The 288,358-nt window shown below is 39.6% G+C and overlaps 2 protein-coding genes across 2 annotated transcripts; one reads left to right on the top strand and one right to left on the bottom strand.

Annotated features, from left to right (window-relative positions):
• The first annotated feature begins 29,402 nt into the window (after positions 1-29,402).
• npffr2a (neuropeptide FF receptor 2a) lies at positions 29,403-54,003 on the top strand. The gene is made up of 4 exons (XM_078249814.1): positions 29,403-29,636; positions 36,156-36,490; positions 44,198-44,297; positions 53,058-54,003. The coding sequence occupies exons 2-4, from the start codon at positions 36,163-36,165 to the stop codon at positions 53,908-53,910; spliced, it is 1,281 nt and encodes a 426-aa protein (XP_078105940.1). The 5' UTR covers positions 29,403-29,636; positions 36,156-36,162; the 3' UTR covers positions 53,911-54,003.
• A 42,813-nt stretch (positions 54,004-96,816) lies between these two features.
• On the bottom strand, positions 96,817-255,481 carry adamts3 (ADAM metallopeptidase with thrombospondin type 1 motif, 3). The gene is made up of 22 exons (XM_078251404.1): positions 255,108-255,481; positions 254,721-254,742; positions 249,154-249,587; positions 225,169-225,325; positions 195,397-195,590; positions 185,178-185,261; positions 180,775-180,931; positions 172,633-172,738; positions 156,282-156,425; positions 153,947-154,079; positions 143,768-143,881; positions 142,899-143,044; positions 141,350-141,525; positions 139,591-139,724; positions 139,040-139,163; positions 131,871-131,951; positions 123,621-123,784; positions 117,147-117,303; positions 114,855-114,987; positions 105,304-105,511; positions 101,180-101,297; positions 96,817-100,180 (listed from the first exon to the last, which is right to left on the bottom strand). The coding sequence occupies exons 1-22, from the start codon at positions 255,165-255,167 to the stop codon at positions 99,696-99,698; spliced, it is 3,531 nt and encodes a 1,176-aa protein (XP_078107530.1). The 5' UTR covers positions 255,168-255,481; the 3' UTR covers positions 96,817-99,695.
• Between the last annotated feature and the right edge of the window lie 32,877 nt (positions 255,482-288,358).

Below are 288,358 nucleotides of genomic sequence, written 5' to 3'. Positions count from 1 at the left end.
ATCCCAAAAGGAGCCCCAACGTACTAGGACAAAGTAGTCAGACTTATAATTCTGATTTTAAAGGATAATGTTGGCAACATTCTATTCACGAATACGTCACATTACAGAAGAAATAAACACTCTAAATCAGAGGTCAGCAACCTTAGACACCGCCAATAGTGATACGCGGTAGCTCAACCAATGGCGCACTAGAGTTTAGATTCTCTGACCGAGCCCGACCCGAGCCCGGCCCGACTTTCGGGCTGAACCGTTATTTTCCGCCACTATCCTCAGGCCGGGCTGGGCCCTTGATCAAGCATTTTTTTTAATCATTACTTTATTAGCCTAATTGGGTGGGGAGAAAGCTATGCCAAAATCAGAAATATTATCTTTATAGGCTATATTTAGGCCAAAGTAACAAATGTGTCCAAAAAGTTACACAAGTTGGACTACAGTTACAAAATGCAACACTTGCGGACTCTCCGCCTCTCACACGCATCACACCGGGGTCTGCTGGGCTGTATGGTGTAGCTTAAGTGCAACATGGAGCTTGAGGATGTAAAGAAAAAAAGAAAAACAGGAGAATTACTTTTGAGCAATTTGAGGAATTCGGAGGTATGGAACCATTTTATACAAGTCGTGGGCAGTGACAACATTGTCGGCTTTGTCGAGTGCATTAAGTGCAGCACGCTGCTCGCCTATGACAGCAAATAAAACGGGGACTTGGACGATGAACAGACACATGCCGTGGCAGAAAAGATGATAGTCAGCCTTCAATGTCCTCTTTTGTTACTTCTCCAAGCATGAGGGCGAGGCAAGCCCTCACAGAGAAATGCATTGAGTTTCGTTTTACGTTTCTTCATTCGGATCCATTTGCGATCCATTCCATTCTGAATAAACAAACAGCGCAGTTTACATGCTTCATCCTTGTTGCATTAATCATTAAGATCATTTTAAACAGATTTCTGCATTTCAAACAACTCTGAATTGTAGTTCAGAACGTCAGTTATAAACGGCCCACGTATTCAAAAAGTGTCGGGTTGAAATCGGGCTCGGGCTCATAATTCCAGTTAATGTGTCGGGCCGGGCTCGGACACAACGTGCACAGGCTTAGGTAGGGTCGGGCTTGATTTTTTGGGCCCGATCTAAGCTCTATGGCGCACTAGCAATAAGTGTACAAGACAGTCTTTTGGAACTGTTCTAATTTGCATGCCAAATGACCTATTTCACAGACATTGGCAGGAGTACAGCCTGTTATTAACTGTAGTTTGACTTTTTCCCCCCATTCGCTCTCTGCGAACACCAGCCCTACTTTGCCTCTGATTGGCTAGTAGTTCACAGAATGGGGCGTAAAAGAAATGCATGTTATGGCACAATGATTAACAGGAACATTTTTAAAGTGGCACTTCATATCAAAAAGGTTGCTGACCACTGCTCTAAATAGTAGCTACTATTATGTGTTCTGCTATACACTATATGGTTTCAATGATGGGATTTCATAATGTTTTACAATAATATATAAGACAACAGTCTTCTTCCAACATTGTCCCAATGAGCAAAAAGTCGTCTAGAACGCGTATAATAGACGTAATTGTTAGACATCTAGAAGACGTCCTCACAGGAGCCAGAATGAAAGTTTTTTTATACGCCTTTTCTGGACAGTGTATAGACGTCAATTAAAAATGTTTTAAAAACGTAATTGTTGGATCAGTGTGCATTTTTTTTCTGGATGTTGTATAGACGTCCCAAAGGCAGCCAGAATGAAAGTTGTTTTGAATGGCTTTTTTGGACGTAATATAAATGTCAATTAAATACGTGTTAAAGACGCACAGACATTAAAATCCCAACTGTCCACATTTGCAAGGATTCATCTTTTAAAAAACAGTGAGTTAAAAACAAGATAAGAGCATTGAGAAAAAGCCAGTAATTGTAAATGATGCCAGAGTCCCATGTCTTCACTTACTATTAGCTTTGTTGAATACCATGTTTTGGTCATCAAACCTGCATGTAGGTTATTGTTCCAATGTTGGAACACCACATGGTATTTAATAAAACTGATTTTAGTAGGCAGTGTGCAGAAATACTTCTTTAAAACTGTACATAGAAAATGATATCCCTCAGATGCACCTGTCCAAGACATTTTAGTAGCCGTATTTACAATTGGAAATACCTGAAATCTTATCTATTAAAAATGACAGTGTTTGAAATTAAGAGATAACTTTAACCTTTAATAAATTAAACACTCAATTATTCTAACATTCTTATAGTCAAGGTTGAAGGGACAGTTTACCCCAAAATCAAAGTAAATATTTTTCCTGTAGTGCTATTTATCATAGATTGTTTTGGTGTGAGTAGCCGAGTTTTGGAGATATCGGCCATAGAGATGCCTTTTTTGATTAATTACAGATTTGTTGTGAGCAGTTTCATGTACAGCATACTCATTTTTGTAGTTCCAACATGAAACTGCTTGCAAAGAGGTCTGCATGTAATCCTGAGTAATTGAGTCATGATTTCTGGAAAAAACATGAAAATAAAAATATTGCTGTTTTGTTGAAAAATAAGTTTTTTTTGTGCTTTAAACACCGCAAGCCGAGTGCCATATAGTAGCATTATATAAAAAAAAAAAGTCAGGCAACTCTATTGCCGATATCTCTGACGCTGGGCAACCCACACCAAAACAATGGATACTTAAAGTAAGAGACAGAAAACATTTGTATTTTTGATTTGGGGGTGAAATATAAAGTAGAGTTATAAATTTGAAGCTTTGTAAAAAGTATAATTAATGGCAGAGCTGTTGTATTTGATTGCATTACATTATCCATGTGTACCTAATGAAGTGGGTGGTTAGAGAGAGGTGTAAACAGTTTGTAAAACAGTAAGTAAAAAGTAATTAAAATGTAAAGTGACATCATTATGGTAAAGTGTCCTGTGATGAGCTCAAGAGTTCAACATTCTTGCTTTGTCTTGGTCTGTGGGATGAAACAAGCTGAGACTGGCAGTGCAGGTCCAGATTCTGCGGTAGGCTACTGTCCCCCCCCCCGGACGGGTCTACATCGCGATGTGTGCATGCGCGATACTCACATCGCAGGATGTTGCGATGTTGACGCTAAAACATTTTTGCTGCTTGATAGAAAAGTAAACTTTCACTGTTCTCACCGGAAACCCTTCCCCTTTAAAACAGGTAGCCATGTGTGTATGTAACGTATGAGCCTAAAGAAACAAGGCGTCTATCCCAACTAACGTTACAGTTCGGAGCGGCGACGCTGGAAATGTAACACTTAACTACAATAGCAGTCTGTGGCTGATATAACGTAATTTACACTGATTTAAGTGCTCTTGGATACACAGTTTGTTGCTAGTGTGTGACATGCAGGCTCTGCATGCACAGCAAACCACCAATCACAATCAATGTTGAACAATTTATCAAACAACCAAAGCAGGCCCCGCTAGTCAACCATAACCTGAAATTTAGAGGACGCAACATGCATGCATTATTATTAATATCATTGACTTTAGCCTGTATTGATAGTATTTTATGAATACAATGGTGTCACATCAGTCAACTAGTGTATTTCTACCTAATTTCTCTCTCCAAAATCTCTTCAAAAGAGTAGTCACAGCATGTACTTGCTTTGGTTGTTTGTAAAGCATTAACGTTCAACAAAGAATGGTTCACATTAGAAACTTTCCTTTGTTATTTTTATTTTCTATGTAGATGCACTCCCCTACGAAATCAGTAGAAGAGAATTATTATTTCCAAAGAGCTTTTTACTGCATGTTATCTTGTAAAAATGTCTCTTGTCACAGAAAATCTGTCAGTTTTTTTCCAATATCGTGCAGGCCTACTGTGGAGAGGCAGTACAGGGGCATGTAAAGTGGTCTGCCTTGGCACGGGAAATATGCTCTGGGCCCTTGCTTTCCCAGTTTAAGACAGCAGTTGCAATAACAAAAAAAAATAAAATAAAATGTTTTAATCAGCATTTGTTTAATCCTGATTATTATTACATGCACACATCACTGATGGAAACACATGGTGTAAAAAAGTTATATACATTTATTATTAGTAAATGTACATTTATATTATACAGTTATATACATTTTTTCAGTTTCTCAACAGTAATAAGTATCAAGGTCTGATTTAACCCAACTACTGTCTATTCTTAATGGTTTGTTAAAGCGCCCATATTATGCTCATTTTCAGGTTCATAATTGTATTTTAAGGTTGTACCAGAATAGGTTTACATGGTTTAATTTTCAAAAAACATATTTTTGTTGTACTGCACTGCTCGCTCTCACTGCTGCAGATCCTCTTTTCACCTGGTCTCTGTTTTAGCTACAGAGTGAGACCTCTTTTCTTCTTCTTCTGTACTATCTTTGATTGCACTTGCACATGTGCAGCAGCTCAGATGTAGATCATGTCAGCTAGCTAGCTCCGTAGACAGTAAAAGAAAGGCTGTTTCTCCAACTTCAGTCAGTTACAATGCAGGATTAGCTGGGAGACTTCTAAATGAGGGCGCACATGGAAGTAGTTCTTTTGGAGATTATGGTGAACTTGTGTGTGTTGTAGCAGTGCTTTGCTATTGAGAACGAGGTAGCATGCTAGCGCTAACGCTACAAGCTAACGGTTGCGGTTAACCAGCTCGTTTCGGCTTGTGATGTCACAAGCCGTGCTGATTTTGAACAGCTCACCCAGAGACTGAAGGCAGGACACATTCAGAAACCATATCTCACTCAGAACAGCATGGATGGATTTTTTTCAAAGTTTGTATGCGTATGGAAGCACCAGAGACACAAAAGAACACCCCAAATCCCAGAAAAAGTGTTTTTTTCATAATATGGGCACTTTAAATCCCTTTGACATATAAAAACACATTAAGTTATATCAGTAATATTATGGTGTAACATTTCAGTGCCTGAGCACACCCTGGTACTGATGGTAACGTTAGCTACAATTAACCACACCAGAGACATTTTACAACTAATTTTACTGTTGGATACAAATCTTTGCTCACAGTAAGTGTGACAACTTACGTCATGGTTATAGGCCTGTTGGTACACAGTAGGACACTATTGACGACTTTTTAAGTTAATGACTGCACAATTCTAAACATTTGGTAAAATATATTAACAAACTCCTTTAAAAGTCCTTTTAAAAACGAAGCCACAAACACACCACCTGCCAGGCAGTCTGTCTGTGCTTCATTCAAATGGACTAACTTCAAACTACAAACCCAGCTGAAGATTCCAGTTTAACTAGCTATAACAATAACGTTTAACTCAATGCTAACGTTACTTAGCTAAGCTAACACTGACAAGCTAATGTTGGCTCTAGCATGAGCCGGTAACGAAGTCCAACTAAAGTAAACGTACTTCAGCTTACCTAGCACATACAATGGTTAGCTACTGATTAGCTCGACTAAACTTCAAACCAGTACCCAGCCAGTACCCAACATTAACCACAGCTTGTTTATTGCTAAGGCCATATGGTCAAAATTAAATTTAATAATAATGTATAACAATAACTTATTTCACTAGTAAATTGCCGTTGAACGACAAAAACAACAACCAGATTGGAAAAGGACATTTACAATAACTTCAAATGCACCACGAGGCTGTAGTTTACCAGTTTCATTAAACGCACCGGCTGAGTTGTTTCTCCGATGGCAGCTGCAGATTGTTACATACCGGTGTTGAATCCTCTACAGTAAAACACAGTCAAACTTTACACCGTTTAGCGTTAGCTGTCAGCATTGTAACCGTGTTTAATCCAGCTACTAGCTAGCGGTAGGCTAACGTCAGCTGCTGTTGAGTATTGTTAACTAGCGTCACATGCAGCAGTGTTTGTTTCCTGTAACGTCTGTTTCAGAGCATCAGAGAGAAGCGCAGACATATCAGTGGCACCAGATTTTCGTCTGTATGCAAACGTCAATATGGAATGGATTAATCTGCGTTAATTGTTTTTAACGCGTTATTTTTTTCTCAGATTAATTAATCGAAATTAACGCGTTATTTTGACAGCCCTAGTTTAAACATGTTAAGAAAGACTAGATATATAGAAATGTCTGTGCTACAGCAGCAAGTACACAACACCCATACAGATATACAATAAATAATAAATAAAATACACTCTACATTTGGGGTCTTCAAGATTTTTTAAGCCAAGGACCCCTTAAGTAAAAGAGACAGATCAGGGACCCAGTACTACTTATATTCTATAAAATTAAGTTGAATATTAAACTGGGTCTATAACGTGTAGGTCAGCCTAAAGCCTTTTTTCATACCCATTTAGTGCATAGAATACTAAGCTATTAAAATAATTTTGGCATGATTTTATAATTCATGTTTTAATGTAAAACACATGTGGCACAGTGAATCTTTAGGATTAACTGTATCTGTGAATCTTAGTGACTACCTAGCCAGTTAGCCTGTCTACAGAGGAGTTGATTCACAAATTGTGAAGTGGATTTATATTTGCTAATAATATTGCAAATTATATGTGGGATTCATATTAAGGTATTTTAAATTTTCTTGGGAACTTTAAAAAAAAAAAAAATAAAATAAAAAAACAACACAATTTGGTGGCCCCCCTGCAGTAATTCTGAGGACCCCTGTTGAAGATCTCTGCTCTACATAAAAGAAATATACGCAGGAAATTATGTACAACGTATATACAAATAAAAATGTAACCTACTTAAATAGTGTAATATAAACATGTTTGTGCAAGTTGCGCTATAGTGCAGTATGATGTGTGAGGTATTGAGAGTATTCTCAGCGGTTGAACAGTTTTGTGTTTTTTAACCCTAACCCTAGTAATAACACTTTTCAGATTCCCGTTACATTTATATAGCCATGGAAAGATGCGTACACAGACACGCCGTCTCTTAGCCGTGCTGTCTCTTAGCCGTGCTGTCTCTCCACCACAACTGGGATCTTTTTTCTTTGCCATTTTTTCTCAGAGTTATTTATCAACAAATTCTGGTTACCAATGGACATCCAGATTATAGCCAGAGTCAACGTCTATTCTCAACTAGTTCTGTCTGTTAGTGGACGTCTAGATTATGGCCTGAGAGGACATAATTTCTCAGTGTCAAGGGCCATTCACATTGTACGCGCAAACGACAGCGCTGCGCTATGAAACCCATTATTGTCAATGGCTTGCGCGCGCAAGAACTGGGGCCTGTTGCACAAAATTGGGGTAAGGGATTAAGCCGGGATATTCAAGTTGTCCTGGATGAATTTAGCTTTTGATTTGGTTGCACAAAAGCAGGTTGAATTAAACCCAGCCAAGTAACCATGGAGATTTATTCTTTGCAGCTAGCCTGCTCCAGAGCAGGCTAACAGCCAGGCTAAGATTAATCCTGGAGTCTGAGGTGTTAAATCAGCTGCTGCTCTGATCCGAAATAAACGTGTTTAACAGTTATTCCGTTGTCTTCTGAATGTGTTCTGCTTTATTTTTATTAACATGCATTACTTGTCACTATTGCGGTCACAAGTTTGATTTAAATCCTACTATTGCAGTTGTTTGGATGGTAAGAAATTGTTGCACATGCACCGGAGATAAAGTGGGACAATGCGGAGGAAATGGGCTTTTCCTCCGCTGCTCTCCCCGTGAATATGCCCCGTGCAACATGGAGAGGCGGGGGGAGGCAGGGGGATCCTCCCACACCGTGCAGCGGACTCTAAAGGAGACTTTTAGCGTCAATAACGACGACAATGGCACCTGACCAAACGTCCGTATTTTACGAGATGGGAGTGAGAATGTGTTGGAATGCCACAAAGCTTCTTAATCTTTTTATTTTGGTGCCGTCACGCATCTTGGAGCTTGGGAGTGAGAAAAAACCCTGAATAATAGGGTATATTGTTTTACAGATATGCTTACAGTGTGTACTGAAGTCACTTACTTCTTTTTCTAGTTTGTCCAGTCATGTTTGTTCTGTATGAACATTAATTGTAGAAAGATATTTAGAATTATAGCTTACAGATTTGTGGATATGGTTGTAAAACATATTCTCTCATTATGAATAAGGGTTTGAAATTAAGCCTTAGGGTAAATTGCCTGAGGAACATGAATTCCCTCTGCTCACTTTTAAGGCAAAGTAGGCTAAATAAAACATTTTATTTATATAGTGCTTTACAGGCTACTCAAAGACACTTTACAGTAAAACAAGCACATTTAGCACATAAAAACAGATACAGCAATACAACCAACACAAAACAAGCATATTGTTGTGCACTTGTAGTTGTAGCAATTGTAGTGCGCTGTGACGTGCATTCAAGTGTCTGAAAAAAAAAAACAACAACACAGAATACACGTGGATCCACAAACGGAACATGGACGAGAGGTTGATTTTGGCCGTCAGCGATCTCCCAGAGCTGTATAGGCGACGACACAAGTTCGAGGTCGTACAGAGACCTCGGACGCAAAACTATGCTGTGGAAGCATATTTCACCATAATAGGCATGCCAGCTGTGTAGATTGTAGCCTCTTAATTTAAATCATTCAGGTTTGTTTTAGCTATGTGAAAACATATGTCTCCACTGAAATACAATCCTATGTTACATTTTTTCTCAGTTACTTTGGTGCATTTGTCAGATCATAATTGCATTTGCACAACAGTGAGTGCATTTCATAACAATTGGTGTAAACTGCACCACATAGTGACTGACCTGAAAAATCATGCATCTTGCTGGAAATCTTTTGTTTGTGTTCAAAGCAAGTACCAATGAATGTGTCCAAAGCAAGTACTTATGAATCAAACTGACAAGTCCTTACGCCATTGTTTATACCAAGATAGTGAAACTGCTTTGTGTTGTCCATATTTAACAGTTCACTCTGTAAGTATAGAGTAATGAACAATGCACATGAAAGGGAGCACTATTCCCTATGTGACAAAGATACACATTGTCATCTCTGATCTGAGAAATGCACCAAAGCAACTGAGAAGAACTGTAGCCTACTGTTGTGAGCTGCGAAAACCAAATACCAAGTTGATTATATAGCTCCATACAGGTATTTGTAGGATATATATTTGTATTTTTTATAAAAATGAATTATACTTTATTGATCCCCAATGGGGAAATTACAATTTACACTCTGTTATTACACAATAATATTGTATTTGCATGTTTATATGATGTAAAATATGTTTGGACTGATTGCCACAAGTCATGTTCATTTTCATTGAAGTTCACAGAGGTATATGGCCTTTACACAGAATAACTACCCATTTCCAAATGTGTAAGCTCCAGTTTGAGGAAATAATTGCACATATGCATTAAACCGTGTTTTCCAGAGAATGAATGATGCATATATGAATGTAGGCTCATATATTAGCTTTATTATACCCAACTGCAATGACTGCAGACCTCTTACTTAAGTATATAAACATGCAATGACACTGTTGAAATGCAACATTTTATTTAGAAATGAAAATAATCCACACATCATCTATTTAGAGGAGGAGTGTAAGAAAAGGTGGAAGAACCTAAGGGACAGGTACATAAAAGAGAGGAGACAAAAAGTGGTGGAGGGGAAGACTCGGAAGTACTTTTCCATACTGTCTTGTCTGGAGCCACACGTCAGGGAGAGACAAATAGCCAGACGCTCCGTTGTAGAAGTGGGCTTTCGGAATGTTGTTCGCATCCGGGAAATCGTAGGCCCGACTCGTCAGCAGACTGTCAAATTGCTCCCTGTTGAGCCGAAAGTACCCCTGGAACCGGTCACAGTGAATGCGGAGCTCCTTTACCAGCTGGAATTCCCCCAACTGCTCCCTGTACCTGAGGGCACCCACACCCTTCTTCCTGCTGCCTTCCTCCGTCTTCTCCTCACAACCAGGGCAAGTGCCAAGGCTCTCTTTTGTTTCAAAGACAGAAACATCATCTCCACCAAATTACTACTGTGTATCCACAATGTCGCATGTACTGCACGTCTGATGTAAACACCGGACGCAGACGTGATGTGCATTCAAATATTGGCGCATGTATGATGTAAATTTGTGCTGAGCCCGGCGGAAAGCACAACAAATAGTTGGGAATAGGACAACCTAGCGGTGAGCTCAGCGCATGCCGCGTACAATGTGAATGGCCCTTTCTTCAACTAATTCTGGTTGTCAATGGACATCCACATTATAGCCAGCGTCAACGTCTAATCTCAACTAGTTCTGGCTGTTAGTGGACGTCTAGATTATGGCCTGACTGGACATCATTTCTCAGTGTCATTTATCAACCGTTTCTGGCTGTCAATGAACGTTCAGATCATGGCCTGGATGGATGGACGGACGTGATATCAACCTGTTTTGTATGTCCACAGACGTCGCTTGCTCAGTGGGGTGGCAACTCTTCGGCTCATTTCTACTTTAACTTGACAATGCCGCATAGCACAAAGCAAGGTCCCATAAAGAAATCGTTCATCCCAGTTTTTTTGTAAAGGAATTTGACTGGGCTGATGTTATGACCCTGGGGTCATATTTTGTAATTTGTTTCACCCTGCACTATCAATTGATCTCCTCTGAGTGTACACAGGTAATGGAGAACAGGTGCGCACGCCGGATTGGTAGCCATTTTTAAGCCTCATCAGGCAGGAACTCAGTCTCTCTCTTCACTCTGCCATTCCCAACATGTGCCTGTGTAAACCTGTGTCTTGTGTTTGAAGTTGTTGTGAGTAGTGTAAACAGCCTTCAGTGAAAATGGTTGTTTTGAGCTCTTGGATGTGTTAGCCTTCAGCCATTTTGTTTTAGTTGTGAATACATTTTTCTTTGTCTTATATTGCTAGTAGCAGTTTGGTAGGAGTGAGAAGTCCTTTTTGTTTGTTCCCTTTTTCTCCTGTTTTGATATCAGAAGCCTAGGTTAGAACTTTGTCTTTTCTTTACATTTTGTTTTGGATTAGGAAAGTTTTAGGTTGTCTCTAGAGTTGTTTTGTTTGTTGTGTTGGGACCTCATCTCCGAATAAAATAGACACTGCTACTTTGCAATTCTTTGTCCTGGCCATGTTTGGGAGTGGGAAGGGGGGGCGCACACACACACACGTTATGTTGCGTCCGATTTACCCCTAGACATCAGGTTGTAACACTGAACAAAGCCATGAATTAAACCCCAACACCTTTGGGATGAACTGGAATGCTGACTCCGAGCCAGACCTTATCACCGAACATCAGTGTTGGGCTAGTTTCATATTGCCAGACCTATCTCCACATCACAGTGTCAGCGCTGGAGTATGTCCTGGCTGAACTGTTTACTTATTCTGGGAATGATAAGGGGGGAAACAAACAAAAAAAAACACCACTCTGGCTTGTTTGTGTTTCTTTAAACCAATACACAACCATCAGCACTAAGCCCCAGATTCAGCAACGCTGCCCTTGCAAAATGGATAGGGGCTATAGCAATATAACAGGGGAGATAGCAAAAGAAAAATATGCAGATCCCAGCAATGTAGATCTGGTAAGCCAGACTAGTGTTGGACTAATGCTCTTGTGGCTAAAGGGGAGAAAATCCATGCAGCCAGGTTCCAACATCTGGTGCAAAGCCTAGCTGCAGAGGAATGACCATGTGAGGTGTTCAATAATCACATGTGGGTGTAATGTTCGAATGTCCATGGAAATTGGATTATTTAGCATGTTTTCTTTTGTATATGCATTTTAGGCCTTGGTTACTGAAGACAATTTCCCATGGAAAATAATGTATTTTTAATCTATTCTATCCATGTCTCACACAAGCAATTTGTGTTCTCTGATTGCAGATGGTGGGGTCATATTTCACTGCCATAGTGCGCTCAAATGATAGTTGTACACAAATTGTCCTTCAAGATTCTTGTATGCTAAAGCATCAGTCTCAAATATGGCATTTGTTTTGATTAATGAAACTTGTCAAAAGGAGCGAGTGTAATTATTTTTCATGCTGCAAATGTTGCAAGCTTTTGTAGAATACTGTTCTTACTATTTGCAGATACATATAAGAATGTAAAATGTTTCCATAAGAGACCAAGTGTGTTTTGGTGTATGCTTATTGCACAGAGTTCTGTGCTGTCTTAGAGACGGTGGTTCCCCGAACAAAGGAAACTCTGATGCACAGAAGGTTTACCTTAACCCATAACTATAGAGTAGTTAAAGGTAATGAGTCTCGAGCAAAGTACATTGAGTAATAACAAATGAAACAGGAACAGACTGTACCTGTTATGTTCCGGGAAGTTGAGGACCCAAAGGCAGAGAGCAAGCAGGCAGGTAGGAGAAAGTTGAAGTTAAGTCAAGACAAAACATCAAAACCATAACAGGACCGCTTCGATGTGATGAGGATGAGTAATACATACAATACATACAGTGGTCCCCACCCTGGCATGTGTTATGAGAAGATAACCAAGAAAGAAAGTATAAGAGATGAGGGGAAGAATAGATTGGGGCTCACAAGGTCTGACAGTCTAGAGATACATGGAACGACTCTGGCTTTTTGTCTGTTGCTAGGGAAACGTAAGGCCTCTTTACAGTCACCGTTCCCAACCTGTCGAGTGACAATGTGACGTCAAAATGACGTAGAGCTCACTGGCGCGCCACTCTATTTTTTTAGGAAGCACGGACGAGTTTGAAGGCAACCGGATGCCAGGACTCTCAGAGTGACTGCAGGTCTCTCTTGTAAACTTAGGCTGCGTCTCATTTCTCTGTCTTAACCCTTCCCCTTACCCCTACCCCTTGGATTTGCACGCTCCCGTGAGAGTAAGTGATGTCCCAATACTCATTTTGGTCGAGGGGTAGGGCTAAAGGGTAGGGCTATATACCCCTTCACGCCAACTAAGCACGCGAGCTTACTTGAACAGCAAGGAGTATCCAGATTCATTGCGCAACAAGGAACATGGCTGCCCGGTCGACCAGAGAGACCCATAAATCTAAGTATTTTCGGCTTAAAGAATTGATTTAAAAATTACGACGGTCTTGTTTTGTGCTCTACACAGTCCTGTACATATATATTTGCAACCATATTTGTAATTGAAACGTTTTTAAAAATCGCTAGCTTGCTATGCCAATGCTAACGCTAAAGTTAACGTTAGCTACATTGCTTATTTGCACAACAGTCCCAATAACAATAGTTTCTGGATGGTTATTATACATGCTTTACATATACCGTCCTGTATCACACAGGGACGCCGGAGGAAACCCAGCAGCTGAACCACTTTCTGGGCTGAAAACGAGCAGAAGTTTCTACGTTCATGTTGTAGCCATTCAGTATTGGTACTGTATTATTGTAAACATGTGTAATTCATTCCTGTTCATGCACCTGTACTTTGTTGTTGGTTATGATACAGGCGACTAATGAAAGAAATGGGGTATGGAGGGAAAGGTTACTGGCCAACAGGCATCAGACTGGGGTCTGGAATTTCAGAATAGCTGTAGTTTTTTGTTTGTTTGTGGTCTTGTGTGTCTTTTTTTAGTTGTATACATTTGAGTGCCTTTTTTATTTTATGTGTGTGACATGTAAGTTATGGTTCTAATAGTTGTAATAGTTGTAATAATGTTTACTTTATTGGGCAATAAAGACAGCTTTTTGTTAACAAAGAAAGTGTTTCTGAACATCAATGACATTCAAAACAGTGATAACTGAAACAGATATACAACACACCATGCAGTGTGTATACAAATATTTATTGCAAACAGACCTAAGTATGTATGATGATGTCACCAAGTGGTGTCCCATTTCATAGGGGTATGTTTTCACCCCTACCCCTTACCCCTTGTTTTTCGAGGGCCAAGGGCTAAGGGGTAGGGGTAAGGGGTAGGGGTAAGATGAGAAATGGGATTCAGCCTTACTGGGTTAAGATGAGTTATTTTATGGTGAATGAAAGGCTTGATCCGACGAAGTAGGGATTCAAATCTTTGTGCAGACATTCTGAAGTATTCAAAGTGCTTATCTTCTTTTCCTCGCCATTGTTTACCTTTTTCTTCTTCTTCTAGTCTGTAGAAATAGCAAAGTCGGTAGCCTTTCCTCAGTTGCGACACCTCCGTTCAGGAGAAGAGTGCAGCTAATGTCGCGACCACCACGTGAAAGTATAAATAGTTACGGCGCTCCCATGCTGTCACATTGTCGCGCGACAGTTCGGGAACGGCGAGTATACTGAACGTTTTAGTCTCTGCAAGCTTTGTGATCCCACAGATCTGTGTATTGAAACTCCGATGCTTGACTGATTAAACAAATGTATTTTTTTTAATTTATCTTATCCCCCTATTTGGCTCTTGCTTAGGATCAATGTAATATATAGGTCTTTTATTGGAGTCAGACACATTTTCCCAAAAGGGGGGACACTGTCATGACCTGGCTCAAAGGTATGACAAAATTAAAGGTGGAGAACACACATTTGCTCAATTAAATAAAATGTATTGAAATAAACAAAGGTAAACGTGCAATCAATTCATCAGTAATGTGTGTAGTGTATGGATGTGTGTAGGTGTATCAATGTTAGAACGCAAATAAATAGTGCTCAAATTAATATAATTAATTAAAGTCTATAATTATAGTGGTAACACTTTATAATAACCATCATTAATAGATGGTAAATTGATAGTGTTGTGATACTGTTAGCAAACAGTAATTTTACTGTTAACAAACAATTCAATTATACTTAATAATGTTTACTAATTATTAGTAGTGCTGTTGTAAATTAACAGTTTATTGTAACACACATTATATCCCTCATTTACTATATTAGGTATCGGTTAATGATTAAAAAATGTTTGTAAACCTTTAAGAAACCATTTTTAAATCATCTATAAACATTACATCGATAGATGGACCAGATATTTCTAACACTTTGTTGAGGGTTACTAGTTGGTTTGTAAACTGTCTATAAATAGTTTCTGGATGGTTATTATAAAGTTGCAACAGATGACTATAATACTTTGTTAAATAGTTGATAAATACTTTGTAAACCATCTATAAACATTATTTAGATAGATAGTTAATACTTTGTCAGTGGTTACTAGTTGGTTTGTAAACAGTCTGTAAACAGTGGCTGGATGGTTATTATAAAGTTGCAACATATAAAATAAGTATATAGTATATATATATATACTTAGCAGAAAAAGTTTGGAAATTTGTGTTTGGTAGATTATTTCTCTGGGGTAACAATGCTTTTTGGCAATGAATCTTATACCATTGGAAAGCCTGTTTAGTTCCCTTTCAAATGGTGCCCCAATTGTAAGGAACATGCATTTGTGGGATGAGCAGCAGTGCTGAGTATGTGGGTTGCCCCCATGAACAATTTGCCAAATCTTCTCTGCCAATGCCAAACACCTTATTCTGCTATTGACTCGTTTGGTGTTTGGTGGATTGGATGATTGAAGTTTGAAGAAACAAGGCATATTGGCAATTGATTCATTTCACAAACTGGAGCCTCAGTAGCGTGTGGAAGAACCATACACAGCCACAACAGCCTGGCACCTCCTCCTCATGCTGGTCACCAGCCTGGTCACACACTGCTGTGAGATGGCATCCCATTCTTTAACCAGCATTTGTCGCAAGTCAGCCAACGTGGTTGTGTTGGTCACTCTGGCACGAACAGCACGCCCAAGCTGATCCCACAAGTGTTGAATGGGGTTGAGATCAGGACTGCTGGCAGTCCATTCCATCCTCTCCACTCCCACATTCTGGAGGTAGTCTCTGATAAACCTCGCTCTGTGGGGGCGAGTGTTGTCATCTTGGAGGATAGAGTTCGGTCCCAGACTGTGGAGATATGGTATAGCCACTGGTTGCAGAATCAGGCACTTGATTGTCAGCCCCTGGGGGTACCAGAAGCTCAAAACAAGAGTCAATAGCAACAGCAAAGAAAAGCTGTTTGGCATTGACAGAGACGATTTGACAAATTTTTCATGGGCACAACCCACATACTCAGCTCTGCTGCTCATCCCACAAATGCATGTTCCTTACAAATGGGGCACCATTTCAAAGGGAACTAAACAGGCTTTCCAACGGTATAAGATTTATTGCCAAAAAGCATTGTTCAAATAATCTACCAAACACAAATCTCCTTACTTTTGTGCTAAGTTTATATATATATATATATATATATAATTATTTTATATGTTGCAACTTTATAATAACCATCCAGACACTGTTTATAGACGGTTTACAAAACAACTAGTAACCCTCAACAAAGTGTTAGAAATATCTGGTCCATCTATCGATGTAATGTTTATAGATGTTTTAAAAATGGTTTCTTAAAGGTTTACAAACATTTTTTAATCATTACCCGATACCTAATATAGTATATGAGGGATATAATGTGTGTAACAATAAACTGTTAATTTACAGCACTACTAATAATCAGTAAACATTATTAATTATAATGTAATTGTTTGTTAACAGTAAAATGACAATTAACTAAAGATTAATTAACTGTCAATTTACCATCTATTAATGATGGTTATTATAAAGTGTTACCATTATAGTAATACTGAATAATTTCATAGTTTTGGACGCAAATATCGTCATGTCATGCAACTCAATAACAAAACTTGATCCCCCATCAAAGTTTCGTCTTTCCTATGTGTGCATTATTGCTGCCTGACAATTAAAACGTCTGACAATCTATCTGCTCAGAAGACTTTTGTGGACATTAATCTCTAGCCAGAGTAAGAGGGATTTTTGAGTCAATCCCCAGCCAGTTTGAAAAACTCACAACTCCTGAAGTGCCCTCGGGGGTAAAGCAGTCACTGTGATTAGCATCCTGGTTGCACTGTCACCAGAGACAAACACCCTGCTGTGTGTACAATACTTCAAAGTGAAACGTGTCTTACAAATGCTTCAACTCTTCTACCACCGCTGAAGAAAAAAAACTTGCTCTCAGACTTCCTTATAGTGCCTGTAGGATAGGACTCAATGTCTTTTAGCAAATAACAAATGACTGTGGTTGTCAAATTACATTTCTAAACCACTAATCAACAACATGCTCTGCTTAGTCAATGGCAAAACCATAATCCCAGAGGACCAAACATGCAGCAACAGGGTGATGAAAAGAACTAAATTGAGACTTCTAATCCTATTCAATTTTATTGAAATAGAAGCCCAAATTGCACCATAGGCAGACAGTTTGTTTTGTACTTGGCGGGCAAGGTTAAAAGTAACACTATTTCATAACAGATCATAGGTGTTAACACATCTTTGTGGAGACGGCAAAGATGTTGATTCTTATGTTTGTCATGGTTGCAATTTTCTGTTATAGTTTTTCCTGTTTTATTGTGTTAATTTATTCCCTGTGTCCTTGTTGTTTATTGTCTCTTGTGTTCTCTGTTGCGTTTTACCCAGTTTTCATCCTTTTGTATGTTTTATGCTTCAGTTTTATTTTGTAGTCTGTTTTCTCCAATGTCATGTCTTGTTTTACTTCCTGCCCTGTATTTTCCTGCCTTTGTGATTGGATGCCCCACTGATGTGTTTCACCTGTTCCTGAGCCCTCGTGTCACCTGTTCCTTGTTTCACCCTTATTACCTTGTGTATTTAGTCTCTCTGTTGTCTTTGTCCGTTGTCCGATCATTGTGTGTGTGTATGTCTACCCCCTTTGTCTCGGGGTGCCATTGGATGCCTTATCTTTTGGTTCCACAACGGTGTTTGGTACCATTTTTGCCTGCTTTCTTCAGGACTTTTTGTTGTAGCCCTTTTTATTTTATTAAATCCTCAAGCTCACCACTGCCCTGTTGTCTCTGTATTTTTGGGTCAGCTATTTCCCTAATTGTAACAATTTTTTTCCTAGATTGAGAAGTCATGCAATAAACTTCATTCCATATTGATTAATCGCTCGGAGAAGAAATACAAATTATGATGATACTATATACTATACGATGATAGTCTTGATTATAGGCCCTGCTTTTTGAACCATTACCTGAACAGTCAGAAACTGCTGTAGGTTAAACTGGGCTTCGTAAACACTTTTAGGGCCAACTACCTCTCTCTTTAAAGACAAACTCTGAATTGACTTAAAGACACTCACTAGCCAAGCAACAATGAGCCTTATTTTGTATAGTTTAGATTCAAGACCCTTTAAAGTGGTTCTCTTGAACGAGTCAGCTGGAGACGCTGTTTCAACCAACCCATCGAGTTAACGTGAGCTTAACTTGCTAGCTACAGCTGATAAAATCTGCTAGAAATTTCAGTTTTGTTATATTCCTGGTCGCAATCATATACAATAGGTTGTGCAGTTTACAATAGTATTTCAAACCAGACACCAAATGAGATTGATTAGATTTGGCACAAATTATGGTGAAGACACATCTGCACCAATTCAAAATATGTAACTACCACCAAACACCACTGACTAATTTAAAAACACATAGATCCAGATTTGTACCTTCTTTTTCCCTCTTATCTTAGTAAGTTCAAAAATTGCAGTCTTTTATCTTTATAATTACGATGAGGTAGATCTTGTTATAGTCCAGCATACTGGATTTGAACTGAAACAATGAACTATGAAGTTCTGACTCACTGCTTTAATAATGACGATTATAATAACAATTGTATCAGCATGTGACTCTGTGGCTGCAAAGCGAGTGCTGCTCAGACCATCATGAGTTGGATGAAATCTGTAACTATACACAGGACGAAAATACGACTATGAAAATTCTCCAATAGTGGCTGAGGACACGGTGTGGTGTACCTCAAGGTTATCATGAGAGAAACACTTTTGTTTTTATTTCTCCTATTTTACAAGCATATTTATAGTTTTGTTTTTTCACCCACCAGTTATTGAAATTAGCATTTTATTTGTTCCAAAACAACATGACCATGGCTATTATTACATATGTGGACTGAGAATTTACAGAGCAGGTAAAATAATCAGTGAACTAAACTCATCATGTCCTACTCATGCTTGTTACACTTTGGGTTTATGAAACCCTTTCAAATCCCAGTCGGGAAAAAATACAAAACATGAAGATGGCCAAACTTAGAACAGGTTCCTTACATTTTCAATATACAATGATTATGCTGGAAAGTGACAAAATTAAGGATTGTTGAATTTTGAACTTGTGTTTAAAACAGAAAAAAAGTGAAACACACACACACACACACGCACACACACACACACACACACACACACACACACACACACACACACACACTTTTCAAACAGGTCTGAGCTGTACTGACGACCCCCACTCTCTGCAGGTTCTGTGCATATAAAACTGCTATTCTCATTCTGAAGGACTGCCTTCTTGTTACCATGGTGACATTCATAAGAACTAGAATAAAAAAAAATATCTAAACCAGGAGTTTGCACAGGTTTACGATGGGAGGAGGTTTTTGAAAAGGCAAGGAGAAGTTTAATAATTTCCAGACACTACTTCAAACAGTTTGAAGTGTTTGAACTAAAGACAAACACCGTTGTTTTTCTGCCGAGGACAGTCTCGGTACGCAAATAAGTATTTTTTTTATATCTTATCTTATATTTATATATCAAGTTCAACTATTGCATGCATACAAATACAATAAAAAGGGTTTAAAAAAAGCTTTGCTTGATTGTTATTTCTCCAACATGTCATTTTTATTTTAAATGGTTAAAAAATTGTGTATTGCCTATAAGAGTAGTCTAGCTGGTGGCACAGTGTCTAATTAGCACCGGTTCTTAGAACTACAAAAACTAGCAGCAAGTAACAACATTCTGCTCTGGATCAGTCAGTGTGGAGGTTTATTGTGCATAAGTGGGTTTCAATCAAACAACATGAAACTCAGGTGCAGTGGCGACTCAAAAATGTTGAGTGTTTGTCTGTGTTTTAGTCCCTTCAGCCTGATTGGCTCCAGCACCCCGTGACCTTTGAATGAATTCAAGTCAACTTTATCTCCTCGTTGCAAAGAAAACAAAACCTTAGTCAACATTAGTCACTTGGTAGGACACTGAGTATCAACACTCAACCATCACGGCAAAGTTCGAACAGACTCTGTTCTAAAATCTTTTAGGAAAGAAAGAAGTTTTAAAAAGAAGTATAGATGTAGAAAATAGGAAAAGAAGAGTGCACATATGTAATAAATGCAATAGAGCATAAAGGAACGCAGGGAAAGGACAATGAAAACATATGCAGGTCAAAAGATGACATTAAGGAGGTAGGAAAATGAAGCAAATTATGTAGATGAAGAAGCCAAGCGTGAGGTCGGAGCTCAGCCAAACCTAAATCTGGCTTTTTTTCTCTTGCACACTGAAGAGCTGATTTATGCCCCATTATTCACCCAATCTTCATTACACAAGTCAAAAGGAGCAGGGAAACAAATATACGTACGGTCGGATCACCGGTTGTCGTCGCGGGAAGGGGCTGCTGCCACGCACCGGGAGCTTCTACAGGATGCGGGTGAGGTAGGCCTACTATTTCCTACTTGTCAATGTCTGCTGTTGCGAACTGTTGTCCTTCGTACGCTGGCCGTTCACGCTCCCCCGTTCCGCGCCCACTCTTCCCCCCAACCACAATAATCATTGGTGACTCCACCACCAGAGGTATGCGTTTTTTTAATGCCGTAACACATTGCTTCCCAGGAGCCAAAGTTGTAGACATCCTCGCCAAAGTTAAGGCCCTGATACCATCCCTCCCGATTTCCATAAAACGCATCGTGGTTCATTGTGGACACAATGACATGTCCTGTGAGGAAAGTGAACGCACCAAGCGAAGCTTCAAATCTCTCATTGACACTTTAAAAAGCACTGGGAAAAAGGTTTTATTTCGGGCCAATGCCATCTCTAGGTCGTGGATCATGCCTTTTTAGCAGACTACTCCAACTTAACACCTGGCTCCAGTCTACATGCATTTACAATGTAGGTTTTATTGACAATTTTAATCTGTTTTGGGAACGTGGCGTGCTGTTTGGCAGGGATGGTATTCATCCAAACACACGAGGCAACCAAATGCTCTGTGGGAACTTGCGCCATGCCCTGCAAACACCGACTTTTAAATGACTGTTTACATACTGTGGACATGTGCACATGCACGCTTCCACAGACTAGCTCCATCCACAGACCAGCTCCACCATCCCAGTCAGAATCAGTAACAGACAAGACGGATCGGTGAAGTCACTATATAACAACTACTTAACTGCAAAGACAGTGAATTTAGTATCTATTTCTTGTCAGCCACAGTCTGTCACAAAAAATGAGACAGCTAATAACTTTAACACACTGACATTTGCACTACTAAACACTAGGTCCCTGGCAGGCAAATCATTCTTAATCAATGATCTTATTATTAAGCACAACCTTGATTTTATGTTTTTAACTGAAACCTGGTTGGACAATAATAACAGCGCTGCTGTCCTTATCGAGTCAGCCCCCCCTGGCTTCAGTTTTATGAATGAGAATAGAGTTAATAAGAGAGGAGGTGGGGTCGCTATTTTGTTTAAAAACGTATTCCTATGTACGCAAATATCCGTTGGAAATTTCGCTTCCTTTGAGTATGTGGCTCTTCAGCTAATGTCCACTAATAGAGCTATATTCCTAAATATCTACAGACCACCTAAGTACTGTGCAGCCTTTTTTGATGATTTTGCTGAACTACTGTCGATGATCTGTGTTGACTTTGACTGTATAATTATTACGGGTGATTTCAACATTCATGTCGACAACCCTGAGGATAGAGGTACAAAGGAACTGTATTGTATCTTTGATAATTATGGACTGACTCATGTGACTACAGCCACACACAACAAAGGTCACATCTTAAGACTTTAATTATCTCTAAAGGTTTGAACATTTCCAAAGTTGTGGTGAATGATATTACTCTCTCTGATCATTCCTGTGTGTTTTTTAACAGCTCTATAACTGCGAAAAAAATTGTTCAAACTAAGGTAATCAGAAAACGATACATAACTGAAAGCACCAGTGATGAATTCATTCAGCTTTTCTCGTCCACAACAGCCCCCTCTGGAGCCTCAGTAACTGAGCTTGTAGATAATTTTAATTGTAGAATGTCAACTATTATTGACACCATTGCTCCCGTTAAGGTCAAAACTATCTCTAGTGAGAAAAAATCTCCATGGAGAAATGTTGCACCTGTAAGATTCGAAAAAAGTGTGTCGAAAAGCTGAATGTAGGTGGCGAAAAACTAACCTCCATGGCCATTATGAAATCTATCAAGAGAGACTTTGTATATATAATGTGTTACTGAGGAGTGCAAGGCGGTCGTTCTCCGAAATTATTGCTAAAAACTTGACTAATTCACGTGCTCTATTTGCTACTGTCGATAGGTTATCAAACCCTCCAGTACCAGTAGCAGCTGAATTTTTGTCCACCGAAGCCTGCAATAACTTCGCCATCTTCTTTAGTGAAAAAATTCAGAAAATTAGACTAACAGTCAGTGCATCCATATCAGGTAGAGGATATGTGCTGTCTCAGTTTTTAAGCTAAACAAGACCCCATATGACACAATTTCAAACGATTCACCAAGGTAATCTGGCAGATATCATACAAAATCTGAAAACCTCTTCCTGTTGCCTTGATGTTTTACCAACTGGCTTTTTCAAAAATGTTTCAAATAGTTTGTCTTCAGATCTTTTACAGATTGTAAACATGTCTCTTCAAGCAGATATCTTCCCACAGGCATTAAAAACTGCAGTAATCAAGCCACTCTTAAAAAAGAATAACCTAGATACGTCACTAATGGACAACTACAGACCTATATCAAACCTCCCATTTTTAAGTAAAGTTATTGAAAAAGCGGTTTTTCAACAAATAAACCTTTTATTGTCCCAAAACAATATTTTGGATCCCTTACAGTCAGGTTTCTGACCACATCACAGCACAGAGACAGCTCTTCTGAAAATCTTTAATGACATCCACTTAAGCACAGATAGTGGCAGAACTACAGTCTTAGTATTACTAGATCTCAGCGCTGCTTTCGACACGGTTGACCACGACATATTATTAAACAGACTGAAAAACTGGGTAGGCCTTTCTGGAACAGTACTAAAGTGGTTTGAATCCTATTTAAATAATAGAAATTATGTGTCAATAGGTAACTATGCATCTGAGCGTACAAGTTTGACATGTGGAGTTCCCCAAGGCTCCATCCTGGGGCCTCTACTGTTTAATATCTACATGCTGCCCCTAGCTAAAATCATGGAAAACAACAACATAAGCTATCACAGTTATGCGGACGACACACAGATTTATATAACCTTGTCACCCGGAGACTATAGTCCAATACAACACCTGGCCAGGTGCATTGAACAAATCAACGATTGGATGTGCCAGAATTTCTTGAAATTAAACGAAGATAAAACGGAGGTGATCATTTTTGGACCAAAAAATGAACGATTAAAAGTCAACGCCCATCTTCAATCAACAACGTTAAAAACAACAGACAAAACAAGAAATCTTGGCATAATTATGGACTCTGACCTGAATTTTAACAGCCACATTAGGTCAGTAACTAAATCTACCTACTATCATCTCAAAAATATAGCAAGGGTAAAAGGACTTATGTGCCAACAGGATTTGGAAAAACTTATCCATGCTTTCATCTTCAGTAGACTTGACTACTGCAACGGTGTCTTTACAGGTATTCCTAAAAAGTCTATTAGACAGCTGCAGCTGATACAGAACGCTGCTGCACGAGTCCTTACCAACACCAAGAAAATAGAACACATCACTCCAGTTCTGAAGTCCTTACATTGGCTTCCTGTGCACCAAAGAATAGATTTCAAAATACTCGTTAGTTTCTAAGTCACTAAACGGTTTAGGACCAATTTACCTTTCAAATCTGCTACTACACTACGAGCCGCAGAGATCTTTGAGATCATCAGGGACAGGTCTGCTTGCCATCCCCAGAGTCGGAACAAAAAAGGGGGAAGCTGTGTTCAGCTTCTATGGTATAAACTCGTACATCTGGAATAAACTACCGCTAAACTGTAGATCGGCACCTACGCTCAACTCTTTTAAATCAAGGCTGAAGACCTTTCTTTTCGATACTGCTTTTGTTTAATTTTACTATTTCACAATTTTATTATTTTATTCCTGTATTTAATCTTTTCTTGACTGTTTTAATTTTGTATTAAATGCTTTTAATTTTGTATTAACTATTTTTAATTTTTTATTCATTTGTATTGATTTTTAACTGTGTTTACTGTTTTATTGTTTTATGTAAAGCACATTGAATTGCTATATAAATAAATTTGCCTTGCCTTGCCTACATGTATCCACTTTGCTGCACTCACATTTATATTCAAATCCATTTAAGAAGTTTGAAAACTCAGACTTTGCCTAACCTACAGGCACAGCTTCACTTCAAACAACATAAGACAGCAGATTGTGAACACATCATGTTTTTAACAAACGCTGATAATCAAATACCAGAGCTGTATATTGACTGAGCTTAAGAAGAGCAATCAGTTTTGATGTTTTATTTTATTCTGAAACAAAAACTGGAGTTCTTGCATAACAGTTTCATTCCTAATACTCAACTACATACCTAACTTGCCTCCTTCAGGTAAGGGTTCCATTTCAGAGAACACGTCTTATAAGTTGTTTTGTCCTGCTCCCTGTGGATCCCTGTGACACCGGAATTAGTTATCAGACTCTTTTCAGATGTGAGATAACACAATTCTACTGTTTATTAGATGGACCTACAAATGTACATCTACACTTGAGCCTCAGGAATCCACTACAGTTTTCAAGCACGTTAGCATCAGCAAAGTAATTGAGCGGAGGACTGAGTCGACTAAAAGCCTGTTGCATCATTTCTGGGTGATGATGTATTTCATCACCCACCCATGTTTTTCAAAAGTTTATATGGTTATAACACTGTGGCAAACAGAAATGTTTGTTTGTTTATTTGGTTTTAGAAACTCACACTTTTAGTTAGTTGCATCATATTTCAGACTCAGTTCTCATTCGTGTAAAATGCTGTTCCCTCAGGTTTTGTCTCACTTTTGAAAAGTTATAAAGTAAATTATCCTGAACATCTATTCTCAAAAACAGCTGTTCTCCTAAATACAACAATAGGACAATTAAAAAAAAAACATTTTCAACTATCCCTATGTTCTTTATTTTGTTTAGTGATTTAATTATCCCAAATGTTTCAAACAATGTTCAAACCTAGACAAATCTGTAATTTTAATCACTGACAAAGTGTGTCATTTGGTCGCCTGTCAAACACGGGAAATGCCCGAAAACAGCATGATACCTTGGAGAGTAATTGTACATTATATGTCAGTACGTTATATAACAGTAACACATCATTTATTCTGCCAAACGCATCATTTTCTTTAGTAATTGCATGCCACTTTGCAACACAGTAATACAGTAAAGACCTAATTTATTGATTTGATATTTCAATATTGATTACTTAGCTTACTACGATGTGCTAAGTTGACAAGTGGCTCATGCTAATGCTTGGTGGCTAAAACGTAAAATTATAATGGTTAAAACAACGTTCAACACACTCATAGTTATATTTAGTATGATTGTTTTAGACATGGTTAACAGCGCTGATCTACAGTAGAAGCAGAAGATGACAAAGCTGAGAGACGGCAGACAAAAAAAAAAGTAAATATACTGTAGAATGCATTTAGATAATGACCATTGGACAGAATTTACCAACACTTTTAAAATCCCACATTCCTCTACTGTACATAAACTTTCACATGTCGATTTGTTGAAGGGTTAACATACACTTTCACAACCAGTAATTCCTTTAGGCCAAGTGTGAAGCTCAAACATCGCTATGAGCCTACTCGGTGTTCCTGAAAAATCCCTTGTCTCTTCTAAAACAACCGAGAAATGGGTGGTGTGACTCACCTTCCAAACTAGGTTTCTGTTTCTTCTTTGTAGGGCCGGGCAATATATCGATATTGATTTATGAGACTAGATATCGTCAAATTTTGGATATCATAATAAAGTGTTTTTTCTTCATGGTTTTACAGGCTACATTACTGTAAAGTGATGTCATTTTCGGAACTTACCAGACTGTTCTAACTGTTCTAATATTTGCATTTACCCACTTAATTATTATATCCACATTACTGATGATTATTTATCAAAAATCCCATTGTGTACATATTTTGTGAAAGCACCAACTGTCAACTTTACAATCTCGTTATTTAGGTATTTGGTCAAAAATATTGTGATCTTTGATTTTCTTTACGCCTTTTATATCACAGAAAGAAGTTACAGAGTTTAAAAAGAAATCCTTTTCAGTTTCTTCCTGCTGCTGATTGCAATGTGCAGATAAGTTCCGGTACACTGCTGGCAAGCTGAAAAACAAACAAACATGAAGTCTATTTTCCTACGTTTGGAGTGTATTAATGCACCCGACTGTACTCAAGTTCACCAGTATTAGCTCACATTTCAATCAGCAAAAACTTCAGCAGAGTTGGATTCATGGATACAGCATTACAGTAATGTACCATCAACCAAACAGCAGCAGTGTTCATTTTTGGTGCTGCTGGGGCAGAATGTAAATCAAAACTCATCTGTTGAGCAACAGTGTTGGGCAAGTTACTTCCAAAATGTAATACATTATAGATTACTAGTTACTGTCATTTGAGAGTAATTAGTTATATTACAATATTAATGTCTCTGAATTGTAATGCCTTACACTACTTTTTGCATTACTTTTGAGTTACTTTCACCAAAATAACAGCGGAAGTTTGACTTGGCAGGTAGCTTGTGAATTTCACCACCGGATCAATAAAGTCTTCTTTTTATCCACTTTAATACATCATAGATTATTCATAAATTAAATAAAAAGAGAGAAATACCCCATAAGGAAAAAGTGGCAGCTTAAACTGTCCTTAAAGATTCTGGAGCCATGTGGGTTGTTGTAGAATAGTCTTTTGACCCTAATATGAACCATGTATCAGTCATTGTCCTTTACTGCTGGTGGAGCTCAAAAGAAAGTCAATCAAACTCAACATTGTTAAAGAAAACGGTTAAATTCTCAACTGAATGAAGGAGTTTTTATGTAAGGTTTTCATTTACAGTAAGTGTTTTTTTTAATTTATTAACAAAACCATTTTCTAACCAAATCCCTAACCTTGACAAAACTGTGGTTGGTAAAACCTGACCTAAACAGTCCAGACTGAAACATCTCGACTATTGGATAGATCGCCATGACATTTGGTTCAGACATTCATGTTCCCCTCAGGATGAATTGTAATAACTATGGTGGTCCTCAGATTAGAATTAGCGAACATTTTAACACCTTGAACTAAGCAGATGAACATGGTGAAACATCAACATATTAGCATTCTCATTGTGATTATGTTGCCATGTTAGCATTAGCATTAGATACGCATGGCTGTAGACTTTTGATGTAGAACTTATGATGACTGACTCCACTATTTTATGAACCAACATTTTAATTGCGATAATCAGCAGACTAAACTTTGAAAAAAAGTATTGTAACACATCATTACCTTCCCCAGGGAGGTTATGTTTTTGGTTCTGTTTGTTTGTTTGTCCGTTTGTCAGCAGGATTACTGAAAAACTACTGACCCAATTTTCATGGAACTTGGTGGAAGGGTGTAGCATAGTCCAATGAAGAACCCATTATATTATTGAGCGAATCTGAATAACGAGGCGGATACACAAATTATTTTTGTGTTTTGTGCTTCTGGTTCAATTTGAGGACATCGACAATATTTAGGTTTTTTTGTATTTTAGCATACAGTTCAGCAATGACAGGAACTCAAACTAGTGACATAGTGATCACATGGCCAGCATCTTAAACTAAATGATTAGTTAACCATTGTATTTTAGTATGCCTATTGTCAGCTGGCCGGAAACTACAGCTGGAAATTAGCTGTAGAGGCTAAAGCTGCTCCTTTTACTGTGCAGTGAATTAAAGAGGATTGTCCTCGACATTATAAACTAATAAACTAAATTAAATTAAACTGCCCATCAGCTGCAGAACTACTTTACAATCTACTTTTGAGACTACATTGGTTGTTTTTTTTTACCTCCGAATAACATACCATTAGGAATTTGTGTGTGTGTGTGTGTGTGTGTGTGTGTGTGTGTGTGTGTGCACGTTTTTTAATTAGTCAAATGATTTATTTAATTAGCCATTTAACAAACTGGGTGGTCTGAGTTGGATTGAGTTAAAATCAATCTGCAACAACAGCGGACTTGACAGCAAGGTAACTTTAATCAAAGTGCACTGTATGCAACCAGCTGCTGCCTGTGGCCATTCATCATCAGCTTTTGGCACATTTACATCCGTCACACTTCACAACTTCTGTACACATCTCTTTGTTCAGCTTCAAATTAAAGTTTTAAGTCCTCTGTGGTTCTACAAACGAGAGGTGCAATAAACACCATGACAGCTGTTCTGATTTGAACTAGATACAAATACAACTCAAATATTTAAACTCTCTGCATTTGAGGCTTTATACAAATGCTAGTGTGTTACTCAAAATCAATTAATCAAGGTCATCAGGATGACTAGTTGATGGTTGGACAATATGGCCAAAATCTTCTATTCTGATATAGGTCATTTCATATCTTGATAACTATATATATATATCACAATATAGCATGTTTTCTGGTAATTCGATAAATAAAAAGTGTATATGAAATAACCATATGAAGCCTATTTTGTATACTCCCGTGAATTAAATACTTACAAAGTAATACTTACTTTACAAAATTTTTACAAATAAAAAGTACTGGAAATGTTCTCATTTTATTAAGAAATTTAGCGCAAAATGAACATAAGTGCTAAGATCAGAATGTGAGGCGTCGTCCAAATGACGTAAATATTGCAGTAATGCCGATCAGCCGCTGTTCTTTTTGGCCATCACAATAGAAACGATATAGGCAGATACACATTTGTTATATAATTTTGATGATAAATATCACCATATTGCCCAGCCCTACCAAAGGAAAAAAAGTAATCTATTGACAAAGTTTTATCAATTAAAATGAGAAACTGTAAATGCAACTGTAAATTCGACAAAATAAATGTAACATTCAAACACAAGATATGCTTTTCACTTTCTGTAGACTATATTTTATATTAATGTTGTTTAACTAATTTAATTTCTTAATTTCATTTTGTTATTAAATTCCAGCACCTTCGGGCTTCCACATGCTTCAAATTAGATTTTTTTTGTATATCAAACATAATCCACATAACTAGTGTGTGTGTGTGTGTGTGTGTGTGTGTGTGTGTGTGTGTGTGTGTGTGTGTGTGTGCCCTCAGCAGAATGCGTTTCTGCAGTGTTTGTGCTTTTATACTCATATAAAATGTGCCGCAGCAGGTTGCGCGGCTCAGGCCATCTGTGACCTGCCTTCTCACAATCAGCAACACATTCGATCTTTTGTTTAATAGCAGACTCTTCACATTTCGGAGACAACAGCTGCGAGAGATCAGGTGGGATATCACTCAACCCGTTCATCCCACCCCCTTCACTCCCGACGTCACCGCATCAAATACACGGACAGATAAGGCTGTAAATCCTCCACTTGCGCTCTGAGCAGCTGGCTGAGCGCACCCTGTACACGAAGTGCTTCGCAGCGACGCACACTAAACCGGACTGATACTGACCCCAGTTGCGGACGGAGCTTAACTCTTTATTTTTTCCATGCTCTGTTTGTGTCTTTTCTGTCTCTTTGATCTACGTATGTCTTAATCAGAGTAAAGTGGAATTTTTTTTACTTTTCTTTTCCTCGGAGAACACAAAGCCATCAGCAGCTTGATTTGAAATAAGCCAAGGTAAGACAATGTTGTTTATTAGCGTTATTTACTGTCAAAACAGTGGATAATTGTCTGTGAAATTTATTTTTAAAAACTAATTTCCCAAAAGTGAATAGGACTCATTGTAGCCTAAGATCGTTAAGTGCTTGTAATAGGTTATCAAGGCGTAGAGGTTTCGGGTCAGTAGGCTAAGTAATTCGAGCTTGTGCACGCACGTCCTATTCTCTATCCTTCTGTCTGTCCAGCGAGTTTTGTCCGCGTTGATGCGCTGAACGCAATTTGGACACAGACACGTCTTTGTCCAGGAGTGGTCAGTCACGCATGTTTGTGCGTCAGCTCCAGAAGTTTGCATCCTGAAGCGCAATGTGATGCGTAAAGTTCCCAGCAGAGGAGAACCATCGGAAGCCAAACAGCCCTGGAAACCGTTCATTTTTCACCAGCGCGTGTGAAGTGCAGCGACTGCTTTACGCGGAACGTTGGCACAAAATGTACATCCATAGTTATTTTCCTTCATCCACCGGCGCAGGTCCCGTTGGCTGTAGGCAGATGTAAATCATGAAAATTCGTGTTTGTGCGTGAAATCCGAGGCGTAGCTGCAGGCAGAGGCGATTCTAGGATCTGACCTTTGGGGGTGCTCAGCCCCTAATGAAAAGTTGATAGCAGTTAAACTAGGAGGGGGGTCCGGGGGCATGCCCCATAAGATTTATTTTTTTAAACCCTTAAATCATGACTTCTGGTGAGATTTGGGGAAAGACAGATTGAGATGTGCAATTATGACAAACTATCAACAGATTAAAAGCATCTGCTGTGAAAAAAGATGGCAACTACAAAGCATGATTATTGCAGCACACATACCCAGGGGTGTCGGACTGGGGGGGACTGAGTTCCTCATGTGAGGAGGGCCCAAAAAGATGCTAGAATAAATAGCTGTAGGGAGGTTCCCATAGAAAATGCCTTTCTAAAGGGCCCAGAATTTTGAGCTACGCCGCTGCACATACCTTGAACTGGTAAATAAACCTTAACATATTCTTAGACAGGATAATTCATGTTTTTTTCTGCTGTTAATTTTCAACTTTTTCATTTACATCATTGATAGAAACTGATATGGTTATACAGCTAAATTATGACGAATATAATCTAATCTAATAATGCCTCTGAACCAGATGGGGAAAATACAACATCTTTTTTTCTTAAGAGCCTAGTCCTCCATGAAATGCATATGTAAATATAATGTGAATGAAATATTTTAAGTGTTTTTGCCCGTACAATATATGTCCACTTTCTCATCTGGTTCTTCCAGGTCCCTCTCTTTGTCCAATCTCTCTCCATCCTGCTCTCTCCCTCTATCCCCCTCCCTCCGTCATATCACTGACACTAACATACAAAACATTTTATAATCAACTAGAAAATAATCTTCAAATAAAAGAGAAAACAAAACACAGTAGTCCTACTATATATATGTCTTATAGGCTACCTAGCCATTTTCTCACCTTGTTCATATTGCTATCTGCCCTTCTCCCTCTCTATTCTCCTCACTCCTTTGTGCTGTCAACCAGAAGGCAAATGTAATCGACTAATCAACAGAGAATGTATGTGTAGGCTACCAAAGGTTATAAATTCTCCTATTTATAACATATGTGAATATGGGGTTGCTGTTCAGTGCAGTAGGATAATGTTAAAGGCTTATCTTATACTTTCTCAGCTGAACCTGGCTATTTTCTTTAAAAAACGTAGGAAACGTATATCCATCTATGGGGAAACAGACTGTGAGTCAGGGTTTGTTGTTCCAGTGTTTCAGTTCTGATATGAATGAGTCTGATGGTCCGTCAGGTCGAATTATTTCTTTTTCATTGGCATTGACTTATTTATAGCATATATACATTTATGATTAAAAAATAAGAAAGTGTCTGGCAGGGAGGTAACTGCAGCGGCGGCGCTAGGCTATTTTTAGCGGTGCTCAAGCTGTTACGGCAGGCTTTTAATAGCACACTTTAAAAACTCGTTGTAGGCTACTCCTAAGCTACATTTGCCTACAGTTAGCAATTTTGTCTAAGGTTGCACAACAAAATTGGACTCCGTGGTGAATAAGATCAGATACAATTGCCATCATTGTGATCAGGGAATCACAGATTGGTTATATATATATATATATATATATATCTCGTTTAATTGCAGTGCTTATTTTCTTATATGCAGCAAAGGAAATTGAAATATCAACAGCAGCTTAGAGCGAAAAACACAAAGATTCATGATTTGTTTTCATCTGATTGGCTGTTCAGCTTGTAAACAAGAATGGGGAAAACAAACGACTGTGACAAGCACACCTAAGGCTCCTTTCATTTTTCATCTCATCTGATCTGTCAAAACTGGTCAAAAATTAAGTTTGAATGTTCATCTAAAAACACACAGGTTCGAACTATTAGAATAACTATTTTTGCACACACATAAGATAGCAAACGTAGCCTAGAACGAGATATACATAACTACTTGTTTAGGCATATTTATTCCAGCAATAACATGTCTTTTAAAAGATCTCTACAAATCAGTAAAATGTAACAACTTAATGTTTAATTCACATGCTCTTGTCACATCATAGGAAAGCACATTGCTATTGCCAGATGACTGACAATTTAGTTTGGCTAATTTTCGGTAACCAGTGTATGATGAAGGCATGTTGGGTGGGTGAAATTAGCAAACTAAAGGTCGTGACACACCAACCAGACGGCCGACCGTCGGCAGAAAAGGCAGTTGGACTGATCAGTCTCTCCGAGTTGGTCAAAAAAGTGCTTCGGAACACACCAAAGCGACGAGACGTAATACGTCTCCATAAAAGCAGGCGGCGCTAATCTGTATTGTCGTAGGCTCTGTTTGGTTCTGCCACTGCTAGAACAAACGCTGTTTTAACAAAGGTATCCGATTTCCCCTGTTGAATGATGAATAGATTACCGCTACCTGTTGGTATGGGGAATTAAGTACGTGGTACTTGGGCGTCGGCTGTAGTCTGTGTGGTGTGTTCCAGTGCTAATTTTTGGCCAAGACAAAGGCGACGAGGGCCGACAAGAGGCGACGTCACAGGTGGCCATTGTTGTTGGTAGTCAGCGGCCGTCGGCTTGGTGTGTCAGGGCCTTTAGAGTTTATCCTGCACAGGTAAATGTCATGACATAAAATGTCATAACTGTAATATTTTGGTTTCTTTTAACCATTTACTTGTTTTCATTTTAAGATAGCTTGGTCACCTATTTTTACACATTGCAGTAATATGATATATAATATTTGTAATCATTAAATCAAACTGACTGTTTAAAGATAATCTTAATCCAGATCATATTTTTCCTCAGTGGTTATGGTAGCAGGTTCATATGATTTCCAACATATTGACTTTACACGGCTCTTCCACCAATCCAACCCTAGACTCATGCTGCTTATGAATGATACTCTGATAAAAAAAATAGGAATCCTCACTTAACCTGGATAGTTGTGCTGAAGTTGCAAAGCTTTCAGTTTGAGAACAAAGCACACAAAACGAAGACCACAAATTAGAGCTATTAAGTGTCTCCCCAGAACGTTTTTCTAAGGGTGGAAAAAGCCATCTGAAATGATTTTAATTCAAATTCCAGAATGACCTAATTGCATTGAAGAGATTGACATTCTGATGATCACATGATTTAACTATGATTCTTCTCTGGTCAAACAATTCTAATAAAAATTCACAAGTTGTGGGTCCATCAGTGGACTGTGCAAGCAATTCAATTAATGTTATGAGTAAAAAATGGATAAGGAATCCATTTCTCATCTTTAGCAATCAATCAGTTAGGAAGACTATGCTCTATGGTATGATGTAATTTGATTAAACTCATGATATGTCTGTACATTAATACAGAAACAGGATTTAGTTTGAATAAAAGTAGTAGCAGGAAGTAGTAATCAGGAAGATGTCATCTGAAACCATTGACCACCCCAGGTTCATCACCAGGTTTGAGATATCATATGTAGGCCAAAGATGAAGAGAAATGGGGTTGAATCCCACAATGTCTCACTCATCACATCCTAAAAAATCTAATCCAAAAAGAATATTGTGGATGTACCACATCCTTGGGGTACGCACAAATTATATTTTAGGGTGGCACTGGTCTTCCGTTTACTGTCTAAAATAACAGATAAAAAAAACTCATGCATAATTTGGGCAAAATGTGCTCATCTGCATGAAATCAGCACAGCATAAAATTCTTTTTAGAGTATTATTCTTCTATTAAGGTCTTTTATGTAGAAGAAAGTCACAAAAGCATTTTGCAATTCAGTGGCAACATTGTTCACAATAAATACTAAAAACATATCTTTGTCCCATGTTTGTGGGGATTTCAGTCTCAGGCCCTATCAGATTACGTGCATTTTATAGATCCCATGTTGCTACCCGTTGTCCACACTTGCTGAGTTTCCAGGCAAGGGGAAAGTGAATAGCACCGAGAAACACCAAGAACTCGTGTCTGCAGGATGCAGCGGACTTGTTTGTTGTTTCAGAGAAAATGGGCTATGATCAAAATCTTAGAAAGTGTATAAATGTAGTCATAAATAGGTGTACCTTCACCTCAGTCCTCCTTCAAAACAGTTCTGATCATTACACATACGTTCCAATACCTACAGAATACTAACATACTATTTAGTATGCCAGAAAACTGTTTAGTTTGTCTCAATACATTGTATTGTTGCTGATGTATTTTGCAGTATGCAAGCCAGCATGCTTTTCTGACTACTGACCCACAATCCTTTGCGCAGCATATATGTGCCAGAGTGTGAAATGTTCAAGGCTCTTTGTTAATAAGAAGTAGCCTCTCCCAATTATATGCATACTGCATGCAACAGTACACACTTTGTTAGGGCAGCTGCAGTACATACTAAACGTAATTTGAAATTTTTGATGTGATGTGGAACTCAGCCATAGTGCCAGATACACAACACCCAACATAGACCACCATTGTCCTCAAGCTTTTCCACGTAAATAATAATCACACACAGTTATATCAGATAAAATGAGGACTAATAATCACTACATCTACACTTTTTGATGCAAATCTCTACTCTATACGTTCACAGTGATTTACTGTCACAGCTGTTTATTTGCTGTTGACTTGGGAGGAAAAGAAACCACTTTAATACACTTGTGCACCCCAGAAACAGCTGTTAGGGACAGAGATGTTTTTTTCTTCATTTCTGGATCCATTTTGTTGTCCACTTGTTGTTTTTTCTGTTTCTCACAAAATGTCAGTTTCCAGTGGAGCTACAATGGAGTGAGACAGCATAAGATGTTTACAAGGACTACATACAATACCGTCAAAAAGAAATGCATGCAAACAGCATTTTAAGATTCCTGAAAAAGCATTGTTCTCTCTCTGCTGTCATTTTGGGGAATTTATAAAATCATAAACTTAAGTAGAGTAGAAGAGGGCGGCTGAGGGTTAATAGGCATGCCAATAGTGTCTGATTTCCATTAGTCTATGTATATCCTTGACGTTTCACTTCCGGGATTGCTCCGTTGCAGCCGGAAAATCTGCCGGATTTCAGGATTTCACTCATTTAGGCCGGATATCTGTTGCCTTGGGCTTCCTTTGTGTGGGCATTTTAACCTCTGGTTGATTTATGAGGACTATGGTTTACCTTTTCTCAGATCTCTGCAGGGTAAATCCAGACAGCTAGCTAGACTATCTGTCCAATCTGAGTTTTCTGTTGCATGACTAAAAAAACTTTTAAACGTACACACGTTCCACCAAAACAAGTTCCTTCCGAGCCTATTTTGCAGCGGCACCGCGGCTTTTCTCCGGTGCCTAGCACCACCCAAGACGATTGTGACTGGTTTAAATAAATGCCAATACACCAGAGCACGTTCCTCCCATCCCAGAAAGCTATGTGGAGTAGCCAGACTCTCCTCCAGCGTACTTTGAAGGAGGGTCTGGCAAAGCGAGATTAGATTTCCATATATACATAAGAGCTGGTTTTACGATGAATTATGCACACTACATTAATGGAAACGATGGGACTATGTCATACATGTGCTGTAACTAAAATTAGCTGCACTACTCAATATTTTAGTTATTTTTATTTTTAATATTAGAAATGAGCCAAATGACAATATGTAATGTGAAAGAGGTAGTAGCTCATGGTGATGAAAGAGTTCTCCCAACTCTGCAGATCAACCTTATAATTAAGGTGATATGTCAGTTTTGTTTCTGCTGCTCAATCTCTTCTTTTATCAGTTTAGACCTTTTTTCATGTAATTAATGTAACCTTGTGAAACATACTAAGCATTTCGGCAATGGCGTATAGCTTCCATTATTTGATGTATTTTTAGTTGAAAGAAGTTTTTTCTAGCATGAATGCAGAAAATGCATTATTGTTAAATTTTCAAAAGGTCTTTTAATGGGGTTTAAGTCTAAGCATTTTAAAAAATCTCATCATCTGTTCAATAAGTTCCCATTCTTTGAAATTGCAGTAGAAAGTGGGCTGGTTCACCATAAAGTCATCTACTCGTCCTTTATTTTTCAGGTTTAAAATGAACGAAGGACTTGAGAACAACTTGACTCAACTGCATGACAACTGGACATTTTACAACTCCTCCGTGGAGTATGTCATACCCAGGAGCAACATCACCTATATTGGATTTTACCTGCATCAGCCATCCACAGCAGCCATCTTCATTGTGTCCTACCTGCTGATCTTCCTCGTGTGCATGGTGGGAAATGGAGTGGTGTGTTTCATTGTGATGAGGAGCAAAAACATGTGGACTGTCACCAACTTGTTCATCTTAAACCTTGCTGTGAGTGACCTCCTGGTTGGGATTTTCTGCATGCCCACAACACTTCTTGACAACATAATTACAGGTGAGCAGGGCAGTAATGTGAAGCTTTCATTGTGTTGCTGTTGTTGTTGTGTTTAACTTGGAAATGTTTAGCCAAGCTGGCTGTGTGGTCATATAGGTAATGCAGTTGGTCGTTTTAACACTTTCCAGACTGAAATTTCTTAACTACAACTATTTGATGGATTGCTGGGAATTTAGGAATGGGAATTTATGCTCTGACTTTGACTTTAATCCAATCTAGTGCCACCAACAGGCCAAAGCTCCCAACACTTAGTCTGATGACAAGATATCTAAAAAAAACTGTAACCCAATCTCAACAACTTTTAGGAGAATTTCCATAAACACTGGTTAAGACATTCATGGTACCCAAAAAGATGAATCCTAATGCTGGTGATCCCTTACTTTTCCTCTAGCGCCATAAGCAGGCTGACATTTTGAGGGAAATGTCTCAGCAACTATTGGATGGATTACTATTAAATGTGGTACAGACATTGAAGTTAACCTCAGGATGTATTGTAACAACTTTGTCGATACCCTGACTTTTGATCTTGCGCAAACAGGTCAACATTTTCACTTGTCCAACACTTAGTTAATGAAAGGATACCTCATAAACTAATTACTTGATTGCTGTCAGTCTCAGGTACAGTTTAATATTAAGATGTAAGGGCCAACATACTACAAAGGTCTATCTTGACATGTTTTGCCCCACTAGTTCTAAAGATCGATGCGGCAAATTAATATCTCCATTTTTCCTCCAACTGTTTAGCTTTTGGGTATGTCATGATGCATCACAGCTTCACAGGGCTGCTAGCCCTGTTAGTCCTTTGATTAACCTTGTTCCCTAATCCCTAACCACTGATTATATTTAATTCTCTGCAGGACTGCTTTTGTTTTTAGTTTAGACTTGCATTAATATGGACTACTAAGAGGTACTTGGAGGCCATCCCAGGCAACATGAGTCTTGAGGCGATTCTGAAATGAACTATTGTTTTCTTGACAGCCTGTGTTGATCAAAAGTGAAGAAGGCTCAGAGGAGTTGAAATTGTCAGGAGTCAGGCAGACTTCCCTGCATGCATGAATAAGACCAGGGCATTTTTACACATTGGGCTGATTAGACTTGACAGTTTTTATGATACAAATCTCACAGGAGCGAGAGATTGTGGCTGAGAGTTTAGATTTTTCAAATAGACTGTCTACAGAAGCTGCAATGACTTAATTCAAAACAAACAAACAATTAAAAACCAGACATCATAATTCCAAAAGATGCAAGTTTTCTCTCAACTGACTAAAATCAAGATCATCAATTTTACTCAATTAATCAATAAACCTAGAACCTCCTAAAAGGTGTTAAAATTTGGATCTAACTTAGTGTGAAGAGTCATCTGGAAAATAAAAAAAAAAAAAAAGCCTGCGAGCACGTCTCTTTATTAAATGTCAATTGAATGACAAAAGAATGCTGTGAGCAATCACAGCTTATTCTTTTGTTATCACCAACTGAGCTAACCCAGCCACCTTTGGGAGTGATTTAATACAAACCACAAACTTCTTCCTAAACTTAACTAGTCGTTTCGATGCCTAAGCTTCACTTTTCGTTGCAGCATATCACGAAACTGTAATCTCCGCCAAAATGACAGGCAGCTCGCAGTGTTCTGTACCTGGCTCACAGTCACCTATTCTCAGGTAATTGAACCACCAACAACGACCAGCAGCTCGCGGTGCTCTATACCCGGCGCATAGTCACCTATTCTTGGGTAACTGAACCACCAACAATGACCGGCAGCTCACGGTGCTCTGTACCCGGCAGACAGTCACCTATTCTCGAGTAACTGAACCACCAACTATTGCTGAGCTGACGGAGCACCATGCGGAGCACCGTAGCTGCTAAACACATCTACTAACTGCTGCTGATACGACGAGCTGTGACGGAGGTCTGTAGCCTGCGTCACGAAGCTCTGTAGTGGCTTGCAACTGCTGCTCTGTAGCAAGGAGCTCTGTAGCCAATGTCACGTGACCAGCCAGCAGTCTCCTAGTTTTCGTATGATATCTTAACTATTTGCACAATTCGTTCCTGAGAATGCGTTGCCATATGTGTCCTTCCCTGATTCTGTTTTAGCATGGCTGGCCGACTGGTACTATCCATGATATTAGAAGGGGGATTCAATTCTTGCATGTTTTTTGTTGTTGTTTTTTCATAAATTGCACCCTGATGTGACCATTTTCCGGAAGAAAACAAACATCAGCCTTGACTACTGGTGGTTAATTCAACATGGATAACGAATTACAGCCGTTTCTTGATGTTGATGCTAGCAGCTGTTGTGCAGTTAAATTCTGCATTTTATAATGCTACTACTGCCTAAATGCACAGAGGCAAGCTATTATTGGAGTGATTTGTGACAATTCCTGTGTGAAATGCTGTTTTAAAATGAGGATGTAGGATGTAGCTTAAATCGCCTTATTCACCTCCAGAGATTACTTTATAAGTAAGGGTATAATGAATAAATAGATAAGACTACAACAAATTATACATCTAATGCCTCTAAACAAGAGCAGCAAAACACAGCCAGGCTGTCATTATTTTATGAATCAGGAACATGTTAGGGTCTGACATGGAGTTTGGGGAAATCCAGCTGGGAAAGTGCTTTGTGTCATTTAATCCCTGCTACAATGACATAACTCAAAATTAAATCCAGAAATATTATGGACAGCTTAGAGCTACCAGAAGTAAACAAGAATGAAAGTGTATCAGCTTTGCATTAGATTATCACATTTAAAATTATGTACTTTACTCCTGTTTTACCTGTCTAATACCTCTTTCACACCACCTACCAGGGTTGGGCTAGAGTTGTCTGATCAGGGTTCAACCCTCCTTTTGGAAATTCAAACCAAGCTAGTCAACATGGGTATATCCCTGGTCATGACAAATCAGAGATCAGCTGGGTCAACGTGGGAACAATGCATAACAATTACCATGTACTAGTAATGGGCGGGCTTTACACGTCATATTCAGTGAACAGCTAACATCACATACTCCAGGCCATCTGTATACCAGCATAATTAAGGTTTTGTAGCTACTTGTACAGTAGGGAGAGAAAAATAAAGCAGATTTTGTGATTTTTTACGCAGTGATTACATTCTAAAGCACGAATAAATAACCATCAAACACTTCTCAGATGATTTTGTGCAGACTGATTTCTCCTCCTCTGCATATTTATTGCAACAGCTGGAAAAGGAAGTAGGTTACTCTAGTATCGATTTTTGACTATTTTAGGACGAGGGGAGAACATTTCTCTTTGTTTGATTTTATTAAAAGTAAAGTGGGGCTTTGCTGTCGGCTTTACGACTCTTTTTTTTAAAAGACAGAGAGAAAAAAGAGAGATGCATGCTCCCCAGCAGTCACACTGAACTGCAGTCTGCAGATGGGTGTCTAGTGCCAGAGAGAGGGAGTAAGAGTGGCGGTGCCGAGAGAATGAAACCAAACTTATTTTCATACGTTTACGTCAACACAGGACACCACCATTTTTCATCCTGCCTCCTGAACATTGGTTTCCTTTAAACAAAACTACAATCTTTCCGACTACAATCTTTCCATACCCTCAACAAAGTAGTTTTGTTTGCCAAAAACTAGGCAAAGAAAAAGGCATAAGCACTTGTACTGTTTACACTGAACATGCTTTCCGAGGAAATAACCTTTGAGAGGGATGCACTCCCAAATTTGATGAGATCTAGCTCATGTTTCTATCACGATTGATGCACTTATTGTACACCACTTTGGACAGAAGCATCTGCAAAATGAATGTGATGTAATAATGCACAGCATGACAAGAATAGAAAAAAAAATTGAAAAACAGAAACAAGAAAACCTTAAAGTCCACCTACTCTCTAAAATGTGTATTTCATATGTTTTATTTTACTTGGATGTTTGACCTTTGCTGTGCAGAAAGATGTATGTGCAGAGTATGAAACAAGAAGGTTGTTTTCACATTTATTTGCTGAAGGTTTTTTGTGCTCACCTTAAATACATCTACATTTTGAAACACATAATATTTGTGTGTAACTACTTTGGCGTTTTGGAGCCCTCAAAACTGAGTTGTTTGGAAACCCTGCTGTACTGTTTTTGTTTGAAAAAATATGCACAGCATGACAAGAATAGCACACAGCAAACCAGAAACAAGAAAAACTTAAAGTCCCAATGTAGATTTCTTGTACTTGGATGTTAGACCTTCACTGTGTAGAATGATTTTTGTGTAGAGTTTGACACAAAAGTTGTTTTTTTTATTTTTTAGATTAATGTGTTCAAGGTTATCTGTGCTCAGCTAAATATCAGTTTAGGGATGATTTTGTGAGGCCACAACTAGTTTAGAAGCCAATCAGAGTCCATTATGAAATGTACACATTGTGTGTTGTGGAAACTTGACACTTCCAGCGCACGCACAAAGAGAACAGAAACATCTCGTATCCAGTAGTTAAACTTTTTATATTAAAACGTGCCTTGAGAAGATATTTTAAAGGAACATTCAAAGCTTCACCAAATTGCTATTTACTGCAGTCTATTGTACGGTAAATTGCTTCTCATTTTCTCCACCCAACTATGTTATATGGCATATCCTAGTGGAGACATTACAGGAGGGGGAGGGAGAGCAACCACAAATCATTCTAGTTGACTGGCATTCATTGGATATGGAAGTATGATTTTTCCTACAGCTGATCATCCAACCAAACTGAGCAACAAGGGAAGAAAGGAGTAGAACAAGAAGCTGAGAATCATAGACCTAAAAAAACCTAAAAACAACGGAGCTCTTTTGCTGCGAAGGGAGAGCCTGCTGGAAGCACATGAGTCAGAGGAGCACTTATCAGATCTAAACAGAGTGGGCGTAGCAGAGAAAGTGTCACCTGAACATTAAGGGTAAAGTCACAGAGATGAAAATTGAACTCAGTCAGCTGTAATATGAAGCACAGTGTCAACCAGACAATGGGAAGAGCTCATCACAGTCTACCAGAAACTTTATGATGACAGCCTCATGCTGTGCAATGCATTTTAGCAGCAGGGAGTGGGACACTCAGACTGTCAATGACATTTGACATTTGACATTTGAATCACACTCTAATAGGACAGTGATGCCGAGTGTATATAGCTGAACATTGTACACCAGTCAGAGGGACAAGTGTTGGTTAAAAATAAATTTTCTAGACTTCAGGGCCTCCAAAAAAGTGATTTCATAGAAGATTTGAATATCCTCTGGACATGTTTATCAGTGATGTGACCCTTGTGTTTGTGGTCTATGTTGCTGAGGAAAACCCACAATGAGAGATCAGTTACTTAGCGCATTATGTGCTGCTTTCTGTCACTTTGTGTAGCTGCAATGTGAACATGAGCATCTTGTTTGGCCCCTGAGTGCTCTGTTAAGACTGGACAACAAACAATCTAAGCATTGTCTCTCAAAGAAAGCTTTTATCTTCTGCAACATCAGGATGTTTCCAGCGCATAATGCTTTAATGGACCATAACAGGGTTTTGTCATCTGCATCAATGCTTATTGGCCAATTGCAATTACCTCATAAAAGAAGAAACACAAGGAGATGAAAGCGACAATGTCACCCAAATGTGTTTTTCATATCACCTCAACAACCATCAATTTGCTTTTAAGGATATTGAGGATAATGGTACTGCATTATCACACTTGCATAACTTCTGCAGCTGAATAAATAACACATGCGTTGTATTAGTGTCACATTAATTTAGTATTTAAAACCTTTTGCGTGTTTTTGTGGATATAAATCTAACAGCTGAATTGTTTTTGGAAAGCAATTAGGGTCTAATTTGTGTAAAATTAATAGTGTTCTTGAAAACAAAAAAAGCGGATAGTAGAGGATCCCCGTTGGTTGGTAAGCAGCTCAAGATCCTTCAGAGCCTTAGGCAGTGTTAATTAGTGGTTTCTACACTAAATACGTTTTGTAAAGGAGTCTGGCACTGCTGCATGTTCCTTAAAAAAAGTATAATAAAAAACGAAGGAGCCGCCATTTCAGTTAATTATTACGTGCACCATCCTATTACATGCATCATCCCACCGAACAGAACAAAGATCAAGACGTCTTGTAGAGATGGGAGTGTGAAAAACATTCCTATAACAAGCAGACAGGGCTACACTCTTTGCTTTGTTGGTCACAGAGACACTTGACATGCATACAGGGAGAATTGGCATAACCCGTTTATTCACTGCTGTGCATGTAAACTGAGTTTCAAGAGTTGAGCTTGATCCCAATGCATCAACATAATTTATAAACTGTAAACTCCTGTTGAGGAAATGTTAACACACTTTAAAATCAGACCAATCTATCACTGGAAACTCAGATATGGTTTCTCCACCTTTAAGTCTCGTGGTCATCTGTAATCTGACTGGACATTCTCTTGACATGTCAGCAAAGACCAGGGTTAAAGTTCAAATGATTGTAATTTAAATGCAGAGCAAGGCAGTGCAAAATCAGGGCAGAGTAAACAACAAGTAGTGCTGCCACAAGCTTCAGCATTGTCACTCTCGAAACTCAAGCCGACATAAAGCAATTCTTCCACTGTGTAGACAACACAGATTGATCATAAACTTAAAGGGTATTTGCAGTTACATGTTTGTCTTTTTAAGGGGCTTAAATGTTTAGGGACAAACTACATAGTGAAAAGACAACTGCACTAATGGCTACTTATTACCTCTGCCAAGGAGGTTATGTTTTTGATGCAGTTTGTTTGATTGTCCGTTTGTTAGCAGGATTATGGAAAAACTGCTGCCCAATTTTCATGAAACTTGGTGGGAAGGTGTAGCATTGGCCACATTCAATTTTGTAGCAGATCCGAATCGTGGGCGGATACACATATTTCCGTACTTTTGTGAACATTGCGAGTTAGGGCATTTTGCCTTGGCGGAGGTCTGCGTTGTCTGAGTACATTTCTAATTTATTGTATGTTCAGTCTGGTCTTTTAATCAAACCACTAGCAAAATATGTTCTAGGAAAACTTCTAGCAACATCTTTAGCAAACCAATACCTGTATTATCGGCACAAGATGATATGAAATGTGGATCATTTAATTTTATGAAACGTCTTGACTTCCTGAGAAGAACTTTTTCCATCACTATAAACTCTAATCCTGATAGACACCTGTTGCCCACAAAACCCTCCCTTTAAAAGTGTACGTCACCAAGTGTATTGTCATGAATTTGTGGGACTCACGAGACAAATTCAAATAAGAATGGTCCAAGTTGAAGCAGCAGCAAAGGCTGAGATTCAGATTTCTAGTACCCAGTATCAAGCTCCAAAAATGTTTCAATTAATTTGTACCTCACTTATAGAATTAACCACTGCAGTGACCCCCGAAAGCTTTAAATCCTCATTCAACCTTTGTAATAAAAGTGTATGACAATTAGGCACGAGTACGGGTTACAGAAACCAGAGGTTATACTGATGACAGTCTGCAGACTGTGATTATTTTAAGTCAGCCACAATAAGACACAGACACTGTCATCATCTCTAGTCACTAGCAGTCCTGATTAAGTCCAAATAAAAAAGGGATTGTTCCGCCTGAATACACTTATAGATAGGATATTATGGCTATCGCTTCTGCTCCCCTGTACTCTGATTTGATTGGGTGTGTGAATTAGTTTGAAATCATACATGAACAGCTGGTCTGTCCTAATGCATTGTCATAGAGGTATATCAGCTGAATGCATCTTTCTTGTCAACAGGATGGCCTTTTGGAAGCCTGGTCTGCAAAATGAGCGGCATGGTTCAAGGGATCTCCGTGTCAGCATCCGTCTTCACTCTGGTTGCTATTGCTGTTGACAGGTACAGTGGCTGTATTTTACTATTACTGCTGCATATTATACAACAATACACTTTCTTTTTCCAGCACCTTTCACACTTGAATTGCAACATTGTTTTATGTGAACAAAACTGAACAAACCAGAAACAACTATGATTACACAAACCACCACAAAGGCAGCACAATCCTATTAATTTATATTCTAAACTCAAGGTTCACTGACTGCCTTTCTCCCTGAGCTTTCTGTATCTCACAGCCTTCTTTTGTGAGTGGAAGATATGGTTGAAAGCTAAAAAAAAACAAAACAAATAGAAAGTGATTTGGCAGGGTGAAGCTAACTCAGCCAAACAAACAGCCCTACCTTTATTCACATTTTCCCACCTATGGTGTTAAATCCAAAATGCTTCCTCACATTACGTTATGGTAAAGTGAAGTGACAGTTTGGTGTCATAATTATCCATAGCACAGTTTTCTCTACTGTGTGTTAGCAAAAAGAACAGGGTGTGCATTCGGTCAGATGGACGGTGCATTTTTGGAACAACCCCTGCCGGAGTATACGCCATGGCCTTATATGCTTATACACTGATCATTTTTAATTAATTAATTATAGACAAAATATGAGATTTTTTTTTACCATGTTAAAACTATATTTTGAATAAAGTCACAGTCCAGTATGCCAACCTTGAGTTTAGGAAATTTTATTACAGATATGTGTTCCCGAGGTCTTAAGTCAACATCATTGCTCAAGGCAATACAATGTATTATTTTGATCTACATCTGACTCCATATCTGCATTAAAATGTAGATTTCTTTTTACACTAAAAAAAGGTTTAATACACAGCGGCACCCAGCGATGAAAAGTTAACCCAATGCGGAAGTGCCCTAACCCTGCCTTCTTTCTAATTTCCAGCAGGGGGCGACTCCACTGCCTTCAAAAAGAAGTCTGTTTCTATAGACGTCTATGAGAAAATGAGCTTACTTCTCACTTGATATATTACCTCAGTCAACATTTTTCTAATAAATTTATGGTCGCTAGTTTCAAGCCTTTGTCAATACAGCATGATGTTCATTTTGTAAATATGGTACTATTTATTTAAAAAAAGGTACACACCGACCTGCCAATCATCATAGAGGCCTAGTGATGCTAACCATGGACCTGTGTAAATTAAAATAGCCGTGAACTTGTTTTCGGGTGCTCTTCATGTTTTCATCTTAAACTTTGACCCTCTTGCTGTGTGCTTTCACTTCATCAAAGTGAATTGAAACAACATTATGTTGTTTAGCATTCGGTAGCACCTTGCCAATCAAAGCTAGTTAGCCAGTGCTAACGGGTAACTTAAGGGCACTTAAGTTTTTCTTTGATTTTCTGTACTGCCGTACATGCAGACGAATGGCAAGTGCCCGGAGGTCTATGTTTACCTGTTGGTAAAACTCAGCTGGATGACTTGCTTCTGAAGAGTGAAAAATCGGCAACTCTTCCTCTCTCTCTCTTTAGCGTTTAGCTTAACACAGCGCCATTTCAACCATAACAATACTGGCTTGGCTGTGTCATCCTCCCCAGCTATGCCATCTTGTCCAAATCTGATCACTTGTGGCTCCAAAATACAAAGATGGCGCCGGCCAAAATGCAAATTGCTGGCTTCAAAACGGCAGTCCACAAACCAATGTGACGTCACTTTTACAGTGTCTGGTATGTTACTTTTGTCGGTTGGTGTGTGTGTAAATACACAGCATTCAAAGTTGGCCCCATCTCCCTGAGAGAGAGAGAGAGAGAGAGAGAGAGAGAGAGAGAGAGTGAATGAAGAGAGGGATCGGCATTAGCCATAACAAAGCTGTGAATCAGAGGAAGAAAACATAATTTTCGGTTACGATTACATTCTTATCCATAAATAAACACACCCACACCTCCGCACAACCCTACGAGAAGGTGCCGCATTACCGAATTCTGTGTGAATGCAGCCGAAGCGCAAACTGTATCCTGTCTGCTGTGGCCTCTCTGCTCTGTGTGTGTGTGTGTGTGTGTGTGTGACTCACCCCCGCCCTCGGTCACACAGACAGACCAACAGGACATAGCAGCACTCTGCACACAGCAGGGGAGTGAGATGAGGAGCAGGGGAAAGGCATAAAAACACAGCAACGTTACAACCCATTTGTCGTGAAATACTGCCGCTTTGTATCGTACAGGCGCTGGAGGGTGCCTTGTGTGTCAGTATCAGAGGCCGAAGTGGGTGACAAAGTGGTGGTATTTCACCGCCTGGGAATGATAGGGGGCTGCACACCCTTCACACTGTTATTGGCTGGGGGTTAAACACCCACATGGAGCCCATAGGCTCTTGTCTACGCCCATAAACTTCCTGAACACAAGAAGAAGAAAAGGCAGGCAAATGAGAAGGGTTGTACAGCTTTCTTATCTTTATCTAGTATGTGTCCTCTTTTGAACCATCATGCTGAATTGCCTAATTGCAGTTCATAGAGATGACACCAGCTGGCTCTTAATCTTACTTAATCAATTTATAAACCACTGGAGCACGTAGAATCTCACAGTGGGGAAATGCGGAAGTACACATCCAGTGGAGTTATAGCAGCTCTCGAAGCTGGAAAAATGAAAAAGAATGTTGCCCAGTCCTCAGACACCAGACGTGCATTGACGTCACTGTCACAATTTGAAATCACTGGAAGGTGTCTGCGCCTCTGGAAAGGACAGAGTTTGAAATGCTTTGATACTCAAAAGTCAAAGTCACCTTACATATCTATCAGCCACATGACTAGAATTAGTTTTGAATGAATGAGGAGATAAAGGGCTCTCTTGTCTGCCCGTTTGGCCAGTGTATTCATGCACAGATACGCCAGAACTTAACTACTGCATCTATTCTAATGTGACCGTATTGCTATAAAACTATTATCAAACTATTATTCTATTCTATTATTCTATGTTGGGATGACAAATGTTTGACATTTTTTATGTGGCCAATAAAACCCCCCTTTTCCTCTATATCTTAACATCAACACTAAACCCAACCATAGTCATTCATAAATTGACTGGTCTAGTTGTCCCTGCATGCCTCTGTTCTAGTTGAGCTTAGAGCTTGAGTCAATCCACCTCCCTTTCAACGGAGGCGGTAGTCAATGGTAGTCGCCAGTTTTGTCTAAGCTGTAATGATTTACATCCATCCCCCTGGAATGTTTCAACTGATCTGTTGGCAAATAGAAAAAGTCTACATTCTAATAAAGTGTTTTTTTCGTCTGTGTCTTAAGTTGTCTGTGTATATCATGCCTGCAGCTGCTTCACAATCAAAGCACAGCCAAAAATTACACTCTCTCTCTCTTTTCTTCTTTTTTTAAACAATGGCATATATATGTACACACACACACACACACACACACACACACATATATATATATACAAATATATAATTTATACTTTTTAAAATTACTTAAAATTTTAGAACATAAAATAAAAAATGTTTATTTATTTAATTATTACATTTTGTATGCCCTTGTAAACAATGACATTCAAGATGGGTGTGATATAATAACTAGTGATTAAGTTACAAATAATACTTCGTACAACCACTTCTTAAAGTCTGCATGCTCTGAAACCCTATACACTTCTGATACTCACGTGACCATACGCAATACACGCGCTACCGTATTGACTTTAAGATTCTTCTTCTCACCTTCAAAGCCCTCCATAATCTTGCTCCTCCATACCTCTCTGAACTCCTTCAGTCCTATACTGAACTCCATCCCGAACTCTTCGATCCTCCTCTTCCTCACTGCTCTTCACTCCTTCTGCCCGCCTGTCCACAATGGGGTTTAGAGCCTTCAGCCATTCTGCTCCTCGCCTTTGGAACTCCCTCCCGCTATCCATCCGTACCTTAGAGTCTATACCTCCCTCAAAACCCACCTTTTCCGAAAGGCTTACCCCACATGACTCCACTCTCCATCAAAATAATGGATAGATTGCTTTATTTTAATTTTCTATCTCAATCTTGTAAATGTGTTTAATTTAATTATATTTGCCTTTTTAACTATATTTTTGCTTGTTTTAACTGTAAGGTGTCCTTGGGTGCTATGAAAGGCGCCCATAAATAAAATGTATTATTATTATTATTATTATTATTATTATTATTATTATTACTGCCTAAACAGACTGACTGGTCACTGGTCATCTTTTGTGGACGTTGTTAGAGGGGCGCACTTAATACATTCATGGGGTATGTAATGCAGAGGACAGATTCAACACAGAACCATACATCAGGCATTAGTGAGAGCAAGAACAGCAGGCGAGTGAGTGACTTCAATGTGTGAGTGGTGAAGAGAAGAGAGCGACTGTGAGCGGTGTCGGAGTTAGCGCAGCGGCTGCTGTGAGGGAAAAGCGAGAGGAAAAAGAGATTGCAAAGACGATGTAAAGTGAGTTAACAGAAAACACCAAGCTTCTTAAAAGCTCTAAACACCCATACAGGTGTTTTCAGTGAATTGTGGCTGATTAGACCTCTTTCCAGTACTGTGTTGGTGTGGTTATACTGATTGAGTGACATCCCCTGTTAGTGCTGTTGCACCTGTTAGGGCGGGACAAATGACAGCTTTATCATTCTTATTGGTACAAAGAAGTTCCCATCAAAGCTCGGGCCACCTTCAATCTGAGCAGAGTCAAATTAGCCAGAACACCTGTGTGGTTGATCAGAGGCTTTGAGACACAGTGGTTGTATCTCATAACCCTTAAATTGCCTCCTTGAGTCCTCTACTTGCCTCACTTCCTCGTGTCATAGTCCCTCCCACTGAGGAGGCATGGGAGAGATGCGAGGAAATCGTGGGAGAAGAAAGGCAACGAGCAAATGTGTTTTAGAGGGATGAGACGTCCTTTCCTCTGAAGCGTCACATGAATTTGTCATCTGTATGGGTGGAGTTAGCATCTCCTTCAGCTGCACGGCTTCCAGGAAAGCTGCTCTCATGTATCCTCGCCTATAGCCCCTCAATGCTCGCTCCTTCGTCCTCAGGGCAGAAATAAGAGCTTTGAGATGGCCTTAACCGAGGAGGGACAGAACAACTTCCGGTTCAGCCGAGGAGCTATCAAATGAGGGTTATAAGATACTGTCGGTAAAGTTAAGGATGTTACAACTGGGACACATGGAATGTACACAGTGTCACGCACACATCAAACCTTTTTGTTTACTGAAATTGCACAATTTTTGCGGTTACGTAATGGATTAATCGTGCAGCTCTTGAGCACACCTATATCAGCTGATTCATAAATTTAAACATCATAACTATATTCCGGAGGAAGCCCGGGGCCCCCGTCTGGAGCCAGGCCCAGATGGAGGGCTCATCAGCGAGCGTCTGGTGGCCGGGTTTGCCACAACCCGAAGAAGCAAAGTGGCACCTCCCTCTCTATCCCATGGGCCCACTACCTGTGGGAGGAACCGCTAGGGTCAGATGCGCTGCCACACGGGGGGCAGTGAAGGTCAGGGGCCTCGACGGACCAGACCCGGGCAGCAGAGGCTGGCTCTGGGGACGTGGAATGTCACCTCTCTGTGGGGGAAGGAGCCGGAGCTTGTGGAGGAGGTGGAGCGTTACCAATCAGATCTGGTGGAGCAGTCTTGGCTCTGGAACCATACTCCTGGATAGGGGTTGGACTCTTTTCTTCTCCGCAGTTGCCCAGGGTGTGAGGCGCCGGGCGGGTATGGGGATACTCACAAGCCCCCGGCTGAGCGCCGCTACGTTGGAGTTTACCCTGGTGGACGAGAGGGTCGCCTCCCTACACCTGCGGGTTGTGGGGGGGAAAACTCTGACTGTTATTTGTGCATATGCACCAAACAAAAGTTCGGAGTGTTCGGCCTTCTTGAAGACCTTGAATGGAGTCCTGCATGGGGCTCCAGTGGGGGACTCCATAGTTCTGCTGGAGGACTTCAACGCGCACGTGGGCGATGATGGAGACACATGGAGAGGCGTGATTGGGAGGAACAGCCTCCCTGATCTAAACCCGAGTGGTTGTTCGTTGTTGGACTTCTGTGCTAGTCATGGATTGTCTATAACGAACACCATAATCGAACATAGGGATGCTCATAAGTGTACTTGGTACCAGAGCACCCTAGGCCAAAGGTCAATGATCAATTTTATAATCGTTTCATCTGATCTGAGGCCATATGTTTTGGACACTCCACTGTGAAGAGAGGGGCGGAGCTGTCAACCAATCACCATCTGGTGGTGAGTTGGGTCAGGGGGTGGGGGAAGACTCTGGACAGACCTGGTAAGCCCAAATGGATAGTGCGGGTAAATTGGGAACGTCTGGAGGAGGCCCCTGTCCGACTTTCAACTCACACCTCACCCCAAGGAGCACTTTAAGGAACTCCTAAATCCAACTAATACGCCCTCTATGTTAGAGGCAGAGCTGGAGGATGATGGGGGATTGTTGTCGATTTCCCCTGTTTTGGTTGATACGCCTCTTCAACATTGCGTGGAAGTCTGGGACAGTGCCAAAGGAGTGGCAGACTCAGGGGTGGTGGTTCCCCTGTTCAAAAAGATGGACCAGAGGGTGTGTGCCAATTACAAGGGTATCACACTTCTCAGCCTCCCTGGTAAAGTCTACTCCAAGATGCTGGAAAGGAGGGTTCGGCTGATAGTTGAAGAGGAACAATGCGGATTCCGTCGTGGTCGTGAAACAACGGACCAGATCTTCACTCTCACAAGGATCCTGGAAGGAGCCTGGGAGTATGCCCATCCCGTCTACATGTGTTTTGTGGATCTGAAGAAGGCGTATGACCGGGTCCCCCGGGAGATACTGTGGGAGGTGCTGCAGGAGTATGGGGGTGAGGGGGTCCTTTCTCAGGGCCATCCAGTCTTTGCATGACCAAAGCGAGAGCTGCGTCTGGGTTCTCGGCAGTAAGTCAGACTCGTTTCAGGTGAGGTTGGCCTCCATCAGGGCTGGTTCTCAGCAGGAAACCGATGGAGTGCCTACTCCAGTTAGGGAATGAGTCCTTACCGCAAGTGAAGGCGTTCAAATACCTTGGGGTCTTGTTCACGAGTGAGGGGACAATGGAGCGGGAGATTGGTCGGAGGAATTGGTGCAGCGGGGGCGGTATTACATTCAATTTATCGCACCTTTGTGACGAAAAGAGAGCTGAGCCAGAAGGCAAAGCTCTCGATCTACCGGTCAGTTTTTGTTCCTACCCTCACCTATGGTCATGAAGGCTGGGTCATGACCGAAAGAACGAGATCCAGGGTACAAGCAGCCAAAATGGGTTTCCTCAGGGGGGTGGCTGGCGTCTCCCTTAGAGATAGGGTGAGAAGCACAGTCATCTGTGAGGAGCTCGGAGTAGAGCCGCTGCTCCTTTTCGTCGAAAGGAGCCAGTTGAGGTGGTTCGGGCATCTGGTAAGGATGCCCCCTGGGCGCCTCCCTAGGGAGGTGTTCCAGGCACGTCCAGGTCGGAGGAGGCCTCGTGGAAGACCCAGGACTAGGTGGAGGGATTAAATCTCCAACCTGGCCTGGGAACGCCTCGGGATCCCCCAGTCGGAGCTGGTTAATGTGGCTCGGGAAAGGGAAGTTTGGGGTCCCCTGCTGGAGCTGCTGCCCCTGCAACCCGACCCTGGATAAGCGGACGAAGATGGATGGATGGAACTATATTCATAAATATCAAAATGTACAGTAGACCTCTGTGCATATGTAAAGAACATTTCAGGTTGATCTCAGTAAAAGTTTAAAAAATAAAAATCTATTCATCGCCATTTGGCAAAAACAACCTGGTGTGCCTTTGTATTCTGCCAAAAAGCACCACAACAACCTTTGTGAAAAGCTTGCTGCAGACAAGATGTACCTGTTTTGAAATTGATCTGCAGTACAAATTGCATTAAGAACAAACAGTGACATCAATGTTATTTATTAATACTGAACATTAATCCAACAACAGAGTGAGATAAATTATTTGTAATTCCAAAGCTAAATCACATTTGCTTGTGTATTCACTTTGTTCTTTATTATTTAATAAATACTGACTAGTAGGGATGCACCAAAATAGCATTTTTCGTTCTTGGCCAAAAGAGAAAAACGACCGAAAATATGAGCTGGAAATATATGCCTCTCCACCCAGACCCTGCCCTCAGCACTCAGATTTCCCTCTGAGTTGATCTAGCAGTTATCACGGTGCTACCTAGGCCGATCATGTCAGTGGTTCACTTCAGGTTTGATACACCACCTGAAAACACAACATCCAATTCAATATGCAGAGTAAATAAAAAAATCTATTACATTTGATTGTTACAGAACTGAATGAAGAATAATATATTTAATATTGTGTTTTATATATATTGTCAAAGTTTGGTGTGTTACTTTCAATAAAAGTGTGATCATTTTATTGGTTTGTAGTTTTTCAATTCAGATTCATTCAATTCATGAAATCAATTAAAAAGTATAATATTAACACAAATATACAAAACAAAACTATTTTAAAATGGGTTTAAAAAATAAATCATTTTTGGTTTTCGGTTTTCGGCCCAGTACACCCTGAATTTTCAATTTCGGCCCAGAATTTTCATTTCGGTCCATCACTACTGACCAGCATAGTTTGCATATCCCTTATACTCATGACCCCGAGATTCCTGACAACAGCCCCTCCATGTGAATAAAACCTGGATTAGTCACTTCGTGAAATACAGTAACTCTAATCATACAATGTTGTCCCATTTTAAGTAAATGTTCTTAGCCGTCACTCTATTTTTAGAGTATGTAAAAGCAGGTGCAATGTCTGCATCCATTTTTCCTGATCATGTCTTTCTTTTTATTGCAGATTCAGATGCATTGTCTACCCATTCAAGCAAAAGTTGACCATATCCACAGCCTCCTTGATAATAGTCATTATCTGGGTTCTGGCCATATCCATTATGTGTCCCTCTGGGGTGATGCTACAAGTGACCAAGGAGCAAACCATTCGGGTGTTACTGGGCTATGACAACAAAACAAGCCCGTTTTATTGGTGCAGAGAGAATTGGCCAAACCAGGAGATGAGGAAGATTTACACCACTGTCCTGTTTGCAAATATCTATCTTGCTCCTCTTTCCCTCATTGTGATCATGTACGGCCGGATTGGCATTACGCTTTTCAAAACAACGGTTCCAACGGGAGGAAAGCCGGGCAAAGACAACCGCCACACTGTGTCAAAGAAAAAGCAAAGGGTGATTAAAATGCTTCTAATAGTTGCTTTGCTTTTCATCCTTTCCTGGCTACCTCTGTGGACCCTCATGATGTTGAGCGACTATGCCAGCCTGACTCAGCAGCAGTACAGAATCATCAACATTTACATTTACCCCTTTGCCCACTGGCTAGCCTTCTTCAACAGTAGTGTCAACCCCATCATCTACGGTTTCTTCAATGAGAATTTCCGCAGAGGATTTCAAGCTGTGTTCAAGTCTAGCCTGTGCACGGCGGATGGACAGCGGAGGAAAACCTACTCACACAGGCTGCAGGGAAACTCTGTGCTCCCAGCTAATAATGCACAAACGTCCCTGGAGCCCATTTCTCTTAACAGCCTAGATAAGAACCCTTCCAGGAGACTCAACCACGTTACTGAACAGGACCTGGTCATGGAGGACATGGAGAAGGCATCTTGCAGCAGTGGGGGTGTGACTGCAGTGTCTATTTGAGGAGACACACGGATAATTTTTTTTTGTTTTTTAAGATAAGATAAGATTTTTTGGGGATTTTAGGTCTTTATTTATTTAGGACAGCCGAACACATGAAAGGGGAGGGGGGGTGGGGGGGTGGGTGGAAGTTTCGTTATTAATAAAAGGGAAAACAATCTCATTGGAGGTGCATTACTTATCAATTAGGATATTGCATTGATAACCGGCTACTGTCATGCTCCATGACACTCCTTATAAAACTGTATAACTGTATAAAGATGCATCAAACATAAATGTACTGTGATGTTTGCAGGGCAGATTTCAAAAGTGAAGTCACCTAGACAAAAATGTTTTCAATTTAATGACCTTGTAGATTGGCACATTAGATGGAACGTCTACGCTGTATTTGTGCAGTATTCACTTCTATTGAGTTTTAGAAGTACTTAAAGTACTTACAGATCTTAAAAAGGAAAACCTCTGTGGCCTTTAAAATAGCTTTTAAACCAAGCTTCAAAGGTAAAGAGGTCCATCATCCATCAAATACGGTGGCCGACAGGGGCAAACGCCCTGCAACTTAAGAAAACACACACAAATAGACAAAACACAAGCAAATTAAGAAAACAACTTCATTAATTTGATGACACATGCGCAGCATTCAGCAAACACGCTGCAAATGCACACAACACAACCAAATACATAAACGCACTGCAAATACACACAACACAACCAAATAGATAAACGCGCTGCAAATATGAAACGATGCAAAAAGAAAAGCACACAAACCCAGAAAACAAATGCAACAAAAAAACGCAGCATCCAGATTATACAACGGAAGTTCTCCAGACCTCTAGAGGGAGCAGTTAAGTGGAACAGCTTGATTTTCGACCCCACAGGGAGAGAGTGCGCTGCCTTTTTATTAGAGTTGGGTATGGCTGCAGCCTGGAGAACTCCATAGACTATATATTAAATTAATATTATTATTATTATTAATAACATAATATATTAGTAATATACAGTCTATGCTCCCGTCTCATGCCCTCCCGGCTGGTGCAGTCCCGAGCTTTGGCTTTTCAAAATAAAAGCTTGCGTTTGGTCCGCTATGTGTTTGTACTTTGGTGTGTTGGATGTTTGTGAACTAAACAGTACGGCAATCATGCTAATGAATACAATAATGTTTTCAGCAGATGTCTTACTTACAACACGGAGTTAGCAAAGCAGTTTTGTGTTTATATGTGCGAGCGGGATTTATTCAGTTTGATAAATCCCACGGTAAATTGGCTGGTTTACTAAACAGGGAGGAACTATAAATCCTGTCAGTTTTTTTGTATTTCAAGAGCGAATTGCTCCACAATATGAATACAGATTGATCATTTATTTGTTGTATAATCACAATATTACACTTGAGGAGGCCTATACTTCAGTATTGCGCCTTTCGTACCTCGAAATTAAACCCTCTCATGTAATATGGCTTAAACAAACGTCAACATTAAACGCTGATGCTATTTTAAATGTTTTATTATTACGAGTTTACAGACGTCTCTGCTGATTGAGTATCACCTGTGACCTGAGCCGAGACACACCCACCAAACAAGAGAAAACATATCTCAAACATAGACTTAATATTTAAAGTCTAAGCAGTTGCTCTCTCTCTCTCTCTCTCTCTCCGTGGGGTCGAAAATCAAGCTGTTCCACTTAGCTGCTCCCTCTAGAGGTCTGGAGAACTTCCATTGTGTAATCTGGATGCTGCGTTTTTTTGTTGCATTTGTTTTCTGGGTTTGTGTGCTTTTCTTTTTGCATCGTTTCATATTTGCAGCGCGTTTATGTATTTGGTTGTGTGTATTTGCAGTGCGTTTGCTGAATGCTGTGCATGTGTTGTCAAAATAATGAAGTTTTTCTTTTTGCATCGCTTCTTTTTTCGAGGTTTGCGTGCTTTTCTTTCGGCATTGTTTTTTATTTGCAGTGCGTTTATGTATTTGGTTGTGTTGTGTGTATTTGCAGCGCGTTTGCTGAATGCTGCACATGTGTTGTCAAATTAATGAAGTTGTTTTCTTAATTTGCTTGTGTTTTGTCTATTTGTGTGTGTTTTCTTAAGTTGCAGGACGTTTGCCCCTGTCGGCCACCGTAATCAATGACTTCAGCACAGCGACAGAAGTTGAAGTAATAACCTTTCAGGTCCCAGTGACCATGGTTATACAGCGCAAAAGCTGTATATGTAGTTATATTTCAGAGAACAAAACTGTACGGGGGGATGCTGTATCAAGGCTTTTAACTTGAATATTGAATCACATAAGCACCTACCTCTGAAGCCATAACCATACTTAATATTTACAGTGAACCCTTTGCAAAAAGAAACACAGCTGCCTACGGAGAAAAGTTGAGACAGGTAAAAAAAAACCTGAAACACAAGCACTGAACTGGTGTTTGTGTAACAGCTGACCGTTTCCTTGCAACAAGAAAGCACAGCCGTCTCTATTCTCTCTCTCCGTGAAATAAAGCTGCTTTCAAGTGCGGTCAGAAACATCAAGATCTATAAACGACCTGATGGAAAACTTTTATTGTGAAATATAAAGTCCACTTATGTACAGTGGGGCAAAAAAGTATTTAGTCAGCCACCAATTTTGCAAGTTCTCCCACTTAAAAAGATGAGAGAGGCCTGTAATTTTCATCATAGGTACACTTCAACTATGAGAGACAAAATGAGAAAAGAAATCCAGAAAATCACATTGTAGGATTTTTAATGAATTTATTTGCAAATTCCTCTGGAAAATAAGTATTTGGTCACCTACAAACAAGCAAGATTTCTGGCTCTCACAGACCTGTAACTTCTTCTTTAAGAGGCTCCTCTGTCCTCCACTTGTTACCTGTATTAATGGCACCTGTTTGAACTTGTTATCAGTATAAAAGACACCTGTCCACAACCTCAAACAGTCACACTCCAAACTCCACTATGGCCAAGACCAAAGAGCTGTCAAAGGTCACCAGAAACAAAATTGTAGACCTGCACCATGCTGGGAAGACTGAATCTGCAATAGGTAAGCAGCTTGGTGTGAAGAAATCAACTGTGGGAACAATTATAAGAAAATGGAAGACATACAAGACCACTAATAATCTCCCTCGATCCGGGGCTCCACGCAAGATCTCACCCCGTGGGGTCAAAATGATCACAAGAACGGTGAGCAAAAATCCCAGAACCACACGGGGGGACCTAGTGAATGACCTGCAGAGAGCTGCGACTAAAGTAACAAAGGCTACCATCAGTAACACACTACGCTGCCAGAGACTCAAATCCTGCAGTGCCAGACGTGTCCCCCTGCTTAAGCCACTACATGTCCAGGCCCATCTGGAGTTTGCTAGAGAGCATTTGGATGATCCAGAAGAGGATTGGGAGAATGTCATATGGTCAGATGAAACCAAAATAGAACTTTTTGGTAAAAACTCAACTTGTTGTGTTTTTAGGGGAAAGAATGCTGAGTTGCATCCAAAGAACACCATACCTACTGTGAAGCATGGGGGCGGAAACATCATGCTTTGGGACTGTTTTTCTGCAACGGGACCAGGACGACTGATCCGTGTAAAGGAAAGAATGAATGGGGCCATGTATCGTGAGATTCTGAGTGAAAACCTCCTTCCATCAGCAAGGGCATTGAAGATGAAACGTGGTTGGGTCTTTCAGCATGACAATGATCCCAAACACACCGCCCGAGCAACGAAGGAGTGGCCTCATAAGAAGCATTTCAAGGTCCTGGAGTGGCCTAGCCAGTCTCCAGATCTCAACCCCATAGAAAATCTTTGGAGGGAGTTGAAAGTCTGTGTTGCCCAGCGACAGCCCCAAAACATCACTGCTCTAGAGGAGATCTGCATGGAGAAATGGGCCAAAATACCAGCAACAGTGTGTGAAAACCTTGTGAAGACTTACAGAAAACGTTTGACCTTTGTCATTGCCAACAAAGGGTATATAACAAAGTACTGAGATGAACTTTTGTTATTGACCAATTACTTATTTTCCACCATAATTTGCAAATAAATTCATTAAAAATCCTACAATGTCATACAATCTCATTTTGTCTCTCATAGTCGAAGTGTACCTATGATGAAAATTACAGGCCTCTCTCATCTTTTTAAGTTGGAGAACTTTCACATTTGTGGCTGACTAAATACTTTTTTGCCCCACTGTACGTGACACTCCCACACTGCCGCACCACCCTGCGGAAAATTGCCAATCCCCTTTAGCTGATGTGAACGTAGCCTCGTCTTTAATGGGTCTGAGGCTTGCAAAGTAAATGATTACATACATCTATTTAGGTCACTTATATTGCAATATTATATAATTACTTGCCTATTTTATCAATTCTTTACAAACTAAACTTGTGAGGAAAATATGTAGAAATGTACCAGTCTATGAAGACTGTTTGACTAAAAAGAGCCCAAGTTACTTAATGGGTTTTATCTTTTCAGTCTTTCTAAAAAGTTCAAATATGTCCCTTTGGTTCCCTGTCGTATTATGGGATAAAGTGGTATATGGCTAGTAAATGTGAACATCTTGCCATTTTAACAAATATTATTGAGTAGCATTCACAAACCACAGCACATGAGGCATGGAAAGCATCAGACTGATTATACTGATAAAGGAGTTAATTATACTTTGGTATAATTACTGAAATGTTGGAGACCATGGGCAGCCTCTCATGCCAGTAGCACTTTTGAGGCTGGTGTTTCTCAAAATTCAGGCCGAATGTCTCAGCTTCCTCTGACAAAGAAAATGTGTTTTTAGAAAGTTCTTTTCCTTCAATTTGTCTAAAGTTTTTTGAACGGCAAATTCAGTTCATGATTACTATGGCCGAACAAACAAAGAAAAAAGCGATGACTACAGATGATGAAACTGAAAAGTGAAAGTGAGATCCAGAAACATAACTGCATTATTATTCTAAATCAGGCTTAAAAAACCTTTTGTGCAGAGGAGAGAAGAAAACTATGATTTTGATTGTGAGCCATCCACTTACAAATATCCTAAATGTTATCCAGGTATTTATTCTAAAATCTGCTCTCTAAACATGTACATAAAAAGGGTGTGATGATGCTTAATTTAATATTAATTACATCATGAATATCCCATGAGCCTATTATGAATGTGCCATGTAAATCTCAGTTAGTGTTCTGCTGTTATTTTATTTGTATCTCTCTATGAACAGTCTTGTGCAGTTAACTCTTAAGTAAATGGAAAAAACAAAAGAGGGCCTGCATTGGCCCCAAAACATGTATTGTCTGCTATATATAAGTATATGTTACTGAGTCTAAAGCTTAGATAAAACGTGATACTGTGAATCTGTCTGTGTGAACTGACTAATTGGTTCAAAAGGTATTTTACATACTTTAAATCTCTAGTGTTGGTGGTGTCTATTACATCTTTAACAGGAGCCGATTTTGAAAATGTGTAGAACAAAGATGTTAAACTGTAAAAGAAAAAAAAGAAAAAAAAACCTGCATTCATAAAATAACTTGTGAGTGAGGGTTACAAAAAGCTATAAGTGACATGGTAGACTCTAGCGGCCATATTGGAGGTCCTTAGCTCTTCAATCTGTACAATGGCATTGTTCTATTGTTCCTGTGCTGTTCATTCGAACTTTTACACCCAGGTTCTGATAAATCTTTTTTGGGGAAAACTCTCTGCAACATGTTGTTGCTCTTACATGCTGGGAACATAAACACCTTCATGAGCAGAGTAGAGCTGCACTTACATACATACACCTAAACTTTATCAGTGTTATTTCAAGGAAGCAAAACGTAAATTGTTCCAAGTAAGGCTGTGTTTAGACATACAGCCACAAAGAGCCAATGTCGATTTTAGTGGAAACCTGCTACGTAAGGAGAAAATAGCCTCAAGAACTTCATCTGGAGTGTAGAGAGTAAGTACTGAGCAAAATCTCAAACAAAAACAAACTGATTGTGGTGGAGACTGGACACTTTGAAATACATTTTGTTTGCTTCTCCTAATTTATTATCAGTTTTTCCTTATTGGCAAATTATGAGACTCCAACTGAGTCATAAATCAGTGTTAAATCAGATAGAAAATCCTTTTACTGACAGCAAGTGATAGATTCGTTTATACTGTTGCATTTGCTAAACCCTTTCTGAATACTGACAATGTGCCTCACAATATCTTCATAAATAATGTTGTAATGAGGAGTGAGAACTAAGATGCTTTAAATCTATTTTCACTATCTCAGGTTTTAAGCCGAATGTACACAGTATTTGACTGCATTGCGTTTTGGGAGCGCTCCCTTTCTATGTCCACTGGAAACGTTCCAGAAATTGTGTTCTTCATCATGTTTAGCTGACATTTTCCGTGTTTTACAAGCATAAATACAGTGGCTCATTTAGATGTGCTAACAGATGCTCTTTGGCTTTACTGCATTGTGACAACCTTTAGTTGCTTCTATATTTTTCTGAGATCACATATTCTAAAAGTCAATAAAGTAGATATCACAGCACAATACAGATTTGATGTGCAGCTCAGCAGCTTGGTAATGACTACTGGTCAACATAGTATTTATGAGCCCCCATCAAATTTCATATTCATTCCTTTATCTGACAACGGAAACAAAACAATATTTAAATGAGAACTATATTGTGATCCGGCTGCATTAAAACACAGTATATGTGATCAAAGTGAGCAGGAGGGGACTGAACTTTTCTCCATCTGTCTCTCTAACTACAAACATGAAAAACAATTGTACGGTGTATGTGTAAAGACAAAGTCAGAATCTAACGAAATTAAAAATTTATTTCAAGTCAATTGACAATGAATACAGGCATTTCTATATATTCACACATGTGAATTTCACATCAGAGATGGCAGCTGTGCTGGAGCATGACGCAGCCAGATGCTGTGAACATTGTCCATCTGCTTGTGTGAGGTGTGAAAGTAATTAGGGCCAGATCAACTTAACTGTTACCGGAGCGCTTCAACAGCTGATTTTATCACTGCCACTCCTGCCGTTGTAAGAAAAAAAAAAGAGATGGCTCAGCCAGCACTAAAAGAATTTGACACTCGTCATAAGCAGACAGCTTTAATCTTGAAAAATTGTCCACAAAAAAATCATCAAAAATTGTCCACTAAAATCATCATATCTACAAGAAGTATGTCAAAAGCAACTGGACTTTTTGCCACTTATCCAAAATAGCTGCAGGCCTCAAGCATTTTAACCAATGTGACAGTTGGGTCTCACACAAGACTTGCTGAGGTCAAATACTATTATATGAGACTTGTTAGAGTCACAAGAGTTAGGATATGAATTGTTAGAGTAAGTTAGTCTCAATGCTTATTAAAAATAGTAAACTTACAAACACAACAATAATCAAATAATAAGCCCTTCCAAGATGGTGCGAAAAATGGTTGTTAAGAGTTTTCTAACACCCGTTAAGTCTCTAACTGTACTCACACCCTTGTTCTTTGGGATCATAACTCATTCTGCCATGGTATGTCACTGCATCCGACCGTCACCTGTCTAGTGAAAAGGCTTAATGTCTCCCTTTTGGGTATGGCTTCGTGATGTGTTTACACATGCATCAACGCCTTTGTGGCCCTGATTTGACCCCTTTTTGAAGAGCCAGTTCACATATCCTCATTGAATACTGCTACTCACTTTGGATGAGTGCTATTATCTATTATACATTCGGACAGAATGTTCCTTCCTGTGATTTTCTGACACACCGACCATCTGGAAACCTTGTTCATATATCCGGTTTATAACTAGATGCAATTGTACGCTACAGGTGTGATAGCATTTATTTAAATCTGAATTCATTTTGAATCCATTAAATGTAGTTTGGTACAGCCTTATGAAATTTTAAGTTCTGCTTGAGAAATCTGTGGATTTCACTAGCTCAGAACCCGGATCCAAAGTGAGACTAGCAATCATAAATCCAAAGTCATTTACAAGCCTAATTTAGGAATGAGCCATAGCGTTAAAACATCAGGAGTTCAGTTTGTTTTGCTTATAGCCTCACAGCTACGGCTGCGTATAGTTAAAAAAAATGTTGGAGCTGAGGTTTCCTGATTTACAACAGGACAAAAGTGATCAAACAATAAGTAAACAAGGCCAAGATTCAGTCCAACCATTTGATGCCAACTTTCAATGCTCTTCAATACCCAGGCTACTCACAACTCGCGTATAATTCAGCATTTCCTACTATACAGTGAAACCAAAAACATTTTTTGTCACAATTTTCAGTTGAAAAAACAGCTGTTTAAGCAGCCATTTGCATTGATTTATCCCTGCCAAGAAAGTCAGTGGGATCTAGGATGGTAACCCTAGATTTGCGATCTTACCTTAACCTTAACAATTCAAGCTCAATGCCTAACCTCAACATTCGAAGTCAATGCCTAACCTCAACCATCTAACCTATCCCATTCGAGGTCAATGCCTGACCGCAACCATCTTGCGAAAGTTTTACAAATGTTGGGTTACCTTTTAGACACGACTTCTAAACACCTCTAGACTTTTGATGGCATTCAAAGCATTTCTTGTGAGACATTCGGCACAAATAAGATGTTAAGTATGACACTCCAGTACTGAATGTAATGAATTTGTACTTTTGGTGCCTGTGGTGAAAAAAATGGGGATCTATAGACTCTTGTTACCTTACCTGTATAGTCCGCATCTAAATAACTTGTGCATGTATGATTTTTGTGTCTGCACTTACACATTCTTAAAAAATGTTAAATAACAATTTTAAAGATTTATTTGTTAGGACACGTGCAAGATAGTAGGTTTTTATAGAAAGTAATGAAGGAAATGGTGTCCTATTTAATTGTGAAGGGCTATTCATCACAATATATACATACCAATATACTGTATATTACCTCTGTGATTGTCTGCAAAACTCTGCAAGGTTTAGTCAAGTTTCTGTGTATCAACAAATGCTTGTGAATGCCACTGCTTAGTGGCATTAGTGGTATAATGAGTATTTTATTTTATTTGCACATAATCTGATGTAATTTGCTGTATTTGAAGAGGATTACGAATTGAATTACTAGAAGATTTAACTGCTGTGCCTCTGGTAAAAACAATCTCACATAATGAAATAAAATTTAAACAGATTTTGCCCCAAATATCTGACACATTGGGGAATACAAAGTTGGCCTAGTGACAACATTTAAATACATGGACTGCAATATTATATTGGCCTGATAGATGCAATAAACTGAATAGGAAATCAAGTAAAAAAGCATTCTCTGTTTATGTTTCAGATTTGATTTATGTTATGCACATGGCAACCTAACTGCTTTATGTATGTTCTGCCTTACTGTTGTTAAGTACTGGTGAGACAATGAAATACGACCCAGGAAGTCTAGTCGGAGTGACAAATTAATGTGTTTCAAGGCTTACCAGAGGCCCAAATACTGCACATTAGTTAGTATTACCCACAGACAGGATTTTACAACTCCGACAAGAAATAACGGTGGCAACCATTTTATGTTTCGTCGTGATGATCGTGAGGTGAACAGTAGAAATACAGTGTTCAATGAACTGTCTCAATTCAAACAAATGAGAGGGCTGCGTTTTGTCACGTTTTGGCTATTTTGCAGATGCACTGACCTGCATCCTCCTCCGCAGCAGTGTGATGGTAGCTCTGGCAATGTGAGATTTACTGGAAGGTAACTGACTTTGCAATGAATTTTAGGGGCCATGATATAATCAGTGCACAATGAGATTATTTTATGCATATGTAAACAACAGACATGGTAGAGATTAAGAACACTCTTACACTGTCAAAAAATACAGAACCAAGAGTTGGGCGGTTTTGCTAGTCACAGGTGAATGAAATGAACCAGGTCTGTCCCCCCAGTTCAAAATAATGAATCACCTACTGACCAAAAAAAGTTGGTTTGATGTTTGTTTTTTTAACAGCGAGACTTAAATAAGTTTTGGTTGGGTATCTGTTTCTAAAAAAAAAAAAATATATGTTTTGATCAAAATAAGGTCAATACTGTGATAATCAAAGTTCATGTAAATGTCAATGAATGATTCACTCGGGATATTTGAAAGCAGAATATAATAAACCAGAAGACCACCAGAAGCCAAATCCTCCTTGAAAAGCCAGTAGGGAGACTACTCATAAATCTAAGCATTTATGAATAGCTAGAAGCTATTCCGAAGATGACTAACTATAAATATTATCTTTGGCTTTTATTTGATAAAACATGAAAGGGGAGAGACAGGGGTTATGATATGCAGCAAAGGGCCACAGGCTGGAACCGAACCCACGACAGCTGCAGTGAGGACTAAGCCTCTGTACATGGTACTCACGCTCTAGCAGGAGAGCTAACCGGGTGCCCTTCACTATCCTTCTTAAAGATTTCTTTCGAATACACAGCAAACAACACACTCGCAAATAACAAAAGCAAAATAAACACCCTAATATTGTAAATGATTTTAGTTTTTTTGCTAAGAAATGTTGATGGGACAAACATTTTTGATAATGACTAGAATATTTGTGCACTGAATTCATCCTGGCATGGTGCTTTTCATTCTTTTTGAAGAGTCTGGTAGGACCAGGCTAGTAAAACACTGCTTCATCATAAAATGTATACCGTGTTATTATTTATTTTCAACAAAAATACAGGGCAGCTCTTAACAATTTTCTGTAATTATTTTATCTATAAAAAAAGATGCAAATGTGTCTCCAGGAGAAGAAGGGTAACAATAAGCCTGTGTTTGAAATTCACTATACATGCCATTTTATACTGTAGTGGTGTCCAGATGTGCAGTATGAGTTTGTATACCTTGAGTGCAAACTATCCCACAGTATAATATGTACATTTGAGACCAAGGGATGACTTTCGACACAGAGCCATGGCCAGAATAATTTCCGATATTGTCTTATAAAGTTACCAACCAACACAGTATACAGTCTTTATTGTGACTAGGGACTAGTGAGCAATTTCTGACACAATTTTGTTTAGTTATTTTTCAGTCTACCTAGCTGAAAAGCTGGATACTTGCCTTCTGTATTTCTGTGTTCTACATACACTCAGTTAACAGAAAAAGAAACCTGTCTAGTACCATCTTGAACCACTTTTTACCTCATAGAACCCTTCTTGTACTAAGACAGGATGCTATGGAAGAGGTATAATCTCTTTTATCACATGAACTATTAAGCAGCTCAACAAGTTAAGATCATGGCATGTTTGGTGTACAGAATATGCACAGTTTTTGTGCCATGAATGCCATTGTTTGTACTACTTTTATGTTTATGTAAAATAAGCAAGTTTTCCTGAAAGAGGCAAGGTTACATTCATTCCTTTGTTCTTTCCTTTGGGGATGCATAATGCCCATGAGTATATGAATCTGCACTGTACTGATAAGCTGTTGAGCTGAGCTTTGGCATCAAGGTTTTGACCTCCAGGTATTAAAAGATGCAGTGAATGGCAGTTGAATGCCCAATGTCTCCCACATTTTTCATACAAAGCTGCCTCCCATTCTGCAGTCTTAAACCATAATCACACCTTTTCAAAGTCATTCCTTCAAATGTTACATAACGGAAAATGAAGGAATGGTCGTCTGCAGGGACAAAGGTTCCATTTCTTTGGTCACTGAGTATATTGTTTCTTTTTTATTGTTTTGATAAAATGCAGAGAGTATTGTATTAATGGAAAAGAAAGTTGTGGTTGTGTTATGCTTTTAAAAAATGGTCAAGCTCATTTCTGTCTTGCCTTTGTATCAAGAGATATTTCAATGTGCCCAAACTGTGAGAGGTGTGTCTGTGTTCTTGTTACTGCAAAATGTCTGAATGGTCAAAAATAAAAGATATTGGTTAACAATAAAGTACTAAAATCTCTCTTTGGCACATTTATTGATTCAGTGTAAACAGAAATGAACAATCCAAAGAAACTATGCAGCACATTGCAGTTTACAGCAATTGGTCTGATTCTTTGTCAAATAAGCCTTCAGCGACTGCTGAAATGTACAAATGAATCAGCACCTTTAACTTCTGCGGCCTTATGTGAGCACTGAGATTCAGTGGGCATTGATCTTTGCTGCCCACAGTGTGTGAATTTAACCTGAGTCACTAGGTTCAAGGTTTAAGGTAAAGATAATGACCTCTTCTGAAGAGCCCATCATGTTTTATAATCCTCTGTGTCCTCCTTGGCTACTAGCAACTGGGTGGAGGAGGGGTGGGGGGTGCGCGATCACGGAGGGCTTGTATCATGTGGATGTGCGACAGTTTTGTTGTCATTACTTAGAATTCCTCATGGGGGTGACAGAAACTACGCACTATAGCTTTAATGAGAAGTAAAAATATATATTTCTACAAATGTTTTAACAGTTCATAAATATATGAAGGTGTCATTTCATTATTATATTAAAGTGTTAGTGAATCTACCAAGGCATGTGTCATTTGCCTTGTTGGGTACTCAAGGTACTCTTTCTCAACAAAATACCAAAAATCACATCAGACAGTCACACAAACTGTGAATGGCTGGTATAAGATAATACTTTAAAATATGTTAGTAACAAGTTAATCAGTGAAGAAACTTTACAGTTTTGAAACAAATAAGATCCAAAGAAAAGACTCAAGCTACATTTGCAGATTTTGAAGGCATTGCAATTGTGAAAAGCTGCCAAAACATTTTGTACAAAATATTAGTTATAGGTAGGTTCAACTGAAAAAATGCTAAATTGGTCAGAAACTAATTAAAACGTTTATTGTTAGTATTATGGTTTCTCCAGTTTTCATCTGATGTAACCTTTCTTCTCTGTCCTTTAGTTTATCTCTGTTTGTAACATATCTCAAAATTTGGCAACTTCTTGTAAAATTAGCTGCTGGCTGAGATAAACCAGTCCCTCCTCCCTCTACCAGCGGTCATTCCACATGGCTAATTAGTATACCCGGTATTATTATGTACGGGACTCTCAGACCGCCTCAAAATGGACTGACAAGTCTGATCGCTGGTTACATTACTGGCCACCGCAGAGTGACGTCGGGGAATGTTTCTCCAAAGGTAGAATGTACTTTTGCTGCAGGCGGCTGTGTTGTTTTTTTTTGGCACCCGCCTGCACCCCCCACCACCGCAGCCTAACATGCACTACCCCATTTCATAATGAATGGAAAGACTTGCGTTTTCGCAAGGCAGTTGCTGCAGAGAGGTCAACGGATGTACAATACAGCCGTGCACACAGAAAATGGAAGACCCTCTGTGAAAAAGATGTCATCTAAACTGAATTATCTTGTTAGTAATGCACTGATTCATTTCCTTCTTCAAAATATACTTTTTTTGTAATTCATGTTAATGTTACTTTCACAATCCTTCTCTGAAGGGCACAACATCCAACGGCTGTTTTTTGTTAACAAACAGACACATGCTACTGAATATGAAAAATGTGATGTAGGCTAATGCCAGTTTAAACAGTCTCATAAAAAGATGAGTGATGCTGCATTGCAAAACAGCATTTTCTATTCCATAAGTTCAAATAAAATCCAAAGTAGTATTCCTCCAGTGACATTTTTCTGCTGCGAAAAAGGCACTTTTTAATACAGATGGACAGGATATTGCAAGTATTGAGTTTAATTGGTCACCAATGACCATATTTAAGTATAATGCCAGTAGTCATATTGAACACTTAATATACCTAATATTATGTCAATGTTCAAGATCATAAATTTAAAATCAGGCAGAGAAATAGGCCTAATGTGTGGAAGAATCATGACTTTATACCTGCGTCACTGGCTGTCAAGGTGAAGACAAACACCAACATGTTAATATCAATATTACCTAGTAAATTCTAACCTCTTCACATCACTTTGATTTACAGGAGTTGTTCTACGGCTGTAACATATTCCCTCACCCTGAGCATTCAATATAGCCATTATAATGCCAATAAAGCTTTCGTTAATATGGTGAGTGGATGCAGTTAGACTAAGAGAGGCGGTACAACATGCTTCCAATTTCACATTGGAACAGAAAAGGAGGAAGTGTCTGTATAACATTGAATGAAGATAAATTAAAATAACTGCAATTAATTTCCTCCATTTACTGTGGCTCCATATTTCTCCAAAATAAAAAGGGAATCTGAATCAATCTTTTGCCTCATGTGCTTTATCTCGTTTATAAGCCTTCAGAGTATAACTACAATATTTTAGCCTCTGTTTCACTGATCACGATTTTTGAAAGGCAAAAAGTGATAATTTTGTGATAAATATACTGATTATTGTTTCAGTCAAAGCAAATAGTTTTGGGTAAACTAGGATCCTGAGTGTAGCACTGACTTCACAAAAAAATGTTTATTATTGTTTTTCTGATTTGCATAAATACATCACATAACATAAGATTAGGAAGATAGATAACCTCATTCACAAACCACCCACACGAGATTCATCAAAAATAGTTAAAAAATGTATTGTCAATGAAGATTATCTTTATTTGCTGCCCTTGTGCACATAACACTGATCCCCATCATGGCTCGACATTGGTGAAAGTTTTTCTTTCAACAGGGACTTTGGAATGTCTTTCTGTCTGGGCATAGATGCTGTGTTGAATAGAGCCATTAAAACATTACAATAATAGTCTGACTAAAATAACATTATTCTGCCTGGGTGGTTTTAAAATCCTGTGACGCTGGGGATCCAGCGGTGTGTCCTTTGACCACCTGGTGCCTCAGTGACAAAGACAGCTGCAACTTATCAGGAGCAAGAGCATGGAATCAAATCTAAATCCATTTTTTCTGTGTGGAGTAAGCATGTTCTCTGTCTGCATAAGTTTCCTTTGGTTGCTCCGGTTTCCTTCCACAGTCCAAAGACATACAGGTTAGGAATGAAATCTCCTCATTGTCCGTACGTGCAAGGGTAAGTGTGACAATAATAATAATAATATAATATGATCATTTACCATTCTATCACAGTTTACAAGTGTACTTCCTGCTTGCTGTAACACTGAACATGAACAGCCAATTAGTTTACTAGTCACAAAACAGCTGAAGCAAATATATCTGCATGAAACCACTCTGTCAACAGCATTTCTAACCACATTTTATTAGAGTCAGCAAATCCACAGTGCGACATAAACCAAACCACAGTGCTGTGGAGGAGAGAAAGCTGCTGCCAACGAGTCAACCCTCCCTTGGGGAAGAGTGTCGAGACAGATGGAGGAGCTGGGGAGGCAGCAGCTACCATTGCTGTATGTGCAGATGCCTGCAGATACTGCACTGAAATATCACAACAAATGGCATATTGCACAGCTTTGGCATGCACTAAATAGCTGAGATCATTGTTTTATTCTTCATTGTTTTACTGAAATCATTAGTGAAAAAGAAGACCTGAGCTGGGATGAGGGCAAATTTGTCTTTAAGACAAATATGGAAATTGAGATGAACATTTCATATCTCTTGCCATGATTCCCCATAGGTTGACTGCTTTAGTGGGGGTTTGGACATCGACATGAATTTGATCTACAGCACAGTACTTACTTAAAATGAAAATAAGTCACTTTTAAAGCTGGTTCGCCTGTTACCCCCGTTATTTCCTTACAAGCAATGTAGCATTTAAAAGGCTATTTTTTAAATGGAGTCCGGCGCAGTGCTAACTTCACACAAAATGCTTAATTACATCACTTTCAGCAAACTTCTGGAAGAACAATAACGGGCCTCATTCACCAATATCTTCCTAAGTTTTCTCTTAAATTTGTTCTTAAGAAAGTCCCTAAGAAAAGTCTACGTCGGATTCATGACGTTTTCTTAAACAACAGAATTGTTCGCACCTGTGTTCTTAGGATTGCTCAATCACCAAATAACGCAGGATTTAATCAGTTTAATTGCTGATAAAAATTGCAGTGTTGCATTTTTTTCAACAAATGATCAGAAATACATTACAGTACAATACTATTATTGTAAACAACTGTAGAATTAAACAAAATGCAGTAACCAATTATTTGGAGCAAATTGTCATCACTCAAATGTGCGTAAGAGTGCTCTTGAGCGTTCGTAGATTTTGTTCTTAGCTAAGAACAAATCCAAGATAAGAAAACATTAGTGAATGTCAGAATCTTCGTAAAAAGTGCGTAAGTGGGGTTTAAGAACACATTTCTTCGTAAGAACGGTTGGTGAATGAGGCCCAATGAGGGCAAAACAGCATCACCGATCTGTTAAACCGAATAATCTCTGGTCTAACTCAGCTACAAACACAAAAAAAACTGTTACAGACATGAACTAATCACAGATAGTTGCCTTGTTCATGGGCACACAGTAGTGTGCCACTGCAGAATGAATATAGGGGGAAACACAATGGATATTTGGCATTATTTTAGGCATTAACATAAACAATTCTGGCCTGGTGGGGTTCCCGTTGGCCTGGCTCGCCAGGCATGTACCTCAAAACCTAAAACCATATAACTAAAAGAATAAGTGAAAATAAGCCAAGATATTCGTGCTTTATCGATTTTCACAAAGTTTTTGATATGATTAATAGGGCTCTCTTAGCATATAAGCTTATAGAGTATGGGGTAAAAGGAAATTTTTATATGGCACTGAAGTCTGTTTATCACAAGCCCATAGCATGTGTAAGATTGAATGAACTCCATACAAACTGGTTTCCAACATCATCAGGGGTAAAACAAGTCTTTGTCTCCCACATGATTTGCAATTTATATAAATGATTTGGCAAAGGAAATTAAAGCATTGAATTGTGGGATAAGATGTGGAAATGAAATGACAAGTATTCTTTTGTACGCGGATGACACAGTACTACTGTCTCCATCTGAAGATAATTTGCAGCGGATGCTCTCTTATATTGATGATTGGTGTAATAAATGGAGATTGCTTATCAATAGAAAGAAAACAGAAATAATTCACTTTAGAAAACCTTTAACTACTTGCAGCACTTATGAGTTTAAAATTGGGTCACACAAGCTGAACTTTGTAGACTCATATAAATATCTAGGTTTCTATATTGATGAACATATGAATTTCAGAAATGGTGTTAAGGTTCTTGCTGATTCAGCACGTAGAGCTTTGGGAGGAATCATTGGTAAAAGCAAGAATCTGAAAGACATAAGTTTTCGAAACTTATTCTAAATTGTTTCAAGCTTGTGTGTGCCCTATACCTGATTATATTGTGGGTGTTAGAGGACTTAGGAATATATCTAATTGTGAATTAGTGCAAAATAGTGCCATAAGATATTTTTTGGGTGTGCATAAATATACCCCGACATTGGCGATAGTGGGAGACATGGGATGGGAATCACGTGAGGCTCGCTGGAAGATATGTATGGCCCAGTTATGGAATCGTCTATTAGATATGGACGCAAATAGGTTGACAAGGAAAATATTTCTCTGGGATAAACACACTCTTGGTCCTTGGTCTAACGACATATGCAAATTGTTTTGTAATTATGGTTTGGGTGAGTTGTTTCTTAATAATGAAAAGCTGAATATTGGTTTGTTTAAAGAATCTGTGTTTGCTAAAGACAAAAAGCAGTGGGCCGATGATATATGGGCTAAGCCAAAATTGCGTACTTTTGTAATGATAAAACCAGAATATGGCACTAAGAATTATGTTGTATATAATTTGTCAAAAAAGCAAAGATCTCTGTGTGCTCAGTTGAGATCTGGTGTTTTACCTTTGACTGTTGAAACAGTACGATATGTTAATGTAGAAGAGGAAAAACGTTTCATGTATTCGTATTCATGTATTTCTCCGAATGATTTGTATATGCGACAGGAAGATGTTTGTTAAATAAGTAAATTTGTGGTGTCTTGTAATCCCATGTAGGATGGGCCAAAATGTTTGGCATGACACAGAAATAAAACATAACTAACTAACTAACTATCTATAGGGAAAACACATATCTTAAATATCACACACAACATACTCTAACAATTGCCTACAATACATGATCTGACTTGTGGCCCCCTAAACATCTGTGTAAGTACATTTTGTTTAAAGCATCCCCTCTACAACAAGTAAGAGACTCAACCTGAACATCAACAACTCATGAAAACAACTTGACCAGAATGAACTGACACTGAAGTCTGAAAAAGCTTAAAAGAGAAAAGATTTGATTTGAAGAGATGAGGTTACGTCTTTCATCATCCTATCAAAGGATGGACAAGATTTGTCAAAAACCAAGGCTATTTTTTCATTTTGGCAAAACTATCTTTGGAACACAGTCCACCAAACAAAATTACAGAAGTGGATTATCCGGCAGGAATGGCTGGAGAAATTTCTATAGATGTTTTGATACTTTGAGAATACGTTTAGTTGAGAATCAAAACCTGATACTACATCTGATATCAGTTTTTATATCAAATAAAGAATCACTGGATATAAGCCATAAAGAGAGTTAGCCTGCTACAGTACATCCCACAAGCTACTGTATGTCTTTGAGCCTGTAAGGGGATAAATTCAGCTACACATTTGCCTTCAGTTGCTGTGTGATTATCTCTTCCAACATGTACCTCAACAATTAACTCTGAATACATTTTCTTTAGGCTAATTAGTACTTACTTGTAGTCATTGAGAAGACACAAATCACTTGGCTGTGATAATATACTGTGGCCATCAAGCCACAGTGAGTTTTCAGTACATTTTTACAGGGCAACAATGCAGGACACCATAGATATCACAGTTCCTACAATTCCTACAGTTAAGAAACTGTGATGTTACGTAGCTGCAGTTATGGTATATATTGTCCTATAAAGCATACATAAACGTCATAAATAAATTCAGCATTATCCTCACTAACAGACAGAGATTAAAGAAGGACATTTCCATTCACACATAATTGATGTAGATGTGCAGTAAAGTCATCTGTGTTCCTCAGAAAGTTTGTTCTCTGTTCCCAACATTGTTTTTCTCAAAAAGGGCAATGCCAGGTCAGAACCATTTAAGAAATCACAATTAAATGTCAAACTGGAGAAAGGGCACCGCAAGCCAAAAACAGACTGCACTCCTGAAAAGTACCAAACCAAACTACTTTACAGGTCACTCAGAAAGGTCCTTTAATAATTTGTGCCACCTACTTATCACCTGGCCTGAGGCATTATGGGACTTTCTCCCCAAACCTGTGACTTGTGAAGGACTAACAGTATGCCACCATGACCTGTTCTAGCCAGTCTTTCAGTTTAAAAATCAATGGAAATACCAAATGGAAGTTTTAACACATGTCCATGACTGTGTGCAAGTATAACGGACTATTAAGATGTTCAAATTATGTGCAAAACTGTCTACGTTCACAGCTCCAGCTTGTCGTGATGTTTAGATTTCTCTAGATTTACTCACTAACATTGTTGTGAAAACACAATAAGCATGGAAACTAAATGCACACTTCCTGCATTACTGCATTACTTCAAATACTAAGTTACTCCTATAGTAAACTAGTATTCACATGAAATAAAACAATAAAACATTGAGCTCATTCAACAAAGCACACTGGGTAATAACCCATATTGACAGCTGGCCTGCCCAGTCAGAAATTCAAAGTTAAAGCAACACTAGAGAACTTTTCCCGCTTCGTCCCCCTACAGGTTTTCTCATTGGAACTACAGCTCGCGCTACGGTCCCCCTACAGTTTGTCTCATTGGAACTACAACTGGAAACTTATACATTGTTCGTCTGCTATTTCATTACTAAATTCACTTCCAATTTATGTTTTCCTCCGTGGGTGCTCACAGGCGCACGCCCTTTAAAAAAAAAAGTAGTCAAAAAATGTTTGCATTTCAGAACCTTAGGAAATGGACGACACAAACACACACACCTATTAACTCGATCTTTCAACTCAGGACAGCGCCACTTCTCACAAATACAGATAGGATTGGAGATGAGAAGTTTAACTGACACGTAACCGCAATCAGCGCTCACACGCTCCACTTAGCAACAACTGCAATGTTTCATTTTAAATTAATGTAGCCTACTGGCAGTCTGGCACACGTCATTATATTCCATCTTCATGTCAGTGACAATACTTTGGCAACAGGCGGCGCAGTTAGCTATAGCTTGCATTCTCAAAGAAAGCAACTCCAAACTTGTGTTGCTGTCATGTTGTGATTTTTGTTGGGTGAGACCCATCTGCTAGCGATGGGGGGCTGAGACTGAGATCGACATGGAAATGTATGTACCAAACAAGCCACTTTGAAATTTTGCTGTTTTCATGAATACAAAAGTTGGGTGACCCTCCCCCTACACTAAAAACATTGGGTGACCCTCCCTTCAACAAAGAATAAAAAGATATGACCATCCCCTATTTTCCTCCAGTGGTCCATTCCATTTATTATTATTATTATTATTATTATTATTATTATTATTATTATTTATTATTATTTATTATTATTATTATTCCATTTATATTTATGAATACCGAATGGTCCAGTTTAAGTTAATGTTAAACAGCACCGGGCTAATCCACGATTACGTTCGCCAGCTAGCTTTAACATTAGCTGTATAGATAGAGGACAAATCGAATGCTAATTTAGCCAGCTATCCCACCCTGGTTTTTCTGCCTCACTCCCCGCTGCTAAGGGACTTCACTCAGGATGAGAGCGGACAACAGGCCCGGGGACATGACACATCCACAGTTAGCCAGCAGCCTGCCATTATTATTAATTTACAGAAATCCGAACCCAGCCAGCACAAACTCCAGCGCTGGGACGATGCTAACGGCGGTAACAGAAAGTTTTATATTCCGTCTGGGAAACAGACCATATCGCCCCAGGTGTCCGAGTCTGGCTGGCCACGGTGTTGTGGTGAAATTCTCCCCCCTTTAGCATGTAGCGGTCTTCTTTACAGTTAAGATTGACTGACAAATGGTGACTGTCCTGCGGACAAAAGGTGAAGGTGGGGAAAGTCTGGCAGCAACACCCGGCAGCCATCCCATTGATGTAGGCGTATCCTCGGCCGGTAAAGTAAGTCTATCAGCGATGTTGAGTAACTTTACAACAAACGCTTTTTCCCCCGGTGCTGACAACATCAAAAAAGTGACACTGACTGAAATATATTGTGATATTGTGGTTTTAGCTGAGTGGCTAATTTTAGCTTGCTTGCTCGCTAGCTGGTCAACTAACGTTAGCTAGCTAAGGTTACCAATACAAATCGACAACTACATAATGCCACTTCATGACGTCATCCAAAGTCTGTGTTTACAGCCATTGTTTTGATTGAGAGAGCGGCGGAAAATTACATATTGGACGTTTAAGTCTTACACTGCTTCATTTACATTAATTCTGCATCTTCAGATATCACCCCTTGCAGTTTTCTCTTCTTTTCACGTATATATCACACATTTAGAAACACAATACTTAAACGATACATTATATGCACTATACATGCTTAAGGAACGTTATTTCAACCTTAAATGTAAAGTTAAGGGTGCAATAGGAACCCAATATTAAACACTGCCTAGGGGGCATTCACACCTGCCTCGTTTGGTCAGGACTTTCAGACTTTTCAGTTAGATCCGAATCAAAATGACAGGTGTGAAACCTCCACCAGACCCACAGCCGGAATTTGGTCTGACCAAAAGACGTAGTCTCGGTCCAGATCAAACTGAACTATGGTCCGGTTTCTAGTTTGTAAGCATTTTTTGGATGGTTCGGACTTTCGGGCTAATTACAGGATGTTCTGGCAGGCTATCGTCATGTTATAAGACCGGGGAAGCTCATTTAAGGAATAGCTAAGTGCTTAGTGTGCGCATGAGAGAGAGTGAATGCGCTCAGATCAGACAACTGTCGGCTATCGGAGCAGAGAATAAACTAGTAGTTTACTTGTTAAGTGGTAGTAGATGTACAGTGTAGGTTTTGGTTTGTCTCTGAATAAATCCTGTAGCTCCTTAAGTAGGCCTAAAGTTCCTGTGGGGAGAGCAGCAGTCAGAATAAATTTACACCAGAGACAAGATTACGAGAGGACACGGAAGCCCGTCTACAAATAAATTAAGATGCAGCTCACGTACTTTGTGTGATGACGACAGGATGTAGTTGTTATGTTATGCTTGCATTTATTAAGTGTGAAACCAAAACTAACCCATCAAATGTATACAATGTAACAAAAACATGAACCTTGGTTCAGACTTTTAGGTGTGAAAAGGACCTTAGATAAGGTAATAACCATTACTGTAAATGCTCATTCAATCCAAGCAACGAGAGAATGATTAAGTGAGATAAGAATGCAAAGAATAGCAGTGAAATATAATTGGCTGTAATGTGCCCAGATGTTCACCTCACTATAAATTCACAGCAGATGCATTTGTATTTTCCCTCACAGACTGTGATGTTCATTCTGTCTTTCTTTCTCAGTCCATTAGTCTTCTCTATTTCACATTTGTCAGCTTTCTCCTTCTTTATTGTATTTTGCATTCCAGTCATTTTCTCAAAATTACAGTCTACAGTGAATTTTCACTATGGCCTTGAGAATGCAAACTGTCAACAAGAATGGATTGCTCTCTTAAAGGGGTGATAGAATGCAAAACCGAGTTAACCTTGTCATAGTTGAATAACAACAGTTCGGTGGGTGAAATGGGCATACAGAGAACCTTAAAGTCCCATTGACATCCCTTTCCTATGCAAATCTCACAATTTGAAACTGCAGGTGAAAACGGGCGAATCCCAACGACGTCAACTCGGTGGCTGTACCCTAATTGGCTCTGGTCTGTACCTTTGTCACTCCCCAAAATGTACATACAGACCACTGGTCTGAGACCAGCTGGTCTTCTGAAAGTAGGTCACGCAGATCTCACATGCTAGTTTAGTTGCTAGCTTTGCACTTCCAGGGGAATTACAAAGAAGAAAGTTTGGAATTTTTCAAGGATATTGAAAATGAACCACAGTCGTAAATGCAGTGTTCCAGACCGTACAGGGAATGCTGACACTATTCACATTTCATCGCGGGCTGCCGCCGGTCGTGGTGCTCCAGGTAAGCGGTAGTTAGTGGTTCAGTTACCGTGTAACTGCGAGTGTGGCAGGCATGTTCCCTGATATTAATAAATTAAGTTATGTTTTCATTTATATTGCAATGTAAATAATACACTTAACCAGTAGCGGAGTGGAAATCGGAAGAGTCGGGACTTTTCCGGGTGGGCCGGTAGTGTTTCGAGGCCGCGAGGGCAGGTCTGATAATAGTGGGCAATGTGCTGCTAGAGCTGCTGCTGCTGCTCTCTGTCTGTGTGCTTGTGGGCTTCACTGAACAGACACTGAACTAGCTACAGCACGAGTTGTGAATCCTTGTCTGGAAGTGGAGCTTTTTTAAGTCCGAAGGGTAACGTTACAACAAAACTAGTTGTAATGAAAGTGTCGAAAATTTGCATTAGTGTGTTTGTGTGTGCGACACACTGGAGGATGACTAAACTGTAACTAAACTGTGTCTCTGGTGCTTGGTACAGTAACATTAGTTGATGAGTTTAAATGTGTCGGAGCAGAAATTAAGTTTGAAGCCAGCCGGGAATATTTTTTTGGGCCTCGGCTGCTCCAGCCATTCCTGCTCCGGTGGAGCTGCCGCTGTCTCTCCTACCTACACCGGCCCCGCACCCTGTCCCTTCTCCCCTTTATACCTGCCTGCGCACTGTGACAGTGTTGCCAACTTAGCGACTTTGTCGCTAGATTTAGTGACTTTTCAGACCCCCTTAGCGACTTTTTTTTCACAAAAGCGACTAGCGACAAATCTGGCGACTTTTTGTAGAAAAGACAGCGACTTTCTGTAGAAAAGACGCTAGACGTATTCGACGTATTGTCGAGCACGCAAGGTATTCCTCTCCTGTGACCGCCAGCCAAATCACCTCTCTGTTCTGTCTGTGTCTGAGCTGCAGAGGAGCAGCCCCTCCCCTCTCTCCTTAGGTGCAGCAGCATTGCCTCGTTGTAAACCAACCAATCAGCGTGCAGCTCATCTAAATATTCATGAGCATACCATATAAGGGAGAAAACCTCTCATTTAATTCCAGGGCTCTTTCATAGGATTGCATTAGGCAGTCCCTCCAGGATTTCGCGGCCTTTTTTTGAGATTGTTGCGGCCCAAAATGCCTGATTTTTTTCAATTTTTCAATGTCTTTTGTATGTTTGTTGCAATGAAGTTGCGGGAGACAACTATATATAGTTCTTTTATAGTTCTTTAAAAATAAAAAGGAAACTTACCAAAAAGGCTCAGCATGCTGCAAATGTTGGTAAAATATGAAAATGGCAGATGGTGGATTTAAGACAAAAAATAATAATTTATTGAATGAATCAAATCTGAACATATGTGTCAGAGGCTTGTTGATCTTTACATTGTTAGTTAATTATTTATCCTGGCCTATAGCCTGGGACACACATTCGGTTTGATAAAGCACTTATTGGACTTTAACTTATCATTGCACATTGTGTCGTCTCATCAACGGTTTTTCCTGCATCCACCGTGTGTGATTGTGTTTGCGTGTGTGTGCGTGCATCAGTCACGGGGGGAACTGAGCAGCCCCGTCCGCTGCAGAGAGCCGACAGGATTGAAACAGCAGCCACTTTCAGCGACTTTAGAGAGAAAAAACGTTATGCGTACATTAATGTTAAAATGTATACAGGTTGGCAGTACCGTCTGTAAGTTTTGTTGGTAATTGTGAGATGTTCGAGTCAGTCACACATGTCTCGTCTTCATCAGAAACAAGGAAATGATCATCCCGTGGCCGTTCTCACTCCCGCTTGGTCATTGGCTCTCAGAGTCACATTCTGACGGCACGTGGGACTGCTAGGATTGGTTGAAGTCGCGGGAAATTTCAGGTTATTGGTCAAATTTGCAGAAAAATTGTGGTGATTGGTCAAAATTGTGAGTCGCACCAAATTCGTGGTGATTGGTTGAGTTTGCGTGAATTGGCGCGATCGCGACATCGCAAAATCCTGGAGGGACTGATTAGGGAGCATAGAACAGCACCCAGGACATTTTCAGCCCAACCACATACCCTATTAGGAGACCTAAAGGAACAGTGTGAAATACCCTATATAATCATTCTATCACCCCTTTAATAGATTCAGATTGCGCTGATTTGTAGCTCTTTATCAATCGCCCTGAGTAGAGGAGTAAAGTGTATTAAAATCTATGCTGTTGAGTTCACACCAAATGATGAAATATTAAGGGTGAAATATGTAATACTGACAGCTAGCGTTTAAAATAGTTACTGAAAATTTAAAATACTGAGTTGTTTCTCCCGGCCCCTCCTCCCCAGACTCTAAGTTCACAGAGTTTGGCAGGTTGAGACCACAGCAGCAATGTTGCTAAACGCTAGTCTTACATAGCCAGACATTACTCCACAGCACAGCAGAGTAGCTAACATTAGATACTGGCTATGTTGACAGTCATAAAAGCCTGTGCTCACGCAGAGCTCTGTACCCAGACAACCACCCTATCTTGGCTTAAAGTTACGACAACAACCGCTAAAACAGGGATCTTCAACAGGGGGTCCGGGGCCCCTAGGGGGTCCTCAGAATCAATGTAGGGGGGCCTTCAAATTATTGTTAAAGGTACACTGTGTAGTGTTTTAAGTATTTTATTAGCTAAAATCAGTGTCTTCATTCATAAATATAGTATGTCCTCATTGGTGTAAAATGACCTCTGCCAATGATCTGACTTATCCTCATAAGCGAAGAATTTCCTATCTGTATTTACATTGGACGGGCAAGTCCGATTTAATAGTTAAATTTAATAGCTCAATAGCTGAGAGGGACATAAAGCACTAGCCTACCTGTCTAGCTAATCCACAACGCGAAGGAGATCAGTGAGAGGCGCTTGTCACTGCCCCGGCAAATTTGAAAGCCTGCACTGCACTTTAGTTCATAATGTAGGATCATACTTATGCCGAGCCACAGGAGAAGGAATCCTCGTTGCCAAAAAAAGCAAAAAAGGGCATTATAGCTTCTTGGTACATAACGGCTACCGTAGTTGCAACACAAATTTGAAAAGAGTAAGCCCTGACTGCAGTACGCAGATCGAGGAGTGGCTCAACGTGGGTGGAGCTAAATGTTTGACTCCGCCCACTTGCCCAATAGCAATTGGCAGAGCCATTTCTCTATCACTTGGCAATTGGTAAAGGAAGAATGTATGTCTGAGGGGACAACACAGGACTTTCGAGCTTTCACCCCGGAGACCGGAGATCTTTTCCCGCGTGTGAAGTTTGCTTTCCCCGTTGTTGTTTTCCTTAACCCAATCGTCCGTTGTTGTCTGGCGTCCCCCAGAGACATGGGCTCATTTCCCGCGAGTCACGTTTGCTTTCCCCGTTATCCTTTTCCTTAACTCAGCAGCGGAGTGGAACCAAAACATCTACCGGGAAATTTCGTAGACCACCGGCCTGCAGGTAGCGTCCGTCTGCCGGCAGGCAGCATCCATACGTGGGCAGGTAGCGTCTGTCCGCGGGCAGGCAGCCAGCAGGCAGCCGGCAGGCAGCGTCCACATCTGCCGGCAGGCAGCATCCGTAAGCGGGCAGGCAGCATCCGTTCGCGGGCAGGCAGCCGGCAGGTTAGTCCCTCCGCAGGCAGGCAGCTCCGTTTGTAGGCAGGCAGCGTCTGTTCGCCGGCAGGTTAGCCCGTCCGCGGGCAGGCAGCGTCCGTTCGAGGGCAGACCGGCCCTCGCGGCCTCGAAACACTTACCGATTGCACTCCGCCTCTGCCTTAACAACCATCAGTTGTTGTCTGGCGTCCCCCAGAGACCAGGGCTCGTTTCCCGTGAGTCACGTTTGCTTTCCCCGTTCTTTTTTTCCTTAACCCAACCGTCCGTTATTGTCTGTCACAGACAGGATTTAAAGTCACTACTCTATTTTTTTCAGCGGCACACGACAAAGCGGAAACAGGAAGCATGGACGAGTTCGAGGGCAACCGGATGCCAGGACTCTCAGAGTGACTGCAAGTCTCTCTTGTAAATTTACTGGGTTAAGATGAGCTCTTTTATGGTTAATGAAAGGCTTGATCTGACGAAGTAGGTCATTGAATCGTTGTGCAGACATTCTGAAGTATTCAAAGTGCTTATCTTCTTCTCTTCGCCATTGTTTACCTTTTTCTTCTTCTTCTAGTCCGTAGAAATAGCAAAGTCGGTAGCCTTTCCTCAGTTGCGACACCTCTGCTCAGGAGAAGACTGCAACTAGTGTCGCGACCACCACACGCGAGTACAAATAGTTACGGTGCTCCCATGATGTCACACTGTCGCACGAGAAACGGCAAGTATACCAGACGTATTACGCCGACACTCGCCCGTACAGGCGGAGTCAGCACTACATATTGAAACGCTGTAGCCACGGTTTGCTGTTTGACATGCTTATAAAATTGAGTATTACAAAATATTTCTTAGAAAAATACATGCATTATTAGATGTATTAAAACATCCATGGCATCCTACCTGGCAGCCGAGATCGTCCCGCCGGTGCTGCAAAAACATGAACTAAACAAAAGCACTTTACAGTTCAACAGGTGGGGACAGTTATCTAATTGGACATCAACATGAGAGCATCACAGGACTGTTAATCAAGATGTAGAAGCTGTATACTTGATTTTTTTTAGAGCATACTAACAATATCAACAATATGTATTTGTCTGTTTGTGTTTGTATGATAACGATAGTAGAAGTTTATGAATTAATTTAAGCGTTGAAGAAAAGGGGTAGGAATAAATAAGTGTATTGTATAACCTACTTCCTCCCACTCCTTTTCGTACATGTAAGATTTAATTTGTGTTTATGAGCATTTATTTATTGAGTTTATTGTTCATTATATTTTATTATTTTATCTTTTTTTACCTGTTCAAAATAAAGTTTAAACAAACAAACAAACAAATGCTCTCTTTGTGATCATCAATTGTCATCAATCATTTATGTTAATATCTGGTAATGCGCTTTGAACCTCTGAATACGCCGTTGAATACTAACTGTGACAATGTTGCATAATCAATATTAGTCATGTAATTTTCTGCATGCCTCAGGTTATTGTGTAGCATGTGCTCTGCCAAGCTTTGGTTCATTATCACTAAATCCTGGCGGCCTAAATCAAAAAACAGCACCCTGGTGAGCATAACAAATGCAGCCTTAATCAAACTAATTTTACTCTCACTACATTTCAAACCTGGGGAATTCATGCTATTTGGTATCAATATGTCTGATTACAAATCTAGTATAGACCTATTGCATTAATGATTCATAACCATTTAATTAAAAAGCAGTTTTTCTTCATTTATGAAGCCATTTTGTATTATATTGTATGCATTTTTGTGTGCACAATTTGATAATCAACCTAAATCCCTTTTATTTAAATACGGTCTCCTTAAATCAAATAATACAAAATTAGAAAATGCTTTTCTAAAAGAAGAAGATTTTGAAGAGTGTCACAGGGTCATCATTACTACTTCTACAGAGCGACTCGCAGCTTCATAACACACTTAGATACAGTGGCATTCCTCATCACAGCGCCACTAATTAAAGAGGAGCTATATGCTGCGGGGGAAGGGATGCAGGCTGAATTATAAAACTGGTTGCGAAAGCACCAGCTCTAGTGGTGTGTAGTCATGCACAGAGAATTTACAACACAGCTGTCATTCACGCCCGGTGTTTACATCCACACTATTGAGCTGGAATGAGCCATGGTTTACAATGAGTTAAAAGTGACAGCATTGGTTGTTTCCCAGTTTCCTCATGTTAATTTGCAGGTGAAAAGATGCTAGATGTTAAGGACAAAGTTAGAATTTTAATGTTCATATTTGTGTAGTTAGGAGCTGCTTCATATTTGAATATAATCATTTAAATGATGTGGCAACAATGGTTGCAATGTGCATTTTTGCCTTTATTTGGCAGTTGATAGTAAAGAGACAGACTGGAAACAGGTGGAGAGAGAGGGGGGGCGGGTATGACATAGATAACAAAGGTCCCCAGGTAGAATCAAACCTGGCAGTTAGGTGGCATGCTGTAACCCTTCGGTTATCAAGGCGTTCCAGATTTTTTTCAATGCAGTCTTTATTTAACCAGGAAAGCTTTGCTGTCGGTGCTGAGACAAACACTTTCCCTGGAGTTCCCTGGAGAAGATAGGCAGAAATAACAGTGACACACAGACAAACAACGTAAAAAAAATAACACAAAATGTGCCACAACATCAAAAATAAAGAGGAGAAATATAAATGTTTAATACAATCATGTACAAGATTTCATCCTAAAATAAGAACTAAATTGCATCAAAAAACAACCCAAGAGTGGGTCCACAGGGAACCTTTACTGTAATATTAGCCTTTAGCTATCTGAGTTTGACAAATCAAGAGGGTGTCTTCCACAGTTACAGTGTTTATAGTATCAAATTACCACTTTGTGTCACTATCCCTCGTAATGTAGCTCACCATGGAAACACTGTCTGGGGAAACAAAAAGAGATAATTTGACAAAATAAATATAAAACTTTGGAAGATACCCACTACATTTTGTCCCGCATCACTTACATTGAAAGTACATTAGGAAGGGAGGAATGATCACAGCAAGCAAATATGGGTTTTAGTAGTTGTACACCATGGGTTTGTGAACCCATCCTTCAATTAAAACAGAAAGGATGCAGCCATGGAACAACATGTCTGAGTAGAAACATTAGTGGAGCCAATAAGCCAACATGCAGTGGGTTGTAACCCTTCATGCTGCTCCCACCACCAATCCACAGGGAGGTGAACAATGGGAGACTGCAGTTTACTCACAATGGGCACTGAGTGGCAACAGGAGACAACTTCTCCTCATTTATTGATTTGTTTGTTTGTTTTTAAGTGAAGCACTTTGTTTTGATAGTGAAAATCCATAGCCAGATGCTTGAATGGCATCAGCAGAGCATGTGTAAGATTTAGCTTGTGATGAAGAGCTGTGAATTATTGTTATAAGCCTAACCACTTCTTCATCAGTTACTGATTGACCACATTGATCTACCTGAATTAAATTTAACAACTTCCACAGAATGAAAAAACAACTGTCTGTTACAATAAAACGTTAATGCTTGAGGATATGAATAGTTAATGAACCCTGGGGCATTTGTGGTTGCAGCCACACCGTTTGCATTGCATCATGGTCCACTGGGGCTACCGACGGTGGAGAAATGAACATTCTTGTCAACCCTCCTGTTGTTTCTGGGATTCTCCAGTATTTTACCTTTGTCTTCCACTGTCTTCCTGTTTCAATATGTCCCCCTAAATATCACCTATTTTTCAACCCAAATTTTTTTTAAAAGGTTGGCGGTAGACATAACCACTGAGCCTTTTTTATGTGTTTACTACATTGCCCTCCGGTAAAGCAGGTGGCAGTTCATTAGCTGTAACATCTAGTGGCAATAAGTCTGTTGGCCCCCGCCAATAAAACACCAAGAAGATAATTAACAAAGACAGCTGTGGATGGATAGATGAACTTGACAGGGGAGTACTTGTCAAAAAGGCTAAAAGTTTGTGAATCTACCTAATGGGAGGAGGCTTGGATCTCATATTAATCTCATACTACGAGCAAAAGCTTGGGGCATCGTGAGGCTGTCTTTGCACTTTTTATATTTATTGTAATTTTAGATTGTCAAAGTTCGTCTGAGTTTAGAGGGCGTGTCATCAGATGAGTAAGTACATCACATCAAGCAGAGCTGAGGGTTTCAGTGAAGATTTACTCTAAATACTAGTATGAATGTAAATCTTTTGCACTTCCAGGAAGGCAATGGGATTGGGAACATTAATTTATGTCCTTTTTTATCTCTACACGGACATTGAGCAGATTTTTAAAATAAAAAAGTAAGTGTCCTATACCCACATCACTGGTCTTTCAACTTACCTGAACAGACATTATTGCTTCAGGAAATATGGTCCCCTCAACCTCATGAACTGAGAATGCCACTTGCAGAGCAGAAAGGAGCTGGCACTCTGTTTTTTCAGCTCACAAAGGACAAACAGTCATCAGTGAAATCACAGATGTTATCAAATGATCCTTGTTTCCCCAAGAGTTTGTCAAAAAACCTTCGCAAACCATCTTCCAAGCCGAAGCCATCTCTTGGAAACATTTGGAAACAATCCTGTCTGGATTCATAGTTACCACAGCAACCACGAATTACCCGGAAATGTCGTTTCATTGTCAGAGCAGACTTTAGAATGCTTTTCCTCAATTTTCAAATAATTCACACATTCATTTGTTATCATTAATTTATTAATTTGTTATTTTATGAAAATTATCAAAATGTTGTGCAGTGGAGTAGACGTAAAGTACTTACCGCCATTTGCACCATTGGGTCACATAGATTAGTGTCATTGAGTCATTTGTCACAGAGTCCTTCCTGAGAAACATAGTGTTTGTTTACACTAAACATGTTAGCATTAATTTGCAACAAATAACAACACTCAAATAATCTGTAGTTGTAATAATAATGAGGAAATCCTGGAGCACAATTAGGTTTCAAATGCAGCCGACATGTGACGAAGAGACCAACGTGCTGTGATGTCAAGATGTCAGAGAAAATAATTCAAGTCGCCGCAGGCTTGTGGCTTTCTTACAGTAGGCTTTCGTCATGTTTGTGCATCACTGCCAAAAGCAGCAACCCAAAGTGCAAAGCAGTTTAAACTGTGGCAGCTCAGAGGATAAGCCCTCTTCTGTCATGCAGCGGCTACTGGCTCAGACGCGTGTGCTCTGAATGTCCAAAAGCAACACAATTAAAGTAAGTCATATGTTGCTTTGCTTGTTGCTCATTAACTTCATGTGCTGCTTTTTATGAAACAATATTACACTAAAAGGAAAAATAAAAAAGGTGAAAAAGGCAGTTCTCATACATTTAATGAATTATTCAGCTCAGCCAGCCCCTGTCAGGCTAACTAACTTTTATGTGTGTTATGTATCAGATAGATATTGCTTTCTCACTTATAATCAACCCCTTCCTCCCCTTGTTTCCTGTCTTTTCATTAACAGTGCCTGCACCAGCAGTGTGTCATCCTCCTTTTTTTCTGCTCTTTGTTTGTGATTTCTCTGTCTCATCCCATTTCTCAAAAGAGCTCAGAGCACTGGCGATTTTAGACCCTTTTTAGTTAATCTCAGCTCCCCAAAAAATATAATAAAAACAAATACATTTCATTTTTTATTTTATTTATAAAAAATTACAATTACAGGTTCAAAGAAACAGGTTTAATATCCTGTGTCGCTGTCGCCAATGCTATGCACCTGTAACCCAGTCAAGGAAAGTTTTATTTACCTTATCGTGGTGGAGAAGTTTGTGTGTCTCTATGAACCTGAGGGCTGTGTTGTCTGGAGCTTTGTGCTCCTGGTAGGGTCTCCCAAGGCAAAGTGGTCTCAGGTGAGAGGCCAGACAAAGAATGGTTCAAAAACCCTATGAGAAATCGAGGTAGAGATGGAGTGACCCTGCCCGGAGGAAGCCCGGGGCCCCCGTCTGGAGCCAGGCCCAGATGGAGGGCTCGTCAGCGAGCGTCTGGTGGCCGGGCTTGCCACGGAGCCCGGCCGGGCATAGCCCAAAAAAGCTATGTGGCAGACATCTCTCCATCCCATGGGCCCACCACCTGTGGGAGGAACCGCTGGGGTCGGGTTCGCTGCTACATGGGTGGCAGTGAAGGTCAGGGGCCTCGACGGACCAGACCCGGGCAGCAGACGCTGGCTCTGGGGACGTGGAATGTCACCTCTCTGTGGAGGGTCGCCTCCCTACGCCTGCGGGTTGTGGGGGGGGAAACTCTGACTGTTGTTTGTGCATATGCACCAAACAAGAGTTCGGAGTATTCGGCCTTCTTCGAGACCTTGAGTGGAGTCCTGCATGGGGCTCCAGTGGGGGACTCCATAGTTCTGCTGGGGGACTTCAACACGCACGTGGGCAATGATGGAGACACATGGAGAGGCGTGATTGGGAGGAACGGCCTCCCTGATCTAAACCAGAGTGGTTGTTTGTTGTTGGACTTCTGTGCTAGTCATGGATTGTCTATAACGAACACCATGTTCGAACATAGGGATGCTCATAAGTGTACTTGGTACCAGAGCACCCTAGGCCAAAGGTCAATGATCGATTTTATAATCGTTTCATCTGATCTGAGGCCGTATGTTTTGGACACTCGGGTGAAGAGAGGGGCGGAGCTGTCAACCGATCACCATCTGGTGGTGTCAGGGGGTGGGGGAAGACTCTGGACAGACCTGGTAAGCCCAAACGGGTAGTGCGGGTAAATTGGGAACGTCTGGAGGAGGCCCCTGTCCGACAGACTTTCAACTCACACCTCCGGCGGAGCTTTTCGTGCATCCCTGTGGAGGCTGAGGGCATTGAACCCGAGGGGACAATGTTCAAAGTTTCCATTGCTGAAGCTGCGGTGAGGAGCTGTAGTCTTAGGGTCTTAGGTGCCTCAAGGGGCGGTAACCCACGAACACCGTAGTGGACACCGGTTGTCAGGGAAGCCGTCCGACTGAAGAAGGAGTCTTTCCGGGATATGTTATCCCAGAGGACTCCGGAGGCAGTTGCAAGGTACCGAAGGGCCCGAAGGGCTACAGCCTCTGCCGTGAAAGAGGCAAAGCAGCGGGTGTGGGAGAAGTTCGGAGAAGACATGGAGAAGGACTTTCGGTCGGCACCAAGGTGCTTCTGGAAAACCGTTCGCCACCTCAGGAGGGGGAAGCGGGGAACCATCCAAGCTGTGTACAGTAAGGATGGGACGCTGTTGACCTCAACTGGGGAGGTAATAGGGCGGTGGAAGGAGCACTTTGAGGAACTCCTAAATCCGACTAATACGCCCTCTATGGTAGAGGCAGAGCTGGAGGATGATGGGGGATTGTTGTCAATTTCCCTGGTGGAGGTTGCTGAGGTAGTTAAACAACTCCACAGTGGCAAAGCCCCAGGAGTTGATGAGATCCGTCCAGAAATGCTTAAAGCTCTGGGTGTGGAGGGGTTGTCTTGGTTGACACGCCTCTTCAACATTGCGTGGAAGTCTGGGACGGTGCCTAAGGAGTGGCAGACCAGGGTGGTGGTTCCCCTTTTTAAAGGTGCTGGAAAGGAGGGTTCGGTCGATAGTCGAACCTCAGGTTGAAGAGGAACAATGCGGATTCCGTGCTGGTCGTGGAACAATGGACCAGATCTTTACTCTCGCAAGGATCCTGGAGGGAGCCTGGGAGTATGCCCAACCGGTCTACATGTGTTTTGTGGATCTGGAGAAGGCGTATGACCGGGTGCCCTGGGAGATACTGTGGGAGGTGCTGCGGGAGTACGGGGTGAGCGGGTCCCTTCTCAGGGCCATCCAATCTCTGTACCACCAAAGTGAGAGCTGTGTCCGGGTTCTCGGCAGTAAGTCGGACTCGTTTCAGGTGAGAGTTGGCCTCCGCCAGGGCTGCGCTTTGTCACCAATCCTGTTTGTAGTATTTATGGACAGGCTATCAAGGCGTAGTCGGGGTGGAGAGGGGTTGCAGTTCGGTGGGCTGGGGATCTCGTCGCTGCTTTTTGCAGATGATGTGGTCCTGATGGCATCATCGGCCTGTAACTTTCAGCACTCACTGGATCGGTTCGCAGCCGAGTGTGAAGCGGCTGGGATGAGGATCAGCACCTCTAAATTCGGAGGCCATGGTTCTCAGCAGGAAACTGATGGAGTGCCTTCTCCAGGTAGGGAATGAGTCCTTACCCCAAGTGAAGGAGTTCAAGTACCTTGGGGTCTTATTCGCGAGTGAGGGGACAATGGAGCGGGAGATTGGTCGGAGAATCGGCACAGCGGGTGCGGTATTACATTCAATTTATCGCACCGTTGTGACGAAAAGGGAGCTGAGCCAGAAGGCAAAGCTCTCAATCTACCGGTCAGTTTTTGTTCCTACCCTCACCTATGGTCATGAAGGCTGGGTCATGACCGAAAGAACAAGATCCAGGGTACAAGCGGCCAAAATGGCTTTCTTCAGGAGGGTAGCTGGCGTCTCCCTTAGAGATAGGGTGAGAAGCACAGTCATCTGTGAGGAGCTCGGAGTAGAGCCGCTGCTCCTTCGCGTCAAAAGGAGCCAGTTGAGGTGGTTCGGGCATCTGGTAAGGATGCCCCCTGGGCGCCTCCCTAGGGAGGTGTTCCAGGCACGTCCAGCTGGGAGGAGGCCTCGGGGAAGACCCAGGACTAGGTGGAGGGATTATATCTCCAACCTGGCCTGGGAACGCCTCGGGATCCCCCAGTCGGAGCTGGTTAATGTGGCTCGGGAAAGGGAAGTTTGGGGTCCCCTGCTGGAGCTGCTACCCCCGCGACCCGATACGGATAAGCGGACGAAGCTGGATGGATGGATGTTTACACCTCATTATCATTGCATTTGATTCTGGTAGTCCATAAAGGGACTTTCTTAGTTTTTTCATATGTTCAATATTTTGCATTTATTCTCTGTTATAATAATAAATACATATATTCATTGTTATCCAGTGAAATTATTAATTTAGCAGGGGGGAGGGGTTAACATTTTTGCAAGGCACTGTATCCGTGTCACATTCTCATTAGGGGCTGAGCCCCTCTAAAGGTTGGATCCTAGAATTACCCCTGGCTCAGAGGCTTACAGGCACTGACGTCTCCAGCTGTGGGTTTTTTTTCGGGATTTGATTATTATCTATGCAGAAGTACACTGATGTCTCCAGCTGTGGTAGTTTTTCTAGGATTTTGTTATTAAATTATGTATGGAGAAGTTTAAGAAGTGTTGCTCGTCACGGGATGTACTGCAGTGTTCAACAGACTGAGAATGATGAGCTGGAATTGTACTTTTTTTTTATTTGGAAAAAACTTACTGACCAGACATATGGGGCTTTTTCCCTCATAATCATGATTTATAGAAATCCATTTTGCCACGAATCCAAATGAGTCAAAATAGAATTTGCAGCAATACAGCTAACCAGTAGAGTCTTTGGATTGGAAGGATTACATCGTTGTTGAAAATAATGTGATCCATATTTAAAGGTTGAAATAGCCAACCAGACTAATCCAGTATTGCATCATTGTTGTGCATATTAGCTGTATCCTTTTTATAAGTGCACAATAAGAGCAATTTCATCAGGATATTAATACCAGCTCGCTACTCTCCAGCGTACAGGCACACTTAGCTTTTGTTGCTGCCGTCAGAATTATAATAACCAAATCTGAATCATGCTGTGCAGACAATTTAATAAATACTGCAGTAAGGCATTCAAACTCCAAAATATGCACATTATGTTTAGTTGTAATGCATTTTTGTTGAAGCAAGAAGAAAATGAGGAGCAGAACATTTACTGCTAACAAGATTATGCAACACCAATTAAAATAGGTTTTACATAACAAGTATATTTAAACCCCCATACGTGTCACGTTTAAGTTCAAAAGGTGAACACACACACACACACACACACACACACACACACACACACACACACACACACACACACACACACACACACACCAATGGAGGACGTTGCAGGAAAGGGAGAGACAGAGAAACACAAGGGAACAATACTAAGGCCAGACCGTGGCCTTAACAATATGTGATTGAACACCTCATGCTCTATATGCCCTTTTAACATTAAAAAGATTTAAAGAAAGACAGGATTTACATTAAATACATGTATGACCAGTCAAAAGTTGAATTCAAGATATTATTTCATTCTGACTAGTAAGAATGAACCTTTGAGTTGTAAGGAGAATCAAAATGTGAGTTGCAGATATCTCTATTTAAATCATGACAGGTCAAAAGTCAAAAACAAGATATCTTCAATCTAGTTTTTTTCAACATAATGAGGAAACGTCTCAGGTGTCAAAGTCCATCCCCACAACTTCTGAGCAGCTGCACTTCCTTCGCAACATTTCAAAGTGGCTTGTTTGTTGCATATTTATCTATGTATCTCTCAGTCTCGGCCCCCAGCAGATGGGTCTGACCGCATACGCGGAGATGGCTCAAACGGGTTTTAAAAATTAGTGGAATAATTACGTCTGGCATGACCAGATATTTTATAAATATTTTAAATAACACAAAACAACTAAACGGTGGTAGGTAATACATCAGATTTCATATACTGCTTTAGTAAAACAAAATATTACCTGGCTGACGATGGGAGCAGCAGGACGCAAAAAACGAAAATTACTGTTGCACTAGTCTGGACATCTTGCCGTGCCAACCTTGCAATAAAGGTTTCATAAATGCCATGTATATAAATGTGATGTCAGCTTACTAATTGATTGCGGGTTTTGTGTAGATTTGGACTTTTATACGTTTATTCCACTTTGTTTAAAAGGCGAAGTGGAGAGGCCTCGTTCACCTGTTTGGAGCTGGCTGGTGAATGTGACGCCCGTATACGCCTTGCTGGATACACCGTGACCCTTTTTGTGGATCTACTGATCGCTGTTACTCTTTTTTTCGTGTCATTGGATTACGGAAAAATACGGATCTTTTTTCTCAACGGGTCTTAACGTTTAATGGTGTGACTGCGCTTGGTTTCTGCGTTTGGAGAGGCATCTCAACAGACTGTAGGTCCAACACTGATTTTTCACTGTTACATTTTAGTTGAATTTAAGTGTCGGGGCATTCCGCCACCTTCTGTCTGCTGCGTTCCAAGACAGCCATGCCGCGATTGGATTTCATAAGGGCAAATTGTTAAATTGTTACAATGTAATTTAAAATCTGCTTTAAAAATAAACATATGTGTTTTGGAATATAATGTTCAGCTTCAGCAGCTTTACCTATGTGCTAAAATATACAATGACTGAGGAAGCCTAGTGACGAGTCCATAGCAACCGGTGTTGAATTGTTATTTCCCAGTGTCCTTTGCTGAATGGTCTCAATGTTTTATTGTTTTATTTCATGTGAATACTAGTTTACTAGAGGAGTAACTTAGTATTTGAAGTAATGCAGGAAGTGTGCAGTTAGTTTCCATGCTTATTGTGTTTCTACAACAATGTTAGTGAGTAAATCTACTGAAATGGCCACCACACCATAACAGAGGAGTTGGATGTGTAAGATGAAAATGCAGAGGTTAATGGCTGTAAAAAAATCAAATTCTGTCTGTATGTCTTGGTTAGGTGCAAACTTGCACACAAGGGTAGGGTTGTGCCTCTTTTTTTAATCATTTTGGAAGGTCATAGAAAAGTTATTGCAGAGGAGTGGAGGGTTAAGTCTTTTTAGCTTAGAGGCCACAAAACTCCTCCGGTGGCCCCTTAATTAAATAACGAACAGTTACTTAGTAGTAAATGTAATCTGTATGAGACAGGGTTAATGGTCAGGTTTCCTTTTGAGTTGTGTGTATTTTTACAAAGGGCCATTAGCTTGTGCTATGAAAGTGTTGAATGGAGTTGAGATCAGGGCTGTTTGCAGACCATTCAAGTTCTTCCACACCAAACTGGGAAAACCATTTCTTCATGGAGCTGGATTTGTGCACAGAGACATTGTCATGTCCCCCAAACTAGTACCACAAAGTTGGAAGCACACAGTTGTCTAAATCAATGTTGTATGCTGTAGCATTACATTCTTCCTTGCAACCAAGGGGGCCTATATAGTGTATTAGACAATTAAGACCTTTTAACAAATCTGGCCAATAACATGTCTGAAATGTGTTTCCGCGAGCCACAGAAAGTGCATACCAGGTTTGAGTCGACATTTTAATTAGCCCCTTGATCGCAGTTGTTGATTGTAAATCAATAAATGTAATCAGTCAGAGATGTGATTAGTGCAGAAAATGTCAACTCTCATTTAGAGTAGGAGACTGCGTAAAGAAAGGGAGGAAATTATTGTAATTATGTAATCTTCCATGATTTTAACGATCAATTATTTTAATTGACTAACTTATTCACATACAACTAATGATATTCCTCCATGTGATGTAAGGGACCAAACATGATGCTTTTCATCCTCTTTTTTTGTACAAAAGAACCGCATTGTGACTGAAACCTGTCACATTTTTACAGCTTGTTGTCTTTAAACGCAACTGCATGTCTGTGAAGACGTTTCTATAAAAACACCTCCAATGACGCAAAAAATGCATTTGGAAGGAAATGTATGTATTTTCCAGCAATCAATCATACAGGCTTAAGTGTTTATGTTTATGTATGTTTTACAGGAAATTAGGTTTAAGCTGGTAACCTGGTGCTGGAAGTAAGGTTGTAATTAATGTCTTTGTCAAGCCGCACGGTTTAATAAAGAGTCAAGAATCAATTCAGACAGAAATGCTCAGAGCTCAGAGCCTGTCCCTACACAGCTGTCGTCATCAGTTTTACCAAGATCTTAACATTTCCTGCACATCTGTCATTCCTAAGTGCTCCTTTCTTTTTAAAGTATGTGGCTGGCAATATTCTATTTTTCTTATTGTAAGCAAAACAAATGAGTGGCATGAATTGAACCTACTAACAACTATTGCCAGTGTAACCAAAGTGTGACATGTCTTATACCTCTGTGCCATAGAGCTCCATTGTTGCTACGTCTAAAAACTAATAAAAGGTTCCTTGGCACACACATCAGCAATAACCTGTAATGGGACTTCAGCGCCTGCCATAAAATACAAAAAGCCCAACAGAGACTATACTTCCTGAAACATCTAAAAACACAATTAGACAGGGCCTTTTGGTCCAACTTTACACAGCCATAATCCAAAGCATCCTGTCACTATTGATTACCGTCTGTTATGGAAACACACCTAAGCACACAACCTCCTGATAAGTCAAGCCAAACTTGCTGGCTTCAAAATGGCAGTCTACAAAACCAATGGGTGTAGTCACTGATGATACGTCCATTATTTTTACAGTCTATGAACACAACAAATAAAATGGACAGACTTATCACCAGAGCATCAAAGATCATAGGCTGCAAAGTGTGCAGCCTATGATCTTTGACCATCTCACGAGCAGTCAAGATCATGGATGACCCTCTCTACCCAGCTCACCATCTTTTACAGAGTCTCCCCTCTGGCAGAAGGTACAGGTGTACATTAGGAGGCAGGACAGAACGCCTTCACCAGAGCTTCTTCCCCAAAGATGTGCAGTTGTTAAACACACAAAAGTCGGCCTGTAATTGTATGTGGAATAGTGTACTGTATGTTTTTTTTTTCTTTGCACTTATGTCGTTAATGTTTGCACTGATGTTGTATGTGGTGTACTGTCTCAGCCATTCCAACTGCACTGAGGTTAATTCCACCACCTAGCCATGTGCTAATTAAAGAAATTGGTTTGACTTGATGAGTCACACTGCACTGGCAACATGTTACTTCATTACCTTGAAGTGAACGCTGTAGTTATTTTTGACTCATTCTCTAAAAACAACAGTTCCCAGCCATTTTGAAACATTTACATTTTTAGTGAATGGATGGGTTTAGGTCCAAGTATCACAGAGATAGTAAGGAAGCCATAACATTTTAAGAGACATACAGCAACAACAACATACAACAAATACAGAATAATGCCATTGCTTTATCCTTCAAAGTGCTCACATTATGCTTTTTGGCTTTTTCCCTTTCATTTATTGTGTTATATATCTTTTTGTGCATGTTATAGGTTTACAAAGTGAAAAAGCCCCAAGTCCACCCCAAAGGGACTTCCCATCTCCAACAGAAAACACTGTTCACAAACTGCTCCAAACAGCTCTATTGTAGTCCAGCCTTTACTTCACTGCATCACTTTGTAACACACGTTATAATGCTCGCCTAGCTGCTAACGTGGCACGCCCTCCAACTCTGCTTCTGATTGGCTTGTATTGCACATGTGCGACTCCCAACAAAGATGGAACAGAAGTGCGATGCCTCACTCGGTAGCTAATACGGAGAGCTCAACACACAGGGTGAAAAGAGGAGCTGCAGCAATGTGCAGTACGACAAAAACATGGTGTTTTTTGAAAATTAAACCATTTAAACCTATTCTGATATAACCTCTAAATACAATTATGAACCTGAAAATGAGCATAATTTGAGCACTTTAAATTATTACATTAGATCTTGTATAATAGAGTACACCTTCCCTCTGCTTGAGCATGTAAGTTACCAACATCTTTAGCATTTCAGACCCTGATGTCACACCTTGAAGAAGGCTGATTGTATCTGCTAAGTGTGGGTTGTTACTCAGCTCTATTCTAACTAGTAAGTTCATCATGAAATAGCCACCTAAATAAAGGGTTTTTAACTTTTTGCCAGAAGACTGCCTTGGACATTTGTTCTTTTTAGAACTTTTGTGTTCCCTTTATTATGGGTTTGAACCATAGACTGTATATAAAGATGGACGGCGCGTCTCCTCTTCCCAGGCACCGCCATATTGTAATTTTGGAGCCAGAGTCTGTGCAGTATTGATCGGGGAGCCACTGTATCAAAGTCCTGCCCATACACCTGCCCGACCAATCACGAGACAATCACAGCTTTCAAGCATAATGTTTCACCCTGTTTTTATAGCATTGAATAACTAATAAAACCAAACTCATTGGAAAAATGAACACCTGAACAAACATCAGCATGATAAGAGAACTAACTAAAATGACAGAAATTGGAGAAACTAAATAACCTGGCTCTCTCTAAAGTTCATAAATCCACTTACCGACAACCCTAAAGCTCACTTATTAAGATGTTTTGTCTTTTTTGTGTAATCCGTACACAAACCAAAAATGCACAAAAACTCAAACGAAAGGCAGAATCAGTAGGATTTGTGGTTGCAGTTTGTAAACACAAAACTCAAAGTTGGCCCCTCCATCTACGGCTCAACGAAGGTAACAGTGCTCGCCAGCTGGTGAAAGCCAACACCAAATTCACTCTCGTTTTGGAACAAGCTTTGTCTTTTTTTCGTCTTGCTATATTCATGTTTTTTCAGCGCTGTGTCTGCCATTTTCATAGCTTCCTCTTGGATGCGTGCTTACGATCTGGCAACTGGTTGCTATGTTATCATAGAGGTTGACGCTCAGAAACATCCTGAACACAGCAAATAAGAAGATACAGGCAGAGGGCAGGGTCTCTGCAGAGACACCGCCACAAACTTCCAGTGAGTCATAAGTGATGATTGGGAGGGATTACTTTTGTATACACTGTTCATTGTTTTTCTTTTTTAGAAAAATCCTACTTATTGTGCCTTTAACTTGACTTATTATACATGGTTGTCACTGACCAGATTTTTCACTTCAATGCTGCAATACTGAACCTCACAAATGCAGAAATTAGGCAAGACATCAAAGTAGTTATTCATATCTTTTATTGCTATGTGCTCCCCATTACAACAAACAGCATCAGTAGTGTACACTTCAATCTACACAAATACATAGAAAAGCGAGTAGAGCAGAGAGTGACTGACAGTCATGACAATCGTAATACTTCAATGCACGGATAGCACAGGGGTATTGATACAGTACATGGAGAATCCTATGCAGTAATATCTGTCTGAGGCTCAGGGATTGTCAATGTAACATCTACAACTACCCTATTTTATCATTACAAGCTCTGTATAACATTAGCAGCAATGTTGTATAGGCAGCAAGTAAAGGGCGTGAAAAGAACAAGGTAAGAAACTTTGTAAAATGGTTAGAAAATACTGACATCTACAAACAGCATAAAAAACAACATTACTGGTTTTCTGGTACTACACTATTAATGTTTTATTGGTTAAAATAAAGCATTTGTCTGGTCAGTACACTTTGCTGTGATGTAACAGCTGTGTTAACTTCTACGAAACAGCTGTGAAAAGACAGCTTTCTGACGAGTAAAACATCTCAAAATTGAGCATGTATATTTACATTTAATTGTTTGCAAAAAACAATGTAACCCCTACTCTATCATGTGTTTTAAAATAGAAGTAGAAATCTATTTAAAATTTGAAAATGTGGAAGAAAAATGATGATTAATGTGACTCAATGGTTTATGTGCGACAGCTTATTGACCAGCTGGCACTGCAAATACTGTAAAAACCAAGCTTTAACTTTCAATAAATATTCATGTACTCAATGCTATATACATGTACTATACATTGGCACACAGAAGTGAGTGTGAATAGTTATTTCTTTGCTGAAAACACAAAACTGTGTCTTTGCTATTGCAGTCAGATGCATGGTGGTTGTGAGGAAATCCTTAAATAAATAGCTTTCTCTCTCCTGAACCTTCTTACACCATAAAAAAGCCATTTAGAAAATACTTTGGAAAAAAAATGTTCCACATACAGTACATTTTAGCGTGCTTAAAATGAGGCTTTGTTCCTGCAAACACAAAATGTACAATAAAACCTTGTTCAAACTGAATATGTATGGGCGTGATGACCTTAAAGCTCCATTAAGCGAGATTTGTTTATTAAAATTGAATCAAATGACTCTATGTAATGTAACAGCGCTGAACCACCTGCACACCTGCATCATTACACAACTTTTAGCACATTGGTTTGGCTCTCCTCAACTCCCACAGATCAAATCAAAAAGATGTTAGCACCAAACAGCAGACAGCGGCAATACACGAGTAGCTGGTGAAGAAAGCGGAACATCTAAAAACTAAAGAGACAGCTACTTCCCTCAGAAGTTGGTAGAGACCAAAACAGAGCTAAAAGGAGTGTGAATGCTGGATTTAAATTCATCGGGTGGACAGAACTGTGATTCCTGTTGCTCTCTTTCTTCTCGATGTGTAAAATGTGCAACTATGTGAGTTTGTTTGGGAGTCTTTCTGCCCCCTAGTGGTAAAAAAAAATGCTTAATGCAGCTTTAAGTGAATTCAAATTCGACAGTTTATGTCGCTATAGAAAATAACCTGCAAATCCAACACTAAAAATCATTTTCAAGATGAGTGTTTGCGTTTTTCATGGTCACATCAAAGTAGAAGTTTCATTTTAGTTGCATGGTGGAATTTTCACTTCCTTTTTTTAGTCTGTTCAAGCTGAACTAGCACCTGCTGTATATAACATACAGTATTAAGAACACTTGTTAAATACATTCCTTATTTAGTTCCCTTCTTTGACCTAACAGCTTCAACCTTTCTGGGCAAAAACCTCCACAAGGAGGGCAATACAATGAGTTGGAAAGGTCGAGGGCTAGCACTGTTCAAACTTCTGATTTAGAAGGCTGGGATAAAGTATTGTGTATAACCTACTTCTTAAAGGAATAGTTTGACATTTGGGCAAATGTGCTTATTTGCTTTCTTGCCAAAAGTTAGCAGAGGACATTAACACCATTCTTATGTCTGCATAGTAAACATAAACTGACAGCCATGAGACGGTTAGCTTAGCACAATAACTAGAAATAGAAGGACAGTTAGCCTGGCTCTGTCAAAAGGTAACAAAACCTTTTAGTGTTGTTTTTTACATGTCGGGTTTATACAGATTAAACGAACAAGATTACATAATGAGTGAGCTTCAGAGGTGTAGGTAGGTGATTTTTTAAAACTTTGGACAAAGCCAGACTAGCTGTTTCCCCTGCTTCCAGTATTTATGCTAAGCTAACGTCTACTGGCTGAATGCTTTATATGAACAGCAGAGATATGAAAGTGCTATCAATCTTCATATTTTACTATCAGCAAGCAAGCAAACAAGGATCTTCCTGAAAATGTTGAACTATTCTTTTAAAACATTCCCCAGAGAACTTTGCAACAGTATTAAGAGTCAGAAAGTTGTTTATGTCCATGTAACACATCGTGCTGAAACTGTAAACATTAGAAATGATATATGTTATTATAGTTGATTAAAATGGCATCCTCAGCTTCTTAAAATAATACTGATATTTCCATGTACAGTATTTACAGGAACCTTTATAAATACCCATTTCCATAGAAACTCTAGAGGGCCATTTAACAGACATTACTGGATATTTAAAAAAAAAAAGAAAAAAATCTATACAACTAAAACCATTATTTTAATGGTTTTTACTGGTTTGGCCACTTTCCATATGTGGTCAAATGAAGTCCGGTGATTGATTTAGTACATGAAGTGACTCCTCAAGTACTGGGACAATTGAATTCTCTACTAGTCAAGCTTCACACTTACATTTTTGGCAAGAAAATGGCAGTTTGTAACATTCAAGTAAAAAGGGAATTTTCAGCTGTATCAGATGATCCGTTTTAAATTGTCCCAACTTTTCCTTCATCATCTTCCACCTCAAATTTATAGAAACATTAAATTTCCCATCCAGTCTACAGATTTGACATGGAAGTGTTTCATTAGTTGCATCATGCTGTTATGCAATGTTAATGAAGCTGTGTTTTTTTTTTGTTTTTTTTACACGGCCAAAAGTATATGTTCTGAGTTCTACTTGTGCAGTCTGCATACATTTTCACAAATTGAATCAGCGTTATGACCACACCTGTTAACATTTTCTCCCTTGTCGCTGCTGAGGATTTGCCAGAGGACCCGTTGCAACACTCTGCAGACACAAGGGGCCCGATTCATTAAATGACAAGACCAGAGAAAAGACCAATCAGAGGGGAAATACAGACACTTTCCTGAACCTGTCACGGTAGCTGACCTCAAAAGGAAGCTTAGCTTCAAGAGTCATTGGGTTAAAAGGTTGGGTTGGATTTAAGTAACCATTTCTTTGTAATATAGTATATCTACTGTTAAGAGTTAGGAGCCAGTGTCGTATTTTAAATACTTCTTTTGAATATTGATCTGTCCTTTGGCTATTTTGTAAAATGATTCACAATGAACTACCAGCGCTGTGTTTCTTTAAGCTTTTCATTTGACACGGATGAAAATTCCCTTCGGACCATGGGCCCCCTTTACATTAAAATTATTGTATTGTTTTCTCCTCTCAAAGAAATGTATGAAAGCAAAGCAACATGGCTGTTTAAGTAATAATATACCCTGGGAGCTCCCTGTAAGGGATGGGAAATTCTTAACAAAAAAGTGAACCAGCACTTTTCTCTCTTTCTCTCCCTGTTTGTCTCTCGGTGGTGTTTTATGGCGTGAGAAGACTCAGGATGAAGCTGGATTATCTGCTGTACATTAAGAGTCCTGAAGGGGAAGGGCATCACTTTCATCTCTCCACTTTAGAATACTCAGTAGGCCACCGACTATCTTTCAAGCTGCTCAACCTTTGACCATCTGTGGGACTTCCTGGAGGAGATGTGCCGATAGCGGGCAGCTTCCTGTCAGTGAGCCCCATGTGTCGTCGGACCCGCCGTGGTGCAGTGGTAATCTTCGACACGGTTTTCTTAAGCGGGGGAGGGGTGGTGACATATTTTGCAGCGTTGCCTAATATGGCGGATCCTTTGCCTGAGCCGTGTTTACCACTGCGAGTGCCGTTGGCCACTGCTGAGGCTGTTAATGTCTCTAACAGCTGGGAGGCGGATCCGAAGCGGACATGCTCCTCCGTCTCAGTCGCCTCCGAGAACAGAGATGAAGCTCCACTGCGCTTGCTGCAGGAGTCGCAGCACAGTTTGTTGTAGCCTGGAATAGAGCAGTATCGCGCTAGGACCTCCATTTGGCAGAAGATGGATTTGTCTCCATTACATGGCTCATCTAAAAGGCAAAAAGGCATACAGTGTGAGTTCAGTGCATGCCACACAGCGCTGAAAGGCTGTGAAAGTTGGCCATGGAAAAAGATAAAAAAGGCTGAGCTGAAGTGGGTGCATTCCAGAACACTGACACACACAAAATTGCTTTTTAATCAGAGAGTGACAGCTAAGTTTCTTTAAGATTATATTTTGGGATTTTCCACCTTTAATTGACAGGACAGGTAGGTGAGAAAGGGGGAAGACATGCAGAACATTGTCACAGGTGGGATTCGATCCCTCAACCTCTGCATCGAGGCATAAACCTCTAAGTATATGTGCACCTGCGCCACACAGACAGCTAACTGTTTATGCCACAAAAAAACTGTAGTACATTTAAGCCACATTCAGCATGATGCTCATTATGCTGAAGTCTGCTTAGACAAGAGCTGCGCCCCAGTTTCATATTACTGTACATACTCATTCTAAGCAGGTTTTGAGTTAGCTTCAGTTTGTGTTGTTGTGTGACTTTTGTATTTTGAAGGGTTAGTTCGGATTCACCAAAGTCACACAATAATACAAACTAACTAACCGATCAAGGCAGCAGTAGACCAGCTACTCTGCAAGGTATAAAGAGCCTGGCAGCTTTGAATAGAGTATATTTATACATATATATATATTTCACAGCGGTGAAATAAAAAAATAAAAAATATAATATAAATAAAATATAGCGTACACTTAAACTCTTTTTTAGGTGTCTAACCCCTTTTTTCCACCGGACGTGTCTGCGCTGTGTTCTGGAGGCGCCGTGGCCCCCGCATGCAATCGCGGTCATGCATGTGTGAAGCAGCTCTTCGCTCTGCTGAGGTAATGCGCCAGGTAATGCGGACATACCTGTAGCTGCATAAGAAAGGCTCCTCTGCTCTGATTGGTTCGGGCCCAGTGCTTGCCAATGCCATTATGAGGCCTAGGAGGAGGCAGAGGAACCTGATTTCAGAGAATCTGCCTATATAAATGACATGCTTACCGTGGCAGGGTCCTGGTCTGCACGGTCTCACGGTCTCAGGTTTTTCTCCGTTACACTGATCTCCAATTCGGCAAGTGACCAGACGCCTTTCCATCCCCTCTGCACAGGTCACAGAGCACTGTGGAAGAGTGCAAACAGAGACTCACTCACACACACAGCAAAAGAACACAGTTTTGGAGAGCAGAGTTAAAATGAATGGAGGCAGATCAGACAAGCAGCAGTAGATGTCAGGATAACTGGGTGGGATCACAAGCCAACTCAAAGTTCTATCTTCAACATTTGATAGCCATGATCTTTATACCCAAATCCTATGGCATCAATCAATACAATCAATAAAATGACGTTCATGTCAGTGCAATCATAATAATAATATATTTAATTAATTAGATACGTAAATATTACAAAAATCCTTAAATCAAGTTGGTATTTTGTACCGTTTTAACCATAAACACAGATCTGTGGATGGATAAAACCAAAGCAGAAAACAAACCACTGGGTGCCTGGGTAGCTCACCTGGTAGAGTGCGCGCCAATATAAAGAGGCTTAGTCTTTGACGCAGCGGCTGCGGATTCAACTCTGACCTGCAGCCCTTTGCTTCATGTCATACCGCTCTCTCTCCCATTTCAAGTCTAAGCTGTCCTGTTGGAAATAAAGGCCTAAAATGCCCCAAAAAATAATAAAAAAAAGAAAACTAGACTTGCTATAAATCTCCTGCTGACGTCACCAACTGATGAAATGAAAATGTCAGGGAGGCAATTAGTCTGTATACTCCTGAATGAGACAACTTTGAGAGCAGCTGTAGCCCAAATGAGTTATTGTGACTGATTCAAGCTACATTAATAATGTTAAAACCTAGAAGAAGTAAAAAAAAAAAGTCATGATTCATGTATTATTAAAAGTACACTGCGTAGGAATTTTTCCCATCTAGCGGTGAAATTGTATTATGTACCAAGAAGCTATGACAACATGTCTTCCAATTCTCGCTCTTTTGGCGACGAGGATTCCTTCTCCTGTAGCTCGGCATAAGTATGATCCTCCATTATGAACTAAAGTGCAGTGCAGGCTTTCAAATTTGCTTGGGGCAGTGACAAGCGGCTCTCACTGATCTCCTTCTCCGTTTCAGCTGGTTTCAGTCACGTGACGCTGGCTTGGAACGAAAACGCGTTGTGGATTAGCTAGACAGGTAGGCTAGTGCTTTGTCCCTCTCCGCGATTATGGTTTTTCAAAATGGCGAATGACATGGAAGCCTCCTTGGACTTGCCCGTCCAATGTAAATACAGATAAGAAATTCTTCGCTTACGAAGATAAGTCAGATCATTGGCAGAGGTCATTTTACACCAATGAGGACATATTTATGAATGAAGACATTGATTTTAGCTAATTTTTCTAAAATTTTGATTAAATTCTGGAATTATTTTGAATAAATTGTTAATTTTCATTTTTCACTTTTATATTTGTTTTCAGTTCCACATTTCATGTTTTCAGATTCAAGACTTATTTTTTTTTACGGCTTCAAATCTCTTTTTTTTTCAGTTTCAGATCTGTTTTGATTATTGTCATTAACACATAATGGGATAATAGCTGGAAATCAGAATATAAAATATAGGTATATATATATATATATATATATATATTATATATAGTAGATGAGAGAGAGAGATATATATATATATATATATATATATATATATATATATATATATGTACATATATATCACACACACACACATACACACACACACACAGTCAGGTCCATAAATATTGGGACATCGACACAATTCTAATCTTTTTGGCTCTATACACCACCACAATGGAGTTGAAATGAAACGAACAAGATGTGCTTTAACTGCAGACTTTCAGCTTTAATTTGAGGGTATTTACATCCAAATCAGGTGAGCGGTGTAGGAATTACAACAGTTTGTATATGTGCCTCCCACTTTTTAAAGGGACCAAAAGTAATGGGACAGATTAACAATCATAAATCAAACTTTCACTTTTTAATACTTGGTTGCAAATCCTTTGCAATCAATTACAGCCTGAAGTCTGGGAGCATAGACATCACCAGACGCTGGGTTTCATCCCTGGTGATGCTCTGCCAGGCCTCAACTGCAACTGTCTTCAGTTCCTGCTTGTTCTTGGGGCATTTTCCCTTCAGTTTTGTCTTCAGCAAGTGAAATGCATGCTCAATTGGATTCAGGTCAGGTGATTGACTTGGCCATTGCATAACATTCCACTTCTTTCCCTTAAAAAAACTCTTTGGTTGCTTTCGCAGTATGCTCGGGTCATTGTCCATCTGCACTGTGAAGCGCCGTCCAATGAGTTCTGAAGCATTTGGCTGAATATGAGCAGATAATATTGCCCGAAACACTTCAGAATTCATCCTGCTGCTTTTGTCAGCAGTCACATCATCAATAAATACAAGAGAATCAGTTCCATTGGCAGCCATACATGCCCACGCCATGACACTACCACCACCATACTTCACTGATGAGGGTGGTATGCTTTGGATCATGAGCAGTTCCTTTCCTTCTCCATACTCTTCTCTTCCCATCACTCTAGTACAAGTTGATCTTTGTCTCATCTGTCCATAGGATGTTGTTCCAGAAATGTGAAGGCTTTTTAGATGTTGTTTGGCAAACTCTAATCTGGCCTTCCTGTTTTTGAGGCTCACCAATGGTTTACATCTTGTAGTGAACCCTCTGTATTCACTCTGGTGAAGTCTTCTCTTGATTGTTGACTTTGACACACATACACCTACCTCCTGGAGAGTGTTCTTGATCTGGCCAACTGTTGTGAAGGGTGTTTTCTTCACCAGGAAAGTATTCTTCGGTCATCCACCACAGTTGTTTTCCGTGGTCTTCGGGTCTTTTAGTGTTGCTGAGCTCACCGGTGCGTTCTTTCTTTTTAAGAATGTTCCAAACAGTTGATTTGGCCACACCTAATGTTTGCTATCTCTCTGATGGGTTTATTTAGATTTTTCAGCCTAATGATGGCTTGCTTCACTGATAGTGACAGCTCTTTGGATCTCATATTGAGAGTTGACAGCAACAGATTCCAAATGCAAATAGCACACTTGAAATGAACTCTGGACCTTTTATCTGCTCCTTGTAAATGGAATAATGAGGGAATAACACACACCTGGTCATGGAACAGCTGAGCAGCCAATTGTCCCATTACTTTTGGTCCCTTTAAAAAGTGGGAGGCACATATACAAACTGTTGTAATTCCTACACCGTTCACCTGATTTGGATGTAAATACCCTCAAATTAAAGCTGAAAGTCTGCAGTTAAAGCACATCTTGTTCGTTTCATTTCAACTCCATTGTGGTGGTGTATAGAGCCAAAAAGATTAGAATTGTGTCGATGTCCCAATATTTATGGACCTGACTGCATGTATGTATATATATATATATATATATATATATATATATATATATATATATATATATATATATACACATTATATATACACATTATATATATATATATATATATATATATACACATTATATATATATATATATATATATATATAATATATATATATATATATATATATATACACACACATTCATATAAAGCGCTATATTCCAACACGGAGATGGACCGTGCAATCACAATTCTGAACCCAGCTCACAAATCAGCTGCTGGCATGAAGAATTGCATCTTATTAGTACCTTCCTGCTCTCCACCACTCAGCAGGACGTCTGATTTATTAAATCTTTTGAGGTTTTCAAAGGTCTCATTTGGTGAACTAAAACTGGCGTGTTTTCAGCTGAGATGTGACACTGCTCTAAATTTAATAGATGCCTCATGTTTTATTTTTATACATAATCTTGTAAAGTTAAGAAATCCCAATTATATCATACACATTAAAGCTGCTGCTGCATCAACACAAATCTACAGGAAAAGGGCGAGCTGGTAGCAATTAAACTGACATTAGTTAATTGGAACCAAGATCACATTAAAAATAAAATCAATCAGATGGATTGGTGGCTAAATGATCCACACCCAGACTACAGAAGAACATACTTTAACCTCTAGAAATAAGATCAGCTGCACACACTGGAGCCTTTTGATATTACAGTCAAAGAAAAACTTCTCTTTAAATAAATCATACTGAACCTCTGACCACGCTCCGGTCCTCCACTGGGCAGGACATGGGACTCTGTTACAGGGCCTCCTGCTTTCTGGCTTCTCCCCGCTGCAGTACTTGCTGTGAACGGAGCGGTTTGTGCCCTCATGGAGCAACTGCACGCAGCGAACGGTTCGGATCTGAAAGCCCAGGCTGCCGCAGGTTTTGGTACAATGCTCCCATTCCTCTGAGATCCACCTGGATGAAGCAAAGTGAGGAGATTACTGGGAATTATGTCATAACAAAAAGGAATAAATTTAAGAAGAACAGTGTTGGGAGAAGTCCAAACCACAGATCCGGACCAAAATGTGGACAGATGTGTATACGTCTTTTTGGGGGTTTTTTGTCAGAGGAGGAAGAAGTACTCATTTACTTAAGTAAATAACGCAATACCGTATGTAAAAGTGCATTAAAAGTAAAAGCCCTACAATAATAATTGAAGTGTTCCGTAAAATGTAGTCTCGCATTGCCAGACAGTCCTCCACAGCGCCACGGAGGAGGGTATGACTACTCCACACAGCATTCCGGGTTGGGAGAAAAAACGTGAAAAAGGGTCAAAAGTAGAAGCTGTCATTCATCAGTAAAATGTCCCCTGTGACCGATATATTATTTTATATGAGAATATTAGATTATTGATACAGATGCATTGATATGTAAGAAGCATCTTACAACTGTAGCTGCTCGAGGTGGAGCCAGTTTTAACTACTTTGCATACAGTTAGGTAGTTCAGTCGAGTGGTTCCCAACCTTGGGGTCGGCCCCTCAAAAGGTTTACCAGATAAATCTGAAGGGTTGTGAGATGATTAATGGGAGAGAAAAGCAGAAAAAAACTAAATTCTGTATTATTCTTTTGGACTTCTCTCCAATCGTTGCTTTTCTGTGAATTATTGAATTATTTTACCTAAACAGTTATTTAAATGAAACCATCTGAGCTGTTTAGATGTGAAATTTATCTTTTTTTGGAACTGCTAACAACTCATAGACATCTGAAATGTGACAAGGAGACCAATGCTCTTTTGTAAGTGGTCTCAAGCCAAAAAGGTCGGGAACCACTTGCTTAATCTATAACAACAAATTGTAGTGCATGTATGTTTTACGTAAACTCTCAATCTGTAAAGTAACTAGTACTTGTAGCTGTCATATAAATGTAGTGGAGTAAAAAGTACAATATTTCCCTACGAACTGTAGTGAAGTATAGTATAAAGAAGTATAAAGTATCACAAAATGGAGTTCCTCAAAACTGTACCTAAGTGCAGAACTTGAGAAAATGTCCTTGGTGACATTCCACCACTGAAGAAGAATCTTTAGTGAATGAATGGACTGATGATATGAGGTTGTTTCACTCTATTTGTTATTTGGCTAGAGTTAGAGATTTAAGAACTTTTGAATCATTTGATGGATATCACAGCTAACATCAAGTGGCTTCTTGAAAGGATTGTTTACCCTGATATGAATATTAAGCATGTAGCTATCAACTGGCAGTGAGAGGATACATGGCTGTATAGTGCTAGTAATTGGAGAACTCATTGGAAAAAAATTACTGTGACAGACTGGATCCCCATTGCTCACAAATTTGGGTTTGGGTTCATCATATGCAACTACTGCCAGAAACAGGCATTAATGCACTCAGCAATGCAACTTTCACAAACATTTAAAATCTATCTGGGAGCAAAGTATGCCAATCACGTCTTACAGTATATGTGCAGTTTTTTACTTAATGGTCGTGAGAAGTCAGGGGATCATCAAAGTTAATTCTGATGGGGACACAAATGTGTGTGCCAAATTGTCTAGTATAGAGGAAAAGTGGTCTTGACCAAAGTGGTGGACTGACTCTCTTTATGAGGGGCTCTTTTTGGGGGCTCTGCGACTTTTACATACTAAATTTACATTTCAGCATTGTACATAATAAAAGGAATTAAAAGATAAGATACATTTACAAGCATGTCGTGCTTATTTGTTAAATGCATTTGTTCTAAACGGCAGGAATGAATAATAGAACAAACACTCTAAACGTTTCAATCAGAGTGCTGAGCCGTGAACATATATTTTCAATCAGCAGTGGCGACAAGAGCTCAGTTAATCAATTTGAGTGAAAAACATCCTTATTTCAAAAGGATAAATACAGCCTCAATTTTGGTCTCTTGCGTCCTCAAATCCATAATTCAATAAACAAACAAATGCAATTGCAGCAAAAACTATCAATGCATCGCTGCCAATAATAATTTCATGAAACAATCTGTTAAATGCTCTATCAACTGATATTTTTGTCCTTTTCAAAGTCCCCAACGCACGGAAGATATTTCCATTCATTGCTGCATGAAAGCATCTAAATGTCATAAATAAATATACTTGAAATCATCCACCAGCCTGCAGTTCTTTACCTCACATCAAATAACTTCTGATACGGCTAGTCAGTTTCATAATTATTGTTATTCAGCCATTGTCTGGTACAACTGCCTGCAGCGACTGAAACCAGTGTGAAGCTGTCACAAATCATATCTATTTGTATAAAAATTATTCCTTTATAGACATCAGACTGATAACTTCACAGACTACTGTGACAATAATTGCTGTACCATTATATCAATAAAAGAAAAACCTCAAGGACAGGAGGAGACGAGTTGTAGCACTGTCTGGAACAGAATTGGAAGCACACACACTCACAACTTCAGTCCAGACGTAAATGGTTCCCAGTCAATGGATCCTATGGACTTTTTCTCTAACACCACCATAGAATATCTCAACAAGTATTTGATGGATTGCCTTGAAATTTGGCAGGGACATTCATGTCCCCCTCAGGTTGAATTGTGAGAACTTCGGCGATCCTGTGACTTTTCATGTAGGACCACGATCAGGTCAAACTGATGTTTGACACATATCACTTTGTTTTGCCATTAGAGGCCTAATTACTGTAAACTATGCTGAGCAGCAGGGCTGCAACTAATAATTATTTTCATTAGGCCTATTGATTAATCTGCAGACTTTCCATTCAATATTGATTAACTGCTTGGTCTCTAAATTGATTAATTGTTTGGTCTCTAAAAAGCCCAAGTTGATATCATCAAAAGTCCAAACCATCCAAAGCCTAAATATATTCAGTATACAATGATTAAAAAATATGGAAAAGCAGCAAATTCTCACAGAACATGGCGGATGGCAGCAAAGTGCAAGCGGAAGGCAGCAGGCCGCGAGCGGACAAAGAAATTGTTTGTCACTTATGCCATACTCCTGCGGGAAGCTTGGAAGCAAAAACCTTAATGTGTAAGTGCTGCAAGAAGGATTTCTGCATTAAATGTCTAAAAAAAGACGAAGTGGAGTACGTCATATTGCAGAATGAGCTAAAATGAGGTCCCATAATAATAAAAAAATACTCTTTTCCATTAGACAACATTACAAAAACAAAAATCAAAGAGACAAATAATCTTTAAAGCATTACGAAGTAAAAAAAACATATACAGCAGGCTTATCGGGAAGTTCGTAATATTGTGAGAATGAGATTGCAAAATTTAAAGCGAAAATATGAAGAGGAATTAGCCAAGCAATCTAAATATAAACCAAAAGTTATATGGAACTACATAAATAAAAGGACAAAAAATAAAAACAGCAGTGGGTGATCTATATTGCAATCAGAATAATACTAATTCTATAAAAACGGAGAAAGATATAGAAAAGGCAGCTATATTGTCAGAATACTTGCACCTGACGGGCAGATACCCAACGTACCAAGGTTGGAAGTTCAGCAAACTGAAAATCTTGAAATAACAGTAGAAGATACAAAACGGCTTTTACAGAAAATTAATATATATATCCCCTGGACCGGATTTGATACATCCTAGGATTTTGAAGGAACTGGCGATTGAGATTGCTGAACCGCTAACCGTACTATTTAACAAATCATTATAGGATTCAGTTTTACCAAATGACTGGAAAGAGGCTCAAATTAGTGCAATTTTTTAAAAAGGAAATAAATCTCTAGCTGGAAATTATCGACCAGTTAGTTTGACGTCAGTTGTTAGCAAGACAATGGAAAAACTTATATGGACATATATAACCATATGAAAAGTAATACATTATTTAATAGTAAACAATATGGCTTCATATCCGGGCGGTCAACTTCTCTTCAGTTACTCAGTTCTTGACAAATGGTCACAAGCTTTGGATAGAGGACAGACAGTTGACTGTGTATATCTGGACTTTCAAAAAGCCTTTGACACTGTTCCTCATAAAAGACTGCTTTTAAAGTTAAAATCCTATTGTTTAGACAGAGTTATTTATTGGATACAGGATTTTTTGTACAAACGAAAACAGGTGGTAGTGAATGATGCCGCTTCATACTGGAAGCCGGTCACATCTGGGGTCCCACAGGAATCAGTCTTGGGCTCTGTTTTCTTTGTAATATATATAAGCGATCTGCCAGTCTGATGTTTACCTTTTTGCGGATGATACTAAAATTTTCAGAACAACAAGTGACACAGACGAGCCCATCTTCAAGAAGATCTATGTAGCATGGGAAAATGGTGTTATGCTATTAAAGATGAATCCCGAAAAGAAAAAAAAAACATTTACATATTGGGAAAAAAAATGACACTGTATGTCAATGTATGTGTCAATTATGTAGTTGGGGATATAGTGGTTAATCCAGTACAAGAGGAGAGGGACGTAGGTGTTGTGGTGGATGGTTCATTTGAATTCCACACACATACAGTATTTCTGAAAAAGTTTTAAAAAAAGCTATCGATTGTATGCAAGGATATATTTTTACCTTTGTACAAATCCCTGGTAAGATCTCATCTTGAATATGCAAGCTCCGTCTGGTGTCCATATATATTAAAATATGTAGAAAAAATTTAAAGGGTCCAGAGAACAGCTACTAAATTAATTCCAGGAATGAAAAACATGTCTTATGAAGATAGATTGAGGAAATTAAGTTTACCGACTCTCATATTTAGGAGATACAGAGGAGATATGATTCAGGTGTATAAGCTTGTACAGGGAATATATGATGTAACAGTTGAGCCTATCTTTCAGTTTTGGAACAATAGGTACGAGACATGGGGGAATTCTTTAAAACTTTACCCTAGAAGATGCCTGTCTGAAAAGAGAAAGAACTTTTTCAACGTGCAGTAAAATCAAGGAATGACCTTCCAGAAAAAGTTGTGCGTTCCCCTTCTATCAATTCCTTTAAGAACAGGCTGGATGCATTTTGCCTGTCAAAAGGTGTAATGTAGAATTATAAAGCTTGTCAGTAATTTATGTAATTAATTTATGTAATTTATTTATGAATTGTTAGAAAACTTCAATTATGAAATGAATGTGTTTTTATTAGGGCTGTCAGCATTAACGCGTTAATCGCGATGCGATTAAGGGCCGAGCATAACGCGTTATAAACCACATTTTTTTTTAGGATGATTTGAGCGCTACAAATGATGTGATGTATTGTGTTGATGCACATAGTTCAGCGATAATCTCAAAACTGCAGCACATTTATAGGAAAATATCAGTGTCAGAGAGCTAAACGGGAAGAAACACAAGCACTGCAATGAGCCAGCAATGAAGAAAGAAAATCCTTCAAGCTACCAAGGGAATTTGCCTTTATTTTCAAAGGTCCATCTTCTCACAAAGAACCACTCTGACACCAAATTGCAAAGAGTCCAAGAAAATTGCAAAATACCCCCAGGGGCAAATAAAGTGTTTTGATCAGAATTGAAAAGTAGAATTGAAATTCCACAGACAGCATATGCCTCTAATCCTCTACATCTTTCATTTTATTTAAATAATAGGAAATGTATAGAAATGTTTAGATCTGCATAGGGCGCATTGGCAAGTCCCAGACTTTTATACTTTATACTTTACTTGGCAACGTCCTAATGTTTCCAGAAAACATAACACTGTAAACCTTTGATGTAAATTTACAGCTGAAATCTCACAGTATCATACTGTCTTAATGTTATACAGGATCATACTGTAAATGGCAATGCATTCTGGGAGAAAATAATATTACAGCACTATCTGCGAATGGTATTTACTGTTTACTACCAATGCATCTAAGGAAAAACGTGGAAATTACACTGCAGCCTGTATATTACTGTAAATTTGAAAAATACAGTAAGAAACTATATGTCTACTTACAGTAAAATACAGTCAGGTCCATAAATATTGGGACATCGACACAATTCTAATCTTTTTGGCTCTATACACCACCACAATGGAGTTGAAATGAAACGAACAAGATGTGCTTTAACTGCAGACTTTCAGCTTTAATTTGAGGGTATTTACATCCAAATCAGGTGAACGGTGTAGGAATTACAACAGTTTGTATATGTGCCTCCCACTTTTTAAGGGACCAAAAGTAATGGGACAGATTAACAATCATAAATCAAACTTTCACTTTTTAATACTTGGTTGCAAATCCTTTGCAATCAATTACAGCCTGAAGTCTGGAACGCATAGACATCACCAGACGCTGTGTTTCATCCCTGGTGATGCTCTGCCAGGCCTCTACTGCAACTGTCTTCAGTTCCTGCTTGTTCTTGGGGCATTTTCCCTTCAGTTTTGTCTCCAGCAAGTGAAATGCATGCTCAATCGGATTCAGGTCAGGTGATTGACTTGGCCATTGCATAACATTCCACTTCTTTCTCTTAAAAAACTCTTTGGTTGCTTTCGCAGTATGCTTCGGGTCATTGTCCATCTGCAATGTGAAGCACCGTCCAATGAGTTCTGAAGCATTTGGCTGAATATGAGCAGATAATATTGCCCGAAACACTTCAGAATTCATCCTGCTGCTTTTGTCAGCAGTCACATCATCAATAAATACAAGAGAACCAGTTCCATTGGCAGCCATACATGCCCACGCCATGACACTACCACCACCATACTTCACTGATGAGGTGGTATGCTTTGGATCATGAGCAGTTCCTTTCCTTCTCCATACTCTTCTCTTCCCATCACTCTGGTACAAGTTGATCTTTGTCTCATCTGTCCATAGGATGTTGTTCCAGAAATGTGAAGGCTTTTTTAGATGTTGTTTGGCAAACTCTAATCTGGCCTTCCTGTTTTTGAGGCTCACCAATGGTTTACATCTTGTAGTGAACCCTCTGTATTCACTCTGGTGAAGTCTTCTCTTGATTGTTGACTTTGACACACATACACCTACCTCCTGGAGAGTGTTCTTGATCTGGCCAACTGTTGTGAAGGGTGTTTTCTTCACCAGGGAAAGTATTCTTCGGTCATCCACCACAGTTGTTTTCCGTGGTCTTCCGGGTCTTTTGGTGTTGCTGAGCTCACCGGTGCGTTCTTTTTTAAGAATGTTCCAAACAGTTGATTTGGCCACACCTAATGTTTTTGCTATCTCTCTGATGGGTTTGTTTAGATTTTTCAGCCTAATGATGGCTTGCTTCACTGATAGTGACAGCTCTTTGAATCTCATATTGAGAGTTGACAGCAACAGATTCCAAATGCAAATAGCACACTTGAAATGAACTCTGGACCTTTTATCTCCTCCTTTGTAAATGGGATAAGGAGGGAATAACACACACCTGGCCATGGAACAGCTGAGCAGCCAATTGTCCCATTACTTTTGGTCCCTTAAAAAGTGGGAGGCACATATACAAACTGTTGTAATTCCTACACCGTTCACCTGATTTGGATGTAAATACCCTCAAATTAAAGCTGAAAGTCTGCAGTTAAAGCACATCTTGTTCGTTTCATTTCAACTCCATTGTGGTGGTGTATAGAGCCAAAAAGATTAGAATTGTGTCAATGTCCCAATATTTATGGACCTGACTGTACCTTAAAATGTAAAGCTATAGTGCCTTTCTGCTGCCCCCATGAGGAATTCTAAGTAATGACAACTAAACAGTTTGGTGCGTCCAATATGCCTCCCCCCCCTCCCTTTCTCCTCCTCCACACAGTTGCTAGTAGCCAAGGAGGACACGGAGGATTAAAAAAGCATGATGTAATGATAACTTCTTTCTGTGCGGGAAAGTCTCATGCACATAATACGATAAAGTTAAGTTTGTCCATAACGAGGCATGGTTGTTTTTATATAACACTTCTTCAGTCTCCCAAAAAAAAACAAAAAAAAAAAACAGGCTGAAACACAAAAAGAGTCCTACCCCTGAGATATTTGCCTTTATTGTTCAGTTCAAGAAGTTAAGTTAATCACAACTTAAGAGAGAAAAACAAAAACAGAACAGCAGAGAGTGAAATTAACATCCAACGTCAGATCACAGCAGCTTAGGATCTCACGTCTCTCTCTTATCTTTGGTTTAAAATTCTACCAAACAGCCGGCAGGTAAACATTAGCTTACTATTTGAAGTCTTCACTGTGAATAAATTAGCTGATTAACTGAAGAAGCCGCTGTCTCATGCCTCAATATTGATGATATTAGTTGCGTTTTTTTAAGATGTCTTGGCATTTTACAGCTTCCACCATTAATCAGCTTATGCAGCCATTTCTTTCACCTGCAGGCCTTTTCTGTCATGGCCCTGACTTTAGACTCCATGACCTCAGCCAACACATTCATGTCCTCTGATTTTACTTCTTTTTTTTAAACTTTCACATCCCTGCTACTGTTTCAAGTGTAGCTGCTACAGAGTGCCAGTTGCTGCATGAACTTCCTCTGGGCAATTTTACTGCTGGTGCACTCCTTGGAGAGGATGTGTGCAATGATTCCAGCCAGTTCGTGGCTGTATAAAGTTATATGAACACGTAGACAGAAACCGGCCATCTACGTGTACCGCGCCTTTTACAGAGCAAGTACTTGGCGCTTGCCTTCTGATTCAGAACAGAGTCCACCCACGCCATATTTATTGTAGTAGCCTACGTTACCGACTCTGGCTTTGCCTTCGGCCCATCGGTGATGCCCTCACTTGTTACTTGAGACCACTTGTGACGTTTCTCTGACAGAGACGATACTTACTAAGCAACCAATGTACATCTTCAACCGCATGAAAGTTTAAAAACAATACCGCGAAAATCCGAGCGGTCAATATGACTGTGTATGGCCAAAATATGTAAAAGTGATTGTATTTTAAATGCCTTTTGTGTATAAAAACAATTTTAAATGAAAATATAGACTCTTTTAGGGAAATTCAGGTACCAGCAGGATTGTATTTTTTTATTCAGCAAAGTTATTGCACATATAAACAGTCAAAATGACCGTCATGACTGTTCTAGTGTTAAATAAAACAGGACTGCTGTAAGGGGAAAATAAATTGCTTCTACAACTCAAAGGTTTTGAGCCAAAACATTAAGTGCCTGGACAAATCGAAAAAGAAAAAGAAAAAAAAGATGGAAGGGAAATCACACATCTAGATGAAACAGAACAGATTTTGGGGTTTTAAGTGCTTATTTTCTCTCCATTCCCACTTTACCACACAGACTACAGCTAAAGAGAAGCTAATTCGAATTCAACTGATTCAACATTCATGCTGAAAAGACATTTTTTATCTTAATAGACTGCAGCTAAGTCCCAGTTTGAATCTAATCAGCACTTTCAAAAACAGCCTAGTATGTTTTCCTGTGAAAAATCTGTACTCACTGAGGCTGTGTGCAATCCTGAAGGTTACACATTCTGCGGATGGGCTTTGGCTTCTTGCTGGCGTCACAGTAGCCTCGATGGACCATCTTGGTGTCTCCTTTCTTTCGACATCCATACTTGGTGTACTGAAACCCTGCAAAAGAATTGAAGACTTTTTTAGTAAGAAAAATACTTTGTATAATTGTTGTGAATATTGTTACATTCCATTCTGTGAGAAGTTCAAAGAAAGGCGTTCTCATCCATTTTATTTGCATCCTAGAGTGTAGTCTACATCCAGGACGTTCCACTTCCGGGATTGCTCTGTTGCCGTCGGAAATCCCGCCGGATTTCACTCTTTTCGGCCGGATGTCCGTTACCTTCCGTTTTGTTTGTGTTGGAATTTTTGACTCTGGTCTGTTTCTGAGGACTATGGTTAACTGCTCCTCAGATCTCTGCAGGGTAAATCCAGACAGCTAGCCAGACTATCTGTCCAATCTGAGTTTTCTGTTGCACGACTAAAACAACTTTTAAATGTACACGTTCCACCAAAACAAGTTCCTTCCCGAGGCTATTTTGCAGAGGCACCGTGGCTTTTCCTGGTGCTTAGCGCCGCCCATGACGATGTGATTGGTATAAAGAAATGCCAATAAACCAGAGCAAGTTTTTTCCCATCCCAGAATGCTGTGTGGACTTGCCAGACCCTCCTTCGCAGTGCTGTGGAGGACGGTCTGGCAAAGCGAGACTACCTAGAGTACAACATTACTGTGAAGTAAGTAATCAGAGTAATGTTGATTACTCTGATTAATCACATTATTGATTAATAATCAATAATTAATTGATTATTAATTATGAAGGGGTGCTTCAGGGGCTGAATCACCCCTGAAAATCATCTCAGCACCCCTGAAAAATAAAGTCCTTATCATTGTGAGTGATTTTGTGAAATCGTTTATTGCTCAAACATTATTACTTTTGCAAACCTCATTTTAGTGATGGAATAGGATAAATGACGACAGGCTCAGCTCAGTTGTAGCCCAAAGTCAGCCTAACTGTGATTCCCTGAACAAGGGCACCTCAGTCAGCCTACTGTTCAGTCTGCGCAGATAACTTTGGGGAACAGTCGTCAGAGTATGGCTACTTTCAACCACTGAAAAGGTATGTCTAATGGAGTGAAAAATCTAAATCTAATCGAATGAACACGTTAAGTAGGCTACAGGTGTAGTATTTGTGGAACCAATCGGTGATTCCCTGATCACTAATGATGGCAATCATATCTGAATTAGCGTAGCTTATTCACCACAGAGTCCAATTTTGTTGTGCAACGTTAGACAAAATTGCTAACTGTAGGCAAACGTAGCTTAGGAGTAGCCTACAACGAGTTTTTAAAGTGTGCTATTAATAGCCTGCCGTAACAGCTTGAGCACCGCTAAAAATAGCCTAGCGCTGCCGCTGCAGTCACCTCCCTGCCAGACACTCTTATTTTTAACTGTCAATGCAAATGAAAAATAAATAATTCGACCTGACGGATCATCAGACTCATTCATATCAGAACTGAAACACTGGAACAACAAACCCTGACTCACAGTCTGTTTCCCCATAGATGGATATACATTTCTTTTCTTTTTTTTTAAAGAAAATAGCCAGGTTCAGGTGATAAAGTATAAGATAAGCCTTTAACATTATCCCACTGCACTGAACAGCAACCCCATATTCACATAGGTTATAAATAGATGAATAGTCGATTACATTTGCCTTCTGGTTGACAGCACAAAGGAGTGAGGAGAATAGAGAGGGAGAAGGGCAGAGAGCAATATGAACAAGGTGAGAAAATGGCTAGGTAGCCTAAAAGACATATATATAGTAGGACTACTGTGTTTTGTTTTCTCTTTTATTTGAAGATTATTTTCTAGTTGATTACAAAATGTTTTGTATGTGATTGTCAGTGATATGACGGAGGGAGGGGGATAGAGGGAGAGAGCAGGATGGAGAGAGCGAGCAGGATGGAGAGAGAGTGGATAAAGAGAGGGACCTGGAAGAACCAGGTGAGAAAGTGGACATATATTGTACGGCTCAAAAACACTTAAAATATTCCATTCACATTATATTTACATATGCATTTCATGGATTTTTGCTATATACATCCTATTCCTGTATTGCATAATATAGTTTTTGTGGCTCATCATTAAAGTTGGTCTTCTCAGATTTATTGATGTCTTACTTATCATATAATGTATATCTCTTCTTGAATAACAACTGTTGTAAACATAAATTGTATTCCTCTATTATTTTTTAATGTGATGGTAATTTTTCCATTACCTCCGGCACAAGGCTTAGAACATGGAGACCAGCTCTTCAGAGCCCACTCATACGTGTCCTCCTGGATCACATTGTTGTTGTTGACAGGCACTGAATCTTCATGGATGATGTACTTGTACATCAAAGTAGACCGCGTTTCATTGTCTTTGGGTATAATCTGCAAAAACGAGAAGAAAGAAACACCTTTATAGCATCCTCAATGCAGATGCGCATTTACAAAGTGCAAATTTCTGCAAATAAATGCATGACATTGAAGTTCAAGAGACAGAAGAAAAATTGCATTTTACATTATTTGCATTGTCCAAATTTTCGATTCAAGTCTCAGTGCAACGTAGGAAAGCTTTTTTGCACACCTCTTTTGTCGGGCAGGTGCGTAGGATATGATCAAAAGTAGCAGATCAGAAGCTTAGAGAAAGTCACGCACATTGACCATTACGCAAGCAATAATTTATTTATAAAAATACGTTTCGGTATTTTTATAAATAAATTATTGCTTGCGTAATGGTCAGTGTGTGGGACTTTCTCTAAGACTCAAGTCTCAGTGACAACTATTACATGGCGTTAAGGGTAATTGGCTGAAGACAGGGCAGGGAATTAACGGACAATAGGAGCGTTCATGGACAAAATAAGACTGAACCCCCTAGGGCATTGACTACAGAAACATATTCTCTCTCAATTCTAAATGAAAACTTCTGGCAGAATACCCTGCAGGAGTACAGAAACGTAGAGACTTGAAAACTGGTGTTGGTGTGGGTAGGTTTGAGGGATTACAGTTTTTCTTGATTGCTTTGACACAGCAGTCAACTCAAACTCCACATTTTTCAAAACAGTTAACACACAGGCCAAAACAGTGGCACTCATGGTCAAAATTATAAATTTTGTTTGCAAAAGGCTCTAACCGTGCCAAAACATGTAAAATATGCAACAAAAGCTAATTTTGCCTTCAAACGACACAACTTGCAAACAAGTGTATGAGCTCTTCCTATCAACCATTACACAGTGGACAACAACATACTAAATACAGAACTCAGTGTGAATCAGTGCACCATTGCTTGTCATTGTAGCCTATTACTGTACGTAGCTTTCATGCCAGTGACATTTGTTGTCAAATTTTCCTTCTTGCAAAGAATTGGATCCAGAATCAGAAATGCTTTGATGCAAAAAAAATTGATTCCACTGATTCTTATTTTCAAACTGTGGCTGAAAACTGAAATACTGTAAATATTATACAAAATACATGTAAACCAAAATAAAATCTATTAGAGTATAAGGAATTAAGAAAATAAAAATAAAATCTATTACAGTAAAGTATAAACATCTATTACTGTAGAGTATAAGAAATAGCCACTATTGATACTCAGTCTCTTCTGTCTTGATGATGGGGCCACATGGCCATGATTGATAATGTGATCAATAACAGCTGCCCGAATTTCTTCAGAAACCTGAGCCCTTCCAACTATACCTCCACCTCGCACTCGGACTCCTCTACCGCTTCCTCTCACACTCATCTGCCTTTGACCTCTTCAATCCATGTTGGCAAAGAACAACACAGACGCTGCACCTTTAAGGCCTGCAGACTGATTGCTAATTGAAGATTTGTGTGAAGGAGTGTCAAACAGGCGCTTCAGTGATTTCATAAGGATGTAGGTAGTTTCTAATAGTTAGGAACAGATAGCTTCTGTTTGGTTACCAAAGCTAAAACAATGGAGTTTAGACTGCCTGAATGACATCCGTGTTAACTGTTCTGCAAAAGGGTAGGGAAAATGTGTCAATCCAATGAGAAAGGGTCAACACATTTGCAAGAGGTGTCTTCTGCTCTGCTGAGACAGTGATGATGAAAACTGAGTGGATCCCAGTTTCTTTAAGCAGGTCAAAGCAATCAAGAAAAACTGTAACACACAGAGATTACTTCAACTGCATAACTGTCAGTGTAGGCGTGAAAAACAGAAAGCAGTATGTAGACTGTATACTTTTCATATTTAATACATATAATCAAATAATTCATGGCATAATCTGTGAGCTCTAGCCATGAAGTGAGATCAAAGTCAGCGCTGAAAACACACTGAGCCTCCAGCGGATATCACATTTCATCATCCCTTTTAACAGCCAATAATAGTTTTTTATATATATATGTTTTTTTTTATTAAAAGAAACAACTGAACAAAAGAACCATTGAGCTGTGAATATGCGTACCTAACGAACAATCATTAATCCCTGTTGTTTGTACAGGAACTCCCTGTCATCTCTTTGTGTTCTAAATGAATTAAATTGTCTATTGACTGAGTTTTATTTTCCAGGAGTGTGTTTATTCCAGGGTCCGGATCCTTCCAATCCATGACACTTCAGTTACACAGTTTATACAACAGTACATTACAGTTCATAACAAGTATTTGAAATGAGAGGGACATTTAAATGCATATTGATGAGATGATTGATAGCAGCTTGAAAAATAACGACAAAGATAGTCTCAAGCTAGTTTAGCTCGACTTCACTTGTGTTTATCGGTGTTTTAAGCCCCCAACGTCTCCTTCCAGGCAGCGCTGCCTGGAAGGCACTAGGATTAGGCAATGGTTATGGTTATGGTTATGGTTAAGGTTAGGGTTAGGTGCCTTGAAGTCAACGGTCGCAGCGCTGCCTGGAAGGAGATGTTGGGGGCTTAAAACACCATCGAGCTTCACTTGATCAACTTTCATGTTTTAAAAAATTGTTTATATGCACATGTGATGATCACGAATATTAAACAAATTAGCTGTACAGAACTTAGAGATTCGGTCACACAGTGTCCCCAACACAAACCCTAAGGGAAAAGTCATGACATAATTTTTTTTTTTACCATCCAGCAGCACAGATGCACCCTGTCTACCCAGACTGTTAAAACATGTTTGTAGCTTTGAAGATCTAAAATAACATTTTGTTTTCCCTTTAAGGTTAAAGTACGGAACTCTGTATGTGACTGAATCAAGAATGCTGAGGTAACAAATGGAGTTAAGACTACAACAGTATTTTAAACTGACTGAAATGGCATTGCCGGAACATTTTTAAGCAGTTTTTTTGTGTTACAACCGACTTGCTAACTACCCTGTAAACCAGCGTTGTGCGTGAATGTGCCAAAGTGCTCATGTTTTTGGTGAACGGTGAACTGAACGTATCCGTTTGCAACTAATGAACGTGAATGGCTAGTGCAACTGGCAATCCAGACAACGCAGCTACCGGTGCGGCTGAAGCCAGTTCACATGAACATTTGAAGGAGTTTTATGAACAAATCAGTACAGATTCCGTAATTAATTTAGTTTTGGAAGTGGGGAGTGGCATTCATGGGTGGCTGGGAACGGAATGGGAGGAGGTTCTACAAAAAAAGAATAGCCCGGAGCAGCTCATTTAAAAAAAAGAAGGAAGAAATGAACGTGAACTGGTTTATTTTAATCTGTGTGTGAACTGAACTATGAGCTAGCTCTTGAAAAATGTGAACTTGCACAACCCTGCTATAAACTGACATACAAAGTGAACTTTTCCCAGGTGAATTTTTGTGCGGTCGCTCATTCAGAAAACTGCAGAAGAAAATGTGTTTATGTTTGTAAATTAGATAAGACTTTAGCAGGAAATCTTATCTGGGTTGTTGTTCAATATCTAGGGCTTTCCCGAAATATTACAAGTCATTGATCTATTGATTTGATTATTATATGAAGTGAACTTCCCATGACATGAAATCATGTTCTATGACTTCTTCCTACAACATTTACTAAAAAAAACATGACATAATTTAATGGCTGATCATTATTAATCCATCAGGGAAATGAAAGCAGAAATTAACAGGTTGTGTGTAATGGAATCTCACATTCAACAATTGAGATGACTTACTAAATACCAATGATGATGATTGAGTTACATCACGTATGAACGAAGAATTAGGAAAGCCTCATGAAAATAACATTTGATCTCATTTTCTAAACAGATCTGCGTCGTGCCGTAACAATGTAATCTATTTGTATCCTCCACTTGCTACTAAATTAAATATGAATAATTATCTGATTGATTCATCAAACAAGCACAAAACTCATATACAAAAGCTTTTTTTTTTTCTGAAACCACAAGATCGCCCTTTCCATTGAAAAAAAAAAACTATTTTCCTGTCTGTCTGTCAGATCTGCTGTTCTCCTCAGTATGTTTGAAACAAAATGTTTGTACTTATTTCCCTGTCATAATATGAATATGAATGGCAATTTATAAAAATCCTACAGATGTGACATTTAAGAAATTAGAGCTGATGTCCTGTGGGGAAAAAAACAATAATGTGTGTTTGAGTGAAAGCCTGTTGGCTCAAAATAACCTTAATTAAAATGTAAATGTATTAAAGAAATTAATCAACATCCAACACAACGCATCAGACAGATCATTAAAGAGAAACACGACAAAAACAAATTCATAATCTTATCAAAGTTCTTCTTGTCAGCTATCCACCTGTATCATTTAATTACTTCTGTAGCACAACTGAAAGAAAACTTTTGAAACCATTCCACTTAAAGGCCGACATCATTTCATTAGAGAAGAAAAAAAGATTAGTTCTTATTCTACACTTATAAGTGCCACGGTGTAAATTGACTATATGATGTTTTGATTTTTGTGGTTGTCTGCTGCTGGCTATGGTTTTATTAAGATTTTTACTCTAGGGAGAACTTTGATACAGTAAGTTGATAGTTTGAATGCTGTAGGGGAAACTGATTTTTACAACTGGTTTAGTAGCCCATATCTAGGGACAGGTATCGTTAGGATTTTATCGATACTACTACTCTTATCGATGCTCCTTATCGGTTAGGTTCTTTATCAATATTCTTATTGGTTCTTTTGCATTTCTAAATAATTGCTTTAAAAAATGTATTATTTAAAATAAACAATACATAACAGAACAGAATTTGAATTTATTTATATTTAAATCTAACTAAATGTTGTTTCTAGACTAGCAACAGTACCCTAATGTCTACAACAGCAAAGTCACTATATACACTCAATAATATCTCACTGGAAACAAATCTAGGTCTTCTTGTCATTAGCTCCATTTCACTGACTAGTTAAGTTAGTTAGTAGAGCCCTTTTTAGACATTGAACATGGCTTTATCCATCTGTTAAAGTGCTTTTTTTTGTCATTCAGACGTGGTTCCATTATGTAAATGTAATATCATGGCTTTATTCAGACTTGACTGGACGGTTTCAGAAAGAGCCTCTTCTCGAAAACAGCGATGAGTTAAAGAGTAAAGATATGAAGGAAGACGAAGGTTTTCTGTTTTGTCATAATTATGCTGCATCAGTATTTTATTTTTTTTTTTACTTTATTTGGATAGGTCAGTAAAACTCTATATATGGGTGCCCGCTCTACCAGGTGAGCTAACCAGGGGCCCGCATTTTCTTTCTCTTCCCTGAAACTGCTGTAGACAAGGTCAAAAGTGCTCCAATTATGTGGATTTCTTTTCAAATTAGTCGTCTGTGATCTTGGCCCTTTAATACTGGGAAACAACATCTCTTTCTACGTATCATTTTGTCATATGGATTGTTTGTAATTTCATTATGCTGGTCTGTTCTGTACACACGACTCAATTGCACATCTGTCTGTTTTTCCTTATCCCATGTGAGAGTCGAAGGACAGAAGGTGTTGTATGCCTTACAAGGCAAAGCCCTCTGAGGCAAATTTGTGGTTTGTGATATTGGACTATAATAAAATTGACTTGATTTGACTTGACATAGAAAATCATTTTGGCATGAGCGATGTGGTGCTAGATTAGTTTTCCTAGAGCTGAACCGAGTCAATCACTCAGGCAACAGAAACTTTTTCAGCAAGTCAATTAATTACAGCTTTGAATTCAAGCTGAACGTTCACGATTCAAGACAAAACAGGCATATAATGGTGCCCTCTTAAACAAAAGAGAAAAACTAATTGACAGACATTTAATGGTACATATTTGTCTCCACCGGGGATCAAAATAATTCAACAGAGGCAGGGATATATGGACCAGAAAGAGAGAAATACTACGCACCCCCCCCGGAAAATCGCACCCTGGCTGGAACTATCACAGAGGCAATTTTAAGTAACTGCAAGGAGTTTATATTTCTTTCTTTACAGGTGTGTAGTTGTGATCAAAGCAGGAGTGTGATTGCAGCCTGATATCCTCTGGTAGAAAAAAAAATATTGCCTTGTCTTTGTGGCCTGGCAAGTTTTAGGTCTCAAACAGACACATTCAGAATCTTTAATACTTAAAAAAAATATATTAATTGCAATAATTGCAATTCATTTATTGATTAATGAGTTCCATTAATTAAGATTTAGTGATATAAAACTAATGAGAATAATTAGAGTTGGGGGGGTTTGAACTGGATGGCTGACCTACTCCTTTTATACAGTGCTCATTGTCAAGCAAATAAGCTTTCGATGAATTAATTAAAATATAAGCTTATAAGCTTTGATAGAGAAGAAGGTATTATTACCAGAACCACCACGGGGTCATGAAGAGGTCCGTCAGTGTGCAGCGTCTCCACGTCGTCCTCGATGATGTAGTGCCACTCCGCGCCCAAGTCGATAAAGCTTCTAGACTGGACCGCCTCTCCTTTCCCGTTGAGGATGTAATGCCCTGTTGCCTGGTTCTTGATTGCTGTAATCAGTCATTTGGTTATGAGCCACTGAGAAAAAAAAGGCTTTAGTCTACCAATTACAAAAGTTTGAAAAGCTGAATATATTATTCAGTGAGATGAAAAAAAGCTTAAATTGTGCTCTCAAATGGAAGATTCATGGAATCAGTCTACTGCTGGCACTCATTTGGAATGATTATGCCTGAACATTACAATGTCTGATTCATGCAATAATTTATACACAACAAGCTGCCAAAACTTCAAATATGATCAAACTTCTCAGACCAGAGAAGCTGAAATGAAAATGGACATGTTTGCTGGCTGCTTTAAATACATCTGATGCATTTAAATGCAAATTAGTTATGATTAAAAGATGCTGAGACAACTCATGTCTCTTCTACAGATTATTGCCTCTGGTGGTCAAGTCTTACACTTCTACCTGAATAAAACAAGGAACCATCTATGTCTTTTAGCAGTAACAAGTCACTTGTATTTTTATTTGATATCCCACAGGTTAATTCAAGAGCAAACATAACTCACTGAAGCTAATTCTAATAATTTAGAACTTTGTGCATTTTACTTACTTGTGTAGTCAGATAAGTCTCAATATTCAACAGTTTGTATATAAATGTAACTACATCCAAATATGTTTTTATTAGGGCTGTCAGCATTAACGCGTTAATCGTGATGCGATTAAGGGCCAAGCATAATGTGTTAATTTTTTTTAATCGTATTAATCGCATGCCGCCATTTATTAATTTATTTTCACTTCACTCAGCTTTGCGTCGTGCCTAACAGTCTACTATTTTGCCGTATTTCCTCGTAATACATCCTGCTGCAGCAGGAATAGCAACGCGGATTTCGGTGCCTCATTCCGGTGCCACTGATATGTCTGCACTTCTCTCTGATGCTCTGAAACAGACGTTGCAGGAAACAGAAACATTGCTGCACGTGACGCTAGTTAACACTACACTCGACAGCAGCTAACGTTAGCCTACCGCTAGCTAGTAGCTGGATTAAACACGGTTACAATGCTGACAGCTAACGCTAAACGGTGTAAAGTTTGTCTGTATTTCACTGTAGAGGATTCAACACCGGGATGTAACAATCTGTAGCGGCTGTTGTCGGAAAGATACATACGGTGCGTTCAATGAACTGAAAAAATGTACAGCATTCAAAGTTGTTGTTAAATGCCCTTTTCCCATCTGGTGGTTGTTTTTGTCATTCAACAGCTATTTACTAGTGAAATAAGTTATTGTTATTGTGATTACATTATTATTATTAAACATTTAATTTTGAGCAATAAACCTTAGCAATAAACAAGCCATTCTTTAATGTCGCCAACTGTTTAGTACCCTTCTTTTTTGTAACTTTCTTAAAAAGTATCGGTTCAGGCACCGTTAAGGCACCGATACCGTTTTAAAAGTACCGCTTTACAATACCCAACCCTAATATTGACTCTAGTTTCAAATGTGTGAGAGATTAAATATATAATAAACAAATACAAATCTTAAAGTCATGAAGTCATTTTCTTTGCATTCATTTGATTCCCAATAAAGATACACTGGTAAGAATTGCTTTCCATTGTTAATACGTACTTAAAAACAGTTCTGAAATGCAAAATATAGAAATTCAACGATTAATTGCGATTAAGAAAATGTTATTGTTTGACAGCCCTAGTTTTTATATGTTTTATATTAATTTAAATTTGTGGATTTCTACTACATTTATTTCTACTACATTTATTTATTTTTTAACAATGTTGTTTTTTATTCCAATTCCAATTTTCAACAACCCCCCCATCTCAACCCAAAACCAAATTTCTACTACATTTATTAAAAATATTAAATATATGTGTGCATCATAAATACATTTGTGAAACTGTTTATGTGGATTGTACAAATGTACTCAATTGTTCCCCGTATCCATAGACGTAACTTTATCACTGAATGTCAGCAGTTCGGACAAAGCTATAGAAGGATAATGGAACAGAAGGTTATTGTGAAAAAATAAAATTGCATTGCAACTGTAAATAATTTGGGCCATTAACAGTTTCTTATTGTACATCTGCATTGAGTACTAGATGTGTACTGTTTCTCAGGTTATCAGTGAACAAAGTGAAATGTGAAGCCTAGAGCACCAGAAACTAGGATTTGGACAGGCAAGACTATCCAATGAAGCAAAACCTTCGAACTTAGGTTCTAAATGATTAAAAGTCTAGTTTTGAAGTCATGATGAATAACTTCTGATTATTTAGTGGGTCAGCTCTACCACAGTATATATGAAATATGGACACTTTGACAGAAATGCAGTTTTAACAGCAAGAAACTACGTATAGCAGCTAATCCTAAACTGTCAGACAAAAGTCAGAAAAATCTAAAAATTGATCCATAGGCACATGTCATTTTACAGGTAATGACAGTGACAGAAAGCATGGATACTGTTTACTAAACTACAGCAGAGGAATAATTCTGAGGAAAAAAATGGCAGATTTCTTTTATGAAGCATAAGATTCATCAAGATGATGTACACTCTATGCAATCTTTTTAAAACCCATTTACAGTAATTGTGTACTTTTCCACTATTGCTTCTGCAATGGAGAGTTTCGTTCTTTCTTTCTTCCGCAGCTGCACGGTTTGGTCAAAAAAAAGGGCAGCCACATCTTACAGACGTTTCTCAGTGATTGATGCTTTGTGATGATGGAGGTCATTTCATCTGGAACAGTCTCAACTCTCTCCTGAAGCACAGAGCCAATTTATGTTCGGCAGTAGCCGCAAACATTCATGCTGACCACTCTGGGCCTTTCAGCTTCATGATAACTCAGGAGAATGCTCCATCACAGGCCATGACAGCTGGCTCCAGAAAGAGTGTGAATGTGTGTGTGTTGGGCAAATGATGGTTATACTTTTATTGTAGGAATGGTGGTTAATCATTAACAGTGGTGGAAGAAGTATATAGATAATTTACTCAGTGGTGTAGTCTAACATATTATAGTAGGTATACTGTACTGTATATATATATATATATATATATATATATACACACACGGTCAAAAGTTTGGGGTCACTTAGAAATTTCCATTACACTCCATTACAGACAGAATACCAGCTGAGATCAGTTGCATTGTTTTTTTAATCAGGGCAGCAGTTTTCAGATTAAAATAGCCCCACATCATCACATCCCCTTCACCATACCTAGAGATTGGCATGGGGTACTTTCCATAAAATCATCTCTCAATGCAAATCAAACCAGCTATTAGGCTAACTGAAATAAAACCATGCCAATCTCTAGGTATGGTAAAGGGTATGTGATGATGTGAGGCTATTTTAATTCCAAAGGTCAAGGGAACTTTATCAGGATGCATAGTATCCTGGATCCATGAAATAACTGGCCTTTAAAAATAAAAATCTGCCTGCCTCTATGGGAATTTAACATAGGGGTATGTATAATTATGGCCCCTGTATTTTAAGGAAGAACATTTATTTATTTACGATATATTATTCATTCACAAACAAAATTGGTGTCCTTAAAGGTTGGATTTTTCCTAATTTTTTTAATTAAGGCATTAAGATCAATTTCCAAAAGATGATTTTTTTATTCCTCTTTGAACGTCAACTTTAGCATGGGTGTCCTAATTTTTTCGCATGGCTGTATACATATATATATATATATATATATGTATATATATATAAATATATATATATGTATATATGTATTATATATATATATATATATATATATATTTATATATATATATTGGCCTGTATATATGGGCCAGGTCTACCTGCCTTTGCTGTAGGTGCTTGAGGTGGAGTGAGTTTTAAATAATTAATATTAAGAATGGGGGAAAAAAATCGATACGACATAGAATCGCAATATTTTCCATGGCAACACTGTATTGACACACAGGCGCCATTGCTTTTAACTGTAAAACACTTATATAAATAAAGTTTGATTGATTGATTGATTGATTGATGTATCGATCTTTTATAATATAAATTGCACATGAGAATTTAACGTTTTGGTAATAGAATAGTAGTTTTTTTCAGTCCACTGGATGGTGCAGTTGAGGTTTTTTTTGTCAAACTGAGAAATATATCTTTTTAGGCAAAACAAATGTTGACAAAGTTTTCTTTTGGGGACATAATTTGAAGTTGGAAGAACAGAATATCGCAATATGTTTAAAATAGCAATAATATTGTACCATGAAATAAGTATTGTGATGACACTGTATCGTGGGGTCTCTCTTCATATACAGTTATCTAGTTTAGTCCAGTTGTACCCGATCTAGATTCGGGCAGGAACTGAAGCTGTCAGATAAATGTAGTGGAGTAAAATGTACAATATTTGCATCTGTCATGTAGTTGAGTAGAAATGTAAAGTAGCATAAAATGAAAAGCAAAATACCTCAAATTTGTACCTAAGTACAGTTTTTAAGTGAATGTACTGAGTTACTTTTCCACCACTGATCACTAACATCTTGCTAATGGAGACATTAAAGAAACAAGAAACATATGTTTATGTTCAAGTGACAAAGCCCTTTGGCGGTCAGAGAAATTATGACAGGAGCAAATGGGCAAATAAAATCACATTTTTATAAAGCGACAAAGTCCATGTTGGCAGGAGGAGTAGATGTATGGGGCCACAAAACATTGGACTTTAACATTGGAGACCGCTGTTTTCCGTTTCCAACCAACAGTCAACATAGTTTTTTTTATAAAGCGTGACCACCTCGTCACCAAACGTATTATTGACGTGACAACGCAACTCCCCTGACCTTAATGTAGTCATTTTTATCTCAATTCACAGACACAGAACGAAAGTCAGAAAGTAATGAGGATTGGATACATTGTTTGATTTTGGTCTTTTCTATAATAGTTTTATTTAATAGGAAAAATACAGAATGACACAAGCCTTAAAGTCGACCTCACAGACCAGTTTTCTCTCTCAGGCATGCTGTAGCTGAGGTGCATGAATCTCTTCTGATGAGATGATAATCGCTACATTATTGGGATACTGCGAATTCAAGTTAATGTGCATCGACCTCTTGCCATGCCTCAGCTGTTCAAACAAGTTGACGAGGCTGTTTCTGAAAGGTCTGAAAGTGTTTTAATTAGGAGGGATTTAAAAGACTTCATTAACAAGAGAAAGTCAATTTAATAATGAAGTTACAAATTTAGCTTACACAGAAAACAAAGGTTACTGAGGGATATTGTTAAATTAAAAACAGCAGTTTTAAGTGTGACACAGCTGTGCAGTTTTTTCTGTTTTTTTTTAAATGTAGGAGTAAATGTGAGGATTTTTCCCTCTAAATTGTTTATATGGCTCATATGCACCTTTTTCATAGGAAAGTACACAGTTTAAGGTTATAAATCTGCCTGAACAAAGGACAAAAATGACAAACATTCCTGGTTTTAGTCCCATTTGCAGTTTAAAATAACTTAAATAAACACCTCATAAGTAAATATAGTTCCTTTTTTTAAATCATCCTACTCATCATATATGAAATGACAATCAGTGTCACTAGTACATGTTAGTCCACCCTAGCATTACTAATTTAGCTTGAATGTCTGTGATTGAGTCTGATTGGAGATTGAGCTGGAAAAAATAATTCTGCCTGTGAAAGCTTATTAAGAAAGGTTTGTTAAACTCCACGAATCACAATTGTCCAATCATAGCTTAGCAACTGCAACTACACAGCAGCCCAGTCAAGCTTTGAATGTCTCCACATGCTTTGCTATCTCAAGTGTTTAGAGGAGGTAACATGCTACTATCTGGGATGGAATGTAACTAAATACATTTACTCAAGTACTGTACTTAAGTACACATTTGAGGTAGTTGTACTTTACGTGAGTACCTTCTTTTCATGCCACTTGATATGTAGACTTGGTGTTCATGTTTTTGGTTTACTGCAAAATCAGATACCATTCACAATTCAGGACTGACTAATCCTGAGAGCATGTCTGTAAGGCTTTCTTTTTTAGATGTCAGAAGAATATCAGCCTGGCTACTTTACCATTAAACATGATTCCTCTTTGATGAACTAACTCCTTCACTGTTTTATAATATTAGGAATTCACATCATGCTCGTTGTTTTTAATGTGTTGGAATATCTATGCCATTCATCCTCTTTTTTCTTTACCATCCTTTTACCTCAAAGTTTTACTCCACACATCAGTTTATTTTTATTCTTTAGGTTACGTAGGACTTTTATTTTCTTTACTTCTCTCCTCCTCTCCTATAACTATTGCCCAGCACGGGAGTGATGTATAAATAACTTAAATGTAAATGTTAATCTCACAGAGCTCCTGCGTCTGGCTAAAGAGATTGATGCTGACCTGTTTCACCTTGTGGATGCTGAACTAGTCCTGCTTTCCTCGGGCCACTCGCAGAACAAGAAACAAGATTGGCCACCCCTTTGTGCCTTAAATCACACGTCTGACAAAGCCTTAAATGGATCCTATAGTTGTTTTCATAAAGAGAATAAATAACTGTTGTCTATTTTTCTGATGTGTTTTCTGAACTTTCATGTTTGTACTTGATGATGTGATCACTTAACTGTACAAGGCTTGTTACAGATTAACTTTGGATGTCTTATAAGTTGTGTTCAAAATTTTGTAAATCTTATACTAACATTGGATTAATTATAATTAACACCCAACTTTGAAGACAAAGTTAGAGACTAGTTGATGAACATAGTGGAGCATCAAACAGCTAAAGTCTGTTTTGAAGACAAAACAGGGGCTAAAAGGAGAGTTAATAATGGTGTTACATTCTACTCCAAATCAATGCTAATGTTTTTAACTACTAACATGTTAACGATTACAACTTGTCAGGACTGCATGCTTGTCAGTTTTTTTTTCCAGCTTGTTTTCTGGCCCGTAGTGCAAAATTATCGAATAAGACATTATTTACCCGCATTACTGTAAATTGATTGGCCAACACTACCTAGCCTCAAGATTATTACCTCCGCCAAAGAGGTTTTGCTTTCGGTTCAGTTTGTCTGTTTGTTTGTTGGTGTGTTTGTCTGTCTGTCAGCAGGATTACCGAAAAACTACTGGCGGAATTTTCATGAAACTTGTTGGAAGGGTGTAGTATGGGCCAAGGAAGAACCCATTACATTTTAGAGCTTATCCGACTCACGAGGCAGATACATAAATTATTTTTCACTTTTGTTAACATTGCAAGATACAGTAGGGTGTTTGTGCGGCATTCATGTGGTGCTGGAATAATCGAAAAAATGAGTTCCCGACTGGGAAAGTTCACACTGGATTAACACTGTGATAGGGCATGGCCTTAGCCCAGGTCTGCGCTCTCCGACTGTCCTTCCTGTATATAATACTGTAGATATGGTCAGACACAGCCCTGTAACAGTATATGTGCTAAACTAACAAGTCCTCGAAATGAAACATACAAAATACATTGTTTATAATTTCCATCCAAACATGATCTGACACTGCTATGGTTGAGGTTTGGTTAGGTTTCGGTACAAAAACTACTTAATTCGGGTTTAGGAAAATCATGGTTTCTGATGAAATAATAACTTTGTTAAGCTATAAAATAATAACCAATGGTTAAGCTTGGGAAACCATAGTTATGATGGTTAAAGAAATCCGATGTTGATAATTGGTAGGAAATGGGAAACGAGCAGTGGGAGACAATGGAACACTACGACTGATTATTGGAAAAGATGATTGTTCTCTAGGTAATTTATTACAATGGCACTGAGCTAATACTGTACAGGAATTGAAAAGTAATTTATATTGAGGGGATCATAAAATGTCATTTCATCATCATTATCATCATCATGGATATAATGAAATCGTTTTTATTCAATTTTCTACAAGTCTTTAGTTTGTTTCTCAGAAAAACTGCAGTAAAGAGAGAACTAATTTATCACAAAGTCTCTCTTTAATAGATTGATAAATAATGAATGAGCAATATGAAGACTGATTTTCTCAGCCCAAGAGTTAACATGGGATAAATTATGCAAAGCCTATAATCTATGAATTTATATGTTCCCATTAGTCTGTCAGGGAAACACGAGGAGGATGGTGATATTTGTCCTTTGATGTCATACATGTGTTCGTGTTAGGAAGTTACACTTACCAAGAATTTGAGGGGAGGCCTCATGTTCTTGGACGATGACATGTCTAGCTCCAGGAGGAATGAGAAACATCTTAAGATAACCTTTGCCAAGTTTGTAGCAGCAGCAGCAGAAGCAGAAGAGGGAGGATTAGGAAAGATAAAGAAACAGACAGAGGTAAGTTAAGCAGATACAAAAACAATCTGTTTGCTTGCACTGGTGGACATCACGCATGTTACAGAAGTTTGGTTCCCTTTGCTCTACAGAGATGTTTGAAGACATTTGAGAAAAAAAGAAAACGGCAAAATGTCTACTTTCCTCCTCGCTGTAGAAGCCTGCAGGTAAAACCTTCATTGAAACAGGCCGTTCATTCACATCCATCTGTTGTGTCATCAAAGAACTCTTAGAAATATCAATATATCCCTATGAAATATTAACATAACTTGGACGGCTTTCAAATGAACTGCAACTCCCCTTCCTTTGTTTTCATATTGATTATGTGCAGACAGGATGTGAATCAGCCATGTTTCAATACAGCATTAGGAGCAGATTTTTCATACTACAGGGCAGCAAAGTGGCTTTCTGTCAGGGATGTCCACCGCTTGCAAACCTACCGTGACTCACCAAGTACATTTCTAGAGTCTTCTGTTTCATTTAAATATACATTTCGGGCTCCTTTGGGCAAAGAGAAGGCTCCTCTGGTCTTCCCTTCAAAATGAAATAAATCAGTTAGTCTTGCAGTGTTTCCTTTCCTCGCCGTTCCACTGTCCCACTGTTTCTCTGCAACAACATCACCTACAGTGGAGGCATTTTTAATTAGCTTTTTAATTAGCTTAATAGGGACCCAACAATTTAACATCGTATGAGAAGGCACACTACTTTTGCTGGCAGGGTGGCACTTGCCAATCAACAGGACTGAACCGCAGTGCTGTAATTAGTCCCCCTTAGATTTAACAGACAGGCCTCCTGATGCAGCGCTGTCACTGAGGTGATTATGAATGTGCTGGCACGCTGTTGCTGGGTTAATACAAGGTTACAACAGGTGGCAGAGTATCGAGTGCTGTTCACTCTGCAATATATTGAAGGGGTGAATAGCAATCTACCTTTCGGAAAATTGCAAAAGATGCATTCTGTGATGGCATACAATTTCAAAAACCACCAGCCGCTCGATAGAAATTACAATTTGAGTTGAACAATCAGAGTTGTTTTGTAGAGTTATAGGAAGTACTGAACACAAGGTCTAAAAGACCATTTGGGTGGGGCTGCTTGGGTTCAACTGAGCAACAGTTGAGGTTCAATCAATCATATTGGAAATAGCCAACAACATGCCAGATTGCCTTCAAAGGTCTGCAGGTTTGTTTAACGTGACATTTTCTGTCTGCACAAAGACTTTAAAGTTAGTTTGTTAAGCTTTTGAAGCAATTTAAATGAAATGACCATATATATATATATATATATATATATATATATACATATATATATATATATATATATATATCAAAAATAACTTCTAGAGAGTTTTAGTGACTTGACTGGATAATGAACCCGTGACATTTACGACAATCGAGTCAGACCTAAATAGACACTTAATTAGTATTGAGGAACAGAAGAAACAGCAGCTTATATCACTCATGTGTCTAGGTCTTTACAGTGTTAGGCATCCATCTCCACTACAAGCTGCACAGAAAATGCTAGGAAAAGGGTTGTGAGGGATTCAGTAACACTGGATACTTGCATATTGTGTATTCCAACAAAGGAGTTTCTTTTTGGGCTCTCTTGCTTAACTGTTTCCCTGTTAAAAAATGTGAGTGGTTAATAAATGAGACAGCGATTTTAAGAAAAAAAGAAAAAAGAAATGATCAACGTTTCAACAATCCAAGAAACGGTTTGATGAAGCCGTCATGTCCAGGCTCTCCGAAAAGTCAATTTTTATTTTTTCTCTCCAGCTCTCTTATTGACTTTGTGACATCACAACGATTAAATAAAAGTTTAACCACAAGTTATTTGTGACAGATGAGGCTGGCATCAGGGCTGGATTTTAGAAGGCATCATGAAACCGTTTAAGAAAATGAATAGGTCATTCATGACGTTATTTTCTTCATGCTGGCGGTTAATGTGAAGACATTTTTCAAAAAGGAGATGAACGACTTACTCACACTCATTCAGCTTAACACTGCACTGTGTGTGTGTGTGTGTGTGTGTGTGTGTGTGTGTGTGTGTGTGTGTGTGTGTGTGCGTACATGCCCCTTTGCACAGGGGAGATAACCTAAGGGAAGCAGCTTCAATTGAAGAAGTGAGTATGAAGGGAAAGCACACTTAGTATATTAACACATGAATGAAAAGGGCCTTATTATTCCTCTGCTAACTAATAAGGGTCTTAATCTATATTAACCGACTGTTCAGGGTCACTCTGCACTCTCCCTATAGACTCATTTATTAGCTTTGAATGCAAATTCTGCAAGAGCAAACAGAAATGTCATGGAGATCTACAGGAGGTAGACGCAATTTCATTCACACTTCTATGATCTCAGTCGGGCTTTTCATCAACATACCTTACAAGGAGATATTAGAAACACTATAAAGTTCCATACTATGGTGATGAAAACTCCATAAAGGTCATAAGATATTAGGGGTGGGGGGGTAAAAATCGATACAGCATAGTATCGCGATATTTTCCGTGGCAATACTGTATCGATACACAGACACCAAGTATCGATCTATTATTAAATATGTGTTGGTCAGTTTGTCTGCTTGACAATGCCATTTTGTAGTAATAAAATTGAAATGAGATGAACAAACAGAGAAATGTATCTTTTTTTTAGATAAAACAGATGTTGACAAGTTTCCTTTTGGGGACATCTTTTGAAATTGGGAAATATTTGAAGTTGGAAAAAAGGTAATAAATTGCAATATATCGCAGAATATTGCAATATGTTTAAAATAGCAATAACATTGTATCGTGACATAAGTATTGTGATGATATCGTATCGTGAGGCATCTGGTGATTTCCATCCCTATAAGATATGACTGACAGCTCTGAAAGAAATCTAGTAACTGGATCTTTGGTTTTTGGATTTTTTAATATTCTTAATATTTTTAAAGCTTAAAGGACAATTCTGGCGCAAAACGAACCTAGGGGTTAATAACAGATGTGTATCCACTCGATCGCTCTCTGGGACATGTTTTTATGCTAATAGAATGTGTTTGTAGCTTGAAACAAGCTAGCACGGACCGCTGATTGAGCTTACAACGCTAGTATTCGGGGCACAGGGAAAATAAAAACAAATCGCTATTTATACCACTAAAAAGGCTCAAAATATCACCACACTTCAGCATAATGAGGGTCCCTAAATGTTAACCGAAGCATTGAGAACATTGTAAGTGTACAGACAGTTTATTAAAAAGATAGTTTAGAAAGACAGTAGCTCCCAAGACGGCGGCCGTCTGTATACGATAACGCGACTGTCTATCTTTTTAATACACTGTCTGTACACTTACAATGTTCTCAATGCTTCGCTTAACATTTAGGGACCCTAATTATGCTACCGTTTCAAGCTACGAACACATTCGATTAGCATGAAAACATGTCCCAGAGAGTGATTGAGTGGGTACACATCTGTTATTAACCCCTAGGTTCGTTTTGCGCTGGAATTGTCCTTTAAGAATGATCTTTCAAACTCAAAACCTGCTTAGATTAGTACAGAGTATAGAATTGAACTGCCTGGTTTTACTTTACAACATTACTGATGCTATCCAGTGTCTTTTAAACTCTAATAATATTAACTGTTTATACAGTTTTTTATTTAACTAAATGGTACACAGGTGTAGTTTGTTGCAACCACTGCCTGCATCCTGCAAAGTCAGGAGAGTGACGTAAATGCAATCATCATCTTTTCTCAGGCTCATTTACAGTAGTCAGGATGATTGTGTTCCTAGGGTTATCATTGTATTTGCTTCCAGCTGTATGGATGCAAAGCAGTCATGTCCAGCACTGTCTATCTGGCAAAAAAATCTACATTTATTTGCAGCCTTTCATTGCTAGACCTAGCAAAATGTTCTTTTTAGATAATGTGCTTAAACCAAAACATCGCAAATAAATGTATTTTTGCATGATATATAGCCTGCGAGAGTCTGTTTGCAACTTTTGACTTACTCGTCCCTCTCCTACGCACCTGAGATAGTATTGTTCTCTACTGCAGAGTCATCTGCCAGCTCCCTCATATTTTTTCTCACTATTTCACATTTCCAGATCATATAGGTGGTTAAATGCAATCCAGCTTTACATCATTGAGATTTCTGCTTACCACACAAATCTGAAAAGTGGAAACTGTGAATGTTTCCAGATGCTACGCCACTCGACATGTATCCTTTTTACTGTATATTAAGTGCACTTTCTGGCTGAATCATTAATTAGTACTATAGAGGAGAAGAGGAGAATTGCTTTTTGGTCCACTTCAGCCATGATTATCGGGAGTCACAGCAATTTAGTTTTTCAGAAATCAGACTTTGTTATTAGGGTTGGAATTTTCAGATGTTAAAAGAAGTCACACAAAGGCTGGTGATAAAAAAGTAAAAAAAAAGATGATTGAAAGAGCCAGTAAAAGGCTAAAAATGAAGACGTGTGGCGTGCTAATAATGGGTCGAATCGGGTCAGTTTATCAAGATTTGCTTTCAGTGTTCAATGGATTACAAGCACTCAAGAATGTAATGGAGATGGAGAAAAACTGCACTCAACATTTAATATCCTCAAACTAGGACCTTTCAAATCACCAGCCTTTAATTTAGATAAATATTCATTGCATTTATATTGTTCAGATTTTATCTTGAGTGCAGAGGAAACGGTGTGAGTTTCCTTGAAATTTAGGGAAATGATGGATAAATTAGAAGTTACATTTAAGAGTAGTGTTTAACAATACAGGCACACAATCAAGAGTTATTCTGATTGGTTGACAGGTATCCATTGAGATAATATCCCGGGATCCCTTGATCAAGCATTTGTGTTTTTTTAATCATTACTTTATTAGCCTTATTCGGTGGGGAGCAAGCTATGCCTCTCCAGCTTCTCCAATAGCTTTGGGTGTATGTCCTGCACTGACTTGAGTGTGAGGTAAACTGTGCTACATCGTGTCTCCCCCCTTTGCAGCACTGCTGTCGGCCAGTGCGTCAGCATGCAGACCATGTTGAAGGACAGTATTAATTAGGTGATCGAGACAAGACAGTCTCCTATATAGTTCCAGGGCTTTGATTATGTTGCTGCCTTGATCTGTTACCCACACTGTTCGGCTGAGGGAGCAGCTAGGGTAGAGTTGTTTTTTTTACGTTTCTTCATTCGGATCCATTTGCGATCCATTCCATTCTGAATAAACAAGCAGTGCAGGTTACATGCTTCGTCCTTGTTGCATTACCAGTATTTATTAAGATAATTCTAAACAGATTTCTGTAGTTCAAACAACTCAGAATTGTAGTTGAGAACGTCAGTTATAACGGCCCACGTATTAAAAAATTGTCGGGTTTAAATCGGGCTCGGGCTCATAATTACAGTTAATGTGTCGGGCTGGGCCGGGCTCGGATGCAACGTGCACGGGCTCGGGTAGGGTCGGGCTTGATTTTTTGGGCCCGATCTAAGCTCTAACTGTCACTAACCCCCACCCCTCCCCCAACCATCTTGTCGGTGATAGGCTGGAACGTGTTTGTTTTTTTTGGTGCCTATCCTGTGCCCCTAGTGTTTGTTTGATGTTTACGCCCCCTGTGTTGTCTCCCGAGACCGGGCTTTTCACAGTGTATTCAGGGGGCAGGGAGCTAGCGGATCAAGGACAGATGCCTAAGATTTGAGATAAAAATGAAATCGCGCTGAAACCATGTAGGAACGCATAGTGCACCTTTAAGGAAATTACCTAAACATCTGCCTGAAACCTCAACATTTCAACAAGAGAAACGGATTATTGAAACATTTGTTTATTGTCCAATAGACATCAAGGAAGAAGCCAAGGCACTCGTCTTTTACGAAAAATATATAAAAAATGCCTTTAATGCATCTGGCACATTCTGAATAGAATAAGATAAAAACAACTTCAACGTGTTTCGGCGTCAAGCCTTCTCCAGGAAGTTACAGGCACAGGAGTGGGGTGAAACAATTTTCAGTGAGTGAACACTGATGTAGAGGGGTTGACCTTGATTGCTGAATGGCTGCACCTGTTGATGTGCTCACACCTGGTGCTTTAAATTGTTCCACCCCAGTCCTGTGCCTGTAACTTCCTAAAGAAAGGCTGGACACCGAAACACGTTGAAGTGTTTTTTATCTTATGGACCTTTTTCGCAGCAGACATTTTCACTTATCATAGTAGGAAAAGCACAGCTGAAATTGATAACCTTAACAATGGCTCAATTCCATCAAGTGTCCCAGTAAGCTATTTCAGTGAGTCAGCATGCTCAATACCAGGGCCTCTGCTAAGTGGAATGCAGCCATCATTAATGGTTTGGAATACGCCTGTGCTTTTCCAACTATGACATGTCAACATGTCTGCCGTGAAAAAGGTCTATTCTATTTAGAATGTGCCAGATGCATTAAAGGCATTTTTTATATATTTTTCGTAAAAGACGAGTGCCTTGGCTTCTTCCTTGATGTCTATTGGATTTTTTCATGCCCCCTACCAAAGAGCACCACCTTTTTATCACTAATATAATAACTAAGTTTCAAGGAGCTCTCCGACCTCTTCCGTTCTGCATTTGTTTATTGTCTATTAATTTCTTTAGCATTGCACTCTGCACTCATGATTATCTGAGCTAGCAGATGTCTCTTTTTGTACAACAGATTTAAAGGAAGATTCTGTGATAATAGAACTGTAATATGGAAACAGGGAAGTCTATGATCAAGGCCTTACATTGACGGCATCATCAGTTGCGTTAAGGCTTTACCTCGATCTTGTCTATTATCTTCTCATATCGCCCTTCAATGATTAAAGTTATGATATCATTATGATTGCAAAATGTGTGGTAGGTTTATGTCAAATACGGGTACTCATTCACTCATAGTTCATCATGGATTGGAAACATTCATTATTAACAACAATCTGCATCCATGAACAAACTGAAGTTGAGAAAACATGCAGGGAAAAAATTGGGAGCAATCATTTATGTGAAAAAACATTCAGTCTATAAACATTGTATTCGTACTGGCTCCATGTGTTCTTACCAGGTTTCTTTGGCGTTCGGGTGAAAGTTCCTTTAACGGTGCGGCAGTGGGAGTTGTCCCCACCACAAACGCCACATTTGTCCTCAACTTTGTTGGAGCCAATCTCTCTGTCGCAGCCAACTTTCTGGAGACCAAGAAAACAATTAGACAGATGAGCTTAAATTATTTTTGGATTTGGAACTATAAAATTTACAACATGGTTTTAAGAAGAAGCCGACCTATCCGATGTTTTCACTAAGGCTTCATTAGCTATCAGATTATCAGTGCTGACTGGACACAAAGTTGTCAAAGTAGTCTCAGGACACATGTTTAGTGATGAATCAAAACTTTTTAATAAAGCTTCTGCTGTGCAATGGTGCTTTTAAAACCGCACTGTGGATCCAATCCCAGCACGTTCAAAGTTGAACCCGTTACTGATTGTGCAATTTACCAACATTCCACTGTGTGATTTAGTACTGCTGTCACAATTCCAACAGCCTGCGATGGCTAATGTGAACGATTATCGCATGCAGCTTTTAATAACTCTAAATTATGCCGTTTAAACACCTTACCACACATTCTCCACGCACGCAGACACTGTAGGCATCTTTGTAGGAGCATCGTGTCCCATCATGCACCAGCTGCTTCATGTACGCCACGTCTCCTGTCTCCTTTGACTGGCAGTACAAGTGGCATCTCTTGTTGGCTAAAAGACAACATATTATTAGATAGTTGTAGAATTATAAGGGAGAAAATCCAACTTGAAAAAAACAACAATATAACGAAAGACTTTAAAAAATAATATTATTAATGTGTTGTTGTAACATAATCTCTTAAATACCTTAGTAAATAAAAGACATATCCTGTAACATTAAACGATCCTGATTCACACAGAATAGAAAAAATAACAATGAATCAAGGAAGAGCTATCTTTTATGTCAGATTGCACTCTTCTTTGTTGACTGCTAGAATGATGTACATTTTTTTCTTTCTGCATGAAAAAATGACACACTTTACCACTGCTCTTGCCTCAGGAATAACAACCATCTTGAGACACCCATTAACACACCAGGCCAAATAATTATGCTCTGAAGCTAACTTGCCAGATTAAATTGAGAGACCCCATAACAGCTCAATGATGACCAATAAAAAGTCACAGTGAGACATGCCCTTAAGGGTTGGGTACAGTATACATTAAAGGTTGTGTGGTACTCGTGTTACACCTTAAAACAGCCAAACACAAAGGTTCATGGCGAGGACAGGAGGACAAAGTAAGAAAATAATGTGGTCTCAGAGTTTCACAATTGCAAATAAAGACAATACCACATATACCATACAGCTGTTTTTTATGTTAAACTTAAGTTTGTAGATATTTTTAAAAAAAACAATCATTATATTTTCCAAGTTTCATGTTGTGCATTTTTCTTAACCTACATGAACATCTTTGTAAAACATAATTGATCTTATATGCCCTCCACTGGACTTTTCTATTACGCATTATACTAGAACAAACTGTAAATGCTAAAGATACAATTGTAAATATTGGTCTCATTCTTCATTTGTGTCACATTTAAAAATATGACCACGAACAAAACCACATGAACTTTCTATTGTACCTCATACCTTGTTGACAAAATGCACTACACACAGAATAATGGGTTTACACTTTCCTGTCTCACCTCCCCGTAGTCTTTGAAGGTTTTCCAACTTCTTTTCCACATGATAAAAAAATACCCATTTAGGTGCAATAAGTGGCAAACGGCTCCATGGAGTGAAGCCAGACAAAGGCAATGTCTGATAAAGAGCAGAGATAGAAACAGCAAACACTTGTATCTGCACTGTAGAGATTGATCACTTTTGCAGAGAGCACAGTGCAAAAGAGCACTTTTGGAGTTTGGATGGTTTTAAACTCTGCATGGTGCACAGTAATGGGGAGACCCAAAAAACAAAAGGGAAGGCAAAAGGAACAGAATACAAAAACTGAAAACAAGAAAGAAAAGCAGACATAAAACACAATTGCAAAAAGTTACCTTTGCACAAAAGAGTCTGTCCTAACTTAGATTTTTCCATTATGTAGCGTTTGCTTACTTGTTCCCATCATAGACACTTCCCATCTCAATATAAGACTATAGACAGGAAGTTTCTGTAATACGGCCCCCAGTCGAAACTTTCTAAAACTGCTTGGTAACATCCCTGTATTAATTATGTAATACCTTTCTTCAGTTCTGGCTGTGAGAATCCAGCTCCCCTGCGCCGACTTCCATTGTTCTGTCTTAGCATAAAGCACACTCACAAGCCTCACGCTGGTACAAAACAATCTGTTTTGCTTACCGTCGGGATGCTCGTAGGGCAGCCAATGGTGTTTAGCATTTTGGAATTCAAAGTGGGAGTTGCGGAGCTGGCACTGCTGGGCTCGGAAATCTTCGAAGTGCTTGGGGCAGTCGTCAGTGTTGCACAGCTGATACTCGTAGTTCACTCCAGGGCAGTCCTGGCCACCGTTAGAGGGCCTGCAGAAAGGAAACGGATGGACATCAGAGCTAATCAGACTAAAAGCAGTTATTTGACACAAAGAATGGAAAAAAAAAAATCTGGCTTGAGATTAGATTAGATTGGGATTCTTTTTAACATTCGGCCTCTTTTGAGCCCTGAGAGTTGTCTCATGTTTGCATTCAAACAAATGCAGCTAATTGACTATTTTCACCAATATTACTCATCTATGGAGTGAATGATTTACTATATATCCTTTTTCTATGAGATGCTTACACTTTTTATTTCAACCCTTCTGACATTATGATGTATATAACTGGTTAACTTGAACTCCTGCTGCATGAATGTCGGATTTATTAAATGCCCATAGTTGTAGCCCCCAACACATGGTTAAAGGTAAAACTGCGAGGTAAGGCACAGGGCATAGTACAGGCCCTTCAGAGGCAAAGTGCAGCACAGGTTTACGTCATCATCGTTTCAAGTTACCTCCTTATCTCATTGGTTGCGCTTTGAAAGATCAACAGCAACAAGGTTAAAGTCTGAAAACAATGGCACTGCCACCAGGGCAGAGTGGTTTTACCATGGATAATGTGTAGGAGGCTTTAGACTGAATCCTTACCCTTACTTTCTTTAGACTTGAGTGTATCACTCTAATCATCCAACGTTTGGCAAGAAAATTAATAAGTGGATTTCCCAAAATGTAATACTATTCCTTTAAGTTCAGGAAACTAAAAGTAATTGGTTAGGGGTGACCTCTAGCTCACCCAGTAGAGTGTGCACACCCTGTAGGCTGAGTCCTTTGCAGCGGCCCAGATTTGAATCCGACCTGCAGCCCTTTGCTGCGTGTCATCCCCTCTCTCTTTCTCCCCCCTTTCCTGTCTATCTACTGTCACTATCTAATAAAGGGAAAAGCCTTAATCTTAAAAAAACAAACAAAAACTCCTTGGTTATGGTCAAGAAAACATTGATGTCATGGTTAGAACAAACCACAGTTGAATGTTAGTATGACATGGGATGTAAACTGTGAACCCACCATTAAGTCCAATCTTCTTCTGGATTTTATAGAAACATCAAGTCGGAGAGGACAGTCTTTACTTTCATTTCAGCAAGGGTTTGCTTGTCAGAAAAGTGCAACATGGGCATTTCAAGTGTTTGAATGAACAACCAATGCAGTCTTTTTTCGGATTCAGAGAGCCTCATTATAAAACCCAAACTATGAATCCCTTTAGCTCAGTATTAGACACGATTCACTCAGGGTTAAACACAACGACATCTACAAAGTCAAATGATCCAATCCTACCTGACAACTAGAATCAGCAACCTCCATTATTTCTACCTTCATTCATGATGCCTGACAGAATCAAATCATGTTATTGTTGCTTTTGTCACGTACGCCGGGTTGTTGCACTGACGTGTCCGATAGCGAACTCCAGTTCCACAGGAGCGCGAGCAGGACCCATATTTGCTCCAGGAGCTCCAGGCGCCATCTTGCTTGACCTGATTAGGGTTTTTCCACATGCAGTGACCTTTGTAACACCACTACAGAGGATGGCAGGAGAGAGGAAAAGTCAGTCCAACATTAAAGCCTCCTCTTTAGATACAGTAAATGACAATACAGGGAAAATATGAGAATACACTACATTTCCAAATGTATGTGGTCAGAAGTGTCTATGTAATTTTGGTGTGTGGTGTTTTTTTTTAAAGGTTTGGGCTACGCTCCATAGTTCCGGTTAGGGGAAATTATCATTTTACATAATACAACGATATTTTACACAATAGTGTGCTTCCAACTTTGTGTCAACAGTTTGGGAAACATTCTTTCTAGCTCTATAAATAAATGGTTTTCCCAGTTTGGTGTGGAAGAACTTGACTGGCCTGCATAGAGCCCTGACCTCAACCCCAACCAACACCTTTGGGATAAACTGGAACGCCACCTGTGAGCCAGGTCTCATCACCCAACATCAGTGTTGGACCGCACTAATTGTGGCCGACTGGAAGCAAATCTCTGCAGCCAGGTTCCAACATCTGGTGGAAAAACATTCCCAGAAGAGTGAAGGCCCATGGTTTTCAACAATCATTTATCGATGTAATGTTGAAGCTGACCAATTTGTGAAGGTTTTGTATTTAAGTCTTCATTGTTGATTATTTGTGATATGACAAAGGAAAAACTGCTGTTTATACAATACTATTGTTTTCTTTTTCTTTTCTGGGTCGTCCACATACTTTTGGCCATGTAGTACAGCATGTAATAGACAAACTTACTTTTCCAGGAGCACATTCCGTCCCATCGAGAGGCGGCCCTTTTTTGGTTTTGCAGAAGTAAGGGTTGTCCGGGTGACTGCACCACAGCTGTTTACATGGGTCAAATGTACGAAACTGAAACACAGAAGAAGAAAAGCATATGACAGATAGAGATGCATAACTCATCCTTGAAAGGCAGAAATGAAAAATATCACACCAAAGAAAAACTGTCTGTCAAATTTCCTTTTCATATATTCTGAGGCACTGAGTTACACTACTGAATGTAAAGAAAAATTCCAGCTGTGGCATTCAAAATTGCCTCTATTAAGTGTTGCACAAAAACTGAACAATTTTACCTGCCATGACAGATGCATTTAAAGCTCAGTATGGGTTTGATGCAAAAAAGTGTTATGGGCTCCACTATGGGGCACTAAAGCTAAGTGGATTACAAAGGTTTTCTTTGGGAACATCTTTTAGTTAACATCCTCTTCGGGGAAAGTGGTAATACATTTTTTTTTTAATAAGGATTAGAACCGATCAGACTGATTTGAGAAAAGTAAAAAAAGGTTGTTTTTTAGCTGCCCGGAGCATCCCTACATAACAATCAATACTTTTGTGAACAACATGAGCCCGGAAATGACCTCTATTATCTGTTTCTTTCAACAGGTTGAGAGGTATCTCTCAAACTGGTCAATCCCCTTTTTTATTTGGCTCACATTGTTCTCATGGTCATGAAGCTCTTTCTCATCTGCAGCTCAGTCACACTGCAGTACACTAAACCAAGTGAAGAGATCAAATAAATCCAGCATTATTATGTAATTACTTACTTTTTATTGAATTCATACATTTAAGATATCCATAGTTTTTTCCATAGTTTTGACTCTTAAATGTGTGCTAGGTGTTGAAGTTGCTTAAAATGTATATAGTTAAGTCCACTCTATGGGGGTCACTAATTTAGAACTGATTTCTCTGTCCATCTTACTTATTAGGACTTGATAGAAATAACTAAACACTTGAACATTTGAATCCTGCAGGGATTGTTAACATCTCTCTGAATATGTGTAGGACAATGCACAGTTAGGGTGACCAGATTTCCCGTAACTAAAACCGGGACACTTTGTGCGTGACCGTAGTGCTCGTGCACGCACACGATTTTTTATGTGCCAGCCCAGGTCAGACATAGACACAGACAGATGAGACACAATTTTGCTAACAGCACACATAGGCCTACTGCTCACAACATAATGGGGTATGTCAGTTAATATTCATTAATTTTCTTGGTATGTAGCCTACATATCTAAGAAATAATAGGCTATTAAAATACATTGAGTGAGTTCCGTGTGTTACCAACTTTATTTTTCAGAATTAAAGCATTCTTTTGGAAAATGCACCCACTGAACTTGTGAAAAACTTTGTGAACATTTTTTTTCATCGCATGGCACTAAACAAATTATTTGGAACTGCTGCCACAGGCTTGAACTACATAAATTATGAATTCATGCATGAATTAATTCATGATTTGTGCATTACTTCATTCCTTTATATCTTATGAATCATCAGGAATTGACATGAGTTCATAGCCTCTCATTCATGACCTCATGCATGAAGAACACATACATCATTATGCACAAGTTGTGTTCAAATCAGAATTTGCACATTGATGACCACATTTTTTTGTAGAAAAATAAATCATCATGATCATGCTTAATAAATCATAATTCATAATGATGTGCCCACACACCTAATGCTTAAGTTGTGTTGTTCATGTATGGTCACGAATGACAGACAATGAGCACGTCAATTCCTGATGATTCATGGGATATTAAGAAATGCAGTAACACATAAATCATTAATTACATAATGCATAATAATACATAGCCTACATCAATTAATTCATGCATGAATTCATGTACCCTTACCGTAAAGTTTTACCAGTGTTATTCTAACAACACACACACACAAATGTAATCTCATTTGATAGAGCAGATAGCTTCCCTATTGGAAACATTCATTCTGTATATTTGTTAGAGGAGTGAATTTGCTCAAGAATCAATTTGTTGGCTGAAAGCCTACTGTGAAATTATGCACAGGGGTCAGCAAAATTGGCCCGTGTGACGAGTGTCTGCTTCACATTTTCAGCAGCGCAAAGATTAACATGGTTTAATGTACCTGACCAACGATCAGTGATCACCAAATTTCTCTCTCATATTGCTCCTCATGACCACTGAAAACTGAAAATATCTAACCCAAAGTCCAATTATTATGGATGTTATCTTACATTAAGCGTTTCTGCTTTATTGAGGCTATTGTAAGGAGAAAGCTTAACGTGGTTTAATGTACCTAAACAACGATCAATGATCACCAAATCTCTCTCTCATAATCATTGATTGTTGTTTAGGTACATTAAACCACGTTACGCTTTTTCACGTTTTAGAATGTTCCCATTTCCACTCAGCGCTCGTCCGCTGACTTTCCAGGGGACCTGGAGGGACTGGTTAAAACAAGACAGATAAGAAGAGGCATTGCAACAATGTTTACAAATATAGTAGGGCTGTCAAATGATTACATTTTCTTAATCGCGATTAATCGTTGAATTTCTATAGTTAATCGCGATTAATCGCATGTTTTATCACATGGTTAAAATTTTATTATTTTGCATTTCAGAACAGTTTTTAAGTACATATTAACAATGGCAAGCAATTATTACCAGTGTATCTTGATTGGGAATCAAATGAATGCAAAGAAAATGACTTTATGAACTTGATTTTAAGATTTGTATTTGTTTATTATATATTTAATCTCTCACACGTTTGAATCTAGAGTCAATATTAGGGTTGGGTATTGTTTGGTTTGGATACCGGTGCTAAAGCGGTATTTTTAAAACGGTACGGGTGCCTTAACGGTGCCTGAACCGATACCTTTTAAGAAAGTTAAAAAAAAGAAGGGTACTAAACAGTTTATTGCTAAGGCCATATCGTCAAAATTAAATGTTTAATAATAATGTAATCACTATAACAATAACTTATTTCACTAGTAAATAGCTGTTGAATGACAAAAACAACCACCAGATGGGAAAAGGGCATTTAACAACAACTTTGAATGCACCACGAGGCTGTAAATTACCAGTTTCATTGTCTGCGTTTTTCCGACAACGGCAGCTGCGGTGTTGAATCCTCTACAGTGAAATACAGACAAACTTTACACCGTTTAGCGTTAGCTGTCAGCATTTTAACCGTCTTTAATCCAGCTACTAGCTAGCGGTGGGCTAACGTTAGCTGCTGTCGAGTGTAGTGTTAACTAGCGTCACGTGCAGCAATGTTTCTGTTTCCTGTAACGTCTGTTTCAGAGCATCAGAGAGAAGTGCAGACATATCAGTGGCACCGGAATGAGGCACCGAAATCCGCGTTGCTATTCCTGCAGCAGCAGGATGTGTTACGAGGAAGTACGGCAAAATAGTAGCCTGTTAGGCACGACGCAAAGTCGAGTGAAGTGAAAATAAATTAATAAATGGCAGCATGCGATTAATACGATTCAAAAAAATGAACGCATTATGCTCGGCCCTTAATCGCATCGCTATTAACGCGTTAATGCTGACAGCCTTTAAATATAGCCTGCATTGTAACGCTGGCTGCACAGATTATGCAGACCGCTACGATTGACTGACACACACACACACACACACACACACACACACACACACACACATTGTTAAAATCATACGTAAAATCATTTATTAGTCTTTCTACATGGGTTTAGTTAATTATCAGGTAATTATAAGACCACGTCGGCTATGTAATCGCTGACAACCGGGACAATTTCATAATGGTTGCTGTAAACCGGGACATTTTAGCGTCCCGACAGGCTTTTGTCGAGACTCGGGACACGCAATCCAAAATCGGGACTGTCCTGGTCAAACCGGGACGTCAGGTCACCCTAAATGCACATCAATCAACAGTTCTGTAAAAGCGCCAGTGTTAGCCAGTCGGCTAATTTTCAACAAAGTAGCTGCATGCTAACGCGACATAGCTGTAATATTGGTGGCGAATGCTGGTCATTTCTCTCCAATTTCCGCTCTCTTTTTTACATTAAAGCATGTAAACATGTTTTAGGACAAACACAAAATGCAAGTATTTTCCTGAAAATGCTATATAATAGTTGTTAGTTTATAAACCAAGACTTTGAGGGGTTTAGACCAAGACAAGACCATGGCAGGGCGAGACCGCGTCAAGACCAAGACCAGACCAAACAACTGAAACATACAGTATATACACAACTAGCTAATATGTAATATTCGCTAAATCCCTTTGGATGAGGGTGAAGAGATTCCTGGAGAGTTTTGGTACAGAGGCAGATTGATAGCTTTAGCTAGCTAGCTTCACTAGCGTCACTTACACTTACCTTTCTTTATGCTTCTTTACTTAGTGCAGATAAAACACAGGCAATTTAGTGATATCTATTTAGTTGTGGTCTTGAAATAAAATCCTGAGTCCTCTTTATCTGAGACCGAGACAAGACCGAGTAAAAATGTCGTTGATTCCGAGACGAGACCGAGACCTTCAAAAGACCACTCTTCGAGTACAACAACACTGCATACTCTATATATTGCCCAATCACATGTTTTAGCTCTAACACTAACCTGCCTTACAAACATTTGCTGCTTATTCTAGCTCCATACACCGACCTCGAGCTCTGCTACACTAAGGTGACCACATTTCTGAGACAAAATCTGGGGACATGTTCAGCTCAGAAGTTTAAATACCTCCAAAACAGGTAATGTTTTTATCTTTGTAAAACTTAAAACGGGGACACTGCCCCAGGGGCGTCACTAGACCTAGAGCTGCACTGGGGCACAAGCCCCCCTAGGGGGGGGTCCATGGGCGTGCTCCCCTGTAAGAAAATTTTGTCTATTTTAACGTTTAAATGCATCAATCTGGTGCACTTTGAAAAGAAATTCAGGGGTTAGACTTGATTATTCTTATCTATGGATGGAAATATTTATGCTGTAGCCTGAACTATTTTCTTCATATGTTTGCATTAATGTCACTAGGAAGCATACCGGTAGAAATATATATTCATATTTGTAAGTAGGATATATATAAGTAAGTGGGATTGTCTGGAATCTGGCAATATAATAACCATTATGGTGGGATACACTGGCTAAGCATTTTTTTTTAAATACATGTGCTGACATAAATAGTTTACATGAGAATACATTATAAAGCTGGAGACCATGTAGAAATTTTGTTGCAATTTCAAAACTACTCAGATTACTCAGGAGCCGCTTGTTGTACCGATGCATGTGTTGAGTGAAGCATTTGTGACATATTTCACAGAGAGTAATGGTGTGCAGAGATTTATGCAGAATGCAAATATGATAACATTTCATGTAAGTTCAATGTTAATTTTCTTGCAAACCATTTGTCACAGCAATGGGGTTAACACTTTTGCATGCACTATATTACTTTACATGTCACATTCTCATTAGGGGCTGAGCCCCCCTAAAGGTCTGATCCTAGAATCACCCCTGCTGCGACTTCATACTTGTACTCCTAATACACCTCAGAGGGACAATTTGTAATGTTTACTGCACTACATTTATCTGACAGCTTTTGCTTTATTGCTTCAGGCTGGGCATGTTTCTGCAACAGCTCATTGAGTATTGGATACAATTAAAACTATTGAGGAAATATTTTCCTTTGACATTGGTCCAGTATTAAACGAGATCGCTGCAGTTGGCAGCGGCGAAACAAGCTACAATGTAAGTTAATAAGACAATTGTCCAGCTTGTATTTACATTCATAAAAGTGCTCGTTTTGCCGCTGACAGGCTCAGATTAATATTATAAGTGTCAGACAACATTATGGAAAGGATTTCTAAGGAGGTTGACCTTTCTGTTAAAGAGTAAGATCCTTTTTTAAAACATAAAAAGTCCGCGAAATTGCGTTCGCTAAAACCACCAGGCTCCATGTAAATAAACAGCAATTTTAGCATCGTAAAATATGGGCATTCTAAAGCATTTCTGAGCTTTGAGCAGTGCTTGCTCTGGCTGTCTTGAGCCTGCGCGTGTAGGGTGCAGGCCTATATGTTTGGTCAATGTTTTCTTTCTTTCATTCCAATTTCGGGTCTGTCAGTCACAGTGAAAACTGGGGACATTTCCGAGGACAGGTCACCGAAACCGGGGACATCTGATCACCCTATGCTACACCACAGCCTGTTGTCAGCAATTCAACCCCTCCACTGGAGCCTCCGACTGTATTAACATTTACACCATCACATGTGCAGAGCCATGACGCCAAACTCAAAATAATATGGTAAAATCTTGACGTCAGTGTCCTTAATGTAATTTAACACGACAAACATAACAAAAGTGAGCCAACATACATTGATGTAAAATAATTCTTATTGAGGTCAATCTGACTTATCATGACACGGCTTGTATCATATTGTGGAGCTCTCTCATTTTTCTTTAGTCATTCAGAGGTATCGATTTATTGATCCTGTTTGAGGCAACAGCCAGCCACGACATTCAATCACTTGTTTTTCTTTTCTCTTTTCTTCCCAGGGGTTTCATGGCTCGAAACCTCCCTGCAGACAGTAAGTGGAAAACAGGGAACTGAGACAGATTTCCGGTCTGTTACAGTGTGAACAAAGACGGACAAGTTCTGAGTGTCCAGTCAAGCCAATTCAATGGAGGAAATTAAAGCAGTCAGTATAGATCCAAACGGACTTGCAGCCCACAAAGGGCCTGAAATCAAAATGTTTTTTGTGCTGTGAGATCTAAACGCTGATCCGCTGTGCATCCATTACTAATTTGACCCATGCTTTGGAATGTACTTTGTCAATTGTCCAAGCACAAGGTGAGTCTTCGGGGTGAAGGCAGTTGTTGTCTGCTGACCTTAGCAATGACAGGACCAATTTGTGACTTGTGCTGTTTGAGGTGCTAGAAGTGAATCAATTTGGTTTGTATGTCAGTGAACATTTGCCATGTTTCCAGTTTTGCACAAGATAAAACAATTGATTTAACATGACTGTGAGCATGCTGAGTCAGCCTGTGCATTATCTGCCAACAGGTGGAGTTTTATAAAAGGTGAATCAAAATCAATACACTTCTGTCAATATTTAAAAAAAACTGCTGTAAGGAAACATCACGTTTTTTTGGTCAGGCTGGACTTCTCAGCACAGATCCAGCAAATGTCTTTCAAATGTCTGGTCAAAAGGCTGAGAGTGAGTGAGATGGGTAATGGCCACTAGTGAAAGGTAACAAAGTCAATGTACTGGAGTGCTCCTCTTAAGTACAACAGTTGAGTAAATGCACTTTACAGTTCTTTACTTACATTTCCATTTTATGCTTTTTTTATACTTCTACTCCAATAGATTTAAATGGGCAAAATGTTACTTTTCATTCCAGTTGTAGTTACAAGTGACTTTACAGACTAAGATCATATAAATCAAATGATCCATTTCTAAAATATGATGAAACATAACAGGTTAAACTTCCCAACAGTATTTAAATTAGATTAGATTAGCTCCACCTGGACACTTTTAAAATGATTAACAACATTTTGAACGCAGGACTTTTACTTGTAATAGAGTATTTTTACATTTTGGTGTAAGACCCTTTGCTGTGACACTCATATTTAACTCGCATGCTGTCCATTTCTTCTGATCCTCCTTGAGATGGTTCTATTCCTTCATTGGAGTCCTGCTGTATTTAATTAAACTGATTGGACTTGATTAGGAAAGGCACACACCTGTCTATATAAGACCGTACAGCTCACAGTGCATGTCAGAGCAAATGAGAATCATGAGGTCGAAGGAACTGCCCAAGGAGCTCAGAGACAGAATTGTGGCAAGGCACAGATCTGGCCAAGGTTACAAAAGAATTTCTGCAGCACTCAAGGTTCCTAAGTGGCCTCCATAATCCTTAAATGGAAGAAGTTTGGGACGACCAGAACTCTTCCTAGACCTGGCTGTCCAGCCAAACTGAGCAATCGTGGGAGAAGAGCCTTGGTGAGAGAGGTAAAGAAGAACCCAAAGATCACTGTGGCTGAACTCCAGAGATGCAGTAGGGAGATGAGAGAAAGTTCCACAAAGTCAACTATCACTGCAGCCATCCACCATATGAAAGCCCACATAGTTTGCCAAAAAACACATGAAGGACTCCCAGACTATGAGAAATAAGATTCTCTGGTCTGATGAGACCAAGATTGAACTTTTTGGCATTAATTCTAAGCGGTATGTGTGGAGAAAACCAGGCACTGCTCATCACCTGCCCAATACAATCCCAACAGTGAAACATGGTGGTGGCAGCATCATGCTATGGGGGTGTTTTTCAGCTGCAGGGACAGGACAACTGGTTGCAATTGAAGGAACGAATGCGGCCAAGTACAGACATATCCTGGAAGAAAACCTCATCCAGAGTGCTCAGGACCTCAGACTGGGCCGAAGGTTCACCTTCCAACAAGACAATGACCCTAAGCACACAGCTAAAATAACAAAGGAGTGGCTTCGGAACAACTCTGTGACCATTCTTGACTGGCCCAGCCAGAGCCCTGACCTAAACCCAATTGAGCATCTCTGGAGAGACCTGAAAATGGCTGTCCACCAACGTTCACCATCCAACCTCATGGAACTGGAGAGGATCTGCAAGGAAGAATGGCAGAGGATCCCCAAATCCAGGTGTGAAAAACTTGTTACATCATTCCCAAGAAGACTCATGGCTGTACTAACTCAAAAGGGTGCTTCTACTCAATACTGAGCAAAGGGTCTGAATACTTATGACCATGTGATATTTCAGTTTTTCTTTTTTAATAAATTTGCAAAAAATTCTACATTTCTGTTTTTTTCTGTCAAGATGGGGTGCTGAGTGTACATTAATGAGAAATAAAATTAACTTTTTTGATTTTAGCAAATGGCTGCAATGAAACAGAATGAAAAATTTTAAAGGGGTCTGAATACTTTCCGTACCCACTCTAAAAAATGTATTATAGCAGCTTTAGGTAAAGAATCTTAACACTTCTACCACTGGTAATGGCTGTGGATACAGATAACTGCTGGAGTTTGATCAAATCCTGAGCTGCTGAAGAAACTGTGAATTGACCTATGCAGTAGCTGCTTTGAGCAGTTTTGGTTTGTTATAAAAAAAATATATCAAAAGGTGAATGTGGAAGGACACCACATATAACAAGGACCAAAAACTAGTTATTTTCATCTTTAGTTTTTGCCTAGTTTGATTTTGCCTTACATTTGCACTATTTAGAATGTGTTACTGTATTGTGTGTATATATAACTTCTTTTTTATCTGTATTTGTATATATTTCTTATCTTTTATATTATACTTTTTGTACGTGTCCTTATTGCACCGTGGGCCAGAGAGAAACGTATTTTCAATTGCTCTGTATGTCTGGCACATATTGCAGAATTGACAATAAAGTTGACTTGCCTTGACTTGATTTGCAAAGAGCAAACTGCAACAAAAACTCTGGCTCAACTGAAAGAGCAGGAAGGTTTTAAACCTCAGATGGAGCCGGCTGACCTCCTGAATCTTTAATAAGCTGAAATCAAACATTTCAGCTATCATCCCCAGTGAGGTCCTCAATTTAAAATCAAAGGTGTAGTAGTATCTAGTACAGATCATAGTCAGAACCCCACCCCCAAATCAAAATAAATCCAAGATGACACATCACCTGAAAGTTTTGAGGTTTTTTAAACTTGATAAATGACAGTAAGGCCGTTTGAAAGGGCATGATGTTTTTTGCATGACTTTATCATTGCATCAATTACACATCAGGTGTTGAGATTTCGGACTTTCTGAACTTACTTTTGTAGCCTGTACTCTGTTTTGGAACAAAAACCTCCTATTCAGTCCGAGATTCCACAGAAATGTGACATCAATTATGAGTCAGTTTAGATCAAGGTGATGTGACCCATAAAAGAAGAAGAAAAGTTGTACTGATGACAAAAATAGTGACAGAATAATTATCATTCTGCCATCTGCAGAGAATTAGCAGGACAACAGGTGTGACTGCGGTAAAGTAAGCAGTAAGCAAGAAGTACTTACTAATCTAGCATCTGATTCTGCTCGTCTGTCAGTTTTTGCCATCATAATCTTTATGTAAATAGACATGCTTTTTAGAACAGGGCAGGACGCTGTGCGGGTAGCACCTGTTCTTTAAATGGAAGCCTGAGGGCTGTACTCACTGAAGTGCAGATCTTATAGCCCACTCCAAAGTCAAATCGACACTGCTCATCCATCGAGTAGTTGATGCCAGGAAGTTCAGGAAGTTGCGGCCAGTCGTGTTTGAAGGGGTCGTCCAAGAGACAGTCGTACGTGCTGTCAGGAAATGAAAGAAAGGACAGTGGTGTCAAACACTGAGCAGAGACTCAACACTGCCACCTCAACTGCAGAGAGAACCACTTGAAACAGGCTTATATTTGAGACAAACCTCTATTAATAATTAATCTGCTTTATAAGTATAACATTTGAGTGAGTGTGAGATAAAACTCTCAATTCCTCACAGATCACAATACTGCACTATAGCACAGCATACACACTATTCACTTCATATTTGTATACATATTTTATATTATTATATACACTTTGTATGTTGGTTGTCCATTTTTATTCTCTACTTGTATGTTCTTTTCATTCCTCTCAGTATATTTTTAGTAGCTGTTCTGGTATTTTTATTTTTTCATCTCATCTTTATCTTATTTATTATTTCTAGTATATTCTGTGTGGCTGTTGTATGCCTTGTACCTTGCTACCATAACAGAAATGTCCCAGTTTGAGATCAATGAAGTCCACCCACCTACCTACCTACCTACCCACCCACATACCTACCTACCTACCTACCTACCCAACCCCCCACCCACCCACCAACATACCTACCTACCTACCTACCCAACCCCCCACCCACCCACCTACCTACCTACCTATCTACCCACCCACCTACCCACCCACTACCTATCTACCTACCATCTGTTGCCTGGGTTAATATATATTCCACAGCATTAAATCCATGAGTACAATAACTCAGTCCTGTCATATTCACTACGCTGTTGCTGTGAATTTGTATTTTTTAACAAAAAATACTGTTGTCATTCATTCAAGTCATTCCAATTGCTTCTACTTTGACGCTTTTTTGATTAGTGTAAAACTAGTGTGAAACTCAACTCTTTCTGACAGATGTTTCAATTAAAAGCCTTTCAGCAATTCAAATGGCTTGTAGGCGCTGATTGTAAAACTTCTGCAGGAATTTGTCAGGTTGATAGACAGTCATTTAAAAATATGGGAAGTGGAAACTCAGAGCAGTGCAGTGGTGAATATGACAGAACTAATGTTGTAATGATGGAGTTAGTGCTGTAAAAATGAATATGTTGAATTTACCATGTGAGCCATTGTTGTACAGGTAAATCCACCCCCTTAAGGTTTTTTAGCGTGACTTTATTTGAGACTTGACCTTCGTTGGATACTGGCTTATTTACTGTATGGTCTAACCTGGGCCTGCTTGTGCTTTGAGGGCCCATCAAACACTTTTAATTTATGACCTAATTACCTAATGAGTTATCAAACCGAATGAAAGCCACGTTTTAAAATTAGAAAGCAGATGGAACGCACCTGGATCCAACATTTAATCTCAGTTTTAAGTGAGCAGCAATATTTCCACTTTGATACCTATAATATGTAAATATTCTGACTAAATTCAATATGAGTTATGCATTTATATTTCAGTTGGACAAATTTGACTGCATGTAGCCGGGTCCTAAAAAAAACGTGGCTCAGCTGCAGTGAGTCCCAGCCTGGCAAGTCATTTGTGTCTTTTGCAAGAGTAAAATGATTTGTAAACACTTCATATATTTCCTCACAGCTGCCTCGCCAAGCTTTCTCACTCTCATAATGCAGTAACACTTTTCACACAATATATTGATTTCTCTCTGCATCAACTTCAAATAGCCGGGAGCTACTTTAAAAAAAAAAAAACGTGTCCTGTATGGAGATTGATTATCATCTCTAACTCGCTGTCAATAGTTTGGTCACGCCCTTATCTGAACTTTGCCTGTCAGAAATTGATTCTTGTGCATCTGAGTAAAAGACTCAATGACCCGTTTTGAGATGGCATTATGCTGTTTTGGTAAAAGGAACATGGACCCGACTCCTACAGATCACAGCTCTACTCCTGTCTCACGCGAATCTCAGAGGATTGGATTTAGCTGGATTGGAAGACATTCTCTGGATCACTGGACTGGGTCACACTGCCCTCGTCTGTCCCTCTGCCTGACCCAGCCCCCCCTTGGACCGACCTTGGATGTCCCCACTGAAAACATGGACTCTGCCCTCCCCGACATTTAATAAGTATTTGTTAATAAACCTTGCTATTATTCAAACTGCCATGAAGTCAAAAATGGCCATTGAGAGAACAGCATACTTCTTTTCCATACCATCTTTTGGATTATGCATTAAAACAAATCCACTTCCATACAGTAGGTCTTCAACGCCCACCCGCTTTGCCGTTAACTGCAAATATGAACTCACTGGATGTATCTCTTCAGCTCCTGTCCGCTGCACATGGACCAGTGGTATCGATGGAAGGCCGCCTGCACCAGAGGAGCCATCACGCTTCCCATCGCCGTTTCGTCCCCGCAGCGGTTGCCTTGGCCATCGTGCTCCATACCCAACCTGTTCCCATAGAGAAAAACAAGCAAATGTTTACAAAACTGCAGAATATCAAGTCCCGCCAATGCCCAAGAGTTAAGTAAATGAGCCGCTTCTACACCATTTACTCACAGTACAAATCTTGTATTATCTTTTGGTGACCAGAAGTAAAAAAATAACAGTACATTTACACAAAATGTACTGATATACAAATAATCATAGTACGTTTTCTAAGCAGATATTGCAGAAAACCATTGGATGAATCCCTCTGTAAATTATGGCAGGTCAGATATATGTTCAACCATGCACACTGACAATTTCAGTAATTTATCTGCACTACATGTGCTAGTTAATTTATCTTCTCTGCTGTCACAACACCCACAAAGAAATAACTGATTGAGCGTTATTGGTCCAGATTGCAAGTGAACTTGCAGTCTGAATTTTGAATATCAAAAATAACAAGGTGTCTTGTACTGTAATATTATGGGGGTATATGTGTACCTGCTACTTCTCACTTCAATTGAACGGCCACATGGCCAGAGTCGGTTGAATTTATTTGCCAGCAGCACAAAATATCCCAAACACTGACTCACAGTAAGATAAAAAGTCCACCCGAAATAACCGCAGAAACAATTGTAGGTGACTGAAACAGCAAATAATTGAAAAGTACCCGAAGATTTACATGCGTTTGAATCACATCCAACTTTCTTATCCCCTTTGAAATGTTGTGCCTGTTTTGAGAGAGGAGGCTAGATGAGATATATAATCCCTCCAGTGTTCTGTGTCTACGCCGGGGTCTCCCAGAAATTGTCCAAAGCCAAGAATCTAATGCCATCACTTTCACATCTCTCCAACTGCATATTTACAGTATAGGTCCTGTGTGTGTGTGTGTGTGTGTGTGTGTGTGTGTGTGTGTGTGTGTGTGTGTGTGTGTGTGTGTGTGTGTGTGTAAAATAATATTATTATAAGGATTGAAAATTTGGAATTCCTCTTGGGGATTAAAAAAGTAATTCTTCTTCTAAAGAGAAGTCCAGAAAGTGCAATGGATGAAACCCTTACAACTTCCGAGCTTGCATGTCAGCAGCTCCATCTCTCTGACAGCAGACAGCTGAGTAAAATCCATCTGCTGATAATGACCGTGATGTCTCAGAACGCTTTAGAAAAAGACAGTTAGTGGACCAAGAGTTGGGATTGTTATGTCAAAACACTATTTCAAAGCTCAAGAATGAACTTTCATACTTCAAAATGTTATACAACAGAATACATAACTGAGATCAATACTGGCCAACTTTGAAATAAATGAAAATGTCCTGCCAATTTCTAGATGTTCAGCTCTTTGATGGAAAACATGCTTCACAGATTTTAGAAGATACATCCCACAGAAGAGAATTTTAACTGATTCTAAATAAACTATGCTACAAACCAATTATGATGTTCATGTACTGATTTACACAGAGTACTGTTACTGCAGCTTGTGTGTTTGCGAGAATAAACATTTTCTGGGTCGAAAAATAATTGGACTCAGCAGACTTTGTTTATGTGAACTTGTGAACTTAATGCAACTGTCATTTTAACAACGTGTCTGACACACGTTGCTAAAATGATTAGAATTTTCAGCTGTTACTCTTTGTTGTTTCCTAACCTACAACACATCACACAGCCTGGATGAACAGTAAGGGAAAGTTAAAACATAAAAAAGGTTTGCATAGAAGCTGGTGTGTTCATTTTGCAGAACAATGCTTTGATGTACATCCCGTACTGTCCTTGCTCTGAATGTGAGATTGTGTTTTGCATCAATAAACACGTGTCAGCAGGCGTCGATACTGTGTATGTTCCAGCGTCACGAGCACAAATTCCTATTCAGTTATTTTTTAGAAATGCATTAAATGTTGAAGCACTTCTGCAGCTCTAGTATCAGTTGTGACTCTTCTGTACATGTGGATTTGTTTGTCAAGAAATAAAAAAGAAAAAGAAAACCATACTGGACTCAGTATGCATGGTTTCTTTTTGTTGAAATTGTATCTAAAGATGTAGTGCAGTGACTCCATTCTGTTGACAAATTTTAAATCATAATTGAATGTGAGATACAACAAAAACTAAATGTGCTTTTTAGAGTTCGCCCGACTGAGCAACTTCAAACATTGACTCATTAATACTGTGAGATGTGGTGGAAAGCTCCAGGAAAAAAGCTGGTTTTGTGGTTTTAGAGTAAAAATATTCCTTTTCAGGAATTGATTTTTCATGCTCAAATATATGCTTCATTTTTAACAATATTGCTCTGTGTACTTACATTAGTTTGACATTAAAATAAAACATTTTCCAGAATACTAAATCATTGAACCTCATTGGTTAGGTTTTCTACATAACTTTTATTTTTGGTGTTTAGGTTTTAGTCCTTTCACTAAGGCCTTCTAGGCGTTTAGGAGCAGACAATTCCTCTACATTTATATAGTTACATTTTTATCAACAATACTGATATTCAGATGCTGTTAGAACTGACAAGCATTTGGTTTGAAGCACACTAGTCTCGCATTGCCAGACCTTCCTCCACAGTGCAGCGGGGGATGGTCTGGCTAGTCCACACAGCATTCCGGGGTGGGAGAGAAACGTGCTCTGGTTGATTGGCATTTCTGTAAACCAATCACAATTGTCATGGGCAGTGCTAAGCTCCGCATGGAGCCGCTGCAAAATTGCCTCGGGAAGGAACTTGTTTTGGTGGAAGATGCAGGGGCGGTTTTTGGTACGGGTGACCCGGGCAGTCGCCCGGAGCGGCATTTTATCATGAGTCATGGGGGGGTGCCACGAGCACTATCACACTATCTATCATTTCACTGTGTGGGGAATTGGCAGATTGGCGCCCCCTGCATCTGCAGGCGCCCCTGCTTGTTGGAAGTGCTGTGCACAGAAGCTGTGTGTGAGAAGGGGAAAAAGGGAGGGGCGCGCGGAGAACAGTTCACCTCCGTGCCGCGAAGCGGTTTTCTGTTATCTACCATTTCACTGTGTGGGAAATTGGCAAATCGGCGCCCTGCTTGCACCCCCTACTTTCACAATGAAATGGACTAATCCGTAACGGTGCGGCGCCCGGCGCGAAAGATTATCACACAGTGACAGGAGAACTCGGAAGTACACAGAGACGGAGCAAGACGAGTTTATGTCAATGGTGTAAACGCGAAAATGAAACAAAGTTACCCAAGCAGCTCAAATAAAAGAAAAAAGCGAAAAGAAATGTTTTCAGCAGTAGCAGGACCTTCATCAGCTCCCGTGGCTGATTATAGTGGTGCTGGTGTCGAGACTCAGGAGGAGAGAGACAGAGATGAGGGAGTGAGGGTCGAACCTGCGGTAAGCACAACTCCCCTTAAAACACATTGCCCCTTGATAAAGTTAGTTAGTAGGTTAGTAGCCTATATAAACGTTGCACATCATGCAAACTTTCTTAACGAGAATTGTAGCTTTTCTATCTGCTTAGACAGACAACAACTCATGATAGACCTCTTCAAATTAAAGCACAGGATCTCTTGAAATGATAAAAAAAAAAAAAATATATATATATATATATATATATATATATATATATATATATATATATATATATATATATATATATATAGAGAGAGAGAGAGAGAGAGAGAGAGCTTGTTTTATGATTCATGAGGAGTATACCGTTTTATTAATCTTGTTAAATTTTTTATTATTGTATATATTGTTGGCACATTTATGTATATAGTGTATATTTATTTTAAGTTCTGATAAACTATACTGTCATATTTTGTGCAGAATTGTGTTCATTGTGGAGATTGTTCACCTTAAAAAGTATGTTTCCTGTTGTAATTGCAATAGTTAAATAACTGGATTCTCTTAAGTGTGTGTGTGTTTTTTTTTTAAATGCTCTAATGAAGGATTTGGGCAATTGAGAAATATAATTTTCTCTTTCACTTATGTTGTTGGGAGGGGGGGGGGCGCTCGAAGGTTTAGGTCAATGTAGAACCGCCCCTGGGAACATGCGTTCAAAAGTTGTTTTAGTCGTGCAACAGAAAACTCACCAGAGAAACTAACTAACTAGTTTTTTCAGGCGCAGCTCAGCCCTTGTGCATCACTGGCTGTTATGTTGTAAATGGCCATGGTAACCTCAGGAGCTGTGATACATAAAATAATGGGGTTGGTTTTAGGTTGTGTGGTTCATAACCTCTATGTCGTCCAATAAATCCATATATCACTTCTCACTAAAATTGTACCTCGTATGAGTTTTCATGTCCCAAAAAAAATGTATCAATAAAAAAATGGATTGACAGACTGTCTTTTTCACAATAAAAGGATCAACTATGCACTCATGACTCAACCTGGCTTTTAATTCAGTGTGATGTGTGGGTGAGAGCGTCTGACACATTGTTCATGACTTTCTCTTTGTTTTTCTCAGGGCGTCTCTTCACCCTGTCTGTCTTCTGCTCACTTTACCGCTACCCGATTATGATATAAAATTAAGATTTTGGAATGTTACAAACTCCAACACAAAACTTTGTTTAAATGTTTTAAGCAATTATTTAATAAATTAGAAACTTTCAACATAATGCAGTAAAAGATAGTCAGATAGTGTTGTGGGCGGTGTTAAGGTTACTTACTTAATCAAAAGAAGGGTACACTCTTCTTACTGTTTCACCCCACTGGGTTATAAACTTTGGCGTGTACGGTACATTCTGCTCGGTCCGGTTACACAGGCGGTGTCACAACAAAACCATATCAACATATGTAAACCATAACTTTTGTGCTTGTTTACTTTTCAAGTGCCAGGTGCATGTAAACATCAGCATATCAATTTAATTATCTGCATGATACCACACTTGGCTATATACTTCTTGATCTGGTCGTTCATGCCCAGCCAGTAGACACACTCTCTAGCTCTACGTAGGCATCCTTCAACACCCAGATGTGATGAGTGTAATTGGCTAGTGAAGACTATTCCATCTTTGTGGCTTAATTCTCCTTGTAATGAGAAGTAAGGCCTCTCCGGCTCATTGTTTTAATGAGAAGCTGCAATGTATTGTCTTTTTCTGTGGCAGACCTTATGTCATGTAGTCTGTCTGAGGAGATTGGTAAGTGTTGCACCATGTTGACAGTCTCTAGATCAGCTTCCACAGGTGTACTCTCAGAAAGATATGCTGAGAGTGTCGGCCAGTAACATGTCTCTTTCAGGTTGAGGAATGCCTCCTCATGCTCTGTTGTCCATGTCCACTCACTGTCTTTGTGTGTCAGGTCTCTCAATACCTTGCATTGGTCTGAGAGGTGAGGGCAAAACTTGGTGAGGTAATTAACCATACCTATAAGCCTCTGTACTGCTTTTACATCCGTCGGTGCCGCCATCTGTCCGACACGCACTTTTTCAGGATCCGCTTTGACTCCATCTGTCCAATGTATGTGGTCTCCTTCTTTCTCAGTCTGAATTTTTCTGCATTTAGTTTTATGTTCTTTTCCCTGCATCTGTCGAGAAACTGTTTCAGTTTTTTTATCGTGATCCCATTCCGCTTCCTCTTGTGTCTCCCCTTGTCCTGTGATCAGGATGTCATCCGCAATAATGTACAGACCAGGTACATTATCAGCTTTCTCTGGAATATTTCAGGGGCCGGACATATCCCCATCGGCATCCTCAGCCATCTTCACCGTCCGAATGGAGTGGCAAATGTCGTCAAATAGCTGAAATCCTCCTCCAGCTGTACATGCTAGAATCCACTTGACATCACACATTGTGAACACTTTAGCTTTCGACAAGTCTGGTAAGATTTCCCCAATGGTTGGAAGTGGGAAGTGACTGTGCTTTAGTGCTTTGTTCAAGGGTTTGGGATCAATACAGACTGTTGGCTTGCCATTCTGTTTCTGTACTGCCACCATAGCACTGATCCAGTCTTTGCTACATTCTACAGGAGTGATTATCCCTCTGTGTTGCAGGTCTCTAAGCTCTTCCTTCAGTGGTTTCATCAGGGCCACTGGAACCCGTCTCTTTGGCAGCTACACCGGCTTCACTGTGCTGTCCACCTCCATTTTGTATTTTCCTCCAAGACAGCCATCTCCAGTGAACACGTCAGCATAACTTGTTTTGATTTGTTCCATTGTCCACCCTGTTGTAGGTTTTCCTGCTTTGATTATACTGTCTATTGTCATGATATTCTCATGGTGTACTTTAAGGCTTTCCTACCCAGCAGAGGCACTACACCGTCCATATTTACCACTTGAACTCCAAGCGATATTGCTTGTAATTTCTTGGATTTCTTATTTTAATGTTACATTTCCCCATTGGCCTCAGCTTGCTTTTGTTGTACATAAATAGTACACTTTTAGTGTGTTCCAGCTCGGTGTCTGGATTCAGCAGGTTAATGGGGATGATGTTGCAACTAGCACCACAGTTTATTTGGAATTTGACCATGTCTTTGCCTTATAGCATGCCAGCATACAGAAGCTGAGTGTCGTCTTTAACGGTGTTGCTCTCTTTCACATCCTGTACTCTCTCTGGGTCTGCATCTTTGCCTGAGTCTGTCTCCACTGCATCCACTATCTCAGTGTCTGTCACAGTGATATATGTTATATCTTCATATTCATCACTCACATATTCTGTTGCTATTGTACTCACATTTTTCTTCCTCCTTTCGTCTGGTTTAGGGACCATTCGGTATTTATGGAATGGACCACCAGAGGAAAATAGGGGAGGGTCATGTCTTTTTATTCTTTGTTGAGGGGAGGGTCATCCAACATTTTTCAGTCCGGGGGGGGGGTCACCCAACTTTTGTATTCATGAAACAGCAACATTTCAAAGTGGCTTGTTTGGTGCATATTTTTCCATGTAGCTCTTAGTCTCGGCCTCCTTGGCTACAGATAAGGTCTGACCCATGAGTTGCTCTGGGGCAGGGCGCTGCCCCTGCATGGTGGCTGAAGCGGATAATTGCATTGTTTAAAAAATGAGTAGAATAATTACGTCTGACATGATCAGATATTTTATAATATCTTAAATAACACAAACAACTAAATGGTGGTAGGTATGCATCTGATTTCATATAGTGCTTTAGTAAAAAGTATTTCCTGGCTGACGATGGGAGCATGGGACGTAAAAAACGAAAATGACTGTTGTACTATGTCTGGACATCTTACTGTGCCAAGGTTGCAATAAGGAGTTTCCTAAATGCCACATTTGATGTCAGCTTACTAATTGATTGCGGGTTTGTGTGGTGGACTTTAATACGTTCATTCACTTTGTTCTTGTGAAGTGGATGAAGCTAGTGACGAGTCCATAGCAACCAATTTGTGTGTTGAATGTTGCAGAGTGCCTTGCTGAATGGTCTCAATATGTTATTGTTTTATTCCTTGTGAATACTAGTTTACTAGAGGAGTAGCTTAGTATTTGAAGTAATGCAGTAATGCAGGAACTGTGCATTTAGTTTCCATACTTATTGTGTTTCCACAACAATGTTAGTGAGTAAATCTACTGAAATGGCCACCACACCATAACAGAGGAGTGTGATGCATCAGATGAGAATGCAGAGGTGTAGTCATGTATGTCATGGCTGTAAAAAAACAATGGGAATCTGTATGTATTTGCCAAGCGCAAACCAGTACAGAATGTATTGATAAGTGCTGAGGAGGAACGTATACGTTTGGAAGAGGTCATAGAAATTTTTTACTACCTGGCAGGGAGGGTCATATGTCTTTTTGGCTAAGGTCCAAAGCTCCTCCAGTAAGCCCATAAATAAATAAGACGAGTCCTTAGCTTTGGCTGCAAAGTGGTTCTCTCTGCCACACTTTGCACACTTCTTTCCGAACGCCGGACATTTCTGTTTGTTTCTTTCATGTGTTCTTCTGCAGAATTTACACTCCACTGTGTTGTTACCTTACCACTGGAACTGTGCTCCTTGAACGGCATGCACCTCTTCAACCATCGGCCCTGTGATGGTTTTAACGTTCTCCTTGGTGAGCTCTGCGGCTCTACATGTGTCAAGTGTCAAGTTTTTCTCCCGCAGTCTTTCTCACATGATCGTGTTGTTACCACCACACACAATCCTATCACGAATGAGCGAGTCTCTCAAAGTCCCAAAGTTGCATGTTTTGGCCAGCAGTCTCAGTTCAGTGACATAACTGTCTATATTTTCACTGGCGCCCTGGTTTCTCGTGAAGAAACGATAGCGTTCTCGTTCTTGGTACATTCTGCTCGGTCCGGTTACACAGGCGGTGTCTCAACAAAACATGTCAGTGTGTCCCACTGAACTAAACAATAGTTCCTAACTATAGTTCCTATTGTTACAGGCGGGACACTAAGTCAGACTCAGTGGTGAGTGAAACCGGAGCAGAGGGACAGACACAGAGCTGGAGCGGAGCCAAAGTACCACACTTTTTAATTAAAGGTCCCATGGCATGAACATTTCACTTTATGAGGTTTTTTAACATTAATATGAGTTCCCCTAGCCTGCCTATGGTCCCCCAGTGGATAGAAATGGTGATAGGTGTAAACCAAGCCCTGGGTATCCTGCTCCGCCTTTGAGAAAATGAAAGCTCAGATGGGCCAATCTTCAATCTTCCCATTATGACGTCATAAGGGGAAAGGTTACCTCCCCTTTCTCTGCTTTGCCCGCCCAGAGAATTTGGCCAATGGATATGGAGACACAAAAAGTGTGGATTAGATTGAGGCAGATATAAATGTTGCCATAAGCCAATTTACGGAAATAACAACTCTCAAAGTGGCATTCAAAGGTGTTGCACCCCCATATTAATAAAGTGAAACAAAATGGCAATTCAGTGTGATTATCAGGCTACACGTGCCCTCCGTAGCAGAGATCAACCTGGCCAGTGGCCCCCTGGTAATGTGAGTTTGGGACCTCTTCTCTAAAGTCACACAGACAGTAACATGTGGTAAACTGATACAGTTATGATCCTCAGTCTTCCTAAACAACAGGGCTGTTGATGATATTGAGATATGTCCTATTAGAAACTCCAAAATACCTAATATTGGGAAAAAAAACACAGATTATTGAGTAAGAAATGCAAACACATCTGTGATCAAAATCAGCCACTCTCATGATCCTGGGTATTGTTTAGTTTCCTGTAGTTTCTTTTCATTTGTCTTGTCTTGTTTTACTTCCTGCCTTGTGTGTTTTCCCACATGTCTGATTGTGTTTCTAGTGTTCTGGGGTTTTTGGATTCAGCCTTATGTTTATTAAAGCTCACTTTTTTTGTTTTGCCAACCTGCTGGACCAATCTCCTGCTTTTAGGTCCTCCTTTTCATGTCTAAAACTGTGACAGCAACAAACATATTCACTGCACAATCTTCACTAACAGCATTTACGTAAGGTCTTTTTTTCTGTCTCTGCCTCATGCAGCCATTGATCTACTCAGTTTAGGACGAACGTAAGATCCTTCCTCCTCTTAGCTGTCCTTCAGTTTAGAGGCTTAGTGGTGGCCTCAAGATTCTTTTCTTTATACGTTACGAGGCTTTAATCTTGAAATTTAATTCTAAGAGTTGTCTCAGAATTTTGTGTGTATGTGTATGTGTGTGTGTGTGTGTGTGCGTGCGTGCATGCGTGCGTGTGTGCGTGGGAAAGTCTATTGATCCCTGAAGATGAAACCTGTCTGTTCACTGTGAAGTTGGGAGGAGTCTTGCTCAAGGACATTTTAGCAGGATGGATCCTTGCTGTCTCAGAACAGCTGCTGCTCCTGCTAAAGGACAGCTTCTAATTTATCTACACCAATATCCTGTTTCTCTTTTCAGGTCATTTCAATTTCAAAATGCTAAACTCTTCAAAAAATCTAAACTTGTATTTGTTGTGTTAGTTTCTTCCCTGTCTTAACACCAGCTGCAGGGAGGAACTTAACACAACCAGTAGGTTCTACTGGATCCGAACATTTTAAATGTTGAACGTATGGAGCTTTCCAGCCTTTCCCTAAATTATGAGCCTTGATCTTTTTTTAAATGTATTGTTAATTTTTAATTATTAAAATAAGAAAAAAGGACTTTGGGGATATATCACAAATGTATCTTTACGTCTCAGGCAGCTGGAGGATTGGAAAATTACGGAGCCCCCAAAGGGTCACGGCAAGATTTTTCTGGGGGACTACTTTGTGTTCCCTCGCAATAAGTTTTGCGTTCTCTCCCTATATACTGCGTTCCCTCGCAATACGTTTTGCGTTACCTCACAATATGTTTTGAGTTACCTTGCAATACTTTTCTTCTTCCATTCCTTCTGAGCCATACATTCTATAATCAATATTTTGCATGTGGCGATGAACCAACACTGAATTACCAGAGAATCTATAGCTCTGCTTTACGGAGCTTTATAGAAGTTCCGCTCATTTTTGGTCGCTTTAGCCTATTTGAAGTCTCTCTGACTGTCTGCTTTGGCTTCAGTCAATATTATAATTTTGAATGCATTTTAGCAGACCACATACAGTGAGAGACATATGCTCACGTTGTATACATTCCATCCTTCGGGGCTCTGTAGAAAATAGAATTTCTAGGTTGTACAAATATTAAATACTCAATAACACAATAGTAGTAGTAATAATGACTTAAAGTCAAGATGGCGGCGCGGGCAGATGCAGTGGCCCGGCGCTCCCACAGCTTGGACGGCTACTTTATTTTGACAGTGTGTTTTGTGAGTGTGTGTGTAAGAGTGGTTGCTACTGTATGATACAATCGAGCCAAGCTGCTTCTAGTGGCGGATAACTGCACTCAGGACAAATACAACTGGAACTTCATTCCTCCAGAGATCCGGCGTTCACTGGTGAGTGGGGAGACTACCATCCCCCCGCTAAGGAGAGGCAGGTGCCGCAGGTACAGGAAGCAGAAGCAGGGAAAGAGAGGAGGACTACGGGCCAAACGTAAGGCTAACCCCCACAAACCAGCAATCCCCAGTCTCTTTTTGGCTAACTATTGGTCACTCAACAATAAGATGGATGAGCTAAGGATGCGAACTGCCGCGTACAGCATGGACTATTGCGTACTTGTAATAACAGAGACCTGGCTGGATCAAAACATCCCAGACGCTGCTATCGAGCTTGCGGGCCGCACCGTCTTTAGAGCCGATAGGAACATTCTCTCTGGTAAGAGCAGAGGAGGCAGACTTTGTATCTTCACTAACAACCTGGTGTGCAAATGCCACAGTTAAAGACACCCACTGCTCTTCAGATATAGAATATCTGATGTTACACTGCAGACCCTTCTATTTGCCCAGGGAATTTACTTGGTTATAATATTGGCTGTTTATGTACCACCGCATGCCAAACTAGCTATGGAGAAGTTACAACACGCCATTAGCCAGCATTTGTCAACACAACCGGACAGTGTTGTCATAGTTGCAGGAGATTTTAACCACGCCAATCTTAAAACTGTGTTGCCCAAATTGTATAAGTATGTAAACTTTCCAACCAAAGAAAGCAACACATTAGATAAAGTATACTGCAACATTTCACAAGCATACAAAGCCAGCCCTCTGCCACATCTAGGTCTCTCAGATCACTTGTCTATTGCCCTGACACCAGCATATAAGCCACTCAGCTGCAGACAGAGGCCATCCATTGAAACAGTGAGGATCTGGACTAAGGAGGCTACCTCAACCTTGCAAGACTGTTTTGAGGACACAGACTGGGAAGTTTTTAGAGAGGGGTCAGACTTGAAAGAACATACTCTTGCTGTCCTCTCACACATAAACTTCTGTGCTGAGGAAGTGACTGGAACAAACAGGTTAAAACATTCCCAAATCAAAAACCCTGGATCAACAGCAAGCTGAGGTATCTACTCAAATGCCGAGATGTGGCCTTCAGATCTGGGAACCTGCAGACCTACAAAGAGTCTCGCTATAATCTGAGACAAGGCATCAAAGAGGCCAAGTGCAAGTATAAACAGCAAATAGAGGAACACTTTTCCACTAACTCCAAAGAAATGTGGCAGGGAATTAAAACTCTTACTGGCTACATGGACAGTTTCACAAACAATGACACCACATATAGTATGCTTGAACCAGTTCTTCTCCCGTTTTGACCAACGGAGCAGGAGGATCTGCACCCAGCCAGCACTACCAGAGAAGGATGACCCTCTGCAGTTGACCCAACATCACAACATCAGGTCAGGTCCGCCCTGCGTGGAGTTAACCCGAGGAAGGCAGCTGGCCCACAGGGTGTCACCGGAAGAATCCTTAAGGACTGCGCAGTCCAGCTGACAGAGGTTTTTACCACCATTTTTAACCTCTCGCTACAGCAAGCTGCAGTCCCCACTTGCATGAAATCAGCTACAATAACCCCAGTGCCGAAGGAGAACACAGTTAAATGCCTCAATAATTACTGCCCGGTTGCATTAACACCAGTTATCACTAAGTGCTTTGAGAGACTCACCCTCTCCCATATCAAATCTGGCATCCCTGCTGGTCATGACTAACACCAGTTTGCATACAAAGCAAAGAGATCAACAGAGGATGCTATCATCACAGCCCTCCACACAGCCCTCACACACTTAGACAATGACAACACCTATGTAAGGATGTTGTTTGTGGATTTTAGCTCCGCTTTTAATACTGTCATTCCCCAGAAACTGGTACAAAAAATGAGTAACCTTGGCCTGGGGAGTTCACTGTGCAGGTGGATCTTGGACTTCCTCAGTAACAGACCACAGAATGTACAGATGGGGAAGCATTCATCATCCACCCTCATACTCAACACAGGCACACCTCAGGGCTGCGTCCTCAGCCCCCTCCTTTATTCCATATTTACACACGACTGCTCTCCCATTCACCCTAATAACACCATTGTCAACACCACCATAGTAGGCCTGGTATCTAACAACAATGAAGTAGCCTACAGAGAGGAGGTTCAGCATTTGACAAACTGGTGTCTTCAAAATAACCTAGACTTAAATACTTCCAAAACCAAGAAAATCATAATGGACTTTAGGAGATCAAGGCACACTGAGCACTCGGCCCTCTCCATTCATCGTGAGGAAGTAGAGAGGGTGGAGAGCTTTAAATTCCTTGGTGTGCACATCTCAGCTGACCTCACCTGGACTACGCACATCTCTCACCAGGTGGGAAAGGCACAACAGAGGCTCTACTTTCTAGGGAAGCTAAAACTCGCTGACCTCCCTCTCCACCTGCTGACCAACTTTTACCGGTCAGTAATAGAGAGCATACTAACTTATTACCGCAATGTGTGGTTCTCCAGCTGCACAGAAAATAATAGGAAGGACCTGCACGTCATTGGAGCACCATTGCCTTCACTCACAGACATCTACAATGGTAGACTGCAGAATAAAGCCAGTTGTATTTTCAAGGACATTACACACCCTGGTCACTCTCTGTTCTCTCCACTGCCCTCTGGTAGGAGATTCAGATCCATCAAGTCCAAATCAAAAAACAGCTTCTATCCAAAAGCTGTTAACTCCATAACACCAAATGGCCACTGAAAAAGAACTGCTATTAAACCTGGGACTGTTCTGTTTGTGTGTGGTGCCGGTTTGTCTGTCTGTTTGCACTGTATGCACTTTGCTAAGTTTAGGAGCAGGACTGGAATTTGTTCTGTGGAACTTTTAATTATGTGTGTGTCTTTATGGGAAAAGGGGTTTTCTACCCTAATCCTTAATGCAACTTTTTAACTTATATCTTTTTATGTATTTTATTCTGGCATGGCTTTGTGTTTTTAATGTGGTGTTATGCCGTCAATGCGGAGCTGCTAAACTGCTTTTCATTGTCTGTAAAGCAATGACAAATAAACTATTCTATTCTATTCTATTCTATTATTTTGCAGTTGGAGGTGTCCAGTTTTACAGACTTCTTTTTTTATAGAAGGTCTACAGTGTCTATAAGGAAAATGCTTTTTAGGCTGTTGGTGATTTTTTCGTTGCAATTCAGCGGTTGGCCACAAATACAAATTAGCAGCAAGACTGACTCTGCCTGTGTTTACAGCTTTCTTGGTCTGTGCCTTGCCTTCCACTCTGTGTGCTGCCGGTCTAAAACTCTGTTCGCTTTAAGAAACAACAACAAACTTCGAGCTAGCAAGCTACACACTTGGCAAGTTTTGAGAGAAAAGTTGGATCATGCAAAAAGGCAGGATTGCTTGGTTCTTTCTTGGAATGATTGTAAAGATTTATAAAAAAATATATATGTTTAACGTTACGCCATTTATTATCTAACTGGAAAGTTTTGGGACCTATTGAGGCAGGTTTGCTGTGGACGAAGTAACATTACACACAGCAATACATTGGTAAGAGCAAATTACAATAAACCATGTATCCAGCTAATTTAAAAAGCTCATATTATTTTGTGCACAGTCAATTTTGTGCAAATGTTCCACCAAAACAGTACCTTCTCAAAACCATTTTGCAAAACCAGCGTCTCTGCGTCAGGAGCTTAGCGCCACCCAAGACGATTGTGATTGGTTTAAAGAAATGAAACAACCCAGGTTTTTTTTTTTTCTTCTATCCTGGGATGTGCTGTATGTGTGGTAGAGCGTGACCTTACACCGCAGTGCTGTGGAATAAGGTCTGGCAAAGCAATACACACCAACACTCCATCCACAGTTCGATCCAAATCTGGTGTATTTGGTGTGCTTCTTTCAGAATCAAAAATGAGTTCTACTTTCTTCTACTCATTGCAAATTGCATAATTAATTATTATAGTAAACTGATATACTGATATACGTAGTCCGATGCAAAACTTCAGAATCACCATCCTGAGGTGGGAGATTTTTATGTGACCTCGGTGGGATTTGAACCCACAACCTTAATGTTGATAACTTAAGGTAGTGCTCAAACCATCAGGGCCACAAAGGACCGCTTAAATGATTACAGTGTGTACAATACAACAGTGTGGATGAGGCTTGTGATGACATCACTGCTGATCAATGTCAGGCTTGGATTCGACATTCAAGAAGATTTTTCCCAAGATGCATCAACTATGAAAACATACACTGTGATGTGGACGAGAATTTATGGCCAAATCCAGAAGACTAAATTGAGATTAGTGAAGTGTGTACTACAGAAAACTGTTACAGTATTTACAGTAATCAATTTTCTTTCAGTTCTGTTAGTGTATTTTTGTTTTTTACAGTATTTGAGTAGACAAAACCTTAATGTTGCAATAAAAGTTTGTTTCCGTCATCGATGGTTGGGGAAAATGCCTTCATTTACACTTCTTATTATGGGATAGGAATTATGGAAATAATTTGTTGTTGAATTTGTAATGTGAAAACAGTGAAGCAAAGAGATCATCTTTAGCACTTCAAAGAGTCATTTTGAAACATGTATTTTACATTGTTTAGTCTTGGAATAAGTGATTGTTACAATAACTTAACTAAAATAATTATACTATGATAGGTTTAGGTGACTTAACAAATGTGCTCGTAGTATTTCAACAGAAACTTAGTGGTTGAAACATTGGTATTGTAGTTAAAGATGTTTACAGCCAAATGAAAGGAGAAGCAGTTGCTTTGAAGTTGACAATTATTGATATTACTGGTGTAAAGGATTATGCAGCTGTGTTTGTGTGTCTGTGTGTGTGTGTGTGTGTGTGTGTGTGTGTGTGTGTGTCTGTCTGTGTCTGTCTGTGTGTGTCTGTCTGTGTCTCTGTGTGTCTGTCTGTGTGTGTGTGTGTGTCTCTCTGTCTGTCTGTCTGTGTGTCTCTGTGTGTGTCTGTCTGTGTGTGTGTCTGTCTCTCTGTCTGTCTGTCAGTGTGTCTCTGTGTATCTCTGTGTGTGTCTGTCTGTGTGTCTCTGTGTGTGTCTGTCTGTGTCTGTGTCTGTCTGTGTCTCTGTGTCTGTGTCTCTGTCTGTGTCTCTGTCTGTCTGTGTCTCTGTGTCTCTGTCTGTCTGTGTATAAGAGAAATTAAGAGTGAGTGGTGTTGTTGAGATCAGTACTTCAAAAGTGATATATGTTGGAGGAAGTGTGGCATAAGTGTAAGATGTATTCTAGGGTTGGAAAAGAGAAAACGGGGATGTGATAACAAACAGTGGCTGAGTGCTGTGTGTTTTTGGACATGTGCTTGATAAACAAACCAGGAAATTCAATAAGCCCATTTGCTTAAAAGGTCCCCCATGTCAGTTAACATAGAGATCACAGGGCAACAAAGCCCGAGGAAGATTTGCACTTAACATATGAGGCGGTGGTGGGACAATTAAATAATTTCCGTAGCATCACAACGCGTTGAGAAGTGGAACGTGTGTTTAGGAGCTCCAAACACTTACACAGACAAAGAAGGAAGAACATAAAACAAGGACCTACACATGTCCGGTCTCGTGAGCCACAACGAAGGCTGAGGAGAAGCCGTCTTCATGGTTAAGGGTGCAGCTCCGAACTGGGTGGCACATTCCTGTGACTGGAGCATAACCTAAAGAACGGCAGGAGAAAGAATGAAGGTTATTGTAAGAGATTAATAAATAAGAAAAGTCAAATTGACTTTCTTTTAATTAACAAAACTGCCCAGATGTTGACATTAAATGATTCCTCATGTTTGTACTCGGATGGTTGTTTTCATTTCCCTTCATTCTCTTCTCTCTTTCACTCAGCGTAGACTTTTTCAATATCCAACAAAGACAACAATCTTTCCCTGAAAAAAAACATAACTACAAGAACTTTAATCACACTTTAGTTACCAGGAGCGAATATTGTTGGCAAAAAAAATATATGTTCAATATCATTTTCTTGTTATGTTGACTGAAAAAAAAAAATGGGGTTGTTGCATATGAAAGAATGTCATATAGGAATTGTAACAGTGCAGAAAGTGGAGAAGGTATATTGCTTTTAAAAGTGTACAAGTGTAAGGGTAAGGTGGAAGCAATTGATTCAGGTGGATTTTATATTTTTCCGAAAAATACAAATTGTAAAAATGAAAGAAATATTCCTACTATTCCTACTATTCCTAAGATTCCTACAATACGCATTTGCCAGTATGACAGCAGCTTCTATCTCTAAAATTAATATCATGGTTACTTTGACTAATCAACAGACATTGTTATCAACAGTTTTCAGTGAAAATACTTATCACCAAGGATATAATCATTATAGTCTGTTGATTAGTCAGAGTAATCAGGACATTGTTTCCAGAGAGAGATGTTTTTTTTTTTTTCAATGTAATTTTTCAATGTTTTGAGCTTTACAAAAAAACTTTCACAGGAAGTGATTGCCAAACCTGGACGCACACTGGAAGATTCAGAATTGAAGGAAGGAAGCATTATTTGTCAGCTGCATGATTATTAATCACAACATGGAAATTCATATTTTTTAACTGTCCTATACTTCCTGGTGTACTTTATTTGCATGATGTTGCATCGGTCGTCACATTATTGATATCAGTTAGTAACTATTGATGATGGAACATGCTCTGGTTTATTGGGGTGAGGGGGGGGGGGTGCTAAGTGGAGCTACGGTGCCACTGCAAAATAGCCTCGGGAAGGAACTTGTCGTGGTGGAACGTGTGCGTTCAAAGGTTGTTTTAGTCGTGCAACAGAAAACTCAGATTGGACAGATAGTCCAGCTAGCTGTCTGGATTTACCCTGCAGAGATCTGAGGAGCAGTTTACCATAGTCCTCAGAAATCCAGGGAGTTTAAAATTACAACACAAAAAAGCGGAAGGTAACGGAACATCCAAAAACGGACATTCTGCTGCAGCACCGGAGCAATCCTGGAAGTGGAACACAAAGGATATAGACTAGTTAGTAACTGACAGTATGGAAGCTACAGACATCAGCAATGAATAACCTCAACTGTGCCAAAAATAGAATAAATATGTATCCTCATTTAGTTCTCGCTCTGTGCTTTGCCACTTGCTACTGATGATAACACACCTACTGTAGCTGCAAAATAATGAATACAGAATATTGATAGCTTTTACAAGAAGTGAACCACACACTTCCAGGTGAAGATTGACATTATAGATTTTGGCACAGCACATCACAATATACATTTGGCACAATGACATTAATAATGGCCTGTCCTGACTTCAAAATGAATTCATTGATCATGTAGACATCTAAACCATCTTTTCATCATTTCTCAGTCTGAGGGAACTTCTTGCATTAATGGATATCTCCTATCTCCAGAGTTTTTGCTTTGAAAAGTTTCATCTTTTAAAGTTCTAACTTTGGTTTCTTTGTACAGACTAAGAGTATTCATGTTGGGTTTCTGCAGTCTAGTCGAATAGTCAATATCATCACCAATGTTTGACTGTATCACACCTAAAACTTTATACCTATAACACTGTATATAAAAACTGGAGTTGAAACTAAATTAAATACAAAGCGAACAAACTGAACTAAAAAATTTAAACCAACAAGAACCTCAATTGATAATGAAGTAAAATAAAAAAAAAACATTATATTGAATGAAGAATGAAAGAGAAAGAAAGCTCTATTGAAAAGCAAAGAAAACCCCTGAAATGGCTGTGCCTGCTCTCTAGCATCCAGAGGGCAAACACTCACCGTGCCACTGCAGACATAATTGACTTTTCATGCGTTACACTTTCCCAAGTGTGTAATGTACTCTGGGAATTTGTAGGTGTGAAAAAAAATACAACAAAAAAGATTTGTCCCTCTTGCATTTACAGAATGGCTGAATCTCTGTGGGTCCAGCTGCTATAGTGTAAAGAGAAAATTCTTGCCTAAAATGCCCAAATGTCTTGTAATTGGTAGACATCGATAACTCTCTGAGACTTTGTTTTGTAAAAAGCTTGCAACTGTCGTGGGAGGCGGCAATCCTAAGGTTTTTAAAAGGGGAGCCAAACAAAACAACTGACTGAAATATCGGATATGAGAAGTTTGAAATACAGATTAGTGGGAACAGAAGTATAGAAAATGTAGAGAGAATGAGAGAAAGGAGATAAAATAGTGTTAACGTTGATTTTTAAAGAAAAAGTATGGTTGAGACAATGGCAGGAAGATAAAAGAGAGAAATATACAAGGGCGCGGGAAGGGGGGTGCTGAGGGTGCTGCAGCACCCCCTGCTGGCAGGAGCTGGAGTTTATATTTTTTAAATAATTACTATTTCGCTGTCTGACATTATTTAAATTTTTGTATATCAAATAATGAGGCAAATAGCAAAAAAGGGTTATGGATAGGTTTGAATATAGCCTACTAAAAATTAACTGTTACAGCTGCTATAGAGGTCAAAGTGAAAGTGAGTCAAGTGACGTGACTCGCTGAGAAGCGAGCAGGCTGAGGCTAGTTGACTGGAACGTTAGTTGTAGAGAAGAATATGTCGCAGAAAACATTTCCTGGGGGGAGAAATCGTCAGATATCCATTATTTTGTTATTCAGCAAACCTGGTCAAAAATAGGTTCCTGCGCGCCTGGAAATATAAGTCAAGACACACAGAATTGAAGGGTGACAGAAATCCATCCTTCAAAATACAAATCATAATAGTATAGTTACAAGTCAATCTACGACAAAACAGAGAATATTTAAATTTTCATAAGCACTAAAGGTGAATGAGGTATGTACTTCAAGATTATTCTCTCTGGTTTCATCAAAAACGGCACTTCTCTGTGTATTAATTTGAGATAACCGCAGCTACACACCTGCAGCTAGCACGAGGAGAATGCTTTACCCATACAAACCATTCTTTCTTTCTTTTTTTACCTTATATCAGAGGGGAAAAGGCTGTTCTGAATTAAATATAATACTTGTATTAGAAATATACTTTTCTTCCTTTTTGTAGATGTATGATAAGAGAAATTTATTCAAAATACAATTTAGGAGATATGTAAAGCATACATTTTATCAGTAAAATGGATCTGCAAAATAGCCTTGAGAAGGAACTTGTTTTGGTGGAACATGTGCCTGGATTTACCGTGCAGAGATCTGAGGAGCAGTTAACCATAGTCCTCATAAATCAACTGGAGTTTAGAATGCCAACAAAAAGAAAGCGGAAGGTGATGGACATCCGGCCTAAAAAGAGGGGCATCCGGCGGAATTTCCGGCGGCACCTGAACAATCCCAGAAATGGAACGTCCTTAATATAGACTACATTTGTTATAACTTTTGTATGTTATGTTAATTATTGCCAGTTAATGAGAGACATGCCCAAGTGTGCTGCGTGTGAGATACTTTGAGTCAACTGTATGGCTGACCAGTATATACTCTGTTCCTATTCAGATAATAAACAGTCTCCCACTCCTCTTCTACACAAAATGCAGAGTCGAGGGGTTGCATGAACCAGCCAGTCATAGAAGTGCGACTGAGCGGGGTTACATGTGCCTTCTCTTGAATATAATGAAACTATATGGCACTTGGCTTGTGGTCCTCAAAGCGCCAAAAAAAACAGCAATGCCTCTTTCCAGAAACCATGACCCAGTTATTTAAGATAATCCACCGAGCTGTGAGCAGTGTAGGAACTAATTATTTTTCTACTAAACTACACCACCAACTGTATAACTGTGCACAAGTAAGCGTGCTCTTGGACGAGAGGGGTCATGATTTCTGGAAAGAGACATTGCTGTTGATTTTTTTCATATTAATTATTGGGTGTGAGTGTCATTTAGTTTCATTATATTCAAGAGAAGGGGACATCTCTCATAATATCAGGTTGTTTTGAGCTGGACAAAAGACGAATAGTTTTTATTTTTTAGAGACGGCCGTCTCCATTGTGTGAAAAGAAATAAGTGAAGGGCATCTGATGGTAATGACCTACTTATGTGTGGAAGTAGATTTACTAAGGCTTAGGATCACAACCTTGATACAAGATCCAACATAATGCTATGATGTTTGATGGATTAATTTAGCTATTCAGGGAAGGGAGAACTGGCATTTACATTCCATCTTTACCATTAACCATTTCTATCAAACTGTTATCGTCCATAGGGTGAAATCTGGCCCTTTGTTTATTTCCTTCTCTGAAAATGATTCAATTTTAAAACATGTCACACTCAAACTGGCATGAATGTGGCTCTGCATCAAATTTAACAAAGGGAGGACTGCGAAGATGTGATTATAAGATGTTTATTCCCCAGACAGCATTGACATAATTCTGCCTTTGACTAGTGGAGTCCTACAGGAAGACATGAAGCCAATCATGTCTTCATCTCTGTGGTGACTGAGGCGGCTCGGTGTGGGAATTGTTATGTTTGATTGATTTTTAACAGAGGTGGCAGCTATTGGTTTATACTCTCAATAGATTTCAGCTTGAAACTGATGAAACATAGTAGCTAGAGTATATATTATTAAAAGTCCCCTTGTATTCATAAAACTGCAGTAATTGTGGCAATGAATATAACAGCTCAATTCAACAATTCATTTTTCTCTCCACTGATGGGAAATAACTGTTGGCTAGCTGTCGATGGTGAATGGAGGATGCAAGCACTTATTTTCTCTCCTGCGTCTTATGCTGTACTGTCCTGGGAAAAAATTAGGAGGAGCTTCAAAAGATTTGGCTTTTGCAGAAAAAATGAAAGACAGCGGGGAAAAAGACAGACTACTTTTAAAAGTTGGAAATTCATTGATCAAGTTGGTCTAGACTAAGAATAACTTTTGTCACACCAGGAAGTCTTTTTAGCTGGGGTCCAGATGCCTGAATTTCTGCCCACATCTCTAATTTGTTTTTAGCAATTTAAATGTGAAAAATGAAAAAAAAAAAATTCAAATGGATTACTAGGATAAAGACTGAACCAAATTCTGCATGGATTAGGAGTCTCAATAAAGAGACAATGGTAATCAAAAATAGTTATCATTATCATTAACACACAGTGTCCTGTATTGTGACAATACATTTGGTACACCATGTTAGACCAAAGCAATCACATAAATGGCAATAACATTACAATAGTGAGCTGAGTTTTTAAAATATATCAAATTATTTGTTGGTTATGTTGTATATTTTTTTGTCTATATAGTACATTTTGTATGTATTTATTCATATGATTAGGGGTGTCCTCAACAAAGAATTTTTATAGTTGAATCAGAATTGTCAAGCCTTGCCTATTGTCGAATCATGTGGGTGGGGGGGCGACCGTCGGTCACGGATCATGGAAAGCGAAACTTAAATCTGTCATGGGGCGGTTGGATTTATTTACAGACTTTAAAAAGATTTATTAAAAAACGTGCCCAAAGGCTCAATGAGTGCCCGCAAGCACAGTATATCGTCGAGTGACCTAGAGAGTGACTGAAGAGAGCGAGCGTCGTTAAAACAAAGCAGTCAATCAGAGAAATAAAACGTTTTCTTCGTTTCATCACTAGAAATGCGGCTGTAGCAAGTAGCTCACTTTAACTAACGTTCCACATTCATATTTAGACGCAACAAAAAAGCCTGAAAGTTGGAAGTTAGGACGGAAGTACAAAGAGTACTTGTGCTATGAAGATGATACGCTGTCTCATCTCATCACATTTTTTTGTAGTCCTTTACATACATACATACATACATACATACATACATACTGAAGATGAAAAAGATTAAATATTTTGTCTATATGGAAAGTATTCAGTGAGTGTGAGTACTATGCTATCTCTGATATCACGCAAACTGTTGGTCAAAGAAAGGATTCATGTTTGGATAGTGCTTTACAAAGGCCATGCCATAATCAGTATTAGGTCATCAACATAAAGAATAGTGGCAAATATTGCCATAAAGATGTCCTTCTTTATATTCCCAGCATTGTCCCACTACCAGTCACATTAAAGGGAAAGCTACCTGGGTAAAAATGCATAAATGGAATCCGTAACCAGCCTACTCCGTTGCCAAACCCTAATAAAGATCTACTCCATGTCTACAAGGTCAAATGAGAAATGTACCTTGACTCTTATTCCCATGACAACTACATGTCTGAAATTCTGCTTTAAGTCATACATTAGTGGCACGAGAGGACAATTCAGCATCAAAATGACCATCAATTACCAGGTCCAGTTCAGCCAATTCTAGATGTAGGGGCTACAGCATCTCACAGTTCAGGTAGAGCGTGACATTGTTTACCAGGTCACTGGTCACTTCAACCTCAGCTGCATCACACTGAGTGTGTGTGCTATATCACAAACTCCATTTTATGCCTGAACAAGATGGAGGCATGTAATCAGATGTATTGTATTTGCTTTACTCCAAAACACAAATGACATCCAAAATTGCATTTTCATTCTTCACACTACCCAGTTAAAATTGACCCCCTTACTTAGTTTTAATAACCTGACATCTGCCAAGTTTAAAGACTCTGGCAAATGCTATTTTGATGGCAGCGACATCAAACTTTAACAGCATTAGCAGACAACACTACAACACACAACACAGTACAAGTGTAAGTGACTAAAAAGGTGGGACTGAATAAAAGTAATAAGATGGTCAGATGGGATGTCAGTGTACGAGCCGTATGAGATACTGATCTCAAAAAACAGTTTAAAATAAAGTGATGTTAGTTGAGGTAAGTTTCAGTTTGCGATTGGGTTTCATCAGAATGGCAAAAGGAAGGAATTAGCAGATTAGCAAAAGCAAACAATGTTTGCTTCCAACTGAAAATTAAACGCAGCTGGTGTTCAAACTGGCAAATCAAAAAGACATGAAGCAAGTAGAAAGGGCCTTTAATAGCACCGACTTTGAACCGTTAGTTTCTCTCATTGTTTCAGTTTGGCTGCTGCGGATGAAATAAGAAGAGGGGTGGGCAGTCAATATCTGGCAGACAGTGTAACACGCCTTGAGTTTCCAGCCTTCCCAGGTCTGCATTCACAAGACTATAATTTAAAGAAAAGTACCAACTATGAAGCACAAAAGGGCATTTGTGGTGTTACCCTAGGATTAGTTGTGCTATTTGGGCCGTGCGCTAGAAAGATGCAAGCGAAGCCATTCGGTCCGTTGTGGCAGCAATGCTGCCGAATATCCAGAAGTTAAAGCCCGAGCAAGAACAATCTTTGCTGAGTTTTGTTGGTGGCCGTGATGTTGTGTCCCTCCTCCCCACGGGGTTCGGGAAAAGTTTGACTTTCCAGCTCGCTCCGTTAGTGGTGAAGGAGTTGGCTAAGGCTAACGCTAGCGATGCTAATGCTAAATATAAGCCGATAGTTGTTGTCGGTCTCCCCTCTTGTTGCACATGCGCATGACATACGTCACGACCAAACGTTAGCGATTGGTTATGGCAGATCCAGAGTGGCTCTGGGCAAATCCAATAGTTTTAAACGTTGAGTACCCGCCTTCAAGGAAGTTAACACTTGTCAATGGAGAGAGGCCAGACTTTCTGTACAAATGAAATGTACGAGAGTCTGGTAGGACCAGGCTACGTGAATGTCAGACTAAACCAAAGAATCTGCCCCAATTAACAAGACATGCTGCTATTACTGCTGTATATTATGATGGATACCTTCCTGTAACTGTATTCAGATTAACCACACAGGGCAGGTCAAAATGCTGCGTGCAAACTGCAAATTCTCATTTGAATGTCAGTTTGCCCTCCAGAAGCCTTACCCTGCATCCCCGTGGGGCCGAAGCCTTGGCGAGTGAGGAAAATTGCGTGGTCGTGGTGCTCGGCATGATCAGGATCGCCTTTCTGCTGCACAAATGCCCAGCGGCACACATTCTCTAGGCTCCTTGATGGGTTGCCTCTTTCAATGAGGCTGATGGACTGACAGGAAAGAGAGAAAGAGAGAGAATTCGTATTACTGAACCTTGACTATGTAAATTAACTTGTATTCTGCCAGCAGTCCAAAACTGCATTGATTGTTAAACGGGTATGAGTTGCATTCCAGTGAAGACACAGATTAAACATGGGGGCCCTGGGATGAAACCTATTTACTCTCTACAGTCTAAAACAGGTGAACGTACATAATGCATTTATACGAGAGAGGAGAGCGAGAGTGGATGGCCCCTGCCATCTGCATACATGTTCTTCCCTATTTAGCATCAAGTAATGGCTTTGGATGTGTCACTGGCTTGCTCCATGAGGCTGAAATAACAACTTCTCAGAAGCAATTAAATAACAGCATGAGAACAAAAAGCAGAACTATGGCATGTTTGGAATAAATGCTGCGTGTTTGTAATTGGTATTACTGTGATGTTGCACATGAAAGCCAGCAGATTAATAGCAGGCATGAGACTTTTAGAGCATGAGAACATTTAGAACAGATAAAAAATCAGTTTGAAAATAGACATATTGACGATGTATTTCTCTGTAGTATTGGTTCTGTTTGAGTACTCCTGGGATTAAACTTTAGACTTTAATCCAACTGAGGGGGAAATGTTTGTGACTTTCATTTTCTCTCGCTTTGCTCTAACAGCCAGTGAGGATGGGGTGATGCTTCACCTATGGGTCAGAGCTTTTGTTTTGCCCAAAGCAAACACAACACATTGTGCACAGACTTTAAGTATGGGAAATGGAGCATTTGTGCTGACCAACTAACCCTAACCCTAACACCTCCAACATGTTACCCATAAATAATTAGTTTTATTGATGCTATCTCTTTTCCAGGGCCAATGTTTAGAGACATGTGTGATGATAGAGTACGTATCTATATCTTTATTCTCCTCACTGGTGCTAAGATGATCAATCAATGAATGCACTTTTACCTCTGTCTACTGTATATGCTACTTGTGTTATGTTTTTCTCGTGGCATCAACCTGCCAGCTGTTATGATCTGGAATAGCGGTTGTGTCATTTTACTTGTCTATGCTTATGTGTTCTTGTTTTATGCTTATGTGTTGTAGCTTATCTAATGTTTTCTTTTAAGCCATGAACCTGCTAGGGACTGCAGATGAAAATTAGCCTGCATGGCTAAATCTGGCACATTTACATGTTGGACTCTGTGCTCGGGTTGATTAATGTAGCGCTGTTCCTTTTAAATAAATAAATCAAAAAAAAAAAAAAGAAGAAAATAAAATCTAACTGATCGACAGAAAATGGATTGACAATTGACTACACCTACTAAATTATTAATAGCAGACCAGAAACCTGTGTATGTGTCTGTTCTTTACTATTCTTAATACTTTATATGCTTTAGCGATACTTTTGTTAATGGTTTTCTAAAAGCTGGGCCAAAAGAGATGTTTGTTTGAGACAATGTTTGTATCCTGATGGTGTACAGCGTCTGTAAAACTTGTTTTGTTCCTGGACAAGTCATCACAACATTTCATTGTAATTATTTTAATGCAATCACTAGTTGCAGTCCTACTTGAAAAGATTGAGACTTCAGTTTCTTTGTGCTGTGATCAAACTTGTGAGGAGAAGCATTTTTCTGTGTCTCAGCTACTGTCTTCTCCCACACACCAATCATACACTCAATCATTGCACTCAGAAAAATGCTCCTGCAACTAACTTCTTCCAACATAACTTTGTTAGAATAAAATCACCAGAAGCAGTTATGGCCTTTAAAGCAGAACGTATGAATCATGATTGGCAGGAAGTTTATGTAGAGGAGACGTATGACTCATATGATGCATTTTTAGAAACATTTTTGCTGCTTTTTAAGAAAAAAGACTATATAGGGAATTTACATTAACATCAAACTAAAGAAAATGAGGACAAGTACAACAACTATAAAAACAGACATCTATTATGAAAATGCAAAAAAAGAATATTATGATCAGTATATCTAAAAAGAAAATACAAAAATACTATAAAGGCCACCTGGAGTGTGATTAATGAGGTGATTCAAAAACGTAGTAAAAAAAGATTTTCCAACATACATTGAAAAACATGATACATTAATTGAGAATATTAAGGAAATTGTAAATTAGTTAAATTATGTTTTTTAATGTAGGGCCTAATATGGCAAAATAAATGAACCTTCCTAAAGATGGAGATGGCAATTTGAATTTTGCTTTCAACAACAGTAACTCAATGTTTCTTGGGGGAGTTTGTGAGAGTGATGTATTAAAAGTGGTCAGAAAGTTTAAGAATAAAAAATCTTTGGATGGTAATAATATCCTAAAAGAATGAATTGACTATGTTCTCAAACCATTTACTTATAAATGTAACATCTTTTGAAATTGGTACTTTTCCTGATTACATGGAAATGTCTAAAGTGGTGATTTATAAAAATGATGACAAGCATATTGTTGCAAATTATAGACATGTCTTTACTACCTCAATTTTCTAAAATACTTGAAAAAATATTTGTAATTAGACTTGATGACTTTGTTGAGAAATCTGAGTAACTGAGCAGCAGCAAGAACAAGAAACAGCATTCTATCGGTGTGTTTATTGATTTACGTAAAGCTTTTGATACAATCAATCATTATTTACTTCTTCAGAAATGTGATCATTACGATATAAGAGGTGTCGCAAAACATTGGATAACAAGTTATTTAAATGACAGGTTCCAGTATGTAAATGAATAATACTGAATCAGATCTTAGACGAGTAACTTGTAGTGTTCCAAAAGGGTCAGTATTGGGACCTGTTAAGTTATTTATATTTTATTTTATTGATATTTGCACAGTATCTAAAATCTTGAAATTTGTAATACTTGCAAATGATACAAATGTATTTTGTTCAGGGGAGGATATGAAACAATTATTAAATACAATTAGTTAAATTAGTCATTTAAAAAAATGGTTTGATGAAAATAAGTTATCTCTAAATGAAAATAAAACTAAATGTATTGTGTTTGGTGATATCAGGGTCAATTGTGATATAAAAAATTAACTTAAATGGAGTAGACATTGAAAAAGTATATGAAACAAAAAATTTAGGAGTGATTATAGATTATAAACTATGTTGGAAGCCACATATAGGTTATATTAAGAGGAAATTATCTAAATCTATTGTTTTTTATAAAGTGAGGGATTTGTTGAGTAAGAGATGTCTGCATATATTGTATTGTTCACTTGTAATGCCATATATGTCAAACTGTGCAGAAATATGGGGAAATGCATATAAAACAAATATAGATCCTATAATTCAACTTCAGAAGAGAGCATAACACAATACATAAAGCTGGTTATTATGAATCAACTAATCATTTTTTTTATAAGTTCCAGAATCTGGAAATTTTCAGATCTTGTATATTTAAAAAAACTTGGAAATGTTGAGCCAGTTGAGGTGGTTCGGGCATCTGGTAAGGATGCCCCCTGGGCGCCTCCCTAGGGAGGTGTTCCAGGCACGTCCAGCTGGGAGGAGGCCTCGGGGGAGACCCAGGACTAGGTGGAGGGATTATATCTCTAACCTGGCCTGGGAACGCCTCGGGATCCCCCAGTCGGAGCTGGTTAATGTGGCCCGGGAAAGGGAAGTTTGGGGTCCCCTGCTGGAGCTGCTACCCCCGCGACCCGACCCCGGATAAGCGGATGAAGATGGATGGATGGATGGAAATGTTTTTTTCGAGTTGTGAACAATGCAAAACAATCCTGTCTGTATTCATTTTTTTTTTTTATTAAGAGAAGGTAATTAATTCCAATTATAATTTAGGTCGGTTTTCTATCTTTGAAACTGTGTTTCAATTTTGGGGGTTAAATTATTGAATTAACTTAATGATGAGTTGAAAATGTGTATGTCTCTATTGAGTTTCAAAAAAGCTTTAAAATCTAAATTAATTAACAGTTATGAATTAATTTGAATAAAATGTAAATTGGAAAATGTATTTCTAGGATTGTACCCAAGTATTTGGTTTCATTTAGTTTTGTTGGATTTCGGGGTGATTCTATAGGGATTATGGGATAGGATAGGCAAAAATAAGCCTTGGCTTCAGCCTATTCATTTTTCGGCTATATACGGTGGCAAACTGTGGTAAATAATTGTTTCTTTCATGTATGTTTTTAATTATTCATCATCATCAAAAAGGAAATTTCTTTTCTTTCAGTTTCTATCATTTTCTGTATTTTTTTCTATTGCTTTCCAGAAACAAATCCAATCAACAGAGATGGCCCATGACACTCACCTTGGCATACCCCAGCATGATCATCCTCACCAGGACCACGTTGATGTGGACTCCCAGGGACTCGTCGTGGTAAATCTCATTCACCTGAGAAGGAGGTGGACACACATAGTCAATCAAAGGTCAATAGCTCAAACAATTAGCATTTCTTAAGGCATCTGCGTCATTGGCACGTTACACCCCCTATCTTGTTCATTCTGGGCTTCTATTTTCAACTCATCAGAGGATGTGAGCGAGAGAAACAATTACAACATTATTTACAAATCACTGCACAAATGACTGTAATCAGAGACCTGTGCAACCACTATTTGCATCTTTTTGAAGGAGTCAGTGAATGCAGCGAGGAGGAGGGTCCTAGCATTATATTCTTGTTCCTTACAAATGATCGTCGCTATAACAGTAAAATGAAAAAAAAAAAAAGTCTTAATTAGCATCTAAATAATTGGAGCTTTTGGTTTGATATGAATGTGTGTGTGTGTGCGCGTGTGTGCGTGTGTGTGTGTGTGTGTGCGTGCAGATGCATAGCCTTCAACTTTCAACTTTATTTTGTCTCTTACTCCCTTGTCAATTGGTTTTACAGCAAGGCATACAATAGATAAAAAAACAACATGGACATACAATACAGAAGGAGATGGGAGGTGACGTGAATACCAATGGGCTAGAAGCCCAACAATAGTCACTAGTGACTGACTTTCACCGACTTTGACATTTCCCAGTGTACAAAGCCCAGCATCAATAACATCTAAAAGAGCATCAGAATGACGAAATAACTAGTGACCAGGCGTGTTGAATACATGATCAACGTCTCTTCCATCATAACACGTCTGGAATTTATGAAAACTAAGGGTTATGTACAGTATAGTACACTATAGGGGAAGATATGTTTCACTGGGATGGTTAAAATATTTTCTTATGTGAGAGTGGGACAACCTCATAGATAATTGTGCCTTTTAAAATAAAAAATAAAAACAGATGCATAGAGGAACAGAAGGGCAAGAAAGAAGCGTGTATTAGAATTCAGACCATTGTAGCTCCCTGCAGCCTCAGAAGTAATGTAAGGAGAACTGGGTTAGCCAGTGAGCCTGGCAAGTGAAGGACTCTCCACAGATTAGTCAGACTAACATTTCCCATCATCTTAAATCTGAGGGAAAAGATAAAGTGAGCTTTTTTTCACACCTCATTTTCTAAACACTATTATCTTCCACAGACCTGTTGTGTGTTTTTAATTAGCCAGAGGGATCAAATTTCCCATTCAGGGATCACTCTGTGGGTATCTGGGACATATTCATATTTTCTTTTAAATGACTCCATGTGCATGTTCACTTATCTACCTGAAGATGCAGAGTATATGAGCCTGTCTCTTAATTTTTGTTTTGTTTTTCACTTTACCCCGATATATAATTCATGCCAGTCAATATCCAAATGTATTATAATAAAAGCGGAAATTATTGTATATGATAAATATTACGAGCAATTAGGATTCTGCTGGGAGAACAAACTTAATAAACACATACAGTAGCACTCATTCAAGAGGAAGCTATGAAAATGGAGGACAAAGTGACAAAAAAAGCCCGCACCTGAGAAGCTCGATCCAGAACGACAGCGAATCTGGGGTTGCCTTTCACTAGCCGGCGAGCACTGTAACCCTGAATGAGCCGGGGAGGAGGGGCCAACTTTAAATGTTGTGTTTACAAACTGCCACCGAGAAATCTTACTCCTTCTGCTATTAAGAACGAGTGATCGACATATTGGGAAACATGTTTTTGCTTTCTTTCCAATAGAAAAGAAGATCGATACTGTGACATCTAACTCCCTCTATAGCCACAAACTGTATTTTTAACATTTCTGTTTGTGTATAAATTAAACAAACAATATAGTTAGAGTGCTTTGGGTTTACTGGTAGACGTACATTTGAATTTTGTACACAGCTTTATGCTAAGCTAGGCTAATTGCCTTCAACTACATACTGAATACACAGATATAAGAATGATATTGATCCAACTCCCCAAAAGAAGGCAAATAAGCTTATCTTGCAAAATGCAAACAGTTCCTTTAAAGGTATAGTAAGTGATGTTAATCCAATACACTTTTTGTCAAAATTAGTGAATATCTCCTCACTGTCACCTAGCTCTCTGTTTTCTGTGTGCGTTAAAAAAAAAAAAATCCGGTGTTAATACGCAGCCCTGGCTGTGTAAATGGAAAACAAACAGAAAGGAGTGCAAGAGCCAAAAAAACACTGTTCCAGCCAATCAGCAACAGGCAGCGACAGTTGATGGGGGGGGAGAGGCAGCATTTATGCTGTGTGCCGGACAGTAGTTCTCTGTCCGTGAATCGGGGGGGCGGAGCTTATGAAGGGGAGTTGTATTTGTTTGGCAGTTGAGTTCAAATATCAACAATCTTCACGCAGAATCACTTACTGCACCTTTAATAAAGCATCAGATTATCGCCACTCTTTTTTGGAGTTTTGATTGACAGACACAAGAACAATTATTGAATATATACCAGCCTAAACGTTTTACATGCCTAGAATGCAAAGGACTTTTGTTTTAATTTAGACTTTTTCCCTAGTTTGCACAGGTGTTATGTGCCTGTCATGACAGCTGTACACAAGGACAATGTGCATGTTATTGACAGCTGACATATAACAGGCTCAGTGTGATGTGTCGTTATCGCTGTTGTTTTGCCGCTAATTGATGGAGCAAACAGTAATCGCAAATCGAATCAGTGAACAAATCAACATCATGGCATGGTCTCTGACACTGTATATCAGAAGACCTCATTACTGCAGCAACCAGGAGAATTCGGACTGAAGCGACAGGCATTATCACAGTGGGTCTCATTTTCCTTAGGTCAGTGATTTCTCACTGAGTTTAAATGCCTCATTACACAATATGCCATAGTTCTCCACACAGGGCAGAGGAGGTGGACGGAAAATATTCAGGCAGCATAAAATCAAAATGCTCAGAGCATGTTATCGACTTGGGGTGCCATAACACTGGAGGAGCAGGACAACAAGCGCCAAACTGCAGTATTACTCCAAGTCCAGCAGATTCCATTACTAACTGCTTTTTGACAGTATGAAGCAACAATCTGGCTGAATCTGTCACAGATGGGTGCTTTATTTTAAAAAGAAGAAGATAAATGCTGTTGATCCTGAACTCGCATCTACTGGCAGAGCGCTCCCCAGGCATTAGCTGCACCGCAAGCTAAAATTACACCATATGTTATCTTTCTCCCACACACTGATCTGCCCGCTTGCAAAGGTTGGTAATAAGGCTGTACTCAAAATCACAGCAACTTCTTAACAGCTTTTTCCACACATTTACACTTTAGGACCAATTCTTCTTGCTGTATGTGTTTGGCCTTACGTTTCTTTTTTTCCCCGGCTCACGTACACTGATCCATAGCTCAAAATTGCCACAACACACTCTTCTATCTAGAGGGAAGCAGGGGAATGATGGGGTCACCGATCAGCGTCTTCAGCTGAAATGTCCTTCTGAAAACTCACTAGTCTAGTGTGTAATCTGTTCAAGAACAACAGCACTTTTCTGTAGTCCTCTCAAGTGCTGATCTTCATGTTGGAACTTTTGTTTTCTTTTGTTTTGTTATCTAGTTTTTTTTTTAGGCCTGTCTAAAATGAATGCATTCATTTTCTGGTTAATCTTAGCTAATAATGTAAGACATTAATGCAACAGTGCACTAATGTACTTTCCTTACATGGTGTACTGTATCATTTAGTGAATAATGATATAAAGTTCTAATATTTTTTTCTAATATCATTCAGTGTCTCATCACAGCTAAACTGGCAGCATTGAGGCTTGTCTCTTGCTGTATTTTCTGCCTATGAGACACACAGGAGTCACACAGAAACGAGTTGAAAAAGAAACAGAGAGAGTGTGCATGTGTGCCTGTCATACTGTATGAAGGCTGTCAGTACTGATGTACTCCAAAACAGGCATCAGTTAACAGACTTCCAGCCCCAAAGTTACAGGAGAGAAACAGATTTTCTTTGAGAAACAGGTTAAACCCTGAAAATAGCAAAACTGATCAAAACAGCTATACAACAGCTCTAACAACAACTCTAACTGCTGCCAGTTTGATTGGCGATTTGGTTGTGTTGTCCTAGTAGTGGCTAACTTGTCTATATTCTACTGAAGGATTATGATAATAGCCTATAGTACTGTATGTGATGTGGATTAACGTATATGGACATCCCGGTTCGCATGCTTTTCTGTACTTCTGATCTGGGGCTGTTTTTCATGGTTTGGTGGTTTTCCCTGAGTTCCACTTAAATGAAATCTAAATGCTTCAGCATGCAGTGATATTTTAGACAATAGTGTCCTTCCAACATTGTGGGGCTCATTCCTGTTTCTACATGACAACTCCCCTGTGCACAATTTCACATTCATAAAGAAATGGTTTTCCCAGTTTGGTGTGGAAGAACTTGACTGGGCTGCAAAGAACCCCAACCTCTCAACCCCATCCAACACCTTTGGGATGAACTGGTACAAGGAGAGTGAGCAAGGTCTTATAACCCAACGTTGGACCTCACTAACGCTCTTGTGGCTGAATGGGAGTAAATCCATGCAGTTAGCTTCCAACATCTGGTGGAAAGTATAAAACCAAAAGAGTGGAGGCTGTTAAAGCCGCAGATAGATGCCTATAAATGACGTGGGTTTAATGTTCAGGTGTCCATATACAGTACATTTGCCTACCACTACCTCTGTGCATTGTTTACCTGCTGTGATAATACCACAGTAATAACAATAACACTTTTTTCCTGCATTTTCACATGATGATAATGCAATCCAATACAACAACCATCCAAGAAATTGTACCTTTGTGATGCCTCTAATGTTGACTTTACACTGTGTCATAGAATAAGTGTTGATTTACACGTAACTATATGGTAATATTTGAGCCTGTAATGAGATGTGGTGTTGTACTGGACTCCATTATAGAGAACACAACATTTGAAAAACATCTTTCAATGGTGTATATTATATCAGTCCATCCAGAAAGACGTGATTATGCGATCGCATAATTCAATGCATAATCAGCCAAAGTCCGCATATTTATGCGGGGAGGGCCGCATTTTTTCAAATACACCGCACTTTCGCCGCATAAATTGCCGATTTTCGCGCAAAATATGCGGGGCTTGCATGATTTCATAATCCCCGCATTTTCGTTGCAAAAAAAGTCACATACATCTTAGCAGAATGTTGAAAAATGTTGCGTTTACTTCACACAAGTGCAGCCATTTTCCCCTGTTGCCATGGGAACGTTATGAAGTGACGTAATTACGCGACGTGAACATCATCGAAAAGCTGCAAACCCCGCGATGAAGCCATGATGAAACCGCAATTTTTGCAAGTTCCATCGCATTTTTTAAGAAAATGTGCCGCATAATCAAGGATTTTTGCCCGCAACAATCACAAAAAAACTTTCTGCATTTTTCTGGAAGGACTGATAGTATATTGCAATCCAATACAAAATGCAGCCTTAAAAAACTTAAAAAGACTACATAAATACAAAAGCTCAACATTATAAATCACAAAGCTAGTATGTGTTACACAGTTGTCAAATTAAATTACACAGGTAATAAACTGATAACTCAGTATATTTAAATGTAAATGTTGTTGCATTACCCAAATGTCACCAACAGAGGTCCATAAAAGTCATGCAGGACTTTATGTCGTTAGTGAAACTCAGTAATGTGGAACCTCTGTTCCCAGCTTCTGTTGATGCCAGTGTAGTTTGTTTTGGATAATTTCACATAATTAAACTCAGACATGTACACAATTTGTATCTTTTTCTTCTGATTCTGATTGCAGATCATCATCTTGACAAAAAAGCCTCACCCACTTTACTATCTTGGCACGCTGATGTTGGTTAGAGGTGTAATTTCTGAAGATAGCGAATTGGGCAGGACATAACTTCTCATTGGAATGTTTTTATGGTGAATAAAATAATGTGCGAAAGCTTCTGTATGAGGCTTTCATCAGAAATGTGCAACAAATACGAAGCTGTTATTGATGTTTGTCAGCCTGAGACAGAAAGCTGATGCCACTGGGGTTAGCGATTTCTATTCCTCTTTGTGTCTTTTTATGTGTACACCAAAGACTGAAACAGATCCAACAGCAGCAGCCAAAATCTTTAGTCAAGTCTCCAGTGAAAAAAAAATCCAAGAAGAGAAATGGTGCGAGACCCAGACAGGTCAAAAAATGACAAGAAATCTAAGCATGAAATGTAATAAAAAAACAAGCCTAGAAAATCAAAATTATAGATAGACATATTCTCAAATATTTGATAGTGTGTTTGATCTCACTAATTCCATAATTTGTGTGTGTATATATATATATATATATATATATATATAGACATGGCAGGAACCGGACACCGTTTTTAATTATAGTAATCACTGTTCAGAGGCTGAGCTCTGCTTCCTGTCAAAGGGACCTCTGCTGGTAAACACCATAAATAACCTCATAATATCATCACTGCCGGCCATGGCAACAAAGTGAGAGAGAGTGAGAGAGAAACGCACTCTAGATATATGTACAGTATATATATGTGGATATGCATATACATGTACAGAAATAAAAGAGGAGATAGTGGCCAATGCTTAATTAAGATTAATTTAAGTTTAATTAAAATTTTTATAGTGACAAGTGGAGAGAGGAAACGAGGGGAGACAGAGATGGGGAATGACAAGGAACAAAGGTCCTTAGCCGGACACAAACTGGGGATTTTGTGGTTTGTGGTCCACGCCTCAACCTTCAAGGTGTTATTTTTAAAACTATGGAAGACCATTTATGCCAGGAAAAGAAAAGAATAGATGAAAAGTAAGGACTAACAACACAATAAATACAAATGGTAAATTAAAAAATGTCAGATAGAAAGTTCTGATATACTGACTCAAAATTACAGTTTGACAAGTTTTCATTGTTGTAGCTGTTTTTACACTGTTGAAACCAATCATCTGTTTTCCCACAAGAACACAATACAAAAGGTAAAGGACTGCGAAGAAAGAGTGCATACACAATTACGCAATCAATGCTTCTAAACATTTGCATTTGAAAGGATTATCTTTGCAAGGGGAATTTAAAGGGATTTAAAAAAACATTTCTGTGACAATGCCATCTTAGGAAACGTATGACAACTACACAGGAATACAGCCAGTCCTCAAATAGCAAGGCTATAGCTGCAATATCACACTGATAAAATCGATGGCAGCAAAATCCTGTAAATCCTGTTCATGGCTGGCTCATATATCTCCTGCTGACACACAGCTGAATTCATAGCCTGTTTGTCAACAATTATCTTCCTTTGTTTGATTATGTCGGCCCACTGCTTTCATGTTTCAAGTCTAATTCCTCTCCCCCATAACATGTCATCAGCGGTATAAAGAAACGTTATCCGACGCCTATCAGTATTTGTGTGTTTATATGTACTAGTACAGTCCCTGTTGGGCCGATTGCTTGGCCTGTGGTATTGCTGCTTGCAGAATTCTTCAAAACCAAATTGTACCCCAAAATGACTTACAGAAGGACCCCACACCACTTAATATGCAACTCCACTGTATAGCCTACTACTGACTTACAGTGTAGGCTACTTCTACATCAGAGGAAGACATTGTACTACTATATATACCTGAGAGAGAACGTTGCAGATTCAGAATGTAATCACAAAGTATCACAATGAAAATGTGGAGAAATCAGACAGTAGCCTCATGGACTCATGGCATTGTGCTATCCACTTGGCACGTTATGAGAGCTAATCAGTGTATATCTGCGTTAATCAACCACCAGAAAGAGAGAGACAGAGAGATAGAGAGAGAGAGAGCGAGAGAGAGAGAGCATTTTAGTGTTGTCTTTTTCGTCAATGATATTGCATGTTGATATCACCACAGTCAGCGTTTATAATGGGGGCGGTGTTGTCTCGTATGATCGTTAACGAATGTAACACTTGTGGCTTGACGGTTAACTGTGAAGTATGGATTTGTTACGGGGGGGGAGGTATTTTGGCGACGGTGATGTTATTACTGTTATAAGTTAGCAGTAGAATTAACCGGACCCAGGGTGAGTCTGATGAAAACTGCTGTCTTTGCCCGGTCAGCTCCGAGATAGTTTTGCATTGCACAGCGCTGTGGAGGAATAAGCTCTGAGAGTAGGTTATGTTCTGGCTCTGTTTAGAAGTGGTGAATGTACAGCTCACAGCAACTTAATACGATATAGTGTCTGGCTTTTTTTTAGGGCTGTCAGCGTTAACGCGTTAATCGCGATGCGATTAAGGGCCGACGATGCGATGCATTTATTAATTTATTTTACACTTCACTCGGCTTTGTGTCGTGCCTAACAGGCTACCATTTTGACCCTTTGCAGCACTGTTACTTATCATCAAGCTGCCACTTCCTCGTAACACATCCTGCTGCTGCAGGCTGCAGGCATGATGGAGAAAGACAGCAGCAATGAAATCCTGAATTGCGCTTTTCATTTTCCAAAACTCCCGGACGGCTAGTACACAAGTCGAAAGCCATACACACATTGTGTAAAGCCAAATTAAAATATCACGAAGCACTTTCTTCCACCACTGGAGAGGCTTTTCTGTGACAACTTGACAAGTAAACACTGTGTTTCTAATCTGCCTCCAGAGGCAAATGACCGCCTGAATCAATTGTCAAATGCCAAAGAAGGGCCAGGTATCTTGATTAAATTACCCTGGTGAAGTGTGACTACATCGGAAACAGATGCACACAAAAGGTGGGATAACCCCTGCTTGGGATGTAATGGCACACTCCTTTGTGTTTGAACAGAGGTATTCATTTCCAGAGAGGGCCATATTGGTATCCTGGTGCATGGACATTGGGGAAAACTCCACACAGATGCATTAATTAGAGGTAAATCTGCGAGATAGGGCGCAAAGCACATTGCAGGCACAGAGGCAAAGTCCAATGCAGATATACAGTATGTCATCATTGCTTCTAGCGGCAATTTTGAGCGGTGCTGGTGCGCCACGCCACGGGTAGCGCTTCCTCTGAGTTCTCTCCAACCACTCTCCCCATAGGAAAAAATCAGCCAGCGCAGAGTGATTTCACCGCCGATCATATGTAGGCAACTATAGACTCCCCCACACAGTGTGTTGTCCATGATCATCTAAGATCTGTGTATGTAACACTGAGCCACAGCAGAGGACTCGTAGGAGAGAGGCTGTTGTTAACGCTGACGGCTCATACTCAAATCATGACCAGTTACATTCAGTATCTGTCATGGCAGATTAGAGGGTAGTGGCCCTGGGCAATAGAACTCTGAGTGCTTACTAATACTGACTGAGCTCTCAGAAGACATGTTTAATGTTAAACACTTGAATCCAATATGATGGATAAAAAATTTGGATAAGTAGTTACCACTGCCTCCTTTACACCTTTAAATAATATAAATATGGATGTGAGTACTGAGTACTTAACCATACAGTAAAACTATCAAAACTATTGTCGTAAGGAGGCTAAAGAAAATGTGAGTCTATGGGCAAATGGATGTGACTAGTTCAGACATGGCTGAATGGAAAGAAACAGTTTGAGACAGCAGAGATGCAGCGAAAAAGTAAAAAAATTAAAATAAAAAAAAATACCAGAAGAGAGAGTTGATGGATCATGGATGAATAATGAAAGAAACCAAGTTATGATGATGTAAATGCATGGCTACTGTGCTGGTGCACTTTCATGGCAGCTGTATTGTTTTGTACGCTTACAAAATCATTGTTGTTCAACGATGAAAGCTCCGACGAGAGCTCTGGCAGACACTCACTTATTTTAGAATACGGATACTAATCTGACTAACACATTTTGAATTGTTTTTAGAAAGACTGATGAAATAAATGTTAGATAGTGAAGGAGAATGATAGTGAAACAGATGCCGGACAGGAAGTGGAGAGAGGATTGTGGCTCTGGATTCCCACAGTATTTAGTAAGATTTTTTCTTCTATATCAATACAGCCTACAATGCGTAATAAAAATTGCAGCTTTATATAACCACTCAGCCATTTGTATTGGTATTGACCCACAGTGTAGCACTCTTGAAAGAAGATAAAGATTTTTTTGTTATCCACTAGCGCCTGTTAAACGCACGAAGACCAGTGCATATAGACAATTCAGGTTCATAGTGCATTTGACTGCAACAGGAGTATTTAAAACGAGTTACAAAAACAAGTGTCAGGGACTTACGATATTCATAAGAGTGAGGAGGTAATTCTGCACGTGCTCTTTGCCGTGAAACCGAACCACTGAGTCATCAACTCCCAGCAGGATTTCAATGTTGTAGTCGTCCTCCCCGGCATCTCTGCGACGACGGCGGAGGACAGTCTCATTGACCTGCCGGGCTACAGAGTCCAGGGTCCCAGGTACATCCAGCTCTGGTTCTGTGCAGGGATCAAGACACGGGAGATAGTAGTGTTAATGTGGACGTGCAAAAACCAAAGAAAAAAGGAATGCATTATATTATATTATATAGTTGAATCAATATTAGTAAGTGTGTCATGTTGCTTCAGGTCTTCTTCAGATATATAGATGTTTTAGATACAAGAGGCAACAGTGTGTGTTTTATTCTGGTGATTCCTGTTTCACATTTCAACAGCCATTCTTTGATCATTGGTTTATCAAGCAAAAATGTCAGGTTTGTTTTCTTGTTCCGGCTTCTCAACAAACGAGTAGATTTGCTGCGTTTTTCTGTTTTTCTGTTTATATCATTCTAATTTAAATATCTTTGGGTTTTGAATTGGTGGTCGAACAAACCAAGTAATCTGAAGATGACACTTCGGGCTCTGGTTGTTAGGAACACACACAAAAAGGCTTGAAAGTAAATTTTGCATTTGAAATTTAATTAAATACAGTACATAAATACAATCATACAACATGTGCTAGTTTTTAAAGGGGTGATAGAATGCAAAACCGGAGATGCGGTATGCACAGAGGGGAGGGGCTGTGTGTGTGTGTGTGTGTGTGTGCTTTGCTCGTTGTAAACCAACCAATCAGCACGCAGCTTATCTAAATATTCATGAACATACCATATAAGGGACAAAACCTCTTCTTTCTTTCTAGTGCTAGTCCACAGGGTTGCATTAGGGAGCACAGAACAGCACCCGGGCCATTTTCAGCCCAACCAATGTTACATACCCTATTAGGAGACCTTAAGGAACAGTGTGAAATACCCTATATAATCACCCCTTTAAAGATTCTATTTTATTTAGTTTGTGAAATGAATATTTATTCTATTTCTATTTTTTATATAAGTTGATTTCACTTGGAGAAAACGGCTCTTTATACATGATTACAGCCATAAACTTGAAAATGTCATCAAAAATCTGTCAAAAATGTCATCTTACATTTGTAACATTTTGATTTTGTATTTCTGTATTTTTTGCATTCACAGCCATGCCCTGAAGTCAATTAAAGTATTTATTTCAGACCATCTTACATGTCACAACACCCAAAGTGTAATGGGGGGGAAAAGACACACACATATATACACACACACGCACACGCACACACTTTCTGACATGACTCACATATGTTCACTGGTGGCTGTTAATGAAGCCTTGGGCTGCAAATGCTTTTAAAACACTGTAGTATAGAGCCTCTCATACTGTAGCTATTGAACTGCTATTACTCTATTCCAACCATGGCTAATTGGTAACAATCTATAGTTATTATTAGGCATTTTTACAATCTACAGAGAGTAAAAATAGTGGTGGTTATGTAACAGGAAAATCTGAATTGACCTCAAAGCAAATTTCTTACTTGATATGAAAACTGAATTATCCGATTTGACAATATTTGGTCCCCCTTGCTTCCCCTCTGGTCCCCTCTGGGGTAATAAAGATATCCTTTATCCTTGAACAGCTAGTTCTAAATCAGACCATGAAATAAATGCTAATACTTCTTTTGATGGCAAGGCACACCAGTTCTAAACCTCCCCTTAATACTGCTTAGCTTTACACTCTGAAGGCTGAGGCCGTCACTGTCAAACCTATTACTCACTGCTGATATGAAATCCTTCATCTGAGGCCTGTACTACGAATCAATATCATCATGTCCTGGATTTCTTTCAGTTACCCAGTTTCACTAACCCTAACAACCGCGGTCCCGCATAAGCTGTGTCACGACGCTGGTTAACAACTAGTTCAGTCAACCCAGGGTTTCCCAATCCAGCGGGGCGCGCGTTCACATAAAAGAGGCGGTGTTTGCACAGCACGACCAATCGCAAACATCTACTAGAGCCGCATATTTTATATAAGAAGAGCAAATTATAATTCTACGTCAATATGAAGAACACAGACACGCAATACAGTCGCTGCTTCCTAAAACAGAAGGAAAGCTGGCAAAAAAATAGCCGTAAATGCGTAAATTACAAGGCTTATCAATATCACTTCCTCATCAGTCAGGCACAAGATCTGACCATAATTACACTTGTGCTTTCCATAAACTGCTGTTGCTTTAGCCTGTTATTTCAGTTGCAACCCTGGCAGTGGAAGCGACCGTGAGAGCAAATAACATAATTCAAACCGATGTGCTCATTGGCAACACAAGAAGCCGACAAATAGCCGATATGTAATTCCCTCCCATTAAAATCTATATATTTCATATCAAATACCCATCAGGGAATGTTAACGGGGTTGTCTGTCTCTAAATGTATTAACTTTTATGAGCGCACCCCTCTTTCCCTCTCTCTCTCTCTCTCTCTCTCTCTCTCTCTCTCTCTCTCTCTCCCCCTCTCTCTCTCCCCCTCTCTCTCTCTCTCTCTCTCTCTCTCTCTCTCTCTCTCTCTCCCCCTCTCTCTCTCCCCCTCTCTCTCTCTCTCCCTCCCTCTCTCTCTCTCTCTCTCTCTCTCTCTCTCTCTCTCTCTCTCTCTCTCTCTCTCTCTCTCTCTCTCTCTCTCTCTCTCTCTCTCTCTCTCTCTCTCTCTCTCTCTCTCTCTCTCTCTCGCGCTCTCTCTTCTAAGAACGGTGATGCCGTTATCAATCGAGTATTGATTGGTCAGTAGGCGGTGCTTTTACACCGGTTGATCTCTGATCTCCAACTTAACCTGCTCCCGACCAGGTTAGGTGTTCAGCATAAGTTACCACAGCGATTGCACCCGGTAACAAGTGATCCACCTTCGTGATACAGAAAACCCTGGGTTGAACCTGAAGTTACCTCGTTAACGGCAAATCTTGCTTCGTAGGACAGGCCTCAAGTCCCCTCGGTAATCCTGATCAAGTGGCTACAGATAACCCATTTCTTTACATTTAGGATTTAATTTTCCACTATAATGACTGAAAACTGCTGATTCTTTGGGGGTATCAACAGCTTGGTTGGTCAAAAAAGTAGCCATAGTTGAAGGTTGAAAACCCGGTGGGGGAACATCTTGGCATGTGAATGAATCATCAGAGAACGTTTTGCTTTGCTGGAGCTGCATGCCAACAGTAAGGATGTGATTACGCCTTCTGCTTGTTTTGTTTGGTCTCAACTGCAGTGGAAATTAGCATTTGTTTAGGTTTTTTTTTGTTTTGTATTTGGTTCATTTTAATCTCATTTGACATAATCTCAATTTGAAATGAAAAGTCTGAACCTTGTTGTGTGCTCTCAAGATTGTTTAAAACAATGTTTTCTGAGCGTTTCTCTATCATTACAACATCACTCAAGCACGCGTTTACTACTTTTTATAATCTGCAGTTTAACAAACTGAAACTCTTTTGACAGAAACACGGCAATTTGAATCTTGGTTATATTTTTTCTGTGCACTAAAGAAAAAAACATTTTACAAGTACATAGTGTGAATATCGAATGTGTCAAACAATTAAATTAACTTTGAAATCTCATTAACTGCTTACAAAACCAGTCTGACAGTCATCAAAGATGCATCTGGAAATATGCCAAATCAATTTATAGAGAACAGATAAAGCAACTAAATAAAATATCTCATTTGATATGATCATAGGCTTTAAGCCTTGTAATGCCTTTTGTATACATCATATATATATATATATATATATCATAATGCATCATATATCTACAGGCTGAGAGCTAAAATGTTTGCCTAATGCACAAAATTATATATGTTTTGTATTGCACAGCTTGGTGCAAATGGTCCCCACTAGTTACAAGTTATTTTTGAGTAAATCATATTGCAGACTCGCTGGCTGTGTGGGACCCTGGGGTCCTTTTGCATTTGTTTAAGACCAGCACATCTTCATTCTGATCCTCAAACTGAATATAAACTGAAGGCAAGGGAGGTAATCTTTCATTTGGTAGTGTCAATAAACCTCTGCTTGTAGTTTGTCAGTGAGACATTACAGGCCTTGAACTAAAAATTGGGTTCATGTAGGTTTACGCAACCCATTTACAAACAAACCAGGCATGGTAAACAAAGGCCACATGGACTCAAAAGTAACTTCTGTATTAAAGACGTTTCAGTGAGCTCTCATCCTGCCGTGTTAGAAAATTTGGCAGGGGGGTGAATCAAAACAAATCTCCTTCCAGTTTAGCTAAACGCGACGGACGTGTCTGCGCTCAGTACTGGAATGAACCTCCTCTGGTCTTCAAGTCAGTTAATATCACATGAATCAGATGAATATAATATATTCATCTGTATGACCATTCAACCTTATGTATTGGTAATGACCCACAATGCAGCATTCTTATAAGAATACATACATACATACATATACATTTTCAGGCATCTCAGTACAGTTTTCGGGCAAGACTGAACTATGATCCCACTGAAATCTCATTAGTATGAATGTCTGTACCTGAAGAAAAGTAAGACAGAGCTATTCAGTGCTTTATGAACTTCCCCTTAAGAAATATCTGATTAAAGCAACAACAACAAAAAATATATATGTTTCTATATTTCATCCACATTAAGGGAAGATACTGCGCTGGCAAATACTTGAGCCATAAATAAAAGCGCAGACCATTTTTCATTTTTCCAGGGATGCTTAGGGCCGCAGACAGGGCCAGTGATTGAGTGGAGAGGGAGCTAAAATAAATAGAAAGAAATGGCTGCCGCCTCAGCTGTGGCCCGGCTCCTACAGTGTTGGGATTGTGGAGTGCATTCCTCCTCTCCGCCGCTCCCGTCATGACACAGGCATTCTTGTGCAGAGGGCCAGCTCCCCCCCTCCCCCTCCTGAGTAAACAGGCTTTCTGAGGTCCCTACTTCAAACGCACAGGACTTCCCCTCAGCAGTGCTTCTTAAGACCGCTAGTGTGCTTCAGTGAGTGGCGAGCCCCCTCTCCCTCCTCCCCCACCTCACCCCACCCCAGCCCACAGCCCAGTCCCATGGGAGCACCACCGTGCAGCGGCAGGAGCAGCAGCAGCCCCGGAGATGGGAGAGGCCCCCAGCCAGCGCCTGCCCACACGTGGCACCATGCAGCAAGGTGGCAACGAGGCCAGCCAGAGCCACAGCAGGCTAAAAATGGCACAGAGGTAGGCGACAGGCAACTCGCCATCAGCCTAGAGTGGAAATCTACTGTGTCTGCTCTGATGCCATTAATATCCACACACTACCATTCAAAGACACTCACACTCCCGCAACCCCATTAGGAAAAAGGACAAAGATATAGTGTCAGAATTAACCTGGGTGGAAGAAAATGAGGAGAGCATTTGCATTTGGTTGTTTAGATTTGAATGCATTAACATTTAGGGCAAAGCCTCTCCTCTGAGGATGTAAATCTATTTATTTATATAATCATAAAAGTTAATACATCTGAAAGAATAAGGATCTTCAGTTATGGAACAATGACCAACATGTATCCAGTGTATTACAGCAACAATAAGCAGCATTTTTGCTTTAAAATATGGGCCGTAATCCTTTTATCTGTTTCTGCTGTGTAGTGGGGCTGGAGGATTGACCTACAGTAAAAACTGAGATGATACAGAAGAGCACATTTAATCTGAAAATGGGGAATCTGCCTGAAATCTACTCTGTGAGCTAAATGTAATGTGGCAAAACTAGTAAGGGGTACAATTAGGTGGGACAAACACATTTTCTTTCTGCAGTTGTTTTGTTAGTGAAATTAAGTCACAGTCCCTTATTGATGAGAAGCTTTGCAGTTGAAACTATTATACCAGACATTATTTTTAATGAATCAGGATCTGAATGAGATCCAATGATAAAAGGACACTTAAAACTGCAGTTTGAGCCTGATGAGCTGATGGAGCTTAAAAATCTGAAATAGTGAATTCATCAATAGAAACACTGCTCTCCGTTATGAACTTGAGAAATACAATCAGACATATACCGTGAACTCAAACTGCTTTTGCAGAAGGAGTTGATATATTAACATACTGTATACTGCAACATCAGCAGGTGCAAGCCACACAGCTCCATTTCAGTGAGCAGAACACTGTAAACAGGCTTAAAGTGTGATGTAACTGACTGTGAAAAAGGCAGCATCATGGATGCCAGAAGGGCAGGTTAGCGCATCGCCCCGACCGCGGCTGATCAAAGGAGGCAATCTAAAAAGAGTTCAGCAAATGAAACACGACACAAAACACCTCATCAAAACATCTGATGACATGTCAAGCGGCTGAGGTCACAAAAATAAATGACAACAATTAATTGCAAAGCACACAATCTGATGCAGTCTTGCATGTCTGGGGTAAAAAAAACAGACTACATTGTAGAGGAGGTGAAAGGTTGATTGGACTGGTGAATCCTGGTTGCGACTGGTACTCATGTTGTAAATTAGTGGTTCCCAACAGACCAGTACTAAACTAAGGAATATTTGTGTCCAGGGTGATAGGAAATTATATGATTCGGTTATATATATGATTATATGATATATGAAGCACATGATGGGCTATGTGCTTTTAACACTTTGAACTTGGCACAGTCTGCCTGCGCTGCCTCTTTCCTCATCACTCTCTGTGCTTGAGAGTTTCTTTGGAAGATGTAGGGGAAATAAAGTTTATTTCAGTTGTGATAAAGTGAAAAATAGTGAGAAATGCCCTTCATAATTTTCCTTTTAGTCCAAGGTGGCGTCATCAAATTGCTTGTTTTGTCCAACCAACAGTCCAAAATATAAATGAAAATCAGTGTATTATCACATAAAACCAAAGTGGGAATACTAACAATTGAGGAGCTGCAATAGCTTCATTGATAAAAGAATTATCGAAATAGTCGCAGATTATTTTTCTATGGTTTGATTAATTGATTATTTCATTTAATATCTTAGATATTTCAATGACTATATTTCGAAGTCTAGTTAGATCCTACTACACGTTGAAATGCTTGAGAGATAAAGATTAAATGTCACACAGATGTCTCAAGGTTTATCCTGGTTGTAATCTTTAGCCATCTTTTCGCCTGGAAAGACCACCAAACGCGTAAGCGCATTTCTATTGTGATGTGAGCCAAATAAACAGGTGAAATATGAGTTCTTTGTCCTCCTCGACTTTAAATCTGAGATTTACTACCTTAGGATATATTTTCAGGCCCTTTCCCCTTTTAATTTAAATGTATTTAAATTAATGTTAACCTGGTCATACCAACTCAAACACACTATCCATGGAAAGCTCTCCACCAATCAACCACAGGCAGTTGACATTAAGGTCTGCTTGGTCAGCTTTAACACTGGAATTTCTATATTTCTTTACATGAAACATCAAATGGTCATGTCTCTATCTATCTATTTAGATACATATAAAGCAATGTGTGACCATTGCTATTAATTGCCACAAATCATTCCCGGTTGACATCTCATTTGAATACTGTTTGTTATGCTGTCGCTGCACGATTTTGTTTTGTTGGGGGCTGGTGATGGCTGTCATAGAAATATGGGTCACTGAACAATGGCCTGAAATCAGGTGCACAAAACCAGAAAAATCCACCTTAACATTGAATAGAAAACAAAATTACCTTAATTTCTATCTTTATCATTCTACCAGTGTAATGGTTCTAGTGCCAATGCGTTCTGAAGCTGCAGCTGATTTAGTCCTGGCAATTCACTTCTCGTCATGTAAGGGAATTTTTAACTTACTAGGGCACATAAAAGCTAGAATAATTACACTGGATTTTATGACTGGGGCAATATTGTTTAGTCTTTTTTTTCCCTCCTTCCAATTGAGCTGAGAATGAGCGGTGACAGCAGCAACAACAGCAGCCTAATTACCAGCACTGCACCGCAACAGGAGAAAAGATGCTTGCCGAGGCATTTAAAATGGTGGAGAGACGCCACGCAGGTTTGTGGTTCCGTGTTAAAGCTGCGTTTGTGTGTATGTGCATTCTCTGTGGCCCACCTGAAGCTTCAGAAACACTATTAACAAGCGCCTGGGGAGTTTTAGGCATAAAATTGAAGCTAACACTCCTGCTCCCACTGGGCTTTATATTAAGGTATTACTAATGATTTCTAAGTCCTGGCTGCTCTGCCTCAGAAAATAAACTCAAGAGTCTTTCATTGCAAAAGTAAAGGATCATTTATAATAGAAATGTTCCTTAAAAAGATTGTGAGAGATGCTTTTACCCACATTAACCATGAATAATGCTAATGTACTGTATGTAAATGGTAAATCAAAAAATGATTTTAATGTGCAACTGATTTGAATACCACGTAAGGTTGATATTTGTATTTAGTCACAATACGGACACACAACATATTATTAGATACTGAACTTACTTGAGTCCCAAAGTAGTTTCTGTCCAAGAGAAGATTGTTTGGAGGCACTTAAGCTGCTCTAATCAGACTTTTTATATTAACGATAGGTCAAATACCTCAAAAAATACCTCTACGGAGCTTCTAAGTATATTTCAACTCATTGTTTTGGTTTGTCTATGGTCCCAACTTCACTTTTTCGTTCCCTTTCACTGCTTCTAGATGTTTTACTCAAGAGCTGGTAAAGACTGACAACAGAGCTAAAAAGGAGAAAAAACATAGGACTTGCATTTGTTAAGTGGCCAAAGACACCACTCTAAAGGAATGATAATGTTGCTTTTGATTATTCGTAAGTGTTAAGTTTACACCTTGTTCTGCTGTCACCAAGTGGTGGCTAATGAAAACACAACAAACCGGACAGATATCGCTCATCTTCTGTGTTCAAACTAGCCATACTAGCCGCTAGCTATCCAGGGTGGGTGATACAGAGTCCAGTCCTGAGGAAAGATCATCCTCATGTCAAACTAGCAACACGCAGGACCAGGCTCTCAGATTGTGAACACGTACAGTACTGTAAGGTGGAACATACTTCTTACAGAAGGACCCCAAACCACTTAAAGGAGAATTCCGGCCAATTTTTACGTTAATCTTGATCGCTATAGCTACGCGAGTACTTTCGATAGAAAAAACTCCGACCCGAATCACTGCAGGTAACACAGAGAAGCTGCAGCTACATGTACAAGCGTCCCCTGAGCTAAAACGGCAGTGGTCGGGGGAAGTTTTAGAGTGCCTTTGTGCCTCTTAACAGACACAAAATACAATTAATATGTCTGTGCCACATGAACAGGGCCCTTACGTGTCAACAAGATGCGTTTTAAACTCAGACATTGTTTAAATTCACCTACTCTGGTCCCTGTCTTGATCCTGCCGGTAGCTAGCGTGCTCTGCTAGCTGATAGCCGTTAGCCGCTCCGTGGATTGTTATTGGGATGATTATCACAGAAGCCTGGCTGAATACACTCACCAGAGGGCAGCTAGCAGCTAACAGCTACTACCGCACTACTGCTTTTTTTAGGGGGGAATAAACTTCAAGACGTGACATGACCTGTCCTCTGGAGGACATAGCCACACCACCGCCACTCCGTAGATTGTTATTGGGATGATTATCACAGAAGCCTGTCTGAATACACTCACCGGACGGCTAACGGCTATCAGCTAGCAGGGCAAGCTAGCTACCGGCAGGATCGAGACACGGACCAGGGTAGGTGAATTTAAACAATGTCTGAGTTGAAAACGCATCTTGTTGACACGTAAGGGCCCTGTTCATGTGGCACAGACATATTAATTGTATGTTGTGTCTGTTAAGAGGCACAAAGGCACTCTAAAACTTGCCCCGACAACTGCCGTTTTAGCTCAGGGTAGGGTGACCAGACGTCCCCGGTTTCCGTCAGATAAATGTAGTGCGGTAAACATTATAACATTTTCCTCTGAGGTGTAGTGGAGTACAAGTATGAAGTAGCAGCAGGGGCGATTCTAGGATCAGACCTTTAGGGGGCCTCAGCCCCTAATGAGAATGTGACACGGATACAGTGCATGCAAAAGTGATAATTTGCGCCACGAAATTACCAACTTCTTCACAACCGCACACCTGCTCTCCCTCTGACTCAGCCAAAGGCGTGAGTCTGGCACAACTACCTCAACCAGAATCTAAGCTTTCCAATGATATTAGTGCCAGGTTTGCGAGAAAATTAACATTGAACTTACATGAAATGTTATCATGTGCATTCTGCATAAATCTCTGCACACCATTACTCTCTGGGAAATATGTCACAAACTCTTCACTCAACACATGCATCGGTACAACAAGCGGTTCCTGGGTAATCTGGTTTTGAAATTGCAACAAAATTTCTACATGGTCTCCAGCTTTGGGACAAAATTATAATGTATTCTCATGTAAACTATTTATGTCAGCACAGACATTTTTATAAATTGCTAGCCAGTGTATCCCACCATAATGGTTATTATATTGCCAGATTCCAGACAATCCCACTTACAAATATGAATATATATTTATACTGGTATGCTTCCTAGTGACATTAATGCAAAAATATGAAGAAAAAACTATTCAACCTGTGTGTGTGCATGGTTAAAATTCTGAAGTGCAAAATAGTTCAGGCTACAGCACAAATACAGTATTTCCATCCATAGATAAGAATAATCAAGTCTTACATCTGAATTTCTCTTCAAAGTGCACCAGATTGATGCATTTAAACGTTAAAATAGACTAAATGTTCTTACAGGGGAGCATGCCCATGGACCCCCCCTAGAGGGGCTTGTGCCCCAGTGCAGCTCTAGGTCTTGTGATGCCCCTGGGAGAGTGTCCCTGTTTTAAGTTTTACAAAGATAAAAGCATTACCTTTTTTGGAGGTATTTACGCTTCTGAGCCGAAAATGTCCCTGGACATACTTTGGCTGGAATACTCCTTTAATATGCAACTCCACTGTATAGCCTACTATTGACTTGCAGTGTAGGCTACTTCTACATCAGAGGAAGACATTGTACTACTATATTTACCTGACAGAGAACGCTGCAGATTCAGAATGTAATGTAAACAAAATATCACAATAAAAATGTGGAGTAATCAGACTTTAGCCTCATGGACTCATAGCAGTGCGCTACCCAACTGGCCCGTTATGAGAGTTAATCAGCACCTATCTGTGTTCATCAACCACCAGAACCGGACCCTATGTGTGCGCGCAGAGAGAGAAAAAGAGAGCAAGAGAGAGAGAGAGAGAGAGAGAGAGAGAGAGACGTTGTGCCGTGTGATCGTTAACGAATTTAACACTTCAGCAGAGGACGTGTTCATTTCCATACAGCTTTAGTGGCTTGACGGTTAACGGTGAAGTAGGGGATTTGATTCATCAGACTAAAGGTTCAAGAGATATGCGCATAACACACAGACAGACAGACAGACAGATGTTCCTGCAATTTATAGATAGATGTTTGTATATCTAAGACTCCACCATGCAAATATAAACACATACAAAGCATCAATCAAACCACCTGCTGGAGGAGTTAACAGCAAAATTCAGTAATTGTCGCCAAAGTCAAAGCCATCTCTCAGTGCTGCTTTATTATCTTGCTGGAACAAACAACTTAGAGTAAAGCCACTTTGGTAGGAAAATCTCTCATTTTAGTGTGAGAAAATCCACAGGAGTTGATGGCCACCACGTAAAAATGAGAAAAACGTGCCCGTGAACACGTATCAATAGATTAAAAATAACGTGACATTTACACAACCTGCCGTGAGACCGGGCTGTCACAGCAGAGAAGCAGCAAACGTACACATTGAAGGTTTCAGGTAGAGAAACCTTTTACTGCTCATCCATTTCAGCTTGCAGCGTGTTTTCAAGCACTGAACTGAAATTTACATCAGCTTTATTATGTCATACTGAGAGACATCTCTGATGTTGATATTTCTTTAAAATTAAAAGACACTATTCTTGCTGCAAACAATCCATTGAACATGCCTGCAGCTCTGTAGCTCAGTCAGCTCATTCATCTTAATAGTGTTTTTAGTGATGCAAAAATCTTTTAATACTTGCTCAGAACATTTTGTTGAAAACCTTTCATTTTTGTCGGCTGGGCATTTTATGTTTTCCTCAACAGCACGAAGATCTGTAATTTGTGTGAACTGTGAAAAGGGTGAGTCTGAGTTTAAACAGGCTCTCGGGTTTACAGCGTGTTTCCATATCAGGTCAATCAGCAATACTTCAGTAACATCAGCATAGATCAATGTATATCACATTAAGATGACTATGGATTAACTGCAGGGGTGGAACATTGGTGGTACATTTACTCTCCTTACTGTAACAAAGTCCTTTTTTCTGTACTTGTCCTTTTTAATGTTTTAAATATCAGTATATCAATATAAATTTACTTTTGCTTAAGTACATTTTTATCAAAATTATCTCAGCAATTACTTTGGTGAGAACAATGTTGCTATAACCAATGGCCAAACCTACAAAAAGTCCAAGTTATTAACTGGAATTATCCTTATTTATTATCCCAGTATACAATAAAAGGGCTTGGGTTAAACATTTTAAAGAAATAGAGTAACCACTACTAATACAATTTACAGCTTTGATAGAAAAATGTCCAAGTGCTGTGTCGGTTTAATGGTTTGTTTTGACCAAGAGAAGTAATTTATTATTTTGGGAGCTGTCCTTTCAACTTTAAGAGCACTCCAAGGTTCCCTGGACATGAAACTAACTGAGCCTGTTTGATGATGATGATGTTTGTGTTTGGAGGACAGTCTCAAAAAAAGCTATTGGCCTCAGAATGTAAACCTGTGCCTCTAGCAACCCATACTACAGCCTGAGACAGAAGTGCTTTATTTCTGTTATTTGTCGAGTAGCACATCACAAATTGTTGACATTTATGTTCATGTATGGGTTAAACAAACATGATACAACATGTTAAATAATGAACTTAGAGGAGTTTAATAGGCATTTTTATTTTAACTTGGACAGAGCCAGGCTTTCGGTTTGCCTCTGCTTCTAGTCTTAATGTACAATTATGCTTACCACGTCCTGACTCAAGCTTTGTACTTGCACAAACATGAGTGATATCAATCTTCTCATCTCGCTTTAGAAAGAAATCAAATACGTTGAAATATTCTTTAAACCTGCTTACACCATAAATAGTCTGTTTGTTGCAAATTTTCTTATCTGTTGTTGTGTTAGTTGTTGTGCTGCTGAGATACTCAGACTTATGTGGAGTGTGTGTGTGTGTGTGTGTGTGTGTGTGTGTGTGTGTGTGTGTGTGTGTGTGTGTGTGCATGTGAGTTAAGAGGCAGAGAGCAAGAGAGTGTTGAAGCAGACAACGGTAGGCCTTGTTGGGGTCGGTCGGTTACAACATGCAGCCAAACTTAGGCTTCATTCATGGTGGGGTGCGAACTGCATTTTTGGAAGAAATGCTCACTGTATTTCCTTTCAGGGAGTTCAATATATTTTGGTGACCTGCATCCGTTTTTTTTCTCTCTCTTTCTCTCAAAGAACAAACAACCCAATGTCATCGTCGAAAGGTCAAGTGACGAACTGTTTCCAGTCTCTCCCTGCCCAAAACGACTGATAAAATACAGGATTGTAAGAAGCTGAAATACTGAAAAGTATTTAGTTGTAGTTTTTACTTCTGCCATTAAATATTTTGGTGTTTGTTTTTATTTCAACTTACAAATTATCTATGTATATATTAACTACTGAACAAATTACAATACAACTTTGTGAAGCATAGGTTCATGGACTACTTGAATCTGGCACATATCCCATGACTACTATCATTACGTTTCTTTCAGATGCCAATAAAAAAGTTCTTCTAAAATAACACACTTAAAAAAAACTACAAACCTCTGCTAGGGCTCCAGACTTTAATCTTTTTCTAGTGTTTATTAGTTCATCTTTTCATGTTGATTTCAAAGGCATTTTGCAGCGTATAATGTAATAATCGAATCCAATGTACGTCTAACTGGGATCAAGGACATAACCTCTCTGGCAGAGGTAAAAAATAGAAAGGAAAATTGACAAACTACCTAAAGATAATACATTGTAAAACTATAATTTTGGCATCACTCAGATGATTGAGAGTCTTCAGGTTTTTCCAATAAAGCACCAGCTGATTTTAACTGATGATTTCTGGCTGATGAGGTTACAGTCCAGTCAGACAATACCAATGAACTTGTCTCTCTTGTCAATCCAAATAGTCTCTTGCATGGTTGCTGGCTTTAGTAGTGAAACAGACCACTGCAAGAGCTTTAGTTCAACAATAATGAAAAGCAGGCTAAATATTAAATGTATTTATATTAAACTCAAGAGTGGAAGTTTGATTTAAGAAGTGTGAAGATATATTATATTTAAACAACATATGATACAACTGGCTATTGTGCTTGCATTATAATGCTAGATACATTTGATGTAGATCTCTGTATCCTTAATGCACCTTACTTTAATTTACACTTAGTTTCCTTGATTGACTCCTGCTACTTTATGACAATGTTGTATTTCTACCTTTAATACACAGATGACAGTCCTTTGCTGCCTAATCCTTGATTGATGTGTTTTGGGAGAAAATGTACTGCTCAATTGCTGTGAGTACGGGGTGTAAAGTGAAGGCAACACAGATGAGCATATTAGTATTTTATCCAGATTACGGCAGCTGGACAGTACAGGATGCTGTTTTAATTCTTGATTTCGGGAACAATGGTTTGACACAACAATCGCAACACAAGGTCTAGCTGAGCAAATCTGCTGGTTAAAGCGTTCAGTATACTCCCCATTCCCGACCTGTTGCGCGACAGTGTGACGTCATGGGAGCGCCGTAACTATTTATACTCGCACGTGGTGGTCGCAACACTAGTTGCAGTCTTCTCCTGAGCAGAGGTGTCGCAACCTAGCAAAGGCTACCGAGTTTGCTATTTCTACCGACTAGAAGAAGAAAAAGGTAAACAATGGCAGAACTGGCAGCATCATTGACGTCAATGTCAACAGTGGCTAGGGTGATATTGGAGTCAATGGATGAGGAAGAACAGCTGCTTTTGAGCCTGCTTGCAAAGAAACGAAGAAAAAGAAGGTGGAATGTCCAGACATAAATATGGTGAGTTCAATATCCTCATGAAACAAATGAGGATGATAGACAGAGACAAGCACTTTGAATACTTCAGAATGTCTGCACAACAATTCGATGACCTACTTCGTCGGATCAAGCCTTTCATTCACCATAAAATAACTCATCTTAACCCAATAAGTTTACAATAGAGACTTGCAGTCACTCTGAGAGTCCTGGCATCCGGTTGCTCTCAAACTCGTCCTCTGGTCGCTCACTTTAAATCCTGGTGCGCCAGCGAGATTTACGTCATTTTGACATCACATTGTCGCGCGACAGGTCGGAAACAGCGACTGTAAAGAGGCTGTGAGATGGTTGTACGCTCTGGAAAAAGTAGTCGATTGACATTGTGAGATGATTATTTTGTCAGACTTGTGACTTGTGTTTCTAATCCAATTGAAGATCAATCAAAAAGTAAATGTTGCAATGGAGTTGTAAATCCAGAGTGGAGTATACTGTACTAAGATGTCAATTTAGTGACCATAATGTAAACAACCACCTATAACTACAAGAATAAATTATATTTTTGGCAAATCATTCATCTTAAAGGACAGAATTCATAAAGAATAGACTGATAACACCATGAATTGAGCATCACTTTTAACACTTGCATCCGATATCTCAAGGTTCAATATCAAAAGATATTGCGCTACCTATATTACAGCTCAAACACAGCCATAACGTTTTGCAGCTGAGTGCAATTTGCCCTTTTTTGCGTCTGATTGCAATTATCCATGTGGCAAAGTACAAATGTTGCCTTTGCACCAAGAACACAGTAGGCAGAACAATGGCAGAGAGAAAAAGAGAAATGAAATGAAAGACTTAAACACTGCGAGTTACAGGTCCTGAGCATGTAGAAGAAGAGTTAGTAAAAGTACAAAAAGTACAAATACATGAGGGCAGTACAAACCCTACAATTCCTGCTAAACAACCAAGAAAGAAGTGTTTGAGATTAAATCCCCCTCAAGCAACTCTTATAACAACATCACTTAATCACAAAATGAGTTCTGGGCTTTTTCTCTGATGTGCATGGTGTAATTTTCAGACATGTGGGCAGTGTTATTGCAGCTCTCAGATACTTACACAATGCAAAGACATTCAAGCAAGGGGATGAAAACTAATGTGTTGCAATACTGTCAGGGGAATGCAAAAACACATATCTTTTTGTGTCCCACAAACAGCTAAAATCCTCTCTCTTTTTTGTATCAGTATTTCTCTGTAAAGGACACAGTGGACGTAGTATCACAACAAGCAACAAAAACTTTAGGTATTTGGCTGCAGCAAGCGGGCAGACTGGATGGAAAGAAGAAAGGGGTGCACATGAGCCCCTTCCAGCAGCCATGTGCCTTTTGGAAAGCAACTGGATAAATCAGTCAAGAGAGAACACAACCAAGCATTTCTTGATTCAAAATATTGGTCAATGCTTCCAAGGATCTTTTCCACCCTTCTTCCAGATCCTTGGCTTGGGCGCTAATTATCACCAGGTTTCAGATGGAAAGAACTCATCAGGCGCATTCAGGGTTCGTATGTACGCGAGGCAATGTGCATAATATCTTCCAATGTGCCGGTTCAGCATGCAAACAGGGAAAGGGCAGAAATGTCAGACGGAGCATGAGATCATCTTCATTAAAGAATTGAAAAACAACACTAGAGAGGGAGGGGGCGTCTGTCGGTGTATTCAGCACGTTTTTATCTCTGGGTTCAAACTGCATTAATTTAGAGCATTGAGAATCGGCAGAAGAAGCTTCTGTGTATTTTCAGGCATAGTTCCTGTATCATTGTACTATTGAATGCTACTTTATACGTCTACGCTACTACATTTCAGAGGCAACTTCATTAATTGCGTTGTCTTTTAAAGGGCAGAAAATGGGAAAAATCCAATTGATAATATTTTTAGCTCTAATAATATATAGAGGTTAACTGGAGCACCTTTAAAGGTGCAGTAGGTAAGCCTTATAAAACTAACTTTCTGTCATATTTGCTGAAACTGACCCTATGTTCAAGTAGAACTACATGAAGCAGTTAATAAAAAAAAAAGAAATCTGGCTCCTCTGGCAGCACCTATAGTCTGTAATGTGATTTGCAAAAATCCACCGCTCCCTGTTCAGATGCACCAATCAGGGCCAGGGGGGGTGTCTAACTGCATGTCAATCACTGCTCATGCACACACATTAATTCTCCCTTGTGGGGGGGAGAGGCTTAGGAGACCGTTTTGGCCTTTAGCAGAAAGGGGGGAGGGACTGAGAAGTTGTCGATGTTTTCAACTTTTTTTGCTAGGTCCTGGATCTTCACAATCCTACCTACAGCACCTTTAATAGTCAGGTTATCACACATTTTTCAATCTGTCACACCCTTACACACACACACACACACACACACACACACACACACACACACACACACACACACACACACACACACACACACACACACATACACACACACACACACACACACACACACACACACAGGGTAGCGTTCACACTTACCTCTGACATTGCCGTAATTACTTTTGTTGACAACACATTAGAGAAACCATCCTCGCTAAGCAAACACGTGATAACCTTTTAAGGTTTTCAAATTACTAAAAGGTAAATTGCTTTCCCTATCGCTAAACACACCTTTCACATCCACATACTGTTTAAAACACATGCCTCACTTCCTGACAATAGAAATCAGATGGTGATGTGCCTTTTTTATAAGTTCTTCAAGCTTACGGAGGGTGAAAAGCCATTAGCTTCTTCTGAGATATTCATTTGCTGTTATCACAAGGTGTCATGACACATTAAATAAAGCTCAGCACACACACCAGTAAATTATTTCACATGCTCTTTTGTTTTTTGTTTGCAGTGTTAAGCTGTGTGAAGAAAGTACACCAACTTTAGTTCTCAACAGTATGCAGCATTTATCTGCCCAAACTACACAACAAGAAATACCTGCAAAACACAGCTGCTGTGGGTGGTGTAAGTTCAATTAACAAGGCTGAGGGTCATCAGGGCACAAATACACCAAAACAAACAACAGAAAACAGCTGACAAGCGCTAAAAAGAAATGGCTGCACAGTGCACACTAGCAAATGCAGCACAATATCCATAGCCCTCCGCTGGCAGACTACCTGCAGTCTGTTTTCTCTGTGTGAGGACGAGTCAGGAAACTGAGGAATATGAACATGATTCAGCTCTGTCACTTAACAGTGCTTTGGTTAGGAGATCTTTAAACAGGCAAATGTAGGTTGTCCTCAGTCGGATACCATTAGGGCTCAGTGGTGTGCAGAGGTGGATGTTTTGTGATCATGCCCAACAAAACAAAACATGCAAGAATTAAATCCCCCTTTCAATACCATGGATATGGTCCCACTTCACTTATTTATGAACTTCAATATCCAATGGCTAAACTCAACTACCATGGCCCCTGTAAGGGCCGTCATCTGGCGGTGCCTGTCACCTATTGGCGGCTAAACAACAGCCGCTGGTAGCTGGCGTCCCGGAGCTCTGAGGCGGCTAAATACAACCAGCAACTGCCGCTCAGATTGTATTGTTCTATGCCACTATTTGTTCATGTTACAGTGCTTTACTTAATTAAAAATACTTCTATTTTAGGTATATAATATATGGTCTATTGGTGAAGTAACATTAGCATTGATCACTTTGAGGGGAGGATACACCGCGGATACAAATTTTTCAGCCGAGGCAGGGATCTGTGGACCAGAAAGAGGGAAATCCTACGCATCCTGAATCGCAAATCACACCTGTTTATCTACACTAGGCACTCAGCAGCTGAATCAGAGCATTAGAAAGGAAAGATGACCAAGATTGTTTGAGTTTTTGTGGGTTGATCAGCTATGATTGTTGCATTGAGGAAAAGGGGTGGTACATAGTAAATATGTGAGCATAGCAATAGATAAACTGAAACAACCTGCCTCCTACTAATGACCACTTATCAGCTCCACTAAAGCAGCTGGAGACATGCCTTGCTCAATTTAGAAAGATAAGTAAGTGCTCATACTTTCTGCAGATTGTGCCACTTGTTTCTCTGGAATACAGCTGCTGACTCTTATAAGTTCACTTAGCTTTGGCTTTCATCCACTCATCCTTTATCTTATGACTTGTCCCGAAGTTACAATCCTCAATATCACAGAGTAACATCTCTTATAACAGCCAGCAAGTGACAGCATGTTTCAATTCTTCTTCTGGCACAGGCTCTTGGCAGACATATAGCAAAACCCTTTATCTGCTTCACCTGGAAACAGATGGTCAAGCATTCATCTTTCACTGACATCACTGCTTTGACGTAGACCTCTTCTGGAAATCAAAGGAATCCTGAGCCCCGGAGAGGAGAAATAACTTTGCTGATGCTCTCACAAGCACGAGCGTAGTATCTGCATTGAAAGTGTTGAAAGTGTGGAGGGAGAAAAGGAGGCCAGGCGGTGTATGTTCAATCCCCACACAAAAGCGAAAGAGCCGTGCACACAGGCACCTTGCAAAAACCTTTTCATCCAGGCCAGGTTTGCTGAGCAAACATGCTCGCGCTTAGCAGCACCCGACTTTGCATTGCCCACATTCATGAACAGCTTAAGTCATTTATTTCCCTCTGCCCAGACAAACCACAAATCAAGAAGAACCTAACTGTAATATATAAAGTAATTACCTGACCCAACCTAAGGATTTCTAATCATGCCTCTGGAACGTGCCATGATATGTAGGTCTAACAGGGTAAAAAGAGGAATGTTTTACATTTAATAACAGTAATGAGATTTGTTTGTGCTTCGGCTGCTGAAATAATGATTTGCTTATTAATTACAGTAGTAAGCGGGTTGGCAGAGGGGAAAACATCTTACTCCAACCTGTCTTCTATTGCCAATTACACTCAACGAGTTCAGTTTACTCACTTGCCTCTCCTGCTAGATCACATTTTCTAGTAAGATTATATCCTTCCAGCTATTTTTGCTTTTTTCTCTCTTACTCTTACTTGAATGTTTTTGCATTCCTACCAGCTCACCAAATTCCTCCTCACTCAGCCAGCCCCCACTCTGCTTAACACATCTATGTGACAAATATAAATCACCGCTTTCCTTTTACCGTAGAGATCTCGTCCTCACTCTTTGAGAATCTTTTTTTCTTTCTTTCCCTGTCTCTCACAGAGTTGCTTCCTCAGACATGAGGCCCTTCACTAGTTCCTCACTCTATTTTCACTACCATGTGAAAATAAAACCTAATAGCCAAGTGCTGCAGAGGGTGAATCCCTCACATGGGCGTCAAGCCAGATGACAGAAGATCAGATCTCAGGGGCACACTGAGGAGTCCAGACATGCTCTCACTGTAATCCTAGTCCCCCCTGGGTCACACACACACGTGTGTGTGTGTGTGTGTGTGTGTGTGTGTGTGTGTGTGTGTCAGATGTGTGTGACAGATTGAAAAAATATACACTTATGGAGGATGATACAGTACGTGGGCTGCATGTTAACATGAGGTATTGTGTGATTGTTTTTGTGTGATAACCTGACAATTAAAGGCACTCTATGTATTATTAGAGTTAAACTATTATCAATTAATTGTTAATAATTCAAATTTTTACCATTTTCTGCCCTTTATAAGAATACACTTTTAATGAAGTTGAGAAAAACAAAAACAAAAAATGACATATTCATTGATTCAAAAGCAATTAGTTAGCAATAGTTGCAGACACATATATTATCATAAAGCATCAGTGGTACTGTTAGCCCTAGTGTCCCTGATGAAGACTACATGATCCATAAACCATTTGCTTGTCTTGTCTGTGCTCGGCTTTGTTGATAAGATACACATTGCCATATAAGGAACAAGATATTGTGGCATAGAAATGCCAGATGTCAGTTTTTCCATTACATTGTTTGTACACCAGAGAGCACTGACAAGTTTGTTTTTCTTATTTTACCAATTTTAAGGAATCCTTGTAAAAACAGTATTTGTTTATATAATGTAATTATTTGAAAAATAAAATATTGGCAGGTGTAGTGTTTATTTTAAAACTGTAAAATATCCATATTGGAAATTGATCAGGCTTTGATGTTAAAATGCTAAATATTTTATTTTGAAATGTTTTGGTTCTTTCATCACCTACGGTGCCAAATGATGATTTCTACTAAATGGTTCATTTTGAGTCATAAAGTTAATGTGAACATCAGTGTTCACACATCATTTTTAATGTTTTGTATTAACAGCAATGCTCTTCTTATTGTCTGTATTGGATTGCTGCAATTAAAATAATACACTGTAGTGCTCCAGCTGCCTATTTCTATACTAAGACTAATCAATATAGCTGCACACTATCTGGCCACAATTTCTAAAGTAGGTGAGATTCTTTTAAGCCATACACCCGGCAGTAGCATATTACAAAAGAAATGCAAGAAAGATGTCATTTTTTTGGTCATGTCACATACTATAACTGTCTTAATATGATTTATAGAAGAGGGAAATAAAAACATTAAAAACTACTACTACTAGGTGGACAAAAACATTTGTTTTTATTACTTTTGTCAATTTCTTTAGATACATGAATGACAACAGTGTACTTTTCAGCTAGATGAGCACATCCAACTGAGTCTTTACTCCCCCAAGCATCCAGAGGAATTGATTAATGTATTAATTAATTAATTAATCTAAAACTGGCTTTTTCCAAACACTTTGAGGTGTGTGAAACTGACTGGAGCTTCCCAAGAGAAACAACGACAGGGAGCAGAAACCTGGAAACTTCACTCACCAGAACAGAAAGTGGTGGGGCGACATTGACGACACAGGTGTTGTCAGCAACGCAATCACACTCACATTCACTTTGTGATTCCAGGCACGTTTTCCATTTGTTTGTAGTAATTCAGGCTGCAGAAAAATGCCTTTGCTCACAGTGAGAATCTCTTCTCCTTTGTCGGAGGGTTCCTTTGAGCTGTTCATGAGTCAAATCAAATCATAAGTTTTCACACCGAGAGTAACAGATAGCGTTCACAGGATGGGAATGATTGATTTCTTGTCAGGATAGACAGAGCACTGACGTGTGATCCGTATGAGATTTGTGGCTCAGAAAGTCTGCAACATGGTTTAATTTTGTAACTGATGTACAAACACTCATTTAATTTGTCCGCCATGTTGTCATGGAATTATACATTTTCAAATGTCCTTATTTATTATTGGAGTCCTCTAGAGTACTCTAAGGACACACATCTTCTCATTTTCCCAGAGACATGATTCCCAGATAACTAACATAACTACAGACATGATACACCTATTTTTAGTTATGTAACTCACACTATCTGATGTTTGTGGATAAACATCCTTAAATCCACATTAGAAACTAAAACATCATAAGAAGGTTTTATGGTAAATATCTTAGCTTTCAAATATGCACATTACGATATGTAAGACTCCTTTTCAGATAAATATCTCTTCCATGAATAAAACTGTTGATCCAGGGGAGCTCTGTAAAGAAACAATGTGCTGGATGATTATTAGCACCTTTCCATGTTTAATCCTCTCGCTTCCATTTGCTTTCTTTGGCATCTCATATCATCTCATAATTTGTTTTATAGGAAAACAGAAAATGCTCACAGCTGTTTTACTTGCAGGAGTGTCAGCAGAATACAGTTTATATTAACTGAATTGTTAAAACTGAGAAATTAAGCAAAAGCGTTGAGAATTATTTATTCAGAATCTTGTTCCACAAGCGGCGGGATAATCTTTTGTTATAGGCGCGGCTGCAGCAGGCACAATTCCCACAGACAAGGTGACGTTAACAAAAGTTGAGAATACTCCCTCACCATCAGCTGAAAGCGAAAGTCAACCTGAATCAAAAACCATGCTGAAAAATACAATATGTGGCTGAAAGTATGTGGGCATCCACCAATTCTTCAGTCTTGTAGGTCCTTTTCTGTTTCAACATGACTATGCACCAGAGCACAAAGCCTAGTCCATAAAAAAATGTACATCATGAACAACTTGAGTGGCCTGCAGAAAGCCCTGAGCTCAACATCTGTAGGATGAACTGAATCACCAACTAACCCTTGCAATTAAAAAATGCATTAATATGGGTTTGTTGTGTCATGAAACAATGAAAACTGACCCAAAAAAGCTATTGTTCTCAGTCCTAAGGCTTGTCAAATGCCAAAACACTGCAAAGCTGTTAAAAAAAACAAAATGAAAAGATTGAAAGTTTGGAGATTAAGATTGTTTCATCAACCGCAGTTTCCAAGGTCAAGAATGAACTTTCAATCTCAACTGTTAAGCCAACATGGATAAGAAGTCCTTAAACTGCTCAGAAAAGAGATTTCATTCTTGACGTTGGAAATACAGCTTACAGTACTAGCTTTTTCTCACGGCCAACCGGAAGAGGACGACTGGAGTGGTATATGATTACTTTATTGTAGGGCTGGGCGATATGGAGAAAATCAAAGATCGTGATATTTTTTACCAAATACCTCGATATCAATATTGCCACGATATTGTAGGGTTGACAAAAGTACTTACAAAATGAGATTTGTGATAAATAATCATCAGTAATGTGGTTATATATTAACTAAGTGGGTAAAGGGAAATAAAAGAACAGCTAGAACAGTCTGGTAAGTTCAGAAAACTACATCACTTTACTGTAATATAGCTTGTAAAACCAGAAAAAGACAACACTTGTGCCATATTACAATATCCTGATATCCAAAATCTAAGACGATATCTAGTCTCATATCAGGATATGGATATGATATCGATATATTGCCCAGCCCTACCTTATTGCAACAGCTGTGGTGAACACTACACAGTTGAAACATCAAGGACACCTGGACCACAGACTGAAAGAGCACCAGGAGCAGACATAACCAGCCATTTGTGATCATCAGACCAAAACCAGTCACCAGCATCGACTGGGAGGGGGTTAAAGGGCTGTCAACCAGGAGCCGAGAAGGAACTGCAGAAAATCCAGGGCTCGACAGTAACAGTTGCCCGGTTGCCCTTGGCAACCAGATTGAGTCAATTGGCAACCCTTTTGTGGCCTCTGTTTGCCTCCTTTACCAACCACCTGTTCAATATTTGTATTGTCTTAATATATAAAAACAAATCAAAACTGGAAAATCTTATTAAGTCAATATTTCATTCGGTTGTCTCCGTAAAGCTTAAACACTACGTTCATGCGCAAAATCTAAGACAATATCTAGTCTCATATCACGATATGGATATATTGCCTAGCCCTACCTTTTCGGAACAGCTGTGGTGAACACTACACAGTTAAAACATCAAGGACACCACAGACTGAAACAGCAAAAAGAGCTGAAAGAGCTGAGGAGTAACTGCAGAAAAAAAGCTGAAGGAGGCCATTCCCACCCTATACTTGAGAACGCCCCCTAAACAGAGGACAGAGACGATCTGCTCTGCAAAACTTTCTCGTTGCTTGTCACCGGGAAGCCAATGGCGACGCAATTGATATGCAATTTCCTCAGCATCTTTATTTTCACATACACCACCTGCACTCGATCCAACTCTCAGGCTTCAACAGGAAACAAGAGGTGCTGAAAAAAACAGCTCATTAACCACACACACACACCTCTGAGATCAGGAGGATGGAAAGCAACGATCCTTCCGTCTCCCTCTCTGCTACAGTGAAGCCTTTTAAAAGTGGATGTTGACTTGACCCTACCTGCAGAAAGAAACCCGGCACTGTCTAAGTGTAAATTCACAGAAAGTATAGTATATATAGTAAACAATTAGATGCCATGTTCACAGTATAATTGATACTGAAGACATCCGTTCAAACGTGTTTGTAAGTTGAGTGTTCAATTCTTGTGTGAAGTATGCCTTGGAACTCATACACAAATGATGATCTTTTACAGATTAGATAAACAAAAGTCAGAAAAACTGTTTCCTGAAATAAAGTGTTAGGGAAAGTGCCCTTGAATCCTACATAATAACACACCTGACAGCTGCCGAGTACACCTGCTTGAGCAATTCCACCCTCTGAGCAGCTCCTCAACGGCAGGATGTGCCTTGCTCAGAGGCATTACAGCAGTGCTTGTTATAGAAGAGAGGAATTACTCCTCCACTCCATCACTCAGAGGGAGTCTGGATAAAACAATCTTACAATCATCTAGTCACCGGACGTGACAGAGACCAGATTGGGTCAAGGTATGACATCCAATCAAACACCAACATATCACATGAGAGGAGCACAGCCGAGACAGCAGTGATGGCTCTGCTGTACACTGCAAATAATCTTCCACCAGCACCTACCAGGATCAAACACTTTATTAGAGAGCGAGAGAAAGAGAGAGAAGAAGAAGGTGCTATTGTTTTTCACCTGTTTGGTAAAGGTACTTTATTGTCACATACACATACATACATGTAGCGAAATTCATTCTCTGCAGGGAGCAGCGAGCATCCCTCAAGGGAACAGTGGGCAGCCATTTACAGGGGACCAACGGGGACCAACTCCAGATCTTATCACTGACTACAGAACCTAGTACATGTTTTTTGATGGTGGGGGAAACTGGAGCACCTGTAGGAAACCCACACAAACACAGGGAAAACATACAAACTGGATTTGAACCCAGAACCTTGGTGCTGTGAGGCCACAGTGACAACCATTGGGCCACCATGCTGCCTTGTTAGATTGCTTAATGTAATATCCAGAACGTAACGGTCGCAAGTTACCATTTACTTTTATTTTCAAACGGGAAGCAGGTTTCGGGTGAAAGTCTTGTTTTTTTCTGACCCATCCACCAGCACAGTATACTTCGTCACCTTACTTCCTGCCTTGCTTCCGTCATTACTACGGCTACTAAAGGGCGCCGCCACTATAAACGTACTTAAATATGAATTGCAATCGCTGCATGAACAAACTTATATGCCTTTTTTTAATTCAAATTAAAAAGTAATTTAATGTCACTGTTTAACAGTTCTAAAACAACAACAACTAAAGGTAGAAAAAACAGACCAAAAGTTATAAGTTGTTTTCCACATGTTAAATTAACATTTAAACTACCGCAATGCTCTTTGACATAGACCAGAGGAATCTCCTTCTTAATTATTTATATAAAAATACTATAAGCTTAATATTGCAATTAGTTAAAAAATAATGGTTTATCTGAGATTTCTCATTTTTTACATGAGGAATTGCTCTAAATACAATGATATCCATGAGCCTCAGCAGCAATTGCTACTGTGAAGTAACCAGCCAGAGGCACAAATTTGAGCTGTAGCATTTTTCCGAATGCAACGTCATTGCAATCAGGAACAAAACACTGTGAAAGTGCTGCAGAATTCATCAAAAATGACTGGCTTCTTTTGCATTATTCTTTTTACCGTGTGGCTCGTTCATGTACTACTGCTGTGACATTTTCCTCACCCTTGCTGTTATATAACGAGCGCCACGCCAACATGCCACTGTGTCAAGAAGTGGCTCTGTGCTGTTGCACTCTCCACCTCTATCTCCCCTGTCTCTTCCTTTGTCCATTAGGAAGCATTACACAATATATAGATAGCAGTGCAACGTGATAGCCAAATAAAAGCATCAAAATTATGAATTACAACTTAAAAATAAATTTTTCAACACAGAGGGTAACAGTGTGCGTATATGTTGTTGGTTTACATATTTCTTAGACAAATATCATTCAGGAAACCTATGAGATCTGTATAATAAGACAGGAAGAGGCTTGATTCTTACAACAGCAGCAGATCAGGTCATCTCCTTTCGCTATCATACTCGACCAGGTAAGCTGTTCATTGCCTGTGCCTACCATGTAACGGCTGTAAACACATATCAGGTGTTAAGGTGTTAACTGAAGAAATGTTGCCGCAGCAAAATATAAATCTGCTGAAAGTGGAACCAGTGAGCCACTGACAGCGTATTGTGTTGTAAGTGAAAAGGTTAAGCAATGACTCTTTAAGAGTCACTCACATCAGTAAAAAAATGTATCACTGCACACCACATTTTTTACCACATCTGGATGTTTTGTGGTGCTTAATGTAAAATACATGAGAGAAGAAGAAGAAGAAGAAGAAGAAGAAGAAGAAGAAGAAGAAGAAGAAGAAGAAGAGGTAACAGTGGGGAGTCTAGCTTTCCCTAAACACATAAAGGGATGAGATTTAACATGTTCATGGTATTACTTCATGGCTATACTGTATGTTCAGACTAATTGGCTGATCCTCTGCCTGTCACTGCGGATGATGAAAAGCTTCTCTACATTTACAACTTTGGTTGTTACATCCTGATTGTACATTCTGATTGCTGTTATTAAAATAATTTCTTTCCACTTTCTTGCATTCACAGAATCTGATTTATGATGGCTTCACACACCAACAACCACCTGTAATCACTATAATCAGTGCAGCTTTACACTGAATCTTTTTTTCCTTCCATAATTAAAATGCAAAAGCATGTCAGAGCACAAATGGACTGCATTTATATAGCACATTTCTACCTTGATGGACAAAGCGCCTCTCATTCACACACATATTCATACACCGAAGGAGCTGCCATGCAAGGTGCTGGCCTGCCCATCGGCAGCAACTTGGGATTTAAGTTTTTATTAATTTCTTTAATTATTTTACAAATGTATATATTTTAAACAGCTTATTCATATGATTATTTTTGATTTCATAATGTCTTTTTTATTTATTCAATATTAAACACTTTCAGCCTTCTAAACATGAACACTGACAGCTGCTCCAGTTTTGTAGCTATTTTATGACATTGTTGTGACCAAAAACAATCCTTGTTTTTGTCCCTCTCATTTCTATTCATGAATTCAGATGCTCCTTAATGTATAATTAACATAATTATTTCCAGCATCAAACAAAAAATCTTGAAATGCGAATATTGATATAGCAATTTTCACAGCTTGTGGGCCAGTCTGTGGAGGAAAAAATAGAAACTAAAATGTAGTTTTGGAATTATAAATTGAGCAGCAGATTGCCTGATTGACTCAAGGGTTGACTAAGTTTCAGTCTGCGATGGCATGAAAAAGGTTTCCATAGCAGCAATCAGGGCAAATCTCTCCACTGGCAGATGATCTGAAATGTCAAATGAAGTGCAACACTTAGAGAGTCTGTCAGAAGCTGCTGTGACAAGGTTCAGACACTAATACAAGCATCATACTGCCATGCATTCATTAAGACAGTTCAGTTTTTAGCGCTGTTCACACCACAGCCGAGTCCAGATGGACTGCGGCACAGTCAAGTACAATTACCATTAAACAGATTGGGACCCACAGTGAAAGGTTTTCTTAACCTTGTTTGTTTTAAAGCGCCCATATTATGCTCATTTTCAGGTTCATAATTGTATTTTAAGGTTGTACCAGAATAGGGTTACATGGTTTAATTTTCAAAAATCACCATATTTGTGTTGTACTGCACAGCTCTCTCTCACTGCTGCAGATCCTCTTTTTACCTGGTCTCTGTTTTAGCTACAGAGTGAGACCTCTTTTCTTCTTCTTCTGTACTATCTTTGATTGCACTCGCACATGTGCAGTAGCTCAGATGTAGATCATGTCAGCTAGCTAGCTCCATAGACAGTAAAAGAAAGGCTGTTTCTGAATACATTTCCATTTTCATGACTCCTTACAGCCAAATGATAAATGAATCAAAATCTTTTCTGGGCACAGATCTCCTTCACAGTGGATGTGATGCATCACTCTACATATTTCCGTCAGCAGCAACAGTGACATTGAGGGCAAGCTGGTTATTTAGGGAAATCAGTGACAGCTGTTAGCATTCATAATAATAGTACAAGCAATAGCAGCAGTAGCAGTATAAGCACATTAGTTATTTGTGTAACAAAAATCTACTTAAAGGGTCACTTACTGGCTTTATTTGAGCTTTTAACTGCATCTCATGGTCATCATTAGCAAATGGAACTGGGTCTGTTTTCAAGTGTGGAACGCAATCTCCTGAATGAATCCTACTCACTATTGCAAACCATGAGATGTAATATAAAACTTCAAGAAAGTTAATAAGTCGACCTCTTTTCATAGAAGGTCTCCCATGTTTGCAGTGGGTACTGTAGTTGTAGATGCAACAGAAACTGGTTTTGAGAGAAACCTGGCCAGGATGTTTTTTATTTCCTATGAGGGTGGAAGAAGAGGAGCGCTTGTTGTTTTCTTGTGTGCTGCCCATACGGGTGGTGGCGCTCCTTTCAGTCAAGTTTATGTGGCTTTACCCGCCCTCCAGAGATTTAGTATAATGAAGTACAAGTCCTTGTGTGATATGTGAACTGGAAAGCAGGACCTTCATTGTTGTTTTTTATTTATTTAGTTTTTGTGTATTGCATTGTTAAGTGATAATGTTAACTGATTTTTTATTTCCACTCTGAACAGCTTAAGAAAAGTCAGTTGGTTTTTTTCACATATGGTCGTGATGTTTGAGGCTGACAGCAGATACGGCAACTAGCAAGAGAGTAACTATCATATGACACAGGTCACTGAGTTGAATTAAGTATTGATTATATTATTATAAAAAAAGATTACTTAAGATTGACTATCGAACCCTAAATATAACTCCTAAACTCCTTAATCTGCAAGATTAAACCAGACAGAAAGTCACATTATAAACGGACCAGTGGTAGTAAAAAAAAGTAGTGTTGCAATAATCATAAAAACAGCAGCAGTAGTAGAAGTGGTAGTAGTAAAAGCTATACTTGTAAGACCCTCTGGACTGCTATCTCTCCCAGGAGCAGTAAAACATTGTGGTTGTGCATCCTACCTTGTAGCTGGTAGTCCACAGAGATGTCAGAGGGAGCCTGCACCAGAGCCGACCTGCGGTAAACCACGTGGACCCGGCCCTGGTCCTCCAGCTCCTGAGTCCCCATCTCCAGCGGCTCGATGAAGTACTCGTCTGACTCGGTGCGGATCATCCCAGCCTGCAACACAACACCAGGCCAGTGAGTGCGTGGAACCACGCTAATCGTATAGAAAGTGGACCTGCGTCTGTACTCAGAGGAAAAAGTACAAAATATGGAAAGTTCTGGAAACTTGCTCTTACATCGGCAAATAAGAGGCATTAGACTTTTTAATATCCTACCATAATCAACCATGATCTGTTAAGCACCAACACACTTATGCTTATAAAAGGTCACAAATCGAGATAATTATTGCATTGAACTGTGATAGTATTTTGGATTTTAGCATTGATTTTGTACAGACAGCGTTAGTTGCGCCAGCAGTCGTTGATAATCCTCTCTGTATCGTTCTCAGTTAGGTAGATGTGCCACCCAGGAAAACTCAACAGAACGAAGAAGAGATGGAAGAGATTAAACATAGTATCTTCAACAAAATCTGTTTTTCTTTAGGTATATATATATATGCAGCAAGATTCCCGAGACATCTTCTTTATCCTCTGAGATAGATTTAGATTTCCCCAGACAGACAGACGACATACTGGCAACATGATGTCCTAGCAACAAACGATGCATAAAATATATGAAACGACAGATGTGCTAATGTAATATTTAGTCATTTATTCAAGAGATAATGTTTCTAAGTACTAATTGCCTGCTTACATGTATTTGGGTCTTTCTGTTGTTTCATATTGTTTTGATTCTTTTCTGTAACTTGCAATCTATTTGCAATTATTAGCTGGTTACCCGCCTACAGTTCAAGGTGGTGATCAGAAAAGCTCATTAGTTACACATTGGAACGAAATTGCTTTGTGATCGCTACCTGCCTCCCTCAGATTTCCTGCAATAAGAAGCCTGTCATGTCTGTAGTTTAGGGTTGATATATAAAGGGTCACACACTCGCCAGCCAGCACGATGATGTACACAAACATAATGTGCACCTCATCAAATCTAAGTGATGTGCTAAAGCAGCTGTCACGTGTGTGCAAAGGCTGAGTGAAGCTTCATTAAAACACACGTTAGCATAAGTGACCTACCACTGCACTTTGCTTAAAAAGGTCCAATATGTAATACTGACAGCTAGCGTTTAAAATGGTTACTGCAGTCCTATAGTCTATATCCACGACGTTCCATTTCCAGGATTGTTCAGTTGCCGCCGGAAATTCCGTAGGATGTCCCTCTTTTCGGCCGGATGTCTGTTACCTTCTGCTTTCTTTGTGTTGTAATTTAAACTTGGGTCGATTTATAAGGACTATGGTTAACTGATCAATGATGATTAAATCCATAGCTAAACTACCTGTCCAATCTGAGTTTTCTGTTGCATGACTAAAACAACCTTTAAATGTACACAAATGTTCCACCAAAACAAGTTCCTTGCCGATGATGTTTTGCAGCGGCACCGTGGCTCCGTCCCAGAGCTTAGCACTGTCTAAGACGATTGTGATTGGTTTAAAGAAATGCCAATAAACCAATTTACGTTTTTCTCCCATCCAGGAATGCAGTGTGGACTAGCCAGACCCTGTGGAGGTAGGTCTGGCAATGCAAGACTACTGCAGTCCAAATACTGGAGAGAGTCGTCTCCCCGGCCCCCTCCACCCCAGACTCGAAGTTCATGGGGGTTGCCAGGTTGCGTACGCTAAATCCAACGTCCCACAATGTCAATGTTAGCTTGATTCTTGTCTCGCATTGCCAAACATTACTCCACAGCGAATGGAATATGTTTACGGTTACAAAAGCCCGTGCTCTTGCGGAGCTCTGTAGCCTACTCGGCTACACCTTTTTTTTTTGTGCCTGAAACGTTAACAACAACGACCACTAAAAATACCTTATTTAATATTGTTTTATATCTATGAGTTAGCGTGTGTTAGCATGGCGGCATTAGCAGTGTCTCAATTTTTTTTGCCAGTAACTAATTCGAGCATATCAATGTTTGAAATGATCGAAAATGGCCACATCCCTACTACGTTAGCAGTGATATAAATTAATGAAGCTCAACTGCAAATATGTATGATCTGCTCAAAACACGTGTGAGACAAGAGGAAGAAACACGAATGAATTAATGTTCAACAGCAACGTTCATCCTTTAGAGAGCTACTGTACTGTGCACCTGTGCAGTAGACAGAGCCACCTCTCACAGAGCTCCAGAGGAATTTGTTTGAGTTCTCGGCCAGCCAGCCGGTCCAGCCTCCACTGCTGCATCTCCGCAAGCCATACCTCGCTCTGGCCTCTCCACTTACACTCTGTTGGACTGTGCACATATGGTGCTTTGCAACCAACACGCACACTGAACTCGTTTCCAACTCCCTTAGTACCCCAATCTCTCCTCCTATTTTCACACACTACTGGCTAGACTCCAATTTAAGTTCTTACTCTAGTTTGAAAATGTAACTTTGAACACATTAATAGAATAATCATGTACTGAGGTTAAAATTAAATTAAAAGTTTCGGCATCCAAACTACCTTTAATCTGTGCAGCAGGTGAAAAGACATTGTCACCCAAGTAGTCTTGCATTGCCAGCCCTTCCTCTGGCTAGTCCACACAGTATTCCGGGATGGGAGAAAAACGTGCTCTGGTTAATTGGAATTTATTTAAACCAATCACAATCGTCTTGGGCGGGGCTAAGCTCTGGACGGAGCCATGGTGCCGCTGCAAAATAGCCTCGGAAGGAACTTGTTTTGGTTGAACGTGTACGTTCAAAAGTTGTTTTAGTCGTGCAACAGAAAATTCAGATTGGACAGATAGTCTAGCTAACTGTTCAAACTGTTGTTTGTTCAAGTTTAAGAGGAGGTTTTTTTCTGGTTTACTCCTCGCCAAAGTATTCTTACCAGGTTATAATGCGTACGAATGTAACGTACGCCATATTAAAACTTGATGATTATTTGAGCTGCCACCTGTCACTTGGCATCATTGCTCATCATGGGGGTTAACATGAGGAGTTTCAAACTTAAAAAGCACCAAATATGTTGAAAATGCATCTGCTCGGGACTAAAATGTATTTATTTCCTTCAGCAAAGCTCTGCTTTAACATTAAACGATAAGATGACTTGCTGAATACACCTGTTGCATCCTGTTGAGTTCTTGTAAACAAACATCCGGCTCCTCTGACAAAAAGAATTACATTTCCACGACTAACCACATGTTGGTTATTATGCAACTGAATCCCAACAAAGTCTCAAGTGTATGTAGTACGTTGCCAAGAAAATTCGCAGTGGGGAGGATGTAGATACATACTCAAAGAAAATTTAAATGACGGAGAATTTACAGCGGGACAAGTGTTTATCTTCAAATTAATTCTGTATTTGACAGCTATGATGAAAGCTAGAGGTTATCAGAACATGAACGGGTGTAATGCATGGAATGAATACAGAATAGGAGAGATCTAATGATCTTTCACACGTCTTCTTTATCAAAGACAACAGCATCTCCCACAGTGAATACAGTGCTATCAGAAAGAGAACTTAATGTTGATGAGGTTCATGTGGGGGAACATTTTTCTTGCAGGGGCATTTCTAGGACTTGAGTAGATTTGGGGCTTAGCCTGGACCCATTTAAATAAACTGAATGTAATGCAAAACACAGATTGGCTTGCCCAGCTTGTTAATAACCAGTGTATGTTCATTTTAGCTGACCAGTTTGCAGATGTTATTTAGATGGCACCACTATTTGGCCTAATCATAACTGGCCTGACAACCCAAAGGCCAAGGTTTTGTTTCCAGATTAGTTTGGTGACTTATGATGCATTGGGTCTGGGGGTGCACCCCCAGAATTTTTTAGCATTAAACACTTCATTTCCTGCATTCTGGTGCACGTCAGACGGTTTACGCCTTGCCATCATCCATTAATACCTGACAATGGACACCTCGTCAGGCATTAACCCTTACTTAATGAATCAATAAACCCCTGGACTGTAATATTTCAGATGTGTTTGAGCAAGATTTCTGCTCATGTTCAAAGCATTATATTTCAGAAAATAATCTACCTGCACCATAGTCTGCTGTGTATTATGTGATTGCTCTGCTGATAAGGTAGATCTCAGACCTTCTGACAGACACAGAGCCCCGTTTGAGACTCTGGTCTCGGAGGTGGAAAACCGAAACTATGGCAGAAATACACGGAGCTCAAATGCGACACATCTGCCGCAGCATCTCCACAGCAGAGCGCGTCCATTACAAACCTGAAGCTGCACAGACCAGGGAAGGCGCGCTGCTCATCTCTATTTTTACAGCGAGAGTGGACACTAAAAACGACGCACAGGTCTGCTTCAGAGCTCTGTGTGTTTGAGTCTGAACCATAGACTGTAAACGTCACATCACGGGAACTTCAAACTAAATCATTTTTTGCCCTCCTAAACTTTGTGTTGATGGCATCAATGTATTAGATTTGGCTTTAATTTCTCCAAAATTACACCTTTCACAGCTTTCCTCACTTAGAGACGGTTGCTAGGTGATAGCAACAAATGATGGAGGAGCAGCATGATGGTCAGACCCCGCACGTAGCTGCCCGTTCTATTCGCCTCGGAAAAATAAACTGGACAAAGTTACAGTTCTACCATGAGTTCTAGCACAATGAAATAAGGCAACTTATGATTTTGGGGGTTTACATAGGCTGCTGTCCGGTTTCATATTTGTCAGTCAACTTTTCAAAATACATTCGGGGCTAAGCTCAAAACATTAGGGGCTGAAGCCCCGGCAAAATCGGCTGACGCCGCCTCTGTTTTCTTGTTGCCTTGTTAACTAAAACATATTTGTAGTGGGGATTCACTCCTCGATTTAGACACCTGCAGGCACCGCTTGCGGATTATAAACATTTTGTATGTCAGCATACAGTATGTTGTCAGGCTGTAATTTAGCCTGCTTAGCGATGTACCAAATCCTCACATGCACAGAGAAAAGGTCGGCTCATTATCCAGCCTGAATTATTCCTGGCATTACACCGACATACACCAAGAGAGACTTCACTGACGAGTTGATGCAGGTTATGCTATATGTTCGTCTGCTCATGTGTGATAAGTATAGCGCCATGAAGACCTGGCATTGTATGGTCGAAGTTGTAGAATAAAGTATCAGTGAGGAATCTCCGTTCAGTTGTCTGTCGACTGTTTGAGCTAACCGGCTAGCTGCTAGTTCTCTCCACCTACACCATCCACGCTACACCGTTACGCTGAAGCATTTCTTTCAAAATTAAACCAGCAGTAGAACAGAGAGATCTGAATCTCTACTCTCACACACATACACACACCTATTAAAGCGCCTCTTCGGGTGAAGGTGGGATTTTGACGCTGTTCAAACAAACTGATGGATGGATAATTGGATAAAAGTTGTGATTCTGTCCAGTGGTGCTGTTTAATTGTAAACATTTTAGGAACTATTTCAGGAGCTGGAAAGGCCACCATCTGGTAACACATGGCTGAGGCAAACTGTGCAAAGACTCCAAAAAAACGATGTCATGCAAGAGTGTATGTAATGAGATGCAGAGCTGACCTTTTAATATTGATCAAAGCGGCTCAACTGCATGACACACAACTAGAGAATGTTTAGACAAGATCAAAGATATTTCTGTGTGTAAAATAAATAACACTTTCACTGAATGATGCTGTTTAAAAGAAGTTTTTCCGTGCAATCCATGGGGATGAAAACTGGGCCAGTACAGCAAAGATCTAATCAATTTAATCAATACTGTTTTTTCTCTCCATAATTTTGAAACCTTTTCATCTCAAATTGTCTATGATGAAAAAACAGCATTTATGCACTGTGCATTTGCATTGTGCATTATGTGAACATCTAGCAGAAACATGCTTGCTGTGTCTTAACAAAGCAGAAATCCTCCCCGGGCTCAATGAGCAAGACGTTTCAGTAATCTGCGGCGCCCAAAGGAAGCTCCCACCACTTTTAATGAAATTGAGACATGAGCAATTGGATACAGTTGTCCAGGAATTAATTTTTTCATCCATCCTTGAAGCAGAGACATTGCATAAAAAGGCATTAATCTATTCCTTCTTCTTTCTGATCAGCATTCAACACACGGGGAGGAAACAAACTTCAGCTTATGAGCTGAAACTGCTTATGCATTCAGGTGAGGCTCAATGTATTAAACTGTGGAGAAAAATATTAATTTCAAGTGCCACTGTAAATTGAATGGATTAATTGCTTTATTCTACATTCATGAAGGTAAAGGTTCCCTGTGCTGTGTTTCACCATGTCTGATTAAGCCCTATTTTTTGAACTATTGGTAAATCATCGATATGATCATTTCCAATCAAATAAGCATTGCATTTCCCCACAATTCTTCTCCAAAAATCAACAGTAACGCTATCTCTTCTAATGCATCCTCTTCCATCCATAAAACACACAAGCACCCTGTGTACAGAGGCTCAGTAAACAGTGAATGCATTGGCCGTTCAAATTCATGCAAGTACACGTATTCCTGGTAGATTACGTTGTAACATGAATGCCGTAGTCAGTGGTGTAGTCTAATGTATTGTAGTGGGTATACTATACTGTATATATATATTGGCCTATATATATGGGCCAGAATCTGCCTTTGGGGAAGGGGGGGCATATCATAGTGGGGGGTCTGGGTGTCCTTCCCCAGGGAAGATTTGAGTGTTAGCAACTTCATTTTTGTTGCATTTGAATACGCTTTAATGCACCAATTTACGGTGGAAATACCTTTATTTAGCCTATGCAAAGAAAAAGAACACAGATGATAATTCAAAATATATCTATCTTAATATATATATATATATAATGGAAAGTATGTTCTTGCGTGTCATTGGGCATTTTTAAGTGGGTATATGGAAATCCTGGAGCTTTCTTATTGGGTATACTGCATATACCTGCGTATCACGTAGACTACACCACTGGCTGTAGTTCTATTGTTTACCATGCAAAGATAACATTTATGATGTTTGTTTTTAATGACATCAAACTCCTGGATCTATTCCAACCTTCAGCTTTCCATTACCTAAAGCAACACGCCCCTGCCGCTGCCCCTTAACTTTTGCTAAAGGAAAATTCACAGGATCACCAAAGTCATTAGTATCCATCCTCTGGAGACCATGAACGGCTGTACCAAATGTCACAGCAATCCTAAAGTTGTTGAGATATTTGGATCAAAGAATTGGACTGACTGAAACACAAATGAATAGACAGACATACATTCCCTGAGCCATGCAGCTAGTGCAGCTAAAACTCTTCAATTATTACCTTAAAATATGCAAAGGAATTTGACATTGCCCTGGCCCTTATTTCAGATTAATGGTGTAACAGGAACAAATTGGCTGCATATATTTGGAAAGATATTAAGTGTAAGCCTCAAGGAATTAAACACAATACTCCAAATACGCCTACTAAAATTAGAATGGTAGTACATCCAACAATTAGTAAAAAAATAACTGGAAAATATAGCCGCAAGCGTCAATTCACAGGTTCAAACCCTTAACTTTTTTCGGCTTCTCAAAACACTTTCACTTGTTACAGGTACCTTTCACTCACATTCATATATGTTTAGATCAGACTGCAGGGCCTGGGATCAAACTGCCAACCTTCTGATTGTTAGGCACACTCTACCGCCTGAGCTAATTCTTTAATTTATAGCAGCCGTGTTTTTTTCACCAATCTTGCTCATTAAATATATATATAAATCTATACCAATGTTGGTGTTTGATAGAATAAAAATTGACAAACAGTCCTTCCAGAAAAATGCAGAGTTTTCTTGTGATTGTTGCGGGCAAAAATCCTTGATTATGCGGCACGTTTTCTTAAAAAATGTGATGGAATATGGGGGATATTTATGCAATTTTATGCGATGAAATTGGGGGAACTTGCAAAAATTGCCGGAACTTGCAAAAACTGCCGTTTTATCATGGCTGGGGTTTTCCGCTTTTCGATGATGTTCACGTTGAGTAAATACGTCACTTCATAACGTTCCCATGGCAACAGGGGGAAATGGCTGTTCTTGTGTGAAGTAAACGCAACATTTTTCAACTTTCTGCTAAGATGTATGTGACTTTTTTGCAACGAAAATGCGGGGATTATGAAATCATGCAAGCCCCGCATATTTTGCGAGGAAATCGGCAATTTATGCGGCGAAAGTGCGCCGTATTTGAAAAAATGCGGCCCCCCCGCATAAATACGCGGACTTTGGCTGATTATGCATTGAATTATGCGATCGCATAATCGCGTTTTTCTGGAGGGACTGGACAAAGTTCTACTGATTTTACTGTGTTTCACATTATGCAAATTAGCCATAAAATCCATCATTGTGCACCTCTATGGTCCAAGAAGCTTTTTTTGTAGAGCACATTGAGCTGCACATGTGTGAGAAATTTCAAGTCAATCTGATTTACGGGGCGTTTTCTTTCCAAAATCGCTTTTTTGATCGTTAATTGTTTGAGTTCAGAGAGCTGGTTCTTGTGTTATTCCAAGTAGTTTAGGTCAGTGATACCAACAGTCTAAACATATAAAAGTTGAACCCACAAAGATAAGGGCATATACAAGGCTGTGAAAAAATCAGGCTTACCGCACCTTTTATTAAAGCAACACTAAAGCACTTTTCCCGCTTCGGTCCCCCTACATGTTGGAAGCGGAATTGTCCATTACATTACATTATGCAAGCATTATGCCAGGTCGGGTAGCGGATCTGTAGTTCGAATGAGACACAATGAGACATTACGACAGCGGTAATGGACAATTACGCTTCCAAACTGTAGGGGGGCCGAAGTGGGAAAAGTGATCTAGTGTTGCTTTAAGGCTGTATTTCAAAAAGTTAAAAACTAGGAGATACGCTGCATAACCTCAAACCAGTCGTTTTTTCCAATGACTAAAGATTAAATTTAATCAGATCAGTGGGGTCAACTTCAGGTGAACATGTGATTATTAGACCTGCATGGACAGTATTCACGCATCACGTCACCCTCATCCAAACAAAAGTATCATCCAGGAATCTCTTTCACAAACAAAAAACATCAGGAAAATACATCTCCAACAACTGGCTTTAAAAACACACTTAGATTAAGCAAGACTCTCAAAAACCCTCTCTGCCATCTCAATTTTGGCTTTGCAGCAGGAGGGTTTCTGATGGCTCATGTTTTGCCACCCAGTAGTCAATGTTATCCAATATCAGAGGAGACAATGGCAGGTGTCTGACAGAGGCTCAGCCTGTTAGTACCTTAACACAACCCTCAAAAAAGGGATCAAGAGTCCTGTGTTCCATCAGTTTAATATCCCCAACATCAGCCCTGGCCAAGCAGACAGCACTCGTCTGCCAAAAAAAACATATGGGATTCAGCTGAAGGGCTCCAGTTTTTCAAAAACAGTCTCTTTCAGTCTAAACTTCTTAAGGAGGTCGGAATGAACGTGCTTTCGTTCAAAAAAAAAATTGAGGTACTGCAACGTTGAAAAGAGGTCTGAATTCAGCCAGGACACTGCCACCTTTCACCCTTGGTGTTGTTCAAAGGTGTGTTTGCTTTCAAAAATGTGAGCAAACCTTCGTCATCATTACCTGCCATTTTCATCCCCAGCCTTTAAAGGAACTTTAAGGGGGAAAAATACACAAGTTAATTTCTTGTGATTTGCAGGGGAGGCAAGTAGAAACCTATTTTTGAGAATGCTTAACAATAATTAACAGAAATTTGCTAAAAATATCTCAGAAGTGTACTTAAGTCGTAAAATTAACTACATAATGAATCCTCTTATCCCCATCCTCCATAATATATTTTTTTTAGCATATCTGTGTTTGAAGTTATGCCTCTGATGTATTTAGGCAGATTTTGTTGCCTTAAGTGTTTTTTGGAACTTTTAGATATTCAAAATCAGAAAGTTTACAGATAATGAAAGCTCAAACTGGCTGCATGTTGAGAAACAATATACAAATGTATTTTAGTTCTGCCTTTTTGTGTTGCTTGACCAAACGGAGCAAACATTTACACACGGATTTGAGGAGCCGGCGAAGCGTCCACACTTGAAAACTTAAAATAAAACCTCACTCTGGTGAATGGCTCTCAATGTCCTTCTGTAACGACAACAGAAAATGTGGGCTCCTCTTAAGTTTATATAGGTCATGATTAAAAATGTTTAAACACATAAATATCAATAAAAGCACCCCGGCAGTATACACTGAACTGAAGCCTTGGCTGCTGAGGAGAAAACTGTGTGCCTCCCCTCCTGTACCTCAAACCATATACCCAAACAGCTCTGGGGTCAAGCCTCTGCAACAAGCCTTGGCTAAGTCAACAGGGAACATTAAGAACTATTAGTGAATAAAACTCTTGTGCCCGACTACAGTTCACTGCAAAGGGGAACTGGCTCACTTTCTTTTTCTAATCAAATAGGATATTTTCTTTGCTTTTTTTCTCCCTCCACGGCCGCTCCAGATATGTCAGAAGCTGTGCTCGTCCAGAACGCTCTTTTATGTCTCTAAGGCCAAAAGTTTAGGCCACTGAACCCACGTAGCTCTTAGCAAAACATTAGCATATCTTATTAGCTCATTTTGTCACTCTTCATGAATCTCAGAACTGTAAACGTTTCCTTTCGAGGTCAAGTCTTGCCAGAGGAGTTTGAGGAGGAGGTATTAAAACTGCCGGGTTGGGACTGATAGCGAAGCATCAGGAGAGCGTTTCAGTTAAAATGTCCTCCAACAGGCAGGCTTTTGCTCTGAAAGGATACTCCAACTGATGCATTACCCATCAGGACTGCAGTGTGTTTACACTCGTGAGTCTCACACACCACAGACACAGAAGTGCCTCCCCCTTTTGGCTTGCAGAGCCGATTATGCAACACATGACACACATTAAGAAGTGGCCAAGGTTTACAGAGCCTCTGGCGAGGTAAAGGTTAATATCAACAGTCAGACACCCAGTCACTGCTGTTTTCAGGTCAGCTCTGCCACTCTCTGCCTGTCTGTCTGACTGTATCTGTCAGTCTGTCGGTCCGTCTGCCAAAGCCTGCTTGAAAAAGAAGAAAATCCTCTTTCAGCAACACAGAGTAAGGAGGTTTTTGTTCCAGCTGTCCTGCTTCATGGAAACAAATGAGTGAGGCTGAAGCAGGATTTCATGGTTGCTTTAAGGTATTTCCAGGCAGCTTACAGTTTGTTTGTCATGCTGAAATAAAAGCTGGTACTTTGTGGCACGTAGATGCACTTCATGCTGCAGCTGAAAGTGCCCAAAGGTAAGATTTTTTTTCTCCCTCTCAAATTGACTCTCTCATTGACGCTGAGATTTGATGTTCCCAAATCAGAAGGAATTGGAAACACCTGGATGTCAGCATGTGTGTTGAAAGGCCTATAAGTGACTGTAAAGCCAATCACATTAACATTGTTTCACACCTAACAGCTCTGAATTAAGAAAACAGCCTGCATCACAGCTTTTCATTAAACTGTTTTCTGTGGTGTTTTGCAATATCTTCTACAGTGCTTCATATAGTTTTCTACAGTATTTTGTAATCAGTGGAGATCAAAGTGGATCTTAGGTTTTGGACAGGACTTGACAGCTTTTCATCCCCAGCAGGAAAGAATATTCAAGTTAAAGAACAGTTTTATTTTGTGATTGTAACTTACTGTATACAGTGAAACTGCATTGTAGAATTTCTGGAAATTCAATTAAAAACTATGGCTTTTTTGCCATAAAGTAGTCCAGATCATTGATTTGCAACATTACCCACAATGCCCTAGTACAAGCAGATAAACACATTATATCTACAGTATCAAGTAAAGAAAGCCTTCCTCTGCCTTAATAAAAACAATAAGTTAAACTTATTGCATTTTTTATCAAAGAATACTTATTAGTCAAACTATTTTAGCAGAGTTGAGCAGACATTAGCATGAAAGCATTACATAACATGAGGTGCTTTGAGCTCACTGTCAGCATGCTAACATGCTCAAAACAACAAAGCCAACATGCTGATGTTTAGCCATGGATGTAACATAACAACTGGATAGAGCATTCAAGGCGGAACACCATTCCTTTGAGAGTTGCTCCGAGGCGCATGAAGCCATCATGGAGCCGAAAATTACCCGGACGATCGGCACTGCTTCCGCACTGTGTGGCCCATAGATCAGGCGCACTAGAAACCTCCGTTGGCCGAGCTGGCTACTTCTGGTTAAGAACTCCGCTAACTTGTATGGGGATTAAATTACTTAATTTTGCGGCTCTTCTAGACTTTCCAAATGTTATCGAACCGAATAGATCAAATTCTGATTAGTTAAACAAGTCATTTCACGGGGGTTGTGATTCTCCAAAAAAATGTATCCACTGATTTACAGTCGTCTTTTTCGCCAGGTATGACTATGGGAAAAAGTCTTTCTGGTCCAGAGGGCATCACATTATGGGCCTTGAGTTATAGTTCCACTGTTTGGCCACTATTTTTAATTTGCTTCAAAGCCCGGCACACTTCCTGGGGGCCTGTGTTTAGCAGGTATTATGTTCCCCAATTTAGTTTAGCGTGTTAGCATGCTAACATTCACTAATTTGCACTAAACACAAAGTACAGTTGAGGTTGATTGAAATGTCCTTTGGACACGTTTAAAGGAGAATTCCGGCCAATTTTTACGTTAATCTTGATCGTTATAGCTACGTGAGTACTTTCGATAGAAAAAACCCCGACCCGAATCAGTGCAGGTAACACGGAGAAGCTGCAGCTACGTACTACAAACGTCCCCTGAGCTAAAACGGCAGTGGTCGAGGCAAGTTTTAGAGTGCCTTTGTGCCTCTTAACAGACACAAAATGCAATTAATATGTCTGTGCCACATGAACAGGGCCCTTACGTGTCAACAAGATGTGTTTTCAACTTAGACATTGTTTAAATTCACCTACCCTGGTCCTTGTATCGATCCTGCCGGTAGCTAGCTTGACCTGCTAGCTGATAGCCGTTAGCCATTAGCTGCTAGCTGCCTTCCAGTGAGTGTATTCAGACAGGCTTCTGTAATAATCATCCCAATAACAATCCACGTGGATATGTCCTCCAGAGGACAGGTCATGTGACATCTTGAAGTGTATTCCCCCCTAAAATAAACAGTAGTGCGGTAGTAGCTGTTAGCTGCTAGCTGCCCTCCGGTGAGTGTGTACAGCCAGATAGCCGTTAGCTGCTAGCTGCCGTCCGGTGAGTGTATTCAGCCAGGCTTTTGTGATAATCATCCCAATAGCGGCGGTGGTGTAGCTATGTCCTCCTGTTACTGAAGACTAGCTTTAGCTTGCGTTTGGAGCATCAACTTCATCTGCCTGTTTCCCCTCTGTCTGTCTCGTTCTTTCCAACTCTTGTGAGGCTAGTTCTTCGTCTGTATACTCGGGTTCAAATAAATAAGGATGACCATCAAACTCAAAAGGCTCTTCCGTGTGTTGTATATCTGCTATATTCTCCATAGTTACGTTACTCCAAGCTTCTTCCCTTATAAACAACTCCGCTCTTCACACACTACGCTCCAATCTGCACACTACTGTTTACCTTTTCCTGCTACAACTGAATTCTCAGGAGACAGCGCGATGCTACAGCTAAGCTTCTGTAACGCTATTACTGTGAAAGCCACAGACATCGTTTATCCCGTTTCCATGTAGTTACATAGTCACTGATATGGTCATAAACACTACAGTGTTCAATTACCTATTTTGAGGGGGAAATAATCTAAACCTTTCGCTGCGAAGGCATGATCTGTCCTATGCAGGACATCCACCAGACCACCGGCGCTCCGTGGATTTTTATTGGGATGATTATCACAGAAGCCTGGCTGAATACACTCACTGGACGGCAGCTAGCAGCTAACGGCTAACGGCTATCTGGCTGTACACACTCACCGGAGGGCAGCTAGCAGCTAACAGCTACTACCGCACTACTGTTTATTTTAGGGGGGAATACACTTCAAGATGTGACATGACCTGTCCTCTGGAGGACATAGCCACACCACCGCCGCTCCATGGATTGTTATTGGGATGATTATCACAGAAGCCTGTCTGAATACACTCACCGGACGGCAGCTAGCAGCTAACGGCTAACGGCTATCTGACTGCACACACTCACCGGACGGCAGCTAGCAGCTAACAGCTACTACCGCACTACTGTTTATTTTAGGGGGGAATACACTTCAAGACGTGACATGACCTATCCTGTGGAGGACATATGCACACCACCACCGCTCCGTGGATTGTTATTGGGATGATTATTACAGAAGCCTGTCTGAATACACTCACCGGACGGCAGCTAGCAGCTAATGGCTAACGGCTATCAGCTAGCAGGGCAAGCTAGCTACCGGCAGGATCGAGACAGGGACCAGGGTAGGTGAATTTAAACAATGTCTGAGTTGAAAGCGCATCTTGTTGACACGTAAGGGCCCTGTTCATGTGGCACAGACATATTAATTGCATTTTGTGTCTGTTAAGAGGCACAAAGGCACTCTAAAACTTGCCCCGACCACTGCCGTTTTAGCTCAGGGGATGCTTGTAGTACGTAGCTGCAGCTTCTCCGTGTTACCTGCACTGATTTGGGTTGGGTTTTTTTTCTATCGAAAGTACTCGCGTAGCTATAACGATCAAGATTAATGTAAAAATTGGCCGGAATTCTCCTTTAACCGGATGTTGACGCTGGATGAAATGTCAGAGGATCACCAAAGTTATTACAATTCATCCTGAGGGCGACATGTATGTCTGTACCACATTTCATGCCAATCCATCCTCGAGTTGTTGACATATATACAACTCAAACATCAAACTCAAAAGTCAGGGGATCCCTAGTCTATATCCTCGACGTTACACTTCTGGGATTGCTCTGGTGTTTTACTTATTGTTTTTATTAAGGCAGAGGAAGGCTTTCTTTACTTGATACTGTAGATATGTGTTTATCTGCTTGTACTAGGGCATTGTGGGTAATGTTGCAAATCAATGATCTGGACTGCTTTATGGCAAAAAAGCAACATCCCTGCTCAAATATAAATACATAAATAGTTTTTAATTGAATTTCCAGAAATTCTACAATGCTCAGGAAATTACGCAGGATGCATGTCTTTTCACCGAGTTCCGTTTCCTTCTGCTTTCTTTGTGTTGGAATTTTTAAACTCTGGTGGATTTATGAGGACTATGGTTGACTGCTCAGATCTCTGCAGGGTAAATTAAGACACCAACTAGACTATCTGTCCAATCTGAGTTTTTTCTCACACAACTATAACAACTTTTGAACGTACACGTTCCACCAAAACAAGTTCCTTCCAGAGGCTATTTTGCAGCCGCGCCACACGGAGCTTAGCGCCACCCAAGAGATATTTCAGTCTGGACCAAAGTGGTAGACCGCCATTGCAATTCCTAGAGACACAACGCTTGGCTAAAAACATACAGAGAGCTAAGCACATAACTAAAATGGTATTTAGGACACATCTTAATGCATTTAATACTCCAAGACACACAATAAGTTAGATGAGTTCCAAAGTGCAAGTGTTTCATTTCAACATTGCTGTGAGTAAATACTGGTGTCAGCTGTGTTTTACATCCAAAAGGGCATATTAAGAGTCATCTAAAATTATAAATCAGCACCAGCCCTGCCTCGATGAGAAAACTAAACTCAATCTCACTGGTGGCTTAATGCATTTCCACATTTGCCTGTAGGCTGAGAGAAAAATTAAAAGAGAGCCTTGGGGCTCCATTACTGATAATGTAATTTATAACAGTGCGAGACTGAGGGAGTTACTCCTCACTTACAGATCATTCATTTCTACTCCTCCACTATCTTCCCTGTTTTGCACAGCTCGTTGAAAAACGGAAGATAGAGTCCTTAGGACCACAAATATATCAGACATGAGACGCTTTCCGTCTCTGCCTTTCAGGGCTCCACAATAAAACATATGCAGTATGTGAACCATCAACTCTGTGACAAGGGAACCCTGTAAGCACATGTGTACACGAGGAGAGGCCAGATATGAACTTAGGAGTCATGTTGTGAGAGGAGGAGGATGAGAATGATACAGTATACACCCACTTCTGACATCTCGAGGTCAGTCACATTCCTTCGTTGTTACTCTTTTTTTCTAAAGATTTGTTCTATAAGTTTTCTTCCACTTGAAAAAGAAACAAGACTAACAAAACCAACCATCCTCAGCTGAGTCGCTGCCTCCGACTGTTTACGATGGACGTACTGTACTTGTAAAACTACTCCCCTTTCACAAAAAAAACCTCCATAACAGACCAGGTGTGTTTCTAGGATCAAACACTGTCATTATATTCCCTAAACGGAAGCAAATGCCTTCATGGAGCCCATATTTTCAAAAAACAGTGAAAAAGTTTTAAAGATTTTACCAGCTTGTATGTCTGCTCTTTGATCTTTGCAAGATCCAGAAGATGGGTACAGGATTTTACGTTTTTGGATCTTTATCAGTCTTATCCATCTTCATTAAGGTCCACAGATTAACCTTAAAATACCAAAGAGCATCACAAAGAGTTTCTGAACCACGCAAGGCTGCAGTGTTTCACAAACAAGACAGTCTGCTGCTGCTGCAAAATCACTGACATCAAGACTTTTGTTTCAGCCATAAGACCTAAACACCAGCATCCCTTCTTGCCATACAGAGATAATCCAAGCCATTAGCAAGAACATGTATGCATATGCATCTGGCAACCTTCAGAAAGTAATTTAATAAATATTAGAGCAAAGCTTTCAGAACACGGCCAGAAAAGTTACATGAATATGAACCTGTAATTAAAACCTGATCAATACTGGATTTTTTTTAGGCTGATACTGGAGTTTAAAAAAATAATCTGACAATGATATTTCAGCTGATAGTAATTTTTCAAAACATAAACATATAATATAAACAAAAAACTTGATACGGATTCCTTAAATTTGTTACCAAGATACATACTGAGACATACTTTAGGGATCTCTGGTGGACAGACGATGAAATGTTGACACCGTGTCTAAACTACCCCAAACCTAGTTTTCTGTAGTGCAACTAGCGATATATCTGCAATAAGCTAAAATCAGCTGTTTCACGTCATCCGGTGGATCTCGACAGACCTCTGTTGCTCTGCTCAATGGGGAGCTCTGTCTAAACACACTGCCCACACAAAGATGACACAGAGCTGACTTTAAATAAGCAGGATATCTGTTTAAGTGTTAAAGGATCATTAATAGGACCCGGATTCCAGCTAGTGAACTAAAATAAAGAAAACATCAGTAAAACCATTTCAACTTTATAATAGCTACTATACTGTGAAGTCTCCCTAATCCTTAACTCTGGTAACGAGACCAAAAATAATTCAGGTTTTGTAGCAGAAACCATGAATCAATGGAGTGAACATGAGACATCAATGGGCTAATGGGTTGCAGTTTTGCAACAGATTTGAATGTGCCCTCTGCTGTGACCCAGACAGATTTGTTTCTGATCAGCACATGAGACTAAAAGAGGCAGAAAACAGAGGGGTTGCATGTAAAATCCCGCTTTTACAATGAAACCCCTCTCGATGGTTTCCCTGACATGCATAAAACATGAAGGCTGTCTCCCACACAGGCCAGCAAAGATCACCCTCACCTCACCCCCCACACTGCTACTGCTGCTTCTGCTGTTGCTATAGCAGAGGACACATATCTGCCTCATAAGCATTTAGCAGTCAGGTCGCAGTAAAGACTTCCAGACAGCAGCCTGGCTATAATTAAGGAACCGTAAAATACACACCTAGCGAGGGCTAAGGCTACCACTTGAGATCAAAGACCACTGGCCCTCAACGACATGCTTTTTCATCAGCAACCACTGGTTTTGCGAGTGTTTGATCTCCAGTTATGCAGTCCTGCTTTGCATTTGGGCTGTGTGGAGAAAAGATGATCATGTTCTGCATTAGAAGAAGACCAACCAGTAAAAATGCAAAGTAGAGTATATTTAGAATTATTTAGTGCTATAGTACAATGTAGGTCAAAAACAACCAATTTCTTTAAAAGGCAAAGCCAGATTATTCACTATTTTATGTCCCAAAACGTTCAAAATTGGTTTTGTTTCCTGCTGTATGCAGAATACTGATCATGGCACTAAACAGTTAATTATGTCCTCTAGAGATGAAAGCTCATATTTGCCTCCAGAAACAGAGTTAAGAGAAAAATTGGGAGAAAAGGCACAAATGAGCTGTTGACCATGTTCCCCGACACATGAAATGGTCACAACAAAGACTGTCTGAGGCGCCAACAGTAGTTTCCTACCCCCCTACCTCCAGCACCCTTGCTCAGACCAAACCCATCTTCGAACTTGCCTTCATTTTTATCTCAAATACACACCTACCATGTTTGGTGACTACATCTTGCATGGTTGTGAAGCTGTTGTGGTGACAAAATATGGCCGCAGACCTACCACACCCACACACATACACACACACACACACACACACACACACACACAAATAGCCCAACCAAACATAGCCCAATTTCTGAAAAAGGCAGATCATTTGAAAGTGATTATTACCCAGAATGAATGTCCCAAAATATCCAAAATGTTTTGTTTCCTGTAACAGTGCTCTGTTTATCACAATTTACGATAAATTACGTCTTCTTGTGATGTCAACAGCTCAGAAAATACTTCCAGTAATAGAAAGGGAAGGAAGAAATGACCAGAGCTCTTTTCATGTAGCAAATATGACTACAGACACTACAGAGTATTTGAGCTGCCAATAGTATTTAATAAAATCAGACATTATCTGGATTTTTGTGTCATTACATTTTTTTTACTGTTTTTTGTTAATCAAACTATCCATTGATACATTTCTGGAATGTGATAGTATAGTAGTATATGCCTTTACCCACAAAGGCTTAAATTGATTTTTACCCAGCTTTTATGTCCCAACACATCCAAAATGTGTTGTTTCCTGTTTGTTTCAGTATTTTATTTTTATATCTCATTATATCCCAAATTAGTTGTTTCCTGTGTAACAGAGCACTGATCATTGCAGTTTAAAGTAAAACAAGTCCTCTTGGGATGTGTACACGTTCGAAAATGTTTCTGGTATTAGAACGTGAAGAGAGTGTGCCAGAGTAAGGGTAAGTATTTAAGCTGCAACTTTTTAAATCAGATTTTAGTCAGTTTTCGAGCATTTATCCCCCCCCCCCAAAAAAAAAAACATAATGATATCATACAGTGTTCGATGCAGCAGCAGTCTTCTCAAGCGACAGACCTTTGATGACTGTTGGCGTCTTCAAAGTGACATCCTGCCACGACAGTATTTACAAAGCAAAACTCTCACATCCTGTGTGGCCCCTCTCAGCCCTGAATCTCCTGCAAGGTTCAACTATAAATGTTTTAGAGAGACTGAATCTGCCCTAGTGATGAACTGCTTCCTCCTGCTGCAATCAAAGGAAACGGCCAAATCCTGCAGTGCAGAGGACTGACTTAAAGGTCAGACTGCCATTATCTTTGTTTAGAAGATTATATTAGGAGACACTGCTGTTGTTCAATTCAGAAAGAATGAAGTTGTTAGACTGGTGTTTTGTAAGTTCTTTCATTTCACGGTCAGTGGCTCTGACATTAACATTTTGCTACATAATGAAACAATGTTAGCAGCGCGGCAAACACAGGAAACAATATTTTGCTTTTAACACAGCAGAAAGATCTCAGCAAATAAATGAAAATACATTTTTTTTTTTAAAAACTATGTTAAAATATTGTCCCACGAGTGGCCGAGCTACCTGACGGTTACCAAGCTCTTCGCAATTACAGAGCTTTTTCCCCCATTTCTATAAAACTCTACTGAATGAAACTATCATGAAACCATTAAGGGGGCGTAAACGGTCCAGTACAGACAGAAAATCAAAACTGTTACTGTGACTGACAAATGCTAGCCTATGTTCCTAAAAGACAGAAACTCATCATGAGGCATTTTGCACAGTTGCACAAAGAGATGCTTTGATACATCATATGCAACTGGACGTTAAATGCCCCATTTATAATGTTCATACTAAGCATTGATAGACTAAAACTTGCTTGACTTCAACAGCTCTGTTCCAGGCAGTGGACATCTGTGGGATCACGAAAATAAAAACCTTAAAAACTGCAATCTGCATCCTAAGATTTCCCAAACATTGTAAAGACTCTGTAAACAACTGCTCTCTCGATTTGTTGAAAATGGAGAAAAACATCTTGTATCAGTGTTTGTAAGCTGTGCACTCAGGGGCATCGGACTGGGGGGGGGGGAAGGGGACTGAGTACCCAGGGTCCTCATGTGAGGAGGGCCCAAAAATATGCTAGAATGAATAGCTGTGGATGCGGGGAGGGGCCCATAGAAAATGCCTTTCTACAGGGCCCAGAATTTTGTGCTACGCCCCTGTGTGTACTTTAGGTAGACTTTATATTAAGTTATTAAACAAATTAGTATTTCTCAAAGGCAGAGCTGAGACTTCTTGGGGCAAAAGAAAAAAATGATTATCATTATATGAGTCATACAGAGAGGTTTTCTGATTCTTTTGTCTCTTATAGTATATATATATATATATATATATATATATATATATATATATATATATATATATAATTTCCCCTTAGGTTGTATAACTTGTAAATATAAAAATGTCTTTTATTGCTCCTCTACAGAGCTGCCTGTCAGACATCAGCAGTTAAACGTCAAAACATTTTTTTTTAGATAAATGACCGAATCAAAAATCTGAAATATTAAAAATTTGCTTTTCACCTCCTGCCAAAAACTTGGGTGTTATCTTGGGGCAAACTTTGTAAACTCTGATGAGCAAGTTTAAATTGTTTAACACCCCCATGAAATAGTATCCTTACTTCCACAATGGGGTTGGAAAATAGACAAAAAGGTGTCAACCTTTAGTGTAAATCAATGACTTACCATTAGTTATTAACTAAAATAAATATGGGATTATTATAAGTTTTGAGCTAAGAAAAAAAACTTGATTAGTTGATCCACAGTTTTTCCACAAAGTTTTGATAAACAATTAAATGTCTGTCACTTTTTTAAAGCAAACATTGCCCAAAATGCACTGGGTTCTTCTCCAACATTTGCTGGTTTTCTTAGTGGTACATTTTGGTTTCAGACTAAACAAGCAATATGAAAAGGTCAACTTGGACTCTGAGAAACTGTGAAGGGTATTTTTTCATTAGTATGTGACATTTCAGACCAAACAATTAACCTATTGAGTAAATGACCAGCAGATAAGTAATTGAAACCCAACAAAAACTAGTGATGATTTTATTGGTTAGACTTTATGGTCTTTCGTTCTCGTGCAGCATGAAATTACCACTGAAGAATAACTGATTACCAGGAAGTCCAAAGAGTCTGTTCAATGTGATCTTTAAAGAGTGGAAAAATTTATCATTTGAGTTCCTCTGCCACTTTTTTGGAGCCTCACTCCACACATCAGCCTAAAAAAATACTATTGGTAGATTTCTGGTGGGTTTGAAGAAGTGTTTCTGATCTAGTATCTAGTTTTAGATTGCGGCAGCAGAAACGTGTCATCTTGTCATTTCCTGATCTAATTTTGCAACCCGAGTGGATCTGAATTTAAATGATGGAAAGAGCTTCATCAAATTTGCAACATCTTTCTAAACTTTAAAAACTGATGTTAAATACAGGCTTTTAAGGTGTATTTACTGTATAGCTCGTATTAGCTGGGAATGGCATTATTTGCAAAGAGAGTTTGTAGTTGCATAAAACATTGATTTCCTCTACTTTCAGGAGCTTTTATTTCAGTCTATTTTCTGTAGGATTTTAGCCTTCATCTGGGAAGAAATACTGTATGTTGTTTGTCTGACATCATATGATGGTTGACTCAAGTTTCATGCAGAACAACACCTGTCAGCTTTCTTATTGTAAATCAACCTGTCGAAATGTTCCAGGGAAGCAAGCCCATTTCTCATGGAAACCTCCTCCCACCACCTTAAAAAAAAAAACCCGCAGGTCAGTCTCACACACTCGCGTCAGTTTTTTTGCTGGCCAGCAACTCTGTCAAAACCTCACAGTCCAATGCCTGCCAGTGGAATCTGCCTCTACATGTGCTGCTTTGTTACAAGTGTTGTAATGTGGAGAGACTAAAGTGAATCCCTGCTGAGCACCTTGGGGCCATCCTCTGAGAATCAAACCATGAGGACACACACACACACATATCTAAGAAAATGCAGCTCACCAAAATTTGCTTTCATGTCATCATCAATCACAATGATTAAGTTATGTTAAGTGATTTATTCTCACTATCATAAGATCCACGTGTCACTCTTGTCCTGAAGGAACAGTTTTCATGTGCTGCCTTTTTGATATGCAGCAATGAAGGCTGCACTTGATGTTGCAGCCAGGTATGAGCATCAATACCTTCACAAAAGCAGCACCAGCGCAATCGTAATTTCTAGTAGTGTGTAGTCAAACACATTCAGATGAATACCAGTGAGGACATGTCATTAAAAGAATAAAACTGGTGTTACTTTCTCTGATAATCGAAAATTCCCCCGAAGACCCTAAAACTAACAATGAATATATTCTATTAAGTATTGTACTGTATGTAACCCTCATCCAAAGCAGCGTGAAGTGTTTACAGCCATGTTACTGGCTATGTTAGTGGGGCTTTAAGCAAAATGCTAACATCAGCATGCTAACATGCTCAAAATAACAATGCTAACATGTTGTTTGGCAGGTATGAGGTTTAACATGTTCACCTTCTTAGTTAAGTGTGTTATAGCATGCGTGTTAGCATGCTGAGCTAATTAGCACCAAACTAAACACTAAACACAAAGTTTAGTTTAGTTTAATAATGAATCTTTTCAGGTATTTGGTCAAAATATATATATGGAAATTTGACCAGATAATTTGGCTAGATGGAAAGATTACCAAACTAGTGCAGTGTCCATTTGGAGTGTGTGCCTGTTCGGAACGGGCCGATTGCTTGGTTCCTAGTATTTTTTTCTCTCACAACTTTATTGTGTAAATTCTCACAAAAAAACCATGTGACACAAAATGCTGGTATAAATGGTCGGGTGGCATGCCCTTTCAAAGCGTCACGACCGTCCTTGTCATTCCTAGAGCCCCACCCCTAGTGTGGCTAAAAATACATAAAAGAACCATATTGTTGTGTTTGGCGATGCACAAATTCACCAAAAAGATGAAGACATGAGGGTCGACCATTTTACTTTTTTATAACTAATTCCTGACTTTTTTCCCCCTGAATCTGAAACGTTTTGGGGAAAACAAACGCATTGCAGGACAAATGAGTTCAGGTGCAGGACACACCATCTTAGAGAATAAACAACACTTATACAATAGGGTGAATTAATTGATGGTTCAGTTTCATCCAATTAATAATAAAGATAAACTAGCACCAGCTTTATCTTTTAACAGATTGTGAAGGCCTATCAGGAGTCGCACGAGTTGCAGTACATCCTTTGAGTTGCTTTTAAAAAGTTTGCAGCATTTCAGCAGAGATCTTCATTTGAAGGTCTTTGGGCTAACTGAGACTTTACCATGAATGCAGAGATGTTTCGTTGGCCTACTCTAAGAGATTTTGGCCCAGGTCATTCCCCAATTACCATTCAAGTGTTTTATTAGGGGTGATGGGGAGGATAGGACCGCAGACTTTTGTGGAGCACAAAGGGAACTTGTGTTTTATGTTGGGAAGAGGTTGGGGGGAAAATCCGTTGAGTTTGTGGGTGCAATGGATGGCCACTCACCCGTGAAACATCTGTACAAAAAGCTATTCCGTCTGCCTGCCTGAAGAATATCTCCAAGAACAATGTGCTGTAAAAATGCAGAATGCTGACGTAAAGAAACGCTAAGCTCAGGAGTTATGGACATCTAAAATCCATTAGTGTATAGTTGATAAGGTCATGGCACTTTTGTAATGAAAAGAGGGTTTGAGGGGGTAGGAGAGTAAAGAAGCTTTATGGCTAAGGAGGACTTACCAGTCCGTCACAGTTGTTAATGGCAACCGAGGCCCCGGGAACGTCTGTGATGTCACCGATGAAGGTGCAGTCTGTCTTTAGTAGCTCACGGTGCAGTATCCTCTCTGTCCTGCTGGTAGCTTCAGTCTGGTTGGCGCCCGTACTGGCATCGTCACCGGCGCTGGCGTTCCCGAAGCCTTGGATCTCGTCGTGCCACTCCACCATTGCGCCCGGCGCCACCAGTCTGTTATTAGGGCGCAGACGGAGGTGGAACTCCTTCCCGAAGGCGGAGATGTTAAAGAAAAGTGTCTGTTCAGCTTCACCAGAAGAAAACACCTCCCTCTTGACACGCTGCTTGTGCGTGGCAGAGAGCAGGTGTGACAGGTAGTGTCCATGAGAGTCGGTGCTGAAGGGAGTGACCAGGCCGTATTCCTTCAGACGGCTTCTCAGCTGGTCTGTAAAACAACACAACGACAATGAGATCGTTTTTTTTTCAAGGCACCAGGAAGTAGAAGTAAAAACACATTATTTTTTCATACCTTCAAACCTACTTGACATTTTACCGGGGTATACGCTATGTACGAAAGAGGATTAGGGCCACATGTAAAAAAAAATTGTCAGAATTCTGAGAAAAAAGTCAGAACTCTGTGATTAAAGTCAGATTTCAGACTTTTTTTCTCAGAATTTATTTATCTTTAAACTCAATACATGTGACCATATTTCTGTAAAAAATAACTAAAAATACTGACTGAAATGGAGTATAGCGGCACTTTCTACCGTGAGAAATCACCAATAAAGGCTTCTAAACCAAAAATTACACATCTGGACATGTTCCAGAACCAATGTGGTCCGAAATTGGGAAGAAATTTAACAACATCGGCGACCAAGATTACAGGTTTCCCTGATGTTAGCATGTAGCTAAATGTAGCAGAGGAATGACTGTTATGGAGTAGCCTATAGCAGCAAAATCCCCAATAAGGCTATTAAACCAAAAACAACACAATCGAACATGTTCCAACAGGAATGTGATCCGAAATTAGGGATACAGTATTAACATCGGCAACCAAGAGTATATGTAAAATATAAAACACTGCAGTAACGTCTATGTGAAAGGTGTTGACGCCTGCGCTGCATGCCCGTGTTGCCACTGACAGGTGTATCGGGCACAACCTAGCATCTACCCATACTACGTGATCCTCACCACTCATAGTCGCCATTTTACTCCGCTCAGATGCCTGTTCCACCAGTAGAGAGTAGAGACTGAACTCTGGTGGCGCGTGCTGTGCACTACATTGTCTCAATACAGCATCTCTGCATCAGTTTAATAGAAAAAGGAGTGTCTGTATTTTTGATAGTAAAACCATGGTATACCGTAATACCACGATGCCGCCAAAGCCTATTCAAGATGCAAAAAAACAACACAGAGTTCATTTTTCCTTAAAGACAGATTTTACATCATAAGTTTGCTCCTCTGTCTTGATACTTGAGGTACTACAAGGTATTCTACTTGGACTTTCAGCTGCATGCATTTGATGGGCATTTCTTGAACCACTCATGTTGTGCCAAAGTATTGGTCTTTGAAATGAATGAGGAGGCTGTGATTTTCTTGTGCTAACATAGTTTTATACATGGCAGAATTTCAACAAGTCAAGATTAAGTAAGCTTTAGATCTGGCAATGCAACTACAGGTTGAACAGAAGCATTTCATTTAGAGAGCCTAGAGAAGAAAAACCGTCCTTCCAGAGGTTCTTGATAAGCAGTTGCTGCCTTTTACATTTCCTAAGTAAATACCTAGCTCACAAAAAAAAGATGCATCCTGTACTGGATGGTATTTAATATCATCTTGGTATAATGCCTCATTAACCCTCAGGCTCTTGTTCATTGGATAATTTGTGGTCAACTCAATTGTACAAGGAAATCTGTGGGCCTTGAAAACACCCTCTTAAAAAGGAAATTTCCACCCAGGCTTGGTTTGCTTTTCCAAATGTGTGCAATGGCAGACACATTCTAAAATCTTTGGTTTGGTTTTGGTTAGAAAAAAATGTAGAATGAATATCGAAACCTTGTAATTATCTTGTAGGTTTTGACTAGAAGACATTAAAACAGGTGTCAATGGTGAAACTCAAATTACAAGTCTGAGGAAACGGCATACTTTACAAATCATAGTGTGCTCGTTCTGGACACGTGAAACCCCTTTGAGCCTTTGAGAAAAAGAACATGTAGCTATCAAACAGCCAATCTGATGATAATATTGATAAAATGGCGCACATTAAGATGTGAGGGATGGTAGCAGCTTCATCACACTGGCTTTGTAAAGTTAACAGCGATAAGTAGACATAGAGCATCTTTGTTATATCTCCTCAACCGAAGCAAACTGCGGGCACGTGTCCGGTTTTGAACATGCATAAACATCAAGGGCCTTTTTTACACGGCAAATACCTCCGAGTTACATCATGCTATAGCTTTACTCTCTCTGCAAACATGAATGACACCGTGTTAGTCGTTTGATACTGATACATGAAAATCTTGTGCAACATGTGGAAGGCTGATATAAGTTTGCTATTTTTGCAATAACACTGTTGAATAGTGGGGTTTTCCTTAATCCTCAGGAGGCCCAGGTCTCAAGAGCCATTTCTTCTCCTGAGAAGAGAAAAAAAAGCACATTTCTGTACATTCTACTATCATTTTTTCAGACCTACAACGCAGGTGGATTTGGATTTTTTTTAAAGCCTCTGTAAATTTGGAAGAGTTCAGTTTATTTGTTATAATCCTTAAGACTTTCATAAAATTAAACAATAGCCATTTCCATTTACACTCAGTAATAATCTCTCTATATAGTAGTTTTTACTCGTAGTGGCTGAGTCTGTTATTGCCACGCTGGACTTAGTTTGCCTACCTTAGCATGAGGGATTCATCAAAAAAGCATCTACAAAACAAGACAACAGTCATTGTCATGGATCAGTTTTAACTACTACTGCCGTTATTTCTCTCCGACTTCTTTATTAAAACAATGCAAGTTTGTTTTTCTAAAACTGATCAAACTGATACAGCAGCTGTACTTGTATTTCTGATAAAGTAGCAGCTGAAGGAGTGATTGCTATAGCACCAAGCTAAACTTTAGGGATTTAACACCTCAAAACTAGCCTGGCATCGCCAGACTAGTCTGGAACCTCTCAGTTCATTAAAATATTTTACGACCAAATGATCTATAAAAGGTTTAGGCCAGCTCATGGAAATTAAAAGAGAATTTTCTTTCATTTGCAGTGCTGTTGTTTTAAGTGTTAAGGGCATAAAACCTCAAAAGAGAGCCTGACATTTTAAGGAACATTTACTTTGAATAGACCCTAAACGCTTCGGTATGCAGCACCAATTGGGAGATTTTCTCTTCAGTGAATATGTAAGATTTACTGAAGTGAAAATATTGAATCATGGATTGGTATCCATTTATTTTGTAAAAAAGAGAGTGCAAAGAGTGCATTTGGTCTCTGTCGCTGTTAAAATGCGACTTTCGAACTGAAAAACCCAAATGTTGGAGGTGTACAAGGTCACATTTTAAATGTGAATCTCAATCGGCCACAACTTTGAGTGATGGATCTCGAGGTTTTTGCCTAGGAAGTGATGCTTCCTCATGGGAAATTGTTGGGTCTTTTTAAAGTATAGTGTGGTCTAGACCACACTATACTATGTAAAGTACTATGTAAAGTACTATGTAAAGTGTCTTGAGATAACTCTTGTTATGATTTGATACTATACATAAAATTTAATTGAATTGAAGGGTGAAACACAATCAGTGAACACAGCAAGACCAGACACAATTTGCATCCACTTATTCTATTATTCTAAAAGTAAAAGGAAATCCACTTCAATGCACTTTAGAGTACCTCTCTTTTTCCTCTATTCAAAGTGATGCATTGTACCAAATATAAAGGCTAGAAAGTAGAAACGTTTCTGTGGAAGGTTTTTCACTTTCTCCATTGACGTCCATGGTTACAGAGGTTAATAACATACAATTTAAAGACAAATAAAACAAATCATTCATCATTCAAATGTGAAACACGAAAAAGACACATCGTTGAGAGTTTTTACACTGAATATAATTCAATGTAGTACGCAACGTGATCGCTACGTGAAATGGTCGTGATTAACTGGATTGCCCGATGCAGTAGTTTCAGACACTGTTAGACGATCCAACAACCACTTTGTGTGACTACTTAGTCCTTCAGATTGCAATCAGGAATATGACAAAAAGGGGCAACTTAATGAGTAAACTTAAACTTAACTCATGCAGGATTATTTTCATGTACTTATCCCAAACTTCTCTTACTTTTTTCCGTTTAGTTTGCACGTACATGTTCCAAGTCAGATTCACGAAACTCTCTTCAAACCGCTTGTTTCAACCTGATGAATGCCACATGTTCATGAGGAGGTGCTCGTTCATGAGATGTGATCATTAGCATAATCGTCGCCCCTGCTTCATGTTCTTCTCCGTTTGTGGGAAGGTTTGGCTCACAAAAATGAGGAAAAAGAACTTTGTGGAGAACAAATACAGCAGCATCAGTAGTTGTATTATGAGACGCAAAAGAATTCGAAATTGTAAATGTTAGCGCTGTACTGTGACTGAAATAAACGGGGAATCTTTCGACATGAAGTTGATAAAAAAAAATGGTGACATGACAGTAACAGATGAGAGAGTATTATACAGTAGCTGATGGTACACTGCAACTTGCATAAAGACCCGGAAGTTGTCTGCTTAGCCATATACTGTACATAAATTCTTGTGCCAAATATGCCAATATAACGTTAAAATCTTAATCACAAACTCATTCAGTTTAGTGTGAAGAACAGCAATTTGTTCATGATGTGAATTTTGTTTAATATCCAAGAGATTGTTGAATGTTCTCATGAACCACTTGTACCACTTGAACTAAATGTGTTGGCACAAGTGGTTCTTGCATGAGGCTCTTTGACTTTAACTTGTAAAAGAAGGAAAGTCGGAGCTGAACATTTAAGAGAAACCACACTAAATGGGTGCAATAACTGATTTACAAGGCTGATAATGGGCAAAAGAAGAAGCCGACAGTGGCAGACTACAAGCAAAACTCCATCACAGTCCAACTGGCAGCTGTCATCTCGCTGTGCCAGAGCCCTTGAGGTGCTCAGAAGATAACGGCGGGTGTAAAACGATCCTACGTGGACGCTGTTGCAGCTCACTTGTTTCTTAACCTCAGAATGGATAACAGATGTGCAGGATTTAGAAGTGGAATTTTCTTTCCTGTATAACAAAGCCCTTGAAGCAGTTTGCTCATGTAATATACAGTATGTGTGTGTGTGTGTGTGTGTGTGTGTGTGTGTGTGTGTGTGTGTGTGTGTGTGTGTGTGTGTGTGTGTGTGTGTGTTTAGGGGGAATGGTGGGGTGGTAGCAGAGGGTATAAGGGGAGGAGGGAGAGTGTATCACAGAGCTCCTCACACACAAACTCCCCTCCCACTTTGATCTCAGTGCACCAAGGTTGTTGCTGCGTTTCCCTTCTACTTTCTCACAACTTACATCTAACTATGAACAAGATGAAAAGAAAATAAACAGGACTTACCCTCTCTATCTACTTCACCAGCCTGTAAGAGGAAGAGGGAAAAATAACTCGTTAAATGCGGTAAAAGCAAGAAGGAAATCATAATTTGACAGTGTGAGATGTCCAGCAGCCACATAAGGTGCTTGTAAACATGTAACAAAAATGCCTCTGTTTTACACGTCTTATATAACAGGCTAAAGCCATGCGTGTGCAGTGTCAATATGGACTTCACAGAGGAAGCAGTGTGCGCATTCACACAGCCACATTTAAAAGATTGGAGAAAGTTTTAAAAACGTGTGTGGGCTAGCTGCTTCTCCGCTACAGCTGCTTTCATTTCATATTAACGGGAGAAGCAAAAGAGTTCAGCAACCTTTGGAGAGTCAAATGTGAAGCGGTGCAGACACTTACCTTGTCAGCTGAAGTCAATACAAATCCTAGGAGTAGTAACGCTAGTGATAGGACAGCCATCACGAGTCTTTTAGTGATGAAGAAATAACTTTATCCCACCGTCAAATTAAAAATAAGGACAAAAAATCGGAAGAAAACTCTCTACGCAATTGCGGCTCATTCAACAGTTATCAAAGTGGATGTGCAGCCTCTGTTTTAGTTCAAAAGAATAAAAAACACTTCTAAAAGTTTCATTAACGCAGGAGTGAGGCGAGTTGCGACACTTTGTCAGTCAGTCAGTGTATTATTTTCTGTTGGACTGAAAGTTTCTAGAAAGTTTTTTTTTTTTTTGGTGGAAGTTAGTAGGACATCCCCTCTGCCGCTGGCCGGACAGAGCTGCAGTGTGAAGCTCTTGCAACCTGGCACTTGGCTCCCCTGGCTAATAAACGGCGAAGACCAACCCTGAGTGACGTCACTCCGCCCTGTCCTCGAGCCTCAAACACATGGAGGGACAGAGAAGGAGGGGGAAGAACCCCATCTCCCCTAACCTCATCCCAGGACAGGATACATAGGACAGGACAGGAGACATAACATCAAGGCCGATAACTTTATTGTAACCCAAATATAGCATTTATAAGCAGTGGTGAAACGTAAAATAATATTTAAGATCAGATAAGATGTAGTTTAACTAGGCTCTCTGTCTGTTCATATTTGACAATTTTCAAAGCGCAAATAAATAAGCTAAACTAAATAAAATATCTGTTCTCTTTTGAATATTTACCTATGTTATGGATGGGCAAATCTGATTTGATCTGTAAAATATGAAATTTCAATTGTCAAATGAAGACCTATATATCCCCGCACATTCATTAAATTGGAATTACATTGATCCTAAGCAAGAGCCACATAAGACAATAAGATAAAGTCAAATACATTCATTTAATCAGTCAACAATCGGAGTTGTGTTTGACTTTATCTTATCGTCTTATGTGGCTTTTTCTTAGGATCAATGTAATTCCAATTTAACGAATGCGCAGGGATATATAGGTCTTTTATTGGAGTCAGACATATTGTCCCAAAAGACGGGACACAGAGGAGGTAAAATCCCAACACTTCCAATTAATGAACTGAGAACAAGAATGTTTGGGTGAGAGGGCAGGGAGAACAATACCATAATACAAAATAAAACAGGCCCCATGTCCTGACATTATTGAAGAGGAATAGAGAAAAGGTACTGAAACCTAAAGTCATTCATTAAATCCAAAAATAAAACTAGCACCAGTACAAATACCACACTCTTACTCTAACAGCTGTTTGTTTGGCTTGTTGTGACCCTTTAAACTCGGTCTACCTTGGTCTACCTCTTATCGATCACAGATTACTGCCTCAGTTTAGAGACTAGTCGTGAGCAGTTCAGCCAAAGAATGATTTTTATTTCTCAGATTATTTCATTTTTTAGAGGCCTGAAGAGGGGAATGTATTCAATATTTCACCAGAAAAATTAGGTTATCGTTGTTGTCCCACGAAGGGAAATTCTTTTGCAGCCAGGGTTCACATAAAAACAGAATACAAAAATACAACATCAAGGACACATCAACACAAAAACCACAGAGCTAGAGCAGGGAAATGCAGATTCTTACCAAGTACACATGCACAAGAGTGCAAATGTGCAAGGGAAGTGCACGGAATGCAGTCAGTAAAATGCAACAATTCAATTTAAATCAAAATACATTAACCTTTTTTTATGCAACAGGTCATTTTTTCGTATTTGCATAATAATCTTGAGAACCCTGGGTAGGGTCCCAACCCTAGTTACTGTTAATACTGATAGTACCAGCAATAATAATTATAATGCCTACCCTTCCTCATCTGAACACATGGTGGGACAGGAGAACAAGGAGAAGCACTCAACTTCCACAACCCAAACTGATAAGGAAAAAAGTATTACCAGCGAAAACTGGTAATACTAAGGCAATACATATACTCCATGAAATAAACAGGAATCTCTATTAAAATCAAACAGTTATACACTGATATATTAACTGAAATTACTTTTGATTTAGGAAGAAATTACAGTTTTTGTTTCAAAGAAGTTGCTTTTGTTTAATTTCTTTTTATTTTATTTGTGTCTTCAGCTACATTTCTCATGTATCAGACTGTGAGTCTTAAAATATTCCAACTTAAATACTTTTCACATGAACCATTTGTTTGAGAGCAGCAGAGTTCCTCTCTCAGCTGACTCGTAAGCTCCAGAGGGCAATGGATGCATGTAAAATCAGGTTAGGTTTGCAATAATATGAACTGTCTGCATCATTACTGACTGCACATCATCGACGTCCCTCTCTCTTTCCCCATGTAAGGGCTCTCTCAGGTAGAAATGCCATGACTTCAACAAAAAGGTTCATTGAGAGCGTTTCAATATTATTACAGAAATTTGGGGCTCGGGGGCACCTCTGGCCGGAGCAGCAGAGATATGAGTAAAACTTTGGGTGGAATACATTAGCTTAAATATCTCCATTGACTAAAAAGGAAGGCAAATGGTTCAAGCCCAATGCTTTTTAAATAACAATAACATTTATAAATATTGGAGGCTTCACACAAACGTGGACACATGCTGTTAAAAACACCTCCTACCTGCAAATAAATTCAGCATGGCAGCAGGAAGTTGAGGAGTGATCCGGTTTGACTTCCCAACAGCAGGTGCCTACTGAGAGGAAATATTCATGTACCACAAGAACAATCTAAAACACTCCACTATAAGAATAAGTCCTATAACAATGTGTTCTGCAGAAAATTGGCTGCAGTGACAAACCTATGGGGGGGGGGGGGACTGAGACCAGGTAAGCTACCCAGGCGCCCCCTCTGTGGTATCCTTGAGCAACATACAGTATATCACCTGTACACTGAACCAGCTAACCATGAACCCCCACCAGAGTGTAAAGCAGTATTGGCCTTTCTGGAGGGCTAGTAAAATACAGAATGTATAGAAATAGTTTTTTTTTTTAACCTTTAACCTCTGCACTTCTTACTATTGATGCTTGAGCATGATCTGAAGCCGAACTTTTCACTGTTAATAACTCAGGGGGGGCATTACTCCAAAATGTTGCAGCAGCTTTTATACCTCCTGGACAAAGTTGACCTCTACGCTAAAGAAATCTCTCTGATTTCTTAACATTGGAAGAAAGCAGATAGAGAGGCATATACAACTCACCATCATTTTATCATCTACAGGAGAGCATGTAATACATTTCAAGGCACAGTTGAGAATTGATTTGTTCTGACTGTTTAAACTCAAGAGATGAAGTTATCAAAACAGTCCAAAAACTGAGAGGCCTCACTGGGAGCACTGAGATCTGGGCCTCTCTATCAAGTTCTTTTAATTACACATATCTCTACAGCGCTGTGTTAGTGCTGGAGAACGTCTGGCTGCACCCATATTATATTGGTATAGTGGGGGGAAACAAAAGCTCTTCATTAACCCAATCACAATTGTCTTGGCTATAAGCCCTGGATGCAGTGACAGTGCCAAATAGATCGAAGAGCGAAGATAGTGGAAGTGGAGAAGAATTTATTTTGAAATAGGCGACCAATGGCAGGCTTATACCAACAGTCTACATCCAGTGAGTCAGACTACATATACTGTAACTACTGTAGACTTGAGACTTGGACTCGAGTGTTGTTTAAGGCCCACACACACAGTACAACGACAGCAGAACCATTTTATGTCACACTGTTCGAGATGGATCTAATAAAAATAAAATCTTGGTTGCAATCCCTGTCAGACGATAATTTTGAGCTATGTCAGGTTGCTCTTTTCAAAATACCTTGAACCTCCTGAGCGTACAGGAATTGAAGTCACAAAAATAAAGACTTGAGAGACTTAGACACAAAGCTTAAATATTTAATCAATAGGCCTCTGCAATGTAGGACGATTAACAGATTTAAAAAGAAAATGTTCAAATGTCATTTCAATGATCAGCACTTAGGCAGCTGAAAGACTTGCTCCTTGACTTTCAGTTTGCTTTATGAAGACTTGTGACTTGAGGACTAACTTTGGAATCCAGCTCTACGAACTTCATTTCAACTTAATTTTAATGTGTACTTAAGAAATGTTTTACATTGAAATATAATGATGTTAAAACAAGGCTCATATTAACAGACACTGTTTTAACAAGCTCTGGCCAAGTTTGAACCCAGACTTCTAGACATGGTTTGGCAAGCCTCAGATTCACCTGTTCACTGTAGACAATGCAGAACAAGAAAATACAACAAATTCATTTCCCAAGTATGGAGTTTTCCCCCTCTCGTGGTTTATAGCGAGAGAATGAACTGTCAAATGAGATGGAGCCCCGAGACACTGTGTGAGTTTGTATCACATATGGAAGACACATGATCATATATCACTGCTTTTATTGGACACAACGAAAGGGCTGTTAGAGGTCTGTGTCAAGACATTCTGTTCTCTCTCCCTCTCCCTCTCTCTCTCTCTCTCTCTCCCTCTCCCTCTCTCTCTCTCTCTCTCTCTCTTTCTCTCTCTCTCTCATTCTGCCGCAGGATTCAATAAATGATCTGATAAGTTAGAGGATTCAATAAATGATCTGATAAGTTAGAGGACTCAATAAATGATCTGATAAGTTAGTGGGAAAAATAACAAGCCTTGCGTTGTCATTGGCATCGTTGTTTGTGTCTGCGATTGGGTTTGCTTCGTGGGCTCCCAGACCTGCCTCAGCTGGACTGTAGGTGAGCTGCCTGCAGATAAGGAAACCTAATTAACTGGCACATCTGCACACCTCATGGCCTCACTGCCGTGGGGGAGAAAAGGACAGACAGGCAGGGAAAGGTGACAGAAACTAGGTGACGCCATTGGGAAGAGGCAAGGCGAGGGGAAATTAAATGAGGGGTTAGGGGGTCTGGACTTAAAAGTAAGGGATAAAGAAAAACAGAGATATGAGGGTAGCTGGGAGGAGAGTGAGATTTTTTTTTAAGGAGTCAAGGTTTGTTAGTTTATCAACATCCTGTCCATCCTTGACCCGCCGCAGAGACGCAGACCCTCTGACTTCCTTCATCTGGTCTCAGAGTCCAACATCTGGTCTTCCTTGCAACCACAGATCCAGATAAATAAGTTGCTGTTACAATTGGCAGTGAATCACATGAGGCAAATTGAAAACAGGCCTGTGCAACAAACTTGGATTTCTATGCAGATAGTGTGATACAAGATTGTACTCAAGAGGTTACAGGGAAATATTTTATTGTTTCTTTTTCATGCAGGTTTTTGGGAAGTATATCGCTTGAGAGAACAGATGTTTTCTGCTTACATACGTGTGGTAGCAACTACACTTTCACACATTGTCTATCACTCCTGTAAATCATACACTGTGGGACAAATTAAATTAGTCCTGTATAGTTGCACTGTAAAAAAAATAATTAAAGAAGTCTCACACGATTGTGGTGTCATAAAAAAATGTTATGGGCTCAAAACAACAGCAGGGCCCCCTCTATTTCCTGTTTTGTCATTCTGTTCCTATAAAACTCCCTTCCTACTCTCATGAACTCCTTCATTTGTCACTTACATTTTGTGTCGTTACTAAGTGAGTATTTTCATCTTCTGCTACTTACTTCGCAGAAACAAATGTGTTTCTGTCGTAGAAGCAGCACAGATAAGTTCACCAGATATTTACAAGAAGCAGACAAAGAAAAACAAAAATTATATTCGTGGTGAGAACCCATTGTTTCAAAAGTCTTTAATTGCAGCCTGTGTGTGGCTCGGGTTTGGGCAACTGGTACTCAGTCAAAGAAAATGAATACATAGCTCTTGCACATGAGTGTAATTTGTATAATTTTCAGAGTGAGAGTAATCCCCATGGGAGGACAGAGCCATCAATGAGTCCAGAAAGAGGGGAACGGCTAACCTAATTACAAGACGTAGGTATGCGCTTTGAAAGTTGGTTTCTCTAAAACGACAACTATTGCCGCGTTCCAACAAAGCTGACCCCCACTTGCATTATAAAAGGGGGCAAGCTGGGCCATTTCAGAGAAGGCATCTGGATTGTTTTCTTTTCTCTCTTTCACGCTTTGTCCTGAGACACAAAAACGCCCGACACAATGACTTCTGACGTCTAACAGCGAAGTTATGCCAGAGTCACAATGTGCATCTAGGTGGTGAGCCGAGCAGATGCCCCCATGGGGTCAGCGCTGGTTTTTGTCCCCCAGTGTCACCACAACAGAGGGAAGGTAGGGCAATAAAATTCTTCAGTGCTAAAAAGGAAGCATTCCAGCAGAGGGAGGGGAGTGCTGGGATCTGACATAATTTAAAACACGGTTGTCATATTCTGAATAGGACCCCCCCCGCCCCCTCCTCCTGAGTGGAAACCATTTATTTTTTGTCTGTTTTGTTTTCTGCAGCTCTTACTTAAGCATGAGTGCTGCTAAATAGGTTTGTTCGGGAAGAGGAGAAAAACAATTAAACTAAGTGTACAAGGGTGACTGTAGGTAGTGTGTTACAATATGCATATGAATGGAGGAATGAAAGGTTAATATTATAGATTTATGATTAAGAGGTTTTATCTCTGGTCAACAGACAAAAACAAGACAAACACATGCTTAGAAAAGAAATACACATACATTTGTCTTCAATAATTATTTTTACCTCCACAGACTACAACAGAGTCTGGTTGAGGCTGAGTTAAAAGATGTATAGAATATATTATCTAAAAATGATTAAATTCGTTCATCATTAGCATGTAAGGTTCAGAAAGCTTTCAAAGGTCAGTGGAAATAGCAGCATTCATGCACGAAATGATTGCTTCGATAGTTGCTTTAACATATCAGCAATTTAATTTAGTCTTCCTCTAAATCTAATCAGTGCAAATGTTATGGCCATGGTTACTTCTGTTTTTTATAGTGTGTTTTGTAGTGTATAGTGTTTTTAAACTACTAGTTGTTGTTTTTTAGCATATTCTGTATATTTATAGATAGCTTTTGGTATTGCAATGCATGTTTGTTCCATCACATTTGGTCTGTTCTGGTTGCCTTTCAACTGTAACTTCTTTGCTTTGCTTCTTTGAGGTTTAAAGTGACAAACAATTTGAATATCTACAATTGGGTGGATGAAAACCATGTGAGATGATCAAAATCTCCAGAACAGCGACAATAAATGGACCTTGTAGTAAGAATGTTTTCTCACTTGCAGTTTCCAAAGTCAAGAATCGAACATCAGCTTTTAAATTAAAGCAAAATATTTCACAAGAAGATTGCATGTTGTTACTTTAAACAACATACGGCCTTCTCCTGCTTCTTACTAAAACTTGTTTCAAAAATGAGATTTTTTTTACTGAGTCAGGGCCTCAGCAGGTGTCTTAACATTAATTTGCAGTTGTTCCATTAGATGAAGAAATTAATGGATCTCTCAGCACATGGGAATGCAACCACTGGTGCCCTGCATTCCTCGATTCCAACCATCCCTCTGCTGTTTCTAAGGAAACAGAACCAGCAGAGCCTCTGACACTCTTTGAATTTCAACAACCCTCAGCAGCAGAGGATTTCATGCAACCCTGGCAGAGGCAGCAACCCCCACAAAGACTTGCTGACCAGGAACATCCTCACATGTGACTGCATTTAGCTCAGAAACGGTACTCACTGTTTTCTGCCTCCACATCTATACTGATTAATGCTCATTGGGTTCAGTGAGGCCGGGCAGTGAGGTTGGGGAGGCGTTTCCTTTATGGAAATTTCTATCAAACTGATACCAGAGTGGGTGCATGGGTAGTTCTTGAGCACTTGAATCTGACCTGCGGCAATTTCCTGCATGTCTTCCCCCTCTCTCTCCCCTCTTGTATCTAAGTTGTCCAAGTGATTACAATACCCCAAAAAATAATCTTTAAAAAAACAATTGATGTGATGGCAAAATGCCTCTAAAGACCAACTATGACATCAAGAATCGGTGAGGCCAGAGGGGCCAGCAAAAGCTTTTTGCTATTCTGTCAAGCTTTTCTAAGATAGCACTAAATGTATGCAGATTATGATAACACTGGCATATTTAACACTTGTTATGGTTGGTAATGAGAAAAGGACTTTAAAATGCCTTATTAAAAGCTGTATTCTTAAATTGCCCATATTATGAAAAAAATCACTTTTTCTGGGATTTGGGGTGTTATTTTGTGTCTCTGGTGCTTCCACACGCATACAAACTTGGAAGAAAAAAAACATCCATGCTGTTTTGAGTGAGATACGGATTTCTGAATGTGTTCTGCCTTCAGTCTCCGGGTGAGCTGTTACTAGCCGAAACGAGGTGGCTAACCGTAGCATGCTAGCTCGTTCTGTAAGGCAAAACACTGCTACAACACACACTAGTTCACCATAATCTACAAAAGAACTACTTACATGTCCCTGTTATGCAGGTATTCCACGCAAAGTTGGAAGTGTGCCCTAGTTTAGAAGAAGTCTCCCAGCTAATCCTGCCTCGTACTAACTGAAGTTGTAGAAACAAACAGCTAGCTAGATGATGTGATCTTACCTAGCTACTGCGCATGTGCGACTGCCAACAAAGATGTTACAGCAGTGAGAGGTCTCACTCTGTAGCTAAAACAGAGACCTGAACACACATGGTCAAAAGAGGAGCTGCAGCAATGTGCAGTACAACAAAAATATGGTGTTTTTTGAAAATTAAACCATGTAAACCTATTCTGGTACAACCTCAAAATACAATTATGAACCTGAAAATGAGCATAATATGGGTGCTTTAATTGGGTCTTATATGGGTCTTTGAATTCACTTATTAATTCCTGTTTTCAAAATTGCATTTCCAAATAGATTTTCAAATGCTATTTTTTATTTAGTAATTCATTCATGTATTTTTAAATTATGCATTTATTTACCATTCTAAAGTTTAACTTCTAAAGATCTTTTTATAGTTCCTCTATTTAAAGCTATTAGGCGTAGTTTCTGCCGCCCCCATGAGGAATTCTAAGTAATGACAACAAAACTGTTGGTGCGTCCACATGATACAAGCCTTACGTGATCGCGCACGCGCCCCCACCTCTCCTCCAGGCAATTGCTAGTAGCCAAGGAGGACACGGAGGATTAAAAAAACATGATGGACTCTTCAGAAGAGGTAATTATCTTCAGTTGAGCTTCTGTGCGGGAAAGTCATCGGACGACATAATCTTCTGAACATAGCCATACTGAGAAATACAGAGAGAGTTGTGTGCAGCTGATAGTTAATTAGCTTTGTATCAACTCATTTGGCAATGGCTTAAATATCACAGACGTTTATTAATATCAAAAAGTTACGCACTAAAACTTTAATGTTGGATTAATTATTGAATTTGAAAACCAATCATTTTTTCATGTACATTTAAATAAAGAAATGCTCTATTTCAATTTTCATATCCCTGGCGGTCTTATGGGCTTTTGTGATGCACTCCAGTTTTTAAGAGCAGCCTCTGGCCACGGCCATGTGCACTAATGAGGACTAACACAGGTGGTTGAAATTAACCTTGTTTAACGCAGTGCAGGACTACTCTGAATGTTTTCCCTGTTGTATGAAATGACCAAAATGCTGAAATAATGGGGGGGGGGGATGTCTTTGTGTAGAGGAACATCATATGTTTTAGTCTTTAAAAAGCATTTTGTTTCTTTGTTTGTTTGTACCAAAGGAAATATGTGAAGTCAGATTTATTTAGTGTAATCATTCCATAAAGTGCAATGCTGAGGTATTTTTAGCTTTCTCCTGCCCCCATTTATGTTTGCATCAGAAACTCAAGCTTTTTATTCAGCTGCAGAGTTGCATCCCAAACCTTGTACAATATGCTCAATTGAGCTTACAGAGACATACTGCTTTTAGCAACTTTAAAAGTCATAATCCGTCTCATGAAATATGTTGGGGTGGGTCAACATCATTCATATGTTACATTTATAAAGTTTTACTTCAAGTCAGTTGACTACAGGTGTTGTTCACAGTGAGAAATATGCCTCCAGAAAGGCACATACAAACATTCATCACTTAACTTTGCAGCTCTGCTAGCATGTAAAGATATTTTTCTTACGAGTTGGTGGAAGAGGGAGAGTGAATTTGAAAACTCCAAATGAATGATAATGTTGCTCTGTGTCTATTGTGTCTAACATTTCAGAGCAATGGGTCTGCCATCTTGCTGTGGAGTTCATCTTCCCCCTATGGGCCAAAGTTCAAATAATGCAGCTTTAATGTAAATATGCTGTTTCAGAGAAGTGCTGGAATCACTCACAACACTTAACTTAAATGGGGCAACAACAAAAAAAAGTATATCACTTAAAAACTGAAAACCCTTCAAATATCAACCATGTTTCACCTTAAGTAAGTGGATTTTTCTTACCTTTGTTGACTTAATGTGAAAAATGATTCCAGTACATTTTTGTATCTGTTAACCCATTTTAGATTTCCTGTTTCTTTAGCTTGTCTTATATTTCCTGAAGATGTGTTATTTTGGACACACATATCTAAGACATACCTCCTGCTGTCAATCAGTGGCTATTGTTTTTGCAGAGCACAGTCATCTCTTACTTCTTCTCCTGTGCCACACAAACTATTGAAACAATGGTGAAGAATGAGAGTGGAGCAGCCCACTCTCAACCCCGTCTCCTTCTCCTTTCATTGGTCTCACTTCAACAGAAGACGCCTGGGGGAAACAGCCATAAAGTGTACCCAAACTGTGAAAGAGTTGAATTAGTGGCCCCCATATGGAGTTAGAAGTAGGTCATGTTGCCTTGTCAGATTGTTTTACACATCACCTTGTTAAACAGAAGATGAAAAAGACTACCACCCAAGCATTAGTCATCTTCTTAAGCCGCTGTGTTGTGCATTTTCTCTCCTACTGTATAACACGTCTGCAAGTGGTAGGGCACAGTTCTAGGGCTGCACAATATATTGTTTTAACATTGACATTGTGTTGTGCGCATGCACAATAATCACATCGCAGGACGCGCAATGTCAAGTCAGATAACTCAAACACGTCATGTAACAACTTTTTTTTCCTGCTTCATACATACATACACACAAAAAACGAACAGTTCTAATTTTCCATGACTAAATGGCTGACCGGTGTTTCGCATTAATTACCGAAAATATTTTTACACTTCTCAACAGATGGGATCTGCGCCGTCTGCCCGAGGGAGTCAACTCAGCTCACAGATTGAATACCGAGGAATTCGGTGAGCCATATTGTTTGCATTGGTGTAAACAATTGCACCACAAAACAATGAGAGCATTTGTATATTTCTTTACTTAGCAGGAGATGTTAGATGTTAGAGTGTTACTGTAGTTTCCCCAACACTGCAAATGTCGATGTGTATTTAGATACAGAGCTGGATCCAAAAGCAGATAAAACTTATCTTGTAATTACTACAATATTCTTTGTAAAAACTCACTCAGGGGATTGTGCAGCTTTGGTGAAGATACTATACAGTATATGCACTTAAAATGTTAAGATATTACATCATTATACATTCCTGGATACACAGCAAAAAGAGCCATTTGTTCCTGTGATCCATTGTCCAACATTCCACCAAATTACATAGAAATCTGCTGAAATGTTTTTGAGCTACCATGACTAACAGACAATACATAATAACAACCTCAGCAGAGGAAAAGAAGACATGGTCACAGTAATGTTGAGAACATTATGACACATAGAAGACAGATCTGCTTCCCAGTCGACTTCAGTGTTTCATGTCTGTTCATCTCTGTGACTGCATATAGTGTTATATTTTCCGTTGAGTGGCCTATAGTTCTTATATACCCCTGGTAAGGGAGACTTCCAACACAGTTAATCTTTGAGAAACAACCACCTCCTGCAGCCAGCACACCTACCTCCCCAAACTGCATATTTACCAAAAGCAAGGAACATTTTTACATATAACCAGCCCAGGGCAGTGTATGTAGACAAATGTTTATGCATATATTATTAATGTCCAAGAAACAAGGGCATTATTCATTCCCCAACTGGGAGACAGTGCAAATGGAAACCAAGACTCCTGTCATGAAAGGCTAAATCGAGTAAAGGCCACAGCTTTAATACATAAACAAGTACGTAATCGCACACACGGCAGGAAATGCAGGCTACCAGTGTGAGGAAAAGGGCAACAAGCGGGGTTATTATAGCTTGCATTTAATTTTAGAATTTGTTGTTTTAAATAAAATAAATTACTGATTTGCAATGCTAATGTTAATCATTTAAATATAAAATATTTTATAATCCTGCTGCACAAAAGTCAAATTATTTTCCCGTGGGAAGATCCTTGTTTACTATAAATCACCTCATGTCTTTTGGTTCAATAGCAGTTTAATTATAACGAGTTATGAAAAGAACAGGGAAAATATTTTATTACCTACCTCCTAGTGAAACAGCTATCCCATCTGGATGTGGCTCAGGATGACGTGTGCAGCTCACGTTGACCACAAGCTCCTCTGGTTGTGCACCCCCCCCCTTTTGGCAACATTGCCAAATGAGTTGCTACAAAGCTAATTAAGACTATCAGCTCCACACAACTCTCTCTTTATTTCGCTGTATGACTGTGTTCAGAAGATTGTGGCGTGTGGTGACTTTCCCGTGCAGAAACTTGAGTGAAGATAATTACCTCTTCTGAAGAGTACATCATGTTTTTTTTAATCCTCCGTGTCCTCCTTGACTACTAGTAACTGTGTGAAGGGGGCGTGGGGGCGGTGCGCGGTCACGTAAGGTTTGTATCATATGGACGCGCCGACAGTTTTGTTATCATTACTTAGAATTCCTCATGGGGGCGTCAGAAACTATGCACAATAGCTTTAAAGTGGCTATAATCAATGTTTTTATATTGTCGTTCATAACAATAAACCCACAGATAATTACCACCTATTTCTGCCGCCTCAAGCTTTATAGCTTCCTTCAGCTCATTGTTTTGGTCTACTTTCCACCGCTGTTTTCAGCAGCATGCAGCTGGTGAATATAGTGGAGCTTTTAGCAGCTAAAACTCCAGATATTTTCCCTCAGCAGCAGGTACAGACCAAAAACAGAGCTAAAAGAGAGTGAGTAGTGGACTTACATTCATCCGGTGCCCAGAAACTTGACTCCAAATGAATGATAATGCTCTGTATCTGCTTGATGTTTTTTCGTGCTGGTGCAAGATAGGGGGCTGAATAACTTGTTAGTCGGGCTCTGAACTTTGTAAATAATTCAATATATTAACAAGGCTAAATGGCAATTTTAGGGGCAGCGTAATTATGGTGCAACAGCTTCATGAATCTTCTTTATAAAAATACTGTACAGAGACGAGAGGGAAAATGAGAGACGGCTCCAGCCCCACACTTATTTGAAGGTTATGATCATATGTTAATGCTGTATTCACAGTTTCTGCTGCCACTGAGTGCTCTGCCCCAACTTCATCCAAATTTATTACACCCTTGTAACATAAAATGGGCATGATGCATGCCGGTAAAGTCCTTCCTTTTTTAATTTCCTATTGTCCTTTAGGCTAGCACCCCTCTTTCCAGACATAATTAAATAACTCATAAAAACTCAGGTTATTGACAAGTCACGCTTCTGTGAACTGTGCATGTAATTTATTCTACATATTCACTCTAAATGAGTTATTTGTGTGCATGAGAACGGACCACCCTCTGACTCTGAAGCCCCTAATAGGAAATCTTCCACGAAAACCTGATTAGGAAACAAGCACATGTCACACCCTTCAGTTTATAAAACACAATCACGAACAAATAAAAAGAAAAAAAAGTGAAGCACGTCCTCTCTATTGGTATTTTTGAAAATTCTGCAAATGAGCAATGAAGTACACGAAGCCATTAAATCTCATTGAATCCAGTTACTGGTGTTCAAGAGCTTGGGCACAAGTAATTTTTTGAATAATTGAGAATTCCAGACAAACAGGCAGATGGGTGAACAGACTGAGGCTCAGCCATGATTTATCCGCTAATTACCCTGCAGAGAATAACTGGAAGAAACTCTCGTCAGTCCGCTTCATAGCATAACTATTTCGATAATTGATGAAAAAAAAAAATCACAATCCCTAGTATTATTTAGAAAAACAAGAGTTATTTTGTGTCAACGTAACCCTGTTTAGCTGCTTAGTTTATATACTTGGACAGATTTATCCTTTATTATCTGTATTTGTATTTTACTTACTTTTTTTTAAGATTATTTGTATGGGCATGATAGGACAGCTCAGACATGAAAGGGGAGAGAGAGGGGGAAGACATGCAGGAAATCGTTACGGACCTTCTACATCGAGGAATAAACCTCTATGTGTGCCTGCTCTACCAATTGAGTTAACCGACCACAGTATGTGAGACTTTTAACGTTACAAAAGAGAAGACCTTTAGAATAAGCACTAACCGATGGAATAAATATCATTTCATTGACTCACTGTGTGGACCCTGACATCTAACACATGCTGGACCGGTTGGAAGCGGTGATAGAGGCCTTGGAGAAGCATGTCCCCAGACACGTCCTTGTCAGCCAGACTAGCAGCAAGCTAAAATGTCAGTGTGATCCTCCATCTTCAACAGGCTTTCAAATCTGCCGGCAGATCGAGTAATCTCCCCCTGGCATTCGTCACAGTGCAAGTGAGTGTAAAAGCACGAAAGGCGGAGGTATGTCCCTCTTTGGCTAATGTATTCAATTTGATTCTGAATGGCAGATTCTATGCTTACGAGAATACTTTGATTAGTTGGTGGAAGTAATTACACATGAATGAGCACATATTTGTGAAAGAACAAAGGTTTTTTTGCTAAGAATCAACTCAAAACATTACACAGTGGCGTTTTAAGTAGATGTTACATCAAATCCAGCAGGTGATAAAACCCATTGTATGACAAGTATTATCATGATGAGTTTCCTATTGATTTTCCCCACAATTAACACCCCTCTCACACTTCACTGGCAATGGGGTTTGAAAATCATCTGCTGTGACTAACAGCTACACCTCAGGTAAATAAGTTATTAATTGGACTTTGTGTAAATATAAGCGATTAGTGGCAATTATATCAGCACGTCTCTGGGGTTAAATTCTCACATTTCCTCCAGTTTTCTCATGTTGTTCAGGGTTTGTTTTGGCTGGATGGGGAATGTACATGTGTGAGTGTGTTTGAGGAAGAGGATGAAGAAACAAATCCAATGTGGGGCCAGAATCGCATACATGATGCCAAAAAACATCCTCTCACTTACAATAACAACAGTAACACTGACAGGAAATTATGAATTTGCATTTGTGATGCTACACAGAAGATCACAGTTTCACATCGGGGTTGATTCTACAGCTCAGACACAGCTCACCGCAGACTGGGCAGAGCCTCTCGCTGCCCTCATCCCTTTGTGCTGATGTTGGCACAAGCCAGCCGTCGCCAAACCAGCTTCACAGGAAAGTCCAATATTTGAACTTTTCACTCTTACACCACTGCAGTGTGGCTTGGCTGAGAGTGGGACTGACTACCAGACAGAAGAAATACAGACACTAGACTGTCACACTAACACTCCCTGTACTGCTGTGGGAAACATGAGCTTAAAAAGTACTGAAACAACAGTGTTTCTTTCGACTATCACTGTCATCACTACTCCACAAAAATCTCCTTATGAAATACTTTTTATGAATACGTTTGCCTTTATTAGATAGCATAAAGTAGAGAGATGACAGGAAATTGGGGGTGGGAGGGGGTGATGTGCAAAACAAGTCTTGGGCCGGACTCAAACCGGGGAACTTTTGTATATGTTAACCCATTTTAGATTTCCGGTTTCATTAGCTTGTCTTGTCAGAAAATATTTCCTGAAGATTTGTTATTTTGGACACACACATCAGACATACCTCCTGCTGTCAATCAGTGGCTTTTGTTTTTGCAGAGTCATCTCTTACTTCCTCTCCTGTGCCACACAAACCACTGAAACAATGGAGTCATCGCCTTAAACCCCTAACATGACCAAATCTAAGATCTATCGAATATTTCAAAAATAACGTAATATTTTGAGAATAAAGTCTTAGGGCCTTAGGGTTTCTGTGGCGGAGCAACGGCCAGAGCAAGCAACAATTTGTTCTTCCTGTCCTTGACATCAGCTTTGCCCAGCTATGTGGTTTTTTGTTGTATAGGAGGGAGGAGAGATAAATGGACTGCACTTATATACGTTTTTCTAGTCTTAGCGACCACTTAAAACACTTTACACTACAGGCAGCATTCACCCCACTCACACAGACCTGCTCGGCAACAAACAGCAGACGGACACAGTTGGAGACTAGCTGGTGAATATAGCTGGTAGACAGACTCGCAACTTCAAATTAATTATGAATATTAAAAATATAACATTCCGCTCTACTCTATTTTTATACTTATTTTTGCGCTTGACACTACAGGCAGCATTCACCCCACTCACACAAACATTCACACACTGGTGACCAAGGCTGCCATACAAGGTGCCACTTGCTCATCAGATACTGTAAATATTCACGCACATTCACACACAGCAATTTGGTTCAGTATATTGCCGAAGGACACTTCGGCATGTAGACTGCAGGGGCCAGGGATCGAAGCACCGACCTTTTTGATCAGACCGCTCTACCTCCAGAGCGACAGCTGCTCCCTGGTGCAAACAGGTGAGAGAAGCAGAGAACAGACGTCTCAGAATCACATCTGCTTCTGGTGATTTTATCAAAAAGAGCAAACTAAATACTACAAAATCAGAATCATGCTTAAAATGTAAATTAACACTCACCAACCAATAGATGTATTTAAAAATAATAATGTAATAAGCTGTGTAATAAGCGGGATACTGTAGAGTGAGCAGGTCATTATTGCCAATTTGCAAGTAGATGATCATTAAAAGATACAGACGTAAGAAATTCTTGGTTGGTTTCCATTAAATTTTTTTTTGACAAAACAAGGGGATCCAGTGAGTCCGTTGCTTTTTGTTTTAGCTATAGAGCCACTTGCCACAGCCCTTAGATGCAATAATAGTATACAAGGTATCTCACGTGGTGGCCTAACTCACACTGTCTCGCTTTATGCAGACGACTTGTTACTATATGTCACCAACCCCATTACAACTACCCCTGAAATCCTTAAAATCTTGCAGGAATTTGGTAACATATCTGGGTATAAACAAGCATATACTTCCCCATTAGCAGTAATGCCAGAGAATATCCCAATCTGCCATTTAAGTTGTCCGCTGAGTCCTTTACATATCTGGGTGTAAAAGTCACCAAATCCTATTACAGTCTATTTAACATCACTCCTCTGTTGGAACAGTGCAAACAAGATATTAAAAGATGGTCTATTTTTCCTATACTCCCCTCTCCTTCCTGATTGGATTCCCTGTTAAGGGTCAATATGCTGAATAAGAGCAGAATATCATTTATTTATTCCCATATCATGGATAGCTGCAACCTCTCTATCTCACATATTCGAGAACAGTGGAAAATGACTTGGGGGCGCAGCTGTCTGATGAGGAATGGGATATGGCTCTTAATAGAGTCCACTCCTCTTCCATATGTTCCAGACATTCTTTAATACAGTTTAAAGTGTTACATAGATTGCACTTCTCAAAAGCCAAATTAGCAAGAATATTTCCGAACGTAGACCCATTATGTGATAGATGTAAACAGACACCAGCTACTTCTTATCATATGTTCTGGTCTTGTCCGAAGCTTGTTCCTTTCTGGTCATCCTTTTTTGAAGTCATCTCTAATGCTTATGCTTATAACATCTCACCTTCTCCCTTGGTTGCTGCTTTTGGTTGGTTTTCTGACACAACGGGATCTGTTCCCCCTGTTCATTTACAGAGGGTCATTGCCTTTTCCTCCTTATTAGCTAGACGCTTGATTTTATTTAAATGGAAGGCTGCTACTCCTCCATCACACCACCACTGGATTCTAGACATTATGCAGAATGTTAAGCTGGAAAAAATCAGATGTACCCTCAATGGTTCCATCAACAGATTCTACAAAACCTGGGACCCTCTGATAATTTATGTGAACAATTTACCTGGTCTGGAACTGGAACTCTGAATGTTTACACCTGCCCTTGGTCAGTCCTGTAATAAGGAATGTTAGGTGTACATTTTTTTTTTTTTTTTTTTGTCCGTCTGTTGTCTGTGACAAGTCTGTCAGGTTGATTTTTGGTTTGGTCTATCTTTCTCTTTCTCTTGTTGGGATTGTTTTTCTATGGTTATTTGTAAAATAGAGAATATGATTGTTTTATGTGATAATTGGAAAAGTACAAATAAAGTGTTTAAAAATATATATATATATATATCTTTTGATTGCACTGGCAGATTTATCTATATTTTTTGTATTTTTTAACATATTTAAATAAAATAGGCTTTTAGGACTCGGGTGTAGAAAGAATTTATTAAGATACAGAATTTTTAGCAGTGTATTTGTAACTTCCTTTAAAATGTTCCTGATAGAAAACATTTTATTATTGCCGATATCAATTAACTTTTAAGTTGACTTTTAAAGGAATAGTTTTAGTAGTAGACATTTTATTCGCTTTCTCGGCAAAAGTTAGAAGATCAATAACACTTTTATGTATGTGCCTTACTGTAAGTATTAAGCTAGCGCCAGGAGGCAATTAGCCTAACTACATTTTTTAGCAGTGACAACTTCAACTTGTGTTTTTAAATCTGTCGAGTAGAAAACACTATTATCAGTCTCATAATCTCTGATGAAGAGCTTATCTGAAGGCATGCTATTGGTTGAGTTGAGCCTCAATCAGAAGAGCTTAGCAGCGATTAAGAATCATTTGTTTGAGAAATTGCCCGTAACAAAATAAAATGCCTTTTGATTTGCATGCTTTTGTTCATTCTTAATTTAAAAGTCAGCATCAACAGCTGTTGCACAACAGGACATCTTGTCATATCATGCTAATCCCTTCTTGGAGCTGCTCCCCACTGACAATCCATTTTGATCATATAATGATCATCTGTCCTCCAGTACTGAATGCTAGGGAAAGGAAGAATATGTTTCCCACTGCTGCTGCCATGCTGTAGCCAATTTCTATCATGCTGTCTTGAAAATGTAAAACCAGATTTTGGGTAACGTGTATAAAGAATTAAATTCCAACTACAAAAGATTGTGTGGTGCTCAGTCAGAGCATACCCACCCACAAAGAGTGAGCTTTTTCTTTTTTACAACAAGAAGTAAAAAAAAAAAAACACCCTTCCTATAGGCTACAGGGTTGCATTACTGTATGTTGTACAGCTCCCCTGTGCTTGGTTGTGACACAGTGGCCAGTTACATCTTTACATTCCTTCCTTCTTCAGTTATGTTAAAATTCAGGGCAGTGGATCCTCCAGAGTCTGCATTTTATACACTGAATACTTAATTTGGTATTTGGGAATGTTTTCTGGATTAGATACCGACCCCAGGTCTTTTTGAGGGTGGTAGAACCATCTCCTGTGGTAAAAATGGTAATAAATAAATGTCCACCAAGTAAAAAACAACACATGCTTCTGTTTGCCGAATTTAACTAATTTCTCTCAACTCTTTCTTTTACCATCTTGTTGTTATGTCAGGTTGAGACTATACCATATCAGCCCGATAATAGTGCGACCCACAGTGTTGGGAAGGATACTTTCAAAACGTATTCCGTTACAGAGTACAGAATACATGCCCAAAAATGTAATTTGTTTACATTTGTTACAATGTAATTTATTCTGTTACGTTACTCAATCTGAGTAACGTATTCTGAATACTTGGATTACTTCCACATTGAATTGCATTTTATAAGTAGGAATGCGGCCATCACATACAGCTTACTAAACAGGCCTATTCTGGTGTGTTCTTCTGTTCCAACTGGCTGCATGTGTACCTAAACAAGCAGATAGATTTTTGTATTTGTAGTCCCAAACTGCATTTGGACGCTGAAAGGAAGTTGGTTGCTGGCAAGCAGAAGTTGCACTGCAGTGCACAGTTATATTTCGTTCTCTCTTCTCTTTCTTTAATGTGAAATGCTGTTTGAATTTCCAAGATAGAAACGCATTCCTGCCCTGGCTCTGTTGTGCCGGTTCCGGCTCCATCTTTACCTCTATCAGTGATCACGCAAATAGCTAATTTTTTTAGCTAAGTTTTCATATTGGGGCTTCTGGGAAATGCATGGAGTTGCGAGAGTGAATAAACCCGTGAAACAGTGAAGTATCGTCATGTAATCCATTGATTTCAACAATGTAACTGTATTCTAAATACCAACTATTTAAATTGTAACTGTAACGGAATACAGTTACTCATAATTTGTATTCTGAATACGTAACGCCGGTACATGTATTCCGTTACTCCCCAACACTGGTGACCCAACATACGTAGGGAGCGAAAACAGGCGTTGTTTGTTTACATTGTTGTTCCCGAAAATTGGTCCTAGCACTTTCTTCCCGATGACAACACGCGACCGTGGAAGACAGCAAGCTCTGATTGGTCAGGGACCCAACTTGTATTCTGTAAAGTCTCTTTTTACAGTTACAGCAAGAATTTATGACTCTATAATCACCTATTATAGATACTTCAAATATTGTGTAGTCTGAACCTAGGCATTACTGTCTCTCCAGCTCTGAGCATGTATACAGTAACAAAATAACATATCATACCACAATATTGACCGAAGTTGCATGTTGTATGTACATGTCAACCAAACTAGTCATGTTTTTCTATACATGTTCACAAATCTCGTTCTTTCTTTTTGTTTCAAAATGCCACAAAACATTTTCAGATTTTTCTTGCATCCTGCCTTTTTTCCCCTCTTAAAGTCTTGTGTGAATAACATGCACAAGCCTTTCAGTTCCTACCTTTGAGTGGTGAATAATGAGTCTTTTTTGTTGTTTTTGTTGTCTGGCACTGCAGATGCCATTGGGATGTTATTATTCAGATAATTTTGTCTCATCAAAACAAGTCACTAAAATGAAACACTGACAGAAGCTCTGTCATCATGGGGAATCTGGGAGACTAGATCTCATTGTAATGAAAGAAAGGATGTGACTGTGAATTCAATGTTATCTATAGGGACACTTCACATCCCCTTTATTTCAACAAGTCTTATAGTATTGACTTTCAGTCAGAGACAATTAAAGATAAACATATACAGTTGCCCTGAACAAAAAGAGATTTTAAGAGTATTTATCTCTCCAGACCATCCAGTGATGAATAACTACTACACATAATGCAAATTAAAGTATGGGGAACTGTCTTTCACAGGTTCTTGTTACATCTATTGCATTTCATTTCAATTCAAGTGTTTGGCTAACATGATTTACCACAGGTGTGTACAGAGTATAGCTGGAGAACAAATCTGTAAGTTGCATATATGCATATATATGAGTGAATGAATATGTAATAAAAGTAAAAATTCAAAAATTGTAGTGCTTTAGTAATTCAAAAGCAAATAAAAAACAAAATAAGCAGAAATATATAAAAACAATTATATAAAGTGCTATAATTTATATTTCTATCATAACAATGTCACATTGTGAAAGGGGTCGCTTGTAGTGATGAACCTACAGAGTAACATTACATCATGTCTTCGCGTAAGCATACACGCCACTTTCTAAAGCCAAGTGCCGTGTTATCTGTACGCATTTTGAGGTATACAGAGCCGTGTGTATGTCTACGCCGTATACAGCTGACGGGTTGGGTTTATTAAAAGAAGAATGGGACGTTGCATTTTGAGCTATCCACGTGTATGTTTATGCTGTATATAGCGGACGGGTTGGGTTTAGGCAAAGAATAACAGGACGGTTGGGTTTAGGAAAACAATAACGGGACGCGGGACAACAACGGCACGGTTGGGTTTAGGAAAAGAAGAACATGACGGTTGGGTTTAGGAAACGTGACACGCGGAACACGATCCCCGGTCTCCTGGGTGAAAGTCCTGTGTTGTTTAATCCATCCACCACCCCAACCAACCTCCCTATGCGGATTTTCGGCCTTTCATACTACTCGCTACCGTTCTTTTCTCAAGAGAGCTTGGCGTAAATTGACACGCAATCGCAAAGTAATGTCAAAGTCAATGGAGGCCAAACAGTGTTGATAAACATGCTAAAAAGCAATTATGCGTCTTGATAAAACGCCAAAATGGCATACGAATTGGCGTGTCATACATACGCCACTTCTTGAGATCAGTCTGTACAGAGAATTATCACCTGAATCTGCAGCTTCCCTCAGCTTTACAAAGCAATTGGACTGCACTTATATAGCGTTTTTCTAGTCTTAGCGACTACACAAAGCGCTTTACACTACAGGCAGCATTCACCCCACGCACAGACACCTACTCAGCGCCAAACAGCAGATGGACACAGATGGAGACTAGCTGGTGAACATAGCTGGTAGAGAGATACGCAACTTAAAATTAATTATGAACGTTAAAAATATAACACTCCCCTCTACTCTACTTTTATACTCATTTCAGAAAAACCAATAGAATCACAGATGCAGAACCTCATCATTAGTTCATTGTACAGTCTTTGGTGTTTTTTGCCCCCAACGGCTCCTTCCAGGTAGCGCGGCAATGGTTATGTTTAGGGTTAAGGTTAGGGTTAGCTGCCTGGAAGGCGCCGTCGGAGGCAAAAAACACCATCAAGCTCATTGTACGTCAAAGGAGTTACTAATTACATTTAGATGCTCCCAGATGTTTCCAGTTTCACAAAATACCCAAGTATTCCTTTATATGGTGTGGATATTGCTGAACCTTTCCTCTGTTGTACCATGATATTTCCTCCTTGTTGAGATTGACGTTGAACTCTACCTCCTCCTACTCACAGTCGCCCATCAAATTCTTGTTATGAGCGCTGCGAGGAAACACAAGCTAATCTAAATGCAAAGACAAAAGGGATTTGTGAGAGCAAGTAGAGGGTAGCAGAGATGGGGAATACAATACAAAAAAAAATGTGAACGTATTTTTAAGATGTTTTTTTAAACTAGTTTCAGTGGGGCGGCTCAGTTGGAATCTTAGACATAGTCATATTTTCAAATATCCAGTTAGCTTTTAGTGCTGACTTAATGTGGAGCCCTATGAAATCTGTCTTACAGCTTTTTAAAATGTACCTTTAAACAATGTAATTAATCTCCCTCCAATTATTAGTGTTGAGATATTGCTATTGCTGTATTTAGTTGGGGTTTTTTAATTATGAATGCAAGAGTACGAACTACTACCTTATGGGCACAAATGACCAGGCTTTGAGCTCAGAAACTTTGTTTTCATAATAATAATACATTTTATTTACAAAGCGCTTTTCATAATACTCAAAGACACTTTAAGAAAATAACACACAAAAGATATATACAGAGTAGGAGGGTGAGATAGAACATGGCCTGGTTATGGAGGGCTTTGTGAGGAGATACTTTGCAGAACTGAAAATTGATATTCAGCGTGTTGAATTTCATGATCTGTGTGCCCTTGAAAGCAGTGAGTCATGACACCCATTTTATAATTTGCATTGATGTCAGTTTCAATGCCACAATAAGAGCTCATCTCTACGGGAAAAAGATTACAGAAAATAGAGTCAGTTGGATAATCACACCATATAAATTATAACTATAAAAAATGTAAAAGGCCTGGCAATCATACTTTATCATGGCTAAGCTGTTATGTTATGTTCCTTCGGTATTTCTGGCACTCAACTTTTTGGTTGCCATCTTAATTTCTGCAATATAACTTCAATTTATTTTATGATGATGTATACCCTAGGTAGAGAGTTGTTGTCATTACAAACATAAGACACAAGAAATTTTCCAGACTATTTCTGACGCAGCACCCATAAACCACTGCAGCATCATAAAAAAGAGTGAAGCATGTTGTCAGAAATGCATGCAGTTAAAACCACATCGGACATTAACTCACCCTGAGCAACTGAAATAAATGGACCATTTTCTACAAACAACTCAACATCAAGATATCAGAAGTCCTTAGAGCTTTTACTGTACATGCTCTAATAACAAGCATGACTGCAAAATGTCCCAAAGCACTACACTTTATTCTGGATTCAGCAGTTTGACAGTTCAAAAGAATATTTCTGTTATTGAAAAATTATGTGGTGGTGTTTCTCAGGTGTGTTTTAAACTGACACAATGTCTCTGGGCAAAACGCTTTTTGGACAGCTAAGAGTGAATCTACTGAGTGGCATAGAGTAAAAGAAGCTGAAAAGCTATTTACGTCACATATCCTCGAGCCAGGCTGTCACCTTCAAGTTGAGGCCCCTGCTAACAACATAACAATTTTCCCTTTAAAGAAAAATGCAACTTACTGCTGCTTGCAAAGCGTTTTGAACGTTGAGCTTAATGTATTTATGTATAGCCAGTGTGACTTTCAAAATAAACCCATTTGATGGTAAGTGTAATGATTTTTTCCATCTTAATGTGCTTTCAGAAAGTCCTCTTTCACAGTCCTCTAGTGATCTCCATGCAACTCTTCTTTCTGCAGACCTGAGGATTGCAGGAATGCAGATAAATGGTTTGCCCGCATGCCTGCTGAATATTTGGTCAGGAGGGTGAGTGGGCAGGCTGGAGAATGAACTTCTGTCTCCTGTTTACAGGTATCCAGAAAGTCCATTTAGCAGTTTCTCTGATTACCGTACTTTCTTTGCTATTTCTTATTGTCTCTCTATGTCACCGTTAAACAGAATGTGTGTGTTTAAGCATGATGGAAGAATTAAATTGGGGTGAAATATGAAGGCTAAAGCATCACAGGCATGTGAAATGTTACAAGTTTCACCTGGAATAACTCGTCCTTTTTAAGTCCAGCAACCACACATATAATACGTACTTCTACCTAATGCTTTGTGACTCGTTGTATACATATATTTGTTTTAAAAAATGACAAAAAAATTGACCATGGAACAGACCTTGTTACTCATGCAAATTTTTACTCATAAATAAACTTTTAGGTTTTGAGACATTTCTTCACAAACCCTTCAGCCTCAGTTAGTGAGCACTGAATTGATTTGAAGTTTGAACTTATGAATTGATTAAAGTCGGTTCTTCAGCCTGTGAATGCTGCTGACGACAGTCTGAAAACTTTTTCCACATTCTCATTATACATGACTGACAATCAAGTTGAAGAAGCAGGCTAAAAACGTATGTCACCCGCTGCTTTTTGAAACTCCGGTAAATACTTAACGTCATGAATGCACTCACTGAAACACGATTAATGAAATGATTCAGCATGAGGCAACCTTTTCTTTAGCTCTCCCCTCTAGAAGCAAGTGTACATAGTGAGTATAATTTAGCTTTTTCTTGCCTTCTTGCCTTCTTCTGCATTTCTAAATTTTTTTCTCCCCTGATTTTTTAAAATCCTTTTTCTTAAAATCTACATTCTTTCTTCCCCTCACTGTCACGTTACAGGTAGAAGCATCTTTTGATGATAGTGCAATTCCCCGTTCTGTGGATAGATAAAACACAGTTAACTATTTGGTGCAAACCTAAAACATTCAAATAACTTTTGTTACTAATTAGACTAGATTAGTGTTGTGCTGTGCGACATGTACTGGCTGTGTATTTTTGCCATGTCCTTTACTGTGCTGTTACAGTTTTGTAGCACCTTTTAAAGTGGAACAACTCACTTTTTCACAGCAGCCATTTGAAAGCTACTAATAGTTACTAATACCATTAACAATGGTTCTGGGGCGACATCCTGCTCGCCCAGTAAAGTGTGCTTCCATGTAGGCTGAGTCCTTGGCAGCGGCCCAGGTTCAAGTCCGGCCCGTGGCCCTTTTCAGCATGTCGTCCTCCCTCTCTCTCCCCTTTCCTGTCTTCAAGCTATCCTGTCAATTAAAAGGCCATAAAAGCCCCAAAAATAATCTTTAAAAAACAATGGTTCTGTTCTATTCAAGTGTGACAGTAGCCTTGTTTCCATTCCATTCAAAAATGTTGCAAAAAAGAAATATGAAATACTCGCTCTTCAAAATGTCCTCTGTAAAAAAGGCCTTTTTAACAGCATTACTCCACCTAACTTCAACCTGAGCAGAGGTCGAATCAGCCAACAAGGCATTTAACGAATCATACGACAAAGACAAAAGGTGAGTTGACATTTGTTCATAATAACCTGAAACTTTTAGTTACTGTTTCTTGGAGTACCTCAGTGGGCTTTGTTTTTTGTTGTTTTATTTTAATGATTTTTTTGGCATTAAAGGCCCTTATTTGATAGGACAGCTTAGATATGAAAGGGGAGGTTGGGGGGGAATGACATGTAGCAAAGGGCTGCATGTTGGAACCGAATCCACGGCTGCTATGGCGAGGAGCCTCTGCATATGGGCGTGCGCTCTACACTGAGCCCACTGAGGGGCGCCTGGGTAGCTCACCTGGCTACCCAGGCGCCCCTCAGTGGGCTTTGTTAAGCAAAGTAAAGTTGGCTGAATCCCAGTGAAAAACAAAGCTATTACCACAAAGCTTTGCAGCCTAGATAGAATTGCACAATGTAAAACATCCAGTACACTGGCCGTTCCCAAATGTGACGTCATGGGATTGCCGCAACTGTTTATGCTCGCACATTGTGGTCACGACACTAGTTGCAGTCTTCTCCTAAACAGAGCGCTAATGAGGAAAGGCTACCGACTTTGCTATTTCTACGGAAGAAAGAAGAAAGAAGAAAAGAAAGAAAAGAAGAAAAAGGTAAACAACGGCAGAACTGGCAGCAGCATTGGCGTCAATGCTTCGATTTGATTCGATGACCTACTTCGTTGGATCAAGCCTTTCATTCATCATAAAAGAAGTCATCTTAACCCAGTAAGTTTACAAGAGAGATATTAACTAAATTAACCTAACCAAAAAGTGGATATAAATGGCTCATACAGTCACGCGCAGCTGAAAATAATAGAGTGGTGCGCACTCAAAGTCCTGGTGCGCCAACGAGATCACATTGGCACTCGCTTGGATGCGGCTACTGTAAAACAGCCTTTACGCAGTCTTTTTCTGTTTATCAAAATTGTGGAGGATACTGTTGTCTTGTTTGAAAAAACTTCACTGGAATTGTCACCGGACAAAACTGACCAGGAGTTCTGTGTTTCCGTTCGGTGTCAAAAGCCATGTAGTGGCCGGTCAACTGATCTGTATGATGTTAGCAATTTAAATAGCAATGTGATGTGTGAGTTAACAAAATGTACAAGATTAATGTCCAGCTTTACTGAGTCAACCGCGGCTACCTAAGTTTAAAGGAGTCATGCTTGTCCACTACAAATTTCCCAAATCATAAAAGTGGATTAACACAAAAAGGCATATATGTTTTATTCATCCGCCTACTAAAGTTTAGTCTCGCATTGCCAGACCTTCCTCCACAGCGCTGTGAAGGAGGGTCTGGCTAGTCCACATAGCAATCTGGGATGGAAGAAAAACGTGCTCTGGTTTATTGGCATTTTCTTAAACCAATCACAGTTGTCGGGAAGGAACTTGTTTTGGTGGAACATGTATAAGTTCAAAAGTTGTTTTAGTCGTGCAACAGAAAACTCAGATTGGACAGTCTAACTAGTTGTCTGGATTTACCCTGCAGAGATCTGAGGAGCAGTTAACCATAGTCCTCATAAATCCACCGGAGTTTAAAATTCCAACACAAAGAAAGCGGAAGGTAACGGGGATATCTGAAAACGGACATCCGAAAAGAGTGACATCTGGCGGAATTTCCAGCAGAACGAGAGCAATCCCGGAAGTGGAACGTCGTGCATATGGACTAACTAAAGTTTAACGCAAGCACTGAGATTATTCTCTGATATCCTGGGCAGCTTTGACTCTCTAAAAATGCCTGTAAGTCTTAAACTCCAATTTGCAGAAAGTAGCCTACACTGGCTCCTGGCAGCCCAGTCTGATGCTAATGAAGATCATTTTTCACTCTGCACCTTCACTTGAAAGACATCTATCCTATAATTTACTTGGAACAAGAGCTTTTCTTCCAAATATGGTATGCTCATGAATATTTAGATGAGCTGCGCGCTGATTGGTTTGAGCGAACCACATAGAAACACATTGGAGACGAGACAGCAGGTCTCATATTTCAGACACTGCAAAGTTATGCATTGTTTGTCGGGCTATTTCATTATTAAATTCACTTCTGAGACTTTTTTAAACGAGAAATCAACTATATAAAGCTCAAATATGGGCCGTTTTACGAAAATTGATGGCTAATTGCAAATTTGGTAAGACGTGTCGGACTTTAGCTAGGAGCGCCACACAGTCTAATGAGAAAGCGGCAACCTCCATACCCAGTGAAAGTCACCGTTTCCCTGGGTACTGGACTACTGGAATACTCGGGGCTTCGCGGAGCTCCATGGAGCTCCACGGAGCTGGCTGGCTGCCAGCTGCCGGCATAACTAGAGTAGCTATATTTACAGTTTGAATTTCGTCACGCCACTTATATAACATCTACCCCAAGTTCTTATAAAGCTAACAATGGTGTCTGTTTTCAATTTAATGCATTTTTGTGAACATTAGGGGTTTCGTTAGCTGCGACTGTCCCTTCAATCCTATGTGTACAGATCGCCGCTAGTTAGCTTCATTTTCGGCATAATTAGAGTGTATTTACAGTTTGAATTTTGTCACGCCACTTATATGACATCTACCTCAAGGTCTTATAAAGCAAACAATGGTGTCCGATTTCAATTTAATGAATTTTTGTGAATTTCATAGGAATTCTAAGAAGAGGCTAGCTAGCTCTCATTGATAGAGCTCCATCCAGCCGCAGGCTCTATCAATGAGACTCGCGGACAAGAGGCATTTATTTCCCCGATCATTTGTTTAAATAACTCAACACATTATAATTACACACATTATGAGATTAACTGGAACCTGCGGTAAGAGATTGCTGGCGTAACAAGCTCACTGACCACTCACTCACACACACCGGCCATTTAGCATGAAGAGGGGAGCTGCAGGCCCTGGTGCTCTGTCAGGGCAGCAGCGTTTGGTAGTCCATTAACCCAAAAAATGGTGACTTTGCGCGGATATGGAGTGCCGTGGGCTGCCAGCCGTGACGGAGCTCCATCTACCTCACAGCAGGCCGGGGTCTGTGAAGGAAGGCAGGCCGGGCGGCGAGGCAGCAACACAGGCAGCACCGGCCGCTGAACTCCAACACACAATCGGACAAAATTTGCAATTAGACATCAATTTTCGTAAAACTGCACATATTTGACCTCTACATAGTTGATTTCTTGCATAAAAAAGTCTCAGAAGTGAATTTAGTGGTAAAATAGCAGATGAACAATGTGTATAATTTCTGAGATCTAGGCGACCTATTCAGAAGACTAAGCTGACCTCAGGTCAGTGGTGTAGCCTATGTAAATGTTTGTGCGTGACAAAGATAGAGACTAGAGCCAAATGAGGAGGAGTCGCCGAGATGACGTCAACTAGGCGGCTCGTTGAGATTTGCCCGTTTTCAAATTGTGAGATTTGCAGAGGAAAGAGGTGTCAATGGGATTTTGAGGTTCTATGTATGTCCATGTTACCCACTAAACTGTCATTATTCCACTATGACAAGGTCAAATCGGTTTTGCATTCAATCACCCCTCTAAGAATTAATGTGGATTTCAACAAAAACAACCGTTTTGTCATTGGCTTTTTTTCTCATTTCACTCTGTATTCTGACTGATTGGTTATTCATTTCAGCAGTTACTTGGGAAAGGGATTTGTTTCTTAAAACTGAAAAAAGCACATCAGCCAGCAGCAATTTTCATATTAGGACTAAGGCTCTTAACTTTTCCATTGAATCAATACTCCAATTTGCTATACCTCCAAAGTTCTTTTTTTATGAATGGGTCTTTTCAACGTCTGTCCATTTTTAGTTACCATATGCAGTGCTTTAGTCCTATCTTTGCTGCTACACTTCAGTGGTTACTGATGGAGGTCGATAAAGTAATACATTGCTTAATGCCACTTTTAGGGTTAGCCATTGTCTTCCAATGTGTGAGTTTAGGTGAGGATGGATTTAAATGCAGATGCAGTCCATAATTAGGTCACTGATGGCAGTTGGAGGTGATGCACAATCAGGTTTCTTTAGAATTAAATCTCATTTAGTTTATGCATAAATTGAGTGAGTTTAAAGTCCAGGTAAAGCAAAATCTGTGATTTATTTTTTATACACATTATACATGTTAGAGAAAATACTGTAAACTGTAGTACTGAATTGTGAACTGTGTCCCTGGTTTTATCCGAGGTTCCTGCCCGTTAAAAGAAAGTTTTTCCTCGCCGCACCAAATGCATGCTGTTGTGGGAATTGTTGGGTCTCTGTAAATGAAAGAGTGTGGTCTAGACCTACTCTATCTATTAAATGTCCTGACCTGACATAACTTCTGTGATGATTTTACAATATAAATAATACTGAATTGATACCGCAGGTCTTTCCTGCCTGCTGCTGTCAGACTCTACAATCAGCACTGCTCCCAGTAGACCACATGGACAAGACACACACACCAGGGGTCTCATTTATAAAACTGTGCGTAGGATCCTTACTATAAGTGTACGTACGCACAAAAGCCAAAAATGGCGTACGCCAAAAAGAAATCTGATTTATAAAACCATGCATACGCACATCTGTAAGCAATGTTCATTTTATAAATCACAGATTACCCACAAGTGTGCGTACGTGAATCAGCCTCTTATCCCGCCCTGAACACGCCCATTTTTTTTACCATAAATAGTCAATGCAAAGCACCTCATGAATGCTGATCAGTATGTTAATGACCCTGGCAGTTGTTCTTTTGTTACGCCGAATCATGACGACTGGCAGGGAAAAAGCATAAAACTTCTCAGACGCTCAGGAATTGCTGCAAATTGAACTACTGTATAATTTCTGCCTTTTCTCGCACAGTGTAGGTAAACCTGATCTATAGACTACCTATATTAATAATATCGTCCAAAACAGCAGGCATAACGGCACGGCACTCAGGGACAGCTTCAATATACCAGACCTATATGATAACCTTAGTGATAAAGTTGAAGATTTTATATAATATTTATTAAAAAACACTCAGCTGTCTGCCATTTCTCTCTGGAAACAGCCGTTTTCCCCCAGGCGAGGACCGTGGCGAGGACCTGTATTTGGACCGGGATGGCATGGTTCTGGTGCGTTTCCTCTCTACTGGACCCACTTCAGTAGCCTATATAGATCCTAGAGTACAGCTTTAGTCATCATCATGGTCCCTGAAGTCTCTTTTTCTCCTAATTCTTCCATCACCGTAGTCCTCCTGCAGTGCCAGCAGTGCCATCATGCAGCATTACGCACGGGGGTCTCCGCAGTATTTATGTTTACAACAATCTGTGATTGTTAACACCTTGCCAAAATCACAGCATCAACTAGTTTAAGATTTAAGATTTGAGGTGGATTTTACAAGGTGTTTATGGAACAATTGTAACTCAGTACAAGCGCAAATAACACTGCTTGATTTAATTTTCATGATAACGTGGATGATATGGAGTGAAGAAATGTGCGTGAGACATCAATACTTTAAAATATTACAAGTAATCGTTATTCCCACATTTACTTTCTGCAGTCTGACTTCAGTTCACCACCTCACCATCTGCGTCGCCAATTCCCATTGTCTCCAAAATGTGCGTACGCATGGGTCAGAGTTTGTGTGGAGGACCGCACACTCTCCCGTCAAGTTTGTTTTTTTATAAATCACAACCTTTGCGTGGGAGGTGGCGTACGCACATTTTCAGCCCCGTTTTGTGCGTACGCCACGTTTATAAATGAGACCCCAGGACTGATAAAACATGCAATAAAACATGTGACTGTGCAATACTGTAAATACATTTTACTATTTTAATATTTATTCTCTTTAATTATATTTATTATTGTGTGTTAACATGTGTCTTCTACTTTTCCTCTTATCCTTTGCTGCTGCAACAGTGTGAATTTCCCCATTGTGGGATTAATAAAGGATTTTGAATCTTGAATCTTTAAAACGTTAGAGCACACAACATCAGTGTCATTTCATTTCATTTCACATGTGTGAGCGCCGTGAGTTCGCTACGTTTCTTGTGGTGTCACATACTCAAACATTTATTTTTTTCTTTACCCGGACTATAATGGGTTTTTTTCTCTGCTCTGCCTCCCCCAGTTCATTTTGAGTCTGACAAGGTTATAGGAGAGTAATGCTAAATTAAGGTTTCAGATACTAAGTAGTAAAAAGAACTAATATACAAAATTTCACTGATTACATTTCAGTATCACTGAAATAGCATGCACTCACTTTGTCTTGGCAGTGTGACATTTGGTAAGTGAGGGTTATTGGCTCGTACTACCTTGGACCTTTGTGGCAGGACTGTTAACAAACTGAAATGAAAAAAAAATCAAAGCCCAGTTGGTGCAGCTGTAGAGAAAATGTTATCAAAAGCTTGAACGGCTGAGCCAACAGGCTTCGATCGTCTCTTTCTACAATCCAGCCATCTGCTTCGGCGGCCGCTTCTCTTTCAGATGTTGAATTCCTCCTGAGCACATCAGAGTCAAATGACTGAATGTAGAGATGACTTGAACACTGTGCCCACGCCAGGCCTTCTTCTGCTAATCATCTCCCTTCCTGCTGCCTTTCCTACCAGTTCTTTCTTTTAAACTATGTTTAAGGTGAGACCTCAGCCACCAAACATGCTGATTCTCACTGGTGTTACGGTTATTGCTCTGTGCATCCACACAAAGATAAACATATACTTATATTCATAAGCTGTCATGGTGACACACACGACAGGACATTCTCCCTCACAGTCACACTGTCCCTTCACAGTGATTATCATCTCTAATTCTGTCAACCCCACTTTACTTTGTTAGAACAAAGTAGTTCCAAGAGTAGTTGCTTGTAAAACGCAGAGATCTCGTTTTACTATGTTAACGTAGCAAGTACTGCATCCTCTGCCTCCAACCGCCAGCAATATTAATAACATTTAAAGGAAGCACAAAGACAAAATGCATAGACAGACAATGTCCATCACACCAGCATTGCTTACCTCCCATTTACAAGAATCTGCAAGACACCACAAATCCCAGCTCCTAGTAGCAAATGTTTGGTAATGCTGCTCAAGGCCAAGACCATCCCAGATGAATCCACTGTTTTTCTTTCAATCAATCTTATTCGTCACATGAAATCGTACAAGGTACAATTCCAGTGGAATGTAAACCCATCAGCTCCTTCAACGTGTGCATGATTCATAATGTGCAGTGTGATGCCAAGTATATATGTTGCATACTGTATAGGCCTACCTGCTTTGTTTCGTCATTTGGATGTACGACTTTCTGCCATCTTCGCTGTAGTTCCTCTCGCAGTAGAAAATATTTGAAGCTTTGGCCACGTTTAACATGAACACCCAAC

The sequence above is a fragment of the Sander vitreus genome, chromosome 5 (genome assembly GCF_031162955.1).
Source record: "Sander vitreus isolate 19-12246 chromosome 5, sanVit1, whole genome shotgun sequence".
NCBI classification, from domain to species: Eukaryota; Metazoa; Chordata; class Actinopteri; order Perciformes; family Percidae; genus Sander; species Sander vitreus.
The sequence above is the reverse complement of the archived record's forward strand: the minus strand, read 5'-3'. Positions and strand labels throughout refer to the sequence as shown.

What these genes read in the sequence shown, in the direction of transcription:
- npffr2a (XM_078249814.1), top strand. Translation starts at nt 36,163, where the DNA reads ATGAACGAAGGACTTGAGAACAACTTGACTCAACTGCATGACAACTGG. An exon ending in TCTTGACAACATAATTACAG is followed by an intron (nt 36,491 to 44,197) that starts GTGAGCAGGGCA and finishes TCTTGTCAACAG; the next exon opens with GATGGCCTTTTGGAAGCCTG. An exon ending in GTTGCTATTGCTGTTGACAG is followed by an intron (nt 44,298 to 53,057) that starts GTACAGTGGCTG and finishes TTTTTATTGCAG; the next exon opens with ATTCAGATGCATTGTCTACC.
- adamts3 (XM_078251404.1), bottom strand. Translation starts at nt 255,167, where the DNA reads ATGGCTGTCCTATCACTAGCGTTACTACTCCTAGGATTTGTATTGACT. An exon ending in CGTCAGTGCAACAACCCGGC is followed by an intron (nt 141,526 to 142,898) that starts GTACGTGACAAA and finishes TCCTTTCTGCAG; the next exon opens with GCCCTCTAACGGTGGCCAGG. An exon ending in CAGGATTGCACACAGCCTCA is followed by an intron (nt 105,512 to 114,854) that starts GTGAGTACAGAT and finishes TGCTTCATCCAG; the next exon opens with GTGGATCTCAGAGGAATGGG.